The sequence below is a fragment of the Plectrocnemia conspersa genome, unplaced genomic scaffold, assembly GCF_051122295.1.
Source record: "Plectrocnemia conspersa isolate PC_06_02 unplaced genomic scaffold, ASM5112229v1 ptg000010l, whole genome shotgun sequence".
Classification (NCBI taxonomy): domain Eukaryota; kingdom Metazoa; phylum Arthropoda; class Insecta; order Trichoptera; family Polycentropodidae; genus Plectrocnemia; species Plectrocnemia conspersa.
In genome coordinates, this window is record NW_028277174.1 from 18,807,386 (window position 1) to 19,015,334 (window position 207,949).

The 207,949-nt window shown below is 32.0% G+C and overlaps 22 protein-coding genes and 1 long non-coding RNA gene across 48 annotated transcripts in view; 12 read left to right on the plus strand and 11 right to left on the minus strand.

The window, feature by feature from the left end:
* LOC148230820 (uncharacterized) overlaps positions 1-1,429 on the plus strand; it is a 57,592-nt gene extending 56,163 nt beyond the window's left edge. Inside the window, exon 2 of the long non-coding RNA XR_015810953.1 lies at positions 1-1,429. This exon is cut by the window's left edge and continues 4,585 nt beyond it. This is a non-coding gene — a long non-coding RNA (uncharacterized LOC148230820).
* A 787-nt stretch (positions 1,430-2,216) lies between these two features.
* On the minus strand, positions 2,217-7,867 carry me31B (ATP-dependent RNA helicase me31b). Its single transcript, XM_088194429.1, has 8 exons — positions 7,769-7,867; positions 7,183-7,404; positions 7,030-7,108; positions 4,358-4,736; positions 4,082-4,232; positions 3,746-3,941; positions 3,177-3,477; positions 2,217-3,098 (listed from the first exon to the last, which is right to left on the minus strand). Exons 2-8 carry the CDS (start codon positions 7,242-7,244, stop codon positions 2,935-2,937), a joined length of 1,332 nt encoding a protein of 443 aa, XP_088050555.1. The 5' UTR covers positions 7,245-7,404; positions 7,769-7,867; the 3' UTR covers positions 2,217-2,934.
* Positions 7,868-10,531: 2,664 nt separating this feature from the next.
* LOC148230825 (ATP-binding cassette subfamily G member 4-like) lies at positions 10,532-37,359 on the minus strand. The gene is made up of 9 exons (XM_088195029.1): positions 37,003-37,359; positions 14,440-14,554; positions 14,172-14,361; positions 13,846-13,991; positions 13,284-13,773; positions 11,867-12,035; positions 11,693-11,793; positions 11,272-11,427; positions 10,532-11,197 (listed from the first exon to the last, which is right to left on the minus strand). Exons 1-9 carry the CDS (start codon positions 37,193-37,195, stop codon positions 10,808-10,810), a joined length of 1,950 nt encoding a protein of 649 aa, XP_088051155.1. The 5' UTR covers positions 37,196-37,359; the 3' UTR covers positions 10,532-10,807.
* Positions 37,360-41,506: 4,147 nt separating this feature from the next.
* Positions 41,507-44,963, plus strand: MED22 (Mediator complex subunit 22). Its single transcript, XM_088194433.1, has 3 exons — positions 41,507-41,791; positions 41,853-41,954; positions 42,028-44,963. Exons 1-3 carry the CDS (start codon positions 41,620-41,622, stop codon positions 42,243-42,245), a joined length of 492 nt encoding a protein of 163 aa, XP_088050559.1. The 5' UTR covers positions 41,507-41,619; the 3' UTR covers positions 42,246-44,963.
* Positions 44,964-44,975: 12 nt separating this feature from the next.
* Positions 44,976-46,723, minus strand: ND-ASHI (NADH:ubiquinone oxidoreductase subunit ASHI). Its single transcript, XM_088194432.1, has 3 exons — positions 46,595-46,723; positions 45,407-45,627; positions 44,976-45,304 (listed from the first exon to the last, which is right to left on the minus strand). Exons 1-3 carry the CDS (start codon positions 46,671-46,673, stop codon positions 45,101-45,103), a joined length of 504 nt encoding a protein of 167 aa, XP_088050558.1. The 5' UTR covers positions 46,674-46,723; the 3' UTR covers positions 44,976-45,100.
* Positions 46,724-48,914: 2,191 nt separating this feature from the next.
* Positions 48,915-50,207, minus strand: LOC148230828 (calcyclin-binding protein). Its single transcript, XM_088194434.1, has 5 exons — positions 50,087-50,207; positions 49,829-50,024; positions 49,551-49,757; positions 49,327-49,489; positions 48,915-49,256 (listed from the first exon to the last, which is right to left on the minus strand). Exons 1-5 carry the CDS (start codon positions 50,111-50,113, stop codon positions 49,157-49,159), a joined length of 693 nt encoding a protein of 230 aa, XP_088050560.1. The 5' UTR covers positions 50,114-50,207; the 3' UTR covers positions 48,915-49,156.
* Positions 50,208-56,761: 6,554 nt separating this feature from the next.
* On the plus strand, positions 56,762-58,214 carry LOC148230829 (zinc metalloproteinase nas-4-like). Its single transcript, XM_088195699.1, has 6 exons — positions 56,762-56,954; positions 57,032-57,226; positions 57,296-57,402; positions 57,467-57,671; positions 57,743-57,879; positions 57,948-58,214. Exons 1-6 carry the CDS (start codon positions 56,819-56,821, stop codon positions 58,035-58,037), a joined length of 870 nt encoding a protein of 289 aa, XP_088051825.1. The 5' UTR covers positions 56,762-56,818; the 3' UTR covers positions 58,038-58,214.
* Positions 58,215-59,192: 978 nt separating this feature from the next.
* Positions 59,193-66,156, plus strand: g (adaptor-related protein complex 3, delta 1 subunit-like garnet). The gene is made up of 19 exons (XM_088195698.1): positions 59,193-59,337; positions 61,106-61,201; positions 61,274-61,402; positions 61,472-61,612; positions 61,694-61,823; positions 62,204-62,343; positions 62,717-62,790; positions 62,850-63,001; positions 63,071-63,216; positions 63,290-63,491; positions 63,568-63,775; positions 63,845-64,001; positions 64,065-64,471; positions 64,532-64,706; positions 64,767-64,911; positions 65,024-65,143; positions 65,220-65,340; positions 65,400-65,836; positions 65,898-66,156. Exons 1-19 carry the CDS (start codon positions 59,242-59,244, stop codon positions 65,954-65,956), a joined length of 3,135 nt encoding a protein of 1,044 aa, XP_088051824.1. The 5' UTR covers positions 59,193-59,241; the 3' UTR covers positions 65,957-66,156.
* A 1,708-nt stretch (positions 66,157-67,864) lies between these two features.
* On the minus strand, positions 67,865-69,084 carry LOC148230831 (COMM domain-containing protein 2). Its single transcript, XM_088194421.1, has 4 exons — positions 68,875-69,084; positions 68,722-68,799; positions 68,575-68,657; positions 67,865-68,507 (listed from the first exon to the last, which is right to left on the minus strand). Exons 1-4 carry the CDS (start codon positions 69,005-69,007, stop codon positions 68,097-68,099), a joined length of 705 nt encoding a protein of 234 aa, XP_088050547.1. The 5' UTR covers positions 69,008-69,084; the 3' UTR covers positions 67,865-68,096.
* A 5,849-nt stretch (positions 69,085-74,933) lies between these two features.
* Positions 74,934-75,609, minus strand: LOC148230832 (peptidyl-prolyl cis-trans isomerase NIMA-interacting 4). The gene is made up of 2 exons (XM_088194053.1): positions 75,452-75,609; positions 74,934-75,364 (listed from the first exon to the last, which is right to left on the minus strand). Exons 1-2 carry the CDS (start codon positions 75,504-75,506, stop codon positions 75,051-75,053), a joined length of 369 nt encoding a protein of 122 aa, XP_088050179.1. The 5' UTR covers positions 75,507-75,609; the 3' UTR covers positions 74,934-75,050.
* A 1,678-nt stretch (positions 75,610-77,287) lies between these two features.
* On the plus strand, positions 77,288-88,248 carry LOC148230833 (uncharacterized). Of its 2 annotated transcripts, none has more exons than XM_088194055.1 (9): positions 77,288-77,566; positions 77,629-77,775; positions 77,849-79,368; positions 79,471-79,691; positions 79,761-79,836; positions 79,906-79,987; positions 80,057-80,170; positions 80,424-80,515; positions 80,587-88,248. In XM_088194055.1, the coding sequence occupies exons 4-9, from the start codon at positions 79,597-79,599 to the stop codon at positions 84,559-84,561; spliced, it is 4,434 nt and encodes a 1,477-aa protein (XP_088050181.1). In that variant the 5' UTR covers positions 77,288-77,566; positions 77,629-77,775; positions 77,849-79,368; positions 79,471-79,596; the 3' UTR covers positions 84,562-88,248. The 2 variants fall into 2 exon arrangements, with proteins under 2 accessions (XP_088050181.1, XP_088050180.1); XM_088194054.1 differs by having other exon boundaries at positions 77,849-77,944; positions 79,575-79,691.
* On the minus strand, positions 88,247-89,290 carry Mpv17 (Mitochondrial inner membrane protein MPV17). Its single transcript, XM_088194057.1, has 2 exons — positions 88,982-89,290; positions 88,247-88,913 (listed from the first exon to the last, which is right to left on the minus strand). The coding sequence occupies exons 1-2, from the start codon at positions 89,162-89,164 to the stop codon at positions 88,572-88,574; spliced, it is 525 nt and encodes a 174-aa protein (XP_088050183.1). The 5' UTR covers positions 89,165-89,290; the 3' UTR covers positions 88,247-88,571.
* A 2,409-nt stretch (positions 89,291-91,699) lies between these two features.
* Positions 91,700-111,164, minus strand: kto (mediator complex subunit kohtalo). Of its 20 annotated transcripts, none has more exons than XR_015810920.1 (46): positions 111,082-111,164; positions 110,603-110,807; positions 110,377-110,536; positions 109,729-109,920; positions 109,551-109,661; positions 109,330-109,491; positions 109,063-109,267; positions 108,749-108,981; positions 107,443-107,657; positions 107,220-107,378; positions 107,068-107,155; positions 106,824-107,002; positions 106,584-106,755; positions 106,400-106,510; positions 106,199-106,324; positions 105,971-106,137; positions 105,777-105,913; positions 105,507-105,724; positions 105,316-105,428; positions 103,970-104,152; positions 103,770-103,905; positions 103,508-103,700; positions 103,239-103,442; positions 102,702-102,904; positions 102,485-102,628; positions 102,264-102,404; positions 101,245-101,386; positions 100,923-100,964; positions 98,917-99,099; positions 96,990-97,077; positions 96,723-96,913; positions 96,454-96,618; positions 96,232-96,391; positions 95,984-96,165; positions 95,705-95,918; positions 95,556-95,639; positions 94,180-94,319; positions 94,014-94,116; positions 93,866-93,955; positions 93,515-93,803; positions 93,224-93,437; positions 92,672-93,092; positions 92,357-92,608; positions 92,208-92,287; positions 92,047-92,139; positions 91,700-91,966 (listed from the first exon to the last, which is right to left on the minus strand). XR_015810920.1 is itself a non-coding variant. In XM_088194113.1 (46 exons), exons 2-46 carry the CDS (start codon positions 110,792-110,794, stop codon positions 91,814-91,816), a joined length of 7,398 nt encoding a protein of 2,465 aa, XP_088050239.1. In that variant the 5' UTR covers positions 110,795-110,807; positions 111,082-111,164; the 3' UTR covers positions 91,700-91,813. The 20 variants fall into 20 exon arrangements, 18 of the variants coding, with proteins under 18 accessions (XP_088050239.1, XP_088050234.1, XP_088050238.1 ...); XM_088194113.1 differs by having other exon boundaries at positions 92,213-92,287; positions 105,507-105,709; positions 106,199-106,321; positions 109,063-109,258; XM_088194108.1 differs by having other exon boundaries at positions 91,700-91,969; positions 92,213-92,287; positions 106,199-106,321; positions 109,063-109,258.
* A 1,528-nt stretch (positions 111,165-112,692) lies between these two features.
* On the plus strand, positions 112,693-115,131 carry LOC148230836 (tRNA-uridine aminocarboxypropyltransferase 1). Its single transcript, XM_088194437.1, has 2 exons — positions 112,693-112,942; positions 113,010-115,131. Exons 1-2 carry the CDS (start codon positions 112,754-112,756, stop codon positions 113,709-113,711), a joined length of 891 nt encoding a protein of 296 aa, XP_088050563.1. The 5' UTR covers positions 112,693-112,753; the 3' UTR covers positions 113,712-115,131.
* A 407-nt stretch (positions 115,132-115,538) lies between these two features.
* On the minus strand, positions 115,539-126,224 carry ebi (transducin beta like ebi). 2 transcript variants are annotated; one of them, XM_088194436.1, is made up of 9 exons: positions 126,112-126,224; positions 121,935-122,037; positions 119,700-119,849; positions 119,331-119,632; positions 119,123-119,253; positions 118,939-119,059; positions 118,712-118,864; positions 117,913-118,104; positions 115,539-116,992 (listed from the first exon to the last, which is right to left on the minus strand). In XM_088194436.1, the coding sequence occupies exons 4-9, from the start codon at positions 119,583-119,585 to the stop codon at positions 116,492-116,494; spliced, it is 1,353 nt and encodes a 450-aa protein (XP_088050562.1). In that variant the 5' UTR covers positions 119,586-119,632; positions 119,700-119,849; positions 121,935-122,037; positions 126,112-126,224; the 3' UTR covers positions 115,539-116,491. The 2 variants fall into 2 exon arrangements, with proteins under 2 accessions (XP_088050562.1, XP_088050561.1); XM_088194435.1 differs by lacking the exon at positions 121,935-122,037.
* Positions 126,225-128,663: 2,439 nt separating this feature from the next.
* On the plus strand, positions 128,664-136,512 carry Serinc (serine incorporator TMS1). The gene is made up of 11 exons (XM_088195463.1): positions 128,664-128,771; positions 128,986-129,150; positions 129,221-129,291; positions 129,817-129,912; positions 129,997-130,172; positions 130,236-130,345; positions 130,420-130,606; positions 130,673-130,725; positions 130,831-130,954; positions 135,329-135,482; positions 135,558-136,512. The coding sequence occupies exons 1-11, from the start codon at positions 128,736-128,738 to the stop codon at positions 135,691-135,693; spliced, it is 1,308 nt and encodes a 435-aa protein (XP_088051589.1). The 5' UTR covers positions 128,664-128,735; the 3' UTR covers positions 135,694-136,512.
* A 13,117-nt stretch (positions 136,513-149,629) lies between these two features.
* Nup358 (nucleoporin 358) lies at positions 149,630-163,752 on the plus strand. The gene is made up of 13 exons (XM_088195464.1): positions 149,630-149,766; positions 154,543-154,768; positions 154,837-159,239; positions 159,303-159,445; positions 159,661-160,628; positions 160,699-160,799; positions 160,869-161,011; positions 161,084-161,676; positions 161,744-161,907; positions 162,433-162,567; positions 162,645-162,839; positions 163,472-163,543; positions 163,619-163,752. Exons 1-13 carry the CDS (start codon positions 149,695-149,697, stop codon positions 163,622-163,624), a joined length of 7,221 nt encoding a protein of 2,406 aa, XP_088051590.1. The 5' UTR covers positions 149,630-149,694; the 3' UTR covers positions 163,625-163,752.
* A 172-nt stretch (positions 163,753-163,924) lies between these two features.
* Positions 163,925-169,813, minus strand: nesd (SHC binding and spindle associated nessun dorma). Of its 2 annotated transcripts, none has more exons than XM_088195466.1 (8): positions 169,674-169,813; positions 169,339-169,534; positions 166,280-166,496; positions 165,839-166,220; positions 165,067-165,291; positions 164,705-164,998; positions 164,459-164,631; positions 163,925-164,210 (listed from the first exon to the last, which is right to left on the minus strand). In XM_088195466.1, the coding sequence occupies exons 2-8, from the start codon at positions 169,532-169,534 to the stop codon at positions 164,090-164,092; spliced, it is 1,608 nt and encodes a 535-aa protein (XP_088051592.1). In that variant the 5' UTR covers positions 169,674-169,813; the 3' UTR covers positions 163,925-164,089. The 2 variants fall into 2 exon arrangements, with proteins under 2 accessions (XP_088051592.1, XP_088051591.1); XM_088195465.1 differs by having other exon boundaries at positions 169,339-169,560.
* Positions 169,814-171,712: 1,899 nt separating this feature from the next.
* Positions 171,713-178,173, plus strand: LOC148230841 (uncharacterized). 2 transcript variants are annotated; one of them, XM_088193992.1, is made up of 8 exons: positions 171,713-171,887; positions 172,006-172,078; positions 172,142-172,491; positions 172,561-172,752; positions 172,825-172,908; positions 173,486-173,612; positions 173,676-177,283; positions 177,362-178,173. In XM_088193992.1, exons 1-8 carry the CDS (start codon positions 171,804-171,806, stop codon positions 177,383-177,385), a joined length of 4,542 nt encoding a protein of 1,513 aa, XP_088050118.1. In that variant the 5' UTR covers positions 171,713-171,803; the 3' UTR covers positions 177,386-178,173. The 2 variants fall into 2 exon arrangements, with proteins under 2 accessions (XP_088050118.1, XP_088050119.1); XM_088193993.1 differs by having other exon boundaries at positions 172,148-172,491.
* Positions 178,174-179,564: 1,391 nt separating this feature from the next.
* LOC148230842 (uncharacterized) lies at positions 179,565-180,179 on the plus strand. The gene has a single exon (XM_088194029.1). It carries the CDS (start codon positions 179,703-179,705, stop codon positions 180,093-180,095), a length of 393 nt encoding a protein of 130 aa, XP_088050155.1. The 5' UTR covers positions 179,565-179,702; the 3' UTR covers positions 180,096-180,179.
* A 596-nt stretch (positions 180,180-180,775) lies between these two features.
* On the minus strand, positions 180,776-191,397 carry LOC148230843 (cryptochrome-1-like). Of its 2 annotated transcripts, XM_088194004.1 has the most exons (12): positions 191,314-191,397; positions 190,869-191,207; positions 189,746-189,986; positions 185,385-185,636; positions 184,862-185,046; positions 184,068-184,239; positions 183,773-183,998; positions 183,561-183,701; positions 183,338-183,489; positions 182,824-183,026; positions 182,726-182,755; positions 180,776-181,702 (listed from the first exon to the last, which is right to left on the minus strand). In XM_088194004.1, exons 3-12 carry the CDS (start codon positions 189,913-189,915, stop codon positions 180,882-180,884), a joined length of 2,352 nt encoding a protein of 783 aa, XP_088050130.1. In that variant the 5' UTR covers positions 189,916-189,986; positions 190,869-191,207; positions 191,314-191,397; the 3' UTR covers positions 180,776-180,881. The 2 variants fall into 2 exon arrangements, with proteins under 2 accessions (XP_088050130.1, XP_088050131.1); XM_088194005.1 differs by having other exon boundaries at positions 189,746-191,207.
* Positions 191,398-197,197: 5,800 nt separating this feature from the next.
* Positions 197,198-201,315, plus strand: RpL8 (ribosomal protein L8). Of its 2 annotated transcripts, none has more exons than XM_088194026.1 (6): positions 197,198-197,279; positions 197,553-197,700; positions 197,770-197,926; positions 197,995-198,198; positions 198,268-198,426; positions 201,103-201,315. In XM_088194026.1, the coding sequence occupies exons 2-6, from the start codon at positions 197,563-197,565 to the stop codon at positions 201,216-201,218; spliced, it is 774 nt and encodes a 257-aa protein (XP_088050152.1). In that variant the 5' UTR covers positions 197,198-197,279; positions 197,553-197,562; the 3' UTR covers positions 201,219-201,315. The 2 variants fall into 2 exon arrangements, with proteins under 2 accessions (XP_088050152.1, XP_088050151.1); XM_088194025.1 differs by having other exon boundaries at positions 197,198-197,223.
* Positions 201,316-203,124: 1,809 nt separating this feature from the next.
* DZIP1 (DAZ interacting zinc finger protein 1) lies at positions 203,125-207,160 on the plus strand. The gene is made up of 9 exons (XM_088195853.1): positions 203,125-203,283; positions 203,366-203,433; positions 203,510-203,677; positions 203,744-204,478; positions 204,537-205,237; positions 205,305-205,479; positions 205,799-206,372; positions 206,428-206,791; positions 206,833-207,160. The coding sequence occupies exons 1-9, from the start codon at positions 203,181-203,183 to the stop codon at positions 207,158-207,160; spliced, it is 3,216 nt and encodes a 1,071-aa protein (XP_088051979.1). The 5' UTR covers positions 203,125-203,180.
* The last annotated feature ends 789 nt before the right edge of the window (positions 207,161-207,949 follow it).

Sequence of the window (207,949 nt, forward strand, 5' to 3'; positions counted from 1 at the left end):
TCCATATCTGCCAAAATAATAATACTTATATACTAATACTAGTTATAAATACCAATAATTTATTGGTTGTACACTATTTTCCATGTTATTAATTTTTAATAACATCCTATTCAAATACATAATGTGAAACATATACATACAATAGAGTAATATAAAACTCCACATACTAATCTGTAACACATTATAATAAAAGTTGAATGCAATACCATCCTCATAATCCCAAGTACCACAGCTCGACACCAACAAACTCACATCACCAGTATTACAAAAGTACGAATTGCAAATGCTAGGTAGCCAGCGTGCAATTACAGATGTAAATGGGGCTTATTGTAATATCACTTGGCCATAAATACAAAAATTCACATCTCTTCAATGTCACATTTTAATTTTATACAATAATCAGCCACCATATTATTTTTAATTAGCAAACTTTTCAATGTTTGCGCAATTAGTAGTGTTAGAGGATCTTGTAATGGAAAACTCAGATCTGGCAGCAGTCACAATTAAGATCCGAGGAAGCATTCTCAGATTGAGGATGGGGTAAAAAGCGCACAGAAACGACGGCCAAGTTTCATCGTTCCCCTCTTGTATAAATTGCATTTGCATTTTGTGAAAATTATTCTATTAACTTGCTGGCTGGCATCTCTCCATACCTACATAAAAATAAAATATAATAAAATTGATAAAACACAACGGCGCAAAAATTAAGGGACAAAAATAAAACATCTTGTTTGGTCGTGAAGAGCAACGATTCATATTTATTTTAAAGTTATATTGTGAAAATAAAGTAAACAGAGATCAACCTAAAAATAAAGGGAAAGTAGAAGTTCACAATCAACCACATAAATACATTATATTCATAATATGAAAATTATAAGAACATATAATAAATTAAACGAAATGGAATTTATAGTAAACCCTTCGACAATAATTATATAGAACACTGGCTGTTAAAACAATTTAACATTTTAAAGCTGAAATAATTTACATTTTAAAGTATTTCATCTATGAGTCTCAAATGCATAAATAATACTATACATACGCGCGCAATCCTTGTTCAAAAGCACCATTAACAACACATATTTTGTCAATTTTCAGACTAAATCAATTAATCTACAAAACATTCATTTCAAAAACAGCAGTAATTGATGCAAAGATAAAATGTGTAAAATTACAAAAAAAAATTATCAGTCGACATACTTAAAAATAATATGAGTTTACTATAGAGAACATTTCAAAAATGCACATACATGTGATATTAAAAAAAAAGTACTACATTTTGTATCACAGGTAATCAAAAACACTTCTATTAACAAAAAAGTAATGCTCTTCACTTGAAATCCCGAAAAAAAAAATTTACTTCCCCCCCCTTTGACTGCCATTATAAGATGTTCAAATGGCTCAAAATATTACCCATAGCGATAGCTCCATAAGATGCTACTTGATTTAATATTTTGATTTAATCAAAGCTATCAATTCGATACGTTCAGTACCACGGTATTTCAGGAACCGTGAATATTGATTTAGTTAGCTAAATCACACAGCATACCAAAATTATTTGATGTTACTTTTTCAAGTAATACTGTGCTACGGTGGTTAAAAATCTCAAGAACTTTAAGCTAATTTATTAATCTCGAGACTAACAATTGGATCTCTAACTGCCATGCATATAATCGCGATTGAACCGTGTGTTGACATGCTTGGGAATACACGTTCATGCATGATCTCATAATTACATACATACACATATGCACGTAACCAGAGTGCAGTAACTTTAATACATATGTTTGTATAAGCTCTCATTTTATTATTCGCTTGACAGATACCAGCTTCATGCAAACATAGTATTGACGATGTTAAAACATATTAAGAAAACAATAATGAAAATAATAATACATAATAGACTTCATAATGTTATATGTATAAAAAGAAACAAAAATAAGATTTACATATAAGCATTAAAATGTGAAAGTTTGATTTTAAATGACAACTCTGGCGAATCAGCAATAGACAAAATATAATTTTTTTCTTTTTATAAGATCTTTATCTTTTACAGACCCTAATAAAAATATATCACTTTTTTCTATATATATATATATATATATATATTATAATAATAATAATAAACTATGTACAAATGGTATTTCACTCTAAATTTGAAAAATAGTTTGCTTCATCCGTTGGATGAAAAAATATTTAACATTGGTTTAAGTTCCTTTTTCTCACAAATACCTTCTCACTCGGCATCTTTTAAATGTAATAGTTCATAATAGAAAACTGAGAATTGAAATTTATATATACGACAAAATAAAAATTAAGCCTGAAAAACAAACGGTAGATGAAAATACTGAGGGAGATCCAATTTTTGATGTTATCTTTTATCCTCAGAATTCTCACCTACGAAATGAAAAGTCATATAAATAATTGTGCAAAAAAATGAATACATAAATCTCAATTCTCTTCAGTTGTTTATTTACCGTTCACTATAAAAATAATTTTACAAATAGATCGACCAAATCATTAGATTGTTTTTTCTTAGCCTGATACCATCAGGCGACGCATTTCAGACGATTTGTAAAAAAATCCAATAATTCCAAGTCCTTACTCGCTATTAAAACGGAATATTCCTAGCTTTGGGCAATTCCTCCTTTCTCGTTTGAATATCCCGATTTTTTTACGACTGGCACACGTAGTGATATGCGCACACTTTATTTTAATTGGTTCAGAAGTTTGATTGTTCTACTTATTATTTACAAAATCACTTAAATAAAAATCTACACTTTTATTCAATACGTAACAATGACTTTAGTTTTTTCCTCACTTTTTTTAACACAGTAATTTTCACTGAAACTCGAGTCACTCAACACTAAATGAATAAAAAATAAATTTAGTCGTTACACTATATTTACAACCGAAATGTTTCATGGACGTAGATTACTTGCTGACATTTCCGTCTTCCAACAATAGATCCTCGGGATGAGCGACGTATAACGACGGATCAATGTTTTTAGGTATAGGTTTAATTTCAGTTCCCAATTCTTGCTCGATACGATGAAGATTTAAACGATCTTCATAAGTGATTAAATTAATTGCAATACCTATTTGGGACAAAAACAAGAGAGATATATACATGTTACATAATCAATGCGATAAAGATGAGTAAATCGAATAAATACCTAAGTGTCCAAATCGACCAGATCTACCGATTCTGTGCAAATAAGTCTCAGCCATTTTTGGAAAATCAAAGTTTATCACAACATTAACGGCTTGCACATCAATACCCCTAGTGAATAGATCAGAACACACCAAATTACGACACAATCCCGAGCGGAAATCGTGAAAAACTCTGTTACGATGGGCTTGGGCCATCTTGGCGTGGATGTAATAACAGCAATACCCTAATTCGGTAATTTTCTTTGCCAATAATTCTACACGTTGGGTAGAATTACAGAATATAATAGACTGAGTTATTTGGAGCTGTAATAAAGAAAATAAAGTTTGCATGATATGATTATATATAAAAATTTAACTAATATAAATATGTAAAAAAAATTATTATATCAAGAAAAAATCTACTTACATTAATTTGATAAACAAAAACTAATCTAAGATACATGTATTATTTAAAAGAAAATTATTTTAATTGAAAGATAACATTATCATTAATGGGATAACAAGATATTAAAAAAGTATTATTAGCTTTGTAATTATCTTAAATAAATATCATGCAATAAAAATGAAATACCTTCGAAAATAGAGTATTTAGGCAATGGACTTTTTGTCTTTCTTGCACAAAGGCATAATATTGCGTAACACCTTTCAATGTCAATTCTTCCATTAGATTAATTTCATAAGGGTCCTTCAAGTGTTTCTCCATGAACTGTTTTACACTTAATGGGAAAGTAGCCGAAAACAATAATATCTGTCGTTCTCTTGGTAACCTTTAATTGCATTAAAACATATTTAATAAATTAAATCTAAAATATTAAAATGAATGCATAATATTGCATTCATAAATATACTGCTAACATATTAATGGAAATTAGACTAGAAATTGGAAAATCTAAAAAAAAAAACACACCTCGAAATAATCATTGAAAGCATTCCCTTAAAATCTTGGGAAAGCAATTTGTCTGCTTCGTCTAAGACTAACATTCTACATTGATCTGTCCTCGCTACTTGTTTATCCATCAAGTCTAAAATTCTTCCTGGTGTCGCTATTATTACTTGAACTGTAAAAAAACTCAATTTTAATTATTTATTTAAAAAAACTGAAATTTAAGAAAGGGGATTAATTGCTTTATATTAATGCAAAGTATAAGTACTATTCTCTAATAATAAACTAGATTTTTTATACCTTTAAGGTAAATACGCATTATGTCATCTTTCAAATCTGTGCCTCCCGTCGTCACCATCACTCGTATGTCGGTATGCTTGGCTAGCTCTATACATATCTGCGATGTCTGCAAAGCTAATTCTCTTGTCGGGACTATCACCAAAGCTTGTATACAATCTTTTTTGGGATCGACTTGCTCTAACACCGGTATGCAATACGCTCCCGTTTTTCCTGTGCCGTTTTTCGCCCTGGCTAACACATCTTTACCGCTCAAAGCTATAGGTATAGAGGCCTCTTGAATCGGCGACGGTTTTTCCCAGCCTTTTTCGAAAATCCCCATCAACAGCTCGCGTTTCAAACAGAACTCTTCAAATTCATTTCCTCTGGTATCAGTTACGTCCTATCGAAGTTTTAGAAGTTTATATTAAAATTGAAAATAATAATAACTAACGAATGATCGTAAATGATAAATTATACATAATAAAAAAATTAGCATCAACCGATACCACTACTTTCAATTCGACTTTATCTTATGAACTAGTAAGTTTCAATTTACCTGAGCTCTCAAAGACCTACTGTAAAACATCATAATTTTAGCACTTAAATTACATATATAATGATTTAAAATTAATGACACCTGGTGACAAGATTATAAAATTTACTAAACTGCTCTCCATACCCTCCAAAGATAACAATTATATCTCTCCAATGTTACAATATTATGCAGTCATTAGTTATTGAACATCAGATTCAATATAATTCATAATTGATTCTTGGTGTATAGCAATCATAAATTGCATTGTCGTTGTCATTTTATTAACATTATAATACAACATAAAAGCTGGTGGTACCTAGGATTATCAAGATATACACGAGGATGATCAATCAGTAGTGTATTCAAGAACATAACCTTTTACCGAGCATATTAAAATGTTTAATGTGACAACCACTATCTCATGTCACTCGCTTTTCCCTTTTATACAAATTCTCTCTATTACATGTTCTAGTTTCAGGTTTTACTAACTAGTGGTTCATTTAACTGAACTGATTCAAGATTTCTTATAATTCAAATAAACAGACTTTGTAAATACAAAAAAATAGGTCAAGTTATAAATAGGTGACTAAATTAAATAAGGCAATAATAACAACTCATCAGGGGCGGGCGGTGAGATACTTTCACTCTCGATCGCTCACGTGTTAAGTGACCGCATGCTCTTATCTCTCACTCAGTCTCGTCAATTAACACGCGAGTGATCAAGAGGGAAAGTATCTCACCGCCTGCGCCTGCAACTCACTTGTGACAAGTCTTGGAGTAAGTACATCTTCGGTTATACAACAATGACAGTGTAATAGCACATTAATATTTATAAAATTTTCTTTGTTAGTGAAATGTAATTTGAAGAAAACGTGTAAAAAAGAATAGACTGCTGAAAATATAAGCAGTGCATGACTAATAATGCAGTATGGAATTGATATGAAACAAATAAAAAACAAAGTTATTATAGAAAAATGAAACAAATTTTTGACTTGGACCTATTAGATTGAAACTGACATTTAATTCAGAAATACAAACACTTGTGTGCCAATTTAACCTTGACAACTACATCGTAAATACTATGCCTGTATACAACACATACAGTATTCTATTGCCTGTAGTATACAATCGGGTAGTAAACAAAAAAAATTTTTGAACTAGAAATTGTTTTTGACTGAAAATCGACCATTTTAGACTCTGATGCTCAATAATGGGTTCTGTAGTATCTTCCCGTAAAAACTAAAGTTTATTGTGTTGCCATTTATGGAATGAATGTATGTATTATAAGAAAAAAATATTACCTAATATTTTCCCTTAAATAGTCGAAACGTCTTTTTGTAAACATGGAGATCGTAAAAAACACAACAATTTTTTCAGCATGACAAAGCCATTAATTATATAATATAAATTTAATTTGACCCACATTAGCTGTTATAACCCACCAGAAAATGTCAAAACTTTGTACCAATTTTTTTATTACTCCATTTAAATCAAAGTTATTATTATTTTATTTATATTTTGCATTGCATGAAATTTTCGCAATATTGCCCGTTGTATGCTGCAAGGGGCATAAAACGACCTATTGATTAAATGTTTATATTCTCAAAACCTAATGCAATAAAAATTAATTATTTTGTAGTTCAGTTAAACAATCATCTGCATATTTTAATACTTAAATTACATAACCTTAACCTAGTTAATCCCACATAAGCGGATTATTTGGTAGAATGATATTTAATGGCAGTATTTAACCATTATAACGCTTTTAGCATATCAAAGAATGTCCACATGTACTGAAAATTCAATAATATTGTGAGTATAATCCATCTTTACAAGTATAAACGTTTTACTGCTGCATTCAACTTATATTATTACATGTTATAAAAAGTGTGTAAGTAATTATAGTTATATCAAATAATGGTTTAAAAAATAACCGCAATCGACACGTTGTACATAGTAGCGAATGTATATAAAATTGATAAGTGCGTAAACAACAAAACGATATGTTATCGTATTTATATATTTATATTATATAAATATAATTTTTACGCATCTAGATCGGTGTATATAGACATAAAAAAATGGAATAATGTTAATATGATACATAAAACAAAGTTGTATAAAATATGTAACAATACTATTAATATTAAGTACTTACTGTCGTTTTGATCCGGGTGTCCTTCGGTGGTATCTTTAACTTCGCTTTCCATCCTATGTCTTCCACTTTATCGGTTTCTCTGTAAATTAAAATTTTAATGTAACGTATGGGGTAGTTTTTTTTTGTTTGTTGATTTGTTTGAGCGAATCTCACCCTTTGACTTGGCTGACGTTGTTCACGTGATTGTTCGAGTTCAACCTGCTCTCGGTCATCATCTTGTCGGATTTTGATGACTAAATGTCGAGATGTAATCGGCGGCGCTGCGCACTCGGGTTATCTTTTTCCCGTCACTCTCTCCCGCATCGAAGTCCGCCGTTCCGAAGCGTCGGTGGTACACTCCGGCTTGAAAGTTTGACCGACTGGACTCCTGTACGTCTGAAAGCCGACACACAACATTATGAGTAAATACGGGGAGCAAACAGCTGAGGAGGGGACTCCGGTACGTGTGAAGCGCATCGCACAATGGCATCAGTAAATATGGAGAGCGAACAGCTGAGAGGGGGCGCAGCACCAAGGGGGCACTTGACTTATAACTCCCAAGATCCGAAATATTTGTCGAACGGTCGGATCGAAGTCGAACCGGCGCCGATGAACACCGATTCGGGGAGTGAGATAGTAGCTTACGAACAAAGATGGCGGCGTCTGGGGGTAGTAGGAGAAAGAGTCGGCGCAGGGCCAAACGGCCAATGGCGGCCCGTACAGTGACGTGGACTGTTTACGCCCGAGAGCGGAGGCTCACCTGCGGGAAGAAGAGGGGGCTGAGGCGACTGACAAAGTTCAACGGCGCAGTGGCGTCTGCAACGAGCGTCTCGGGCGGCCGCGCAATCAACACGCAACTGCCGGTGGCACCACTGCGCTGCAGAATTGTTGCCACAGCAAAAAAAATGTGCACTTTTATGCTGAGTCTTCAAAATATAAATTCATAACATATAGATTGTACTATCATAAATAAAAATTACATAAAAAGCGTGCAAGCAAAGGGTTAAAAAAGTGTTATAACGATAATTAAAATGGACTTAGCACGAGAACTACTATCGAAAAATAAATTATTTGCTGAGCTAAGCAATAATTTTAATACCTTACATCAGGGCTACGTTGAGCTGTGCCAGCGGAAAAAATGGTTTATTTCACAGAAAATTTGGAGATTAAAAAAAATAAAACCCCGATTGATCTACCTTAAAATATTTTTAAGGTTGGTCAAAATGGCATACATTTTCACCGAGAATAAGAGTTTGACGGTCCATGGATGCTTTAAATCCAGAAGCAGTCTTTTCCTCTATGGAAATAAAACGTAATTCGTTTCCAATAAAGTCCAGTCTCATTCACATTAAAAATTAAATTTGGTGGATAATTTCTCCTTTCTACAATTTCACGGAACTCCACTGGATATTTGTCAGCTGATTCTCCGATCAAACCAACCTTTGCTTGCTTTAAATACTTCTTCTCCTTCATGTTGAGATTTTAAATGATTCCAAAAACTAGGTGATTTATTCATTATGATTTGAGTACCAATAGGCATGTGGTTTTAATTTATATCCTCTATTTATTTTCTTAATAAATTCTCCATTTCCGTCATCAAAAATCTTCTGGTTCGTGAAATTTTCGTCGCTCTAATTGGAGTAACACTCTCACCAGCCTTTTTAATTTTATTTTTTTGTCGCACAATTGATCACACTGTAGACTCGGCCAATTTAAAATCATTTCCTAGAGTTATAAATTTACCACCATTTTCTATCATTTCAATAATTTTTAGTTTCTTTTCCACTCACTATTTTTTCAAATTGTCGGTTGCGATTAACGAATCTACACTCGCCGGGGTCGCGATGAACGGGGGATACCTGTAATTCAAAGTATAGCCGCACGGCCCCAAGAGGCGCGATCAACGCATGGACGCAAGCCGCGAGCCACATTGCTTGAAATCCTACCTTAAACTGTTTCGCATACTGTCAACATCGTTGTGTTGAGCTTTGGATTAATTTGGGTGATCACAAAGTGTGAACGGAACACACTGTTGGCAGCCACAACGGTCTCAGATATGTAAAGAATATTTTTGTAAATTGCTACAATTTTTTTTTTTTATATATATAACATGTTTATAATTGCACTGTTGCTACATTTATTTTACAATATTTTCATGTTTATCTGTATTTGCATTTTGAATTTAAATTTTATAATTATATATTGGGGATTTTTATTGTATTATATTGGCAAATAATTTGATTAAAGGTCTTTTTATGTTTTAATGCGTTGCATTGGCCTCTTTATATATAAAAAAAACACTATCAATTTCAAAAATATCCTGTTGTTCCACTCCGTTCAAAATTTCTAAATTTGCCCATCACTAAGGCTACAGAACTAATTTTTGACTATAGTGTAAATCATGTTTCTCAATGTTTTTCAGTTAGCGACAATGTTTTTCAGTTTGAAATAATGCCATACTTTCACCGTTTACTAACTCAAGTTTTACATCTCATTTTTAATTTTTTTAATAGATAGTATTGTATATTAAAAATATTTTGTCTATAGAACAAAAATAATTTATTAATTTTTAATGTAATCTTAATCAAATATTTTTTTGAGAAATACTGGTATAAGTACATTTAAATATCGGTACACTTGCCGCCCGTTCCGTATAATGTATGCATTCACTAACGCCATTGTACGGCGTTCAGAAATTTTATGCCTGCTCTACACTCTTGCGAAGTTGCCCAAACCGAAGTTAGCCGAAGTCGGCTGAGGTCCGAGTAGCGTTCCACACTCTCATGCGACTTCGCGAGGATCTCATACGCGCGTGCGCTCTTCGACGTGGATGACGTCCACTGCTTTGTGCGTTCTTGTGTTTAATAACTACATGTGTGTTTTGAACACAAAAATATAAAAAAAAATGGAAAAAATGGGATGGTAGATGATTGAAATGTACCATCCACTCCATTGCCAGATTTAAGCCACGTTGCAGCGTTCATCATACGTGCGAATTACAGGACTTCTACAGGCAAACTGAAATAGAATGAGTTGTATGGTGAATCATTTCTTGCTCCGACCTTGGTCCCTTTGACTTGGGCCACAAATACCGACATGGTTCGGAATTCGCTCGAAGCTGGCCGAAGCGAAGCGAAGTCGACCGAAGTAAAGCACTACACTCTTCGTCCTCAGCCAACCTCAACCTTTTTACCCAATGTTTCTTCATTCATCTTCACGTAGATTTATATTCCTATATGCAAGGATTTTCGAATCCCACAATACCTTATGAGATTCGTAATGCTGTTTTAACTTATTACTCGTCTCATTATCTTACTGCGTCGGCGACAACGCAAGTCGCAGAAGAGACGCTCTATGCAATCCAGAGCTGGATGAATCACGCTGGGCTCGTGCTAACGACGGAGAAGACCGAAGCAGTCTTCTTTACGAGAAAACAGAGTTCTCAGTGATATTTTTGTAAAATTATAGTTGAAATACTTATTAATTGTATATCATATCTAAATAATAATGAAACAACGGAAAATAACTTTTTATGGATAAAATTGTACATATGTATGTGTAAAAAATGAACTTTCTTAAAATAGCTGTAATCAAATCATAGCAAAATAGTAATTAAATGATGTTAGAGAAAATATAGTTTTATGGTACTTATTTTCATAAAACAAAATAAAATTTCAGTTTTAATTTTTTTTTAATCTTATATATTTTTAAGGATTATAAATACACATTATACACATCCATTATACACAATACACACATCCATTATATTTTAATAAATAATCTACAATCTAAACATTCATTAATAACGTAAGATTCTCGAAATGTAGTTCAAAAATTTGTTCGAAAATTCATTCTGAAGTCTGTATCTCAGAGCAAGATACGTTGCAAATCTGAAGAGAAAAGTGAACGTCAAAAGACCGATGATCTCTGGAATGTAATTAGCGTTTTGCATTCCCAAATCTCTTAATAGTATCCTAGTATCGGCATAGTGACAATATATGATATCAGAACACGACAAAGGTAGTCTGTTGTGATACAAAGATACGGATAGAGCAACTAGTCCATATCTCAAATAGGAAAATCTCATCAAAACCAACATGAATGTTTCAATGTGCGGACCGAAACCTAAGCCGTAAACGCTCAATGCAAGGAGTGGCGACACCAGAGATGGTCCCATGATTGATCCATTCTAAAAAGAAGTATTAATTTATTAGCAAAAGTTTTGGTTTGTAAATATTGTGAAATTATTAAAGAGACGTGTACCCGAACGTTGAATATGGCGCCGATAGCTAAGCCGAATCCTTCAGAACAATATCCAGTTAATATGCAAGAAAAACTGAAGAGCAAGAATCTATCCAATTCCATTATTTGTCCGGATAGCCAGTACGTAATCCATACTAGTATCATACCAAATGTTACCTGTAACAATAATATTTTTATTAAACACATGAAAGGACATAATTATTTCATTACATTATAGAGAGATGGTGTTGGTATTAAGCTTCTGTGATAAACTTTATTTTTAGTTAAATTAATATGATTTTCGCCTTCAGGCTGAAAAGGAGGATTTCCATTGCACAGTGCAAAGGTCTAATAAATCATATCTGACTAGGCACATCGTACAGAGTTTACATATATATTTATATCAATTTTTCTTTCTTAATTAACTGCATGTCACACTCACCATAATTGGAATATTTGCAGTCATCAAAGCCGCATAATACGGTTTCAGTCCATACCATCGATTGAAATATTCTCGTTTTAGCAGCTGAAATTCTGTAGGATCTGTTTCACATAGATAAATCCTACATTAACTTTATAATACAGAAATTAAAAATTAATAAATAAAAATGCTTACACAATAATATCGGAATCATAACATATGTATACATGAAGAACACCAAGACACTGATGCAATATTTAAAATTGGATATTGGAAGAGTTCCATCGTTTCCAATGTTGTAAAATATACCGCCTAAAAGTCCACCTGATATTAGATGGTGAATGACTTGAATCCATAAAGAAGTCTGTAAAAATACAATTGTTTATTTATTTAATCTATAAATATACATTTATGACTTCTATAATAAACACCAAACATATCACATTTAATTGCGCTCAAGTAAAATGCAAAATAATTATTTTTATAATTGATGATTTAATATTTATCTTTTCAATTATTTAATATAGATATTAACCTCGTATGAATTTAATGTCATACAAATTACAAAATATGATTCTAAAATTACATTTATTTGTATTTTAATTTTCGACATGCTATGAATTGTTAATTTAGTGGGACCCAAAATTTAAGTACTTATAGAATTTCGTAGTTGTGCATAAATTTGAACCAGAGACGTAATTTGGGGGGGGGGTAGGTGGGAGCATTTAATAAAATACTACGAATTTTAATAAAATGGAAATATAAGCAGATATTTCTCAGATAAAAAGGTAAAATATAAACAAAAACCCCTTCAAAACTATAATAGTAGCTTTTTTTAAACTAGAACTTTGAATTATTTGGCAATCAGAAACAGGTGCATTTTAAAAATACACATCTTGAGCATCTTAGCTGTTTTATTGTTTAATATATTCTAAATTCTGATGGAATTTATACCAACTGCAATCTAACTAGAACACCCAATTTGGTGAAGAAAACTATGTGATGAAGCATAGTACTCTTTTTATAAACAACCTAGAGCTATTTTAAACGAAAGCAACGTAGGAGGCGTCTATAGTTTAGCCTGGCTCAACAAGTGCTAGAGTGCAGTAAGATTCAATGTCCACAATGACCATGATCAATGATTCAGACAGTAAAGCCGACTATTACGTTACCATAGGCCACTGTGGTTCAAATTGATGGGACATAAAAGATCTTACTTAATTAGACCTAAAGCGTTATTGAGATAGAAGTGGGGAGGAAAAAGACCCTGAAGTAAATCGTAGAAGACATTTTATGCTGTTGAATAGTAATCGGTCGGTGGATGAACACACCAAAAGTTTTATACAATTTATTTAATCAAATACTTTTAGGTTGTCATAAATTAGTAATACAACTAAATCATAAATTTTAAATTTAGTTACGTTTTACTTTTACATATAAAAATATATGAATATAATGTTAAATTCATCGAAGCTTAAAAATGTTCATAAAGAATTTAATATTTCTCTCGTGAATCACTTCATGCGTTTATATGTGGATTTGGATGTTACTTATATTAATTACAAGTTATTCAGAATAATATAGTAACAATGTTATTCATAATGATACATACCATATTCCTTCTTTTTTGAAGCATCATTCTCTTCAGCAGTATTATGAACTGCGTGCAAAAGGACGTGGGCAGCATATCCATATTTTTAACAATAACCTCTGGTAAATCGAGCTCAAGCTCTCTATCTTTGGCTTTTCTTTGTGCGTCTAATCTAACTTGATCACTCTCACTATATTTAGAAATATTTCCATTTTCAATGCTGTTTGCCAAAATAGCAATGTTCTTTTGATCCATTTGTAAGTTTTCCATAATGAAATCGGCCGGATTGTACGTGACGGGGCACTGAAGTCCGTTGTTACTCATAAATGGCACTAGAAGATCGGGACTACCATGATAAACGCACTGGCCGCTGGCTAATATGTACACTTTGTCAAACAACGAGAACATAGACGCCGACGGTTGGTGGATCGTGCATATGATCGTCCTTCCACAATGAGCTAAATGCTTTAAGAGATGCACGCATTGTTTCATGGATACTATATCTAAACCCCTAATAGTAAAAAATGTGTGTTAATTATAAACATTTATAGACAAAAATAAAATAAATTTGAATCATGCTTACGATGTCGGTTCATCGAGAAAGATGACTGGTGGGTTATTGACTAATTCTAACGCAACAGCAAGTCGTTTTCTTTGGCCTCCGGAAAGATTTTCAGTTCTTACTTTTCGGCAACTTTTGAGCCCAATTGTGTTTATAATTTCATCTATCTTAAATATAAAAAGGTACATTTAGTATTTCTTAAAATTATAACATGAGCCCAATAATCCAATGGATAATATGTCAATAATAACAATGGGTTGAGGTATTGTGAAACAATTTAAGCCTCTCACTCGATATTAATTCGGTATCTTACATGTTTAGTTTAATTATAATATAATAATACTAACCACAAGAGATTTTTCGTTGGCATTAAGTTCATTGCCTAGCTTAAGTTCTGCAGCAACCCTCATAGCTTCTTCAACTGTTATACATTCTTGCATCAAATCATCCTGCATGATATAACAGGACAATTTACGATACAGTCTCAAATCTCTTGGTTTACCGTTCACATTAACATTTCCCGTCACACCGTAGGAACTGAAATATTATAATATTTTTTATAGTTAATTATTTCAAGTTATTGTACAAAGTATTGCTTATTATGGAAATTCATACCTATAGCCTACAAGGATGTTCATTAAACTACTTTTACCAGCTCCGGATGGTCCCAAAATGGCTGTCAATTGACCTGTGTGAAAAGAACCAGAGATTCCACTCAAAATCTCCTTACCTGAAATAAGCAAAAATAATGATGAATAAATGAAATCCCGAAGTTTGCATAAATTTTTAACTCATTTTTAACTCAATTATAGTACAATGTGTCATCATTTAGTCCAAGGTAATGTATACCGGTATATTTAAATATATTATTTAGGCATGTAGACTGAGTCGTCGCATTGTAAAATCGACATAAATTTTGTCAGTAAAAGAAAGCGAAAGATTAACATTCATTTATACATATTTTCATAAGTTGTACATTTTCTTTATAAGTTCCTATATGTGGACCAAAGACAATGCAAAATAGCTAATGTGAGTTTAGCATTACTGAAATTTCCTTCGTATCTAACATCAGTGCCACTAAATCAATCGTAATTGTAACTAAAACTAGGCTAGCCATAATTCCCTTAGACAAAAACAGAATATTAATTAGAATTATGTTTTCTCAAAAGCTAGAATTCCATGCAATATAATCGGAACGGAGGGCAGGAGAGGGGAGGGGGACAAATTATATTTTGTAACTATCTAACGAAACAAATAGTATTATTTTCACAATTTGGCCGCAATTTTATCTCAAAGGCTGATAATTCAATTGAAGATATTATAGTGCAACGTAACGAGACTACAATTAAAGATATTTACAAATTGTAGATTTTATTTTCAGTCGAACAGTGAGAAATTCTAGGACATTTTCATAATAACTTTACCTATACTTAAATATAACGAGACGATTAATTATATGGCACAGCTATAAATTTAAAGTCTTAATTTTAATCTGAAGAATCTTAAGCTATACACTGCAAGCAAAAAGAGACAGAAGTGGTACGAACAACCTACTTTATTAAACTAATTATTCAGTCACACTAAAAAAGTTTAATTATTATAGAACAGCACGATAGACCAGTGCAATATTCGGATCGATCATCACAGGTTAAGTTTTCCTAGATTTTCCTAATTTTACGAATGGATGAATAATTAAAATAAAATCAAGCTAGATCGTTCATTACATCTATTTATTGTGAACTGTAATAATAGTTTATAATTTATGGAATAAATGTCACTAATTTACACTACTAACTTGTAGGGGTTAATTATACTTTCCCCACTGTAATGCGTTGGGCTAACATTTGTCATGTTACAACGAAAAAATTGCAATAAATAAGCCATTCATAAAATTTAAATAATTAAATTTTCTTTAATATAATATAACCATAAAATATATTTGCTCTGCTTATTTAAAATACTCTAATAACATATGTACAAGATTTACTATGTCTTGCAAAGACATATTTAATTTTTCTTGTTTTTTTTTATAATGCCACGAATTATTTGACCCTGCAGTGAGAATTTTACGTTTTTTACCGTCTTTCGTTCAAGATAACATATTTTTTCAAGATATTTAATATGACGGTTGATGAGCATTTAACTTATTTTAAATTTTTCATTAATCGGTGCTGCGTTTAATTTTGCTCTGGTCTATTCAAAGTTCTATACAAATATAATATTTAGCTTTACAATAATTCATAATAAAGCTGTTGTTGATGTTGAAATTATCGCTACGAACTATAAATAACCCTTTAAAATATGCGAAGTGCATTTTATTTCGTTTCGCTTTATGGATGTTGTTCAATTTATTTTAAGAGTCCTCTACGAGAATAAATAAAAATTACGAATTAGCGTTTGAAAAGCAAATTATATTAGTAAATGGCACAAATATTTATATTCCACAAATAAAATACTTTAAAACCAGCTAATGTATATTTTTAATAGTATGCTTTCACGAAAGGTCAAAATACCTTTTACAGAAGGGTAAAACAAGAAGCATTTGCAAGTTTATGAAACCGGTTCTTTTTTGAGGAAAAATACACTGCTTAACCTTGCTAGGTCAATGTTACGAGTAAGAATTATATTACTATTCGTGAAAATAAGATACTAAATGTTAAATATTTAAGTCAATATTATTGTTTTTAAAGTTAAACTCATTGCTTATATTGTGAATTGGGTCATTTTTATATTTTAGGGTAAATAAATAACGAGTACTAGTGAATTTTTAATTTAAACATTTCAAACGACGGAATGCAGCTCTGGTTTGTTGAATCTGCGAAAACATAGCTGTAGTTTGAGAAATGCAAATATTATAACTAAGTTCAACAAATATTGAGCGTTCCAGATACACTTTAAATTTACTAAATTTAAAACAAATATAATATATGAAACATTGTATCTAATTAAGGGTTAAATATATTACTTGAAATATTATATACGTGTTATCTGTTGGATAATTAATGATGTTTTTATACCGTTCATTGTTCAAAAATATTTTTGGTAAAAAGCATTTTTTTAAACACTTTGTTTGCAGAAGACAACATTCTTTGTTTTGTTACGCTTATCGGTTAAAAGCGGGAGACAGGGACGAAACCTTAATTGTACTGTGATTTTGAGAGATCGTTCATCCACGTACATCTGTTGTCGTAAATATTTACTATATAGAGCAGAAATCTACTTTACTACTACAACACAGCTGAGCGATTATTTTAAACTAAAGCGAAGTCGAATAATACACATATGGTTGCAATATGTCAGATTTGTATAATAAAAAGATTAATTTTTTTGCTTCAAAAGACAACAAGGCGACCCAAAGTGGACACTTTAAAATTAATTTACGACAGGAAGTAATACAGCAAGTATTTTAATTTCGATTTTTTGTTGCTAATAGTTATTTTTTATGATGCTTGCTCTGCGCGTAATCACGACTATCGTGACCCCCCATACAGTGATAATAATAAATTACATACATTAATATTTCTACAATTATGTAATAGAATAGATTGTTAACTTTAGAAGTAATATAGAAGAAGAAGTATAGTTTATATTCATATGTAGAAAGTAAACAAGTTTTAATTGTGACATTGGACCGAATTCGACGATTCGCCGAATAATTATAACAAATAATATTGGACACTTACACAAAGTTACCCAATTAATTAACAGTTTTAATTCAAACGGTATTTTGGTGGGCCGGTGCATGTATTTAATTCCCGCCGGCCTTTACCACGACATTGCAACTTAAGTTAACAATAATAATATACTTCAGGCTTTGGTGCACCTAATGTGGTTAATCTACCAGTAAAGTACACCTACGATAAACCTAGTAGTGTTATTATGCTGCATTTTTTTATAACATAAAACTATTAAAAAAAATGATATATGTACGTAGGTGTTCTTTGTCTAAAAGAATAGTGGTGATATCATATTGAGAAATTCCAAATTCATATAAACTAATGCGGCCCATTTGCACAATTTATATGGTAGGCGGAGTAAAGTTAAGATCAAGTCTCTTCTTACTCATTTCACACCGTGGTAATAGCAATTAACTAAATTTTTTTAATAAGGAAATATTATCATATATAATTATAAACACAAATTCGATTCCTATGAGTTATGACGTTCATATTCTATTTTTATATGCTAATAACATTTTATGTTTACTTCCAAAATACGTGTATCTATTTTATTTTCTCCTGTGTTTTTTTCCTCTAACAAAATTATGCAAATTGACGACCGGTTAAAAAATTCGCAAATTTCGACATTCCTTCGGTACGCGTTATGTAGGTATACCACACTTGTGTACTCACACGATGGAATATTGCAACTTGTAGACGACCAAGACATCAAATTAAACCTTCAAGGTGAACTTCTTATCCCTTATGTCCGTGTAAAAGTTTAATGTTCGCCAAATGAAATTCTTGAAACATACTCTTGAGCACGCACACCATTAGGGTATTTAATTTCAATATAATAAATACATACTTACATAGTTCGCTATATCAATAACATAGTTTGGAATGAAAAGCAGTCTATTTTTATTAGTAATAAAAATGAATTTGTAATTAAATGTCAGTTTAAAAAAAACGTAAAAAAAAATAACAACAAAAAAAGAGTTGTTAGGTATTATAATTCGACATTTGCAAAATTATATCCTTGAATTAAATATGTATATACATATATATATATATTGTAAATATATAATATAAGAATTATTTCCTGACATTCTACAAATCGAAACGTATTTTTTCATTTTAAAACAAATGATTTGATATTAAATCCAGTGAATAAAATTCGAAATACTGCATAAGGTAGATGAAAATACTAATATATTAGCACTTTTCTGTTGAGTGTTTTAAAGTAAACAGTTTTTTCATTTTTATAATAAAAGTGATTTAGAAACACTGTTTACATTTTAATAAAATGTATGTGTTATAATGTGTATTAAATTTATACCAACAGCTAACCAGGTCTAAAAAAGGGTATTATAATTTTTACTACAAAGTTTCATTGTAATTTTTGCGCAATCGATTTCAGAAAATGTATCATACGCACAGCAAACAAAACCGTAAAAGTTATCTAAACCAAATCAGTACTAGAGATTCTAATCTAAATAATCAATATTTGATGCAACCTTATTATACAATTTTAAACTCGAATATTTGGGCAGCTATTCGAATATTTGTAATGGGAACTTCATAACCACTAAAAAACTATACTCATAAAATCACCTTTTAACATTTGTAGTGATTTTTAACATTTATTTATTGTAAATATTCAGTTGCAACATAACATGGGTTACAATGGTGTAAACACAATCAATGACCACTTTTTAATTAGTGAGTCACTAGACTGAAGTCTATGGATCAGTGACATATATTTTATTTATTATTAACTATTATTACAGTTTATAATCAATATATGTCACCATGAACCACATTTTTTTATTTATCCGTGAGATTAGGAAAATCTAGGAAAACATAATCTGTGATAATCGATTGGAATTATATTTATTATTTATACGATACCTGGATACGATATAAATTGTTAAACACTATGGTCCTCATAGGATTTTAACCCAAGTTTTTCATGTATTAGTCACCAACTTGTCTGACACCACTGGTGTATCGTGCCGGTTATGTAATATCTATGCACAAGATACGTTTGTTCAAACAGATATCAAGAGTGTTTTTTATTGATTGGATTAGAAAAATATGACAGCAAAAAAACGTTTTATTAGATTTATTAGTAGTAACCATACATCAAAGCTGTCAATTGACAAGCAATAACATTGTAGTGCGCAAAAGCAAAAAGACACGTTCAAAATAAGAATGTACTAAAGTTAGTTGTTGACTAAATATATTTGTGATAATTTTTTCCTTGAATTAGCTATAAAAATTACGTTATAAATATATACATATGTATGTATTATTGGTTACATTGAATTAATTATTTTGTGCATTTGTTTTGAGTGAAAAAACGTACCGTTTAAACTATTAAATTACCGATAGATTTTTATGGTTCGCCATTTTATATTGAACATAAATATATTGACGAATTAGAAAATATATTATTCGACGTTACACTAAAGAATATAAAATTATACAGTTCATAATCCAATATAGGCAAATAGCAAAAAAACTGTACTTTGTTTGTATTAATTAAGTAAGAAGTAGGATAATATATTCATAATAGTGAAAAATATTTTACAAGTAGTTGTTTATGTACGCACTTAAGATATGCGAATTAATTTATTGAAAAATTTATGAAGTATCTCTTAATAAGTTCACGAGTTCCTGTATAGCGTTTAACCAACTTTTAAAAGAGTCAAATCTAGGCCGACTTTAGAAGCAATTATTGGTTATTTATTCTGTAAAATAGACGGTAAATAGTTAATACACTAATGTACTTTTAATTTCATATTCTACGTAGATATATGATCTTGTATTTGATCAAAGCAAATTCATAGTAAATTAATATAGAAATTGCTTCATACTGCAATCAAGACTTTTAATTGTTATTATGTATACATATTCTTCATACACCTATTGTTAATGTCATAAAGTGATTATTTTCAAATCATAATTATCGCATAATTCTGCTCATTTAAAGGAATTTCTATGGTAGATATTCTGTTATAAATATGCTTGGGACACATTTCAATAAATCGTTAATATTCCACACATTCATTATCTCGTAAAAGTGTATAACGTACCACTATAATGGTTTTTAACTATTATATTAATTTAATTATTAACTCAAAACTATTTTTAAAAGTATATTTTTTGTTAATCTCGTTGAAAACGCTGCCATTTCTGCTAGGATCTGCTTGACGTGACTGAGTCCAGACGTGCGAGTGGGTTTAGTATTTTTGTTTCTGTACGAAATTAAAAAGTATGATCATCATTGACCCGACAACCCAAGATGAGTCTTCGCCTCCTTCAAAAATGTTATTCATCTCCTCCGGTCCTGTGCTAGATTTCAGCTGTTGCCTCCGGCGTCTTTTGTCACATCGTCCAACCTCCGGCCGATCTTAAGGCTTGTTATTTATCAAGATTGGGTTGCCAGGTACCATTCGTGCAAACCGGTCTGCCCACGAGTCTTCTTTTTTTAATAAAGGTAGATACAGCCTCTCCTCGAAAAAAACTATAGAATTGACTTAATAATTAAGAAAAACAAGACAATGTAGCGTAAAGGATTTTGGACCACAAAAACCTCGTTACAATCCCATAAGTAACACTTTTACAGTAAATATTCTCCATCATTAAGAGAAGGCGAAACGGTCACGGATATCATAAATACGACCGAGCGAACGTCGCTTTCTAAAGGCGTAGACCCTTTTCGCCGTTCTACGAAATGACTGCAGCCTTGTAAGCCAAGCAGTCAGAGTCACGAAGTCTCGAAGTTACAAGTCACCAGCAGCACTCGAAAAGACCACCAGATTCACCCCGCCTGGCAAACGCGCCCCCACAGACAGACACAAAGATACGACCTGAGACTCATTGCAGCAAGAGAAACTGCCTCCTGATACTAGTTACAGACAGCTACAAGAACTGAGGATCGTCCACGGATATCATCCCTGCGCCAGCTTCGCCACCGCTTGGATAAAATGTCTTGCTATTAATCGTCCAATCGAAATATTGTACAATAATAAAAATACTAACTATCCACCCTGAGTCTCATTGGTTACGGATTCACACCTCCAGGTTCTCAAACCCCTAAATTGCTATCAATAATTTCAGTATAGTGTTTACTCAGTTGTAACACATTGGGCTAACGACTATCATGTTACAAAGGAAGATTTACAATAAATATAAAGAGCAATGTAATATATTACATAAAATACCGTAATTATAGTAATAAAAATAAATTTGAATAAACTCTCCATAAATGACTGAATAATCGACTTCTTGAGTATATTATTATTATGTCTTTTATTAAACGATACGTGATATAATATTATATAGTTGTTCATCGCCTATTCGCATTCGGTCAAGGCTGACACAACGAACGGTTAACGCGAAATAAGGAAATATTCCATTCTAAGCTAAACCTAGATTAGAACAGTAAATCTATATACTATGAATAACGCTATATTTTCTACTAATACAAATCTTATGGTGAATCAAATACTACGTTTCTTGAAACTTAGTAGTTCACAATATGAAAAACTTTATTCGACCAGAATAAAATTTTTAGAGTTACGAAATACGTAACTCGATTTGCCTCAGAGTAAACTATTTTAGTTTAATGGAACGTTCTGCGTCTCTAGACTAACTTTTTTACACGAGCTTAAGAAATTCGGGTTTTGTATAATTATTTCTGTTATTTTCCTCAACATTGCGATATTAATTATAATTATATACGTAAAAATACATATATATATTTCGCTTATATGAGATGATTAAATTAAGGCATATTTTATATGAATAAAAAAAACTGTGTTGTAATATTGCGATTTTGAATGATTTATAATATAATATTGAGCAATTAAAATATTTTTTAAATATCTAAAAGCAATAAATTAAGATATTTTTTAAATGAAAAAATCATTAAATGATTACGTAAACAAATTTACGAGAATTATTAAAGAGGCAAAAATATAAGAATTATTAAATCTGTTATTAGATTTTTTACTACCAAGTAGTATATACGTATTATCAACGATTTTATTAAATTGCAAAAAATATAGTGTAAATAATAACTTTCGACTGTATAATGAATTTTAGATTTAAATCGATGTGTATAATCATTGTGACAAAAAAGGTGTGAAATCCACAGTAACCACATGTAAGTCCATCGGCGTAAATTGCCAAAACCAAAGAAAAGAGAAGTTTTAAAAGCTTGTATTGAAATTGACGCACCGACCGTGAGAACAAAATCTCATAAATTCATCCAACAGCTTAAATATCTCCCGAAGCTATTTTTCTAGCCAACAGCAAGTGACAATATACGGATTAAACTAAAAGCATCACAATAGCCGTTTGAGACTTTCTGCAAGTGCTTTTATCATTCAGCGAAAATAATAGAACCCGATGTTGTTAGATTTCGCTATAGTTCAAAATATTTAACGGTCGTTCCAAACATGTGTTCAAACGGATATATGCTATACAAATATCCACTAAAAAAATAGGTGAATTTTCAGGTCATGGCAATAAAAAGTGAGCGTGCACAAAACTTCTCTCAAGCTGAACTTGTGTATAAAAACAGATACACATCACTCAAATCTACAATTTCCGTTCGAAATTCGAACCACAGGCGGCATAAGCCGAGAAAGCTGCCGCTTCTCCCTTCATACTAATTCTAGTCTAGATCGACGCTGGGAATCCAGAGCCCAACCCACTTGGACACAGACCCAAGAGGATTTCACGTATACTTGAACATTATTACACAACTTTACGTGAACTTGATTTAAATTTACATTAAATCAATTATAAACCAAATACTTGAATTCGTAAAAAAATCACCTCTGGCATATAGACCAGGAAATTTAATTCAAGTGTAGTATTTGTGATAGCTACACGTATCGTTTCTTCTCGAGTAAAATAGCAAATCAAGATATCATTTTCACTGAGATTATTGTTAAAAGTTAAATTTAAACTAGCACGTTAAAAGGGCAGATCCGTGCACGATTTTTGAAAATATACATATTTTAATAGAGATCGGAAATACATGGATAGTAAAATATTGCTACCGATTTTCTCAACTACTCTAATTGACCTTATCTTTGCTTTGGTAACCCAAGAACTACATTATTAATTACATAATGCTTTCCACAGAGCTACGCCATAAAATTTTATTTTTAGCGAACTTAATTCTCTACTTGTTTAACATTACATAATTATGTTTATTTATCAAAATTACTCAAGAGTTTTCGAGAAAATACAGAAGTGAATTCTCACTTCTTGAGAAATGAAAAACTTATTTATTTTTCCAATAATTTTCTACTTAAAAGTATAATCACTGCAATTAAAATTATTTTGTGGAAAGTTTCAATATCTAAACGAATAAGACATTAAAGAAAAAACTTTACATATAAATCAAGCTATTAAAACACATAAAAGTATAATTTACTATTATATAAATAATTAATATATTATATACAATACTATATAATAAATTAAACAATAATGATTATCTTGCCTAATAAAAAATCTATCAATTAATATTAAATAATAAAAAATCAAACAATAGTCTCGATTATGGATATAGCAGTAAATTATTCAATACGTTGTTTATGCAACATCATTATTTTTTTAACCAAAACGTTTAGCGTTTAAAAAAAGTACTCTTAACCTTGAACCGTACCGTAAAAAAGCGGTTTACATAAAAATCGATTATGTCAGTATGCAAAATATTTTCATAGTTAAAGCTTGTTTATCATATTATAATAAATTAATAGCTATCATAATAAAAACACGGCTAAATAAAATTATTTTACGGGCATCAAAGGTCGATGATAAACTTTTGATTTATTGTTGCATATACAACGTAACGTTTTAATGCAATGATATATAAGTATTAATTGTTATACACGTGATGATTAATTACTAAGAAATTTATATATGGTTAATGCATGTCATAAAACCGTATCGATTTAACAATGGTTACATATTTATCAGTGTGAAATATGGCTGCATTATTCTTTATACTGCATTTTGAGAATAACTACCAATTATTGGAATAGTATTGAATTCAAAACCACTCCTATCATACAACACACCCTTCGTTAAACCACACCTTATAAATGCTTCCATTTGTCTAATTTAACATTGCATTACTTTTCCATTTCTAAAAATAAATTATATTATTATGTTATATTATAATCATTTAATTAATTAGTTTGCATGCCTTTACAACTTAACTTGTCTCCGCATTAATACATACAATTATTTTACACGTAATGAATAAATTGCAATGTTTTGTATTAATCTTGTTAATTAATAATTTTACACAATGTACTGCTTGTTGACAAATGTATATCGTTAGTCGAGTTATGTCGAATTGAGGAAAATTTATTATTCATGAAAAGATCGCAATTTATTGTATATCCCGTGTTAGAATAACCTTATAAGTCTCACGAGATGAGTAATGATGACATTGATGACCCGGATGGTGAGCTTTGCATGATATTTGATTAGATATGATCGAGGTAAATGAACTAATCTGACGATATATATCGATCTCGTGCGTCATTAACGATGGTATGACTTTTTGCTAAAATTGCTAAATTGCTGGATCTGAAAAAAATTATTCATTATTTTAAAATATTAAAATATACACTTTTAATAATAAAAAATGTTAAACAAACAATTTACAGATAAGTACTAAAAATTAATATTAGCATATGAACAATTATTAGAATTAATTATATAACAACTATGTTGAACGAATCATAAAAAAATGTTAGATTTAGTAATTTACTAATAGTTTAATATGCCAAAATTTTAAAAATATATAAATATTATTATCCAGTATTTAGGATTATTTATTCAACACAATCTGTATTATGTATAATATAATTAATACGTATAAAACTTTTAATATAATTATTTGTTATTATCATGTTTACGTCTAATCGATATCTCAATAACGAAAGTGATATTTTTACTGTAAATAAATTGTTTTATTGATGGAAAATTGTATATATGTATACAGTACAATAGTACATAACAATGAATTATACCAACATTTTATTTACAATCTTTAATACATTTGACTTCGTGAGTTGAACGCTATATTTTTTGGTAAATAACAGTCAAGATTATTTGTTTAGACCTCAATTAATTTTTCAGTGAAAATTTAATGAATTGTGATTCAATAAAAATAAATATTTATGAGAAAATGAGACACGTGGATGCAAAACTAGCCCGACGATATGATGAATGATTCATTGCATGAATAATTATGAATATACATATGTATATCGATGACATACATACGTTAAAGAATATACATATGTTTAAAATCATAAGATACATATAATATCGAACTATTACAATATATGTAATGCGTTTCTTAGTCTGAATCATAGCTAGAAACTTAACAAACCACAACAAAAACATTAACAATATAAGTACTTATGGTTTACCTCATATTTTATGTATTTTAAATAAGTAGTTGTTCTGAATGTTTATATAATAACATAAAGGATAAACTATTGGGAAAATACTTATGTTACAAATTTTGTTTGTTTTTATTATTTATTTAGATATATAGAGGTTGGTCTAAAAACATAAACTGTTAATAAATCAATTATTTTTAAGCCTTTTATATCAGCTATCATTTATAAAAAAAAGTAGCAATATAAAAGTCAAACTATTAAGATACATATATCGTTACAGATAAAAGATTAAGATAAAAAAATATAAATCACACTATTAATATGTTTTACAAATTGACAAGGATAGAAATTTTGTTAATTCAACTGAATCATACTTATTTATTTAGTAAAATATATTATATATTTTTATAATTAGTTGATATTATCAAAAAAACTATTTTGTAATGTATTGAACGAAATGTAATTTATTTATCATGGTGTTCGATACTATAGCGCATAAAAGGACATGATGCACCTTTTTCTCTGACTTGAACCTCTTTCCTTTTAGTGTCCCTATGCGCAAACTAAATACGCGTAAAACACTGATATTCACGATCGTTGTAACCAGTCAATGGACTGTTATAGCAGTGTTATCTTAGCGCTTTAAAGAAATTGCCAGTAGAAATTATGCAAAACCCAGATATGCCCACTGTCCTATGGGTAGGTCACTAAATTCGTGCCACTGTTTTTTACAATTATGACGTTTTTATTACTTTTACATGAGTCAAAACGTGAATGAACTCATAAAAATGGTCTAATAATAACTCCTAAACAATAAAAACCGTAATATTATTAAGTCTAGTGTTGTTTGTCGTCTGGTGAAGTTGTGCTGCTTTTTTTTAATTTGAAAAGAGCAAAATTTCTTGGGCATATCTGGGCATAATTAAATCAATAAAGAAAACTAAAAAATCGACAAAACTTTTGCATCATGGAATTTTTGCAAATTGAAACCTTTAAACATTTTCATGCGATTAAATACAATATTTGTGACTTGAATGAAAAAAGTAAATTAGAATAAAAAAAACCTGTCCTGATTTTAATTATCTAAAAAATGTAATGCTCTGAATAAATAATAATATTAATAAGGATTTGGAAAGTATGGTGGTTATTTAATAACATCCCAATTCAATTATTTTAACTTGTGTTGGATCATCATCGCCACATGATGTCACCAATTTTCGAAATGAAAAACTAACCCCTGTCTAATTTTTTAAAGAGCGGTGTCTGTTAATTTAATGTATTGTTTAGCTGCGTTAAAAAGTTCATAGTATACAATACCCCTGCAAGCTTACCATTCACAAAAAAATACTATTTTGCATGGATTTCAGTTTTTGGGGTAGTTAATGGAGTTTATTCAGGTGCAGCCTAAAGTATTTTTTGTGTCACATTGTTGTAAACGAACCATTTTTCATCAATCTTTTGTATTGCAATCAGAGCAACATATGTATTGAAATACGGTCTGTTAGATTGGCGGCTGACAATTGATGAGGAGTCCAAACATCTTACCGCAAAATAATTCCCATGCGATGCAAATGCCTCACCATAGTTGACAGGTTGACTGTGCAATCTCCCTGATATTTTGATGTGGATCAGTGTCAATCAACCAACATGTCATTATCAGCATTCGAATACCCAGAATATGATTCATCAACCTATGAAAAATCTTCGAATCTGAATTTTTGGTTGCCACAATCAACCTTAAATTAAAGTGTCGTAAATGCAATTTATCGGCAGATATTCAAAACATATATAACAGAAAATTGAAATGAAGTTCTCTTATACAATGGAATACTTTAAAAACAGATTTTAGTTTGAAGAAAAAATTGTTAGCGTCATAAAAAAATACTAATTATCTTAAAAGCTCAAATAGCTGGCTTGCGCACTGTAATAATGGTATGGCTTAAACTGACATAGGATTTTTTTTTACCATGTTTTATCGCATAACTCCCATCACGTATTGTCTTCACGATCATTAATTATCAACATTTAATATTGCCATAAACGCAATTTTGTCATTAGAGCGGCGTTTATCTTTTGACAAGATAATTAACTTTTAAAAAGATGCCTCTATCGACAATAATTATAGTAAAAAAACGGTATTGCCACATCGCAGCATATAAGCGAAATTACGTGCTAGTTTAATTTATACGCAGGAAAAACGTGATGAAAACGCAAACCAATCATCAGTGATTATTAAATGATGTCGGATGTGAAAATTGTTCGATAGTGTTTGCGTTGAATCTCTGAAGTGTCATAGATGAGACCTTATGAACTTTTGTTTAAGCATTTATTAAAACGATCCAAGAGCCATTGCAACACGAGAAGCAAACTTTCGTTAATCATCGTCATAATAATGTATAATTGCGGCTGTGTTGAATGTTATCTAATTAACGATAAGCATTAACACATGTGTCGCGAACATATTATTGATATGCTAACGAGTTCAATTTAAATAAAATATATATGTAAATGACATTTGATGCACTGAGAAGCAAAAATTGACTACACGTGTAGAAATGTTTTTTTTTTGTACTAATATTTAATGCCAATATGTATTCTTTCAAACGCTTTAAACATATTTTTAAACAATTAAAAGAGTGGAAATAAAATGTTACATACATAATACTTAATTTTCTCGTGTGGTTTCTTTGTTTTCGCCAAAGCCTAATCGTAAAATACATTTAGTACGCATAGTATATCTATGATTGTTGATCTCTGCAAGGTATTATAAATGGTAACCAATATTTGTTCTGAAGTTTTGAAAGAATCTGAAAGGAATTGTGCAATAAAGTAGTATAACTTAATGGTAACATATTTTTAATGCAATCAAAAAATCAAAGATACTATTTAGATTGAGCTAGAATGCTTAATTAAATTATTTTTAATTCATAGTCAGATAAATAACGGTTTAATATTGCAAGTCATTCGATACAATGCTCATTAATGATGCTATTGAAACTCAATGCTATTACAAGTATTTTCTCAAAAAGTTCAAGTGATCACATACCAAAGTTTTTTCTGTATAAAAAATACTTTTTAATGAAGTAATACAAAGCCTCTCTAATAATAAGCGTAAGATAAACAATCTTTAATGTATTTTTTCATAAATTAATTTTAACAAATGAAACTAAAACAATAATTATATTAGAACCTTTTTAAATACGGTCGCTTTGAGCTAATGTTTTACGATGTTTAATAATAATATTAATAAGAGAGGTATTGAATTTATCATATTTCTGACATCATCGTATTCCGTGAGAATTTATGTATCGTGTTATAATTACACTGTACATTCAGCAATTTTTTTATTGTAAAGATAAAATATTTCGATTTGTTATTTTTTATTATTTTTAACACTTTTTTATGATCATGTATGATAGATCGATTATAATAACTTGATAAGTTTATCTAGATTAGACTATTTTTTAAATGTGAAAACTTTGTATTATAAAAAAGCAAAACTGAACAATTTTCTAACTATTTGTATATTAAAAAATATATATATTTATAATCTAGAGAACATAGTCCGTAAAGATATTTAATATATACTCTAAATTCATAATCATCAACAATAAAATTAAATTAAAAGTAAAATTAGTAGTGTTGAAAAATAATTATTGGGAAAAATTAATCAAAAAAGTGCTTAATAGTTGTACAGTAGTATTTATTTATAAAAAAATAGGTGATACTAATGTAATACGAAAATAACATTACCTATATAATGTTTATATATAAAAAATAACATAATTTATAGTTGGTATTGAATCATTTATTTTATTTGATTTCGTTCAGTGTTAAATTAAACGGTCAGTAACTTAAATAAATTGTCAATTAAATGCTATGTTTTTAAAAAAAATGGTTAGTTATATTTTGACCGAATGTTGATGTTTTTAAAAAGAAAAGAGAAGAACACAAAATAATTGTATACTAAAAATCAATAATTCTTTGTATAATAGTCAATTCCAATTAGAAGTAATAAAGTGAAAGATAGTATTTTATATTTTTGGCATTCAATTCATAGTGATATATTTATAGATTACAGTAAATATCAGCTAAAAATGATCATTATTTAATGGCTGAAATATCAAAAATGTTTGGGTTCATGGGAATGATATATTTCCTTCTAAAGATATAACCTTTTTCCACCTCTCGTTCAATTTTATTAGCATAAAACGTTAAGCATTTTAATTTTTTCCCATCTAGGAAGTGTTGCATTGATCAAAATAAATAATAGTCGAAAGGAGCAAGGTCTAGAAAATAAAGAGGATGAGATAAAACCTTTCAGCCATGTTCCTTGATTTTATTGAGAGTCAATTTCGCTGCATGGAGACGTGCACTGTCATTTTGCAAGACTATTCGACTGTTATTGACAAGCGCAGGCTTTTTTACTTCCTCGTACAAACAATCCATCTGCTCACAATATTGTTTGGCCAGATTTAAGAGTTTCGTAATACACAATCCCTTTGCAATCCCACCAGACAGACAAAATAACTTTTTTATAGTGAGCCCGGACTTCGAGGTAGGTTTTGCTACTTGATCATGGTTATCAAACGATCGATAAAAGGCGACTCAGCTTCAAGATCCCAAAGCTAAACGATGTCAAACGGACGACAAAGGCGATAAAACTTAAAAGACTAAAAAGCGATAAAAAATGCACCTGGTTAAAAAATATATATACCGCTATTATCATATTTACAAAATGCTAACTATACGCTTTTAATATATTTATACATATTTTTTGTAGCACAAAATTATACTTGTACAATTAGACATACTTAATTTTAAAATATATTTACATATTTACAAAATTCAATCAAGTAGAAAACATTTGTAGGTGGTCTTAGTCTTATGGATAGTACGGCATGTGTATTTATTATTTTGTATTGCACTTTTTTATAGCAACTTCCCTGATATTTAATGACGCAAAAGTGTTTAAAATATCATTTAAAGTTAAAATTACAAACGACGCATATATGAGGCAGCTGTTCCTAACTGTATTTGTACAATTTACTCATAAATGCGTCAGCGGCTCGTAATGTATTAATGCACAATTAATCTGCATGAATAACAAAAACATGAACGCTAACAATTTAACTAATTATATTAATAAGATCTATACATCATAAAATAATATGTAGATTTTTAATACAAAAATTCACTACTTATGTCCGTATTTATAATCTATAAAGTATGCGTTTATTTTGAGTAACTTTAAAGCAAAAGTGTAAAATTTATTTATATTGGAAAAATTTATAATATTATTGTGTAATAGTATACATAGCAATTCAAATGATCAATTATATGTTTATGTATTAGATTTAAATAATAAATAAATGTATTAATTATTTATTATTTACCAAATTTAATTGGATTGTTTTTCGACCTTTAATAAATTAATTTGTGTATTGTGCAGTTCTAAATTGTATTGTAATAAATATCGAAGGTCAATTTCAAAGGTACTGTAAAATTTAAATAATAATTATTAACCATTAAAAACAGGCGGAAATAACCGGTTGCCGCAGTACAATTTTTAAATCAGGTTATCAGTTAACTGTGGTTTAAGCAAATGTATAAACGGCGCCCTTGTGTCGTTTGATGACAATTAGAGACTTTGATGCAATACTGCAGATTAAAATCGATGCATCGAATACATTGTATGATAAATTGCGATTGTGAGAAGACTGCAAGGTCGCAATTTAAAATTAGAGCTGTTACGCTTATTCAGAGCAGTGTTAGCCAACGAACGGCACGCGAACCCTGCGTGATCAAATCATTACTATCCAAGACATCGAATAAGTTACTTTCGATCTACGTTAATTGTAGAGGTATTAAATTACGGGTTAAACGTGGAATACTAAACGCTTAATTAATTCATTAACATTTGAACGCACGATTTGTTCAAAACAATGATGAAAAATGTTTTCTAGTTTATTAATTTAATACTTACTGTCTTAGTTATACTAGACAATAAAGCAAGCGATTGAATATCGTTATCATTTAATTTTTAATTTGGTTTCAGAAATATTAGAAATACGATAATTAAAACGTATTGACATTCCTGGATGCATACGATGCAGTTATAATCAGAAAATCACACACGGGCCAATGTCGTCGGTAAAAGGATAAAATAACACAGTAAATATTTTTTCTTTTATTTTGCATGATACCAGTTTTGCTATTTTGTAATTTAAAACTGCTTTTTTATTTACAATATCCTGTAATTTAAAACTTGATTTTTGTATATATTAATTTGGGAATATATAATAATCACGTAAATCAATTGATTTAATTCTGATTAATTTTGCTGGATATTTTAATAGCGTGCTTTAATCATTAAGACAGTCAATAGCATGCCATAGGCTTTAAAAAATAATTAAATATTTTCTGTAGTAAAAAATATAGTATTATTAACGAAGGTCTGAGTTAACTTCGCAACGTTGCAATGGCTTGTTTTTGTGTGGAAAAGTTTTTGGATATGCATCAATTCTGCGAGTAATCCTTTGCTTATCATCATAGTTGCATATGGGTGAACTACTACCATTAAATTATAGTAAATAACATTATAAATATAATAAACAAACATCCATATTACAAAATAACAGTTAATTGGCTATACATAATATTGCTTAACATGCATAATAAATAAGTGTTAAATGTAATGAGGAATCCAATTAAAAATAAAACCGTGAACCTGATAACAAAAACAATTAAAATATTATGAAAATTAAATTAGTGCATCCTGAACATTTATATGCATTTTTTCTTTACACTAGTTAATCATCCTGTAGTTTGATTTATGTTAATTAATATGATAAATATATACTATATCTGTTATTATTATAGCAATTATTGTTTATTATTATTATTATAAGACGATCTAACAACACTTTTTCTATTATTTATAAGTGGATAAAGACCAAAGTTTTGGCTTTACATAAACACGCTGATTTTGTATATTCTTTGAATATTGGAATGCACCCAAAGTGTATTTTTAGTGATGCTATTCCAGAAAGTGCACTATTTGATGATGGTGTAAGATTTTGAAATGCTTAAAATACGTCATATATACATCTTGATATTTTTGTAGACCAATACAGAAGAAGGCGAAACGGTTTCTCAGTTATAGCTTTGGATATCATTGGATATTAATAAAAAATGAGTGCAAGGTGCGAAATATTGAGCGCAAATGTTTTAGACGTCATTCATACCAATCAAAATTTCATTTTTTAGACTAAAAATATCCATGTTTCGCAAGCCTATTATGTACATACATATGTTGATGATTGAAAGAGCTGCAGGGCGGACTATTTATAAACCGGATTATTTATTATATTCCTTATTAAGTCCTAATAATAACATATTATCTATAAGCGTTTACAGAAAATATAAGAATATTATAAAGAGCGCTTCTCTTAAACCGGTCAGATATTTTTCAATAAGCAGACGTGGCCAACTATTAGCTTCGCTAAATTGATGCAAAATACCATAGCATAACTATGTGAAATGAAGTCGCTGATATTAAATTCAAGACGTATTTGCTTATATAACACGATGAGCTTCTAAATTCTTTGGTAAGACATGATGTTTTTTATTGAATAACAATTATATAAAAATAAAATTGAGAGCCCCTTGGTGTATTGTGTGTAATGTTTGGTGGCTATTTTGGTATAAATTAATTAATGTAATTAGCTAACATTATTTTTAACTTTTTTTAACCTCCTAACAGGAAAATGTTGAGAACCAGTATTTAATTTATGCCAAAAAGCAATCTGATAATATTAAAAATTCACTGCACCCAATTATGTATATACTTTATATGCATTGATTATAATTGAATAATTTAAAACTATTTAAAAAAATAACGTTAAAAAATTCCGTCTAGCAAAAGCCGTATGAATTAAGTTGATTTTTGTATATAAAAGTGTGTGAAAAAAGTTTTTCTTCAATCTAATTTTTTATAATAATTTTAATATTTACTATAAATCATGTTTGCTCTCTTTACTTTTTATCTAGGATTCTTACTATTTTTTTATATAGCATTTAAAAATCTTTTTTTTTTATAATAAACATCTTAGATTTTTTAACAGAGCTACATTTTTTTAAATTGTTGCCATTTTGAAACAAGTTGAAAGACCAGGCTAGCTAATAAACTCAACCCAGATAATTATAAAATATATTTTTAGTAAAAGTTTCATGTCGATAAAATTAAAACTTGGACCGCTATCGTATCCTCAGATATCGTTATACTCTTATCCCTCGATTTACGAGGTCTTACTTTAACGCGATGTAGAAAAAACATTTATTTTTAAATACTCCAAATCAAACATTTTTGGTTCTACACGTGTAATCCCACTTCTTGCACTTGACCTACATCTTGAACCCCTCCCACTGCAGATGGATCACAGAAAATTTGCTCGTTTACTTCATAATTTAAAGAAACGTTTGTATACTATTCGATCGTTTCATTACAAATTTCGTTCCATGCATCGATTTATGCGATATTTCTTGGAACGTATGTCCGCATAAATTAAGGAATGAGTGTATCCCACATTAATGACAAAAAATGTAAAAGAAGATTTTATTTACTTCCTCTTTTTTCAAACAGACTCAATAACGAACTTTACCGAGACATAAAAAACGTTAAATCCCACAATAACGAAAAGCTATGTAACAAAAACATTTTTTATAATTTAAAATTTTATAATAAAATGTTTTTCTCTTCTTTATTTTTACTCTAAAAATGTTTAACGGGGTTTTTGATTTTTTTATATCCCCTATTATGAAACAAGATGGCGGATCATACTGACTTACGAGCTCGACCGATATATTTACTAGAGCTATTTAATTTTTAAACGCCGAAAACCATTAGTAAAGCTGTGCACAACAGGCCGGAAATTTTCTAGTGAAAACAAAATCTATTGAATTGTTTTTGTCGAAAATGAATCCTTGGTATATTATGACGACTTATAAATAAATATACAATGTGTCATTTTCACTGTCATTTACCAAAAAAACACAAGATTTTTTCTCTTCTAAGCCAGGGTTGTCACATTACAAAATAAAAAAAAATATTTTGAAATAAAAAAATAGAATTTAAAAAAATCGTTGATTAAATAAAAACATTAAGTCAGGGTTGCCACATAGGTTATAAAGATAAAACTATAATAAAATGTAAAAATATATTTAAAAAATTGTGAAATATAAAATAACGTCAAATACACGCCAAGCGTGGCATAACCCTGAAAATCGACTCTCATTGAACGTCAAACAAAACTTTGATTTAGATATCTGTAATGTCGATAATATTTACGATTTATTTCGTCCAATTTTTTTTTATTATCTTAAGAGATGGCAATATGGGTTACAAAACGTCACACAAAACATCTGATGTTAGCTAGTAAAATTAGAACAAAGTGAAGTGCGTTAATCATAGCTCATTTTGTATAGTCGGCCATATGCGCTCAGACATACAAAGCGCGTTAACACGCTTACGGCGCAGAAAAGGTTAATTGGTATGATTTAAACAATCGTGTCCTAAAAAAAAGTTAAATCCCACATATTAACAAAAAAATATTTTTAGCTCTTTTTCTTCACTACTATTTTTTTATTTTTTTTTGCTTAGCCGCTATTTTTAAATAAGGTGATGGATTAAGCTGGCTAACTAACTTAGCCAGTATATTTACATTCTCTATTATGTCGATATGACTCAACTACTCGCTTTGCAATATTTCTTATGAAATTTACTTTAGGGAGACGTGTCAAAAATGCAGTCAGCTAACTATTTGTATAAATATTACAAATATAAATTAATAACAGTTTATGAGAGTAATTACTGTGGTTTGCAACACAATTTTAAAAATCGTGATATTTTAAGTATTGTGTGAATCGGTTTGAGTGACCATTATAATTTATATATAAATGTCTAAACGTGTATGTATGTCTACATATGCACCCAAAATTATTTTAATTTTATATTTAAAGTAGATCTTTCATTAACGCTCTGAAGTTCGATGCCGACGGGTCAGTTGACATGTCAAGTACACGACGCAGGTTATTTGTAAATAATTATTCTCACGCGTCATAATCGATTGAGCGCATTTTAAAAATACGTCAGGGTTTTTTAAAATAAAAAAGCAACTATAATTTTCGATGTCTAAATATATACATATGTATATATTTATTTGTTATATATAATTTTCGCTAATTTTATGATATCATCGCTATTCGAAAGAAAAATGAAGTCATCGCATTGCATGAATTTTTTGGCATAAAATTGTTGTTTTGTAATAAAATACTCCTTTGAGTTTGAAGCTATGATTTCGACTCTAAATAACCGATGTTGCATATGATGCACAAAAATGCAATCCAGACAACTTTTTCTTACGTGCAATTAAAATTTTAATTATTCATTGTACGTCAAGGTTTGCTTATCTCACTATCAACTACAAAGCAAACTTGAATATTTTTATTCTATAATAGATAACGCCACGTTGAAACAACAAATGCAACTGGTTAGCATAGTAGAGAGAAAAAAATCGATTTGTTTACGAAAAGACCCCATTCGTGAATGACTCACGCGGACAATGGGGAGAACTCTCGCAGCGATTCCAAAACGTTTGGTATTTTATATATTACATAATGAAATTCCGAAACATGGGAATATTTGGCCATTGCCCGCAATAAGCACTATGCAAATTGTACACAAACGGATACATAAAAGGCGCCGAAAAGTCTGAGTCAGCGATTCTAAACAATTTTTACCCAATGTAAACATAGCAGATGTTCCGGATTTAGAAACACATGCGTCGGTATTTATAGGAGAGTTGCAATATATGGGATACGGACGCTTTTGTGAAACATTTCTATATAAATAGCTATAAAGTCGATCCCTAGCGTCTCAGATTTGTGGCACCATGGCGCCAGGGGTTGGGTTAACTGTTGCTTGTTTTACGGCACTTTATCATATTATTTATAGAGCACACGTACATATTCATTAAAATGGTGAACTTTTCAATAATTTATGAAGTACTTACGCTCGCCCATGTGCCCTGATTTAACAGTGTACGTAAGATTTTGGAATTCTATGTCCACTTCGGGTCTTTTGGCCATCCTTGTCAAAGTCTTCAGCGAGATCTCCATGTCGTCGCTGTTGCCATTGTTCTCCATCATCAGGTTTTCGACCATCGACGGTCCTGGTGTTTTGCACGGTAGCATTTCGACGCTCATCTTGATTGCGAGAGTTCGGTTCGATTCGGTGGAGGATTGTTAACATCCGCTCAACTTGGCGGTGGTAGTTCGCATCGTAAATGGAGCGCGACAGGCCACCGGCCCCTGCGACGGTTTTCTACTAACTGAGTGAGTTTTCCCAACCGACTCACTCGCGAAACAGCGCTAGCGCCGGTACCCGAGCCAATATTTATACCATGGCCGGATAAACACTTTTAATGTTGTTTTCCCTAATCATTATCTCAGATGCTCGATGCTGAAAAACATGGGTGCGTCGCCTGTAATTATCCGAGTGGGCGAACGTGTGATTGCTGTGTTCAAATCCAAGAAAAGCTAGTATAATGCAAAGAGAAAGATGAACAACTCATACATAAGCAATCTATAATAATAATATACATACACATAAAAAAAATCCTTCCGGTCTGTCCGCAAGAATCATGGATTTCTATATAACTAGATTTTTAAATGGAGCTACAATTTTTATCAAGCCTACTATCGAACGGATATATTGGCAAAAGCATTTTTTCAGCATGGTGCAAATCTGATTAAAGCTATAATAGTAACAGTTTCTTCTGAAGGTTTACTGGTGATATTTTTAGAAATTGCCACATAAGAATCCCAGAAATAAGTATCACTTCTATCGAAATCAACCTAAAATCTTGAATAATATAATTATCGGCATTCATTAAATTAAGGTGACCAGATTTTGAAAATATCAAGGAAGGACACTAAAAAAATAGGCCATCTCAGAATTTTTTGTTAGAAGCACAAAAAGGACAAATTGCTATGGGATCTAATTAAAGGTAATTTTGAAAAATTTTGTTCAAGGAGAACAATGGAGGACGTCTGGTCTAGGGACGTCATTTCAGCTTTTTTCAGTGGAGAGGGACAAAAGTTGGCCAGTCAGTGGTCGTTGTTTAATATTTCCATTTCATTAAGATTCATAGTATTTAATTAAATGACATACATTTTTCTAGAAATAATTAAGGGGTTCCTGTTTAAAATCACGTCAAAAGCAATAAAAACGTGACGTTGCCGTCCAAAAATCCAGGTCAAAAGTAATATTAAATACTTCCAAGAAAGCACGCATAATCTCAAACATCTGGCACTGACCCACCCTGTGCAACGGTGTAAAAAATGCATTTCTTGTAAAATATTAGGATAATAAATTTTAACAAAAAATCACATATCAGGTTTTCTCACGGATGAACATCATGATAAAATAAAATTAAGTGAGGTCGTACATATATTTATTTTAATCTGTAATAATAATTACTATTTAATAAAAATGTCTTCGTTCTTGGTTTGATAGCTTTACTTACTTTTGTTGATTGTGTTTACCCCATTGCAACGCATTAGACTAATGTGTGGTGTGTTGCAATAGAATAAATTTAAAAAAAATATAATATACATTTAATAAATTATAGCAATAAATATTTTAACTATGATTGTGGGGCACATATAAAGCACATGTGTCCTAGAATAAATTGTTATAGCTCTTCGTAGAAAAAATATTTTATTATACAGGAAACAAAATATTTTAATACAAATTTCAAAATAATATTCTATGTTTAGAAACTAGCTTTTCAAATATTAGATAATTACTTTTTATTAGATATTTGTTTTATTGTATAAGTATCTACAACAGATGAGCAAGCAGTCAATAAATGTAAAAAGCTATAAAAGCAATTCTTATTTACAAAAGATATGATAGTTAGTTGCAGCACAGCATTTTACTTAATTGATATCGAGTCAAATGTGCATTCGACTAATAAGAAGTTACCAGCTATCTAGTTGAATTCATAAGCTCCTTGAAAATTTTCTCAGTACACACTTACCGTCAAGGTTGGGAGCTATATTATGCTGCTATTAAATTTAGATTCATCAAAACTGTGCAACGGGACGCGATTGGTTATGAATGGACACGTATAATAAAGTTACGACCCATTATATCACATAAGCGATAATGTGCTTATTCCTTAAAGCCCATTAATTTCTATAGCTTTGTTACTTCGCTTCCAGTTTCTTTAATAATTAAAAAAACAGCAAATGCTTCAATACACAAATAGATTAAAATGCAGGCGTTTTCTTTAAGTATTATAAACATTTTAAAACTTAAAAAATCTCACAACGTGGCTAAATACAACGTGTCTTTAATATTTAAGCTAAATGCCATATTTTTAAGAAGTAAAAATCATGTTGCATGGCAAAATGTTTCGTAACTTTTACATTGAATAAAATAACAGTTTTTGAAGAAAAAGACAGAAATATCTCACTATGCAGCCACAGCTTGAACTTTACAAATATTACATTTTTTACTATAAGAGTTTTAATTCCATTTTGCATACTAAGAGGATAAGTACTTTGGAAACTAAATTTTTCAGAAATTTATAAAAAGGACTGAACTTGCTTCTTATCGTTATGATTTAAAATCATTAAACTTTTAGTCTTAGGGTTATAATACCGTTGAATTGAGGCTTATAAAATATCTCTAGAACCAGTAATACCGCATAAAAATAAAAATATCATATTAAAGCTTAATTTGAGTACTTCTCATTGATTGATACGTTTTATAAAGTTATACTACATTTTGATTTTTAACGACTGTTTTTTTTTTAAATTAAACTAATAATTTAAATTAATTAAAAAAACAGATATTATGTCATTTATATACTTATACTTAGTTAATAAATGAAGAGACATCTGTATTTTATTTTATATAATATTTTAACACAATTGAATCCATAGTCACCTTAATTTTACTGCAAATTAAGCTGCTATTTGTTTTCGAAATTATATATAAATACATGTATATTGGTATTGTGATGCTGTTTCGAATTCTTATTTGTTATCTTTAATGAAATAGACCTTCGACCTTAAAAAGTTGAAGAGATCGAATAGCGGATAAAACGTGATGATTTGCATAAAATAAAAATTATCATGCTTCATCAACAATCGTGATACAGAACCAAATAGCATAAATAATAATATGCCAAGATGTGCAAAAAATACGTAATTGTTACTTATAATATGAGTGACTAACATGAAGTTCTGCCGGTTTGTTACGTGTATAGATAGATACTTTACGGTATCAATGGATGACCCAAATTAGTCGCCTTATAGTCTGTCGTATATGCAAATGTATCTATGGTCATCGTTATTCGTTATTCGTGTAACACAAGTATCTAAGTTTCAGCTGTTTCAGCGTTCAACTACAATGGCGGACATTCCGGTGAATATTGGGATGAATTGCACCAGTAACATCATTCGGTGTCAAATTGGTATATTGGTAGGTAAAAAGGTCGGCCGGTGAGAAATTATTTTGCGTGACAGCAGATTAAAATACTGCTTTAGGTTAAAAGCTTTGCTCGTTGACTGATAATTGATGTCTGCTCGTTGGATATTTCTTAGTACAAAATATGTACTGGTCTGAAATAGGATTAAATTACAAGGTATATTAAATATTTTACCAAACAATTGATTTTTTAATAATACGAATTAAGATTGTCATTAAGCAAAACTTGACGGGGAGGCGAGGACTGACGGCGCCTCATCCGCTGATTTCTTAAATCATATTTTTTTTAGCAACATGTAACTAATTATTATCTCATTTAATAGACTTCTATTGCATAAGTCTAATTTGTGTCTAATTATCACCCGTCACTATCTGCTCGCCAAAATATTATAAAATATTAGTAGAGGCTAGTGAAAATATCGCAATATTTTTACTTGATTATTATTTTCATTTAAAAAGCTTGTCTATTTTTTACTTTTTAATAAAATCAATCATTCATTTTTAATAAAATCCATCTTTATATGTATAAGTTAATGTTGTTCTGCAGTACATATTAACGAATTCTAATTAAGCAAATTATTTTTATCAAAGATATTTGTCGTTATTGAAGCACAGCTTATTATGAAAATAAAAATCCAAAGCTTGCTTGAATAAGTAATCAAACGCATTTAATTAAAACCCGAAACTTTTTACAGGCATTTTATTTATCTTGCTTAGCAATTGCAGTACAAATATAATATAGGGGAAAAAAAAAAAAGTGAATATTAAATTATACATAAATAAACAAGGTTTTTTTTCTTAAAAATTTTATTTGACTGTTTTTTATACATTTTTAAATAACTTTATTAAAATTGTAACTTGTATTAAAATTTAAAGTTTGTCTCCATGTATTTTTATTTTTTTAGCAATATGATAGTTCATTAATAAATATTTTACAGATATCATACAATTATGTGTATATGTCTATACTTTTAAACATGTTTAGTATTTTTATTATTTCAAAGTTTTATTTTGTGATATTACGCATTTATAATATATATTTATTTGCCGCTTATATTTATTCATTTTCATTTGACAATTTAATATTTATTAAATAAATATTATTTTATGGTTGTAATTTTACAATGTTATGGCCAACAAATATCTGACGTTAAATTGTTTAAGACCAGTCAGGTACGTTGTCAAGCGTACGCTATCGTTCAAAATGCAAAGAGATTTACCTCAATCAAAAGAAGCATTACTTAAATCTTACTCGGCTAGGTTAAAAAACGATGTGAAGAGCATGTTAGAAAATTTTGATGGTAAATATCACCGTAATTAACTTGAATTTTCATGTTAAAACATTACTTTAAATTATTACAGAAATAATCAAACTCGCAAAAGGAGAAAATGAGTCACAACTTAGTAGAATGACTCAAATAGAGCAGGATACGTTCGAAATGCAAGTTAGGGCTGCTAATATAGGTTTTTTCAACAATCTTATTCATTTTTTTTAATCGTTGCTATGTAGATTATTTTATTATTATTCAAATTTTAGTACGAGCGGGAGAGTCGTTATTAAAGCTAGTTTCAGACATAAAGCAATATTTAATATTAAACGACTTCCCTTCCGTCAATGAAGCTATAACATCAAATTCCAAATTATTCAGAACTAAACAGCAAGAATGCGATCAAAAATTGATGTCACTTCGCGATGATATAGCGGCTGATTTATATGATTTAGAAGAAGAATATTTCACAAGCATTTATAAATAGTTTAGTATAATAAATTTGTATCATAATTTTTATATGTAATCTAATTTTATAATAAAGTAATATTTATTTTATTGAATATTATTTTTTCATTATTTTACAATTATTTGAAAAAGTATCATAGAATTTGAACTCGCTGGTAACATCTACCGCTGTATACGCCAATCGCGTAAGCAGATTCGATGGGTCAGCCGATCTTCACCAGATGCGGTGATTTTTCTACACCCACTTAGTACTACCCTTAACTCGATTTGTTGAACCAATTCCAGTTTTTTATTAAAGGTCTTCGAACTATTGATTAATTACAATCAACAAAATGCAAAATTGGCTTGTCGAAAACCCCATTGCCGAATACACAATGATAACACAAAATAATCTGAGAATTCTTATTTTTTTTACGATTTCAAAAAGTGATACGTGTTTTTGCATGCCATTATTATGTATTCAATTTTTTATATTTTTGTCATATTTATATTATTCGTTAAAAATAAAATATTACCTGTGGCCTACAACTTTCTGACAATTTAAATGAGGAATAATTGTTCTATAAAACGAATTGTTTGTGCATTACTGTTAAATAGATTAGGTGCGAGCGAGCGAAAGTGAGCGAAGCAAGCATTAATCAGAACAGTGAACACCTTATGAATAACGGAAACGAATCCTTTTTCGAAGACAAAATCTGTAGATTTAACTTACATAAATGCACAAACAATTCGTTATATGGAACAAAGTATTTATTTAAATGCACATATCTCTTAAAATAATTCCCCGTTAAATCACACCCATTTTAATATATAATAAAAACCACAGGATACAATACGACACTATGATTTACTATATAAATTATTTAAATAAAGGGTCGTCGGTTATCTTCTACATATAATATATACAAACCTGAAAGATTGGTACAGAATTAAGTCTTGATCATGTACAATTCCATCTGGGCAATTTAGTCGGGTCGTAACTCTTAAATTTATATTTTGAAAATACAATTTTTTTCGCTGATGACACATCTGTTATAATTACTTCTTAGTCTTAATCTTCAACAAATTGCATTGTAGTTGGACTACATAAAAAATCTCATAGATAACCCTCGTCTAGAAGTTAACAAGAAAATTGCATCAAATGGAGATTTAGTACCACATACAATTAGATTCCGAGTAAATTCATCTCAGATCTTAAATGCTTACTGTCATTGCAGCTTCAAAACCAATATTACGTAAAGCGTTTTATCAAAAAAATAAGCTATCTGCAAATTAAGCCAAAAATAAAATAACCGCTGCACTTCATCAAAGTATATTAACTTTTTCATTCGTTTTTTGAGTAGTGATATGGTAAAACCCATTGAAATTCATCAACGAATAAAAGTTGTGAGGTGGTGGATGTATTCACTTCGAAGCTGGCATTTATCTACCAGGTCAAGTACTATCTTTTTTCGTTCTTTAATAATACTATCTTTCTAATCTCTAGAATCTGTCTATGACAAAACCAAATTTTAATTAAAATATATACATAATGCCAAAGCACATGTTATCTTGAATATTTTTTCTATCTTAAAGGTTTTTATATTTTTGCTTAATTTATCTTACCTTGATTTCCTACTCTAAATTAACGTTTATAACTAGCAACTTGTATTAAACAGTACAGTATGTGTTTCTCTAGATTCTTTAATTATAATATTTATAGCTAACAATCTGGAAGATTTTTTTCTTCCGTGAGAGATATTAATGCAGGGCTCAGCAACCTATGACCCGCGGGTCACCAAGTGACCCGTTTGATGATTTTAAGTGAACCGTTTGAATTCTGCAAATAGCATTTTGTTTTTTTAAATATACGTATGTACATGTGGTGGATTACGTGTTAAGCTGTTATGACCAGACCACATATACGGTCGCTAGGACCAAAAATATTCACTGACCCGAATAGTTTTCTTAATAGTCACATTTTAATTATTATGACTAGGGATTCCAATCCCGAACGATTTTCAATACCTGATGAGTCCCGGGATTATAAAATATAATCCCGAATTTTTCGGATTGATTGATTTATCAAGCACAATCGAATTACTATTGACAACATCGTTATATTTCGTGTACAAACTTGCGCGAGTTGCACGTGTCATCTGTGAATCTTTGAGACTGTGAGCCTGAACGTGCTTTTTTAGCAGCAGGCTGCTTAGGAACCAAAATCAGATCAAGGCTGAATGATAAAACACTTGATGCTTTGATGTTACTTCGTGAGTTTTATTCAAAATAATGTTTTCAATTAATTGTGTCTATGAATGTACATATGTACATACATTGTCAAAAGCTCATTTTTTCTTCTCAAATAAATATATAAGACTTTCTCTTTTTTATTTTTATTATATTATTTTCTATTTTAAGCCCAAGACTAAAATTATACGTACTTTATACATTGTACGTTATAAAAAACAGATGTAAAAATATATTGTATTATTCATTTTAAATTATTTTTATTGATAAAATAACATGAAAAGTATCCCGGGACTGGTCCCGGGATCGACTAATTGCAATACCGAAATCCCGGGATCAAAATTTTGGCCCGGGATTGGAATCCCTAATTATGACCCATAGCAAAAAAGGTTGGCGAGGCTTGTATTAAGGTACAGAACTGTGACCAATTTCAACTCATATAATCATGTTATAAGTAAAATTATATAATTAAATAAAATGTTGTTTATCTTATAAATAGATTAAATTCGAGTACAAAAACTAATTCATATTATTTTTATTGTAATATAAAGTGTGCCTACAATCAATGCCTACAAATTCCAAGTTATTCTTGCCGAAACTTATAAATTTAGTAGTACGATTTAAAAATTTAACAGAAACAATTAATTAAAATCCATAATGTGTTCCTTCATAAGGATACTGCTTTTCGAGAACAGGATGGTAATTCTTCTTGTCATCGAAATACCAGGCTAGCAATGCTGTACCACCCAAGAATCCGAAAAACTTCAACCACATCTCAGGAAAGGAAAGTTTAAATCGCATTCCATAATCTAACTTGCATTCGTTTAAGATGTCATCGTGCGCATGGATCTGTAAATGTGATGGAAATTTTAATAGTTAGTGCTTTGCGTTGATATTATTATAATATATAATATGAATTATAGAACATAATAAAACAAAATAACAATTCACCGGTTCATTAAAGTTTCTCCTGTCTTCTGGATAATCCCAAGGATAATATTCGTCTTTCAATACTTCGCTAACCATAGGCAACTTTGGATAGTCACCAAAGCCATTTCCGTCATCGTCGTACGGCTCATACACGTCAGGATGTACATTATACTTTTTCGCTGCAATTAACCGTTCCTCGGGCGTTTTAGGATAAGGTTCAGGTTTGAAATCCTTATTGAATACTGAAAATTATTATTATTTGTTATATACGCTACATTGTATCGTTCCGTAAACATCGTTTTATATTCCCTTTGAATCTTTTTTATCTTTTAATCCGACCACGCTTCAAAATTCAGCAAAAATAGGTTTAAAAGGTAAAAAATGAATATATATGAGTAGTCAATATATATAAAGAAACAAGTAATACCTACAGACAATACTTCAAGTGATATTAAGATATATGAATGAGGATATTTCAATATCACTTGCTTTAAGTTGTATTCATTATTGTATATAAATTATATTGTGCATGTAGTAAAAAAGTACTAAAACCTATTTATGAATGTAGTAGAGTTATGTATTGTAAATAGTAAAAGGTAGGTTAAAAGATAATTCATGATAATAGTAAATGTAGTAATGATGAAAATGCTTGTGAGTATAATATATCGATAACAAATAAAATATAATAAAGTAAATTTCTAAAAAAATTAGATTATAATCAATTTGTAATTTATTTGTTAGGGTATTGTAATAGTTTGATTTTTATATCGTATTAGATGTTCAATTACAATTGATACATGTATGGACTAAGGGCACATTGAATGATAACTACGGTGTGAATAGGGGTCCTATAGGAACACTATACTATATATAGGCTTACCATACAGGTTTGTCCCGATTTCATTCTAAGACAGCTAAAAAAGTCACTTCAGACATTTTTGTTTGTTTTGAACGAAAATGTCTGAAGTGATCTTTAGTTGTCTTGGTTTAGAGCGCCATAGGCTCATAATTATGGTAAACCTAAATATACATATTTAAATTATTATTTCAGTATACTGTTTTACAATTTATGTATAATCTATATAAAAAATAAATGGGATATTATTTTATGTTTTGTAGTTGATTAAACAAATGTGAGTAGCACTAGTGTGACGTAAGAGGTGGCTACAAGGTTCAATTAGCCAATCTATTTATAATTAATTCACTAACCATTATTTTTTGGTACATAAATCGGTATAGTGGCGGAAAGAAGTCGAGGGCCAGATCGCAAGAAAGAACGGGACAACATTTTACAGCAACCTGACAGCTCGTGGATCAGTGCTACCACAATAAAAAATGTAACACGCAAAATTTTAAAAATCCGAATACATTTATTAAAACGTATATTACAAAATTAAAAATACCGAGAAATACATAATTAAATTAAAGATATTAGTTTACACCATTTTAATGAAGAAATTAATTTTCTAGAAAAAATAAAAGTAAGATATATTAAGGAAAAATATTATAAGGTGCAACAAATATTTTTATAAAATAAAGCTTTTATTAATAATCTTTATAAAGTTGTTTACTATTAGTATAGTCTGATACTATAGAGAATCAAATGAAAAAAATATGTATTTTTCACTTATAATGCTTTTAAAAATAAAATTTATAAAAAATCAATTACATTGACTCCCATGTTAAATACAAATTTTCCAGCGTTAAGGTATCTCTAGAAAAAGTTAAGTCCCACCTGCTGCCCTTTTTCTCAAGCGATTCTTTAATGTGCCTCTATCATAAAAAATAAAAATCAGACGAATATTTTTCAGAAGAAAAATCAGACGAGTATCTTTCAAGGCATACATTTCGAGTATCTTCCAAGCAATACACAGGCCTGCGCCTACCATACGTGCGGCACACAGGCGGTCAATTTTGATGGCAGTTACAACCGCCGCCCATTTGATAATATTTGCTAAAAAAAATCATTTTTGAGAAACTATGGTTTGTAATTTATATTATTATCTCTTCAAATCTCCCAAAGTTATGCGAACAGTTGAAAATACTAACAGGTATATATTTAAAATCACCACATAGAATAAAACCGCTGCTTAATTCGATTCTATGCTGCTATTTTGCCAAATACGCAAGATAAACAAGACATGGATTTTCTGGTGTGAGAATCGTTTATACCCAAATTATATAACACCATTCTCTAAAATTAAAAGCTATATAGTACTTCAATACACCGTCGAAGTACGTTCTTAATTATAAAATTTTAAATATTTCTATATACACAGTTCGACATTTTGATTCTTCAAAATCACAAGTAAATTAATTGCATATACATCATTCAAAGTAACAATACTACAAAAACCGTTTGTAATTTTCAATATCAAAGTAATACATTTTAGAACTATATAATATACAGCTATTAAGGAATCTTTATATTATATTTTTTCCTCGGTAAAAATATTGCTAACTTTAAAAAGAGGCTCGACATAAAATGTAAAACAATTAACGCGTGTTAAATTTTAAACCGCTTATTATTTCCGAAACATGGGCTGTCAGGAGAAAACACAGGATCGAATATATGTATGTCTTAATAGACCATAGTTTTTTGTGTATTTTCTTGCTTTATTGCGACGAAAACAAACGTTAAGGAATCATAGAAACGACACATTCAAATTGTTCTGGCCCTTGAATTTTAATTTCACATTTTCTGATAAAAATAATATTAACGTCAGTTTTTATTCTTTTTTTTAGATTGAGCGCAGGGCTCTACGTAAGTGAATCGGATGTGTAATTTCAGAGCTGGCCCTGGATCTACACACTTGACACATTAAGTCAGCGATAATGTAATTTTGAATAATGTAGTCCAGTGAATATACACATACAAATAAGGATATAAATTTAGAAGTTGCGTTTACGTGCCATTGAGATGTGGATAGAAAATATGAAGGAATGATTATAAATTAAATTATCATTAAAACAATGTATTAAATGAACATCGAGTTGAAGTCTCCATGCATCGTTTGCTGCAAGTATCAATACATTGTTTATTGCAAATCAATTAGTGTATTTCGCGGACTCTCAGTTAAACTTTTGAATATCATGGATATGTTGAGCTGATGTGCTGCTATTTCGTTCACTGTTAGTGATTTCTTTTCACGATGCGTTCTAATGCTGCCCACACCTGGTGGACCGATTTATATTGTCTGCTGAAGAATTTACGCCGTTTTGGTAATAACGCATTGCTATACTTTGATGAATATTGCATTTGAGGGGGTCATTTTAAGCTACTGTTCGGTAGTCGTATTTCATGCCTATTTTGTTATGTTTTCATACTGCGTAAGCGTGACAGAGTAAGAAACTCTCACTGTCACACGCACACATAAGCATGGCATTTTGCAATCTTGCGACTGAGACACGTTTCGCTGACTATTATGTATAACAATAACAATTAATAATCATATATGCACATGTTGATTACAACAATTTTATTGGAATTATGTCAAATACTGTTCTAAAAAATAATAAAACACCCAACGAATACAAATACTGTTTTATTTATACATGAACGAAATAACAATAAATCTTTTATTTTAATACCGTACACACTTCACCTATGACATTGTTTAAAGAAACATGGAATACTTGAATACAAAATAAATTGTAACATCTAGAATAAAAAATATTTTTAAAAAATAATGGAATAAGACATCATGTTTTTTTAAGAAATCTTCACATAAATGAGTTTATAAGAAAAAGACAAATAATTATGAAGAAGCCTTAAAATCCGATTTCTGTCGATTTGGTAGCGTTCTTTTCTTGACCTTCGGTCCAAGCTTTTTTGATCATTCGTTTCATGTCATCGTCTCCCGATTCATACCTATTTTAGAATTGAAAAATATATTAATTTTATGAATTTAATTAAGTTAATAATGTTAATATTAGCTTACATATTTCTCATTAGTCCCATTAAAGAGTCTTGAGGATCACTCGGACTAGCCGTATCGGGTTTGAACTTATTCGCTTTGTTTTCTTCAAAGCGCTTTTCTATTTCGGTCATATGAGACCATGTTACACTTTCATCAACTTTGGCGAGAAACACAACTACCATATCTGTAATAAAATAATCGAAAAATAATATATGATTTATACATCGTATTGTTTAGTATTTTACCAGTTTTCTGCTTCCAATGGCAAGCCGCAGTATTAATCGGTTTTAACAGATTGTTAATGACGAGCACATAGTCTTTGTTGTCGAGATTCTTAACATGTAGCTCCATCGAATTTTCGGTTGTATCGCAATGCACATTTTCACCGGGCAATGTGTGTACATTTTTCAGCGTTACAAATACCTTGACGAACTTCTTAGATTGATCCCACCCTGTGAATCAAATGTATGTTAACGATATGAAATCAAGTGTGTGTTAATATGTAGATAGACATATATCATACCATATCCGTTCAATTTGATCTCGTATCTCTTTGGTGCTGTGGATTGAGTCACTTCTTGCGCTGCATTAATGTGATCTTCTTGTAATTTCTTCAGTTGACATTCCATATTTCTTATGTTCAATGAAAGACAATCGATTACAGACTTTCTTTTGGCTTGTTTTTGTAATTCTATCATTTCAGCAATATCACTTTGCAGCTATAAATATAATGAAATTTTCAAATATATGTACATATAGATAATTACCTCATCGAACTTACCTCAGTCATCTTCAAATTGGAAGCCATTGTCAATGCGGACAAATAGCGAATGACTTCTAGAAAAACCGAGTCCACCTAACCCCAAAATGCCACTAGGAGCAAAAAGCGATGGTTAACGAGTGAACACATTTACAGCCGTAACCTTCCTATATTGATATTTTAATTTTATATGCTTTTTAAATTAAAATTACCAAATACAAATTTCATAATTATAATATTTTTCTAAGAAGATTTTTTAAATTTGTATGAATTAAAAAAAGCGGTTTTTATTAAAAAAATCACTCCAATAAAATAATTCCCCTTTCGCTAGTAGCAATGCATGAGTTATGATTATGGTAGAACTGTAAGAAATCAAAGTACTAAGGCCCCCTCTCTCTTACCTCAATTTTAATTATAATTTTCATTCGAAATATTAATAGTACTATACAAGACGTGTAAATAACTTACATAAATTCACATATTTTAGTGGCCAATTGGTTTTCGTTTTCTGTCTTTAATTATTTGATGCATGCATTGGATGAGTGCACCTCTTACAAAAAAATCCTTCCGGTAAAAGCCAAAAAAATCAGATAGATTTACCTGTCTTTCAGTTAATCAATATGCTATAAAATATATGTATCGTTAAAAACACTATTTTATTTTTCAGATTTAAGTTACGATTTTTTATTTAAAATAAAATGTCGGATTAGGCTTGCTAACGAACTAAAACAAAATAATTATGACATAAATTTTTTAGAATGGTTTTCAGATTGCAAATCTGATAATATTTTTATCAGCCAAACTTTAATTACTTTCCATGATATAAAAACAAATATTTTGTAATTTATTGCTTCTATACTATTTTAAGATAAGCTTTATATTTTATAATAGAATTCAGATTTTTTTACTATCTAAAAATGTTTACTAATTAATTTTAATTACTAAATATTAAGTATTTAAATCAAGTATAAATCATAAATGGTTAATATTATTGCAACTTTCTCTAAGACCGTTTTATCAGCGCATTTTATAATAAATATACAATTAAAAAATGTTTAAGATTATCATTTGCATTGCTGCTTTATTTGTTTTACATACCAATGCCGGTATATTGAGTGAACTGATGAAAAAAGCACTGGAGTATAAGACTTTTTTGAAGAACTCAGTGCATGGAAAGCCTACAGGTGGTTGGTTTATAAATATATTTTTAATTATACCAAACATTATTGTACATAAATTAAGAATTATTAATTCGTCTTGACTTAGAATATGGATCGCTTCAAAAACAAAACGCATGGGAGTTAAGCGGAAAGTACGAAGGAGATATTGTCTTAACAGAGGAACAAATTGATGAACTTGTTGCTGATTTTTTGGGACAAAAAAACGCAATTCGTGACCCTAAGCATTTGTGGCCCGACAAAACTGTATACTATGAAATATCAACCGAATTCAGTACGTATATTTCGTGAGATGTTAGATAGATTAAACATTATATTCAACAAGAATCGGTTTCATTTTTAGATTCTATAGAAGTTGAGAAAATCAATGTTGCTATCGGATTGTTAAACACAAAATCATGTGTTAAAGTGATGCCCAAAACTCCAGCAAATAAAGATTATGTATTTGTTACAGTGAGTATAATATTGTATCTGCTAGATAAGCAATATTTTTCAACTAAATTTCGTCACTCAAGAGAGTCACTTCAACTCATAATTTATGACATTTAAAGACACGAATTATAGCATTTTCTTACAACAACCAACCTATAACATTGTTAAAAATAATAGACTTTAAATATACGGGTATTAAAAGTTTCCTATATTATGTAATTCTAGGCTTACCGTAATTATGAAACAAAAAAAGGTCTTTACTGAAAATGTGTTCATTTTGGGATGCTGAAATATGCTAGTTTGGAATGCGGGATGCTGATGAGAGTTAAGAAAAGAAACCGATCTAATCCCGATAAAATTGGGACGTATGGTAACCCTATGTAATTCACATTTTTAATTAGCGAATCAACAGCAGAATCTTACTCGTAATGCGAAACAGTTTTGTCCATAGCAATAGGCTTATCATACGTCTCGGTTTCACACATCGGTCCCAGTTTTATCGGGATTGTCCCGGTTGCATACCATCGCTCCTGGCTTTACAAAATTTTCGAGATGCCCTTTTTTTAGCTGTCTCTGCTTAGAGTTTAATAATAACAGTAAGCCTACGTATGAATCAATGTAAAACACGATAATGCATAGCAGGAGGTATAATTTGACAGCTAGTTACTTATATTTTCTATATATATTTTTTATTAATGTGAATTTAACATAATTTTTATTACTGATGGCTTTCGAGTGGTTTGCTCAATGTTGTGGACATCACAACTAAATTAGCTGTCCATTTTACTTTGACGATGGTCAATCGCTTTTGATTTAATTCTGATATCAATCCTTAGTAATAATTTCACAGCTGTATCAACATCTTACGAAAGTACCTTTCGGTATATCATACAATAAAAGTATCTTATGATTATTTTGTCCTTATTAAATCAAAACAAAGACAAATATATTTGTCTAATCTATTGAAATTTCTAGATGTTTTAATAAATTTCACATTTAAAAATCACTAAAGGCTATTTTATTTTTTATGGGGACAGCTGTTGAAGGAGTGATATGTCTGCGAGCCTGATCTGGCCCGCGCGCCGTATGGGCATTTTGGTTGATATCGTTATTCGATTATTTTCTTATTTATTTTTAAGTTCATGCATTTTCATATTTAAACATTTTATTATAATCTAATCTATAGCATTAATATATTATCATGATTATATATTTAGAGGAACAACGAAAAAGGTTGTTGGTCGGTGCTTGGAAAAATTGGAGGCAAACAAAACATAACCCTGAGTGGAGATTGCTTGACAAATCATACCATTATGCATGAATTTCTTCATGCCATTGGTTTCCAACATATGCATAAAAATTATAATAGAGATGATTGGATCAAGGTCGAAGTGGATAATATTATTCCTGATAAGATTAACAATTTTGTCAAGTCAAGTCAGAACGATGTAACGGATTTTGGTTTACAATATGACTACGGTAGTGTTATGCATTATAGTGAATATGCCTTTGCCATTGACAACACCAAAAAAACTATTACACCTTTAAAGGTATATGAACGTACAGGCTGGCCAAAAAAATAGCATGTGTAATAATATAAAACGCTAGATTTTCATGTTTTTATTTTTACCATATTTACGACTTTTGAAATATAATTTATTTTTTGGGCTACTAATGTTTTAACAATAATAAATATTATAATATAATATTATATAAAACTATAATTTTACAACATTATGCTTATTACAGCCTACTAACGGCGTGATTTTGGGCAAAGGAATAGATTTAAGCCAAACTGACGTAATCAAATTAAATAAATTATACAAATGCGATGAATATTCCAATAATCAATAGTTCACATAAATGGAATCTAATAAATATGGATTATCAATTAAAAGGTTAAATATAAAAATGTTTGTGTAAAATTTTATGTATATTATTTTTGTTTTTAATTCTTTTGTTGTAACCTAAAAAGCCAATGTGTTACAACGAAGTAAAACTGTACCAACAAGGTAAGTCAATCATTGTTCGCATTGTTATTGTAATTTTTTTGTTATAAAACTAGTTTGAGAGCGAAGAAAACACTTAACACTCAAGTGATGCTTCGAATAGACGGGTAGCTCGTATCCTAGTCCTAGTTAGTTAGATAGTAATTTTATAAGTAATGATAACATTTTCAATGAGAGATTTTTGCCAACTTTTCCTCTACTTAAATATGGAATGGGCTGAATTTTAATTTTGATATGTATGACCGGATGAAAAAATACTTACAGAATCCAGTTGAAAAAAAACGTATATGTAAAGACAGAATTCAAAACTAATGTGTACTTGTTGTATTTAAGTAATACAACAAATACAATTCAAGCAATACGAAAATAAATGAAAAGAGGAGTTTCGTTATTTCTGTATTCGCTATAAAGATATTTAACCTGATCAGTTCGAAAAGGCTTCGACCGTAGGCTGGACACACTAGGTCTAAAATATTGTCAAAAGAAAAAACGTGGAGTAAGTTCAATTTTTGCTAATTTTTTTTTGCATTTTCGTTTTATTTATTGTTTTGAGTTTATATTATATTGTAAACTTTAAGATGATCATCCACCATATTCTCCTGACTTGGCCCCATACAATTAATTGGTATTTATTCCCAAACTTGAAGAAATGACTCGGTGGTAAGAGTTTTGGGTCCAATAAGGAAGTAGAAAGAGGCTAAATTTGAGGGCTTTCAATGTCTATTGTTTAACACGTTTCTTTGAAACTGAAAAGAATAGTTTTTCAAAAATAATCAAAGGAAAATATAAGATTTGTATTATCATACATGAAGCTAATATGATTTCTAATAAAAGTTCTTTAGTAATATTCATTAGATTAAATATTTCGAATTGCGATGAAACGATAAATTTGTTTGTAGATTTAGTAGAATTAGATTTGTATCTAATTCTATTGTTTACATGCGCGACAATATCTTATTTTAAATTTTTTTTTTATCTATTTTCTTATATATTACTCTTCATGCTGGAAAAGAAAGAATTTTCCAAAAAAATGCTATAGAAGAAAATTTAATTGGGTTTTTTCTGATGAAGTGTGTATTATGTTAGGTCTGAAATCGGGCGTTTTAGCTAGACTGCTAAAAAAATTCCAAAAGTAATTACTTGGCATTGTTTAAGCCATAGAGTGCAACTAGCATTAGACGACGCAATTAAATCTTTTCCCCAAGTTAACTATTTACACGTCTTATAAGTATCAAAAATTAATTTTCGAATGTAGCCAATGATTTAGATTTAGAAATATTGAAAATAACTAGTGTTGGCAGTGGAGTAGCTAGGGTATGTGGTGCCCGGGGCGATCCTTGAAATTGCCGCCCCCCTCCCATACATTTTTTTGCAGAGTCATAAAATCAGAATTTCTTTATACTATAATTAATTGGGTATTATTAAGCTCTTGCTATTCGTGGTTATATATATATTTTAGTGCATTCAGGGCTAAGAACCACACTAGACGATCTCATCGCGAGTATGCCGTCCCCAAGCAAGTGCCGCCCAGGGCGGCCAGCCCCTCTCCCCCCCCCCCCATTGCTACGCCACTAAGTATTTGGAGTTAGGACCTAGATGGGTAGCATGTATTATAGTTTTAGGGCCGCAAATGCTATTTGGAGAACTTATGCAGCTCTTCACGAGAATTTTGCAAAAAATAATTTAATAGACATGAAAAGAATAGAAAATGTCGAGCTCATTGAAGATATCGTATTAATGATTCAAATACTAAAATAATTGTAATTTATCTCTCGCGATACAAAGTCAGGATGTGTCTATAGTCAAAGCCGACCGTCTAATTCGTAAATACGTAAAAAATTGTGGATGTAGATTTACACCAAATAATTAATATAATGGTTCATTTGAAATACTAATATTTTCGAATTGGAATTTGAAACTCTAGCTGGAATTTGACGCGGGATCGAATTTTCTTAAATTAGTAAAACAACAGTTATTAACGTATTAAGCGTAGCATATGGTCAGGAGTTTTGTTTTTGTATAGTTTATGAATCAAACCGTAATGGCATACTATGTCGAAAGCTTTTTCTATATCTAACATTATAACACCCGTAATTTTTTCATATTAAAATTAGCACATATGTGCTTCATTAAACTATTAAGTTGATGTGTTGTCGAGAGATTTTCACGGAAACTAAACTGTTTGTTAATAATTTTATTCCCCAAAGATTCTATTAAGCACTTATTTTTTTAAATATTTTACTGAATGACGGTAATAAACTGATGGGGCGATAACTAATCGAATTTATAGGATTCTTATCGGGTTTTTTTATCGGATGAATTTTAGCTGTGTTCTAAACGGTTGGGAAATATCCAAAAGATAAGCAGGCGTTAAATATGTTTTTAAATAATTTATGCAGATTCAAAGGTGTTTAATTACCGTGTTATCTAATCTGGCAATACCAGGACATTTTTTTATTCTTTTAGTTTTTATTAACATTTAAGAGTTTTCCGTAAGATTATCTTGCGAACTAAATTCTATTGCGGATCTACTGCGGATGCTTCTATGTTTCTTATTGATCTATTTAAATTTAATTTTATTTACTAAGTTCATACGATGTAGAGAAAGCGTCAGCTAACATCTCTACCTTACCCTGCCATTTGTTTTGTTTTTGCCATCCTCTGAATATTTTTATAAAGCAACTTTAAGGTTAAAATTATTTTTATTCCTTAATATTAGATCGTTATATAATTGTTATTATGTTAAAATATATTTATATTTGTGATTTTTTTATTATAAACGATATCTATATATACATATAATGGTTAAGTCTCTTATCATTCGCGATTGTTTCGGTATCGAATCACATTTAATTTACAGATAAAGATAATTTCAATCTAGTGTAGGGAATCAAGATATTGCATTATGATTAAAATTTTCGATCTGGCTAGCTCTAATTTTAATACAATAGCGTGCGTAATATATTAATATTTTTTATGTGTTGTAAACAATGAATTTCATAATATTGCAATCTGATTAAGCGATTTAATAGATAAAAAAACAAAATAAATAGCGAAGAAGGACCTCAAATCTTCAGTACAAAATTGGTTTGTAGTACAGCATAGACGGTTGTTTAAGCAAACTAGTAAACAAAATGGCGAAAATTACCATATTTCTATTAGTCGCTATTTGCGTTTTATACTCCAATGCTGGAATAACTTTCGACTTGTCGAATAAAGCTGCTGAATACAGGGACTTTTTGAAAAAATCAATAGAAGGAACACCTACAGGTGAGTGATCTATCTCCTTTTTTGAACCATATAATTCATTTTCCAATGTTTAGCTAATATTGTTTTATAATATTCAGCACCAGTGACGCCAGAATTGGAAAATTTACAAAACATTGAAGAGAGATCTGGAAAATTTGAAGGAGACATAATATTGACTAACGAGCAAATAGACGCAATAGTCGCTGAATCTCAGGGGCAAAAGAACGCAATCCTCAACACCCAAAGACTATGGCCCAATAAAATTCTATATTACGACATCGCACCAGGATTCAGTGAGTAAAACATTAGTATTAAAAGAAATCAATTTACAATTTATATAATCCATGATATTATATCTTCAGCTTCTGCTCAAATCAGTGCTATTACAAAAGGAGTTGAAGACTTGAGTAGACTCTCTTGCCTCAAAACTGCGCGAAGAACTACGCAGAACAACTACGTATTGGTGAAGGTATGTTCAAAAATTTTTACTTATTGCTATTATGGTACTGAAACTAATAATGTATTCGTAAAAGGGAGGAAACGGGGGTTGCTTCTCAAGCGTAGGTTACGTAGGAGGTGCTCAAGTGTTGAATCTTGCTCCCAGCTCTCCAGGATCTGGATGCTTCCGTCATGGTACGATTGTGCATGAGTTCCTTCATGCCGTTGGATTCTATCACATGCAAAGCACTCACGACAGAGATGACTGGGTCAGGATTGTTTGGGATAAGATCCAACAAGGTAAATATTTAATTGAAAATATGATATATCAAACGGATGAATAAATTACCCAAAATGTTATTTTATTACAGGCACTGAACATAACTTCAACAAATACTCGTCGTCACAAGTGAGCAATCTAGGTACTACATACGATTATGGCAGCGTTTTGCACTATTCAGAATACGGCTTCAGTATCGACGGAAGCAAGACTATTGTACCTTTGAAGGTAATATATAATTAATCAAATGTTTCATATATGATGTATCAAGGTTTATATATCTTAATTTATTTCAGGCTACAAGTGAAACTATCGGTCAACGAGTTGGCATGAGTCAGCGTGATATCACAAAACTTAAGAAGTTGTACAGCTGCCCCGGATATTAATTACAACTTAAATCTATTTATTTATTTTGTGTTGGTATACATTATTGAATTGTACTGTTATCAGCATTAATGCTAATTTAATCACTGCAAATATTTGCAATATAATATTTTATATTAATTTTATGTTTTATATCAACAAAATATTAATTTAATATAATAAATATTTTTTAATTAATACATTTGTTTTTTTATTTTGTAGTAGTGAAACTATAAATATAAAGATAATTAAAAAACGTATATATGTACACTTAACAAAAAAAATCTGTCTTGTAAAAGTCGCAAGAATTATGTAGCTTTATGTAAATATTTAAAAATGTATATAAAAGTTTTATATTTTAAGCTGTTATAATAACTATATATCGAATAATTTGCCACATTTGTTCGCGATGCGATACATCAAGTGAACAGTCAAGCATTAAATAAAGTATTTTGATTCTTTCAAAAATAGAAAACAGGCTCCTTTTTATGATTAATGATGTATTCTAAAATCGTCGTCTTATATCAGCTTATTAATGAGAGTAGATTTAAAAAACTGAATAGTTCATTATATATCCCCGAGAGGTAAATTATTTAAGCAATTTAATTTTTGTATCTACATATATTGTTTTTTACAACGAATCGTCTATAAAACCACCGGTTTTCAGCTTCTTTTCAAAACATTTTCATTTAAGATATGCGTGACGATGTGATGCAGAATTCTCATGATCGGAAATTTTGTTTAAATTCTTATAATCTTTAAAACCTTGATTTTGAACAAAAATACTGAACGATAAACAGAATAATAATATAGATTTTAGCAAACGATACTCGACGTCTTTAGTGACCTGCTACTCTTACGTGCCGCTAAACGCACCCACGTAATAATAAATACATAACCAAAATAATCCACATTAAAAAAACTTTAAAGTGCTCTCTTGTAATTTTGTTAACTGTTGAGAGACCGAAATATTTTTTATCGAGCATAGAACAAGTCCAAGCTATGCCTTTTGACATGATAAAATCTTTGATAATCAAGATTTTATTACCGTAATAAATAAGCTTATTTAAAGATTATTAATCGCATTTATTTTAGTTGCAACCTTTCATTGTTCAATATTACCCCGCTGTCGTTAATGGCCACAATCGCATAGACGCTTCGGCCGTCTGTAGTTCTGTATCGTGGCCCGGTCGTCCGTCGTGGCGGCTGCGGCCGATTTTCGCCGGTATGGCGCTCAAGAAAGTGAAGGGCAACTTAGAGCGGATGTTCGACAAGAACCTGACGGATCTGGTCAGGGGCATCCGCAACAACAAGGAGAACGAAGTGAGTCCACACACTTCATTCACCTGTGACATGACGCCGCATCGCCGACAAGCAAACGTCAATCGGTCAACATGGATGACGCTCTGTCCGCAATACCGAATCCTGACAAGTCGACACGCGTCAATTTGTAACGGCACACCCTAAAATTCGACTCTGGCGAATATGTCACTCTAGAAACAAAGTCACTTTGGATTGTTATCGCTATATATAAATATATTATATATCGGCGATCTGAGCCAACAAAAATTTCATTCTAAATTTTCATTCGTTGATGGTCATCGACTCGATTTTTTTTCTATGTTTATTCGAACATATGAAACATCTGGATTTAGCAACATTATGTCGAGGTGTTGCATATGAAATGTCGCATTTTTGACACAGTTTCTCTTTTGCTCAATTCTTATGCCTTAATAATTTGGCTCAAATTCATTTATTTATACATCGATCCAGTATCAATCAGATGGACAGGTCAGACTTACAAATAATATTTTGAAAGCTTTTTTATATAAAAGTATGTATGGAAAAATACAATAGTGACTCCATATATGAAAAAGGAAACAAATCTACAATAAATAAATTTAAGCCGGTGTCGATTTTATCAGTACCAGTATTTGAAAACATAGTTCTCAAGTATACTATGATATCATATTGAAGGATACTTGATCAATCGACAGCGTGGTTTTCTTGTATAGAATCTGAATCTGCTCAGATTTTCCAATTTCTTGCTTTATAGTCATTCTGTGCTGCATCTTTATTCACTTTCAGAATTGGATTTAAAAAATTAAAAAGGGATACAATGAGGGGAAAAGGAAAAAATATTTTTGACAATCATTTAATAAAAATTAATTAATAAAGAACATAGAGATTGTAAAAAAAATAAAAACATAATATTAGAAATATTTTTTTAATTGATCTATGAACGTCAAAAATCTGTGTTCAGTTCACCCTCAATGGATTGATTTATTGCTAGGTGTAAAACAACATATATATGTTCTGACTTATGCATGTGCAAAAACCAAATGTTCTATGAATATATTATATTTTTTCTTACCCTCTGCAATTCCTTCATAATGTCAGCAGCTAATGGCCGAAAAAAGCACACTCCACTGTGCCAGTAAACCGATCTCAAGAGTGAGAATAATTTTCGGTAACAAATTTTTGGAAAAATTTGAAACATTTGAATATAATACATTCAATATCTATTGAAAAAAATATTTTTTTCACAAAGTAAAAACAAATGTATATTAAATAGTATTCGGATGTAGCCGCACCTCGCACTTGAGAGCCCTGCACGGTAAACTGATGTAGGCGACACGTTGAGCGTTTGTGCTAGCTTCTGTATCGTTATTCTTGGGCCTGATTCAATGCTCCTCACTAACGACTTCCCCAAGGACTACCCCTATATATATATTCAATGTCAAAATTCTCTAATATATATGCAATATTTATTTTTGCAATTTGCGCATCAATTGAGGAGCTCAAAGACACTGCCTTGTATAATCACCTAGTGTGCATTTTTCTCTGGCTTGGCTGACTAATAATGCAATTGACTCATATATAACATAAAAGATCCAAAAAAGAAAGCAAAGCATCTTTCTTATTGATCTTAATCCTAAAAATGTTTCGCACAGCTGTTTACTTATTGGATTTTCAATTTAACTAATGATAATATTATTTAAAATAACGTATAACTTCATATAAGTCTTTCGAGTAATCTATTTTATACACATTGTTTTTACGCATCTAACTGATATTCATACATTTTCAGGCAAAATACATTGCACAATGTATGGAAGAAATAAAAATAGAATTAAGGCAAGATAATCTAGCTGTAAAAGCAAACGCAGTTGCAAAATTGACATACGTAAGTATTCAACATTGAATGGTACAATATAATATAGTTTATTTGATTAATAATATTGATCAATCGTTACAGTTACAAATGCTGGGATATGACATATCATGGTCTGTGTTTAATATAATAGAAGTTATGAGTTCTAGTAAGTTTACGTATAAAAGAATCGGGTACTTAGCTGCCAGTCAATCTTTTCACGCCGATTCTGAAGTTTGTATAATTTTAATAATAATCGGTTAATTTTGTATCAATATAAATAATTATTTGCTGCATTTTCAGTTATTAATGTTGACCACGAATATGATTCGGAAAGAACTCAACTCGCAGAATCAATACGAAGCCGGGTTGGCCCTGAGTGGTCTTAGTTGTTTTGTATCACACGATCTCGCCAGAGATCTTGCAAACGATATCATGACATTAGTTAGTGGCTATTGTATATGTGCTTTTTTTTATTATATTACCATTGCTGTCAACTAAATTGCGTTTCGAATACATTTTTAGATGAGTTCCACTAAGCCTTATTTAAGAATGAAAGCTGTGCTGATGATGTATAAAGTTTTTCTCAAATATCCGGAAGCTTTGAGACCTGCATTTCCGCGATTGAAAGAAAAGCTGGAAGACCCTGATCCTGGTGAATATTTCTCTTAATACAAAAAACGATATTTTAAATGCTGATATCTCATGAGCGTGAACTGTAAAAGGACGCATGGAGTCTTCACTTTCCTCTGATAGGTGTATCGGGTTATGTACCTACTCTCGAGTTGAGATAGTCTTATTAGTCTGGAAGATGACCATTAACTATCTTATCTCTGAAGTAGTGGACCCGCTTCTCAACTAAATAAGACCATCGTGGTTTTGTCAAATAATTTTATAGATGCAAATAAATGTATATTATCGTAAAATATTGAAAAAATTAAAGATTTCCATTGAAATATAATACCGAATGAAATACAATATAATATGCTTATTCAAGACTTAAATATAATGTTTTATGTATTATTATAATTTCAGGTGTTCAATCTGCAGCCGTTAACGTTGTATGCGAATTGGCTAGGAAAAATCCAAAAAATTATTTATCGCTTGCTCCTGTATTTTTTAAACTAATGACTACCTCCACAAACAACTGGATGCTTATAAAAATTATAAAACTGGTAAGTGGGCATAATCACAACCAAATAACAATCGTCCAATTAAAAAATGTTGATTACATTTTTTAACGTTGCTCGTCGTGATAAATATGTTTTGATAATTTCAAGTTTTTTTTACTATCTTACATAATATTACAATATCAGTTTCTTACAAAATAAAAATATTTAAAATAAACAGTTTGGAACATTGACCTATTTTGATCCGGAAATTGGAAGAAAAGCTACTCGACCGATAATTAATTTAATTTACAGGTACTTTAACATGTGTTTGTATAGATACAAAAAATTGAGTTGCCGTAGAATTAGATTTAGTTCAAAAACCCTTCAATTGTAACGCTTAATATATGCATAGCTAACGTTGTATCCTCGTTCGCAGTTTGGAGCGCTAACTCCATTAGAACCTCGGCTTGGCAAGAAATTAATTGAGCCGCTTACGAACCTTATCCATAGGTAAGATCCCTGCGAGTGTAATTTAGATTATATGATGTTTACGATGATTATATTTTCAGCACTTCTGCAATGTCTTTATTATACGAATGTATTAACACTGTGATAGCCGTACTCATATCTATTAGTAGTGGCATGCCTAACGATAGTGGAATGCCGATACACTTATGCGTGCAAAAATTAAGAATACTGATAGAAGATTCTGACCAAAACTGTGAGGTTTAATCTATGTTGTTTTTATGTACATGTTTATCTTTAACTAATGGTGCTATTGTTGTTTCAGTAAAATATTTAGGACTGCTTGCTATGTCTAAGATTCTCAAGACGCATCCGAAGAGTGTGCAATCTCATAAAGATTTAATACTACAATGCTTGGACGACAAAGACGAGTCTATCAGACTTAGGGCGTTAGGTTTACTATATGGAATGGTAAGATTCGTCCAATTTGTTTTGTTGTTATGTTGCTGTTGTTTTTATTTCTGAATTATCCTCTCGTGCTTAGGTATCAAAGAAAAACTTGATGGAGATTGTCAAAAAGCTGATGATACATATGGAAAAAGCAGAAGGTACTTTATACAGAGACGAATTGCTCACGAAAATAATAGAAATTTGCTCACAGAACAACTATCAATTTATCAACAACTTCGAGTGGTACGTGTCGATACTAGTTGATCTCACGCAAATGGAAACGAGTAGTAAACATGGTGAGTGTATTTTCATCAATCCACTATTCATCCCTTGAAATTTTAGTATTGTGTGTATCATTAATATACATTTTAGGTAATCTGATCGCCGAGCAATTGTTGGACGTAGCAGTGAGAGTGCACGCAATTAGGGAATTCACCGTCAAAGAAATGTGCTCACTCCTGGTAGAGTGTGCCTCTGGCGGTAGTACATCCAACACTGGAAGAACCCTATGTAATAATGAAAGTGCGACTATTCACAAAGTTTTGTACGCTGCCGCTTGGATCGTTGGTGAATTTGCAACGTAAGGATCTCAGACTTGGATGATTTGTGTCTTTATTGATGTCTGATATTGTATTGTACAACTCAACAGTGATCCAAATGTAATGGATTCAGCGCTAAAATCGATGCTCAGCTCGAATAACTTACCAGGCCACACTACGGCCTCGTTCCTACACAATTCGTTGAAGCTCACAGCTCGTCTCATGTCCGTTCATTCTACTTCGAACGATAAAAAATCACTAGAAAAGGTATAATACATTTTTAATTTAAACATGAATTGTCAATTTATTCATATTGTGTTTTATCCACAGCTTATCGAACTCATGATTGAAAAATTACAACCTCATCTGAGCTCCGCCTATATAGAAGTGCAAGAAAGAGCCAGCACGGCTCTGATCGTAATGAAGCTTCTGAAGAACGAAGTGGACGGTACGCAAGATGGCTTAGATCGAAACGAAGACTCGCACGAGCAAAATGAATCGAAAGAAAGTTCGGCGCCAGAAATTGTCGAAGCTCAATTGATTGGCGACGTCTCTTTCGATCCCATTGAAATAAAGGAGCAAAAGTCGGACTTTGAAAATCAGATTGACGAAGTTGTATCCAATAACGATTTTCCCGATAATGTTAAGAATTTAATATCCGATATTGTGGACATGTTTTGCGGCGAATTGATCCCAATTGCGCCGAAAGCTCAGCGTAAAGTTCCTGTGCCTGATGGGTAAGCTTTTTAATACAGTAGTGTAAATAAAGTGTTTTTTACATCTGTTTTTTCATATAGGTTAGATTTAGACGCTTGGATAAACGAACCGATCGATAGTAGCGATTCTTCTGATGAAGGATCGGAGTTTGGTAAATCTAAAGAGGTGACTTTCTTACCATCTTGGTTGTCCGAACCTCATAAGCCTGATAAAGAAATGTACGTTTCTGAACCAACACCCGAAGAAGAGTCTATGGTAATTATTTTGAAACAAATATAAAAGTTATTTACGCTAAACACTTGATTATGTATATAGTTACGTGAAGCAAGGCGCCAAAATCTACTGCATAATCCGCATTATTTGAAGAGTTGGAGTGCACATAATAATAGTAGTGTTGATTTGGACACTAACAACATTCCTATTGCTGAATTGGCGCTGGAAACGCCTCTGCAAGTTAATGGTAATGATAAAATTTATGATATGCTCTTTAAAAATACATCGATTTAAAAATAAAACTGGGAAAGTTATATAAAGAATATTTATTTATGTATAATATGATATATATTATTTAGAAAAACGGTCAGATAAATACCTCACCAAAGATACTTCTAAAAAAGAAAAAGAAAAACGACTAAGGAAAGGAAGAAAATCGAAGAAAGTAACACATTCCGATAGTGAAAGCGATGCTGAAGGTGAGAGATATTCAAATACTTAATATAAGCTATAGAATACTTAAAATTGATAAATATTTTTTTATGTGTAAAATAGTGCCAGTTTACGTAGTTAGCACAGCTGCCGAAATGCCTGATGGCGACTTTGTAATCTCCGAGAATGAAGATGGACACGCAGCTTCCGATCCACATGCTGCTTTGGATATAGATCTGGATATGTATGTTTATTTAATTAAAATAATACTATTTAGATATAATACATTCATTATTTTTTTAGGCCGCCTAGTGGGGATGAAAGGTACAATGCAAAATCGAGCAAGCGTGAATCGAAATCTTCTAGTAAGAAAAGCGGAAAAGAGGCTGAGCGTATTAAAAAATCACAAAGTCACGAAAAGCCGGCGAAGAAAAGCGAAGTTAAATCTAAACGAAAAAAGGTTAAGCACTCAAAGGATTCGTACGACGAAGTCCCGACTAAAGATTCCTATCAAGACGAAGTCAATTTGATGATGGACGTGACACCGATAAATAGCTACGAAATTGTAAACAAAATTAATCATAGCGAATATGAAAGTGTCAAATCTGAGAGCAAGGAGAAGAAGGCAAAAAAGAGCGATAAGGTGAAAAGTGATGGAGTGAAAGAAAAGAGTTCTAAAGATAAAAAGTCTAAAAAGGAAGGAAAAGACGAACATGCAAAAAAGAAGAAATCTAGAAAAGGTTTGTATCAATTATAATAGTTGATAATAAATATAAGTTATGCAATCATTAAACATTTCAGAAAAGTCAGATTCAAAGGCAGGTTACGAGGACACGTCAGAGAGTCTCATTAAGAAATAAGATAAGACTTGCCGTCCACACACTTTTACTTTTTGCAAACATATATTGAAGAATTGTTATATTTTATTTTTATTTTGTTAATATTATATTATTATTATTATTATATAGATGTTTATATAACATATAAAATGTATGTAATGACAATATGAAATTACTAGCTTTTCTTTTATAAATAAATATATAAAACTTTTAATATTTTATATGATTCTTTTATTTGCGTATTTAGATTAAAACTTTGAGAACCGAAACCTCAATAATTGGATCGAGGACCAGTGAGGGGCTCAGAGTAACAATATCAATATTCAAATTTAAGTGCTATTGAACTTAAAATTGATTTTGTATGTATTAGCTTTTTAATACATCCGACACAAATTCATTATTGGTTGCATTGAAATTTCAAGAGTAGCTAAAAATTCAAGGTTAATGCGAACTTAGAACAAAACTGAACAATTAGATCTGCAATCCCTTTTTAAAACTCAGTAATCAATTAAAAACGACAAATTCATTTATATAGTTCTCAGAATTACAGTTAAAACTACCTCTTTAAATATTTCGGTCAAACTATTCACTTGTAAAGAGTTACGCACCATTTCAAATAATGCTCTATTATTATGGCCAAGGCTATAGATTTTAGAAATTATCGATCCTATTTAATTGATAATGCCACTGAATTAAAAATATATATTCGTATTTTGATGATGAAATTTTTATAAGGCCTATTTATTTCTCAAGCAATATTGTGTTTTTTCTAATCTTCTCTTGAGCAAATAGGCTTGCTGAAAGCATAGAGGATTTTTGTCATCTTCCACAATATGCGATGTATCAAGCTGCATCTGCGACTAATTCCAAAGACGACTTTTTCTATCAAACTTTTATTTAAAAAAAAATTACAAACATAATACTATGATATGATCAGTTGTAAACACTTATACGAAGCTTGCATGAGTAATGAAGCGCTTAAATTAAATTACTATGGAGCAATACAAACATTTTCAAATCAAATTTAAAGGGCTTGCTGCCATACAGCCCTTAGATCAATATTTAACAAAAGCGCATTATCAATTTTTTATATGAACATAACACATTTTTTTATATTTATAACTCAAATCATTTAAAATAATATAAAGAATTGGTGACTACAATAAAACAAAACCTCAATTTAAGTATCTACAAAAATGCCTAAACAGAGGGGTAATTTAATTTTCAGTAGTTTCATGTCTCTAGTTAAATAGATATAATGTATATCTTAATAATAATATTATTTATTTTCCCCCTCCATTTCACTTTGTACATGGTTGTTGTATTTTTCCTTAATTTTTTTTATCTTATTATTACAATTACTTGTATTTTATATTTTAAATTACCCTTTTTAAACAACAAAATGGTCATATACACGTAACTTGTACTTAATGTTCAAGTATATGATATATTTCTCAATATATATAATTTTATAAATAGCTTACAAAATTAACTTATAAATTGTAGATGTGTTCTATACGTGAATGGGTCGTTTGTACCATAGTTTTGCGTCATAGAATACCCAGTTCGTAAAGAAGATTGAGTTTATTGGCAGCTAGAATGGACCGAAATCTGACGACTGAAATGAAAAGGAAGCTTATTTCTGGAATTCGATGGTATCGACCTATATATTTGAGCTCTTAATGATTTTGGTTAGCTCCATTAAGTGTGAGTTTTGAATTGTAGTGTAATGTTAAGTTGAAGTCATAATATAAGTGACCGAGTCGTAAGTGACAACTACGTGGCGTAGTTTCGGCTTATATATCTATAATTCTCCCACCTTATTTGACAAAAGATAGGAAGTTTATGTTTAGTAAATATACAACATAAGAATATTCTATGGGTAATGATAATTACACAAATACATTGGTTACAAAATAAAAAATAGAATAAGCTCATTTATATAACATATACCTGGAATGTTATTGTTTAATATAAAATTATATTCATACAATAATAAAGCCATATTTAGTATATATTTTTCTTAATAATTAACTCATACAATATGGTAATTGAATTGTTTATATGAAAGTTACACAATCTATCTATAAATGCATATAAATACATAATTTCAAATCATATCTTTAACCTATGATTATCTTCAACAGATACATCCATAAGGCTACTCTTTGGTCATTGCAGTCTTTACTTGCTTGGCATGGTGATACTTGGTCTCTCTCAATGCTGTCTCTAAATTGCTTATTAAGTTATCCAAATTCGGCAAATCGCATTGTAGAACTTTATGAGTAATAATATCTGTATCAAGATTTTCACTATTCGGATCACTCTTAAAATTCTTAAACGAAAAATCTAGCAAAACAGAAGGGATTACACAATCAGGTAGGGATCGTGATGCGACCTGTGCTTCCAATCTCCAATCTAAGTTATTAAACATAGGCAGATCAACGCTGAATCTCGTCATACCGCGTCTAACATGCTCTTTCTTGGCATTGAAGAATTTAATCAGGTTTGTTTTATTATCTTCGGATAAGCTAAGCTGTTCCAAAGTAGCGGCGAAATCTTTCTCGTTGAGCTGTAATAAAAACTTAATTAAACATAGGTACAATATACATTATTAATTCAATGTAACTGTTACTTACGTTATATTTACAACCATTAATGAGTAAGTATATCAATGCATTGACAGCATTTTGTATGTTGCTTGATGTAGTATTTAATTTCTCTAAAATAAATATTATATTCAATATTATTTTTATAGTATGTAGGATTTAAATTATATGTATTACCTGCTGCAATGATATAGCGCTTCTCATTGCTCCCGTTTAATAAATAATCCAATGCCAGGCGACAAAAATCTTTAAATACTATAACAGGTATAATATTTTTGGGTTATATTTATTATTTTTCATTTATTTTTTAACTTCATTCACAAAACCAACCTGGTTCTGGTGCATTCGTTAACAGTTGTAGATGCTCCACGACATTTCCATCAAACGTCAAAATATCTAATTTCTCTTCAAGTTCTTCGATTTCGTCTTCATTTGTATTATGTATACTTTCGATTGTATCCATTGTAAGTAAAAGACAAGTTCGTAAGAAGTGGCGAATAACTTTGACAGCTTCTTGCTATTTTTTGTTGCCAGTGTATAAAAATAATTATATGGAATTAAACACAATTAAAGATCTTATCTGAAAAACAACCATTGTTACAACAATACAAAAAAAATATACACAAAAAAATAAAAACCAACTTGTAAATTGGTCGTTTTTCGGCCATTTTTTCACAATTGCTGTTTTCCCGATGAAACTTTTTTTTATTATTTTTTAATATATTTATTTTCAATTTGTTTATATGTACCGCATAAGCTTAACATGATTAAATATTTATTAAAGATAATAAATTGTAGGGAGCCTATATATATATATATATATATATATATATATATATATATATATATATATATATATATATATATATATATATATATATATATATATATATATATATATATATATATATATATATATATATATATATATATATATATATATATATATGTGTGTGTGTGTATTTATTTAGGTTTATTATGGCCAAAATTTGGCGGCACTCTAGTAATACCGGCGTAGCGGACTCTTCTTTAGTTGATGCTGGCGGACTCACAAGCCAGTGCGAGCCCCGCGCACCGCTTACTGTAAATATATATGAACAACGTGTAACTTCATCAAATCAATAAAAATACTACTGCAGCGACTTAATCTGTTTTTAATTTCCACCCGTCACATCCCGTCTCCAAAAAATGCTATTTTTTTTCGAATTCGTCCTCTATCATCAGTATTCACCGTAATCATTCCCAATAAATACGCGTCTTGTTGGTCTTTTGACTTTATATGATATTAAAAAAAAATGTTTAAGCCTTTAACCGCGGATGACATTTATGATGTCATCAAAAAAATCGACAGTCATAAACTTTTAAGCCTTGTATTATATTTTTTTTATTATTTAAGGTTAAAAAACACTTTAATTTATTGAAATAATATTTAAACAATTTATGGCATAAATATGTGCTCCTCCACATATTAGCAAAGTACGAAATAACATTATAAAATACCAGCCGCAGGGAAACTCATTCGAGTGATTTCATAAGCATTTACAAAACATCCGTTACCTATGACATCTGAAAAATAAATAATCATATTAATTATTTGATAATAAATATGAAACATTTGCATTGAATGACGATTATTATGAAATAAAAAATATTTTGTCAAAATACTACGATTTTATTTATTTATTTTATTTTAACATGAAACAAAAAGCGATTTATTGGGTATTTTGTTACTTAAATTCGACAAAATGTGAATAGTAGCGGTAATATAATCCAACAGTGACAATATTATTTATAGATAAAAAGATTTTAGCCTAGATTTTTTTACAAAATTTAATAACTTACTTTTTATTTTTTTCTCATATAGTATGTAAATACATATGTAAATGTGTTGTTTGTGATTTTTGAAATATAATCAAGTGGTAATCAATTATTGTATAAAATACTTTTGTTGGGAAAATAATGCTAAGTTGTTTAAACTTTCTATCTTAATCTTTTAGATAATACTACAACATTAACAATAGTTTAACATAAAAAAACATTTCCAACTTTATGGTTTTATATTTTATATTAAGCGATTTTCATTGTTTAAATATAAATATTACTCAAATACCTGCTATAAATTCTAATATTTTTGGCAGAAATATTCATACATACATGATCAATATAAGAACTTCCTTTAACCCTTGGTATTTTAATTAACTATAGTTTACTTTTATTTAAAGAACTTTCCATTATAAATCGTAAGCTGTATAAAAAAATCACAACCAAATCACTCAAATGACGATCTGTAACTGATGTATTTTTTAAATCTAAAATGCATCTTGTCAAAGATTACATTTGTACATATTGCACATTTTTTCTCTCTTTTTTTTTGAGTAATGTAATGAATTAGTATTCTCTCGACGTTAAAGAGAATAAAATTAGGTTTGTGTAACAGAAACATTATATTCAGGCACAGACTAGAGAATATCTGTTCTGTCTATACATGTAACGCGTTTGCTCTTATGTTTTTGCGGCGTTTTTTTGTAATATGAGCTGCTTAATATGTGAAAAAAAGTCTCCTCCTGTGTAAAAAAAAGGGTTACTAAATGTCGACAGCTACTAGAATTATACATACATACATCATCATACTTTTATTTTCTTCATAATTCCACTCTGTGATCAACTCGCATTTAACAAAAACGAGGAATATAAAATTTTATAAAAGGTTTCTAAATATTTCAAAATATTTGTAAATATCTATTAGTTAGAATAAAAATATCATACGGTCAGAATGAAAATACAGGACTATCAGAATTAAAATTATGAATGGTCATAATTATATTATTCAGAGTCAGAATAAATATAAAATGGTTAGAATAAAAATGTATGGCGATCATAATTAAAATAAAAGACGATCATATGAATTAAAAAAATATAACTTTTATAAATGGGCAATAAATTATTTATTTTAGAAAAATCTTATAAAATATCTGATTTGCACCAAAACTGTTGGATTGGATAAGTGCGAGCGAGCGTTAGTCAGAAAATTAAACACCCCATGAATAACTCTCAACGAATCTATTTAACCCTTCCTGGGCGAAAAGGGGGCCAAAAAGTACCCCAAGAATTTGTTTTTCCCTGTAACTTTTTAATTACTACCTTTAATAGACCCACATTTTATGTAATCCTGTAATTAAAGATTATACATAGGTAAAATTTGTTTCGAGTCAATTTCGAAATCGTATAACGGTTTAAAATATAAATTTGCGGTAAAATATCTATTATTTGTGAGTGACCGTCAGTTTTGCAATTCCAAGAAGGGCAGGTATAGAGGATAACATTTGAGCTCATTCGCACTCGAAAGTTATGAATGTGTCGACGGTCGGTTTCCATAATGAGTTAGAACGAGAAAGCTAAATGCTGTTGGTATACCATCACCTTCTCAGAAGAATCATTGTCTGGAGAAAGCCACGTGCTGGCAAATCAGTGTTTCCCTATCTTTTGCCGTGTTTCGTTGTTTGCAAAGCTGATTTATTATTTTTATTTTTGTAATTCCATCATCCTATACCTTTTATTTCATGTAGGAAGTATTATTTATTATACACTTTGTTATTTTCTGTATATTGTAATGTACGTATTTGGTGATTTTTTTGCGGTATAAATTGTGATAAAATACTGGGATATGTCGTCCAGACAAGATACAGAAAGACTTTTAGACGAATGTGAAGATGATGTCAATGTCGATAAATCTTTTGACAGTGATATCGACTTTGAAGAGTTGGATTCAGATGCCACCGACGTAAATGATGTAATCAATAACGAAGCTGACGATTCTTCATCAAAAGATGAAGAAACCGAAGATGATGAATTTACACCAGAAGACACCACGTTCATGTCAAGATCTGGTCTAGAATGGCATTCAACTCCACGATACAATTCCAGAACGCGAATCCAGAATATCGTAACATCTTCTTCAGGACTTGGAACAGAGGCTAGCAATGTGACTACAATAAAGGAAACCTTTGCTCTCTTCGTGACTGCAGCGATGATTCAAGAAATAAGTAGTAGTGGAGACTAATCGGGTCTCTAGAAATGACAATCAAGACCACACCAACCAACCGGAAATAGAAGCATTCATCAGCGTATTGATAGTTTCTAGAAGATGCAATGGCCGTAGACTACTACTAAAGGAAATATGGACATCTAACCAGCTTTTTAAGTAATTCTTTTTTTCTACGATCATTTCAAGGGACACATTCGTATATTTATACAGTAAAATTCGCTTTGATGACAGAAACACCAGACAATTACGATTTCAACAATCGCAAGATAAATTTCGTGCTTTTATCAAAAGTAAGCCCGGCAGATATGGAATAAAAATATGGGTTGCTGCTGATGTAGAGTCGTCGTATATTTTAAATATACAACCATACATGGGAAAGCAGCAAGTACGAGAGAGAAACCAAGGTGAAAGGGTAGTGACTGATCTAATTATTCCTTCTATTGGAACTGGACGTGGTGTCATTACTGACAACTTATTTTCGTCAGTGCCCCTTGCTCAAAGACTTTTGGAAGACAACATTAACAGGAACAATTAGAAAAAATAAGCGTGAAATACCGCAAGAATTTTTGCGTTTACGCTAGCGAGAGGAATTATTTAGTCGTTTTGACTTTACCGATGACATCACATTGGTTTCATATGTTCCGAAAAAAAAAACAATCGGTCACACTGTTGTCAACAGAGTTAGCCATGGAACTTGCCAAGGAGAACATAAATTTTCAAAAAATAGTGGGATATCGTTTCATAAACATATTCAATATGGTTTCACACTTTATGATCAAGCAACTAACGTTGAAACTGTTACTCCACTGACAATACTCCCCGAAAATCGCGTTGAACAGGTTAGGAGAAATAGGTGCAGCTTTTGCCCTAGAAATAAGGACAAAAAGACTCGATTTTTTGCACCACCTGCAAAAAAAAGCGATATGTACAGTTCACAAACACCAGTTGAAAATATTGTCATGTCAAAATTGTTTACAAGATTCAAGCGTAGAATAAATGAAATATTTATATTATTATCCTAAATATAAATATATTATTTTTGTTATTTTGTATTTTATATTATAAATACATTATTTAAAAAAAATGTGAATTATTTTTATTTCTTGTGCAATTATTATTTTTAACAATAATAAGTTATATATAAATAATATAATGTTTTACTAATTTTTTAATTGATTTAATTTGTTAAAAATTTAATAGATTTAAAAATAATTAAATAATAATAATTTTATTAGTCAGTGTTTGAGAAACGCTGCAACATGCATCGACAAGTAAACGCTGTAGACGCCCCTCAATCGCCGATCGTTCTTTGGCCAGAAATGTCGCCGAAAAATATGACTGTAATTTGCAAAAAATGTTAATAAAAAGATATTTTATTCGTTTTATGAAAGTAAATATGCATAGAAACACGTGTTAGATGATTAGGTATACAATTTTCTGTTAAAAAAGTATCATCATTTCGAGAATAGTCTGGGGGACAAAAAGGCCCCCGGTTCGGAACGCTCGCGATTTTTCTACCTTCCGTACGGGATGGGTTAACAACACTATGCAATTTACACTATTGATAACTGAAAAAAATGATTCTGACCATCTGTCAAAATAATTCTTACAATTTAATATAAATTCTGACCAGTCCAATTTAAATTACAACCGTTAAATATAAATTCCTACTGATGAATATGAATTCTGACCATCTAATATTTATTCTGAACTTTTAATATAACTTCTTACCACAACCGTATTACAAATCTGACCTGAAAAATACGAGCCATAGGAAAATATGTTTTTCTCACTGCATATACATATATACCTAGTAATTTTATTTTTTCCATATTTTTTATGTTAAGTGAAAAGTTGAAACAATAGAATGTATAGTCCATAAATAAGTCTCAAATTTATTGGCTGGTTAATATTTGTAAAACACTATAGATTGAGGTGTAGCATAGATAAATAAAAAGTTTTTTCTTATTGCAGAGATATAAAATATAAAAAGATTCAAAAAAGTAATTGTAAAACTAAAGTAGAATTTGAATGTTATTGCTATTATATCCTCTGAAGCTAAAAGTGGGTTCAGTACAATCAAAAACATTATTGATGTAAAAAGTTTTTCTATTCTAATTGAGTCATTTATAACAAAAAATCTATAGAATAATTTGTTATTTTGTATCTGCAACTTATTCTGAAGGTTTTGCTTTTAATTTCAGCCGATAATAAATAAATATTATTATTCAAAATAGAAGTATTGTATATGAATCCATCCTTCTTGTTCATTTCATACAGTAACATAACATATAATATTAATTTAAAACTGTATAAAATATTGTAGCATGTATTAAAAAAATAGTTAAAAGTTCAATGTTTTTATTTATATATAAAATGTTAACAAAGTAGTATTTAAATATTTACATGATACTTTTAGTGAATAATATAAAAGTTTCTCTAAATAGTGCAGATGCATATTTTACTTCTTTCCTTCGACCATAATAATATGATAACCGAATTTAGTTTTTATCGGTGGATCCGTATATATCGGATTGTTTACGTTCGATATGGCAAGATTAAAAGCGGCATCTTGAAACGGACCAACCATGGATCCCCTAATCTGCCATCCGAGGTCTCCACCTTGCCTGGCTTTATCCTCGCTGTATGTGGCAGCGACGTCGGGAAACTTCTGTCCCGCTTTCAATTTTTCAAGCGCTTCCAAACATTTACTTTGCTTTTCGCACAATATGTGTCTTACTTTAACAGATGAGCCACCTTTCTTTTCTTTACCACCTACAAAAAGCAGAACAGTTTATTTATTTAAAAATTAATATGAAATTTCCAGCATTGTTTTAAGGCTGGGTATAACATTGTTCATACCTTTATCGTCTTCCGACTTGGCTTCTTTAGTTTTTGTATTTTTCTTAGGTGGCATTTTAGATTTAAGCCGGTGAGTATTTATACACACAACACGAAACGTCAACAAATAGGTTAACGACGTCAAAGCTTCGAGTGACACTTGCGCCTCTATATTTTTTAAATATGGCAATATATTTATATACAAAATATTTTTCAATGTGTATATTTTTATAACATAATAAAAAAAATACTATAAAAATAAAATATTACCGAATTTTAATTTATAATTAAAATTTACATTAAACATTTTCACATTATTTAAATAAATTGGCAGCCTATGCGTAAAATATATTAAATACATTGTGTCGTACATCCAATTGTAACTCTGTGCTTTTTTAAGAAAAAAATAATTTATCATAAGATATATTCTTTATATTTTTTAATGAATATAACAGTATATTGTGTAAAACATTTCGATTTTACGCATGATTACGAAAATGCCAGTTTAGTTAAAATATGTGTAAAAATATTAATGATTAAAATCCGTGAAGAGTAGTAATCCGTTATGTGAAAGGTCAAAATGTTCGTAACGGTTTATAAATTATGATAAAATAAATAATATTTTTTATCGTAAACTATAATCTTTGACGACGAGCATTTTTTTTTAATTTCAACTATACCCAGGGCATGCACATATGTTTACAAGCGAATACTTCAAGCGAATTAGAAAACGCCTAAGAGTGTATTAGTTCTTTAAATAAAATACATGACTACGATTAAATACATTTTTTGCTTTGTAAATTGTATAAAGAATATGCAAATAAACATATTTGGTACAAAAAATTTAAAAGAAAGTTTTTTCTTCTTTAGTTATTTTTTCAATCAATATTAAGTTTGCAATAAGTTATTTGAAAATGAAAGAAATTGCCATTTAATATATATTATGCATATAAAGCTAGAATTTGTCAAAGTGAATGTGTTTGAATTTCATAATACTTTGTTCAAGCAATTTGAAAAAACTCGCTAATACGCTTATGAAATTATTTCTATGTATGAAAGTATTAACAAGAGTAACCAATTATTTTCATATATTAAGGTAAACAAATCTTTTGAGAGTAGCAAATACATGTCTAAATGTAATCTTAAAAAATATATATTTTTTTTCCAAAAAAAATTAAAGAAAAATTAGTCAGAAGCAAAAATTAGTCAGAAGTAAAAAGAAATAATACTTACTATTGTTTTTCCAAAATTAATTGTAATTGTTTGTGTGGACTGCGCTTTCAAAATAAGATTATGAGAGCAATATGAAATTTTAGTAGAGAGAAGATCCAGATTCAAGAAAAAAATGACAGAGAAGCAATCAAGAGACGCTGGAATCACTACGCAGGAAGAATTTGCAATAGTCGCCCCAAATTCATCACAGGAGTTATATTTTTTCTGCAACTGTTATTTAATTTCAATGGATAGAAAATTACAATTAAAACATTTATGACGCTACTGCACTGCTTTACGCATTTTCCACAAATAAACGTTGGTTCTGATTAAATTAATATCGGAATATTAATTTAATATATAGTCTTTAAAAGGTAATATTTTTAAGTCTCAACTCAAGTTAAATAATATTTTTATGTTTTTTCGAACACCTTTTTTTATTTTATCGTAACGTTACGTCCCGCAATACATCATAAAACAACTGGTCACTTAATACAAATGCTTAATTTAAAAACTATAAAATATTTTATGGTTTTGAATTTGAAGCTATTTTTTTTTCTATTCAAATACATTTTATGTGAAAAAATGAATATTATCGACCTCCGTGACGTCGGCGCACTTACGGCGCATAACAAATTAGCTGTCGAACATATGGACGGAACGTGCGACGTTATGGCCGCGCAGCGTGCGAATAAAAAGTGTTAAAGTGCGCACAGCTGATCGAATGTCAAAGGGATGTACGTAGCAGGTCGGGGGCGGGGGCCGGCGCCCTGAACGCCCGATGGAGGCGGTCGCCCTCCGCGACTGCGCCTCGGGCGACGGCTCTGCCGACTCTGCCGCATCCGCCGCCTCCGCCGCCGCCCCTCAGCCGATGGACGCCGACAAAATCGACAGAATGCAGCAGGTCGTCGAGCACACAGTCAGGTGAGAGTCGACTTTTTTTAATTTTTCAATGGCGATTTGCATACTATCTGCGTTCGTTACAGCCCCGAGTCTCGCCAGCACATAATGCAACTGCTCTCCCAGATCAACTTACTCAACGGCACCGAAAAACTTCTGCTATACCTCAAGTTGCCTACCGGCGCTCCGACGATAGATCCACTCAAACAGCCTATAAATCCGTTAGGTTCAAGGTAAATCCATCTCTTCTCGAACTTTATCGCTGACTACGACACCGACTTAAATATAAACGTTTCATATTTTCAGAGCCGAAATACATCAGACGGTCATGTGGATACAAACGCACTTAGAAGTCGATCCGGACGTTTCGCTGCCAAAACAAGACGTTTATAACGAATATGTGTATGTGCACGAATGAGTGATAATAATTATACTTTCATACGCACATTACTGATTAACTAATCAGCACCATCTCAAAAATTATTTTAATTTTATTTCCACTAATAGGTAGTAACTCCTTTTCAAAGCTGCGAAATTGCGCATATGAATAAAAATCTGTAGAATAGAAATTTAAAAATATCTGTTAAATCCTAGACTTATCTGTCGGTGTACCCTAAGGATAAATCTCTTAGTTCCTATACTATTTACAGTATTCACAAAGGAATTTTCAATGATATCACTGCCCTATTCTCTGATGATACAGCTGTTCTATAAATGGTTTAACCAATTATTAACCAACTGCAATTTTGAATTTTTGTTTGCGCAATAATCCGGTCATTATAAAAATGAAATTGCACAAAAATAAATCTAAACTAGCTATCAAAGTTATATTTTTTATATAAATTAAATTATACTGAAAAGCACAAACATTTCTTGAACAACGAATCATAAAATTATTTAGGGTTTCAAGAGCAGCAAAGGTTTTAAAAAATTATATGCCGTAGCCATGATAAAACTCATTTTTAACACATTGAATACCGTGTGCACAAATTTGTGTGTTTCGTGATTTTCACTTCATATAACAAAATCACACGTTAAACTGCGTATTTACCGTAACATATTCATTAAGCGCTTTAGCCAAAGTTTTTACTAATATTATATTAAATAAAATAGTTGAAAAAATCAATATCAAAAATTCCAGAGGCTCAAAACTCAGGTAAAAAAATTTGGTTTAGGGCAGTGTTTACAGATTTTTTCTGAGAATATGTTCCACATATTATATATTCGTAATAATAAAATCAGTTACCATAATGTTGTGAATCACATACCAAGAAAATAAAAACGTATTTAAATAATTTTTAACACCTTACGGTCAATATATTATTTTTTATTACCTATGCATACCATCGATCGGTAGTCACTAAAGTTAGTTATATTATTGATATGACGCCTGAGAAACTGAGATCAAAACATGCTACGATGTATCAACATTGTTTCGCTGTCAAAAGTATCTAAGTTGAACGGTCGTGTGTTTATCGCCAAAAAATTTTCATTAGGTCCAGTTGAGTTTGGTTTATTTAAAGTTAGATTTGGGTTTGAACTTCAAATAGACGTTTCGCCATTGTAAAATTGCGTTTTATAGACATTTTAAAACAACAAAAAATTTTACTCTGATTCCCATTCGATCATTGATGTTGCATTGAAGCAGCATTGGGTGCGTTCAGTACTTGGATGGGTGACAGCTTGGGGTGTCGTTGACCATAAAGCAATAGATCAATCATCTGTCTATCCAAGAAACGAATTAAAAAAGAGACTAAGACTCATCTTAGGTTGTAGAGCCAATAAAAATATATAATTGCCTGTCAGTTAAATTGGATTTTCACTGAGTGAAAATATATTTTGGTAAAAATGTATTCGGATATGATTTCACTGATGTTTTAGTGAAATCATATCTGAATACATTTTTACCGAAATATATTTTCACTCAGCGAAAATAAATTAACAATACATCATAATCTTCGATTGTTAATACTAAAATCTATTCATAAAATATTAAAATAAAGTCATTTTATTATCATGGACCGGTTTTCAGACAATATTGCACGAGTACAAGAATGAAAGCTTTATCTACTGCAGATTTCGGAAAAGTCATGAAGCAAGTATATCCATGCGTTAAACCCAGACGGCTCGGTACTCGTGGAAATTCAAGGTAATCTTACACTAGTATGCTGATATTTAAAAATATACGTATAAATAAATAACATTATTTTTACTCTAGATATTGTTACGCCGGTATGCGAAAAAGGATAAAATTAGAAGTTCCTCAACTACCTGATTTGGATGAGAAGCCCAAGGTTAATTTTATAAATTGTATAGATGAAAATGACATTTGCCAGTGTATCTTAATTTAATTAACATTTCAGAATGCTGAAACGCCAGTTGCGCAAAACCATCTGTTAGTTGCAACATCGCAGTTGATTAGAGAATGGGCTGAGAAAATGTTAGGTATAGTATTTGGTGTAATATATATCTTAATTTCATACCTAGCAAAATTTAATTATGAATTATTCACAGGATTTAAATTTACAAATCTACAATCGTTGGCTCATCATCTCATAGAAAAAGACTTTGTCAACAACTCTTCAAATTCTGCTCTTGTACTATCTAATTCCAATGCCATCTTAGACGGTTTGTATTTTCATTATGAAATATATTTATTGAGCCATTGTTATCTATAACTGCTGGTTATAACTCTTTTCTAACCCATTCGTGTGTTAAAATCATTCAACAAAATTTGATAATCACTAACTTAAATTGTAAAATGCAATCGGTACAAAGTCAAAATATTACATTACCCTCAAATAGGCTTTCTACCTCAACATCTCTAGACTGGCTCAATATTCGTGGATATATGTTACGACTTAATTTATTTTTATTACAGAGAGTTACGAGGTTGTCAGCAATGATAAGAGTGACGACGATCCGAAACTACAACAGAGAGGAGTTATTAAGCAGCTTAAAAGAAAAATTCAGGTATTTATAAAATTATCAAAATTTCATATAAAATAGGAATTAAATTGTTTTTTTCTTCAATTGTTAAACAGTCACAACCCCAGAGTAGCCAGCCTAAAATTGTCAGTGCGCCCAAGAAGAGTAAATTGCACGATTCTCCCGAAGGTTGTTCTAACACTTTGTACAGACAAATCGAGACGCCAGGAAAGGAATATCCCATCAAAAGGGAGAAGGATCCGTTGACGCCTGAAGCGTTGTGTTATGTGCCTCGCGTGGATGAAAGTATCAAAGATTATACATTGCGAAAGTCCACCGAAGTGTTAAATGCAGACATTTCACCGCCTCAGAACTACTCTTCTAATCAATCCAGGGAGTGTTCTCTCATTAAAGCTGTTAATCTTGCACCTACAATGAATCCTAGGAATTATAATTCACCAGTCGTTATGAACTGTACGAAAAACTCGGTTTACAAATGTGACAATGAGCACATGGCTCCGAGCGTGACTCATCAACCGACTAATCTAAGCCGAAATACCTATGTACATTATAACTCCGATCCTTACCATCATCAATTTCCGCACTCCAGTTCTAACGTTCCGATAAACCTCAGTCACACCAATACTGACCACGATAACGTTCCGAAATTATATAAGCCTCCAGTTTTTAACAAGAGCAACGAGTTCGCCACACCTGTTTGCGAAAACGATACTCTCAATTTGTCCACGACAAATAGGCGGGATAATTGGCCTCCAGTGCAGACTCATCACCCGCCGCCTCCTCCGACCAAACTACCTTTACCCGGAAAGAAGATGATATTGGAAACTTACAATAACGAAAATCAGATCAACGCTCAGTCGTATTATAACAATCAAGCGATTAAACCTTCGCTGGTGTCTCCTGGTAAAATCAGCGATGCTCTTAATCGAGGCGAATATCTTCCTAAAAAGATGCGAGCTACCGAGACGTTCGGCGGTAAATTGGCAGCAGCTAGACTATTACACAATGCCGTGACGAACGTTCCCATTAACGATCCTGATAAGTACAATAAAACGCCAATTGCCAAAGTACCTGGGGAATTTTCTCAGTCGTCTCCTGCGAGTTCTCAACCAGAGGTGCCAATTACGAATTTAAATGCAGAAAAGAATCAATCCGGCGATAGTGCAGCCGATTCAAAGATCAACGACAGCTATCGACAGGTGTCGAACTACATGCCCTCTACGAATTTAGCAGAAAGCAGTGTTGAAGAATCGGCTCCCAAGGTGGATTTGGATAAGATCAATTTGAAAGCTTATAACGTCAAAAGAGTTCCGAGGGTTTATAATAAGAGAAACCCTAAAGATTTAAATAAAAATATGCCGGATAAACCGGCCACTCGCGGAAGACCGAGAAAAAAATCGTTGACAAAAGCAAAATACACTCGCCGGCAGCCAAAGAATAATAATGGTAAATTTTCAACTTGCGATCACACTAAATATCCAAAGCGTTCCAGCGATTCGTGTTGCAGTCTCACGGATACGATTAACATCAAAACTGGAATTATATGTAGAGAAAAGCATTCCGAGATTCTGAATCGCGAGAGAGTGTCTAGCATTTGTAACATGGATAAGCACGCGTTGGACGATTACTTGATTAACGAAAGCAGCAGTCAAGAAAACGAGGAAGAGTTGATGAAATATTTTCAACACAACGCCGATAGTCTATCTAATGATGAGAATGTAAAAGAAATCGCTCCCGAGAATGACGATGCTGACGTATCTAAAAGTAAAAACAAAAGTTCGGAAGCGAGTGTTGAGAAAAAAATTAACGAAGCTACTTTGCCCGTGATAATGGCTAATGCGTCTAACGTAAGCGATACGTCTACGCAAGAGAGTGATTTTTTAGATTCGACAATCGACGCCGTCGATGATCACAATCAATGTAAAGATGCGAAGTTATCTCAACTGCGCGAGTTGCTAAAGAAGAATTTCTCTATTAATTCTAGCGCGTCTGTTAACTCTGCTCCTAGAAGTAATATTTCAGATGATATATTAAAATCTACATCCGATTGTAACTTTCCTCATAATTCTAACGCTTCTGAAAGTGCTTTTACGTCTATCGCTAAAAAGAATAACTCGACTAATATGAACGTCGAGTATAAAGAAGGTTCCGCTTCTGCGAGTCTAGCTATGCTCTCTAAGAGACAATTGTGCAATCCTTCGGAAAGACCGATTTCGACATTAATGGATAATGCCGGGCTCAACGCTAGAAGGAGAGTCAGTTTTGATCATCACGATCAAATCGCTTCTTACAGCAATCACGCGTCGCCTGTTTACGGATCCGGTCAACAGAGCGTTCCGCATAGTCCGACGTCGAGAGCTCAACAGTTCAATTTTATGCCAATATCGCCAGGACCCCTTTCGCCCGTAAACTCCAACAAAAATTCGCCCAACGTCTCATGCAAAAGAGTGACGAGTCCGACGAAATTAACGGGGATTCGATCAATTTGCACATCGCCCATTGCCAGTCCGTTCGTCAGTCCTCGAAACACGCCCGTCCCACGAGCAAGGGTAGGCTGTCAAGTGAAACCGGTGCCGAGCAAGCTGCAGATGAGAAAGCTCAACAAACTGGGAGCCAACAAGAGTTTACAATTGAACGATAAATTTCAGTCTTCGTTTTGTAATCAGTCGCTGAAAACGTCACAGAGCGAAATGGGAAATTTTATAATACCAAACGAGCAGAGCACGGTACCGCGCTCTCCGAACTTTAACTCGAAAATAAGAAATTATCCCATGTCGGCGCCGCCATCGCCGAACATTTTAACTCCGAAATACAAACCTAATTTTATCAATCAAAACAATATGGGTTCACAAGCGTCGTGTACAAGCGTCATTCAAATTTTGCCTGTGCATTCCCAGTATCAGACCGCTGATTCAGTGAGAATCGCGATGATGGACCGCGATCAACCGCAGCACGTTTCCAACGATCCTCTAGCACACGAGGTCAGCACGTTTTTCTCCGATAGTGCCAATTCTATGGAAGACACGGGTAATTCTATTCGCTCGCAATCTGTGCCTTTGCATCAAAACGCCGCAATCCAAGACGGAGGTCTTTACTTCGGACACGACCAATCCAACAATTCAAACGCGAATTTAAACTTCATGAGTTATAATAACACTCCTTGCAATTCCATTCCCGCCACGCCGGTTCCCAGAGAGTTTTGCGACTTTGGCAACGCTTTAAACGATACTTGCGAATCAATATCGAAAGCATGTTTAAACTCTGAAAATCTAGATAAGATATATAACGTTCTGGATTCAACAGTGTCTTCGAGTTTGGTAGATAGTGTCGTTAAGCAAAACGATATGATGCTGAATCAAGTGAACGGAAATAATCTCACTCTGCCTAATTTCTCGCAAGACGTCACCAACAATAATATAATTGCACCACTGCTCACCGGAAATGTTAACATAAACGCAATGTCAAAACCGATGCAATACGCCGATTATAACGAATCCGAACCTAGCGTTTATTTGAAACGGTCCAACAGTGTCGAAATGGATAATATAGTGAACGAAAGCAGATTTTTTATATCCAGATCGGTTCCCAGTACGCCCCTGCCATGCGGCAAAACGACAATGCCGAATTTCGACTTAGTGCGAGCTAACCTCGAGAGCAGGAATCATTATCGAGATGAGTACAGCAGCACTGCATGCCGCAAACTGCTCTCGTCTAAATCTGTACCGTCCACTCCGCTCCTGACCGACGACCGGAACGTGTTCAGCTACAGTAACAGAGATTTCCTGATAAACGGCAACTCGGTCGATCAGAGCATATCGAACGCTTTCGGCGAGAAAGAGATTACTGGCGGCGAGTGCTTGCCGCACAAATTCTTGAACGACGGCGACACTCTCAAGGGGGACCCGTCCGTGTTGGCCGACTTGTCGAGCTCGCCGCTACAGGAGATCGACATGGTAAACAACGAACTGGCTTCGTTCAACGACATGGATATAGCGTCTGAATTGCCGACGTTCACTGCACAGGGTATAGCCGGCGAGAATGATTATTTAGGCGATCTGGATATGATATAGTTTGAAAGTGTCATATGTTTACGTTATTATATTTTTATAAATGTTAATTTTAATAATGGTAAAGTCGGATTTGAGTAAATTGACAGGTCTACGTTCAGCATAGTCAAATATTATTTAGTGGGTAGTCAGATATTTTTTAGTTCAGTTTTTAATTATGAGATCATTGCCGTTTAAATTTGATGAATGTTAAGAAAAGCACAATAGCATGAGCCTTTATTGGTTCAAAGTATACACTTAGTTTTTGATCCTTTATGTTAAATTTATGCCTCCATATCCTCCAAACCCTTATTTCAAAATCATTCGTATTTATTTAATACCTGATGAACTTGCCCGTGTAATGGAACAAAGGTACTTATATTTTGGTTTTAAAATATTGCATGAATAATATATTGCATAGAATATAATATACGCTTAATTTTTAAACCAGGGAAAACAGCTTTAATTTAATGTTTTTTGATGATCCAATTCTCAAATGGTGATTCTGTGAACAACTTTTCTTTTTTGGATTAGCGTGATTATTTATCAACAACGATTGTATTAACTAACTGGCTTTATAGTTTGTTTAATCAAGTTTGTCATATAAATTATTTTTAAAGATTAAACTTGTAATAATTCCGAACCGTTACCATTCATTCCTCGATTTCTACAGATGCTGTTTTTTCCATTACTTGAGATCATCTGGTTCATTATCTCAATAATAATGACGAAGCAGTGATTACAATCGATTCACTGAGTTTGCCCCATGAGATAGTTTGTCTTAGGCAATTGCTGCTATTTATGAAGAACAATTCAAAATATCTTATATATCATAACACAATAGAATCAATTTGATCAAAGCGTATTATGAACCGTTTACTTAATTGTATATCTAGTTGTAGCGCTTTGACTCCAGTGGGGCGAAATGCGAACGGAACAGCAAGGAGTGCGAGCGAATGTAATTCTGGTCACCCTCAGACTGACTGACCGACTGCTCTTTTATTCGCTTATCTATACTTAGACAATGATAATTAAATTAATTTGATTAATGTGCGAATAATTATAATAAATCGTGAGGGTATTAAACCCGACTTTAATGGTCATTATACAATTTGCGTGTAATAATTTTTGTATTGCTATGTGCATTTATATTTAATAAATAATTGCGAGGGTATTGCACCCGTCATTAATGGTCATCAATTGTCGGTCGCCACATAGTCATAAAATACAATTTTCAGGAAGACAAAAATATATTTTACTGCACTGTTCCATTAACTGTAACAATCACATATTAAGAGATAAGTTCATGTGATTACTTCTGCCTTTTGAGACGGTCTCTAAGTCATCGACAAATGCTACCATATATGAAAAATAATCCGAGATGTCTAATACATCATGAATTGATTAGAACATAATGTGAATGGTTTCAATGCTATTTGCCAAAATCAGTTGTAGATACATTCGACGGTGCTCCATCTTGACATTTTGCAGATTGACTCAAAGTGTATTCTATTTTAATAAATTACCATTCATTTCAGGCCTGAAAAAATGTGACATTTTTATTAGAACGATGAGATGGCCGATATAAAGCAGTAAAATATTAATCTAAAAAAATTATTAGAACATATATTTGTACATCTTACTAAAATATGTATTTTTGACTATCTATTAAATATGATTGTTTGCATGACGAGCCAGTTTATTCTTGAATCCGAGTATAGTGCGTAAGTTGTTGATTTATCGTGTGCTTGAGGAGTGTCTGCTTGTTTCGACGATTTTACATTAACTCGCATGAAGGTTTCTCACTCGGCAGATTTACGAAATGACGATACGCACATCGAAACGCATATACATATACGTTTGCCGCCTTTGCTTTTTACTACTTTATTAGGCAGCTATATATTTGTTATTTACACTCTGTCCGATATACTGAGTCAATATTCTTGAGTAAGAAAGACGACGAATTCAATCCGCTTTGCAAGTCATGATATATATATATATAAGCTTGATATTATCATAATCCCTCATTTTTTTATTGTATAAATCAATTATCAGAATATATTTTTATTGTAAGCAGTTTATTACTTTGATCGTAATCGCTGCGTATTACCGACTCGGTATTCCGGATAGAGTATAGTGTTGGATAGTTTCGTCAGTGTCGCATCCATCGTGCTCGTTATAATTTTATTATTATAACAATGAAAGTAAGACACTGTTAATTCAATATAAATGGGACCAAAAATATGGCTACAACAAAAATATTTAAAACTATCGCAGACGACGAATTTTGATAACTGATAGATGTATACACTTGTCGAAATATACGTTACGATTGAATTAACAATGTCTTATTGTAAAGACGTAAGAATAGCAAATCTCATAGACTTTTTATATATTTTTTTAAGTCCGATTTAAGAATTTTGAAAATGTTGATAGCATTAATGATGGTTTGCATTATTTGACAAATCTTGTAAGTGTAATAAATCTGCCGAACAATTAGATAAATCGTATATCTTTTGTAATATTATACTGTAGATTTTTTATGATATATTTGTATCGCATTACTTATGTATAAATTGTAAATGTCAGTGCAATTATATTAAACTAATGACAATTCAAGGTCGGGACTGTTAACTGGAAAATTGCTTATCGACTTTGAATAGTTGATGTTTTAGAAACACGGTATGATTGGACTTTAATCACTATTTGCGTAATTCTAGATAACCTTATTTGCAATTTTCATGAACATATTCGTGCGCTAAGATATTATATCATTCGAAAGTTACGTCAACATTTTCAAACATTCTTTACAATTTTTGCGGTAACGTGCAGTTCAAGGGAATATCAATTGATCGACGGAATTGACTGGATTCGAGGTGTTGATATCTTCTCGTATTTCGTCTTACCGCATACCTCATCAATTTATGTACAAATAAATATATAGTTATCCGTCAGTGGATTATTAAATGTATATGGTGCTAAAGATTTTATTAGTACTGTTTGATGGTGATGTTAAAGTGATACATAATTTTAGCGTTTAAATGTATTTCTGTAAATTTCATAAATTATTTTATAGTCGAGAATGTACAATATCTTGATTACGTTAAATTTTTGACATATAAAATATTTTTATTATTAAACTTTTAATATGTACTTTATTGTTATACTTTAAAGTAGTGCTTTTTTATAGATTATATCGTAATTGTAATGAGCAAATTATAAATTGCTGAATATATATATATACAGATGTGAATGTGTAACATAACTTACATAATATATTATATATTTTTTGTATAAATAATTGTCCAGTGAAATAACCAGTTGTTGTATGGTTGAAATTTTATTTTGTGTTTAATGATTTTAATTTAGGATAAGTAATGAGTACACATAGAATTAAAGAAGATAATGAGTATACATAGAATTAAAGAAGAAATTTAACACCTAAACTTCCATTTCAATATTTTTGTATAAACACTGCATATATTACATAATTTATAATATAGAAAATTAATTACAAAAATAAATACTTTGATTGATTTATGTTAAATTGTACTTTTGTGTATGTATGTATGTACTATACCATCTTTTATCTGTTGACAAATCGTTTATTACAATTGATGTGTTGTTGCACTGTAAATACTTTTCTGGAAAATGTGATGTTTTAAAGAATTAACATAATGCATTTTTTATTATTGAATAAACTATTAAATTGAATTAAGTTTCATTTATTTCAAACAAAAATTATATACATATAACTACACCGCATAATATGATCTTTACCACTTTTATATATTTCCATGATATCACAAATAATAATTTCGTATAAAAAAAACTAAACCCAACTCTTAAAAGTGACATATAATACCATTTATTATATTTTTTCCGATTCAAAAATTATAATTTACAACACATTAGTTTTTATTAATTTAAATATGCACTCGATAGAAAATTGTAGTTGAATTCAGAATTATCGCAAAAGAAAGTGTAAAATTGTTATTTATTATACAAATGTACAAGTTTATATCTTTTAGTGCTTACTTATGAGTTTTCCAAGACAGATACGTATTCCAAAATACAGCAAAAGATTGTACGTAAAGTACTTGGAAGCGCAACGGTATTAAATAAAAATTGCTCAGCTGCACCCACGGCCAAACATAATAATTTGTGGTCAATATGTCCAAGTAATTTTTTTTTAGTTCATCTTTAATTTCATCGAGCGATTTACCCTCTAGCGTCTTCAGCGAACTTATAAAAACGACTATGAACGTGGGAGCAAACATTCCTTGGTCGAACAAAACTTTTTTCAACACGACAACTTTTCCAACAGATCCGATGTATTTGTTTAATACTCCATACCAAGTGTTTAAAGCTGGTCCCTGAAATGAGTTATGTATATATAGTATAAACTATACTTATATATGTATTAAAATAATGAAAAAAATACCACGATTAATCCACCGATGGCGGCAAATCTAGCAGTACGCATCCAGTCGTACGATAAGGATACTTGAGATTCATTAGAATTATTTTTAGGCGTGTTGTTGACAGTTTGTGCCAACACATCGCCGACAGCCATTAAGGCACTTGTTTGTGCGCTAACCTTTAATAAAGCACGCCAATTCCTCATGGTTATTGTAAGGTATTTATTATATATTGTTTAGAAAATAAGCAATAGTAGCGGCGAACTGAACTTGAGCAATATAAAAATTTGACAGTCGCGGGCTACGTCTTAACGACATATTTGTTGAGCATTGATATTTTTTTTTAATATTTGTTTAATAAAACTTTAATATATTTTTTGCGAAATATACTTTGCATCAAACTTATTAATAATAAATATTATATTAAATTATTATGTTTAACGAGGTTGGATAATATCCAACATCAAATTTAATATACAAGAGTTACATGAACCTTTTTAGGTCGTAATATAATTAACAAAAAGATGATATATTTTTCATTCAGTTTTTACGGCGATTAAAACACTTACATGCAATTTTTTCAATTCTTAAGTTAACATGCATACATATAGAAAAACTTATTTGTTTAAATGCTTACTGCATTTTTTCATCGGATATAAACCTCTTTCCTTTGCATCGCTTGTGTAAGCTCTTCAAAGTAGTGAAAATGTTGCAATTAAAACGGATGCTCAATGCACTCAAAAAACATATTTTGCGTCTCGGCTATAACTTGACTTAGCGTAGCCCCACAAAAAAATCCAACGACGTTAAATTGCATGATTTTGGGAGCCAGTTGACGTCACTAAAACATTAAATAATATGACCTAGGAACTTTTCACACAAAGCATTTGACTTTGCAGCCGATGTGTGGTAAGTTGCGTCGTTTTGTTGAAACCATAAGTTTTTCACATTCATATCTTCGATTTCGTGCTTTTGGGGCTGTGATGATGGCGGTTGGCAATGAGACACAGATTGAGCCGCTGCAGTAATATTTATTTAAGGTTACAGTGATTACATTACAAAAATGGGGCGGACGCGCGACGGCACGCGTCCGAACCCTTACAAGCTTGCCGGTCGAGAGAGCGAAAACCGTCACAACAATGCTATTTCTGCGCCGACCAGTTTTAGCCATAACAAATCTATATTGGCCCCCATAGTGCCAAAAATAATCGGTTATCATGTGCATCATTGACTGTTTCAGTCCGACCTTTATTGATTTCAAAAAAGTAAGGCCCAATGACGCTGCTTGACCACAATGCGCACCAAACAGTCACTTTTGTGGCGATGTAATGTTCTCTTTGTAAATCACATGAGGATATTCCTCGCCCAGTATGCGATAATTTCGTCATAAGAAAAGCCCACTAGCTGTAAACGCCGACGAGTCGGCAGTTTCGGGTCTTCGACTTTACTTTCACTCACAGCAGTAATATTCTCGGCTGAATATTACATACCTTACCCTATCTCCAACACTTCCAGAATCTTAAAAAAATTCACTACGTTGCGAACTGTTCGCTCAGTAGGACAATGAAATTGATCTAAGTTTCGATACACAGTTCGTACAGAATTCTTATTTCTGTAGAATAATTGAACAATTTTACCGCAGTGAGCGGTGGTTGAGCGATTCTTTTTGTAAACTAACATTGACACTTTAACCTTTCCCTTACTGTGCCAAATAAATCCGTGCGTTACTGTGCTGTGTAGTCCATACGCATGCAAAGATTAGTGATTTATAATTAGAATATTCATAAATATCATGAAATGATTTGTGAAACGAGACATTTTGTCGACCCGTCAGCGATGCGTGAGTGCGTACGGAACTCGGAGCAAGCGTACTGCGATAGTCGCTACGATACTTGAGTCGCCGAGTATCGGCTACTTACATTGCCTTTGTACACGGTCGTATGAGACGAGTCGACAAAATTTGTGTACGGAGCTCGGAACAAGCATACTGCGATAGTTGCTACGATACTCAACTCGTCGAATATCGGATACTTGTATTGCCTTTGGTACGAAGGGCCTTTATATATAGCGCAACTTGAGTATCGTAGCGACTATGGGAGTACACTTGTACCGAGCTCCGTATGCATACGTTAATGCAGGGTCCTTGCCACGCAAGTTGTGGCTTGTTAAAAATGGGGAGCAATTAATAAATATTAAATTTGTTTATTACCAGATTTTGAAAAAATCTGAGTGTCCTCAGATATTTATCATCAGAAGGCAAATTTCTGCAGGAGCTATAAATAAAGGGCATTTCGTAAATATTTGTTCATTTAGAGAAGCAAAAAAGACACCTCAGACATTTTTGTTAAAGGAGGACGTCTGTTCACCATACTATTAGCCGTTCTTCAATTTATATGTAGCACTGCTGTTATTATCAGTACAACAGTCTATATCTATTACATTTTCAAATGCTTTTAATTGACTCTTTTTTAAATCATTACTTCTTGAGTGATCATGTAAATATCAGGCTTATAAGATGTTTAAAACATGAAATACAAATAAAAATAAAACACGATAAATTATTATATAAATTTTACTATATGTACATTTTTTATAATTAATTTATTATAAATATAAAACTTAAATAGTTTGTCAAAAATATAGTACTATTTCTAATAACGTAGGAGTACAATGGTGTATACATATGGAAATTTATACCATTATTAAATAAAATAATTGTATAGAAAGAAAAACAAGTCAGATCGCTTTAGGAATATAAAATTATAATAAATTTATTTCAATGAATAAAACAGCAGCGAAGCAATAATTATTTACAAATAATTGTAAAAAAATATAGCCACAGATCACCGCATGATTTAATACGGCGGGGCTTGATACTGTCTCGGCATCATCATATTCCCTGCTTGGTTTCCTTGTTGTTGCTGCTGCTGCTGCTGTTGTTGCTGCTGCTGTTGTTGTTGCTGCTGTTGCATTGCTAACATTTGCTGTCGCATGCGCTGTTGACTTACCTGCTACAATACAATTATTTAGTTATAATATTTTGATTTACCATTCATAATCAATAGATAAGACAAGTTAATAATAAAACCTGTTGGAACTGTTGGTTTTGTTGGGAAGACATGGCTGTTCGTGGATATGTAGGCGCAGGTCCGACCATTCCTCCCATCGCTACATTTGAAGTCTGAAAAGTATAACATAACATTTACACAGCTCTCTATATAGTAATATATAAGAAAGATTTATTTTTACCATACCTGCATGTATTGAGGTCTTGCATTCTGTCGCTGTGCCATGTACACTTCTTGAGCACCACGATTTCCCATCATATTCTTTAAAAATAAATATACACAATATAATAAGCCAATCACAATTCATTGCTTTAATTATGTATATAGTACCTGTTGGAATGAAGGTTGATTGGGAAAACCAGCCATTCCGCTCGCTTGTCCCTGATTCCCTAAAGTACCCGCCTGGCTCGTCATCGGTACCATGCCACCCTGCACTATCTGATTCACACCTTGCCCCATCTGACCCATACCCTGTCCCATCTGATTCACGGGCTGGCCCATTTGATTCATGGCTTGACTCATTTGATTCTGACCCATCTGTCCGACTCCTTGGCTCATTTGGCTTACGCCTTGACCCATTCCCTTCAAAATAAACATGCAACATGAGGATTCTTCATAAAGGGCAAAAATATATTAAACACTCACCTGGCCCATTCCCTGGCCCATCTGCGCCATTTGTTGGGCCATAGAACCGTTCTGCTGGCTCATGGGGACGCCCTGTTGGGAAGACTGCATCATTTGCTGGTTACTGTATCCAGACGGTCCGTAACCTTGATTCACGCCTCCCTGTTGCATGCTAGCGTATTGTTGATTACCGAACATGCCTTGAGTGGCTTGCGAACTTCCCATGCCGCCCATTTGACCCATCTGTCCAGCCATTTGACTGCTGATCGGTCCGGTGGCCATTTGAGTGTTCATTTGGCCAGGTCCCATCTGACTTCCCATTTGACCGGGGCCCATTTGGCTACCCATTTGTCCGGTAGTTCCCATTTGTCCCATAGACCCCATCTGACCTCCCATCGGTCCCATTTGACCCATTTGACTACCCATCTGACTCATTTGGCTCCTGAAATAATACAATAGTTTCTATATAATAAGATCGGTGCGACACATAATAAGCGTTATAAATAAATATTTAGAACATAGCGCTTTAAATGTGACACCATATTAATAATGAATTTGTGCAGATATAAATACCCTTGTTGGCCTTGCATTTGCATATGATGCGGTGGCGGAGCCCTAGGCTGCTGACGGCCGTATGGCGGTCTGTGTTGGGTCGCCATCGCCGGATGTTGACCCCCTGATGGTGGAAAACCACTATTACCACCGCTACCCAACGGTAGTCGTTGTCGAAGCATGTTCGAAAGTGCTTGCTTCGACTGATTTACCGGAGGGCGTTCCAGACGACCAACTGAAATGTAACGCCACGAAGGTAACAACCTCCTTTGACTGACGTTATAATTCATCTAACGACGGTTATACAAATACCTTGCTGATTGTAGTAGTTTTGTTGTGCCTGGTGTTGGAACCATTGCTGCTGCTGAGGATTGAACGGAGCGTTCATACCGGGCATTTGATTAGGCTGTTGAGACATGGGCGTGCCCATCATCTGGTTAGAAGGACCCGGAGCTACATTACTGCCCATCGCTCCTTGGGGACCCATCATGCCAGCATTAGGTCCGTTCATCCCTCCAACGCCCATTTGCTGATTCGGAATGTTGTTCATTCCTCCCACGTTAGTGTTATACATTTGTCCAGGACCCATGACATTAGGAACCTACAAAGAGTCATAAGTATAATATAATATTATCAAATCGATCACTTGTTAAAACAACTAACTTGAGAGGCGACTTTATTTTTTCTAGGTTTGCGACCCTTGTTACGGTTTCTACCCAGTCCGCCCGGACTTTGATCCATTGAATCGCCTCCCTGAAACACGCATTTAGCTTTCGTATAAAGTATACTTTTAATACAATTTAAGACGTACAGGTTTGTCGGACGGTGGATCTAGATCTTCTGGAGGTAGTGGTAAAGGTTCTAGATAATAGCTCAATGGTTTTACTAGACTATGTGTGTGATATCGTAGCAGTCTAAAAACGAGAATATATATTAAAAATCAAAAGAACATCATAAAAAAAATCAGAGTTAACTACTTGTGAGTGTGTTCGTATGTGAGCGGTTTACGGTCGATTTTAGTTCCTCCGAACCAAGCCCACGATAGCGGAGCAGGACTGCGGCCACCTTCGACGATTTCCCAAGCTGAAACACGTTGTTTATCGGACAGACGAAGACCCTGCAAATAATAAATTAACATAGATACTAAATATGTCTTGATGAGCCTTTAAACCACCCTAGACTCTCCTAGTAAGAATTCACCCTTCAGATATATTGTACAATCAAACACTTGAAATACTACTGACATATTCACTGCTGAATGTTTTCAGATAATATGTTGATAATATCATAAGAAATAATAACAAAGAACTTCCTGAAACGGTCAGAAAAGCTAAAAACATTATCAATATAATTGCACTAATCTCTTCAGAGGCGAAACAAGGATTTTCGCTCATGAATACTTTGCTCAGAAAAAAGGGCGATACATATCGGTCCTAATGACCATTAATTTGATAGGTTTGCTGCTATCCTCATGGGACCCTATACTACACAATCATGACTCCATAGTCAACACCATTCAGCTAATGATAAACGTATGAGACTCGCCACAGTGAAAGCATTTAATGAAAATATTTTTATTTTTTTTGAATGAATACATGGAATTTAAATAAATTTATTTGTAATTGATTTAATTTTTATTTTTTAAACATAATAATTAAAATATTATTTAAAAAACCCAAGGGGTGTAAGTGTACTGAGATGGGAGCCGGTTAATAAAATTTTAGCAGCACACCACTGTATATAATTATTTATATTTATAGAATTTTTCAATAACAAGATGACAAATAATCAATGTTAAAAAGGGTGTGCAATAAGGATACTTGATTTCATCAGTGTTATTAAGAATTTGTGGCAAAATCTCTAGAGATCTGTAATGGAAGTGTCAAAATTGGAGAAAGCAATAACTGACGACAATACATTATAGGCAAAATTAAAAAAAATAAATGGCTGCGATACTGCGATATTAAAAAAATATAGGTTAACTAGTGAGATAATAAATATAAAGATTGATGACGAAACTCATGATAGTCGGCAGACACAACATCTTGAAGAGGACATGTTATTTACGGAGTAGAAGTATGGCATATTAAAAAGAGGAAGTGACCAAGAGTTTAAGTCTTAGGGATGCGGTGCTCAATACCATAGACAGCAAAAAGGAACAATCTTTCATTAAAGAGTTACAGATATAGGATAGGCTGTCGAAAAGTGTCTGAAGTGGTTATTTGTAATTGAAAATGTTGAGGAATGTATATGACTGATAGGCAAAATTGAGCGCTACCATCGGGCGAATAAGCAAAGAGGAAAACTATGAAGAGCAAGAATGTGAATGCCGAAAACATAAATAATCAATCACCTGTTTTTTATCACTGCTGTCAAAACCGGCGATTTTATTCCCCTTTGTATCGGTTATACATCCAATAGTATCGCAGGCTATAATCTAAAATAAATACCAAGTTGATAATCGTTCATTTATGAAATTTTCATTTAGTCTAAAAATTATACCTCCATGACGACTTTGGGCAGCGGCAGCAGCTGCCGTATGCATTGCAACTCGAGACTTTGTCTTTCACCAACTTCTTTCTTGAGCTTCTTCATCAAGTTTTGATACTGCTTCTTATTTTCGTCGCCCGTTTGAGTGCCTCCGCCACTCGTATCATTTGCCAACGTCCAATGAATCAACGTGCTCAGCATATCGGTGACGGTTGTAAATAAAGATCTGAAATATATTATTAATTAGCATATTATTAAATTAAACTAAGATTATTCAAAACGATGACTTACGAATTATTGTTATAATCGATGACTCCGTATGTTACTAGTTGAACGAGCAAAATGGCCCAATCTGTGGTAACGGTGGCGTTTCTTTGAATGACTTCAAACATCCCGCCCAAGAGGGAGAATCTGAGTTGTAATCCATCAGTGAGCTCTCTATTGGGCCAATCTTCGACGCTGCCCGATCGCTCCTTAGTAATAAATAAAAAACATTTAATAACCGTTAACTCACACAATCCATAACAAATAATCATTACCTCTTTAGCAGTTTGCAAAAACTGCGATAGTTGAGTGTGCAAGGACGTGAGCAGGCCTTCCTTCTGATCATCTTGTCCACGAAGACAAGTCAACACGAGCGATAAAAACGGCTGATGGCATAAACCAGGCGCTGAATTCCCGATCAGCTTTCTTGCGCCGCTATAATTTATATAGCAAATTAATTTTAATAAATAATATATATATATCATTAAAAAACATACTTTTGAGAGCCTTTGTAATTTGGCGGACTTTTGTCGTGTCTCGTGCCTTCTAAAAGTTGACCGGCTACTCGAAGGACGCGTCCTTGAACAGCAGGCGGCAATCGGGATACGAGAGGGGCGACCAACCAAATGGAGCTGCTTCTTCGTTTATCACCATTAGGGTTACTATTATTAAACAAAGTATATATTTGCCTAGACGTACATATATGTGGGTAATTCAGCATGTATTTATCCAATTAGTATACAAGCAATATTTAATCCGTGCTTACTCTTTGTGATCTGTTGTGCCACTCGTCCCACCGTTGCTGCCATTCGACGGAGTACTATTTAAGAAAACATCAATAGCTGCTCGCGCCACAGTCTCCAACCATTGATTTAATTCAGGACTATTGGGTGTGAATTGTTTGAACATCAACTGCAAGTCTAGCCAAGACATGCGCAAAGACCATTGTTCTAAATTCTTTTTTTTTTAAAAAAAACAAATCATTAAAAAAATATCATACTTTTACGAAACAATGTTAAACCCATTACAATACCTCTAATATTCTGGTGATGATAGTTTTCTGATCGAGATCCGGCAATGTGTGACTGGCGTTTTCTGGATAACATATCATATGCAGCAATCTGTAACGTTTAGTTAATAATTATATATTTTATTGATTTGAAAATATCAGCGCCATACATTTGTGCAAATATTGCGATACGTTGATTCTTTTAAGAGTGCTATAAGAATACATCGGGGAAATGTACCAAGTAGTGCACAGATCATCATGCTGTCTTATGTGCCTTTCAGAGTAAAAGGGCGTATTTATCTTTTATAAATCCTGAAGGGACAAGCTGCTTCTTGAAGTATGTGACGACTCAATTAGGAATTATCTGGGACATTGAGGAATCCGACGGAAAAGCTGCAGGAAGATGTTGAGGAATCCGTCCCCGTCTATTGGATTATTTCTACCTAACATAATTCGTTGACATCAATTCCACTTATCTCTGATTGTAATATTATTAGTTCATAGCCAAGGCCGGCTCGGGGCGTGTGCAGTGTTCGGCACACGTAGGTGTGAGGTAATTCTCCATTATACATTTATGCATCACATTCCATCATTAAAGTTACAAATTATTCATAGGATGCGACAGAAATTAACATTTTGTCAAGAAATCGAGGATAATTGACTAATCAGATTGAGTAAATATTTAGGCAATATGATTGGGGACATATTAAAAAGACTTGAAATATGCAAACAACATTTTAATTGTTATAAAAATGTGGATTGATCTAAAAATGCGACTGTCGACTGGTTGAACTATTGATTCTCTATCGAATAAATTGTACTTGAGTGAAGTACTAATAAAAAATTTAAAATTAAGGAAAGTTTCATAGAATTCATAAATATTGAGGACAAGTCTGCAACGAAAATGAATAAAGTAAGTTTGAATTATTTGAGCCAATATGTCTTATCCATCGAGAATATTTGTAGTCAAGGCTATGACAATAGAGCCAATATGCGAGGTATAAGAAACAGTGTACAGTCTCGTGTTGCAAATTTCAATCCAAGAGCGTTTATATTATATGTGTCATCCTTTAAATCTAGTCATTGTAGATGCTGAAAAAAAAAGGAAATGGAAATTGTAATTTTTTTTCAATTATCCAAACTATTTATAATTTTTTTTTTGTGATCGACAAAGCATTAGAAAATTTTTCGGTCTATGAATTGTAAATTAACAGTAAAATCGTTGAATAATATTAGTTGGGAAAGCTTTGTAGCTGGATTGAGACATTTCTTCTGCTTTAAAAGGAGTTGTTAAATTGGAGAAAGATTCACTTGTACGTTTAACAGTGGAATTAAATGTATGAATTTTTGACAACTTTGAATTTATTTGTGGATTAGTGATCTGACACAAAGTTCCACAGGAACAAATTAAACTCGAATAATTATTTCGAAATGTATTAATCGCATTAAGAATACTAATGACTTTGCCCGTTTCAGTAGCCAAGGGAGAGAGAACTTTTTTTAAATTAAAACTTATTAAGAACTATCTACGAACGAGCATGAGTCAAGAAAATTTGAAAAGTTTGGCAACAATTTCAATAGAAAATGAAATTGCCCAATCTCTCAATATTGCTGTTTTGTGGACGAATTCTGCTAAAATAAAAGCCTGACAAATTCATTTCACCAAAAGTTAAAAACTTGTAATTTACAACTTTTTTTTAATCAATATAATTATACAAATTTACAAATTTTTGTTAGTTCTCTATTTTTCTTTTTGTATTATATTATGTATTATAAAATAATATTTTTTTATGTGCCTTACACACAGACCCAAAAAACCACGAGTCAGCACTGTTCATAGACCTTACCAGATTGTGGCGTGTAGGCAAAATAAACTAAACAAATATCTGTGTTTAAAGTTAACTTGAAGTTCAAAATCAAGTTCATTCTTATTAAATTAATAAAATCATACCTCTGCGCTTGTTTTGAACTCAGCATGGAATCAAGCAGCATATCCGGCTGGCACAGTTCTTCGGGCGACTGGAGACATTTTTGCATCACCCATTCCTCACCGCATATTTCCGCCAAAACGTGACGGGCAAACTCACTCAGTGACATTGTAGTGTCCATCGAAGCCATCGACAATTGATTTTGCCTGTAGATGAAAAATTACGCAAATTATCCTCTAATCGACCATCGTGAATTGGAATAAACCATTGAAATGAGCACCACAGAATGTATTGTATTATATACTTTAGATATTTCTTTCACGGTGAGCCAAAGCATTCTAGTATGTGAAACATGTAACACCATAAAGAGAGAAAGCGACATTATAATACAATATTTACAATTTTTTTAATCCAGTATGCTCATAAATAGATCCGTCACTGATTTTTTTTTATTAATAGATATAAAGACGAGGATACACACACTATGAAACATTATACACATAGATAAGAGACTGTCACAAAAACAAGAGTTCATCTCACGCAAATAACGATATAGCGAGAAAATTTCAATATACACTAATGACATGAAGAACAACATAAAGATATCGATAAAGTTTCATGCTGCTGTAATAGACGATCGGAACACATTCAATGCCAAAAATTAAAGCTAATATCACTGGCGACAACGAAGCAAAACAAAAAACTATTCGTCGACTATATTATATGTAAAAAACTAAACTCGAGGTTAAAACTGTCGTATTGGTATGATTTATTTCTGTTATATTGCGCAGTTTGGTATAAAACAAGTCAGCTTTTGTATTTTGTAAAATGCATACCGTCCCCAACACCATTTGTACAATCAGTATTAGTCTGGTGAATATTTGCAACATAAAAACATCATTAATATATTGTTAGAAAGTGATTGTTTACAGTTGATGCGTAGTTTGTTTTGCAATTCATTTGCAGTTAAACTACGAGGAGATTCACGTGTACCACCCATATAAATATGTACACTTTAGCATAATAAATAGGAAAATAATGTCGTATATAATTGAATATTAATTGTTAACTTGTTCTTTTAATTCAATGGAATAGTACTAAAACAACATTATTTTCTACTTTACCAGATATTCATATTTCATTAACATTAATGCCTTTATATGTACAAGGATGAGCCGATAAAGGTAAAGAATAAAAGATACAAAAACCTAATATCATTCAAACTTGAATCTTATTGTTTCGTTATATAATCATATTTTACAGTTATAAAACACAATATTTCTGTACTGCTGATAGTTTTTCAAAACATTAAAATATGTCGTTCTCAATCAGTATTGTAGGTTACTCTCTACCCCCATAGTCATAAAAATACATAACTGCCAGTAAAAATATTGTATTTCATAACAAAACAATATAAATACATAAAAATACCCCGATTCACAAGTTATTAGCTTTTTAAATCCTTCACTCTTTCTTAGCCTACCCTTAGTAAACTAAAAAACATTTTATTCGTATAACTAATTATAATAAATCTAGATATATTATGTAATAATATATAAAACACTATGTAATTGAAATGTTAACTTTCCTCTATTTCTATAATTCAATTATAATTGATTTTTTGTGATATATTTATGAATAAAGTGACTATGACAAAACACAACACTGAATGAAAAAAATAGGGGTAAAGCTAAATCCTATAGACCAAGAAGTAAAATGGTGGTTATAGACAAAGCCGGTAATGTGAAAATCAAAGCGGTGATTTGAAAAATAAAACATGAATATTCACAGCAGGTGATTAAATTAATATTTTAAAGGTCACGTTTTAAATTTGAGTCTTTCGCGTATATACATTATGTTAAAATATTGAAAATTCGGAGTGTGTGGTTTTAAAACATGACCTTCGAAATTTTCATCTATGTTCCTATGACATTTTTTTTATTGTTTGAATGAAATTAGATTTCAGCAGACTGCAATGGAAGAGGATCGAGGATTGTCAATTTTGCGCATAAAATAAAACGTGACAAACCTAGGAGTTCTATGACCGCTTGACGTTTCCATATCTACCATCCTATAATAAAATTGTAAATTATAAATAAAAATAAAATAACGTCCTTGAAATAAAAAATAAAAATAAAATAAAAAACATTATATAAAAAAATAGTGTATATGATATAATAATACACATAAATAAATAAGTGCGATCATTAAGAAATCGAGGAAACAATTTGAACATTATAATTTTTATTATAATATTGATTTTATATTATTATTAAAAAAACATTTAATATTGATTCTTATATATTTTTATTAAAGTATGAATATTTCAAAAAGGAAAAAGAACAACTTACGATATCAAATCCAAATTGGCGTCCGAGGTAGCAGCATCACTGGTACCGAGGATATGCGACAGTTCAGAACCGCCTGATGAAGTTTTTTTATTAACTGTAGAAGATGGTTTCCCTCCATCTCTAGCAGTGGCGTCTCCGAGAACTGAAATATACATATATTAGTATTTATATTTATTTGTACACACTGAGTGATTTTTAAACTGGCGTATATCAATATAGATTGTGCCAGAGCCAGCATTTGAGAGTTTTTCTAAGTATTAATTTTACTACATAACTAAAATAAAATAATAAACATTATCCTGTATTATCATTATGAATTGTTCTGTAAAGTAACAGAAATTTTACAAATAATTTGAAGAGTAGCCTACAGGTAGCAATACAAATCAAGCATGCAACATGAAGGCACAGCAATGGCTTAAAATGGAGCAGTGTTCTGTCCAATGTTCCCTCTAAGCTGCGCACGAGATCTTGGGTCTGCACACTATTCAAAATTTTACCACTTTAATTCACTATTTCAATATTTTTTTAAATAAAAAAATTCTTAATATTTGAGAAACCATGATTTATAAAAAATGTCTAAAGCTTCGTCAAGTTCGGTCATCAACTCATCACCATTAAAATCACCAATATCGTCATCTCATCGTATGATTTGAGGTTTGTTTTATTAAAATATTAACAGCCACACTGAGAAGTGGCATTATGAAGATAATCGCCAGCTAACAGTGAATATCAGTTAATTTTTTGATTTTAGTTGTAACACAAGGTAGCAATGTCTCAAACATCCGCTGTACTTATCATCATCGTCATCATCATCATCAAAATGACACTATAGCTAATGGACTTTGGTCGTATTCACGATTTTGTCTACCTCGCCTAACTTGGGCCAAGCAGTGCCAGTCGCTGACACCGAGCGTCCAGGGATTTCTTTTCCCTCGATATTTCTCACACAGCATAGTATCCTTTGTTCTTACCCTCAAGCAGTACACACGATTAAATATTTTTTAATAAATAAAAATCACCTTGAATTGCCTTAAGCGATGCCAATAATGGTTCAACATTTTTATGTGTGTGAGCAGCTAGCAAATGTCGATCGCAGCTCAATCTAATTGAATGTAAGGAGCCAGGAGCTGGATGTGGAGACGTCGATACAGAATAAAGACCTTAAAATAATTAAAAAGACGTTATAATCTCAGTAATAACAATCTGGCAAAGCAAAATCATACTTCGTAACTACTCTTACCCGGCTGCGGTGTTTCGACCGTTTTGAAGAGTCGCAATAAAAGATGACACGTAAGCCTAGCGCCGGCTTCGTTATTGCATCCTTTCAACAGACTGGGCAGCGCAACGGTACAAACAAAATCTTCCAACGAAAAGCAATGGCGAGCTACAATAATATATCATATTAGTAATAGGTGCAAATTTTTCATTTCAATGTTAATAATACACAATCAAAATACCAATCAAAATGCATGTGAAAACAGCCAAATTATTATGCATCGATAGATCTTGAACGTCAAGCTGCATCGTGAGATCAGGATAAAATGAAACTTGATGACAATTTGAACTGTTGCACAAAGCCATTAATGCACCCAACCATTCAGCAGATAATCCACCGCAGCACGCCGTCATTTCAGCACACATAATTGCAATATCGTTCACCCTAAAATTGAAATTAGTTAAATAGAGCGTTTGCTATAATAATGAGTATCATTTAAAATGTGCATATTCTTAGCAAATAACATTAAATCACAATAAGTGAGATATATATAAATCATATTAATGTGCGAGGAGTCTTGATCTGCAGTCACAATACCTAAATTTAACAGAGTAATTGTTTTATATTTAAGGAAGAAAGGTGTCCAACAAAACTGTAAATCACAAAATGAGCCGGAGGAAAATTATCCATATGAAACTGTTATTTATGCCAAATATGGCTAAAGCTGTCTATAAATAAATATACAATATTTGTGTCTCATTACTTAAATTAGTATTACCTATCATTGTCTACCTCTCGACAAATAGAAAGTATTGCCGAGCAAACAAAACTATAACGATTGTTCAGAGACTCGGACAGCTGTCTTGCCCAGGATGGTTCAATTTTACCGCCTCTGTGAGGATTAGCAAACGCTTCGCTTAGAAATTGTACATTATAGACGTAATTAGACGGAGTCGGTTGTAGTCCAGCATAAAGCACTTGTCTAAAACATATTTAGAATTAATATCACAAATAACTTTTATTATATATTATTAAAAGTAATCGTACCTAATTTTGGGATAAGCATTCGAGAATTGTTCGGCTTGATGAGTCTTAGAACGCAGATGAGAGCAAGTCGCATAAAGATCGTGCAAATGAGCTAAAATGCAACGTTCAGCCGAACTACAATCACCAGGATTCACTACGGGTTTCACTAAACGACATAGCAACTCAAATACTGAGCTGCTTTGCTCCGTTAACACTAAAATGATGTATGTATATTAATTATATATTGTACGTAAAATACCTTTTTTTAATACATTATATTTACATAGCAAACAGCAATGATATCTTCTTAAAACCCCAACGACGTACAATGATAAAGATGTGGTATAGCTCCGAAGCAATCCTTGACCTGGACTTCTAGACGCCAATACTGATTCAACTTCTAAAAGTTCTTTTAAAATCTGTAAACATATATTATACATGTTCATATGTTCTTAATATAATATGCTTCATTAGAGTGCTTACTTGTATACAAACGTCTATAAGACCATAAACGTTCACTGACAACTCCATAAGATCAAATAAGAAAGCCACATGCTCTTGTACCGGTAAATAGCTGGACGTTCCGAGAGCATATGCTTGTAACATTTCAATCACAGTAGTTCCACATTGCCACGAAACGACATGTTGATCAAAATAGTTCATGTTCTACAGACAAATTATAGTACAAAGTTAATATGGATTTCTAAATTATATTTATTCTAAATTATAGTATAAAGTTAATATGGAGAAAGATAAGTGAGATAAAATAATTTGGTATTCTTAAATAGCTTTTGTCAGTAAAGTGAGTTTCTAATATCAGTATAATATTTATCTTTTTATTTTTATAAATGTTTTTATTTCTTGCCCATGATTAAGCAAACCATTGGCGTTCCAAGCTACTAGTCTCAGGAGGTTCGTCATTTTGATATTTTGGTGTCGAGTTTAGTGTAGTAATAATATTATTTATACTTTTCATGAGTTCTGACATATTTTCCATTCTTGTTATGACTTGAACCATGATTTGATAATTTTTATTATTTATTTCTTCTGCTTGTACATGCTGTTTATTTTGTGCTGCTTGTGCGTATGTAGTTGGTTTGCACAGGCGCTGTGATATTTCTTTGTATAGCATCGAATTTTTTTTCCCTGGGTGGAGGAAATTTTTTTATTTTCTGTTCTTGATACACTTATAATTTGTAGGATGGTTGCCTTTACAAAGTGCATATGTTGCTTCAGTGGTCCTGTCCTTTTTAGTGCAGCTTGTTGCCAAATGATCACCTCAGAATTTGAGTAGTGTGGGCTATGGTTACAGAAGCCTTTCGTGCAGTTTTATCTTTGACATCTTGCACATTGGGGTATTTCTCTTTTTCTGTATTGCGGTTCTAAAGTTATTTTTTTATTTAATATGTAGTTCATTTTATATATTTCTTTGTTATTATATAATTTCTGGAATAGTTTCCTGTTTTTGTGAAACAGCGGGATATATGTTTTCTTGCAATATTGAGTTTTTTGGAATGATTCTACACTTTCATTCTTATTTTCAATTGTTGACATATTTTTTATTTTTATTATTATTGACATAATTTTGGGTGGTACAATGAGAATTAGCTTCACACTTGTGTGTCACATATTCACATAATTAGTTTTTTAGCGATTTAATAATATTATATTATAATTTGTGGTTAAAACAATTTTAGCGATTTAATGACCTGTCAATAATTTAATATTATCGAAAAAGAGGAAGATGAAGGAATATTGTCTGGAGATAAGATGGAAGATTATGAACAGATATAAAATAACTAAATCTCATATACTAAGCAAATACATACCTGAAACTTTTGTGTCACAGCTTCAAAATTGAACTCGCTGCGAGAGTGCTTTTTAACTTTACCGCCTTCTGCCACGTCAATGGAAAACTTCTTCGAGAATAATTTACAAATATCTGAAAGTAATATAAAGTATATATATATATATATACTAAGAAACATTCTTCAATTAGATTTAATATAAATATACACACCCTTGGACATTTTCTTAACTTGATGCCGCGCCTCGTCTCGATGTCTTCCGACTCCGTACAGCAAAACATGGCGTTGATTTGTATCGTGCAAAGGAGCTCCTCCGTCGCCTTCCAACCACGGCAACGGAAAGTGAGTAGCATACTGAAGATGCCTCGAATTGGGCGCTCCACCTCCGAGCATATCCATCATAGCCGAATCAACCCTGTCAATGTAACTGCTATAAAATGAATTTAATACACTGCGTAACATATCGAATTTATTCAATATACCCATGAGAGGTATCTCCCGGCTCTTTCGGACTATCGGGAGCGTCCATAGAATTCTGTTGATCCTCTTTGATGTGCTGCAGAATTTTTCCTAGATCATCGTCGATCTTCGAATCGTCGTAATCCATTCGTACGTGATCCTATCAATGATACACATTTAAAACATGTTTATACCAATTTATTTATAAAAAATGAACCTCAATTTTGGGTTTCAAGTCGATCCCAGCAAATATTTCTTCGTCTAAAGTTGGAGTATGATGATGATGTGACACGCTAGTGACGACCTGCATAGAGTTACTGATTGGCGTTGATACGCTATTGACGACAGGATTGCAGATTGGTTCAGTCGTTGGCAATAAATCACCTGTATTAACATCAAACTTATACATCTGTAAAGAAATCTTTATTGGAAAAAATAGGTTTACCTCTGGAAATGAGTGTACACATGTACGCGTCATGAGAAAAGACATCTCTCCTGATTAGTTCGCCGAAAAGATGTACAAGATTCGTGAACTGAGCTTTGTTTTGAGGCGACGCCGTGGAACCTTCTTCTGTCAAAAATTCGAAGGTATATTTTAAAAATGTTTACATTACTTCTAAAGCAATCGTTGATAATTACACTTTACCCAAGATTGGCGCATCGTTGTCTAAAAATCGCATTAGTAAACTTTGAAAAATAGGAACTCCACCGCCGATACCCTGTCCGGAACTGATTGATTCTTTATCATCACATCCGCCTAGAAAAATATTATTTAATTAATAAGTTTCATTTATTTTTTAATAAGACATTAGAGAGAAGAGGATTCTCACCATGATGATCTTGAGCTGTAGTCGGTTGTTGGGATGTCGGATTATTCAGCAACTGTTGCTGTCTACGGTCGAGTATAGCAGCCGTAGCCATCGCACGATGTTCACCCCATCTTGCGCTGCATACAGCCCATTCGCATAAAACTACAACTACCGAATAGCTACACGCCCATTCCTAGAAGCAAAATGCATGCATAAACCAATATTTATAACTAAGACCGATTGTGATAGTTCGAAATTTACCGGATCTTTGGTCTCCTGAATATTTTCCTTGCCGTTTTGATTCGGCGTATTACCACATCCGGTGCTAGGACCGAAAACCTTATTGTACAAAACATCAAGATTGTTCCCAGAGTCGACGCGGTCGAAGGAATGTCTGTCGAGAGCTTCCAGCACAGCCAGCACGCGTGTTGTATTCGTACCTTAAAAGAAACACATATTTAATTGTGTTATACTTAAAAATAAGACAAGTTTATTGCATACATACCTTGATAACTATTTTGCCATTTATCAGCACACCATTTGTTTTCGGCTCTTTTACTTCTTATACTAATTTCGCGTTCAGCTTCATATACCTTAAGATCATGTTAAATAAAGTTAAATAATATTATTAATCTGTATTATTAATTAACTCAGTACCTGTCTACGATATTTTTCAGTCAGTGACGAATCCATAAAAGGCATCGGAAGAGCACTCGGAGGTACTGGTAAGAGATCTAAAGGACTACCGTGCAGAGCTGATCTACCATCGGGGACACCAGACCATACCAAAGATGTAGGACAATCGATACAAACAATCTGAATAAAAAACTCAATTAAAAATCTCAAATATAATTAAATCATTGTTTGATACGAATGTTACTTGAAGAATTGTGGCGAGTTGCAGCAGTACATCCCTGTGATGCGGACAAGTTATCAATTCGCCGAAAGCTTGACGAATCGGACAATTTATGGAATTCGTCGATTGCCCTGGCTTCGTTCTGGTGGTTTCCGAGATACGTTCTTTTTTAATGTTGATTTTACTATCACCGCCATTAGCTTCAGCTTCCAGCGGAGACATGTTGATCGCGTTTGATACTAAAAAAATAGCAATAATTTTATATATATTAATATAAGAAACACTAATCCATGTGTAACATTTATGAATTTAGTTGCAAGTAAAATAAATGTTTTATCAATGATAATATATTATTTTTTGTGATGTTTACAAATACGCAGGGCTGTGGAGTCATTTAAAAACCGACTGCGAGTTTATTTTATGGTTCAACTCCGACTCCAATTTTAACAATTTTAATAAGATTATTTTTTACCAGCAAAAAAATAATGTCAACGATTTTTGAATTATAAAAAATAATAATAGAAATTTAAAAAATCATTATCCTTCACGAGACTAAGCGGGGTACATTTGTACCCCAAAATTTGTTATTTCAACCATTTGTTAAATAATATTAATGCCTATCTAATATTTGGTAACTGGATTATTGCACAAACAAAAATTTAATAATTATACTAGCAAGGGAAAAAGCTTGTTTCATTGGTTTTATATTGCCAGATTGTCAAAAATCTAATCTTATATCTTTAATAATACTAAATCTAAATTTAATCTTATTTAGATTAATTAATTAGAATTAGTTCTTTAAAAAATAATTGCTTCTAATAATTCAGCGTTTATGGAAGCTCTTAAATCAGATTTTATTATTTTAAGGGCGGAAAATCAACACTCTTCAACGCACTCAACGTGTTAAAGAAAATTTTAAAAAAGAGTCGGAGACGGTCGATATTTTACGACTCCGACTCTACAGCCCTGCATATACGTAAAAATAACAGCCTGTTTTCATAAAATACAATGATATTTTCAAGCAGTACATAATTATTTAAGATTAGATAATTACTTTTTAAATTTAATTATGTACATGGCACTATTAGTTTGTTGTTCTTGAGGCACATGTGTTATTTATTATTATTCTTATCTTGATCTATGTGTATTTTTAATTATATTTATTTATAAAATTAATACTGTTTTATATATTTAAAAAAATTGTTTTTATACTGACTTTTATAAAGAAATAGAGTAGTCTGTAATATTACAAATTAACCTGCCAAGTATCAGACTGCAATGGAATTGAACAAAAAGATTCGTACACTTTTTAAATTTAAAAAAAGAAAACCTTGTTCTTGCATCGTAGGCTCGTTGGTATCCGACGAAGATTTCACATTGCTGCTAATGACCGAAAAGCATTTTTCTATGAATCCCGGAGTGTTCAACTGCTGTATTGCATTCTCGTTGAGGTGTTGACACATTGTTGCAATTTTCCGTGCGCACGTATGACTCAAGCGACGTGCTAGCAATTCGCACTGTGTAAACTCCGACATATATTGCAGTGTCAACGGTAGGAATAATCTAAATTAAAATATATTATATATATATAAATATATAAAAAATCATTACATAACAATTATGCATCCCTTAAACTATACTTACTTAAGCAGTCCATCTTCAGGTGTTTTCTTATCTAATATCTCTATAATCCATGTTAAAAAATCATGGCGATCGATCAGTCCTTCTTCTATCAACCATTTGGCTAATTGAACACAATATATCCAATGTTTTAACGCCTGTTGACTATCAACAGCCGGATCCGTAGAACCTGTACCGGCTCCTGTCGGTGTACCTGATCCTAGATTGACTGTAAAATTAGACAATACATAATCTAATTAATTAAAATATCAGAAATTAATTTATAGTTACCGCTAGTATTGCCAGGCGATTGCAACGAATGAGGTACGGTCATCGTCGAAGTCCCAGTTTGACTACCCGGAGTTTGGTTATTACTCGCTGGTGGTAAACTGTTACCACTATTGGCACCGTTGGGTGTCAAATTAGATTGTCCGGGACCAGGCGTTGTGTTGCCTTTAAATACATAGATATATACAATAACAATGCATTATGTAAAATAATATTAATCATACCTGAAGAAGACGGAGGAGTTTTTTCAGTTGAATTAGTAAATGGACTTTGAAAGTGCTCTGACAGTTTGGGAATTTGGTCTTTCAAGAATTTTATCAGAGTAGACGTCCATTCTGTATTAAATAATATCATAGTATTAGATTAAATCAACTCACATTGCAATTAAAAATTAAATCATACCAGTCGTCGGATCTGGAAGTTGTCTTTTCTTAATCTTTGCTTCCGACACTGCTACTGTATATGCAGAACTCAATTTTATAAACCAAGCAGCGCGAGCCATGGGTACTTGATGTTCCGTTAACGTCATAAAGATTTCTTCTTTTTTGTTGAAATTCGGCGCCTTTTTGGAGAGAGACATTAAAGGTTTGTTCCCTAGAAATTCAAATAAACATTTCATTAGATTAAAATTATATATCTGTAAAAGGTTATACAACTGGTACTTCACTAGTTCAGTCTACGAGGTCTTTGGTTAGAAGATATTATCATTAGATAATAAATTTACATATCACTAAAGTGAAGCAACGCTTTAATTTTTAAGTAGTAGAAGTTAAATTCGTAGACTTGTTAAAGTCTTTGTGTGCATTTTGGTTAAAATAAATTAAATAGCAAATAGCCAATAGTAGTCAACGAAGCAATAAAAAATACTGTTGAAAAAGGATTCAAACTCTATGACAAAAAGCAAATTGTGAAATAGCCTGCCCAAAAAAGTATCCAAGATTAAAAGAGCTTTTAAAACTTATTCAGCGCCAATTTTTAATGGTAAGGGGTTAAGTACAATTTTTTCATTTTTTTTTATACTGAATAAAAAAATATATAACGTATAATTACCAGCCAAGTCTTTGAACCATGTTTCTATTGCACCTTTAGTGCGTGCAGTAGCCGGCCAAAAATTATCCTTGGGGTTTATCTGTTGCCTTTTTCGTCCACAATCAGGCAAAACGCTCAGTTCTTCCTTACGCGTCAAAATACCAGAGAAATATGCACCGACCTATTAACGAAACATTTATGTTTTAAACGCATTAAAATTATATGAATGTACAATTTAATGACCAACCTTTGACGCCGTAACGTTGCAATTACGCGCCGTGCCGAATTCGTCACTAAGCTGGGGAATAGTTGGGAATCCATGTTTGACGTTAGTCAATGTAAGTTCGTCTTCCTTCTGACGCGCTTCTTGGGGATACACGTCAGGCGGTCCAAGCCTCTGCCTCTTCAATGGACGTTTCTCATACATTAGGCCCAGCATCTTGGGCTTTTATCTGGAAAAATCAAACATAATCAAGTCTACAAACATACAATAATAAATCGCAATTATTTCACAAATCCCGATTTATTTTTTTCACCTTAACTATAAGCATGATCATAAATCTAGAATTCATTGCAAAAGTGCACTTAAAAGTAATAAATAAAAACTATACCAGCAAACGCCTATGAAACATTTGCGATTTAAACGGTTTGTTTTAGGTTATCTTACATTCAATATAATTAAACCGTTTGTAAAAATATTATAGATAGCAATAACAAACGCATTACCTCTCACTATGTGTGCATTTTACGTATAATTTATTAACATTGGAATCAATAGTCCAGCGATGCTGATGTGACAGAACTGTAATGTTGCCACAGGAAAAAAAATGTTGCGCAAAACATAAATATTTAATATAATTTGTTATTACCTATGGTCCTATGTAAATATCTCACAAAAACTGATATGCAAAATTAGGAATTTTGAACAGGATGAAAAAACTAAGAACTTTGGGAAGGAACAAGGAATTTATAGATCAAATTGTGTTTTTTTTTTATAAAGATGCTAAGAAATACTGAAACAATATTATAGGTAGTTAATCATTTAGTTCAGTAAGGATCATAAAACGCAAATTCAACGTATTTAAACATAATAAAAGCTTTTATAAAATTATTTAAACGTATTCCGTCCAAACTTTGTGACCAACCAAAATAATCCAAAGCACAACACAACGATGTTGTCTATTCAAAACAGTTTAAATTCTACCAAGTGTTGCAATGTTTGTTTCTAAAAATGTGTTAATCCTATTTTAATCATTTTTTTAATCTATATCCCGTTATTTAGTACTCTACTCTACTTATTATATCCCGTTATTTAGCAACAGAAGATGTTGCTAAATAACGGGAAGCTATACGCACTGGGAAGAGTTCACTGCTCAAGATTTTTTTCGGATTATCGATGTAGGTATTGGAAAAAATATAATAATATGACTCGATATCTAATAATTGGGTAAGTCAGAAATTTGTTACTTTTGTTTTTTAAGGACGGTGATGGTGACGGGTGGCAATCATACACAGATTTAGCCGCTGCAGTAATGTTTTATTAATGATATTTGAGGTTGTTTACATTTTAAAAAGGCGGACGCGAGACGATGCGCCCGAACGCCCGGAAGATTGCCCGTGTAGAGAGAAAATTGTCACGTCAATGCTACTCAAGTACCGACCAGTTTTTGCTATAACAAATTTAAATCGGCCCCCATAGTTTTTAATATGAATACATATGGACGTTTTCGACCAAAGGGGCAAACTCAACATTCGACTTACTTCGTAAAAATGAATTTAATTTTTATTGCTAACCGCTATCATCAATAGTGAATCACTATTAACGTTTTTTTTCGAACTATTTTTTTTCGAATATACTATATAGAAAGTCAGCATTTTTGCTCAACATTGTGGGAAAGAATTAAACATAACCAATGGCTAAAAAAGTTTGCTGAAATTCAGTGTGAAGATTTCAACATTCAAATTGGACAACTTACGGAAAAATGATAATGGAAAAGCGTACTTAAATTGAATTGAACCCGTTGGAATCTTATCATCATATCAAAATCGAGCTGTAGGAAAGCTATGGAAATCGTTAAACATCTTGGAATCGTTATAAGCATTGACATTTTGATATTAAATCGCCGTCACGATTCCACAGCCCTGATATTATCAAATCCTTACCAAAGACGAGTCTTTTAGAATACATTTTTTTATAATTTGGAGCGCAATTTCTTTTTATACATGCGCCCCTGTTTGCTTAAAGTAAATACATGTGTTTATTTTTAAGGAATATAATTATTGAACGGCAAGGTTGTTGTTACTGCCAACGGAATAAATTTAAAAAATAATATTTTATAAACATGGTAACGATACTTTGAGGTTATATTTGTTTTGACAGCGTTGCTCCCACGGAAATATGAATCCTAAACATCCAGACGCGATAGACGAGAAGCCTTTTGTAGGCATGTTGATAGACGATACTTCAATTTTAGATAAAATAGAAGGACGCAGCGCATGCAGTAAATGTTTTAAATCTAGGAAGTACTTTTGCTATTCTTGTTGTGTTCCAATACCAGAACTGGAAGGCCGAATTCCTTCGGTGGAGGTATTATTAAAAGTAAATTATAATTTATTACCGTAATTTATACTATATATTTAATACATGTTTCCAGCTTCCTATTCAAATTGACATTATAAAACATCGACAAGAAATCAACGGTAAAAGTACGGCATTCCACGGCGCTATATTAGCACCGGAACATGTCAAAATATATACATATCCTGATATTCCTGATTATTTGAATGAAAGCGGCGTTTATCTCGTATATCCAAGCTCCAAAGCGAAATACATTAACGATATGCTTATCAATCAAGGCGACAGTAACGACTGTGACGATGAAAGATCTCTACACAACGGCACGTTATTGACAAAGCGTATCAATTACAACGGTTCATTTAGGCGCGTGAATTTGGAAGAACTGCCAATCAAGAAGGCCGTATTCATAGACAGCACGTGGAATCAGAGTCGAGGAATATATAAAGACGAACGAGTCCGGAGTTTGCCATGCGTCGTTATTCAAAATAGAGCCTCTCAATTTTGGAGACATCAGAAAGGTAGCCCTAGATGGTACTTAGCTACGATCGAAGCTATGCATCAATTCCTTCTCGAATTACATTTGAACATGTGGGGTGTCAGCAAACACTACGAGGGACCGTACTGCGAAAACTATGAGCGAGTCGACTGCGGCGATTTAAAAGTGAAACCATATTATGGCCAATATGATAACATACTGTTCTTTTTCTCGTTCATGTATGGGAAAATACACTCGCTTTACGAACATGATAAATTGGAGGCTTATAAAAGACCATTTTGAAGTGTGTTTATATTTTTTTAATATATAGAACATCGATTTAACGTTTTTATGGTAAACATTGATATGAAATGTGTGGTTTTATTCACAATTCGTTTTTGGATAAGTTTATTGACGAAAACAGACATGAATATAATATATGTTTTAAGATAATTTTAAACTTGCGATATAAGTATTTTCCATTATATATTTTGTATAGTCTTATGTATTAATAAACAGACATTTTGAGTTGGTAAAACGTTATGGCAAATGAAGACCTTAATTGAAAAACAACTGTTACAAAACTGGTTTCGTTTTCTATTATCAAGAAATAATAGACTTTTCTTCTAGTATGACCTAGAAATCTCAAATTCATTTTTGCTGAATTCGATGGCCATCTTATTACAAAAGGATTCATACATAATGTCCACCTTTTTGTAACAGTTGTTATTCAAATATGATATCTGTAGTAAAATATACTGTGTAGTAAGCTTGACAACTGGCCAGGAATTATGCCCACTTTCTAGCTTCATGAAAAGAATAAATACATCCTTTACTCCATCATGAAATGGTTATTTATATAGTGTATACATCCTTTAACTAAGCATTCCTGGTTAGTTAGCAAGCTTTAGTTTAAATATTATGTACATTAAGAATACTTGGTGCTAGTACAATATTGAATTTACATACTTTTACATTTTTTGTGTAGATTAGTATGTAATATTTTTTTTTCTTAACAATGTGCAGTTTGTTTTTATTTAAAATCATTAATTTGCAACCATTATTAAATGAGCCGATCTCACATATAAATGCAAATACAAAGGCTGTTCTTCAAGAACATTCTTGGAATTTGATATATATAAGTAGTGTTGGAATCGGCTTCAAACCTTCATCTATGCTAAGAACTTAGTTCAAAGTACAGCGATATGCGTCTATTAGTTTGTCCTTAAGACTGTTGAAAAATCAAATTATGATGCTGTAAAATACCTATGGAATAAATGGAACAACATTGATTTAAGGGTATTTGTTAACGATAACCGATTGTACCATTTCATAACAATAATTGAATATGCAGAATATCTTTCACGAGATTTTTTGTCACTCAAATTTTAATTACTTCACCATAACCAAATTCAATTCATTTCGTCCTGGAGGCTTCTCAAATTTAAGATTACATAATACTATAATTTATTTGGAAATTTTGTATATTGTATGGGTAATTCGTTATCTATCAAGTTTTGTATATTCTATGTGTATCTATCTATATGGGGATTCTACATATATCTATGGAAAATACATTTATTAAATATTGATGAACTGCTCGAAAATTATTATATTTTGTATAAGCAAAGATGTATGTTCAAAATGCGCTTAGGAATTATTTATTAGGTATTAATCTAAAACTGTAAAATAAATAAAATATATTATGACATAATAATATTCTTTGAATATCAATTAAATAATACTAATAATACATCATAAAAATTATTTAGAAAATACGAATAATCATCCTGGGATATATAATATAGAAAAACAAAAAAAATTATACCAAGGTGTTGCCTTTTATTATATCTGAATTCAAAAACTATTCAAACAGCCTTTATACTGGAAATGTGATCGTTTTATACTTGTAGTAAACTGCAGGCTACAATAGCACCGAATATTTTATTCTTCCCTTTACAAACTAAAGAATATTCGTCAGTGATGTCAATTCAGTTCATAGTATACAAATAAAAAATACTTTAATGCCAATTTTTATGTTAGAAGAGAAATATTCAAATAAAAATATATATAATTGGCAATTATGCGACGAGTTGACATCATCGGCACAATTAAAATAATTAAACACAATTATAAAAAATAATATATTATATTTAAAAATTAACAAGTATTTGTACTTAACAATTTTATTTTTATTGAAAAATATAATCAGTACCATAACGAGATTTAAAATAAATTCATAAAATTTATTTCACTAACATTCATCTACTTTAAGAGTAACATGTTTCCTCAAAAGCTATTACATAAACGGAATGATTATAAATATGTATTAATTTTGCATATTCCTGTAAATACTCGCGGTGTGTTTGACTAATCAATATATTTATTTTTAATCTAAAATAAAATCTATTTATATTGTGTCCAATTACATTGTTTACATATGTTACAGATTGGGGATTGAATCAACATTTTTTTTATAATAGTAATCGTATATTGTTACTGGCTGTCGTTTATATTAATGATCGGTCATTTCTAAATAAAAAATATTTACTAATAATATATGAAGAAGTTTTAATTACACAAATTCCATTCGATTGTGTAAAATAATACGTTATATGAGTCGTTACTAAATCAGTCGAATATATAATATATAAAGTATATATTTTTCCAGTCGCATGTATACAAACGTAATTTTTTTTGACAAATTTAGAGTTGGGTAGAAAGATTATGTACACTATATAAACATCGTGTTGAACAATCAAACTCAATATTAAAAGTATAGCTTTGAGGTTGTTGAATTAAAATAACTTGATATTGTTTAAAATTAGAACAATAATATAGTATGTATTTATGAGTTGATTGTATAATGAGTGAAATATTTTTTTTATTTATTATTATTTAAATTTATATAACATGACATTGACAACACCATGTACATTTTAAATAATTCTAAAATAATATTGACAAATAAGTTAAGATTACTGGTTGAATGATAAAAATCAAATAATGTTTTAATATATTTTTTAAGTAATACGCTGTATACAACAAATACGACTATTATCCCCGCCCTGTTCATCCGTTATTCACAATTTTCTTAAATCTAGCACGAAAACGCTACCGTCGGAGGCGCTGGCCCCGACCTTGGAACCGCGCGAATTCCAGCAAACCTCGAAAATGCCACCAGTGCCTTTGTAGCTGTGCACCAACTGTCCCGTTTGGGTTGACCAAATGTGCACACACTTATCGAATGACCCGCTAGCCAAAAACTTCCCATCTGGCGAGAACGCAACGCTGTACACCGGTTCGGTGTGCTTCGTGAGCGTGTGAATGCACACTCCTCGCTCCACATCCCACAATCGCACGGTCGAATCGAAGCTGGCACTCGCCAGTATGAGATTCATGTTAGGATTCTGAGTGCCCGGACCAGTCGGAGACCATTTAATAGTGTAAATTTCCTTCGAATGCGCTTGAAGATCATGCACGCACGTATCTTGCTTCATCGACCAAATCTTGAGTGTCATATCGTCGGAACAAGAAGCCAACAGTTGTCCTTGCGGATCCCATTTGATGGCATTGACTTCATTCTGAAATTTAAATTTATATAACGATAATCTTTCTTATTGATTCACATAAATCATTTAACTAAAGTCAAAGCATTAAAAATATTATAGCCGAAAGATCGCATAAAATTTAATACTTGAACCTTTAAACGGGCGGGAAGTGCGATGTTTTTAATAGAGGAGAATTTAAATGAATAATATATAAAATAGTTGTTTCATAAAAATAATTATTTGTGCATTACTGTTGGACAAATTAGGTGCGAGTGAGCGAGCATTGGTCAAAACAGTGAACATCATACTAACAACTTTCTGCAATGAATTTTTTTTCGAAAAAAATATCCGAAGATCCTAATACAAATGCACAAACAATTGGTTTTATAGAACAAAATATTTATTTAAATGCACATGTATCTTAAAATAATTCCCTGTTAAATAGCACCCTTTTTGATATGTCTCTTCAGGCAGAACAATTTATTTTGTCACAGTGATGCACCGAGTCATTGTACCACATGTTTATATTCTATTTATGTGTTCCACTCGTTTTTCGTAACTAATATTTTTTATGAACTATTTATTTAAGAAATATATCCATCTAAATGCAACCAACAAGATTCTAGTCATAATGATGACAAAATAATAAGCACAATAAACAAAAAAATGTTATAACTTCATCAGTCAGTCAGATAGTGATTATGAATATGCTACCAATGTAAGTGATGAAGAAAAATAAAATAATACTAGCAATATTCTGGATGACAGATTTTCTGAAAATTCATTGAGATCAACAATTCCCTTCTCTGCCCGACCTAGAAAAACTTTCGACTCTTCTGGCAAAATAAATGCTCCGTAGAAACGTTTGGTTAACAGGTTAAAAATGTCTCGGCTTGTAATTAACTTCATGTGTTACACACAAATTTGCATGTTTATATATGTATAATTCTTACCGTGTGTCCTTGAAAGCTCTTTATAGGCTTATCGATATTAAGTTTGCATACGTGAATGCATTGATCGGTAGAGCAGCTAGCAAAAGAGACGTTTGTCTGCCAATCTACGTCGAGGGCAGGAGCGGAATGGAATGAAAATTGTTGAGTGCACTGCCCAGAAGCAGCGTCCCATATTATTGTTGTCTTGTCAACCTATGATTAATAAACAATTTTATAGATCTATATAATTTATTAATATAAAATACTGTGCAAGTCTTTGGCACCCCTAATTTTATTTGATGATTCAACTTAATATTTATATTTCACTATTCACTCTTTTATATCCAGTTATAGTCCCCTGAGTGAATAAATGATAATACATACTTAGATTAATTGCTGGATATAAAAATCAACTAAGCAATGCAATGGATGTTAAAAAAACAGTGAATTAAAACATTCTGAATTTTGTTACTTTGCAAGACAAACATTATTTATTACAAGAGCCCAGTAAAAAAATCGACAGATTTACTACATATTATGTTTTCCTAATCCCTAATATTTATTACATAATTATTGCAATATTTTTAAAAATGAGCTTAGTTATGCACAGTGACATATATTGGTTTATAGTTATTAAAATAGACGGTGCTTTTTTAAATGAGCATAGTTTTTAAGCTAGAGGGGCGAAATACATTACATCAATAATTCAGAACCACCCATTAAGTATTAATTTAAACTAAATAATTAGTTCTATACCTTTTTCAAATTTATTAATCGAAAACCAAGACCTTTGAACAGTATGGTAACTTCTGATACTTACACCAGCGCTCAAGATGTAGTTGCTTTTCTTATTCCATTTCAACGAAAAAATTGGTCCCTTATGCTGACCAAGGGTCGAAGCCAACTGACCGTCGGTAGTCCAAATGCGAGCATATCCGTCATAAGAACCAGTAGCTAACAGCTGTCCATTACACTAAAAATAAAATTACACTTACATTAATCTTAAATACATTTTTTTATATAGACATCATTCCAAATGATACTGACGTTCCAATCCAACGATGTCACATCTTTGTTGCTCGGAACTTCTGCTCCTCCTTTTTGGATGCAATGACGAAGCACAAGCTGATTCGGAGTAGCCGGCGGATTATCGGACATATCCCATATTCTAAAATTTTATAAATGATATAAAAAAAATAACTTTAATAACCAAAATAAATAAATTATGTACCTAGCAGTGCTATCACCGGATCCGCTAGCTAGTAAATCCGTAGATGGATTCCAAGCACAAATGAATACTTCGGATTCATGTCCACGCAATACAGTCGCCTTGTTAGCGGGTATTTCAATTGACTGATCGACCTGACATGGATAAAATTCAGTTTAATAAAAAATCAAGAGTTTATTACTCTTGATTTAACCAATGAAATTTTCCTTACCTCCATTCCTTCAGAAGACGTCACCGGAGCTGGAGTAGCACCAGAAGAAGCGGTTACAACGCCTGTAGCAATATCTTCACCGTTTTGATCTACCGATGGTGTTCCTGAGCCAGTAATACCAGACTGAGATCCCGCTATAGCACCAACGTTACCACCGACACCGCTCGTGGTAGGAACGCCTCCTACACCCTCCGTTTTCACCAGTTGCTTTTGCTGATTCTGTTGATTTTGTCTGGTAGCAACAACCTCTGGCATGACTGCATCAATCAAACTGAGACTCTCATTGAGCCTGCTTTCGTTGCCTAAAACATTAATATTTCAATCACAAGCTTATAACGCATTTATCGTATCATTAGCACAAAGTCATACCATCTTCACCGATGCAAATTTCAGCTTCCGTATATTGCAATCCCTTTTGGAGAATGTTCAATAGAGCAGCCGGAGGCACCAACGCTCCGTTTATGTTGCTTTGAGATATGTGAGATTCAATACCGAAAGTGTACGCAGAGTGAGAAAATCCTGCAGCATAAAAATAGATGATATTATAATGAAAGTTACTACATAAGTATTTATCGCATAGTATTACGCTAATAATCTTCCACACAATAAAAATAAAAAAATAACAGTTTATGAGAAAATAATATCCACGGCTTATTAGTTAATAAGTACTGCTGTATATCATTGAACAATCATAATTATAATCGATACAAAAAAGTTTGAACAATTTGACACATTTTTGCCACAAACATCGATGTACGGTAAAATTACAAGCTGAATTCCGTCAGCTGTCATTATCTGCCTTTTTCAACGAGATTTTGTTAGATTTTGAAAATTTCTAGTTTCGTTAATCAACACAAAATATCTTTTATACATATGGAATTTGTTAAAAGCTTAAGTTTTATGTTCTAGATTATACAAGATTTGAGCATAATTTTTTATAAAATTAAGATTAAATGATTGTGGTGATGTATATGTATTCTGTGATTGTTTTATTATTAAAAAGAAAGCACGCCTTCTATAAGATATGGAAGAGATCGAGACATCCGTTTGCTCTCAAGTTATTTCGGTCTTTAGGAACATGCATTGTGTTCGATACCTTGTCATCACAACTATCACAAAAGTAGGCAAAAATAAATTATTAATGGTCCTAAAGAGTTCTGGAAATTTATCAACAATAAACGGGCTGCTCAGTCAACACCGAAATTTATGAAATTTGTCAGCAAAATAGTTCAAAAAATATTGCTGACAGTTTCACGCAATACTTCCGTGTTATTTTCGATGATTCCGCTTTTCAAACAATCACTTTCTTCTTCTTGTACTTGGTCTTCAGTATTGATCATCAACGAAACTGAGCACTTAGTCGTTAAATACAGCTTGATGAAGTCAAAGATGGGACTTTTTCTAATCCTGATTTGGTTTTTAATTTTATTTTGATCTGATTCTCAAGATATCATTATTTCCTGATCATTGCAAAATCCAATTCTAAAAAGGGTGACAAATTGCACATCAAGTATTATAGTTCAGTCGCAGTGCTGTCAGCTCCTGCTAAATTATTCGAAATAATTATCAATATGCTTCAATCGCTTTCGGCAAGTTTTGTTGGACCAACAGAGCACGGGTATTGACTTGTCTATTCTACTGTTACTAACTTCGTCTTTTGCCAAAACAAAGACAAACTCTAATATACTGATTTTGAGAAGGCCTTTGACAATGTTTGTCATGGGTTATTAGTAAAAAAAATGATCAGACCTCGGCTAGGCGGATGATCTAACTTGTACACAATTCCTAACCTATGTCGGTTGATTATCGAAAGAATATTTCACCCATTCGGGGGTTTTTGTTTTACTCTACTGTCCCATATTTTCATATGTTAACCTCTTTATTTTTTTTGTTATGTACCGTATCCTCTATCGATATTTGTGGCAGTCATATGCAATAACATCTCTTGAAGCATTAAAGTTGATAATAGATACATATGTAAATATTATTTTTTTGTTACTGTCAAAAATCTATTGTTAACATTAACTAGTCACATAGCTATTGCATTGTTTCGCTGTGATTTACATTAAAAAACATTTATTGCTGCAATGATTCAATAATCTAAATTTTATATGACTTAACGTTGATTTTAAACTATTTTTCATTATTTTTATAGTATATGTATGCAAAGGAGATATTCAGTCGGTACTTAAAATTTTCGTTCTAGTTTTTAAAGGCGTTATTTAATATTATCATTAAGCCATTAGTTGAATAAAAGTTTTAAAATATTTAAAAATTATGGCTCCACTTGTTGAAAAATATTTTTAGAAGACTAGAATAGATCATAAAATTTCAATTATTATTGAAGTTTAAACTATTCCACATAAAAGCATTTAATTAGGGCTTTTGAGCGCAGCTTAGAGCTGGAGCAATGAGATTTTGCCAAGAGCTGGAACATAGAAAATATGACTGTTCCTTTGCTCCACATTTTTTGTATTATTATAAATTAAAATTTATATTTTTTTATAAAATAAGATGCATGTAATTAATTTTAATCATTTAAAATGTGTTTAATGTCACTAAAAGTAAAAATTTTAATTAAAATAATTTGAATAAAATTTTTACTTGGAATATGGAGCGGAGCTGGAGCAGGTATTTTGACGTCGGAGCTGAGCAATTAAAAAATTGGTCTGTTCCAAATCCCTGGTTTTAGTAGTTTATATGAAATCTGAAATTCAAGATTTTGAAAATGGTGTAGCAGTTCTTGTCGAGTTAGAAGGAACATCATAAATATTTTTTAAAACATGGCTTTAATAAAAAAAAATAATCTACATTAAAATCTTATTAGATTTTTCGTAGACAGTGCCAGTGTGTAAGATCAATAAAAGTCTCAAGTTTTAATAAAAAAAAAATTGAAAAAAAATCCAAATATATTTGGCATAATCTAGTTAATCAAATTTAGATGTAAGATTGAAGATGTTTTTCTTTGCCTTGTATACCATAATCTCAAGAAAATGATACATATAATAAAAATTGTTTCTGCAATTTAAATTTTTAAGGTATACATTAAATAAGCAATTTGACTCAATCGTTTCTGAAACAATCTATCAATGAAAATTATTTATCGTGCAAAAATATGGACTTTCCTATGCAACAGCCATTTAATTTCAGTATGAATCAGCAAAGATGTGTGTTAACTATCCAATCTTTCACAAATAATATTAATCATATTTACAATTTTACTGCTTTATTTAGTGTGGTTTAAAGATAAATAAATGTTTCGAGAAATTGGCGCTTGTCTCTGAAGAACACTGATTACTAGTACACACTTTCTCATTAAACATATATTGAATAACATTTTTAATAAATGATTTTGTTCGTTGTATGCACTTCACAAGTACAATACAGTGGCTTACTATGTAAAAAAAGAATACAAACGGCCAAAGCAATCTTTATATATATAATAATTCATCTATTCATTTCATGTACTACTAAACTTCAAGTGGAACTGCAAAATAATACTAATCATTATCGACATACTGACACTTATTGCATAATAATAATTATTATAAATCTGAATATGACTTAACAGATTTCCCCAATGATTATATTCAAACATACACATATATATATACACTCTAATACACATATTCTTACTACAAATGCACACGAAAATGTTAAATGTAAAATAAAAAATAAAATTCATCTCCTGAAAATAATAAGGGACGCAATCGCGACTTTCTAAACACTACAGTTGAAGACCACCAAGCATCGACGGATTGTCAACACCGCCCCTCAGCAACTTAGTACAATAATTTTGGATACGAATACTTAATAAAAAATATTTGAAATAAACAGGTTTGCAATATTTCCTTTTATTTATGCTCATTTAAAACGTCTTTTAAATGCTAACTCTCTCTAAAGTTCAATAAAATGCTAATGCAAATTTCAGAAAACTCACTTTCACAGTTCAATAAAATTTTCATATTTGTTCCAAAATATGTCAATTTTTTAGTTTGGAATTATGTGTATTTGTGATAAAAAATAAAATACAAAAGGTTTTCAAATTATGGCATGGTGTTTTAATGTATATAAGTCTGACATTACAATCAATACAATATTTGTTTTATTTAAAAAATAAAAGCGAAATACTAGGTAGTTCATTTTTTTATCATGTGCTTAAATACTATAAACGGATTCAAAGAAACGTATCCATTCAGGTAAAACGGAAATAAGATATTTGTGTTTTTCAGTTATAATTGCAAACGACTCGGCCCTTGAATATATATTATATGCATATACCAGGACCGGTACGAGGGTGAGGCGAGCGAGCCACTTGCCTCAGGTGAACAATGGAAAGGATACTGAATTGGTCATGTCAGTGAATTAAAAAATTGATGGAAAAAAATACATTTGAAATTTCTAAGTTTATCAATTTCATTTTTCTTTGTTGGCTATTTTTTGAGTACGCTTAGCAGCACGTTGCAAAAGATGTAGAGTATCTTTGCGATCTGCAATTCAAACGACTCGCTAAGAGTATCTTAAATATAAATACAAATATTTTTGTAAATATCAAACTAAATCCTGAGACTATTTTCGAATATTCATACAGATTTATAACCGATACTAAACGGCATTAAGCCCTTCCACCTTTCAAATTTATTAATGAATCCAACGGAATCCCTATTTTTTTCATTTGAATACACATATAATTCAAAACCATTCCTTGGACACAAAAATTTAAAAACAAAAAGCTTGCAATATTTTATTTACTGTCCTTTGAAGCCCTCACTGATGGTGGTTATCGTAACAAGAGTATCGACGAGTACATATTAAGCTGAAGTGTATTTTCGTGTTTCGCATTTCTGAAGTTTCTATATAGGTGAATTTTTAGAAAATTATTAAATGAATTTTTTTGTTAGTGAAATAATTAGTTTACTATCTTTTTGATACTCACAACTGTCCGCATAACTGGAGTAACAAGTGTACATATATTATTAACGCAGTGATTTGGTATATACATAATATAAAATCACCGACTAAACTGTAAATTTCATTTTTTGATGTTCAATTCACTTACATTCACAATTTATTATCCCGTAAGTCTTTGCGTTTTTTTTCTTTCATTTACAAAAATGTATAACTTTTTTATAAATTTTTCACCCATCGTATTCTCCAGACATTGCTCCAAGCGACTATTATATATCTAGATCCCTGTAAGTTTTTAGGTGGAATAAATATTTTACAAAACTGGATAAAAAAAAAACGAATGACTCAGATACAAAAATAATTTTTTACATATGAGGAATAATTGTAGAAAAAGCTGGAGAATATACAATTTAGTAACAGTATTACACGTTTTAATTTTTAAAACGTTAATCCGCACCTTAAAAAATACAGACTTATGGGACAACATGATACGTATTATAACGTGAAAATGATTATATATGATATATTAATAATGTTTAATCATATGATACTGTTAGTAAAAAAATAATCTGTTTAATGATGAACGGATAAAACATTGGGCATGCATATGTAATTCAAGTATTTGTAATTATGGACTGATAAAAAAAATGAAGCGATGATTAATCTTATTATTATTATTCAAATAAATAAAGCGTGTATACTAAAGATATCAAGTTAGGGAAATATAAAAATGTATTATGTTTTAGCGGTGTACATGTTATTTTAAAGAACGTCAGTATTATAAATAAAACATGTACATTGTACATAAAGAATTGGACACTCCCATGACAAACTTTGTAGTTCGCAATTATATTTGATATTTAGTAATCAACGAAAGAACAATACACAAATTTCCGCCACCCCACGTGATTCATTTATTGATTAATTAAACACCCTTTCATGAAAAAAACTTTTTTGTTTGTTTGTGGATGTAGTGTTGTTGGACTAAATGTCGTGTGGAGCATTTGTCGGCAGGAACAGTAATCGTCTAGATCTTTTTTGGACATATAGTCATTAGACCAAAAGTCCATAGTGCTTTTGTCAAGATACGTGTAGAGATATCTGAGAAGTTTCCATTTGTACGAATTTTTTCGAAGTCTTCAGTATATAATATATATTCTGAAAAGCTAAGCGATAAACCAGTGGTACTCCAGAATGAGCGAAATACTAATTAAACCCGACTTTTATTCATAATCACTAAAACCTGTTTGGGTGATTATGGTTATATTCGTAGAGATTTATAACAAAAAACTTAGAAGGTGCGGAAGGAATGATATATTTTTACCATTTTACTGATAAATTGAAAATATATTGAAGAGGAGGGCGGAGAACGGACCTGGCAATTTTTCATTATAAAGTCTGGTTCTACTCAATATTTAGATAATCCTGTGATGATAGCCAAAAAGACTCGTGAGAACGCAACAAATGACATCCGTTTTAGATATAATTTTTTTTAAATATATATATGTATATATTTATTTATTTATTGGTAAATACCATATAAGCATGCATACTAGCACATCCTTTCTTTCATACAATTAAAACTAAATTGCATAAAACCAGAAAAATATAATTACATACCGAAATTTTGTTCTCGGAACAATGAAATGACTCGAAAGAAAAATCCAATATGCGGTATCAATCGAGAACATCTCTTCTAGTCAGTTATAAGTGAAACCGGTCAAACGCAAAAGGCACTATCAGTTTGCAGTCGTTGTTTTCGCAAAGAACAAAGCGCTTACATGGCAAACTCGATATGACCCGAAAGGGTTCACATTTATATTCGCGACGGTCGCTTTGCAAGAATAGCCATGGTAAACCCGAAGTCCCTTACCCGACTCCTGGAGGTATCTGTATACTAAGAAGTTCACTTCGTCGCTCGTGAAGCTCATCTTTGCGGCGCGAGAACGCGTACTCCGCCTGTCGCTTCTAGCAGTGTTGCCATACAGATTAAAATGGCGCTTGAATTAGTGAAAGACAAACAAATTTGGTTTTAATCCAAAATTAAATTCGTCAGCAACTTTATAAACTTAAATAAAACAACAAATAAATCATTTACAAAGAATATTTTTTATATAATTATTTATAGGCATTTTAAACGGTTTTAGTTATATAAATCAAATTAAAAAAGGGTAAAATTTAAAATATTATGAATTTCTTAATTCTTTTATAAATAATCATTTAACTAATTTTTTTATAATTATTAAAATATTAGTAAATGTTGTATTGCTTTTGTTACCAAATTTTATAGTATTGATTTTAATGTCTATGCCCAATAGAGTATAGAAAAATCACAAAAAGTTGAAAAAAATGAACGATTATTTTTTTTGTTTGCTAGAACAGTATTTCTTTACCATTGCGACTATTTACACTTACTATTTTTCCTTCTCTTTCCCCTTTTAAGCTGCGAATATATATATATATATATATATATATATATATATATATATATATATATATATATATATATATATATATATATATATATATATATATATGGTTAATATTTCTAGGAGTCGGATTACTCCGCGTACTTTTTTTGATTCCGTGTGGAATCATGGTCCCTACGTTTCGGCCAGATTCGCCCGGCCATCCTCAGGGGAAAATTGAGAATATGAACATCCGGTGTGGGCAAAGCCCAGCATGTGGTTGTTCAGATCTGAACAACCACATGCTGGGCTTTGCCCACACCGGATGTTCATATTCTCAATTTTCCCCTGAGGATGGCCGGGCGAATCTGGCCGAAACGTAGGGACCATGATTCCACACGGAATCAAAAAAAGTACGCGGAGTAATCCGACTCCTAGAAATATTAACCAAATATTTCTCCGCGAAAACGCATTCAACCACATATATATATATATATATATATATATATATATATATATATATATATATATATATATATATATATATATATATATATATATATATATATATATATATATATATATATATATATATATATCATAAAGCATATTATGAAATATCGAAAAAAAAATAATAAAAAATATATTGGAATATTACTTAAAATTTTATTGAAAAAAATATATTAGGCTATATATAGCACAGTATGCATTAGCAACTATAATATTTATTGAGCCATATGTGGTACTCTATGCATTAAAAATATTTCAGTCTCTCGACAGTTAAATAAAACTTGAACAATGCCGAGGTAATCAGCTAGTTTTGAAATAAAAATGCACTGAATAATAAATATAAATTTAATTGTATTAAAAATTGTTATGCAATTATCTTAACTAATTATTTTCATCTCGATGAAAAAAAATACGTCGACCAGTTTATTTAACCTCAACAAAAATATTATATTATTGGTAAATATAGATTCACTAAAACTTGATTTTATTAAATAATATTTTTCTGTTCATAATAGCACATTGTATAATTTGGTAAGATCTGAATGTTATTATAAAATAAAGATGTTAGCAAATGTTGAAAATGAATTTTCAGTTTATTCCGTTAGTATTTCGCACATTTTTAGAAAGTATTTCCATCAATAACCAAACTCACATAAAATTATCTGAACAAATATGTTACTTTTAACCCAATAATTTGCTTATTTAATATAATTTAAGGCTGTAAATCACTTAATTTGATTGAACCATAATATTTAAAAAAAATATGGCATGAATAGGTGCCTTTCACGTGTATTAATAAATTTCGAAATGGCGTTAAAAAATATCTGCCCTGGTGAAAGGGTTAATGCGACAATATAAAAGTTAAGCAGAAAACTCCTCTTCATCGATCTTTTATCGTCTTATTAAGAATGAAAATAATATTTTTGCTGACGTTGATATAAATAGAAATTGGTCGTAGTATTCTAGATGGTTCGGTAATTTTTGTGCAAACGAAAATAGCGCACGGCGAAGATTCCGACCATAGATGATCAATAAGCACATATCTCAAAATACGTCAATATGTTTGAAAAAATAATGTCTGTTTATATCACAGATGGCAATATGATTTTAATTTTAAAATATCATGTTTTAAAAATATTTTACAATTATATTAGTAGCTTACATTGGTAAGATACACTTACATTTCCTAATTTTACACAAATTTTCACTTAAAAATAGAAACGAATTTAATGCAGTTTGATATAAAAGTAAAATATATTTAACAATCAAGCAATAATCAATGTTCACATATAAAAAAAAAAACATTTTCTTGAAGTTTATTTGCTAATTTCGTTTGAAAACTATCTTTTGTTAATCAGACATTTGTCCTTGTCTGATTAATTGTTACGTCAGTTATTCATCAATTTCGAGTATTTGTCTTTGTCCTATTCCCGGTATTAATATTTTATTAAAATTAATTTATTGATTTATGTTTTATTTGTTATTGCAACACTAGATACTTTGTGTCAGTTCGATCGGTTTGTTACCCTTGTGTACGAGTCTTTGTTGATAATCTGATTAACTACATCTCCATCGCACCATGGGGGCGGTTTTGGGAATCTGTTCTGCAGCGCAGGTAATTTGAATTTTGTTGATTTTACTATATTGTTTAGCAGATGTATGACGCATCATTTCAATTATTTTGTGGAAGATCCTTGGCGACTATGATATGCTTTATCAATATGCCTACACCACTATTGAAAGAAAGATGACCTCGAGTATTGATAAATAATTATAATAGGATTAACTGATCTAATTTTGTAGGACTAATTTATTGTTGCGAATTATAGCTTGCGTGTTGCTGTGGCAGTGCTGCGTGTTCGCTATGTTGCTCGGCGTGTCCTTCCTGCAAAAATTCAACATCCACATCTTTGATGTACACAATAATGCTGCTTGTGGCGACCATTGCAGCATGCATAATGATGTCACCTGGTCTTCAAGATACACTGATGAAAGTAAGCTGCAAATTGCTATATTTGAATAGTAATATAACTATAGTAACTAACTGCATTTAACGCGTTCTAGGTTCCATTTTGCAATTCTAATGCATACGGTGTAGATTGTACGGAAGTCGTCGGTTACCTGGCAGTATATAGGTATAGTGATGTTCCTAATATAGTTAGTCTTTTATATTAATTATAATTAATATTTATTAAGGTATACATATTTATAAAAAAACATTTGCAATCAAGAAATTATGTTCGTTTAATGTCTTTCCTTAGTGGTAACTTTACTGCCTTACTACCAGTCGTTTTGAATACACCGCTCCTTAGCTAGCTATGAATTTTAATTCTTTTAACATTTGTCATTATTTGGGTTATTTTTTTATGCAATCACCTCTAAATTTTATCGATTTCTTTTTTTTCAATTTTACTTAATGTAATTCACACTGTTGATTAACAAAAATCATCATTTTGAAAAAATACTAAACAAATTTGATTTTTATACCGTTTTAATAATCTCATTTTTTATTTTAAAATCAAAATATTTTTTGAAAAACTAATATTTCAACTCAAATCAGCATGCTCTATTTAACACATCAATAAAGTTATTTTATAATTTAGCCATTAAAGTGATATTTATTTCAATCAATAATGTAACGATTTACTCTCTTTACATAGGATTTATTTCGTCTTGTTCCTGTTTTTTATTCTCATGGCATTGATAACTGTCGGAGTAAAATCATCTAAAGATCCTCGTGCTGGATTACAAAATGGGTCTGTATATAATTTAATAATTAATATTTCTGCGAAACAACCTAATAAATTAGTAAACATTGAATCTAATTTTTTTCTTCTTAGCTTCTGGGCTATTAAATATTTATTGGTGATTGGAGGAATAGTTGGCGCTTTCTTTATACCTGAAGGACAATTTGGAACAGTTTGGATGTACTTTGGAATGATCGGAGGATTTCTCTTCATAATCTTTCAAGTTATCATGATTGTCGACTTTGCGCACAATGCTCGAAATTATTTTGGTAATTATTTATTATTATTATAAAAAATAATATATCTTCAAATTCTCTAATATTTTTTTACAGATAATTTTGATGAATCTAGAGGAAAAATGTGTGGATTAATATCATTTACAGTGCTTAACTATATACTGTCTATTACCGGAGTTGTGTTGTTCTACATATATTATACCAAGGTACTGAATTTACTTTTATGTAGTGTGTGCAGCTGTTATATACCAGTGAATTTATTATTAAATTATATTTTCAGTCTAATGGATGCGATTTGAGCAAATTCTTTATATCAATCAATTTGATACTTTGTATTATTTTGAGTGTTATGTCTCAACTGCCCTTTATTCAAGAACGTGAAGGAAATGAAAAATGTGGTCTTCTACAATCGTCCATCGTTACATTGTATATTATGTATCTCACATGGTCATCGTTGACTAATTCTGGTAATAATATATATCTCGCAATATAAAATTTAAGTATGTTTATTTATTTGTTTATCAACATTTCAGGCGACGAATGTTCACCAAACTTGACGGCGTCCGGTGAACCTTCAAAAAATCAAGTAAGACCTAATGAGTTTTTTGGGAGAATTATATTTAAAAATCTAGAACGGTAACTAGATAATTCACCAATACATTCAGTACTAATTTTAATTTCGTATTAATAGGTTACATTTGATAAAGAGTCCATCGTCGGATTGTGCATATGGTTGTGTTGTATGTTGTATTCATGCTTCTCCATGGCACGCAGAGGTAAAGATTTGTTCCTGTTGGATAAGAATAGCGAACCAGGTAATTGTTTTATAATTTAAAAGTGCATTTATCTGGTGAGATTTTCTAAGATTCATTCATAGAGGATATTATTCTTCAGTAGGTGAATTTTCGTTTTTATTACATATGTGTGCAAGACGTCTTTGGTGCTTAAAAAAAAGAGAAATATAAAAAAATATATTTTAATTCAAAATACAATACAAAAAGAAAAATAGAAAACTAACAAAAATTTGTAAAATCATAAAATTTAAAAAAAAAAGGTTGAAAATTACAAACGTTCTTAATTTTTAGTAAAATTAAATCGACTGGCTTTTATTATAGCGGAATTCGTCCGCAAAACAGCAATATTGAGAGATTGGGCAATTTCATTTTCGATTTAAATTGTTTCCAAGCTTTTCAATTTTTCTTGACTCGTGCTCGATCGTAGATAGTGCTAAATAAGTTTTAATTTAAGAAAAAGTTCTCTCTCCCTTGGCTACTGAAATGGGCAAAGTCATTAGTATTCTTAATGCGATTAATACATTTCGAAATAATTCTTCGAGGTTAGAGTTGTAAATCCATTTAGAATTGATTCAGAGTATTAATTTCATCAATTTTGTGAAATAATAATTTCAATTCTGTTTTAATTTCCCCTGCAGAATGTCTTTTTTTTCTTTAAAACTTGATACTTTTTCTAATAATAATATTTTTTTAAATGCTCTTCCTCTATTTCAGCACAGTGCTTGCTTTTATACAAAAATTCAAGAGGTTCTAAAGTATTTTTAAATAATTCAAAACACTTTTTAATCAAAACAATTAATGTTAAGAACAACATATCAAAAATAATTATTTTAAATTTTATTTTCGGATCAGAAAGCTCGGGTAAAGATGGTTCTTGTCAAAGTAGTTTTATCTTTTTCTATTACAATTTTTAGCTCAAGATTAAAATCGTTTTAAATATGCATCTAGTGCAATGGTTTCTGCTTTTAAAATACATATTTCGAAGATATCTTCGAAGTTGCGAAACACGATAAAATCTGTCGTTTTTTGCATTGCAATTGTTGAGAATTCCCGTCCGTGTTTTCAGATTGTAAAAATTTATTTCTGTAGAACTTTGTGTCAAATCACTAATCCACAAATAAATTCAAAGTTGTCAAAAATTGCTGCAATTGGTACCGATGTTAAACGTACAAGTGAATTTAACAACTTTTAAAGCAGAATAAATGCCTTTCAAAAAACTCACAACGTTTATATGGCTTTTCCAACTAATATTACTCAACGATTTTACCGTTAATTTACAACTCATAGATTGTAAAATTTGCTAACGCTTTTTCGATCACAAAAAAAGTTGTAAATAGTTTTGATGGTTGAAAAAAATTACAATTTTAATTGCTCCTTTTTCAGCATCAAAAATGACTAGATTTAAAGTGTGACAGCACACGGAATAAAAACACTCTTGAATTGAAATTTACAATATGAGATAGTACACTGTTTCTTATACTTTGCATATTAGCTCTATTGTCATAAACTTGACTACAAATATTTTCGATGGATAAGCCATATTGGCTCAAAGAATTCAAAATTACTTCAGTCATTTTCGTTTCAGTCGTGTCATAATATTTATGAATACTATGAAACTTTCCTTAATTTTCACTTTTGAGTTGCAAACTTCGGATTCTATTTTAATGTGCACATATCGCACAACAATCAACATTTGTTCTTCATTACTATCATCCAACTTACAGTCCACAATTATAGAAAAATACAAAGTATTTTTCACTATGTCCAAAATTATGTCTTTTATGATCAATTAGATGATTTTTTGCTGAATATTTTTTATAGACTTTTTATTGCCTGTTTTACCGAATCATATTTTGCAAACAGCTCGATAATTTTAAGAAACTTACAGTTATTTTGCTAAATAATTTATCTGAAGATCCTCTAAATGCAATATTTTTTGAGACCATAGTTAAAATAATTCTCTTGAGTAACTCGTTTCAGTGTTCTACTTCACTCAAGTACAATTTATTCAATAGAGAATCCAGTGGTATTAAGAATTATATTTTAGTTAGAATAATTATTATTCACCATAAATGGTTTATTATTATGCATCTAATTAAAATTATTTCACACATTGTTTGCGGATATATTTGTGTGCCATATCCCTCCTGACACGGGCGAAAATCGAGGTCGCGCAAACAAAAATCGTCATAGCTTTTAAAGTACCTAATATAATTAATTAAAACTTTAAATTCCCACCTCACCATATACTATGTTTTAAAACTCTAAGGATTCATTAATGAACCAGTTATATAGTCAATAAAACTTACACAATGTGATAAGTGTGATAAAAAAAAACCCCCAATAAACCATCCCTATACAAGCATAAAAAAAAGTTTCAACAGTTGCTGTACAAAAACAGCCCATTAAAGATCTGTCATAAATATGAACATTCAATGTTTTGACCATGTGAAATAAAAGAATAGTTCATTATTTGACAACGAAAAAATATATCACAAATTATATTCATTTTTATTACGATTAATCGTATACAATAAAAAATATAGAAGGCTTTGAGTAATGTGAATTATGACCTAACATAGAGCAATGAAATCCGTCGTAAAAATAACCCATATAAATACATTACCCAACTTCCACCATCAGTCAACAAAAAACGTATTTTTACAAGTCCTGCATACCAGCAACAATTAAAAATAAAATGTAATTTTACGTTTTCCGCAAACAATGAGTTAATAAAATTATCTAATGTTAAGCGACTTGCTATATATGTATATATATATATATTCATACTCGACAAAAATATATGATCCAATTTTCCCATGGACGAGTTAATTGACACTTTTTAGTATTGACTTTGCTTTATGATAATGATGAAACTCCCCAAAAAAATGAACTGATTGTTAAAAAGAATGATACTTTGAACTGATTATATAAAGTTTAACCAATCATTTATTTTAAGTACGTACATATACATATATATTTTATATTATGTTTTTATATTTTACGTTGATAACAACTCGATTACAATTATTATTAGTAGTGAGAGTTATCATTTGAAGTCATGATCCAATTAGTACTCAAAACAGATAATACTCATGAACATTGCTTAGCTATTGAAGATATTGCACGAACAATGGTTCATAATAATGTCACATTTTAATTATTTGCTCATAAAAGCATTTTTTAAATATATCTGACATATAGTCAAGAATTTCGCAGATTTTTAGACACTGATTATTCCGGACAAAAAAATATTTTCGATATAGTATTAAAAAAATCATCGTAAACATTTGGAACATTGAATTTTCAACTATTAAGTACAATAAATTAAATCCATGAATCAATCGAAAAGACGCAAAAAATCGTTTCATAAATTTTTCAAAATATCAATTGTTGGTATTTTGATTATTTTTATAACATTTTTGACTAGGATATCCATAAAGATTGATTAGGACTTTTTTGGAGGCAGCCTTTATGAAAATGATTGGCAAATTTTGGATGTGATCATCAAATGAAAATTGTGTGCACAGATTTAATGCTTTCCCTCTGATTTATTAAATTTCTTTCTCTCTGATTTGTGCCTTGTTATTCATCGTACGTAAATGTAAAATTATACATTAATTTATAATCTGTCGTATGTTTTTTTATAGCATGTATAATTTTTGGAACAAGTCGATATTTTCAATTATTCTACTATAATATTGTCAAAATCGGATCAGACTCAGGCTTCCTAGGCCTTGGTCGGTACCATGGTGCGAGTTCGGCTGTACTCTCATGTGACCCAAGTTAGAAACGGAGTAGTAAAATTATCAAGTTCAGTTAAGTTGAAGTTCTGATGGAAGTGTCCTCAGTACTTCGCTCTTCCTACTATTGACCTTCTGCCCAATGTGATGCTTAGGGGGTGGATTTAGACTATGTTGTTGTCGTTCATTTATTTAATAAAAATTGTTTTGCAGAAAGGCCATTATTAAAACTGCTTAAAATTTCCCAATGTTATCATTGAGCACTTTTAATTTGGGTACCTGTTAGTCACATTCCTCTGACTGTTTGCATTTTTATGAAGAGTGCATTTCTTTTTATTAGTGTCGGTATTGGCTGTCCTTTAAATTTATATGGATTGTGCATTCTTCTGTTTAGATCTATTTTAAAGGTGCATTTACGACTAGTTCCAATCCACCAAAATATCAAATAAACATCTAGGCTTGTATAATGCCGACGTGACTAATAAACTTGTTCTGCAAGTCGCAAATAATTATAGCAATTAGTATGTGCTACAAATTTAGTCTTTCATTCAAGAGGTATATAAAAACTATTTATTTTACTACTTTCCTAATGTTACTGTTGACATCCGTGTATCGCTTTCTACATCCTGTAATGATAACATTTTTGTATTAGATGTGACCAGTAACGATGGAGGTGAAGGTGGAAACGATGACGCTAAGGTCTGGGATAACGAAGAAGAACATACTGCATACCCTTGGTCGATTTTCCACTTTATTATGTCGCTATCGGCTTTATATGTCATGATGACTCTTACCAATTGGTTCAAGTATGTATTAGATTATTAATAATAAATTATGTTCATTTTATTATCTGAAATTAAATTTTAATGTTACTTTCGCAGTCCAAAGTCAACTTCTGATTCACACAACGCCAATGTTGCTTCTATGTGGTGTAAAATTATATCGTCTTGGATATGCGTCTTTATTTATATATGGACTATGATCAATCGTATATGCTGTCCCAATAGAGAGTTTTAATTACTAATTTTTACGTAAATATTTTCGTAAAAGCTTATGTAATCTTTAAAATATATAATATATTTGAAGTACATATATGTATACATTTTATGTAATGTGTTAAAAATATATTGTAGTTAATTTTGAAAATTCTTGCTATATGTGGCTTAAAATAGGTTGGTATTGTAACGTATTTACAAAGTTAGTATTATAAAATCTTGTTGGAAATGATTTATTAGACGCTCATAAGATTTATATACGCCAACTAAATACTATAAGATAGAACAACTTCGATATAAGACGTATTCAATTAAAAATAAATATATGATGAATGATAAAATTAATATAAAAAATGTTGCAAATGAAATAAATTATTGTTTTTTTTGTGTGTTGTCTTATCAAAAAGAGTTTCACAGAAAAAAAGTAACTTACACATTTAGTTCAAAACTTAATCTGTTGAACCTGTGTCATGACTTTTCAGACTAATAGCGAATTTTGCCACAAGACCATAATTGATTGTACCGAACCAAACACAATGGTTTCCTCTACACCAGTCATTTATTAATACCAGTAGTACATTTAGCTTCTTTGCCATATATCCGATTTTTCAATTGTCTCCGATTGTATCAGGTTTGTCAAAATAATTAGGTCAGATATTTTTTGATCAGATCTCTCAGATGTTTGTTACATGAACATATGTATATATAACTTAGTTGCTTAATATAATATACTTAATCATTTTATTTGTGATATTGCAATTCAAATTTTCAGTTTGTATATTTAAAGATTGTATTTATAAATATTTGTGTATAACAAAAAATAAAAATGTTTATGAACAAATTGTTTGTAATTTTAGTTTTAAAATACATTTCAATATGTAATATAAATACATATTAAATTATCAATAATAAAATTATATATTATCACTACTGGTACTATATTATTTTTGCTTACAATTTATTTTTTATTATTCATACTTACAAGAAAATATCTGTTTCATGCTTATCACTTAATTTGTTTGTTTTTAATGCACTAATAAGATTTGCAATGCAATTATAATAATTATTGAATTTTATCATCTATAAACCTTTTAATATATAATGATAACATTTTACGTTTTAGTGATAAAACGACACAAACATGTTTTTCAAGTTGTGTAAAAATCTAAATTATTAATACACAAAACCAGAAAGGATTTGTAGGCAATTTATATCAAGCCTAGGACGATATTCTTCTTAAAAGCATTCTTCACTTGAAAAATCGGAAAGAAAAATATATTTTTGACTGGATATCTATATAAAAAATCTAGTTTAGGCGAAAGATTTTGATTTTGTTAAAAAATTGTATGTCCATGTCTCATAAAAATATTATAACACTTTAACGCATCCGATGATTGAATGATGAAATCAACCGAGCTTCCGATACTAACAATAAAACTTAAATAACTGCATCAATTTTTAAATTGTTCAAGAAGGAAAAATTTACAGATTAAAAAAAAATTTCCATTTAAAATGATTTTTCATTTGAATAATGCATCTGGCCACCTACATGACTTATCGCAATTTCAGAAATTTGGAAAAAATAAACAATTAGAAATTGTTTCAGCTATTTAGATGTAAAAAATACAACTTAAAATATCTATTATAATAACTATGGTCCGAAACGGTTACTAGAAGTAATTGGGTAGTAATTTGCTTATATTATAAACATATCAAATTCATTGGAATATGGTTTTCAATATTTGAATAACTATAATATAATATTAATCCATTATTTGATGGAGAATAAGTACTAATACAATCTAATTAACATGGTTTGTACTCTCAAAATCGAAACTTCTATCAGTAATTTCTGAGATCCAAATCTCTTTACTGCTGCGAATGTGATATAAAATATGATATCTATCTACTGATAATAATAGCGACTGTGCAAAAACAGCAGTGAAAAGGCGCAAAAGTTTTTGCCAATTAGCAACTATGTCCCATATTTAGTCGAGGTTTCGTTACAATACATTGACATGGACTGAAGCTACACGCGACCTCCTACCTGGGCTGTCGCGGATGGGTAAACTAGCGAGAAACGATTGATGATTTCCATCATCCCTAATTTATATATCGATAAGAGATATCAGGGATGGATGAGAAAGGTGAGAGATAGCGGATAAGAATCAAGAGGAAATAAGGAAAAGACGCAACTAAAAACAAAAATCATCATACATTACATCGACTCAAATTGCTAGAAATACCAATCCCGAAAAAAGGGCACGTTATGAAACAGAAGATGATCTAGTTAGAATTGGTACTGGAAATGAAACATGTGTCTACTGTCAGTCAGAACTATGAGATTGAGAAAGAAATGGCGCCATAAATTGACTCATATTATTAGTATATTGTCTATTCGTATATCCACTTCGTAAAATTTACATCAATAGTTCCATAAATCACCAAAAATGGATGACAAATCTCTATTATGCCAATTGTTTAAATTTAAATAATTAATTCGAGTACTGTAATGTCAAATGTCAATGTAAACATTATAATCAAACATACTGATATTGAACCATATATAAATATATAAAAAAATTATCGTAATTCATTCGTTTTTATACCGCAATTCTGCTAGCAACTCTTCTGGACCATGGACGTCTTTCCTATCTATGGATTTTTATTATTGATGTTTGCCGTGTTAAACACTGAAGCTCAATTCTGGAACCAACAAATATCACAGGACAATGCATTATCGGACGATTACATAACAACCTGTTTCAATGACAATTCTAGAGCAACTTGCAAGCAAAAATATATAGAAATTGGAACGGTATACTATTCATGCAAACCAATTCATACCTTTATTGATGAACCAATACACATAGACACGATAGATAACAATGTTTTTGTATATGTGAACAATAAAGTTTATGTATTAAAAAATGACTCACTTACACAGTCTAAAATAACACCGGCCCCTCCAGGTTCATTTCAAGATTCAATGGAAAATCTATATTACATAAGAGAAGGAAAAGTGTTTGTCATTCGTAATGATACCAGTGAAATATATGAAATACTTTCGGATAAAGAAGCTACTTTTAAGCATATTGCACTCAATTACAATCTTAATGAGCTTTTAATTTTATCGATGCATTCAGATAACGAAATGAAAAACAGTGTATACATGGTTAATATTAAAAATGTATTTTCCTACACTACTGCGAAGCTTGAAGCGAAAACAATCCCTGGCTTGAGTGGAACTTTAACAGGTTTAGGAGTGGATTCATACAATCAACGTATATATTTAGGCGTTGAGAAACTCAACGTTGGAAAACTTCTACAGCTAAGTCCTGTTGAGAATGATCCATGCAAGTTTGTAGATCAAAATCGTGAAAACTTTAAGAGTACAACTTATAAGGCGATTGATATGTTGCTCAATTCTTTTGAAACTGGTGTTCGAGATGCTGAAGCCTTCTCAGGACCTCTAAGATTAATTTACAATTCTGAAATTTCCAAATTACAATCTAAGAATTCAGAATCGCAACGCGAATTGGAAAGATTGACAAACAAGTTGGCATTGATCACAGATATGCTTGAGAAGATAGAATATGAATTGAACGATAGCCCAAGTTATGTTAACGAACAATGCGTTACAGACATGCAAAACTATTTTAGTAATAAACTGAATAATCTGAGGTACAACATTAATTAATCACACTAAATAATATAATCATGTATCTGAATTGTATAAAATAAAAAAATTGAATTGAATTTGATTTTATTTTTTTTTTCGTTTATTTTTAGCAGGGGCGTCATTTTTCCTCAAGGGGGAGAACAATAGATAGCCAGTCAGTGGTCGCTTTTTTAATATTTCGATTTCATTAAGATTCATGGTATTTCATTAAATGACATGCATTTTTCTGTTCAAATTCAAGGGAGGGCATATGCCCCACCTGTTGTCCTCTAAATGACGTCACTGCTTGCTTAAAATCCACGTCAAAAGCAATAAAATCGTACCGTTACAGTGGAAACGCTTTGTAATTAGAGTTTATATTAAGACTTTTTATAAAAATATTTACAGTAAATGAGAATCGGATGAAGCATATCTAAACCAAATTTTGGCCAATAGGAGAGCGTAAAAACAATTATCCCTTCTCAGAAGTCAAAACCAATAAAATCGTGCCGACGCCATAGCAGTGGAAATACTTTCATATCAGAAGTTCGTATTAATATAGGTACGGATAGTTATTATATTTTTAAAACATAGTGTAATATCAAAGTGTAGAAAAATTATGGAGCAATATGTGAGATGCGACGTTTGTCTACACTTATTCTTCTGCTAACTTTCCCTAGAGAGTTGAATTGGGTTAATTTGTATTTTGGACTTGACCTAATGAAAAGTTCTAAAACTATAATTGGTTCATTTGTATAAGTTAGATTTGGGTTTGAACAGCAAATGTACGTTTCGCAACTGTCAAATTGAGTTTTATAGACATTTTAGAGCAGCATTCAATTTCACTAGCGCCTATCAGTTAAATTATATTTTCTCTGAAAGAAATGTTTATCTTGTAATGAAAATGTATTTGGAGTATTAGTGAAAATATAACTTCATCGAAAAATACACATTCAAGAATGTAAACAGGCCCGGTCTTAGCAAATGTAGGGCCCAATTGGAAAAATATGAATAAAAATTTTCGAAGGAATATTTTAAGATTATTTATTTTTCAGAAATTAAACTTTTTTATGCGATTTTCGATATATTTTAACATTAATTTAGTTTTAAAAAATTATGGAACGTATCCTTTATTTTTATACATGTCAGATATTTTTTATGCTTTTATATGCGGAATGTAACTACCGCATAAAAAGAGACCCGAGTGTATATTCATATACTTATATTTCATATGAAATATTAAGGTAATCAACTGTCGAGAAAACAAGCAAGGCAAACTGGAAACATTAACGTTGGTATACAATATATATTCAGAAACATTGAAACATAATATTATAAAATGAATCAATATTGCCATCCAAATTACCAAATTCATGAAAAGGCCAATAGACATAATGTATACATATAACATAATACACATACAGATAAAACGTAAGTACTAAATGCCTAGATTTATACCTTAATTGATATGTTAGTGTGGAGTTATTATTATACATATAATAATAAAAATGAAAACTCTTGAAATAATGAGGAAAATATGGCCAAACAGTCTTGTAATAACATGTGACTAAATTGCTGAATTCTTTCAACTATTGTTCGGTGAGAATGTATCTTTAAATCATTACAAAATTTGTATACATTGCTTTACAATTTTATTTCAAAAAGTTATTTTCATTTCTTTTTTATCAGCAAAATCTTTTAAAAGTTGGCAAAAGTTGTAGTTGTTTTGATTAGCATTATACGTGAAAAACGTCTTTCTTCTCACTACAGATACCGTAGTTGTTAAAGTATCCTTGATGCTATAAATAAATTTTGCAGCTCTTTCATTAGTGGAAATGAATTGTAAAATATTTACAACATTTTCGCAGCACAATTCTGAGAGAATTGGCTTCAATGCTTAAATTTCTTCCACAATCAATATCTGCTTATTTTACAATTTTGTTGCTCTCGTCGATTTTAGAATCCAAAAGGGTGATTTCTAAATCTTTCTTTGACATATTTTGAAATTTATGTAAAAATCCAATTAAATTATTATGCCTTATTAACTGTTCAAAGCTAGCCTGTAGAGATTGCAAAACTTTGTCAAAGACTTGATTAAAACAATTAACCTTATAGGCTACTTTTGGGTTTGTAGGAGCCTCATTAACTGATTAGTAATAAAAGTGTCTTTTTCTTTTTTGCAATTTTTTTGAGCATGATTCAAGGAACACATCTAATTCTGTCACCAGTCCAATGGCCTCAATCAAGACTTAGTCAAAGCCAGTACCTCTATATTTTTAATTCCATGTCCCGCACGAATATATGTCCCGGAATTAGAGAATCGTATATTATCAAAATAAATTTAATTTATGTTATTATTTTCTGAGCTTTATATTGACAACGTTGTAAACCAACATTATTTTGATGTCGTTTTCGTATTCGGGTATCGACAAACAGGTACAACAGGTAAATTAATAAAAATTATGGAATTTGCAATCTGTTTGCCGGGCACAAATGCGGTCACAGAAAGATAAATCGCAATTGAATATTGATACTTTGAAGGCAATGGTTATAACAAAGTGTAATTTCAAATGTAATACTTGCGAGGACTTCAAGCAGCAAATAGAAAACTGTGATGAAGTCCTTAAAAAAATTCATTCTGTCACAAAATACTTATAAAACTAATTAAATTACTTATATGTTATTATTTTATTAGTATTTGTTTCATTAAGAATAATTTAAAAAAATATTTTTATAAAATTACTCCGACAGATGTCTCGGATTGTACTCTAAAAAAAATGGTCACCCTAACTGTAGGGTGAAGTGGAGAGTAAGCAGATCTTTTCAGGGGAGATAAATAAAACAGATAAAGTGTCTTAAAAAAGTCTCAGTTTGCTCTTAGATTGCCAATCCGCTCCTGTAGATCAGTGATAGTTTTTGCTGTGTGGTCAAAGTTCTTAGACAAATGTAAACATAATTAGTGGTATTGATATCGAGCCACATATAAATGGAAATATAATATTTATTTAATTCATTTGGGTTTACATTTTAGAGTCTAACAGTCCTTCTATACCATGGACTCCCTTTGTATATACGGATTTTTATTATTGCTGCTTGCAGTGTTTAACAGTGAAGCTTATTATGACAAATACGGATATTATCCAACAACCCCCTCACCACGATATGGATTACAACAGAAAATATCGAAGAGCACTGCTTTAACGGATGATTTCATAACAACCTGTTTCAATGGAAATTCTAGAGCAACTTGCAAACAGAAATATATAGAAATTGGAACGGTATACTATTCATGCAAACCAATCGATACCTTTGACACTGCACCAATGTACATATACACGAATGAGAACAGTATTTATTTATATGTGAAAAATAAGCTCTATGTATTAGAAAATGACACACTTACACAGACTAACAAAACTTTCGTCCCGTCAAGCTCAATTCAAGACTCGATGGATAATTTATATTACACAAGAGAAACAAGAGTGTTCGTCATACTTAATAATACAATTGGAAATGTAAATGAAATACTGTCAGATGACAAATATACTTTTAAGCATATTGCTCTCAACAACATTCTAAATCAACTTTTTATCTTACCTACATATTCAGACATCACAGCCATAAGCAATGTATACATGGCTTATGTTGAAGATATATTTTCCAACACCGATGTGGAGATCAGATCAACAAAAATATCTGGATTGAGTGGAACTTTAACGGCTTTAGGAGTGGATCCAAATAATCATCGTATATATTTAGGCGCTGAAAGAGACAACATTGGAAAACTTTTACAGCTTAATCCTCTTGAGAAAGATCCATGCGAGTTTGAAGATGAAAATCGAGAAAGCTTTAAAACGACAGTTTATAGCATGACTGACAAATTAATCGATATCTTCGACACTAGTATTCGAGATGCTGAGACCTTCTCAGTGCCTGTGAAATTAAATTATGAATCACAAATTACCACATTACAATCTGAGAAACTGATAATGGAAGATAAGTTGATAGAAATTACAAATAAATTAAATCAGATCAGAGTAAAGGTTTCAGCTATGGAAAGTCAATTAATTGAACAATGTTCTACGGACGTTTTTAATGTAAAATATTTAATTGATGACCTTATGAACTACATTTTGAAAGACTCCTATTAAATAATGTAAATGTATTTGATTTTGCATAAAATAAAAAATAATATACTGTTAAATTGTTTTTTATTTCTTAATACAAATTTATTTTTATGATTTTGGGTTAGATCTACCTAACATTCATAAAGGAGAATAAAGCAAGAGCAGTTATTTTACTTTAAACTAGTTGTTTGAATTTTTTCACTGTTTTAATATTAACTAGGGTAAATTCTTAGCTAAATAAAAATATATATTCTAAAATACAAATGGTCCATTAGATATTTTAGTATGTCTTTGTAAGTTTGTATATCTTATATTGATGTATTTTATCACGTATTGGCTTTTCAGCAATATTTAATGCAATATTTGTTTTTTAATAACATATTGACATATGTTTTTCATCTCTTAGAAAGATCTAGAATATATGAAGCAAACTTTAATAAGATTTAATGCAGTCACCATGTAACTTAATGTAACAATTATAATACTTCCACTCGAGAAAAACTGACTTAATTTTTCTTCAGAAGCAAAATCCGTCAAATCAAGTTACTACCTCATTTGTGAAAAAAAAAGTTGAAAGTGCCGAGCTCGGGGGGACAAAATCATATTCGCAGTCGCAAAGAACGCAAACAACGATGCACTATTTAGGTTTTAATCTGTTGATAAAATTGAAAACCATCGGAATATCGAAATTCTTATAGCAAATAAAGTATTATCATACTTATTCAATGATAGAAGGCTCCCACAAATGGATTCCATTGTAAGAGACTAACAAATTAAATGTATGAGGAAGCGCTTCTCAGTGGATAAAATACACTCCTCGACAGGAAGAAAGAGTTTTATGTGAACACGTATTATATGTTAGCTGTTTTCAGGATAGCTTACAAAGCGTATATAGAAGAAAACTATACAAAGCAATCAAATATTTTGTGGAGGCGTTCTAGGGGCAACAACGCGGTGCAAAATCAATGGGACTGTATGTGAATACAAAATAGATAATGTATTTGTCAGTGACAAAAATTGGTAGAAATTAGACAGGGTTAGTGAGTTTATTTATCTAGGATCTCTCTTTAATACGAAATATAATGTCAGCGCCAAGATTGGCAGGAGACTAACTTCTGTTGGTAGGTGTTTCTTGGTACTGCATATACACTTCAAAATTACCTAGGCTTAAATCACTTCCCGCTCAGTAATCGCACAAGGCTCAGAAGTTTCAGTCCATTACTGCAGGGTTAACTGGCGAGAAAATATTGATGATCTTAAGCATCACTAATCAATTTAAGGAGACGGATAAAAATATTAGGATAAAACAGCAAGTGTGGGAAGGAATTGGCCAGTTGCGCTCCACATACATAAGAATCACTCTCATAGAGAAAACCTCATCACTTTGTGAGTAATTTATTTATATATTTATTAAAATTATGTCCACCGTAAACTGACAGGTTAACCTAATGCATCACTATAAGACGTAGGTTACACATTCAGTCTGCCATCAGTTCAGTCTATGATCTTGGTCGTAAAAATACTGATGGACTGATGGACGATATTACACGATCAGTCGAGACTGACATCAGTCTTCTTGAGAACGCTTTCGGGTGATACGTTTTCCGCGGAAAAAATAAAGCGACGTGCTGTTATTTACATAATTATTTGGTTAAAACCCAAACACGACTTTATTTGGCATCGAATTAGAAAAACACTAAACAAGATGAAAATGAATTACTTGATTTGGAGCCAATTAACACTCGAAATTAACCAAATGATGTAAAAATGATAAGAGAAAATTTTTGTCACTATTTCTAAATACATATTTGCCTGAATTCATTTATTAGGTTATGTTGTATTCGTTTAAATAAATGTATTAAATATTTTAAGCGTTTTTATTTGAAAATAACATACTCGGGGTCGCTCGAATTTGTCCAAAAAACGAAGATATTGAAAGTTCCAACTCTTCGGAGTGTAAACATCATCCACCCCGGCCCCTGACCTTCGAGATGTTATTATTTTTTTTAATTCTCGGCGGTAATTTGATCTTAATGTTTTTTTTAATATCATCGATGGTGGCCATAGGCTTAATTTTTTTATAAATTATCAACAACCTTTCCAAAGTTTCATTTCTCTTATATTATTTACATAATTCTTATGGGTTTTTTCCTAGAGAATAGGCAATGATTCTAATGTAAATAAAAAATAATCTTTGCCTCAAACGGCTGCGTAGTTGGCGGCGATGTGATAGCGTTAGCGTTCTCAGCGCATACCTTCATCGCTTTCCGAGCGGTGACTGATAGATCAGACTGATGGAATGTATTACACAATCAGTCTGTGATCAGTCCGCCCCAGACTGACGAAAATTATCAAAATATTTAAATATCTATCAGTCCAGTTCGCGAATTCCCAAAGCACTCGGTTAGGCGTCACAGGCGTCGCTTCATACGCCGCTGCGATCGCGGGATCAGTTAGTCATAGATTAGATGATGCTGCACAATTATAAGATATACCGAAATGAGAACAAATCAGTACAATATCATTAAAAAAATGTTAAGTTGTGTGGTTGTACAGTAAAAGTTGGCGCGAGCGGTAGCGAGGTGCCTCCAAGACACTAGAAAGAGACGAGTGAATGCTAGAAAGAAACGCGAAATGTGACGTCGACATGGCGCCCTAATGCATGCATTTTGGGAATGCGCGTCCGGTTCATCAGTTTGTCATTCAATGCGTTACACGTTCAGTCTGGCGTCAATCGGATCACAATTATGGACTGAACTGACAGCAGACTGAACGTCTAGCCCACGTCTATCGCAATGGGTAAAAACAGAAAACATACTATAATTTACAAAACATAATTAAAAAAACTTTAAAAGAAGACAGATCACCTCAACAAATGTGCCCTCATACAAACTGGGCTAACTCTCCACATGTGCACGAGAAAATATCAACTTCTCTATGCATCTTATTGAGCAGTCAGACAGTTTTTGTTAGAGAAAAGTTGGCAAGTGATTTAGTTTAGTCTTTACGTTTGTAATGTGTGATATCTTGAAATACGCATTGAATCAATTTTTTTTTGAGTGTCTGATACTATAAAACTCAGTTAATAATTTAATGCAGCCTGTTAATTCATCAATCGTTATTTTGCTATTTCCAATATCAAATAATTGGTTTGCAAAACGTTTTCCAGAAGCATTGTTTTGCAATTAAGCACGAATGATTGTCGTCAATAGAAAAAATATATCAACGTGTCTCCACAAATTTGATGCTTTTAAACACGCATTCAGTTTATCAGCTGGTATTGAACGTGGTGTAACAGGTAATGTCTGATAAAAATTACTTGTTAATAATATTAGCGCACTTCGGAATGGCTGTTTGCTTCCACGTAAATCTTGCAATGCTCAATCCGATGCAATTGTTATATTACATTTAAATAATATATAGAACTGTGGCGAGCACCTAAAATTTAATTTATGGGTTGTATGTGGCAGGATACGAATATTTAATTGATGTGATGTCATGACGAGATGTCAAAATTATAGTTCGGCGACGAACATCTAAAACTTAATTTATAGGTTACAAAGAAAAATACGCAGTGTCATAAAACGGCGGCGTGCATCTAAAACTTAATTTATGGGTTGTAAAAAGTATACGATGTCGTCTATATGACATCATGAGATGACGTTAAAATGATAAGGAGCGTACTGAGTCCGACAACAATATAAAAAAACAGCGTTACCTCTTGGATTTCATTCAAACTTTCCCGGCACTAATAATAACAAACTGTGAAATTTCCAGCGAAATCGGTCCAGTAACTTTTGAGTTTCGAGTCCACACACATACAGACATTGCCTTTTAATTATCTAGATTATTTTAATTATCGCATATTTAATATTTATTTTCGAAAGACTTACCTTTCGTATATTTATTTATTTCTACTTACTCACTAAGTTATAAATGTTCTAATAAATATTATAGAATAATAAAAAAAGTAAATATTGCATAATATTATTCTATTTTTATATTCTACGTCGATAACAATGAGCGTTATTTTATTTACGGCTTCTGCTTTCAATCAATAAAGGCATTGTTGTTGTTGTAGTTCTCATCCATGGAGATAATAAAATGAATGGATTTGAAATAAAAATTGAAGTAGGAAAAAATTCGTTACTATCCGTATTTCATTTTGTATTACCAGTAGTATTAAAGGTCGATTTCTTTCCCAGTTCGGATATATCTTTCCTTTATCCAAGCGCTTTTTATTGTAGGCTTTGTGTGTTCTCGTAGAAAAGCTATATACTGCTAAACATTTTGTGGGAGTCTAGATTTGTTATGAACAAAACTTGGCGGCACTGGCGGGACGGTTATTCTTTCGACTGGAAATCTTCCGGGCATTCGGACGCGTCGTCTGGCGTCCTCATTTAACCATGTAAATAATATCAAATAATTCAATAAAATATTACTGCAGCGGCTCAATCTGTGTCTAATTGCTACCTGTCACCATCCCGTCGCTAAAATTTCTTCAGATCATTGTGAATAATCTTTTTATTCTTGAGAAGTTCCAGCTTTGGGTTTCGGAACATCTTCGAGCAACGCGTTCAAGATGGCTTTTCAAGCCGGTTTTGTTAGGACGTTCACCTATGGCAGTAGCTATCGGGCTTCTTAATACGCTGGCAATCTACGTTGATATGTTCAGTGTTAGCCACGAAAAGTTGGGCCGATTCATTTCGTAGAATTTTAGTGGCAAATAATATTTTATTAAATTGTGATTTAATATTTCATGTTAAATTAAATTATGATACTCTTTTTTAGAACATTGTGATGCATTAAGTGTAACCTGAAGGTCACCAAAAGCCTAACCCTATAATATTCCCTCGTTTGAGGAGGATTGTCCTGCTCAAAATTTTTGTCATTCTTTGTCCTTATTTGTCTTCTTTGAACAAAAATGTTTGATGTAATTTTTTTCACCTTAATAGTATATGTTTGACTAATTACGATTTCTTATGCTATTTACTTATTTTCAATACTTTATTTTAATAATTTACTACTAATATCATTATTATTTTATAATGATATACGTTTTGTTTATTTCCCCCCCCCCCCCCCACATTTTATCGTGAACAATGAGTGTATATCAAAAAATATGGTAGCACTGAACAACACACGACGACATTGATAAATGGTTAGTTGAGATTTTTAACTAGTGATGAACAAAATTGGGAATTTTGAACGGGATGATAAAAAACAGAAACTTTAGTTTTAGAAACGGAGTTTGGCAAACATTGGGAAGATATAGGTAAAATGTGTTTTTTTTCTTTAAAAGACTAGGAAATAGTAAAATAATGTCATAATTAATCATTTAGTTCAATAAGAACCAGAAAACGTAAATTCCGTGTATTTTAACAAAATAAAAGTTTTTATAAAATTATTTGGCTATAGAAAAACCGCATTTATTCGAAATCTACGTATATAATATAATACAATACAAAATCCTAATACATATTTAGGTGACTAGAATTTTAAAATATCAAAGGAAGACACTAAAAATAAAAAGGCCATATTGAATTTCTTTGTTCAAGGAGGATAAAAGAAGGCAAAAATTGCTGCGGGAGCCAAAAAATGTAATTTCGGAAGTCTAATTTTTGTTTTAAGGGTAGTGTCTCGTCCTGCACTTATCCTTAGTGTTTCGTTCTGCACTCTCAAGATGTCTGTCGTCCTAAGTCCTAAGAAGCCGAAAGTAGCGATCCCGACGTGATTCGACGCATTGTCTTTTGTTCGAAGGATCGTTTTTTTTCCTCTGGACATTATCAATGTTATTGTGGTGATCTGTTCAGTGTTAGTCAGTGTGAGTTATCTTTTGTATATATGTATTATACTATTGTCACGATACATTGTTGTAATTATCAGGGTTATGCTATTTACTACACGATTAATGAAATGTGCAATTAAAAACAAGTTATATAAATATTGTTTATATCTGTCTACAGTGTATTCCGTCCAAACTTTGTGATGTATTTCGGCATATCCGTATTTTTAACCGCGGTTAACAAAGTTTTAAATTTGAAAACGTATTTTTGTAGTTAAACTAATATATTTTTCATACCGTTTTATTTTCAGTATCAGTATAATAATATTTTTGGGGCTTTTACAACGACTTCGCCTACTGGCAACATCTACGCGTGCGCGCGCGTGTCGTGTGTCGGTACGAGCTCGCGCTGCGGGTGACGGTTGCGGTCTCCGCTCTGCGTCGCTTGCGATGCTGCGCACCAAGCCCGATGTCGACCGCCACGTCGCCAAGAGCTTCGCCAAGTTGAAGACGGCGAAAGAGGTGCGTGCCTATTTTCCTTCCTCCTTCCTCTCCCCGGCGTTTCATTGATCCCCTACCGGCATTTTTACCCGACACATTTCGAATAACGCTAGTAATCGACATAACCTTTCTGCCGACTGCCTACTGCCTATTGCCTACTTCCTACTACAATGGGGCGGGACCTCCTTCGGAGCTAATGTGCGTATTCTCGGTGTGACGAATACACATCGGTATGACTGCGCCATTTTAACCCTCACCACTCGGTTGTCATTTTAAAACCAATATTAATCCACCAAAATAATTTACACTTATAAACCATAAAAAATCGATGGACAATAGGGTATATAAAAATAATAAATAAATTAAGAAACTGAGGGATTGGCCTTTGGAAACTGAGGGATTTATCATATCAGAAGTAATATCAATAAGAATGGCTATCATATTTTTAAAACTGTAATATCCAAGTGCAGACAAACTATGGAGCAAGATGCGACGTTTGTCTGTATTTCTGCTAATTTTCCCCTGAGAGTTGAGTGTCTTAGTTTGTATTTTGAAAGTTCTAAAACTATAATTAGTTCACGTTCGCAACTGTTAAATTGAGTTTTATAAACATTTTAGAGCAACATATAATTTCACTAGTGCTTATCAGTTAAATTATATTTTCGCTGGAACAAATATGTATCTACTGATGAAAATATATTTGGACTTCATTAGTGAAAATATAACTTCACCGAAAAATACACATTCACTGTAACATTTATACATCGCACGTAAATAAATAATGATATGTTTGTAAATGTATATATTACTACACATAGAAAAGTTGAAATCATATTATTTTACTAGCTCCTGACTAGGGATTCCAATCCCGGGCCAAAATTTTGATTCCGGGATTTCGGTATTACAATTAGTCGATCCCGGGACCAGTCCCGTGATAATTTTCATGTTATTTTATCGATAAAAATAATTTAAAATGAATAATACAATATATTATTACATCTGTTTTTTATAACGTACAATGTATGAAGTACGTATAATTTTAGTCTTGGGCTTAAAATAGAAAATAATATAATAAAAATAAAAAAGGGAAGGTCTTATATATTTATTTGAGAAGATAAAAAATGAACTTTTGACAATGTATGTACAAATGTACATTCATAGACAAAGTTAATGGAAAACATTATTTTGAGTAAAACTCACGAAGTAACATCAAAGGATCAAGCGTTTCATCATTTAGCCTTGATCTGATTTTGGTTCCTAAGCAGCCTGCTGCTGAAAAAGCACGTTCAGACTCACAGCCTCAAAGATTCACAGATGACACGTGCAGCTCGCGCAAGTTTTTACACGAAATATAACGATTTTGTCAATAATAATTCGATTGTACTTGATAAATCAATCAATCCGAAAAATTCGGGATTATGTTTTATAATCCCGGGACTCATCGGGTATTGAAAATCGTTCGGGATCCCGGGATTGGAATCCCTACTCCTGACAGATAAATTGTATTTTCACTTGTTTAAAATATATATCTACTGGTGAAAATGTATTCCAATATGATTTTTTTTAAATGAAATTTTAACATATATTTTCGGGATAGATTGAAGAATAACCCGAGAATTTCCAGTTTAGAATCAAGGATGTTATTTCAGCTTTTTCCAGAGAAGGGGGGGGGGGGCAAAAGTTTACCAGTCAGTTGTCGGTTTTTTAATATTTTGCTTTCAATAGTATTTCATTAAATGACATGCATTTTTCTAGTCAAATTCAAGTGTTTTTAAAATCCACGTCAAAAGTACTTAAATCATGCCATCACAATGGAAGTGCTCCAATATGATTTCACTGAAATGACATATCGTGGATCTAACTTTTTTTAGATTATCTTTGAGGAATAACCTGAGAATTTCTAGTTTAGGCTCAGAGACGTTATTTCAGATTTTTCCAGTAGATGGGGGGGGGGGAGACAAAAGTTTTTTTTATTAATAATTCGATTTCATTAAAATTCATAGTATTTTATTAATACGTTCAATGCTGACAATTTGTCTAGTGTGTTTTCGTTTGCATTCATCGGGTGCTGACAACGCGCATGGCACGTTTTCGTTTATGAGCTAAGGGCACTCACACCGCGCGTTCAAATTGTATATATATGTATATTTATACATACATATATATCCAATACTTAGCAACGTATGGATGTATGGTTTTTAGTATTAGCACACATACAAATACCAGCCAGTGTTCCAGCATACTTCGAGTAGAGCGTTTGTGCGTAAAGTGATTTTATTCAATCTCTTCTACGACTAAAGGTTGGTTTACACTATCTGAAATAATTCATACACTTTTATATTTTTACATTATTTCCTAATTATTTTATATTTATGATAATGTAAGTGTATAATATAAATATACACATAAGAGACTAGATTACTAAGATTATAAATATGGACGTATTTATATCTATGTTAATATTTAAAATCATTAGATAAATAATTATGGTAATATTTAAATTCAATAGATAAAATTTAAAATCAGTTGATTATTCAGATGTGGAATTATATCTATCTTGGGCATACAAATAGTTTACAATATCTTACATACTTCTATGTTGATATACTTCACACGGTGGACAAGTCCATTTCCGCTACCATAATCTTTTTATATTTTTGAAGAATATGTACAAATTAGTCACATATAGTCGAATAAATAGTAATTTTATGGTCAAACGCAGTTAATAGCATAATAATATTTGAATAAGTTTTTTGCTATATCAGGTAAATTTTAACGGTTTTAATTTATTGCGTTTTAGAACCTTCTTTCAAAATGAATAGATGACCAGTCAAACAACCAAGACTGGAGGAGAACATTTATGACGATGATGTTGGATATGGACCAGATAGTGATTACGAAATTGAAAGTGAATCTGAAACCGAAAGTAATAATGACAGTAATAAAAACATACCTTCTGCTGTATTCCTATTTACTTGTCGGAAAATTTTTCAATAACAAAAACCTGTTAAATGTCAGGAGATTCCATTTACAGGAACGCCAAGAATAAAAGTAAATATTGAGGGGAATCAGCCAATCGATTTTTTAATTTATTGTTTGATAATGAATTCTAATCTTGTTGTATAACAAACTAATTTTTATGCTGTAGAAATATTAGCAACCTCCAGTTCAGAGCATAGCCACATAACACGTTGGAGTGATGTAACAGCCAGAGAATTTAAATTTTGGTTACGACTTCTGCTGCATATGGGGACCATAAGATTGAATCGCCAAAACAATTACTGGAAGCATTATCTTTTCAATATCAAGACATTTTCACAATTTATGTCGTGACAGGTTCTTCTTGATCCAAGTGACTAATAACAACGAAGAAAATAATACAAGTATGGCTAAAATAAGCCCACATATCATTTTTCAATAATAAAATAAATCAAATTTATGCCTCCAAGAAACGATTGATAAGTTGTTTGTGGAGAGGAAGACTTATCGTTCGTCAATATATGAAAGAGGAATAAAACAAATATGGCATAAAATTATATGTTTTGGATCAATCAAATGCATTAGCGTTGTATATAATTATTTATGGTGGTTCTGCCAATAAAGAGCTGGGTGGTAAAGACCACACCAATAAAGTTTTCGATAAACTGATGGAAGGAAGAATTGGATGTAGTCGCTCCTTGTTTACGGACAATTTTTATGATAGTGTCTCTGACGAAAAAGTTCCTATTGCAATCAACTTATCTTGCAATAAGTTGATTGATAAAATATTCCTACCGTCTCGGTGGATATATTCTAGACAGGTCTTCTTTTACTAAGGTTTTCGTTGTGACTTTCGAAGAACGTTGGAAATTTAGCTTGCACGTTGCAGAGACTCGCATCAAATCAATAAAAATGCTCGGTTTTATCTTAAGAAATGCGCGCTGCTTCAGGAATACTTTAGTATTGCGCATTCTCGCGTCCGCAGCATACTAGAAACTAGCTCTATTTTTTGGATTCCAGGCGTAATGAGTCAATGTAATGAATTGAAGCTGGAAAAAGTACAGCGTAAATTCCTTCGATATTTATACTTAAAGTAATACGGGTATTATCTGTTCTTGTTTCTCAGTGCTTTTATTTTGGGAGCGCTGGGATACGTATTCTTTGTCAACTCGCAGAAGTGTTGATATAATTAAACACTTCTGGAAATTGCTCCAAGGGATTGTAGACAATCCTTCGGTTCTCGAGCAGCTCCAAATGTGGGCTCCGGAAGGTGGTTATAGTTCTCGATTTCTTATCATCCAATGATGTAGGGATACAGTTTATGGTTTCTTTCATGCACTGCAAAAAAACATATTAAAAAATATTTAAATACATTTTAAGTTTACGCGATATACACTGGGTATAGAAAAACATTACTAAATATTAGAAGGAGCGATAGTGTATCTTCTACATAAGCTTATCCTTAGTCGAACAAGTGTGTGAAAGTAGATTTTCACTCGACACAGCTACAAAAACAATATATGTATAGGGACGAGTCAGATGCTGTTGTCAATACATCCAAAACAAATTAGTCGGAGACTTATCGAGTTATTGATGTAGCAGTCTTGAATTTTGCGAGTTGTTTTTGTCTGTAATATATTGAAAAAGAAAAATCATTCTTCCTAGGTTGCTGATATTGCATATTACAGGTTATTAATTTTTTTATATTTTTATAGATACTTCAATAATGAAAAGTTTGAATTTGGTTTAGACTTAATATATCATGATGAATTTCATTCATAAATGAAAACAACAAACATATCAATTGATTTTTTTCAGAGAAACTTCAGGGGCTATTCGATTGGACGATTGTATTTTGACGTTGGCGATTACGATTCCTGCATCAGATACGTTGCCAATTATCTCAACGTTAAGAACGACAATGCAGCAGCTCACACTCTTCTCGGACAGGCGTTCGCTAAACTGGGTCGCAAAGAAGAAGCCGTCGCCGAGTTTAAAACTTCCATAGAATTAGATCCCAATCAAAATAACCTTCTAATAAAAGGTACGTTATATATTGATATTATAGAATAGTTATATTAAACAATCAGTAACATAAATTCTATCTTCTAGTGTGTGAATTACTGTCGGACAACTCTTTGGATGTAGATGCTGGGTGTGTGCGATATTGGGTCGATCGCGCTAGTGCCGCATTCCCCCATCATCCTACTCTGTTGAGATTGTATCCGCAGCTTTTACAAATGGAAAACGCCGATACCTCAGCTCTTATCAGTCTGTTGCGCGAGCAAGTGTCTGCTCGACCGTCGGATCCGCCTTCTCATATTCGTCTGTTGCGTCAGTTTCTACAGTACAACCGAGCCAGTGAAGCTTTCCATCATGCGTTCGACGTGCAGGTCAACAATCACGCCGAATTTAGAAATTCTCTATCGTGGCAGCAAGTGTTGATGGAAGTCATCGAGGCTTATCGGATCGAAGCTTTGAGCCAGTCCGAGTCGTTAATATGGAACTACTGGTTTCTTTACCTGACCGCTTTGGATAGAAAAGTGCATTTACAACTCGGATGGAAGTATTCCCCGACGGAAGCCACCGATGCTTTGAAACAGTTCGACCGCATATTATACGATGCGGCCCACTGCCAAAAACTGCATCCGTCTCACGATCTACTGAAACATTTCAGTGCTCAATTTTGCCTGCACGGAGGCACATTATTATTGAAGAGAGCAATGCATGATCAGAGTGGATGGCGCGAAATGACCCGGATTTCGGCTCCGCTGATGTTGCTCGCCTTTCAAACTGACTCTCCGACTTTGAATAAAAACGTAACAACGTCCTGGTCGTCCGCTGCTGCTTATCGCAAATCTCAAGCCGGCTACACATTATTAGCGTGTGCGAAAACAAAAAAACAATTGTTCTTGGATCAGATCACTCAGTATTGCTCCGGACAGAATTGGCGAGAGAAGATCCACAAAGAACTGTTTGGAATCAAAGATCAACTGTCTAAATCGTCCTCTTATCTACTGGATTCGCCCACTTTCGTCGAGCCAAAATTAGTATTACCGAATTCAATCGATATGCAAGAAATCGACGTATTAGCTCAGTCGTTCAGTCCCGAATCATTACACTTCCAAACCTGGCTCGGCTTGAATCGCTCTAAGCTTTCTAAAATGTCGACTCAGATAGAAGGTCTACCTTCGTCTGTCGACAACTTACCGAATTGCGGCCCAGAAACGCTGAGTAATCTGGATATCGACGCTTTTCTCTATTGCACTGTTTTGATTGCACAAGAAAATTTGAAGAATAGGAAGAAGGATATTTTCAGCTCGGACCGTCCGTCCGCCGTGCCGTGCTTGATAATGGAGCCGCTGTGCAGCATCGAGCAGTCGAAATGGTGGGAATATGCGAGGAAGTTCGCTAGTCACGGCGCTGGATCTCAATGCGCAGAAGCGCGCTTGACGTTGATACACGGAATCGAAACGATCCGCTGCACTGCCAATCACGGATTGGATCCATACGTGTTGGGCTCTTTAGGCAAACTTTTTGCACAACGCGCCGAGACCGAGACGGAACGAAAGAAATCTTTACTTAAGCGAGCCATTCTTTATTATTCTGCCGCTTTACCTATGCTCGAAAGGTTAAAAAATCATATTTCAGTTAATCCTCCAAAGAAGCGAATTTTTAATTTCTCATATAAAGAAAACACGCAAGAGTATGTCAATAATATGCTCGAAGAAACTAAGCTCTTCTTGGGAAAGAGCTATATGGAAGATAACGATAACGATAGAGCAATCGAGATGCTCACAAATATAAAATCTCCGTATGCATCGTTTTATTTGTATAAGATATACATGAAAACGGCAGACGAACAGTTAAATTTGAAGAAAGAAGGTATCACTTCAGAGATGCGAATAAAGAATTTCACTCTCTTGTCTAAAGCTCGCAGTTTTATTTACATAACTTCGGATCGGTTAAAAGATGCTAATTTAGATACGGGACATCCGCTGTCAGATATCTTAAACGAGCATATTGAGAATATCGAATCGTTATTGTCCAACTTTGACAATGATAATAATTCGTCAAAACATAATGTAGTAGAGCCCGAATCCGAATCTGATGGACATTCGTCTGTATTAGAACAAGAACATCATATACAGTCGACTCCGGAAAAGGGGACGCCTTATACGCTGAACTTGTCCCGATCGTTGGAAGCGCAAATACGTCAGCTTCAGAAGAAGGAATCGCTTTTCGGTTCGGTCTTTCAGCAAATCTCGACTGTTCTCGAATCGAATAAGTTGCTGGCGGAACAAGTTAAGGAAATCAAGGAGAGTTTGGAAGAAATAAAATATCAAAATATTAACGTGGCAGATAAGAAAAAGTTTTTGAGTTCGGTCGACGATATTCAATTTAAAGTTACAGAATTGCGGAGCGAAAACACTAGTAATGTTGCAGATTTGAAGAAGGATATATCTGATCTGAGAAAAGATTTTGAAAAATTAAAGTTGCAACCGAGCAGCCAACAGAGGACGGAAGAAGAGATGTATCTTTTAGAAGAGGCGTGTAGAACGAATCCGTATTTTCCTCGCATGCCCGTTAACGGAACTGGATTACCGCAGCATCCCCTATCGATGCTATATCCACAGAATTTTTATCCCTTCTATCCTGGACAATACCCTGCGATTCCTCAAGTGTTTCCACCGCAGCTATTGCAACCCGAACAGTCGATCTATTCTGATCTATTGCTGCAAGGCCAGATTCCGATTCCTCAAGTGACGGCGGCTCAGCCTATTGTTCCGCCGCAAAGTTTACCTTCTCGCATCGTCCCTCCGCCGGCTCCGCTCGTTTCAACGTCGTTTACGACTCCACATGTTGGTCAATCGCAAAGCTCGATACCTCAAACTCAAGTGTCAGCTTTCCAATCGAGCACGGTTTCAAAACCTAGTTCTTTTGTGTCATCGCTTCCAACTACCGCTGCTTACCAAAATGTCATTCAACCTCCAGCTCAGCCCACTCAAGCGGTCATTCACGATTATCATATTAATCTACCAAATAATCCGCCACCTCAATTTCTATTCGCTTCTCAAACGTCGACGCCTAGTAAAACCGACAGCACTCCTGAGACCGCTTTTAAGTCGTTCAGTCTGTTCGATCAGAAAACAGTGTCTAAACCTAATGAAATATTTGAGTCACTATATGTATCTAAGGACAAAACAGATCTAGACGTGAGCAAAGTATTGGAGAAATCCCACGATACTTTCGATCCGTGCCATGATTATAAACCGATGATACCCTTACCAGATGAAATTGTTCCCACCACTGGCGAAGAGAACGAATCGATATTGTTTGACGCTCGTGCGAAGTTATATCGCTTCATCGACAGAGAATGGAAAGAACGCGGTCTCGGTAATATAAAAATCTTGAAAAACATAGATAACGGCAAAGTGAGGATTTTAATGAGGCGAGACACTGTACATACCATATGTGCTAATCATTTACTTTTGTCGGAAATGGAGTTGTCTACAGTTAAGGACGTCGAAAGAACGTACTTTTGGGTCGCTAACGACTTCGCAGACGAGACACTAAAAATGGAGAAGTTCTGCATCAAATTCAAAACTGTGGATATCAGTAAAAACTTCTACAATGTATTCAACAGCTGTAAAAATACTCACAATGACAAAGTCAACGATGTAGAGAAAACTGTTAATAATACGGATAATAAAAATACTTGGAAATGTGCCGGATGTTCAACGTTGAACGAAAACACCAAAAATGTTTGTAACGTGTGTGAAACTTCACGTCCATCGTCCACTACGACTACAGTTGGAGGATTTACTTTTATAAAAGCTCCTACAATTAAACCTGTCGCTGATCCGATACCGCAAAAGCCTGTAACAACAGTCGAAGCCACTAAACCGAATCCGTTCGCTAGCTTCACGTTTGCTAAACCTACTACTGCGACGTCAACTGTTACGACGTCGAAGCCTATTGTCACACAAAGTATTACAACGGTAGCAGATCAAAAATCCACCGGATGGGGGGATCGATTCAAACCGAAACCGGGATCGTGGAGCTGCAAAGCATGCTATGTTTCCAACGATTCGTCGACTGATTATTGCGTGGCTTGCGAAAGCCCCAAAGAAGCTGGTATGCCACCAAAAGACAAAAAGGCAGAACCGGAAGTGCCCAAATTCACATTCGGTTTCAACAACGTTTCTACTGTCGCAACTGTTGCGAAAGAAACTGCTCCTACCAGTACCTTCATGTTTGGCATGCCGAATGTAACAATAGAAGCTGTTAAAAAGGATATAAAAGTAGATAGTGAAGATGCAAATTTGCAAGAGCAAAGTTGTACTTTCGGATCTGTGTCGAACGCAAAGTATGACTTTGTATTCAAGCCGAAGACTGCTCAGAGCGTTAAAAGTCCTAATAAGAGTCACGGAGAAGAAGACGACGATAGTTATTATGATGAAGACGAAGGTCATCATATCATGTTTGAACCGATCGTTCCGTTGCCAGATAAGGTATGTAAACAAATTTGATTCACTTTTTTTATGGTGTTGTATTAAATAATTATCTTTTTTCAGATTAAAGTGAAAACCGGAGAAGAAGATGAGAAGATAATGTATTCTCATAGAGCTAAGTTGTTTAGATTTGCCGAATCTGAATGGAAAGAGTGTGGAATTGGTGATATTAAAATTCTTCAAAATTTAACAACCAAGAAATTCAGGTTAGTATATTTTAGCAATTTTTCATTCAAAATCTTTCAGAATGAATTTTACAACAAATAAAAACTGAAGCTTTTAAATAATAAGTAGTGCATGTGTATTATATCACTTTTTGAAACTTAAAAATAAAATATAATATTTATATTTCTCATACGCCCAAAATAGTCTTTAGTATAGTTTGTGGTAGGCGCGTGATTGATTTAGTTATTTTTTGTAGGGTAATTATGCGTCGTGAGCCAATCTTGAAAATATGCCTAAATCATGCATTGATGCCGGACGTTGATTATCTAGAGAAAGACGAAAGAACTTGGTTGTTCACTGCCAACGACTTTAGCACTGGTGAAATTTGCACGTTGCAGTTCTGCGTTAGATTTATCAATAAAACTGTAGCAGGTGAATTCAAAGCTGCCATCGAAAACGCCAAAAACGTTATTAACGGCACTAACGATCAGATGGAACTTCCTCCACCAAACATCGTCGAATCAACTAAAGAGGACGATGATGATGACATCCAGTTTGTATCCGAAACTGAAGTCAGCGAAGAAGACATCAAGTTAGCGAAAAAGTACATGTTGCCAGAGAAGTTTTACGCTTATAAACAGCTTCCCGAATGTTCCGGATGCGTCGGTTGCATCTATGAAGACAGGGTGAAGATTTTCGAAACGCCCGTTGTCAGCAAGACCCCGTTTGCCACCGACGATGCGACGGCGAATAGTGTAAACACTCTGATCTTATCCAACTTCAATCAACATTTCAACAAGAGCGGAAGCGGCGATAAGCCGGCTGAGACACTATATAAAAGCGGCGGGAGCATATTTAACTTCTCCGAGTTTAAGTTCTCGCAGCCGACCACGCAAGGCAGCATCTTCGGAGGAGCGTCTGCCGGCGCTGCGCCTGTTTTTAACTCGAGCGTATTCAAAACAAACACGACCAACGTATTTGACGTTACGGCGAAAACGACAACTCCGTTCGCTCCTCCTGTCGTTGAAAGCAAACCGTTAATGTTTGGTAACGTGACTGTTAAACCTACGACAAATATATTCAGCTCTTTCACTAACATCAAACCTGCTACCACTACTCCAAACATCTTTTCGGCTGATAATTTAAAACCATCCAGTTTCGGATCATTTAATTTTTCACTGAAAAAAGAAGCTGTTTCGACCCCGGAAATTAAAGACATCAAAGGTAGTTTTGTATTTATAAATATTCGATATATGATATAGCAAAATATATTGAAATAAAACATACGTTTTAGCCGAAGAAGTGAACGAAAGTCGCGAGGAGGAAGACGATGCTCATCCTGAAGCAGAGGGTGAAGAAATATATTTTAAACCAGTCGTTCCTTTGCCGGATGAGGTAAATCATATTTATATATTATATAATCACCTTCCTTGACAAAATGTAATAATATGTAATCGTTTTAAGATTGTCGTAAAAACTGGTGAAGAAAACGAGGAAGTTTTGTATTCTCACAGAGCCAAAGTATATCGTTTTGCTGAATCCGAATGGAAAGAATGCGGAGTCGGTGATGTTAAAATTTTGAAACACAAAATAACAAAAAGTTTAAGGTTGGAATATACGTCTTATATTTTATCACCGTCACTGACTCCCATGATTACCATTTAATTTATATTTCACAGGGTACTGATGCGCCGCGAACCCATAATGAAGATATGCCTCAATCACAATCTGACGGCGGAGATCGAATATCTTCCTAAGGGTGACAATTCGTTGCTATTCCAAGCGTGCGATTTTAGCAGCGGAGAGGTTAAACCGCAACAATTCTGCATCAGATTCTCGAATAAAGACATTAAAACTGAGTTCAAAGAAGCTGTTGATAAGGCTCGCAGTGATACGAAGAATGACAGCCTAACTGAAGACGATAATGTGGAAAATACTCCAAATTCGACGTTCAATGCTGATACTACAGACGAGGTGGAAGTGGAAGTTGAAATCAAAACTGACGAGAGCGAAACTAACACTTTCCCAATTGTGGCTAAGGAGACGAGCGGAAATATGATATTCGGTGCTAAAGCAAATCTGTTTCCATCATTTGCGACCATAGCAGACAACGGTCCGAAGCTGAACAATCAGCCCCCGGCCATGACCGGCGGTGGACTTTTCGGCCAAAGTTTGTTTAAAAATTTGACTGATAGCGATGGTTCTACCAAAGATAATTATTTCGGGTTAGCAGCTCAAAGTTCTATTTTAGCAAATAGCAACTCTAACGATTGTGAGTGTTTTTATTTATTGTTATTATTATTATTTATGTTTGTGTATTGATGAATATATTTATTTAGCCGGAAAAAAAACGTTTACGTGGGCCGGAGCTGGTGCGCCGATATTTGGTTCCAAATCGGGTGCTTCAAAGACTGAAAACGAAGAGGACAAATACGATCCTCATTATGAGCCGATTGTACCTATGCCGGAAGAGATAGTCGTAGTCACCGGGGAGGAAGACGAAGTTTGTATTTTGTTTAAAATATGATTTGTGTGACTCCAATTAAATAGGCATGCCCTAAATCACACTTTTATTTATTCTAAAAGAAGTGGAGGTTTTATTAATTATTTATTAACAATTGAGCTTGTTAACACGCTGACTGCCAACTACGAGATCTCGTAGGTTGTTTACTTGCCCAGGATGCCACTACGAGTTATCTCGTCCCTTCATTACTTGCCATATTTGTACAGCTACGAGGAAACTCGTAGCATAACAGTGTAAATATGAATAGATGGCCTCCGGAAAGAAAATAAAAAATCAGGTTTTTGCTTAAATGAACAGAAAATACAATTATACAAAGTTTATACAAGGAAATTATATTATTAAAGTTCTTAATAATATAATTTCCTTGCTCTTTAAACTGGAATCGTGAAAATTTCCATGGCAGTCAACGTGTTAAACACAATGGAAAAGTAACATAACTATTGGTTTGAAAATAATGGAGGACACACGATTTAATAATTTGCAAAACTTTTTTTTTGTGTTCAGGTGGAGGAATTTAACGAAATGGGTAAATTGTTCCGTTTCACCGACGGCGAGTGGAAAGAACGCGGCTTTGGATCCCTAAAAGTATTACATCATCCCGAACGTGGAAGTTACCGCATGCTAATGAGGCAGAATCAAGTATTTTCTCATTCTTGCTCGTATATGAATTCTCACTTGCTCAATATTTCATATATAAATTAATATTTTATTTTTAGGTACATAAATTGGTGCTTAACCAATTGATTACAAAGGATTTGGACTTGTTACCAATGAAAGACTCCTCTAAAGTGTACATGTGGATAGCTCTTAATTATACAGACGGAGAAGGTGTAATGGAAAGTCTGGCTGTAAGGTTCAAGAAAGAGAATATCGCACAAAATTTCTACGATAAGGTCATGTCTTTAGTCCAGGTAATATTTGCTTTTTAGATGCTTTTATAAATAAGGCTTCGAACTGTTAATTTTTTTTTTTATTTAGGTTTTATATATCAGTTCGTTTTTATTTGTATTAAAAATTAATTTTCTACCATAATTTAGAACAATTTTTTTTATATTTATTATATGCTAGTAAAATAATTTATTAAACGAAACAAATTCGTATTTACCTCTAATTATTAAAATATCTTTTTAACCTCCAAAAGTTATAAAATATTTTTTTCTGTCTATTCTTTGTACAGGGTTAAAATTATTCAATATGAATTCAATGTCCACATCTGTAAAAATTGGGAATGTGTCTGCCAATTTTTTACTTCTTAAAAAATCCTCTAAATCGTTGACCTTTTCATCGGAAGTTTCACGATTGTGCTTGTTCGCTTGTGATTGAAATTGATTTCTCTAAAAATTGTGATTTGCTCCAAATATTTCTTCATATCTTTCACTTTTTGTGACTACATGTTTGAACATGTACCGAACCGAAATAAATTGATATTTTTTTTGTTTTCGTTCCGACAAAAACAACGTTTTAGTTTCAGTTCCGGTTCGAAGTCCTGGTTTTATAATGTGATTTTTAGAAGTAAAAGTTATAATTTATTTTGTGGTTTCAGACACTCGAATTGAAAGACGAGTCGAATATAAAAAATGAAAACGAGGACGACCTTAATTCCAGTCAATATGATGTAAGTTTTATTATGACACGAAATTTATCTATAATATTTAGAGCAAATTAAGAGTGTATTTTTTTATCCTTGCAGATTTAATCTAGAAATTCGACCAGAGACAGTTAAATCAATTTTTAAATAGTGATTTTTTCATAATTGTTTTCATTTTTTAATTATAAGTATTTTTTTAATTGTACTCATTAAATTATAAACTATGTATATTGAAATATGTTTTTTTATGCGACCTTTCTTCTATTGATTTGTAGTGTTAGATTCTAATAACCAGGAATTTTGAGTATGAGGGAAAAATTGGGAATTACTATCTTCTAAAAATGAATTTCCCAGTTTTTTTACCTAGCTCATAATTTTTGTAAAGTGGCATTGAAAATTTAGTGAATATTTTACAAAAAATATTTTATTTTAATAAATGTAAATGTACGATGCCAAATGTTATGACAAATATAGTTCTTGTTATATATTATATTTTGTAGATTTTTGTTTTATAATTTCAACAATAATATGTTTCTATGAATTAAAGTTTTAATCATTAATCTTATTGCTTTTTCAAATAGTAGTTATGTCGCCTTCCAATTGAGGATAAGCATGCTCATCCAGACGTGTAATGCAAATGTCTTGTTTCCCGTCTCCCGAAAATGTACAGTTGATTAATTTTATATCGTCATAACTAAAACGTAAAATATGTTGTTATTTACATATACACGCATATCAGTGGCGTGCCGTCCATACATGCGGTAGATTCAAAACGTTAACCCTCATGCACAGTTGATGGCGAGCGATTGGGCCGTTACACGTACTAGTGTTTATAGTCGATCAACTGTGCATGGGTTGACGTTTTGAATCTACCGCATGTATGGACGGCACGCCACTGACACATATAACAAAAAAATACATAAGTATTATCATAATAATTACGCAGATAATAAATCGATTCCACCGACGGCTGTACTCGAAGCTTGAAGATTATCATAGCGTATTGCTACTTCTTTATAATTCATAAATTTACAATTGGTTAATGTGACTTTTACTCCTTCGTACAATTGCAACATAACACCACAATTCTCCAATATGCAGTCGGTGAGTTTTATCTTAAAATATTAAAAATGATCACATACATAAATGCTCATGATAATTTATTCATATTGAATTTTATATGCTTACTTTCGATCCTTTGTGTGCGACGATTCCTGTAAAGAATCCGCTTATTCTACATTTGTTGTAATTAATTTCGCCATTATCGAAGACAACTGTAGCTTGCGAATATGTGTTCGTCGAGGCCGTGAGCGCACAAGAATAAAGTGTAAATGCTCCTTTTCTGACTGCAAATGCTGTACTGCTATCCCCTGGATCGATGGACAATCCGCTCATTTCGGCAGTGCCAAACACAGAAAATGCGGTAGTACAAGCCATGTTACATGTCAAAGAGCATTTCAGCGTTTTAGACAGAGCTGCAATCTATAAATTATATTTTATTATGCTTAGCATTATAATAGTTAATTCATTTTATTAAAAACGATCGATACTTGATAGTCATTTCCCAAAGAGAAATTTCTCGGTAACGAATGCGAACCCTCACACAGAAGTATAACGGACTTAGATGCCGGTTTTGCATTCAAGAGCATAGTCAATGTCGGCGAACATCCGACATCTATTTTTGACGACATTCGTTTGCATTTTAACCATTCTTCGGCTAGCTGTAGACATTCTATGTGTCCTTGTAAAGAACCACCTTTCCAAACGACAGTGATCTAAAAGATATAAATAAAATCAGAGTGATTGATAACTAATCGACGGAAATTGAGTTATTTAGTTATAAGTGTTTCTATAACTGATGGAGTAAAGAGAGAAAATAAAAACATTAAATGTTACACTATTACAAGGACGAGCCATTTGTTTTTGGAGTAATAATTCAGTATGGTGATGCATGAGTATAAGTAGACTAGAAAGTTCCCAATTGGAATGAACGAGCGGTAATTTTGAAGCATGTTTAGGAAGAATGGGGAACAATTGAAACAATGTGAACTTCTGCATGCTTGTTCCAATGATTAAATTTTCGAACAGCTCAGAGGCGATGGGAGAAAAGAGGTGCAGTAGGCAGTGTTTGTTTCTAAAGGTATCCATGCACTTTCTAGATGCTGGGAAAGTTATATTTTCATTTGCTTTCATTTGCTTGCATTTCAAGTGCTCTCGACTATTTATCATAATCGCATACATATAATGCTCGCCAACTGTAACATGACCGACTCACGAATCAATCTTCATTTTGTTCTTAAATATAGCAATTAATAAAAGAACCTTTGAGGGCTCAAATGATTCTTGAACGGACGTAGTATTCCACAACTCTTGCAAAGTGGGATTTTGCAACAGTTCCCATCTGGCCCGCAATGCTTGCAGCTGCTCGTGCAAGCTCACGAGTATAGACACATTTTTTGCATTGCAGCCGATATCTTCCTCGTTGTCGCTGTTTAAAGATTCTTCTATGTGAACTATGTGCTTTCTAATTATTTCGCCGTCGTCGCGCAAATTGTGTAAAGTGTACGAAGGACAGCCATCGCCAGCGAAAGAAGTCGCCCACAAGTTGCAGCGAGTCGGCACGTGGAGTTCGAACCAGCAACGACTGTTGTCTTGTTCGTCTTCTTCGAGATCCCACGGCATCCAAATAAGAGTGTAAAAGTACCTGAAAAAGTTTATATTTGTAGTTGGAATAAATTTCAAGGCTCGTGCAAATTTCAATACCTGTAATGATCGATAAATTCAGCAGTGGGTCGTACTTCAATTGCTGTATTAGGTTGTGCGAGTGTCGCCCATAATTGAACTAAAGGCACCAATGGTTTTTCCGGTAAGTGTACGGAATCATCTTGAACTCCTATAACATCGACTCTAGCGACCAAGTCATCCTCGTCCAATTCTAAGCCGTCGACTAAGACGTACACGACGCACGGGAATCGCACACCTTAAATAAACATAATTAATTTATATTTAAATATAAAAACGACTAAAAAATTACATATACTAGCAAAAACTAATAACAATTGGCCAAATTGGATTGCCCGTTTATGTGATTTTGTAGAATTGTAGCAGATTATGTGCTTATTAAGGAAGCAAATCTTGTGTCTCAATAACAATTTAATTAACTAACAAATCAAATCCGTTTACTAACAGTGAATTTATTAAAAATAAATCACTATCAGTTGTATGGACAGTGAAAGGTGTGGAAGTAATGATGCGTAGAAAGAAAGATCGATGATGAATTCAGACCATAAAAAAAAGAAAACTTACTTCGATTATGTGATGCATCATCCCGAAACCCCAAAAAATATGTTTTAATACAACATTTGAGTTTTTTCAGACTTGTTAGACAGTAAGGATAGATGCGATTAAACCGGTGGCTCTATATATTAAATAATTGTAATCATCTGCTTTACTAAAGTGAACAGATTTTGAAAAAGGTCATTCCGAATTTTTTGTTCATTTAAGGATGCCGAGGAGCTAAAAAATGTCACCTTGGACATTTCCGTTCAAGGTCAAAAATGTTGAGGACATCTGGTCTTTACACATAGATTCATGCTAGCTTCATTTTTCTCTTAAAGTCCTGATTATTCTCAATGGCTATATGGGTTACACTTTAGTTATGAACAAATATTAAGTTCTATTTTTGTTGGGCGATACGTCCCAGAAAATCCAAAAGTTGGGTTGTTAATCCTTTCAACGCCAACCGCATGATATGATGCACAACTAAATCTACTGTACAACGCCAAGCGCATGATATGATGCGCTCGTTAAAACCTTCGTTTTTTAAAGAAACGGAAAGGTAAAAGTTGGCAATATATGTTTTAAAAATCAGTTTGAGTTCCTAGTAAACGATTTCAGTGATTTTATTTATAGAATTTGCGATGAAACAGTGGTATATATAATTATAAAGTCACGCCTTAATTTTAGTCGTTTGTATTTCGCGCGCGGTTTCGATCGTACTTCTTTAGACCACTTTTAGGGTTAGCACAAACGCATCGCGGAAATTCGTTTTTTTATACTTTAATTTATGAATCGAAATTAAATTATGTCATCAATATTTCAATGATAATTGTGATTTGTAAATACTTGTGAATATATTTATACGTTATTTCGACTGTTTTAATATTGTCAACTGTTTTTGTGATTGGTTTTTATTATTTGTAATAATTCAATAATAATAATAATAATTACTATTAAATACTTATTAATAAATATAAATAAGATATAATTAATAAAATATCAATATAAACTCTTAGTAAATATTAAATAATAATAATAATAACAAAAACGATTCCTTGTCGTAGAATCATTTTATTTTACTTGTTCTATTATTTTATAATTTATTTGTAATGTGTTTATTTATTTACATTAAATTAATACCATCGTGACCTAACAGGTTACCCCAATGCGTCACGATGGTCGAAAAGTTTATTATTTATTGTATATATATGTGTGTGTGTGTGTAATATATATTACATATTCCGCCTGGAGTGTAGATATGATGCACTCTTGCCGGTCCCAAGCCCGGATAAAGGAGGAGGGTTTCTATCATGGAGCAAACCAACCAACGTGGATAAATCCAAATAGTTATGAAAAAATCACAAAGAAATAATAAATCCGCCCCGATTCATAATGACCTAGACCATGGTTTCCCAAACTATGTTCCGCGGAACACTGGTGTTCCGCGAATCCAAAATATGTGTTCCATGGAGCCTAAATAGATATTTCCCAAAAATTTGAGTAAATTAAAAGAATGAACATATTCTACTTCATAATGAAGGCGAAGATTTTAGTACCTAGAAGTTGGGTACAGCAAAATAAGCTAAGTGTTCCGCCAAAATTTTCGGATTTTCGAAGTGTTCCCTCGCTCAAAAAGTTTGGGAAACCCTTACCTAGACGATCGAAATCTAGATAAATGATTGGACTTCAATTTTGGAAGCTGGAATGTGCAATATTACAACCAGGAAAAATGCAAACAATAGCGGAAGAAATACTAAAACTCAAGATATATCTAGAAGCCCTACAAGAAATTAGGTGGAAAGGCCAAAACCGATCACCGGTTGTAGTGCCGTGGAAAAAGAAGAAGAATATGTATATATTATAAATTACAGATATAATTATATATAGTTAAATGTAACATCGTATCTTGCTATCAAGTTTTATTATTTATTATTTTTATATATAAAGAAATATGACAACCTTCAACAACAACCAATTGCAAACACCATTGATCAAAAACAAACAGTTTGGTTATTAGGGTTATTTTTGTGTACGATATATGTGATTTTGTATGCATCAAAGAAATGTTGTCGATTTGTAAATTTTTATAACAGGATGTAGGTCAGACGAAGAAAAAATGCGTTGCAGATTTATATATTAAAATTGTCTCAGTGTGAGCATGACCCTGCTTGTCGTTCGCTTGTATAGTGCCGCGCGCGTGCATGTGTGTGTACGCGAGCCAACACGCGGACCGACCAATAGATTTAGTTTTGTTCACTTTATATTTCCAACAATACGACTAAAAATGTTTGTTTATTGATATAATTAGAATGTTTAAATCATGTTAATCATACAAATATAATTTTAAAATATAAAAATTGAGTATTTTGGCTGTAATGATGTGTTAAACAGAGTAAGTTGCCAAAAAATTATATCGCTAAAAACGCATGGCGTACAGCGAGTAATTAATAATTTACCGGTCGGCGGTCTAAGGGTTAAAGATAATATTAGAGAAAATGTTGTTCTGCAAGGACAATATACCAAAATAAAATAATTTAATATACCATATTTTTGGCAAGTTTCTCGCGGCAATCTCCACAAGGCGTACCATCCTGCAGGTTCTAGCACCAATTGTGCACGATACAGCCATTCGCGTTTCACATGGGACGATAAAAGTTTCTCCTGTTGCACTAAAATGTCACGAAGAGCTTCGATTCTTTCTTGAACGCTGTATTCGAATCTCCACACGGTGTAAGACATCTGAGGATGGCGCCAAAATCTTTTATCTAATGTTATTAATATTGCACATTTTAAATTATTTCCGGTAACGGTCCGAGTCCAATAAGGACGCAAATAACAAAAATTAGATAATAAATTGTCTAAGGCTTTATCTTATTACCTTTTTTGTGAGTTTTGAAGTCGAATCGAACTGATAAAGCAGTTGTTTTTTGGATTAAATTACTTCGACGAACGATTTTTGAACGACTTCCAACAGTGATGCCGGCTGTCAAGTCGAATCATTGCGTTCAACGCTAAAGTGGCTAATTGAAGAGCTAACTTTAAAGCTAAATCTTGGGTGAGAGGAATCGATGTCAATGTCGATATATTTCTACTGACCCTGCCTCAATTTATTAGTAAAATTAAGTTTACAAACTTTCTAACCTAAATAATTTTAATTATTCTTTGGTATACTATGTTAATGATATATTACCCGGATAGCTAAATAATTGTGATTTACGACCTTTAAATTTTAAGACTTATTTCTCAAGCATATATTAGCTTTTTCAATCAAAAATTCCGGTAGAGAAAATTCTAGAGTTTTGTGTTTATAAAAACTCTGAATGCACTCTTAGCAGCAATTCGGTTGCTGAGGACCTTACACTGTTAGAAGTTTTTGAAATTCTTAAGCAAGTAGAATGAGTATGGTAGATGAAGCAATATTTCATATCTCAATTTATTCAACTTTTGTATGGTCAATAATGAGGTGTACAGTCATTAAATCAAGATAAAATAAAATAAAATCATAAGCATATTGCTGTTTTCCCTGTAATGTCTTGTTGAAAGAATTTAAGTGTGTCATGGTTAGGGATGTGTAGGCATAAAAAACGGGATTTTTGAGTTGGAAATAAACAGCGATGGGAAAATTTAAAGATTAAAAATAATTTAAAAAAACAGATTGCCACATTTTTGCATACAAACATTACAACGCTCGGTTGAATGTAAACTGTTTCACTTAGTGGCAATACTGTCAACATTTAATAATTTTAATTTGTATTTATGTATTGTGTTATATATGTACATTGATTGCAAATAAATTTTGTTTTTTAACAACCAAATTTATAAAAGCTTGTGCAAAAACAGAAAATTATATAAAACACATTATAGGCTTATCTACGGTTAAGTCGAAAGAAAAATATAATAAAAATACAAATTGTTAATAGTGATGTAAATTTTTTTATTGCTACACGTTTGTATCTTTTAAAATACACAAAACCATAGGTTCAATTAAATACCAATGAATATTCTTTTAGTACAATAAAATAAAATAATTTCGGGAAAATGTTTAGATTATAAGATACATTTTATAGCAAAAAATATTTATAAGAAAATAATAAATTTTAAAGGTCAGAATTAAACAAATCCTTAAAATTTTAATATGGATATGGTTGCCAGTTCGATAGTTTTCTTTACAGTTATATTTGCCATTATTAATAGAAGTTGCGGAATTTAAAAAATAAATAATACTTTCCTACCACATGTGTTTGTTTTAATTATTAAAAATGAACTCAATACACGCTTTCATACGTAATATGACATGAACGCTTTAGAGTTTTTATTATTTAATAAAAATAAATAAAAAAATTATAGCAGAAAAGTAAATTCCATCACGCCACAAATGAAGTAGATGTATTCCTCTTTCATAAGGTGATCAGATTTAGAAAATAACAAAGGACACTAAAAATAAAAATACCATCTTATAATATTTTTTCAAGAAGGATAAAGAATTACAGGTTGCTGCGAGAGCTAAAAAATGTTATTTTGGAAATTTTTGCTTAAAGATTATTTCAGATTTTTTAGGGATGCAGTGGAAGCTAAAAATATATCACCTTGGACATTTTTGTTCAATGAGGACAAATAAGGACACATGAGGGCAAAAGTTTTAAAGAGGACGTGTGGTTACCTAACTTTTTACCTTAACGACTTTAACTCTTATTTAGAGAAAAGCTGCTTTTATAAATTATTTGTGGCTGTACGGGATAAACAACGTAATTATGTTTTTAAATGTCTACTTAGTTCTCAGAACTTTAAAAATATTGTCCATCCACCTTGTGAACGAGTTAGTTATTCTAATTGCAACTTTTATAAAATTAAATTAGCTTCTTTATGAATTTATGCACAGATAGGTGATTAAAAGTACGCCTAGGCCAAATTAGTTTTGACAGTTGGCGATCCTGAAGACAGCGAGACGTTTGACACAATGGTGGTTGTTTGACAGGTTGTGAAGGATCGGCCGTAAAAAGTCGCCGTCATGTTCCGAAAATTTAAGGATAAGCTAGCCGAAGAAATGAAGTCATCGCCGCAGCGACTCCAACAATTTGCGCAAGCCGCACAGGTGACATTTCCGCCTATCTAAATACAACTTTATGACTTGCACGCTTAATTGTCAGATTATCGATGCTTATTTCAATTAGTTTATGCGACATGCATAAGTAGCATATTTTAATTCGCAGGCTGTTGTTACGTCGGCGTCGAGCAGTATCTCGGACATTTCAAATAATGACCTATTTTCTATCGCCGACGACGGTATGAATATTTGCTAATTTTAATTATTTAACATAAAGCAACTCATCGAACATGTTCGTATAGGTGTAGACACGCCTCAAAAACCACCATCATTGTTGTCAAATGCGGGATTTCAAGACATATCGTTGAGCCATTCTCCATCGCCGCTCCATTCCAATTCATCCAAGAACGAAAAGCAAGAGAACGGCGATAAGCTTGCGCCTTTGAACAGCAATCATTTTCCCAACGCGGTTACGCGCGGCGGAAACGATATCAATTCAATCGGCGAATCTCCGCCGCAGTCCAACTATGGAATTTATCCGCCACCGGCGACCGCCAACAGAATTCGAAGATTGTCGAATAGCTCTACGGCCAGTGATGTGTCTTTTAGGTTACCTAGTTACGAATCGCCCGGTGGAATGTTTCACTTGCAGGTACTGTTTTTATATAATTTTATTGTGTACCAATGCGAATATTTCTACATGTTTATATCTGAATTTCAGTCCGATTTGGATATTTCTGCGAGCGAAATGGAAGACAATGTCAATATTCCGGCACAGTTGGAGCGTGTCAGCAAAGAGCATCTCTACGCTGCTTATAGGAAAACTAATGAGAAATATAATAAATATCGCGGACGGTATACTGATTTAGCGAGACATTATCGTAATTTAGAAAGAGAAAATGCCAAAGCAAAGGTTTGTATTATTGATGGAAGTTAAATTAAATTACGCTGTTCGCAGATTTATCATTGATATGTGTACATTTAGGCTGTACTAGTTGAGACTCAAGATAAAGCATTGAGAAGAATTTCTGAATTGCGCGAACAGTGTCAGTTGGAACAAAGTGCTAAAGTTTGTATTGCATATTATTCAAGATAAAAAGAGTCTGGCATAATTTTAAACCATGTATTAAAAAATAATCGTAGTAGGTTGGTAGTGTGCACCTAGATAATCGTAGCTCTCAAATCTTAAGTTGAGAACTCCTGGCTGCTCTCTGGTGACCACTTAGCTCTCGACAGAGTTCATAGATTGACGCTAGAGTGCACCTTGGCTTCCTAAAGTCTGAATTTTAATAGTGTCTTCTCAAACGGAATATTAGCCTTGATCTAGGAAGGGTAAAGGCTCTTCTGCTTATTCGTACTTTTCTTCAACCAATTGGAGGCGATTGGGCGTAAATGAAATTTTCAACAAAATTCCTTTGTAAAAGACTATAAATTTTCTGTTATTCGAATGATTTTATTTGCGATTACGTTAAGTGTCAATTTATGGGTTTGGCTTTTGTGCAATATATCCTTTGTCGTTGGCGTATTTTATTGATTTTTTTTCTTGACGGTTCTTGGGTTAAAATTTATGCTTGTCACTTTTTATCTAACACACTAATGTACTAGTTATGGTTTTAAAATAACTTATTATTATCTTACTCATACAGGCTCACTTAGAAAATGCTCTTCGATTGGAATTGGATGAACGCAATTTGAAGATTGAGTCTCTCAATACCAAAATTAAACTTTTGCAATCTTATAACCAGAATGATGCTGAAATAAATAATTCGCAAGGTAAATTTAAAATGATTGTACTTGTAAATTTAATATTAATTTATGATTATAATATTATTTTAGAAAAATTGCAAAACGAAACCCAAGTGCACGATTTAATTTCACAAGAAGATAAAACTGATAACATTCAACCTTTGATCGATTTGTCCGTGAGTCAAAGTGACGACGAAAAAACACCGCAAATCAGCGCCATAGAAAATAAACATTCCGCCGAAGTTCAAAGCTTGAACAACAAAATTACCAAATTAGAGCAACTGCTCGTTAAGTGCAAAGAGACTATAAAAACACACAAAGACAAAAATACGCACCTCAATTCTGAGCTACAGATTGTATTGTCACAGTTGGAAAAACTGAATCAAGAGAACGAGAAGCTGCACAGTAACGTTATGGAAATGAATAAGATCACTAAACAATTAGATGAAACGAAGAAGCAAGTTACGAAGCTGCAAGACGAACTGAACGGTTTCGAAGTGAAAAAAGTTAACGATATGACCGGAATTAAATCTGATCTACATCTTGCTAAGAAAGAAATCTCCAGTCTGAACATCACTATCGATTTGTTAAAGAGACGCGAGGAAGAGAACGTTATATCTTTGGCTGAGAATAAGTTGAGCATTCATAAGGAGCTCGAGGGAAAAGAGAATGAGATCAAATCGTTAAATGAGTCGATTTCTAAGTTTAATTCTGATATAAAATCTAAAGATGGTACAATAACGAATCTCAAAAAGACATTACAAGAATACGAAGACGATAAAAAAATGACAAACGAGAAGTTGAACGAACTGAACGCACTGAAAATCGGAACCGCCGATTTAATGACCAAGCTGAACGATGCTAAAGTACAACATCAAGAATTGGACGCTAAATATATTGCGTTGTTGGAAAATTTGAAATGCACCGAGCTGCAACTGAAGCAGGAGATCGATGAAAAGCTTGCCATAATTGATCGAAACAAATTCCTGGAATCTAGGAATAAACAAATGTCCGAAGAGAATGCGCTTCAATTGAAAAAGTATTCCGATTTGGAAAGAGAGTCGCAGAATCTATCTGAAAACGTTAAGGATATCGGAGAGTTGAAGAAAAACTATATACACATCTCCGAACAACACGATTCCATAAAACTCAACTATGAACAGTTATTATCGTCCAAGAGCGATTTGGAAGATAAGTTAAGACTAGCAAGTGAAAACATAGAAACTCTAAATAAGAATATTGCAATTGTCGAGGAGGATAAGCGTATAGTCGTATTAAGATATGATAAATTAAACGATGAATTGACCGAGTTGCAGAACAAGTGTGAACATTTGAATTTGACTAATGATAACTTCAATAGTGAAATCAATAATTTGAAGCTTTTGAATCAAGAAAATATCGACGAATTGAATGAGAAGATATTGTCACTTCAAGCAGAATTGACGGATTCGACTCTCAGTTGTAATAAGTATGAAGCTGAAATAAAGAATATGCAAAACGAAATCCGAGACAAGTCAGACGTATCTAATGAGTATGAAAGTAAATTATCCGATTATAGCTTGCTGAAAGATCAATTTGTCGAACTAAATGGCAAGTATGAAGATGTTCTTAAACATTGCAAGACTGTAGAAAAGGAATTAGATGTTCTAAAACTGGATTATGATAATAAGTTAAAGGAAAACATGGCATTGATTATTAAAATCGACGAGGTAAATGTTATATGCGATTCGTTGAAAACTGAATCTGAAGTAAACAATGGAGAAAAATTAAATTTGCAAAAGCAGGTTTCGTCATTGGAGAGCGAAAGCGAAGAGAAGAGGAACAATGCTAATAAGTTGCTCGAAGAAATTAAAAACTTGCAAGAAGAGCTTGCAAATTTATTGGAATCTCATAAGCAGATTGTAGTTGAGAAGAATGCGATTGAAGAGAAAATTACAAAGATGGAGCAGTTAAATAATGATATGGATCAAAAGAACGGTGCCAGCCTTAATCTTGTGAAGACTCAAGTTGAAGATTTGGAAGCAACTATTCAAGTTCTTAAATCAGATCAAGAGAAGTTATTATTGGATGATAAGAGTCATGTCGATAATGTATCAAGGCTCGAAGCTTCTTTGAGCGAGAACGAAGCTAAACTAAAGGAATATTTGGGTAGTAATGACGTGTGGGAGATGAAGCTATCTAACATATTGGACGATAATAATATGCTTCAAGAAAAATGCGGAAAATTGAAATCGGAGAAGGAATCTGTTTTAGAACATGTGTCCTATTTAGAGCAAAAGATCAGTGATTTTGAAATTGTAAAGGCCCAATTTGAGGAAGTGAAGTTAGAAAAAGAATTTTTAAACATGAGGGTTTCACAATTGGACACCGATTTAAAACAGGCTAGTGGCGATAGGAATAAATTCATGCTCGATATCGACGGTTTGAAGACTGAACTTACTAAAGTTGTAAATGAAAACAAACAATTGTTGAGCAAGTCTCAGAAGGAGATCGAGTTTTTGAAAGACGCAGAAATTAAGCTGGAAAACAATCTGAAAGGTTATATGGAAGAAAAGGATAGCTTTGAAAGTAGATTACGCGTCGAGATAGTAGAAAAGGAGAAACTTTTCTCGCAATTGCAAAATTTAAATGAAAAATCTGTGGACTATCAAAAATTGTTGGAAGAAAAAGAGAACATCGAAGCTGAGTTTACTAGTTTCAAGGGTAAATTAGAAGGCGTTGAGAAAGAAAAGGGCGAAGAAATCAACCAATTGAAATCTGATTTTGAAAATAACAATATTTTGTTGTCGACGAAGATCGACGAGTTTAACGAGTTGTCGAAGAAGCACGTCGATCTTAAAGGTGAGCTCGATCATTTAAATGTGCAATTGAAGGTTTTGCAGCAAATCGAAGCTGATAATGTCAGTATGACTGAAAAAATGCACTTCTTGGAGGAGGAAAATAGCAGATTGACTTCTTCAATAGAGGGATTACAAAATCATCTCACTAAAGTCTCTATAGACAATAGTCAACTCAATGATAAAATACGTGACATGCTTGCTAACGGCGAAGCGATGCTAACTACGCTAGATAAAAATTTAGAATCGACGCCAAACAATAAAGATCATACCGATCAAGCTCAACTGAATCAACTAAAGGAAGTTAACGCGCAATTGAAAGAAGAGTTAAAATCTGTCGAAGACGTGCACAGCAAAGTGATGGATCTTGAGAGGCAAAATTCAATATTGATCGAAGAAAAACTCGAGTTGGAAGATCAAATAAAAACTTCAATGGATAAACACATGGATATGAAAGAATCTAACGATTCGGAGTTAAAATCAGATCTTAAGAATTTAAATGTGAGGTTCGAGAGTGTGGCGAACGAAAAGATGGAGCTGGAGAGCCGTCTAGCGAATCTCGAGCTCATAAACAGGTCCAACGATAGCAACATGAGGATATTGGAGCAGAAAAATCAAAAGTTGGGTCTGACAAACGAAAAGTTAGAACGGCGCTTGGACGAAACACTCGTTTCATTGAATCACATTAGAAACTTGGAGGAAAACACCGAATTAGAATACTTGAGGAATATACTTTACGAATACTTAACGGGGCCTTCCAACAACAATCTGGTGCTCGCCAAGGTTTTAGCGGCAGTAGTTAAATTCGATCATCGGCAAACCCAGCTTGTGTTAGAACGCGAAAAAGAACGTCAGGGTCTAGTAAGTTAACGATGTTGGTGATGATGTTTTTTTTTTCATGATTTACTTTTATTAATTTATTTATAAATATCTTTACAGCTCAGTCAATTGGGTTTGTTGTGAGACACTTATAACGAACCCTCTCATTGCATATAATCGACGCCGTTAGCCAAAACGTAAGGCTGAACGTAGAGAAAGACGTAAAATATGTATATATAATTTTTATCGGTTATTTCGTTATTCCTTATAAATTTCTAATTGAGCCGTTACAATTTATAGAATGTTTATTATGTAAGTAATCCAATTTATAGTTAGCCAAGGCGCTTTTGTCATTGTACGCTGTTAAATTATAAAGTCTAACTTTTTATTTATATCTGACGAGTTTAATATTTGCTTAGGGTCACTAATAATTTTAGGTTTGGGCTGTGATTGAATTTGTCATATTGTTCATGCCTATATTAAGCAGATTGGCCTATTCCTGCCATAGGATTTTTTTTGTTGTATTGACAGTAAATCACATTGTCCAAGTTTGCAACTATGTTACTAGTATATTTAACCAGTTAGTGTTTTATACGAATTAATATTACAAAGCCGGTCTACAAGCCCCCCTCGAGTGTGAGTATTTTATAATTTATTGTGTATATAAAAGCATACTTATAATTTTACGGACTGTGAGTGTGTTGCGATATTCATGCATGTGAAATTTTTGCTGTCGGAATGTAGTGAAATGTGTGAAATGTGATTAGATTTTTGCAATTATATCAAAAGTCAGTTTATATTATATATTTATTTGAGCTGACACGTTAAATTTCTTTTTTCGTAAAATTAATTATTATTGATTAATCAAATTGTAACATTATTTATACAGCAATAAATGAAGTCAATGTGCATTTTGTTATAGATTAACGTTATTATTGTGTTTATTATTTATACTGTGAATTAACTTGATATTTTAAATTAAATTTTATTATTGTTTTTGTATCGTTGTATCGAGAATACAGTTTTCATTAAAACTGTATATTATATAATAACATAAATATATTTAAACTTTGTATTAAATATTTAAAAAATTAAACAACACTTTTAATACAATTCCTGACTGTTAAATAACAATACAGTGGAACTTCGCTTAACTAGCATCTTCCATAATGAGTGATTCGCATAACGAGCAAAACGAATTATAAAAAATGACTCCCTTACCGAGCGACTTATCGCATAACGAATACGAGGAGACAGTGTGTTTAACGCTTGTTACGCCAGCATCTTAATATCGCTTGTGATCATGCTTTTTTCCAGACTCGGGTTCAGAGTCTGAATAAATAATTCGTCTGAATTTCAGACGCATTATTTGTGAGTTTTTTAATGCAAATTTAGTGACCCTTTCAAGAATGACCCGAAGAAAAGGCTGCAATAAAACTGATAAGAAAAAAAAAGAACGCGAAATCATTGAGCAAGAACGAGGAATGAGCGCGGTCAGGGCTGGCCCTAGCTTATTTAGCGCCCCAAGCAAAAAATAATCCCCCCTTCCCCTTACATTATCATTACATTTAAGCATGAGCTGATACATTAAAATATCATAAACCAATACTACTTTAACATCAATTTTCTTTCGCAAATAATTTTGAAATTTATAGAATAGTAACTTAAATTAACTATAAGCATTTTAAAATTTATAGTTTATCAAAATAATTACATAGTAGTTGCTAATTATATTAATTTAATAAATTGACGCATTTAATACCTTAAAAAATAAACAAACCCTGATAAACAGCGGCGAATACAACTGTATGGTAACCACAGAACTAAGAATATAATAGTAGTAAGTGTGCATAAAAAAGCGACGAGGTGCAGAGAGTAAAATATATGGTTAATATGAGACTATCTCTACTATGACCTCTTATAGTAGAGATAGTCTCATGGTAGCCATATATTTTATTCGCTGCACCTTGTCGCTCTTCTATGCACACTTATTACTATTATATTCTTTGTTTGATCAGCTACTATTATATTCTTTGTACTATGGTTACCATACAGTTATATTATATTCTTTGTTCTGTGGTTACCAAAAAAATATTGTGGCTCCTCAGCCAAAATTTTTTTTACCTTTTTGCTATGCTATTATTAAAAGTATAACTCCCGATTTTAAAATAGCAAAAAAATTGAATTCGATGAAAATTTTTTACATGGTGAAAAAAAACGTTAAAAGCAGTTTCATCAGTTTTTTTAAAGAATCGTCGTTGGTCGAAATTAATTGAAATTTTTGTACACATATACAGTTCAGTGCAAATATGTAATTTAAAATTTATTTATGCTGGCAGCACTGATAAAAACGTCAAATGTCATTTAGTGAATGAAAAGGTTATGCACTGATTTGTTGTTTGAGAATAATTTTATGCTATAAAATATGTAAATTTTATATTAGGAATAATAAATTATTACTATGGCTTCGATTGACTTATCGAAAGTGGCTGCCATCGGTGGCTTTATTGTGTCCGGAGTCGGATATTATCTGTTTGGAAAATTGGCAGACAAAGTACGTGACTCTCCATACTACATCAAAGCCATGGACATATTACGAGAAGATCATGGTGCGAAAACCATGCTTGGGAGTCCGATCAAAGATTTCAGAATTAGTCTCATGGACAATGAAAAAAATGCTTGCGATGGCGAAAAAGCTAACTTTGCTGTTCCTGTGTCAGGACCAATAACGAGCGGAGTGTATTACTTTTGGGCGAATAGAATCGACGAGGATTGGAAAATTACCAAAGCTGAATTACAAGAAAAGAATCATACGGCGAAAAGATTGGTAATTGTGAAAGAAGAAAAAGAATAAATATGGATTTAAATTTTTATTATGTACATACAACATTTAGAATTGTGTAGAATTTATGTAAATAAATAATTCTTATTATAATAAGTTGTTGTTTATTTATAATATGTTACGTTCAATTAGATTTATATACAAATTACATTTACATTTAATATAAATAAAATGTTTTTATCAAATATACTATTTAAATTTAATAAACTTATTAGCTATGACATACTTTTACAGTTCAACATATGTTTAAATGCTAAATACATATAATCATATTGGTAATAAAAATAAATGTGCAGTAGTAGAAATATTCATTAGATTATGGCAAATTTATTGCTTATTTTCGACAAAAATAAAAACTATGCTACAAAAAATATAAATTATTATTCGGCAGTTAGTGGTATATTACAACTGGCCTCACAGTGATGTTAAGAGGAGTTAGTAGCAGCATTCTAATACTTTACGAGTTATATTCTTAAGTTTTATTCTCTCGAGAATATTTAACCTCACATCATTATTTTTAAACTAATATTACATGTTCTATAATCATCAACCTAACTATTTGTCTTTCCTGTTGGGTACTACGTCTTTTTATTATTTCTCTTTTATGCATCAACAACTTTTTATTTAAAGTTTTAGCATATCTTTGTATAAAATAACAGGTTAATATTAAATTCAGTCAATAACTTGACAAATTCCATATTTTACTTTATTAAATTAATACAATTTAAAGTACTGATAGTGCATGGCATTCGAATATGTAAAATAAATAGCTCATTAATTGTAAAGATAAGATAAATTTCAAGAATTTGGTCGATTGCATCCTTGCATTGCAACAGATCGTCCTTGTTGGAATCTGACTTGCTCCTCTGCCAAACTACAATCGTGGTTTTTAACATTCAATCTAGAAATCTGATGTTCCTTTCTTTGCTTCATTGAGTTGCAATAATTTGTCTCAACACCATACATACTGTTCATCGGTTGATGAAAACTTGAAAAGTTCATCTCTCGTGTAAAATTAAAATTTCTTTTCATATGTTTATTTATATTATCATCGCTATAATTTGGTTCAACAGCTAGCGTTTTCATTGCATCGAACTTCCTGTAGTAAAAGTGTTTCCTATTATGTAAATTGTTAATTTCTGTTTGCGACTTGCTGCACGATGCGTACGGATGCCTATACTCTTTATCTTCGTTATAAAAATTTTCATTCTCAATCAGCTCCCTCTGATCTTGGCTTACATAACTATTAGATTGTTCTTCATCGCTACAATTGCTTTCTTTGTATTCTTCTTCATCTTCGTCGTCTGTATTGTGCTCTTCTTTGATCGCTTCATAGTTTTGATCGATCACGACTATTTTTTTGAAAGGCACGTTGCACATTTGCAGTGTCGAGTTGTTGCGATATTGACTCTCTTTGAATATATCCGATTTCTCAAACTGTTTATCATCTGTATCACCATTTCTATTATTACCTTGTCGATACATGATTCTATTACTTTGATTCTCTGGGGTAGAACAATATAAGTAATTTGATTGGTTAACGTACGAAATGACAGTATTAGGACTAGGCGACGATGCGGGCATGTCGGATCTATTCAAATTATCCACCATCAAAGACTCTGAAAATAACAATTAATTAATACATAATTTAATTTGTAATATATGTGACTTTCGAACCAATATCAGACATGTCACATTTACTTACTATTAAGTAAAATTAATAAAGCAATTTATAATCAAATCATATAATATTTTTTTTTTTTTAATATAAATACATTCTAACAAAATTGTTGAATGAATGTCTTAGTTAATCCTTTACCGTTTTAAAAGGTAAACAGCTGCGCAAAACCTGCTTAAGATTTGGATTTTTGATGATATTTTTATAAAGAGTGGGGAATCAAACTTTTATCTGATGGTCGAATAAATCCTACAAGATTAACGCACAATACAAGAAAACTAGTAATTCGGAAGTTAAACATTAATTTGCCTTCAAGATAAGAGTTCTTAAAATGTAAGCTCGCAAGAAATATCATGAAGGAAAATACTAATCCTCAACTTATTTTTCAACAGTTAATAAAGACAGAGATGCTTAACGTCTTAACTGGGCAGTTTCTTATTACGTGAATAAAAAGTATTTTGTGCTCTCCTATTGGTCAAAATTCGGTTTAGATGTGCTTCATTCGATTCTCACTTATTGTATGTTGTAATATTGTTATAAAAAGTCTTAATATGAACGCTGCATAGCCGAGCGTTTTCACTGCGACGGCGACGGCACGATTTTATTGCTTTTGACGTAGATTCTAAACAGGGACCACCTTGAATTGAGCCAGAAAAATGCATGTCACTTAATGAAATACTATGAATCTTAATGAAATTGAAATATTTGTTGCTCCCCCCCCCCTGGAAAAAGCTGAAATGACATCCCTGGTGAGGTCATTTCATAAGAGATAATAAAAGAAGTCTGGAATGGGGTCCGCTAGGTTAAAGTATTAATGTTATTTTTAAAGATTGCTTTTTCAAGTTTTCAGTATGGTGATAATATTATAATCGGAGAAGAATATTTCACATACATATATAGAAAAATTGCACACATCTGATATTGGTTATGGATGTCACATATATAAATATTATAGTATACTCACGGATCATGTTGTTCTTTACCGTGTCATCGTCTACAAATATAGACATAATTAATAATAATAATATTTATTAATATTAAAATATAAAGAGATGTACTCACTTTGTGGCTTGTATTTTGCCAGTTTTCGGTAAACTTGTTTTATACGTTGAATATTCGCACGCGAAGAAGTTGCATGATCGACCATCGGTAAAGGGTAATCTCGGCCTATAATGCATCTAGAACTCTGTTGGACTTCCAGTGGTGCCAACCACGGTGCATGTATGTAGTGTGTAGGAAAATTTCTCAGAGATGGAATGTATTTTCTATCGAAAAAATAAATAATGAGTATTATAATATGCATTTCTAATAAATTTTTAGCAAGCTAGAATATTTTACGTTAAACATATTGCCACAAATGAATTATAATTTGATATATAAAATTGGTTAGCAACTGTAGATATTTTTTTGAAAACTGTTAATTTGGAATTGATGTAATACAACTGTAAGTAATGTACTAATGGCACTTATTCCAATATTTAGATACTGCTACTCAAAAATAAAAATAAAATTGCAATATAATAAATTAATCATGAAGCAATCAAAATTACCCTTACAATATGTCTTATATATTTACCTTATATAATCACCATAAGGATCAGCCTTACGCCCAAATCGTACTGGACAATAACAATGGAAAAATTGTTGAAAAAACGAAGAACAACTTAGCCACATCCACGTGCCTGCGTTAACCGACCAATCAGCGTCCAAAAGCAATTCTTCAAACACCTATTGAATACAAATTTATATAATCTACCAATTTATATAATATTTAAAAATATTAAATTCATCTACAATACCTTCATACCCTCTTCCCAAGATATCCAAAGATCTCCTCGAGTTAAAAAGCATGCGACTGCGTGTCTTGCTAAGTGATGTATCCATCCCTCTTCACGCAACTGCACCATTATGGCATCAATCCAAGGAAACCCTGTTTGCCCCTTTAAAAGTCATTATAACAATTTTTATATTAATAAAATATCAATGTAAGCAATTAAGTACTTATACTTACATTAGCCCATTTGGCTAGAGCGTCATTGTTTTTGTCCCAAGGGATCTGTACGCATATCGGATTGCCAAGCATTTTATCAAAGTTTGGATTTTTGGTTGCGGCACAATAGAAAAATTCACGCCATAACAATTGGCCATGTAGAGACAATGGTGGACGAGCATTTTTGATTTTCTTGTATAGATCCGTTAGTTGATAGTAGAAAAGACGAGTCGATAAACAACCGAACCTGCGAATTATATTAGAATAATATTCACATATATTGTAACGACTGTAAAAAATTGTAACGAATCTTTACCTTAAATATGGTGATAGACCTGTTTCACTTGCTAGTAGAGACTGAGGAGTCATCTTGGGCCTACCAAACGATGCGACCCATGCTTTTCTATCCAAGTGTCTTTCTAGACGAGCCAGAGCCTCACTTTCTCCGCCTACCCAAACTGGAGATTGCAAACCATCTACATCAAAGCCTAAAAATTTAAAATATTTAGTTTATTGTGAGGATTAAAGGCTCTACACATGATTTAAAATAAAACGTTACATACATTTTGAAAGTATTTTGTACTTATTTAGGTTTTAAAGAGCAATAATAATACTATGTCCTAGAAATATTTCAATATTTAAATTTCTTCAATTGGTATTTTCTTAAACAGGGTTATGTAGCATAATATTATTTTAGATGTACTTTATATGTCTAATAGAATGTTAAGGAAACGCTGTAGAATATATAGAACAGTAATAAGAATCATAACAAGTTCAGAAAATCAGAATTTGTAGCATCTATTGTATTATATATATTGCAAACAAATTATACAGAAAAAATTATTGTCTTATGAATTAGGAAAAAACACAACGTAGTGTCTAAATAAAATAAATTTACATTAATATTCAGATTCTCGGATGGCTTAATGTATCTTAATATACTGCGAAGAATTTGGGAATAAAAGCAAATTCAGATTCAGATTTTGCCAGCCAAGCAACACTCCAGCTTCAATCTTAGGGTTAGACTGAGAGCAGCCAAAAATTTTACTCGAGATTTAAGACGATCATTGGAGTAGCAGTCATTCGCGAAATTAAAATTGATATAATTACCCAATTCTTCAAGAGTTGGCACTCCATATTTATCATCATGATCATCGCTTATGGGAGTCGAGGCATTTCCTATGTTACTGGGCGTAATAGACGCTTCTGCAAAATTCGGTGCTTCCATCCCAGAAATGATATTTTGAAATTGATGATAAGTTAGCGGTGCACGTCCGCCGTTCCTTTCGATTATTCTGAAAAATAATATTACTTTTAGTATAACGTAAATGTAAAATGTAAATGAAAGTATATTGTCTTTTTTTTCAAGGATGAGTTGATGAATTGATTTACGCTTATAAGACGACGTTATTTTTTTTATTAAACGTAGTTGATGCAATGTTTAGTGACTGTTTTTAGACTAATCTTCTCGTTATTTTATCATGATTATTGCTACGCGGAGCGCGACTAAGCTCTACGTGCCAGTTTACTCCACCGCGACTGTCACCTGTGACAGCCCGGGTAGGAGGTCCGGCCTAGCCTCAGTACTTACAGCGTATGACTGTGAAAAAAATAGTACAAATAATATACTCACTTGTCTAATTTATACAAAGTGTGTGAAACTTTAGAAACGACAGATATGCCAATTTCTCGACACATGGCCGTTATGTTGTGATCTCTCACCCGACCAAACGGTTCCGGGTCTTCTTCGAACGTCAAGCTGGTTGTGCCCCATTCTTTAAACAACTTTGGCAATGTGTCTGCAGGTTGGCCACGAATCACAAATAGGCGCGAGTTTAGCTTTTTCAAATTGTGATCTAAGTCCTCCAAACATTGCAGAAGAAATCTTGAAAGAAAAAAATATATTTTCTTTATTTAAGCAAAAAAAAATTCGCCTGAGAAAGATTGCAAAAGTTTATTTTTTAAATATTGTTTATTATTGTATAACATTTTTTTAAATGATTTTTTAGAAGCCGCCATTTTAAAACAAGATGACGAACTAGGATGCCTAACTTTTTTACCCTGAATATTAACAATGTGCAGTTTTAGTAAAAGTGTTATTATACACAGATTGAGCCGCTGCAGTAGAATTTTTTATTAAATGTTTACATGTTTGTTATTGAAATATATTCGAGTGCATGGCGGACGAGGCACTACTGGCCGTTGTCTTTCCGTCGAGGTTCGCCAAAAGAATGTGCTGCCTTCCGTCGCCATCACATCATTGTTACTAGAGTGCCACCAATTTTTGGCCATAATGAACGAATAAATAAATATATATGTAAATAGGCCCCCAAAATAGTTTTTACTCGAGTTACGATTTTTATTTATAGCCACTGTTTGAAATGTGAAAAAATGTCACATTACATAGCAAAACAAGCTTCGTCACTTTCCTATATAAAACAGCAGTTTTTTAGTAAAAAAACTTAAACCTTGTGGTATATAAATAATTTACGAAAATATAGGAGTAATTATTCATTTTGTAATCGAACTGATGGACATATGTTATGTTATTTGGTTATTACCCATTTAAAAATATCAAATATTAGGAAATCGAAAATTCGCCATGTACTTAAAATAATGCATTATGCTAAAAACACAATAGTAAACGCCATACAGTCTATTTTAATCTTAATCTTTCATGTTGAAATTTTCAATTTTTCGGTTCGGTAGGGCGAATTAATTAAATTAGTGATTGGAATATTGATAAAGAAGGTAAGTTATTATTCTGTAAGTCTTCCCTGACTTAACCGCTTTCTACAAGGTTATATATAGAAGGGTGGTTTTCGCTTATTTATATGTGGATTTGACTATTGTTCACATGGCAACTAATCACACGAACAAGGCAACTTTTTACACGAAAATTAGTCACAAATCGATCGCTCACAAGGCGATTACTCATATGAATATTACTCACGTGGAACATCACACACACGATTTAAAGAAGGTAAGTTATTTAATTTCAATACACGTTCATTGTGTACAAATTATTTTGACATTCAAGAAAGGCTGAAAAATGTTGTAAATTTTAAATACATAAAAAAATATGTGTTTAATATTTTTAAGCATTTTTGTTATGTTTATAAATACTTTTGGTCTTCAATTGAATGTGTATTATTTTGAATAAAATAATACACATTCAATTGAATAAAATTATTAAATTAAATTACACGGAAAACATGATTTTTTATTTATAATAACAATTTAGTTACTAATAATGAATATCTCCTCAAATCCCAATATGTAAGATTAAATTAATTCATAGTTTTAATAACGATAAATAAGATGGTTTTATAGTAATATTTTAATATCAGCTATTTGAGATATTTTGGATTTTATTTTTGAAGTAGGATTTAAAAAAATATATATCCCACATAATAATTAAATACATTGCATTAATTTGCTTGTATTTATTTTTTATACGATCAGCCATTATATAATTATACTTATATCTATCGCCGATTATTGATATAGGTACATATGTATTTATAATAGTTTAACAAATCAGCAGCTTTCATAAAGTTTTCATAAATAAAATTATCCATATGCTTTCGATTTTTAAATCAAAAATACATAATTGCCACATTATTATTTAGCCGTGAGATTTTTCTTATAAAACCGGATAAAAATATTTAAAAAATAGTGTATGAATATTTATTTCGCCTTGTGAGTGCTCAATTTGTGGCCAATTTTCGTGTGAGCACGTTGCCTTGTGACCAATGTTCGTGTAAGCAATAGTCCATGTGAGCAATTTTCCTGTGACTAACGTTCGTGTGACCAGTTGCCATATGAGCAATGATCACCAAGCCGCTAATGTGTATATTAACATACAATTTGATGTAGTATATGGAAATAGTGGGAAAAGGAAATGCATTAATCGGTCGTGTATCTTGACTCATAGTAAGCACGTTGTACAGCACGTGTCTGGCTGTGTCACGTTGAATCGAACGCTGCTCAATCCCTCCTCTTTGCATAAATTTATTACGTAGAAATACGACGATAACACGCCAATGAAACGTATTATTATTAAACATCTAAAGACAAAGTCAAACGGATATGGCGCTAATCTCGTCGATTGCTATGCATATTTATTTATGACTCCTATTTTTTAGGTCAGAATTTTAATATCGTTGTTGTCAGAATGTATATTAAAAGGTCTAAATACATTGGTCAGAATATAAGCGGCCAGAAAAAAATTAGATGGTCAGAATCAGTTTTTTCAGTTGGCAATAGTGTTATCGTATAGTGGTACAATTGGTCGACCTGTCATTCGCACGTCGGCAGTTCATTATCATTATCATTTTCAATGTGTTTTAGGGCCAACTTATTTGGTTTGGTCGTAACATTGTCAGATACACAACAAGCCGAACTTGCTCTACACCGTCGCTCTGTCGTTATTCCCGCTTCGTTCGTCGGGCTGAATGCCTTCGCGTCTTCATACAATTAAATAGATTCGTTGAGAGTTATTCAATGTTCTGATTAACACTCGCTCCCTACAATTTTAATATGAGTGACATATTTTTAAAGATATTTCTAAAATAAATAATTTATAAATAAGTGCAAAGTATTAAAAATGAAAATATATATGTAAGTATTTAGTTTCTAGAAAACACATCTTTATAATCACAACTATTGGCCAAATTTAAAAGAAATACTGACCTTTATATGTTTATACTGACTAAATTTAATTTATATATACTGACCTATTTATTATTTATACTGACTATTACAGTAAAATAATTCTGACCACTCACCTCATAAAATACTGACCAATTAAGTATGATTTTATAAACTTATTTTTCCTAATTGCCCAAGATTTTAATTATTTAAGTTCAAGTTTTAAGTTACGAGATTTTTTCGTTCAGTAATAGTAAATCAGTGGCCTTAATTCTTACAAATGTATAAAATATAGAGTCGCACTTAGTTCCTGGACGTGCACCGACCTCTGCTACGCACACATTGACATCGATTATAAATGAGTCGTTCAAATACAAAAGTGGCCATCTACCATTTTGATCAAAATTGCGTCAACTACACATATAGTAATATTTACAAAAACTTGCATTGCTATTAAAAATGACCTGCGCTACTTGCATAATGCGATGGTCGGTGCCAAATACGAAGGACCCAGTTGATGCCAAATACAAAGGAATGCGCCGATGGGTACCTATTGTCTTTCAGAAAATTACATAATTTCTCATACATAATTACATTTATTAGACAATAACAATGAGTCTGTTTCCGCCCCGAACCATCGCATTGGCAAAACGATCGAAAACTGAAGGAGCGAACTGAAAACTCTAAAAGGGTATATAATCTCAAATACGGCGTACTGAATTGTTTTAATAAGTGACTGCAAACAATTTCATTGACCCGAAAATTCTACACAGAATTATTTTGGAAAATTTAATGACGTCAGAGCTCACCGTGCGAGGTTTTATTGCTTTACATTCATTACGCTGTAATCTAGTATATAATAAGATACAGATATATTAACTTAACTGTCATTTGGATAAATAAATAGACGTTGTTAGCTTTGCTTCAAAATGATAAATTTTTTGCAGGGTTGTAAATAAAATTTGTTTTGGAATAAGGGTTTGCTACATATTATAGGTATCGGCTAAACCAGAATAATAAAATGTTTTTACATATTTTATTGAAGCTCAAATCTCTGAAAATATATTAAAATAATTACACTTTAATAAAAGAAAGATACTATTTATGACAGCATAATATAAATGGTACGTATTTGAGTAGAAAATTATATAGTAGCGTATTTTATACCTCTGTGTATCGTAATTTTTAATTTAAATTTAATATGCAGCACGAATCAACATTGTAATGATATACAAACAAGAGTTCGTTCAATTGGACCGAGCAATACGTTAATACATTTTATTTTATTAATATCATAGATAGGTCCTGTACTAAAAGTATTTTTAGATATTGCATACATACCTCCATTTATTAATTCCAACATTTGACGATCCGGCAAACCAAGGATCGATTATGAAGATGCATCTGAAGGTTGTGGCACTTTTCAACCCTTCCTTTAGCGATGGATTGTCATGCAACCTCAAGCCTTTTCTGAACCAATGCACGATGTGTTTGTCTTCTACTAACGCCATTTTTCACTACTGCATATTTTTCAACCTGCTACGAATTTGTGACGCTTCGAAGCGATTTAGAACGGCTAGCCCTTTAAATGCAACAAAAATTAGGTATAAAAAATTTTAGGTTGCTACACATTTATTTATGTACATATATATAAATATCGACGTTTATTTAAGTCTATATGCGGAAAAGAGGCGTAAGTCGTTTTACGTAAGAAATATAATTTGATCTGTTTATACATAGTCTGTTGGCCAAATAGAATATGTTTTATTAAGTGAAAAAAAACAAATTAGGATTTATAATTTTGAAGTTTATAGACAAAGTGAATGTTATTGAGATTGTATTAATTAATTATTTGAAAAAAATGTTGATTTTAAAGAAAGTATCCTAAAATATTCGCTGCAACGACAAATAAAATAGTAATAAAAAAGCAGCACGGTAGGCCAGTGGTATAACTTAGTGACTAATACCTGAAATCCCATATGGACCCTAAAGTTTTTCAATTTCTATCGTATCTGGAAGATCTGAATAAGTGACATTTGTATAGTTATGATTTTAGTTTGGTGTTTCACTGCTAAGTAGTAGTTGATTGTCTTTGCCCCGTTGTAACACATTTGACTAACGCCTGTCATGTTGCAACGGGATTTACAATAAATAAATAAATACTTGTATGGTTTGTTATGCAAAATTTGTTCGACAATACATCAACAAATACATAGCATAGAAAATATATCGAAAACGTCATAAAAATCTGAAAGATGCCCTTTTTCCGCATATGTGTTAAATTTTATTAAATGTCATAATAACGCGATTCTGAGGTACAACGAAAGTTTAGATGATAAATTATTATATGTTTATATTGGAACGACGTTCAAGCAATATTATCAATAATATTTTATAAATAAAAAATCATGACCATGGGTACATAGTTACTGCGATTTATATAAGAAAATAATTCAAATTATACCTGTTGTATATTTCACCTGGAAGCAGGTGATTCAATTAAGAAAGTAGACCAAATGCACTTATGTATATTATTTGCATGGTTATTAGTTATTTTGAAAGCTAGTAATCGATTGATGTTTAAAGTATACTTATTTTATTGAATTTCTATAAAAATTCTGTATGGTTGTTGTATAAAGTTATGCAATACCATTCACTTTTGCACGACTTGTTTACGTATAATCGTTATAATATCTTTATCATATAATAATTAATTATTTATAAAGAAAAGAAAAGAAAAAAACAATGAAACGCTTCCTATGTATAAAATTTATCTTCTCTTCTGTTTCGTCTTCGGCCACAACTGAAAATCAAATTTTGTGAATTGAGAAAAAATATTTAATGAAAATGTTTTTTAATTAATTATCCAATTAGATTAATTGTTTATATTAGTTATTAATTTCACTTACATTGACTCGCAACTGTATTTAAATATTTTATTTCGACACCGAACGCCCGAAAGAACTTCAACCAACGAAGGTACAGGCAGTACTGAAATGAATTTGAGCTCAACGTGACCGATAATGGATAATTGGTATTCACGTTATCCGACCGGAATAGCAACATTATTTAATATTATTTATTTATTTACTTTCCTGTCATTGATTTTGCTCGGGATGTTTCTGCACACACTATATTTGATTGTTTTTGTATTTTTAAAAGTATCTTTAAATTTTAACATCTATGAAAAAATTTTGTTCTTTATCACTTGGTCTCTGCAACACAATTTCTTGATAGTGAAATATTTAAATTGTTTTAACGTTTTCCTGAAAAATTTTTTTTATTTTTTTAGATTAAATTAAGACCATCGTGGCCTAACAGTTTACCCCAATGCGCCACGATGGTCGAAAACAAATTTTAAATTTATAAAACAAAAAAAAAACGTATATATACATAAATAGAACAATACTTAAAAATAATAAACATAACAAAAAATTATAAAATATCAAAATTAAATGAGACAAACTGGATCAGCTCCTTGTAGCCAACATTAAACAGGTCAATATGTAATGCAAGCGTATTAAGGAGCCGTATGGCCACAGCTATAGGCGAGTCGGCAAGTGCGGATGTCCTAGCCCTAACTGCCATCAAAAGAGGTCTCGATCGTGATTCTCGAAAATGTTCCGGAACCCAAAACTGGAATTCCTCGAGAATAGCTGGATTGTCGACAGCACCTTTTAGTAGTTTGAAAAAATGCTTAGCGACATACAGCTTTCTGCGAGAATTCAGCGAATCATATCCCAACGCCCCTAAAAGAAAGGCGCTGGGATATAAGTACGGATAATAACCAAATGTCCTTTTGTAAAGGTATCTTAAATACCTTTTCTGAATTTTTTCCACTAAAAGGGAATATTTGGCTATTCGGGGATTCCAAATTATAGATCCCGATTCAAGAATGCTACGAACTAAGGTGTCATAGAGGATGCGAATAACTGACGGATCGTCAAAGTGAAAGGCATTCCTCATAACAAAGCCGAGCATCTTGGAAGATTTATCACAGACGTCGTGTATGTGTAGAGAGAACCTCCATTTGCTCTCGAAAGTGATTCCGAGATCTTTAATGGAAGTTTCTCTAGTCAAAATGTTACCACCGAGATGGTAGAAATAAGCTGATGGCGAACGGGATCGAGAAAATGACACAGTATGGCACTTTCCGACACTAAAGGGCAGACGGTTAACGGAAGCCCATCTCCACAGAGAGTCTAAATCACTTTGTAGAGAGAAGGAGTCCGCAACAAGATCGAATGCATTTATATAATTTTAAATCATCTGCGTACAGAAGAAAACTTGAATTTTTAATTGCTGTATTTATGTCATTAATAAATAGCACAAAAAGCAGAGGTCCCAGATTGGATCCTTGAGGAACCCCCGAAGGGGTAAAATATTCCTTTGACAATCGGCCACCATAGGTTACAAACTGTCTACGATTGCTTAAATAACTCGAAAATAACCGAGTTAAATTATCTGAGCAACCGAGGTTCGACAATTTTTTTAATAATAACGTATGAGAAACTTTGTCAAAGGCTTTCTCAAAATCTGTATACACGACGTCTACTTGAATTCCGGCATCGAGAGAAGTTGTCACCGTTTTGGTGAACGTTTATGTATATCTACAGTATATATTGTTTACAAAAATATCACTAAGACATTTAAAAAATATATCTATATGTTTCGAGATAAACAAAACTTATTTTAACGATGTTTTTGTCGTTTTTTTTAATATAGATTGATGTTCCTGAGAATCAGATTGCAAATTTATAAATTTGTTTTCTGTTAGTTTTTCTGTATATCTGTCAAATTCAGATCGATTTATTTTCGTTTAATGCCGTTTTTATTTATATTACATTAGAAACTGACATTATATAAAAAAAAAATAAGAGAAAACAGCTCCGTAAGAAGCAATAGATTGCAAAAATGTATGGGAGCTTTCTACAGAGTTACGTCATGAAATTTTCCTGTCGGTGAACTTACTTTAATCTCGTTTTTTAAAACAAAAAAAATCTTGTTTAAAAATGTAATGTTTAATGCAATAGCTGTTATTAACAATTTTTTCTAATATATAGAAGTCTAAAATTCCTTCGTAGCTCGACGATATGTAATCAGTCGAAGTAGATCGACCCATTCTGGTATTTTGATTAATCGCGTGCATTATAACAAATCATCATTGTTCCGACAATTTTACATATATTTATGCATGGCCGAATAAAAGTGTGTTATGGCCGTGCGTGGTTTTTTGTGTATAAATAACCTGAAGGTGCCTCAGCTGTCACGGCGTGTGGTCGTGCGTCAGTAAGGATTCTGAGGATGTAAACTCTGATAATAAAGCATTTCTATAGTTAGAGGCGTTTAATTCCGTCGAGAGACGGTGGTCCTTCGAAAAGAAAAGACGGCCATCTCCAAAAGGGAGAGGTCGCAACAATCATCTTAATGTTTTCTACAAAGATCATCCTGTTCTCAGTTCAGAAATAATATAAAAATATCTACAATAATATACTGTATTAAAATAAGCGCATACTATACATTACATATATTTTTTATATATCAAAATTTCTCGACAATTCTCGAGAAAATTGAGAAGTAAAAATGAAAATCTCGATGTTTTTTTTATTTTTCGTGAAATAAAAAAAAAACATTGAGAAAACAGAATACCTATGTAGAGTAGCATTGAGAAGATAGAGAACTTTACGAATTTAGTTCTGGTCTGTATATGTATATGCTTGTATGTGAGACCTGCTTTAAATTTAAAAAATTGGTTTTTAGCAATTTCGATGCGGACTTTAATCTCTTCGTCGGGTATCATTTAGTATAATATCAAACTATCCAGGTATTTGAAATACTTCACCTTCTCGATTCCATCTCCGTTTAATTCTAGTATTAAGCTTACCCATGCTAATGATGCTGGAGACCATAAATAGTTTTGGCCGGTTTGCCTGATCGCGACTATTACTAACGACAGCCTAAGTAAGAGGTCGCGAAATCCGCACAGCGTGCTGAAGCGAAAGCCCGACTAAGTAATAGTCATAGTTACTGATGAGCCAAAACTTCTGAGCCTTGTACAATACTGAGCAAGGCCTTAATGCTCAAAACAGCTACCAATTTACAGGAGAAAAGAGTGGCGTTTTGAAAAGTTGTCGCATTATGTATGTTTTAATATTACTTACTCTCGTAAAATACAATATTATTTTTCTCTGTGGCATAATCGAATAGGCGCATATTAAACTCAAATCTGTATTTACGACTAAATAATTACTTATGAAATTGATTTCTATTGAAAATGATTATTGGGAATAAATATAGAACATTTTTGGTTAATTTATACTACTTTTATGTACTTATGTATACTTTTTCCGATAATATCAAATGTGCATTAAAGTTAGTTGTTATTGGTATTTCTTTTGGTTATTATGTTATATTGTTCCTAACAATCTTAATATTAAAAATAAACATTTTACATTTTATGCTCTATTAATAGAATAAATATTTTTTTCAAGTTGGTTACGCAAGTACTATTAACCCACGCCACCTGCAACGTGACCAAGTTGTGTAATGTATAACACCATACCATAAGCCTTCAGAGTTTATTTTCAACTCTATTCTATTGCTGACATTGTTCTCTATTACTTAATCGACGAAATTAAATTTATCATCATTGTGATTATATAACATTTTTGATGGTTGGATATTGGTTATTTATAAATGTTTAATAATATACGTCGTTATGAAAATAATCTGTTATGTATCATTTACGTAAAATAAGATGGGAAATTGGAATCCTTGTCGAACCCAGCGGTTTCGGTTCGAGCTCAGAAAATTACGTAAGATTGTGATGAAGGACTGATTATAAATATAATATTTTATTCAGGTTAAATTATTCTGAGCAATTCCTAAGAAATGGATAATTATAACTTAAAGACTGGCCGAAGCCGTATTTACACAGAAACTCTTATATTACAATCGCAATGTTAATTTTATAATACAAAATTATATATATTTAAATAATTAATATACAAAAAAAATACCTAATAGATTTTCTACATTTTCCTTAAATAAGAATCGATTATTGGCAACGCTGATGGTAGTGGAGGGTGTGATGAACTACGCATAATCCATTGCGTGCACCACTCCCGTTACCAGTACTGGGGCCCTACGAGACCAACCCTTGGGTGGCAACCGGCTTTTAAGGGCCGGCTGAGCGGGGACCACCCCCCGTAGTACTACGGTATTTTATAAGAGTTTAGTAGTATTTCTCTCGACTTGTTACTAGGCAACGCTTTCCTGATTACACCTGGGACTATTGCTTTTATAGCTAATATTTTTCCCTGCATCTCTGCATTTCGTCCTTAGAAGTCGCGGGCTTCCTCCGAACCAGATTTGGCTCTCAACCTTCTCTGCTGAGCCCATTCGCCTACTGGTAACAAGTATTTGCAGTGCTTTATTCGTCATGCGGTAGTCCCTTAGGAAGCTACCTCTGATAGATGTATCAAGTTAGCTTCCCCTTGGGGTTCTGGGTTTTGAACCCTCAAGTGGTCCCGAGTCTCCCACACTTTAATCGGCGTTGCTCCAGCGTGTGGTCAACTGGCGCCGAGTGGAGGGTGTGTAATATAATGTCAATAAGCATATAAATACATACTATATATTTTATAAGGTAATGTGATTGTATTTAATTGTTTATACGCGACACGCAAGACCGCCCATCTCCAAAATTTCTGCGTTGAATTCCTTCAAAATTTTTGGATTTTACCTGTTATATTATATTCGTCATTTAAATATGTTGTCTTATATTGTAGAATTGCTAATTCATATCGTGAAAATATAAAACGCATTTTTTCATTATTAATTAAGCATGTGTTCAAATTTATGGATATAAATCAGATTCAGTTGCACGCATGGGTGTGAAAATGGAAAAATAGAGCAGTTGTGAAGAGTATGCGTTAAAGAATGGCGATCTCTATTTCTGTGGGAATTCATATCGCGTATTATTTAAATGTCAATTTCCGATAGCTAAATATTTATTTGGCGGCGGAGTAATATATGGGTTGCTCTTGTAAACGGCAAAAGTAATCTTCTTTTGAGTAAGCATAGAATAGAGTGGAAGCGTTGGAGATAGGATAAGGCCTGTCCATCATCGTGACATCTGTTAAACCGGGAATATTGGTGCTGTAAGTATAAGTGTAATTGAAGACCCGGAATTGTCGATTCATCGGCGTTCGCGGTTTTTGAGCCTTTCTCGTGACTCTCTTCGGCAAATTTTGAATCTAGACTTGCACCCACACCTATATAAATTCAGTTAACACAAAAACTGAAACCCAGATACAATAGACAGCGAAGAATTTACGGAGATTGAGTGTTAAAGCAGCAGGAAGTTGATTCTGATTTTTTATATAAAATCTTCTTCTCTGATGAGGCTTATTGTGCCTAATTTTTTGGAAAACAATGAAGGTCGGACTGTAACACACAATGGTGAGCGCTATAGGCATATGATAACCGATTATATTTGACACGAAAACCTACGTTATATATATATGAATATAAGGCACTGATTTATATTATTTTACTATGTTTATAGTAATTAATGCAAACATTAAAAATTTGAGTAATCAAAAGGGGTGTTCGGGATTACCCCAACACCAGTAAATACTTTAATATTTTAATTTGTCTTTTGTTTTAGTTTTACCTGTATTTGAAATCTGTTCTTATAATTGTTTTTTTTTGTATCAATATCAAATATAATTGAGGGAAAAAATATTGTCTATGGTTTGTCGACTCGAGCAGCTCGTTGTCCATTAACCGGCCTTTCTCGCTTGTCTCTGGTGCGCGTGGTAAGTTTTCACCTGACAGATCTCCGTAAAATCCGAAAATATCGCTACAATAACAGGTCATCCACGTTTTAAAACTTATCCAATCGACCACAACAATCATTTGTCGATTTTAAACGATTTTTCGCGAAAAATATCGTGAACGATCTGTGTGTATATCATAAATGTTTTTTAATATGTGGCTGACGTTGAAAGATGTCGAATAATCGCTTTATAATGCTTAATTGTCCATTATAATTCGACGTTCTATAGATTATTATTATTTGGCGTTACTTTCGTGTATAAAATATGTGAAACACGACCTTAACCTATATGTTTTATTTTTTGGTTAGATCCAGCAAAATGGGTCGCGTAATTCGCGCACAGCGTAAAGGTGCCGGTTCCGTGTTCGTAGCGCACACTAAAAAACGCAAGGGAGCGCCTAAATTGCGTTCGCTCGATTATGCCGAACGTCACGGTTACATTAAGGGAGTCGTGAGGGTATGTTATTTTTACACTAAATGATATTATGGTGTGATGTCTTATAATTCATGCGCCCGTCTTGTTTAGGATATCATCCATGACCCCGGTAGAGGCGCCCCTTTGGCCGTCGTGCACTTCCGTGATCCTTACAAGTTCAAGACGCGTAAGGAGCTCTTTATCGCTCCCGAAGGAATGTACACCGGACAGTTCTTATACTGCGGAAAGAAAGCAACCCTCCAAATCGGTTTGTATTTTTCATTTTTATCTTATTGAAATAGAATCGACGGTTCGTTCTAATCGTTCTTGTTATAGGAAATGTAATGCCAGTAGGATCGATGCCCGAAGGTACGATCGTTTGCAATTTGGAAGAGAAGACCGGCGACCGTGGTCGGCTCGCGCGCGCTTCCGGAAACTACGCTACCGTCATCGCTCACAACCCAGAAACTTCCAAAACCCGTATCAAGTTGCCATCAGGCGCTAAGAAAGTCATGCCTTCTAACAACAGGGCTATGGTTGGTGAGTGTCGATCGAACGTTGCGATATAAATGCGATACAGAATGGATTTTTAATATATTGCTATGATAGGTATCGTCGCTGGAGGTGGTCGTGTAGATAAACCCGTATTGAAAGCTGGTCGTGCTTACCACAAATACAAGGTTAAGCGTAACTGCTGGCCTAAGGTGCGTGGTGTTGCTATGAACCCTGTGGAGCATCCTCATGGTGGTGGTAATCACCAACATATTGGTAAGTAACGTTATTAATGATAAATAAAAGTTTTGGTCTGATTTTCAAGACAATACATAGTAATATTCCTCTAATCTCAAAGAGTAACATAGTAAAAAGCGGTGGTGACATTACATGGCCAATAATAGGGGTATTCTTATTTTGTTATCACTACGTTGATTAATCAGGATTAAATTAAGGGTGCTATTTAACAGGGAATTATTTTAAAAGATGTGCATTAATATAAATACTTAAGGTGTTCACTGTTCTGACCAATAGTAATGCACATACAATTCGTTTTATGGAACAATTATTTAATATATCGCTCGTTCAAATTAATAAAAATATAGTTTATAATATAAATTTATTTCCAATACTTTAAAAATAATTTCATATAATGATTTTAAGCTTTCCATCCCTAAATGGGGCACATTTGAACCCCAAAATTTCATTAATATGATGTTTTTATTATATATAGCTAACATTTATTGTAATTTATTTCATTGGGGTATTGATTGATATACCCCAATAAATTGAATACTAAAAAAATCCACTTAAACTTCATTAACTTTTAGTCACTTTAATTTATTGAACTAGAATATTTAAAGAATTTATGGTATAAGTTATAAATAAATATACTTATTTCCAAATGATTAATATTCGAATTTGAATGGGGTTGTTTTGAACCCAATTTCTGTCCTCGATCCCATTTACAAATAAACACTACTAAAGCTTGGGTAAATAAAATGAAACTATTTCCGGATAATCCAGTATCAAATACGTGTAATTCCATTCAGTACTAAATATTAACTGTACTAATGCATTATAATAAGTTCAGATGACGTTCATTATAGATTAATTAACACTAGAATTACGTTTATGAACCCTTCAATTTGACAGATGTCATTAAAAATAGGTGTGTAGTGACCAGATTTTCAAAAGTAAGTTTCCGATAAAAATATTGTTAATATATTTGCATTGTTTGAATATAAAAAACCCAGAAAAAATACTGTGATACAAATCAAATCAGAAACCTGTCAATTTGACGGGTTCCATAAATCTAGTGTTTAAAAAATAAAATGAAACTAAAATAATTTCGTAACTTATAACATCTAATTTTGTGTGAAACTTTTTTTAACTTAAAGCACTTGAGTGGGGTATTTGGATCAATTTATCACGAATGTTGTAAATTTGATTACGTTGACATGTTTATCATGTCATCAAGAATTATCTTTAGCATGGTCCAACAGTTTCTAACCCTTCAATATCAATTGGTTTTACAACCAAGATCTGACTTATTGGAATAGTATTCTTTGCATCAACCAGTGTACACTGATACATAATCATGTAATAACCTCATTCCGCACACGATAGACCAATGATGTCAGTCAGTGACTAATTACAGAAATACCTGGGTTCGAATCCCATATGGACCCTAGTGTTTTTCAGAATCTATTCATCTGGAAGTTCGGAATTAGTGCTTATTATTTAATTATAATTTTAATCGATAATCATGAATTAGGTTTTCCTAGTTTTTCCTAATCTCACAGATGAATAATTCAAATAAATCGAGCTAGATCATGCATGATTTCAGTCTAATGTCATATCACTCCTTATTTAGTAATGGTTGATTGTGTGTTACGGAGTTGCAATAATAGATTTACAATAAATAAATGAATTATTTCTCGGGACAGCTTTTCTGTGTTTCACTCTAAGGGCATCCTTCATTATATTCACCAGTAACTATAGTATTTCGTTCCTTATGCCAATTAACAGAATTACAAAGATAGTAGGCCAAAAGCTTTTTTTTTACATATATATAGATTAATATTTTGACGAAGGGTGAAACTGGATTGAAATTGATTGCAGTTGTCACTCGATACAAAATACGTGATTTTCTATTTTCTAATATTGCCAGGTTAGACTCACGAATTTGGTTGGTCCTCAATATCCTGTAATAACTGTATTTGTTGGGTTTGCCCTTAATATTCTCAATGCCTTTTGTAATATCAATTTAGATCTGTGATCACATTTAAGCTACACTAGAAATATAAATTATATAACAATCTACCTAGCTACCAAAGAATTTTTATTATGGGTATTTAGTTGCTAGCAAGAAAATCTCAAAAGCTGATTGATAATTTTATTTCATCACAATTAGAATAACTTATTAGAAGAGGGACATTTTCCTTGTAATTTTTAGAGGACAATTTAAATGAGCAATATATAAAATAATAGTTCCATAAAATGAATTTATATTTATTTTTTATTTATTTAAATCCCACTCTAATTTTTATACTGACCGTAGTCTTGCTAATTGACTTCAATGTGTTTGTGAATATTGAGGGAAAACTATCATTATTTATCAACCAGCTAAGTTTTAATAATATGCTATGCCATTAAGTGCGATGCAACAATAAAAATGCATATTTTTAAATAATATGAACAGTATTTAAAGATTCATTGCATCATCGCTAGATGACATATACTATAATTCCTTAGTTCCATCAAAAAATCTAAATATCTGTTACATATTGGAACTAAACCACTACTAGGTTATTTTCTATTTGTTGAACATATGGGGATTTATTCTGTTACCTTTTTATCATGTTTCTCTTTGAATTTGCTATATTTATATTATCTTAAAACATAAAAAAACATGCCACATTTTCATATCAAATTTTTATTTAATTACAGGTAAGGCATCTACCGTCAAGCGAGGCACATCAGCCGGTCGTAAGATCGGTCTCATCGCCGCCAGAAGAACCGGCAGAATCAGAGGAGGAAAGGGAGACGTCGCCAAGGACGAATAGAATGTTAACGAATGAACGGAACATCTGGAGAGGATCGCCTATATTATATATTTATATAATATACCTAAATTAACAATAAAACTGCGTTTTATAAAAATCAAGTCTTTTATTAATTCATTTACACTTTTGAACAAAATCGAGTTTCTTAGAATCTAATTGTATGGGAGGTAATTGGGCTACATCACAAGCGCAGCGTCTGCCAGATACGAAGTCGAATCTTCCAAGTGCGATGCCGCATACGCATTTGAGTCGTCCTGAGAGATACTGACCCTCTTCTAGGGCGCTGAGAACCCATTCTGGTGAGCTTTCTCCATCGTTGTAGACTTGAGTGGTGTGCCAGCGTTCGAAGGTACACGAAGTGTGGGAACTTATTTGTTCTTCGTCTAAGCTCTTACCGTGAGCGGTCGTCAGTGGCCATTTTGCGATTCGCCACACTTCTCGTCTGCATTTCGAGCAGCGTACTTCATCCATTATGGATGTCACCGGTTGTACATATCAAATTAACGCACTCGTCACTCAACAATATAACCTCAAAAATTATACACGCTCTTGACATTACGCTAAATAAAGTTGCCATATAGAAAAACATGCGATTGCTTAGCAGTCTATTCTGGCATACTTATTAAATCCATCAATTAGTTCTTTTGAAACTATTCCGTTCTCTTTGCATGTATTTAAAATCTGCTTAACTTGAATAGGTAAAAAATTTTTGATAAAGTCTAGAACCTCTATAATTGACATTTTCCCCTTTTATTTTTCTAAATAGTTGTAAACACGATACTTTACAACGGTGACAATCCCGATTAATCAGGACGTTTGACAACTCCAAATAAAAGCATGTGACGAAGTAGCACAAACACTATATAAATAGATATCGATCCAATTTGAAAAGTTAGTCCATTGGAAATTTTGTCTCATTAACCGTTTTCGTGCCACGGTATCTTTTGTAGTACACAATCCCAATACAAGCTATTTTTGGAATTAAAAAAAGATATATACCCCTTACTGTCCACATTTTAACCTTTACGAAACAAAAAAAGTTTTAGTCAAGTTCTACACCAATTATCATTTGTTATTAAAAATTACGTTTCATATATTTAAAAAGTGCAAGTTGCTATTGGGAACTTTAGCGACATTGTAAAAAACACATTCGTCTTAGATATTTTTAACACAGCTATTAAAGCGGTAATAATTTTAAAGGTTTCTCCATAGGTGATTACTTACCGAAATAGTATTGTAATATTATTTCGTAGCGTAAGTAACAGATTCTGTAAAGGCCTCGTAAGTGGCTCTTGGCATTACGGTCGCATAACGACTGAGCCCTGTATGTGGCACGTGGCATTAGTATAAGAATTAATACGTTAGAAGGTTAGATAACCCATTGTTTAATTGAAAAAGGCATATTTTTATAGAAACAGTTAAAAATATTTTAATAAAGGGCATGAATGATTTTTCCAGAAATATTTATGTAAAATATATTTAATATAAAATAATTTTGCTTCTGTGACATAGGTCGACGGGTGGGGGTTTAAAATCTCACGAAAAACCTGTGACATCGCTTATCGAAACCTAAACAAAACCAAACTTTTATTATTAGATTAAAATGAGTTTTTATTTTGTTCGTTTATGACGTTACATTTTATAGAAAGAAGTAGATAGAATAGAGCTTCTTCTATCTACTAATCATTGATATAATGATCAAACCTCCCTCACTTTGTTGTGATGTTATATATGAACGACCCCTTAAAAAGTATTTTTTATTTACTTTTACTTTTACAAATTTTTGCTTTGTTATAGATTTTAATTTATTTAATGAATTTCGTTAAACAACATTTGTATAATGCTCCTATCATATTACTGTAACAATCAAAGTGGTGTTGCTAAGCAACCAAAGTGCAAACATGACACAGTAGTTCTGTTTACATTAAAATTGGACATCTACAACATTCCTGAAAGTATAATATGACAGTGCCTTATTCTTATGATTTTCCAAAACTAATAAGAGAATCAGGATTTACGTTTGATACTGACAAACCCAACAGTTCAATAAATTGGAGCGATATAAGTAAACAATATTTTTGAAACATATGTCAAACAACTATTGCATATAATGTATATTATTAATTCATACTTGTAATTCATCTCAGGAGTAATAGATATAAGCAAATTAATTAAAGAGAGAGATTTCGGAACTGTAGACGCACATATTTTTGAAGTATGTATTTTTTTTAAAACTGAGCTTTATTTTTTTCCTTTCATTTATACGTATTTTTATTTTATTTGGTATTTAGGTTTTAAACTGTCATTTAGAGTCGGAATTTAATGTACAAATTTTAGATAACGGTTTTGTTAAACTATTCAGATTGAGTCAATTGTCTATAGAATATTTGCTTCAATGTAGACGACATTTGGATTTAATTGCGATGGCATTAAAGTCGGAAATTAGAGAAGTAACACAGGTGATGTTGAAATTATTGAAATTAAATAGCATTGAGTCACTTTATTAAAATATAATTTTATTTTAGGAGAATATGATTTTAAAGAAGGAATTGAATAACAGAGTTGAAGAAATGAAAAATATGCAAAATAAAACACGCAAGCGAAGGAGAAGAGACACTAATTATGGTGAATTAACAAATATTTTGAAACAATTAAGTATAAATAATTCTCATAGTGTTATGAGAGAAGATAAACTATTGATAAACAAATGTTTGCACTGTGATAAGTTGTTCTTAAATCATTTCTATCTACAATCGCATATTACAAGACGGCATGCGGATTATATTGCACATAAGAATGATTCGTCTGATGATAAATATTCTCCTAGAGACAAATTTTCTTTAGAGATTAAAGAATTGAAAGACAGACTTAACGCTACTGAAAAAATGTGTCAGTCCATCGAAAAGAGCAGTGTCGTTACTGAAATTAACATACAAAAGGAAGATATTGAATCTCCGGAGAAGAGCTTCAAGAAAAACATTGATGAACAAATAGAGACCAACTCAAATGGAGACACTAAAATGGAAAACATGCTAGAGTTATTTAAGAAGTGGAAGAGCGAAGAAGATTCAAAGAATGAAAATCAAATTAAAGTATTAAAGGAAGAATTATTTAAGAATATTAATATGATTAGAGACAAATTAGAAACACTCGATAAAAGCATGGAGACTAAAAATGATGATAGGTTGTCAATCATATCCAACGAAATATATAAACAAGCAGATGAATTGAAATCCATTAAAGAAGATTTATTAGAAAAGGTCGGTTTTTTAATTTATTATATAAAGTGTACAGATTAATAACTTTTTGCAATTTCAGTCATTTAGTAATCTCAATGAGTTGAAATCGCAGATAAATAATCAAGAAAAGTTTTGGGAAAATAAACTACAGGCTCTAGAAGTGGGGCATTTGCAAGTAATAGAAGAATTGAAATCAAACGTTATGACCTACATTGGTAAGTCACAGAATGTATATCAACATTATCAATCTAAAATTGATTTATTGGAAAATAAGGCTCAAGAACAGATGGAAACTTCGATACAGCATGCTAAAATGCTAACTAAAGTTGCTGATGATACTAACAAGTTAATATCAAAAGTACCAGCTGATTTAAAAGATAACAAATTAAAGAATGCAAATAGTTTACAAATTCTTACCAGTCAGGAAACATTACCTCCTTATAAAGAAAAGAATGAAACTACTGATGAGGAAATTATAGCTTCAAAACCTATAATTAAAAAAAGACCATATAGTTCTTCAATACGGAGGAAAAGTCTATCGAATAAAGAAGATTCTTCAGATCAGACCTCATCCGATAATAGAATACTTTTAGCCAAAAATCCTATAAGTCTAAAACCACATAAGATTAACATACAAAAACAACAATTAATTGATAGTAAGTTAAATAAAAGACAACATAAAATTGATAGTAAAAAACATGATATTACACAAATTAAAAAGTCTAGTATTAAACAGTGTAAAAGTGATAGTGAAGATGAAAAAGAACATATAACTAAAAGGTAATTTTAAAAAAATTTACTAATAATGATGGAAATGTTATTAATATTAATTTAAATTTCCTTATAGTACTCCGCAAACTGTATCTCCAAAGATCACCAAAGCTTTGAAAATGGACTTTGTGCAAATGGTAAATAAAAGACTGCACAGTTTAGGTATACCTTCTAATGAAAAAGCTATATCCACAGATAAATACAAGTTATATTTAGAAGGAATACAAAATAAAAAGAATTTGACGTCAAAGGTAATCTGATTTTTATTGATGCTTTTTTTCATATGCTCATCTAAAAATATCTTTGAAATACAAATTAAGTAGCAGCTTCTTGTTGCCTTCTACATTAGATTTGTTAGTAGAATAAACAGAATTAGATTTTATTAATCAAGTAATACTATAAGTTATAAATGTTGATTAAAGCTTTTACTTTGTAAACGTTATTTAAAGTTATATAACGCTATCAGAATTTTATCAAAAAATAAAAATTGAATTAATAACTTTTATATTAAAATTATTTTAATTTTTCTTGTAAATTATAAATTAATTATGGGCTTTTTATGTTTTACAGAAATACAAAGGATACAAGAAAATCGAAAAACATGTATTGAAAAGTCTCAATCAAAGATTGCAGCCAAATAATACTGATCAAAGGCTGAATTTAACGCAAAGTGATACTAAAAGTAATCTTGGAATAATGAGTTCTTTAATAAGTAACATGAAGAGCAAAGCAGCTCGAATTTCTAAATCAACTGAAAATTTAGCGAATTTTGCTAAAAAAGAAGTGTTCAACAGAACGCGGAAATCGGACGACTACCAATTTAGTAGTCCGAGGTCTGATCAGTCTTCTAATAGTAATAAATTGAGTGCAAGATCAATTCTAGCAATGATGGAGACTAAGAATATTGTCAGTGAAGACAGAGATAAAGAAAATAAAAAAATAGATTTAAAGAAGAAACTCGATTCGAGTTATGATTCAGAATCCACTTCAAGTTCTGATGAAGAAAAAAATAAAAATGGCAAAATGATTGTAACCAAAGTAATTTCACATACGCCTAAAAGTAGTATTGACAATATTCTCTCTTCGCCTATTAAAAAACCGACGTTAACAAGAATTGTAGAAAATACTATTGTTAATAATACAGGTATTATAAATTGTTATATGTTATTGAAATTTTAATTAACAATTTTTTTTTTAAGGTGAATCTAAAGATCAACTTCAAAGTACCGGACGATTTTCAAAATCAACGAATGAATCGGTATCCGATATTATTGAAGAAACTTCTTCAATCGATAGTATCATGACTAACGATTTGTTTGATAGTAGTCCTAAAGACGTACTAAGAAGGAAGTCGTTTTCTGAAGATAATATTTTAACAGCATCACCAAAAGGTGTGCTTAAAAATGTCTCGTCTAATAGCTCGTTAATTAAGAAGAAGGTATATTTTGATTTGGAAGCAAATAAAATAGAATCTATGAGTGTCGATGAGTCTGATAGTACTTCAATGGACAATGCATCCGATGACTTATTAAACAAGTATGTCTTAATTATACTTATAGGCAAGTTCAATACTTTATTGTAATGATTGGTTGTTGGTTTTATAGGAAAATAGTCATGGATGAGGATGTTATTCACTTGAGCACTAAGCAAAGTCCGAAGATAGCTGAGATTGCAGCATCCATCGAGAGTCAGTTGATTTCTCGTGGTCAGGTTAAACCGCCAGTAGGTAGTATAGAAACATTTTTTCAAGCGAAGAGCGTTCAATCTGCCAAGTTGCAAGAGAATGTGAATAAAACGTCAACGAAAGATAATACTCCGCATCCTGTGCCAGTTGCAAGATCTTCTATGAAGACTCCAGTGTTGAATAGTACAAACAGTGATATGGAGTTGTCGGATTGGAGCATTGACGATTTGCTCAGCAATACCAAATAAGTATTATAATATTGTATGATTTCTTACCTAGATACCTTAAGGTGTATTGAGGCAAAAGAATGCACTTAGTTTTTGATTTCATTTATCACCACTGTAAAGAGAATCAGTATCTTAATTTTTTTATTTGTGTGATAATTATTTTTTAATTGATGTTAGAAACACATGTGAGATCAAAGTTTTATTGAATTATAAATAGTTTTCATACCTGGCTTTACATTATCCTGTTGACCGAATAAAATGAATGTGCTACTTGTGTTTAATGTGCTAAATTCAAGGGTACCCTGTCAAAAGCAATAAAATCGTACCGTTACGTAGCGTTCATATTATGACTTTTTATAACAATATTACGATTTACAGTAAGTGTGAATCAAATGAAGCACATCTAAACCGAATTTTGACCAATAGGAGAGCGCCAAAAACAATTATCTCTTCTCAGAAGTAGAAAATCCACGTCAAAAGCAATAAAATCGTGTCGTCGCCGTCGCAGTGGGAACGCTCGTTACCGAACATTCCCATTGCGACGGCGCTGACACGATTTTATTGCTTTTGACGTGGATTTTTGGCTTCTAAGAAGTGATAATTGTTTTTACGCCGTCCTATTGATCAAAATTCGATTTGAATACACTTAGGCCAATACTCTCATATCAGAAGTCTGTAGTAATATTAGTAAGGATAGCTATCATATTTTTAAAACATAGTGTAAAATCGAATTACAGATAAACTATAGAGCAAAATGCGTGATGCGACGTCTGTCTATACTTCTTCTGCTTATTTTTTCAGAATTGAGTT

What these genes read in the sequence shown, in the direction of transcription:
- me31B (XM_088194429.1), bottom strand. Translation starts at nt 7,244, where the DNA reads ATGATGACCGAGAGCAGGTTGAACTCGAACAATCACGTGAACAACGTC. An exon ending in ACACCCGGATCAAAACGACA is followed by an intron (nt 4,737 to 7,029) that starts GTAAGTACTTAA and finishes AAACTTCGATAG; the next exon opens with GACGTAACTGATACCAGAGG. An exon ending in TGGTCGATTTGGACACTTAG is followed by an intron (nt 3,099 to 3,176) that starts GTATTTATTCGA and finishes TGTCCCAAATAG; the next exon opens with GTATTGCAATTAATTTAATC.
- LOC148230825 (XM_088195029.1), bottom strand. Translation starts at nt 37,195, where the DNA reads ATGAGCGTCGAAATGCTACCGTGCAAAACACCAGGACCGTCGATGGTC. An exon ending in CCAACGAAAAATCTCTTGTG is followed by an intron (nt 13,992 to 14,171) that starts GTTAGTATTATT and finishes TTTATATTTAAG; the next exon opens with ATAGATGAAATTATAAACAC. An exon ending in TTCAAAAAAGAAGGAATATG is followed by an intron (nt 12,036 to 13,283) that starts GTATGTATCATT and finishes GTATTTTTACAG; the next exon opens with ACTTCTTTATGGATTCAAGT.
- MED22 (XM_088194433.1), top strand. Translation starts at nt 41,620, where the DNA reads ATGGCCAACAAATATCTGACGTTAAATTGTTTAAGACCAGTCAGGTAC. An exon ending in CATGTTAGAAAATTTTGATG is followed by an intron (nt 41,792 to 41,852) that starts GTAAATATCACC and finishes AAATTATTACAG; the next exon opens with AAATAATCAAACTCGCAAAA. An exon ending in AGTTAGGGCTGCTAATATAG is followed by an intron (nt 41,955 to 42,027) that starts GTTTTTTCAACA and finishes TTCAAATTTTAG; the next exon opens with TACGAGCGGGAGAGTCGTTA.
- ND-ASHI (XM_088194432.1), bottom strand. Translation starts at nt 46,673, where the DNA reads ATGTTGTCCCGTTCTTTCTTGCGATCTGGCCCTCGACTTCTTTCCGCC. An exon ending in TTATGTACCAAAAAATAATG is followed by an intron (nt 45,628 to 46,594) that starts GTTAGTGAATTA and finishes AATAATTTTCAG; the next exon opens with TATTCAATAAGGATTTCAAA. An exon ending in GGAGAAACTTTAATGAACCG is followed by an intron (nt 45,305 to 45,406) that starts GTGAATTGTTAT and finishes TCACATTTACAG; the next exon opens with ATCCATGCGCACGATGACAT.
- LOC148230828 (XM_088194434.1), bottom strand. Translation starts at nt 50,113, where the DNA reads ATGGCTTCCAATTTGAAGATGACTGAG. An exon ending in CCAATTTGAAGATGACTGAG is followed by an intron (nt 50,025 to 50,086) that starts GTAAGTTCGATG and finishes TTATATTTATAG; the next exon opens with CTGCAAAGTGATATTGCTGA. An exon ending in GATCAAATTGAACGGATATG is followed by an intron (nt 49,758 to 49,828) that starts GTATGATATATG and finishes TTTGATTCACAG; the next exon opens with GGTGGGATCAATCTAAGAAG.
- LOC148230829 (XM_088195699.1), top strand. Translation starts at nt 56,819, where the DNA reads ATGGCGAAAATTACCATATTTCTATTAGTCGCTATTTGCGTTTTATAC. An exon ending in CGACATCGCACCAGGATTCA is followed by an intron (nt 57,227 to 57,295) that starts GTGAGTAAAACA and finishes TTATATCTTCAG; the next exon opens with CTTCTGCTCAAATCAGTGCT. An exon ending in ACAACTACGTATTGGTGAAG is followed by an intron (nt 57,403 to 57,466) that starts GTATGTTCAAAA and finishes TATTCGTAAAAG; the next exon opens with GGAGGAAACGGGGGTTGCTT.
- g (XM_088195698.1), top strand. Translation starts at nt 59,242, where the DNA reads ATGGCGCTCAAGAAAGTGAAGGGCAACTTAGAGCGGATGTTCGACAAG. An exon ending in TAGGTTTACTATATGGAATG is followed by an intron (nt 63,217 to 63,289) that starts GTAAGATTCGTC and finishes TCTCGTGCTTAG; the next exon opens with GTATCAAAGAAAAACTTGAT. An exon ending in TAGTGAAAGCGATGCTGAAG is followed by an intron (nt 65,144 to 65,219) that starts GTGAGAGATATT and finishes TGTGTAAAATAG; the next exon opens with TGCCAGTTTACGTAGTTAGC.
- LOC148230831 (XM_088194421.1), bottom strand. Translation starts at nt 69,007, where the DNA reads ATGGATACAATCGAAAGTATACATAATACAAATGAAGACGAAATCGAA. An exon ending in AACGAATGCACCAGAACCAG is followed by an intron (nt 68,800 to 68,874) that starts GTTGGTTTTGTG and finishes TACCTGTTATAG; the next exon opens with TATTTAAAGATTTTTGTCGC. An exon ending in GCGCTATATCATTGCAGCAG is followed by an intron (nt 68,658 to 68,721) that starts GTAATACATATA and finishes TATTTATTTTAG; the next exon opens with AGAAATTAAATACTACATCA.
- LOC148230832 (XM_088194053.1), bottom strand. Translation starts at nt 75,506, where the DNA reads ATGCCACCTAAGAAAAATACAAAAACTAAAGAAGCCAAGTCGGAAGAC. An exon ending in CAAGTCGGAAGACGATAAAG is followed by an intron (nt 75,365 to 75,451) that starts GTATGAACAATG and finishes TGCTTTTTGTAG; the next exon opens with GTGGTAAAGAAAAGAAAGGT.
- LOC148230833 (XM_088194054.1), top strand. Translation starts at nt 77,424, where the DNA reads ATGGAGGCGGTCGCCCTCCGCGACTGCGCCTCGGGCGACGGCTCTGCC. An exon ending in ATTTGGATGAGAAGCCCAAG is followed by an intron (nt 79,837 to 79,905) that starts GTTAATTTTATA and finishes TTAACATTTCAG; the next exon opens with AATGCTGAAACGCCAGTTGC. An exon ending in TTCCAATGCCATCTTAGACG is followed by an intron (nt 80,171 to 80,423) that starts GTTTGTATTTTC and finishes TTTTTATTACAG; the next exon opens with AGAGTTACGAGGTTGTCAGC.
- Mpv17 (XM_088194057.1), bottom strand. Translation starts at nt 89,164, where the DNA reads ATGAGGAATTGGCGTGCTTTATTAAAGGTTAGCGCACAAACAAGTGCC. An exon ending in CCATCGGTGGATTAATCGTG is followed by an intron (nt 88,914 to 88,981) that starts GTATTTTTTTCA and finishes AACTCATTTCAG; the next exon opens with GGACCAGCTTTAAACACTTG.
- kto (XM_088194102.1), bottom strand. Translation starts at nt 110,794, where the DNA reads ATGCTGGGCCTAATGTATGAGAAACGTCCATTGAAGAGGCAGAGGCTT. An exon ending in CTGAAAAATATCGTAGACAG is followed by an intron (nt 107,156 to 107,219) that starts GTACTGAGTTAA and finishes CATGATCTTAAG; the next exon opens with GTATATGAAGCTGAACGCGA. An exon ending in TACAGCTCAAGATCATCATG is followed by an intron (nt 106,511 to 106,583) that starts GTGAGAATCCTC and finishes ATATTTTTCTAG; the next exon opens with GCGGATGTGATGATAAAGAA.
- LOC148230836 (XM_088194437.1), top strand. Translation starts at nt 112,754, where the DNA reads ATGAATCCTAAACATCCAGACGCGATAGACGAGAAGCCTTTTGTAGGC. An exon ending in GCCGAATTCCTTCGGTGGAG is followed by an intron (nt 112,943 to 113,009) that starts GTATTATTAAAA and finishes ACATGTTTCCAG; the next exon opens with CTTCCTATTCAAATTGACAT.
- ebi (XM_088194435.1), bottom strand. Translation starts at nt 126,169, where the DNA reads ATGAGCTTCACGAGCGACGAAGTGAACTTCTTAGTATACAGATACCTC. An exon ending in TGACATCGTTGGATTGGAAC is followed by an intron (nt 118,865 to 118,938) that starts GTCAGTATCATT and finishes TTTTATTTTTAG; the next exon opens with TGTAATGGACAGCTGTTAGC. An exon ending in ACTACATCTTGAGCGCTGGT is followed by an intron (nt 118,105 to 118,711) that starts GTAAGTATCAGA and finishes TATTAATCATAG; the next exon opens with GTTGACAAGACAACAATAAT.
- Serinc (XM_088195463.1), top strand. Translation starts at nt 128,736, where the DNA reads ATGGGGGCGGTTTTGGGAATCTGTTCTGCAGCGCAG. An exon ending in GAATCTGTTCTGCAGCGCAG is followed by an intron (nt 128,772 to 128,985) that starts GTAATTTGAATT and finishes TGCGAATTATAG; the next exon opens with CTTGCGTGTTGCTGTGGCAG. An exon ending in TTCAAGATACACTGATGAAA is followed by an intron (nt 129,151 to 129,220) that starts GTAAGCTGCAAA and finishes AACGCGTTCTAG; the next exon opens with GTTCCATTTTGCAATTCTAA.
- Nup358 (XM_088195464.1), top strand. Translation starts at nt 149,695, where the DNA reads ATGCTGCGCACCAAGCCCGATGTCGACCGCCACGTCGCCAAGAGCTTC. An exon ending in AGTTGAAGACGGCGAAAGAG is followed by an intron (nt 149,767 to 154,542) that starts GTGCGTGCCTAT and finishes GATTTTTTTCAG; the next exon opens with AGAAACTTCAGGGGCTATTC. An exon ending in AAATAACCTTCTAATAAAAG is followed by an intron (nt 154,769 to 154,836) that starts GTACGTTATATA and finishes TCTATCTTCTAG; the next exon opens with TGTGTGAATTACTGTCGGAC.
- nesd (XM_088195466.1), bottom strand. Translation starts at nt 169,534, where the DNA reads ATGTCTTACACCGTGTGGAGATTCGAATACAGCGTTCAAGAAAGAATC. An exon ending in AGAAACTTGCCAAAAATATG is followed by an intron (nt 166,497 to 169,338) that starts GTATATTAAATT and finishes TGTTTATTTAAG; the next exon opens with GTGTGCGATTCCCGTGCGTC. An exon ending in AATCATTTGAGCCCTCAAAG is followed by an intron (nt 165,292 to 165,838) that starts GTTCTTTTATTA and finishes TATATCTTTTAG; the next exon opens with ATCACTGTCGTTTGGAAAGG.
- LOC148230841 (XM_088193992.1), top strand. Translation starts at nt 171,804, where the DNA reads ATGTTCCGAAAATTTAAGGATAAGCTAGCCGAAGAAATGAAGTCATCG. An exon ending in AATTTGCGCAAGCCGCACAG is followed by an intron (nt 171,888 to 172,005) that starts GTGACATTTCCG and finishes TTTAATTCGCAG; the next exon opens with GCTGTTGTTACGTCGGCGTC. An exon ending in AAAAAGAACGTCAGGGTCTA is followed by an intron (nt 177,284 to 177,361) that starts GTAAGTTAACGA and finishes ATATCTTTACAG; the next exon opens with CTCAGTCAATTGGGTTTGTT.
- LOC148230842 (XM_088194029.1), top strand. Translation starts at nt 179,703, where the DNA reads ATGGCTTCGATTGACTTATCGAAAGTGGCTGCCATCGGTGGCTTTATT.
- LOC148230843 (XM_088194004.1), bottom strand. Translation starts at nt 189,915, where the DNA reads ATGGCGTTAGTAGAAGACAAACACATCGTGCATTGGTTCAGAAAAGGC. An exon ending in GGTCTATCACCATATTTAAG is followed by an intron (nt 183,999 to 184,067) that starts GTAAAGATTCGT and finishes TATAATTCGCAG; the next exon opens with GTTCGGTTGTTTATCGACTC. An exon ending in GGCAAAATACAAGCCACAAA is followed by an intron (nt 182,756 to 182,823) that starts GTGAGTACATCT and finishes CTATATTTGTAG; the next exon opens with ACGATGACACGGTAAAGAAC.
- RpL8 (XM_088194026.1), top strand. Translation starts at nt 197,563, where the DNA reads ATGGGTCGCGTAATTCGCGCACAGCGTAAAGGTGCCGGTTCCGTGTTC. An exon ending in ACATTAAGGGAGTCGTGAGG is followed by an intron (nt 197,701 to 197,769) that starts GTATGTTATTTT and finishes CGTCTTGTTTAG; the next exon opens with GATATCATCCATGACCCCGG. An exon ending in TGGTAATCACCAACATATTG is followed by an intron (nt 198,427 to 201,102) that starts GTAAGTAACGTT and finishes ATTTAATTACAG; the next exon opens with GTAAGGCATCTACCGTCAAG.
- DZIP1 (XM_088195853.1), top strand. Translation starts at nt 203,181, where the DNA reads ATGACAGTGCCTTATTCTTATGATTTTCCAAAACTAATAAGAGAATCA. An exon ending in AATAAATTGGAGCGATATAA is followed by an intron (nt 203,284 to 203,365) that starts GTAAACAATATT and finishes AATTCATCTCAG; the next exon opens with GAGTAATAGATATAAGCAAA. An exon ending in AAAAGAATTTGACGTCAAAG is followed by an intron (nt 205,480 to 205,798) that starts GTAATCTGATTT and finishes TATGTTTTACAG; the next exon opens with AAATACAAAGGATACAAGAA.